Below are 233,858 nucleotides of genomic sequence, written 5' to 3'. Positions count from 1 at the left end.
GACGAGAGGGATCTTCAGTTAAGTAAAGGCCACTCTTGCGAGGCTAATTTAGGGCCAGCTCAGGCTGAGCCAGCCCTGTGCAGCCCATGCAGTGGGCTCTGACGACCTTCTACGGCCCCAAGGCCGTTTGCACTCAGATTTATTAAGCACCTACTGTGTGACAGGCATACATTTATAGAACAGCTCCAGTTTCACAAAACGTTATTTTGGGAAGTATAAATATGACTTGGAGACTTGCTGTTAAATATATACCTAGAGGCTTCCTGGGTAGATAGATGTCTGGCAGAGCTGAAAAGCTGACTTGTTTTTCTGTGATGAGACCCCAGTTTAGAAGTTTTTCAAAACAAATCTAGGCTTGGTTCGGTATGATTTTACTCTGCAATCCCTGGCCCTCCCTTATTTATCTAGTCATGCAAGTCTTCCTTATTTAGAAAAAATATTAGTTACAAGTTGGGTTTTTTTTTTTTTTTTTTTCATTCAAATACCCATTACACTTGGTTTTGTGGTCGTGGAGGAGAATGGACCATTCTTAGGAGATGCAGCTGAAGCGTTTAGGGCTGACGTGTCGCCGTGTCTAAACTCACCCTTCAAATGTTTCAAAGGCTGATAGACACAAAGAGAACAGGGCAAAATATTAGCAACTGTTGAATCTAGACGGAGGGTTCATCAGAGTTTGTTGTCCTATTCTTTGCATTTTTCTCTCTGTTTGGAAATTGTCACATGAAAGGGTGGAGAAAACCCATTGACGTCTAAGGGAAAAGATGAGGTAAGAGGAATAGCCATCCTCTCCTGGCCGGTGGGCTTGGGATCTAGCCTAGGGCACTTCCTGTTTCATGCCTGGAGCTGGAGAGGCTTCCCCTCACACTTCAGGGTTCTTCAAAACTTGGGCCATTCCCACCTCTGATTTCTGCTCTCTGCCTTGGGGTCTCCTCTGTGCCTCTCCCTGGATTCATCCTCAGCCTGCTGGTTTTTCTGAGGGTCCACTAGACCCTGCCTCGGCTGCCATGGCAACAGAGGAGCAGCCCCCGGAGGAAGCTGAGAGAGGCTGGAAAGCAACCACTTTTAAGACTTCTAGATGTGGGTTCTTTTGGGGACATGTTGCATGAACCTTGAGAACCCCTGAGCAAGCACCTGTCAGCCCCAAGTTTCAGACAGAGGGCTGGGGCTGGGGAAGAGGACCAAGTCCCTCTCCTTAGGTTTGGAGGGGGAGGCTGAGGAGGCAGGTCCTATGGAGGGAATACGGTCACAACAGACTTACTGAGAGATTGATGTCTTCCTGATGGAGTTTCAAGGGTAATATAAACTCTGAAGCTCTTTTGACCTTATTTGCTAACTTTAGACCTAACCTCTATGTAGCACGCGATGGCCTTGAGTAATGAAGTGCTCATTCATTCCTTCCATGCTTACTGACTGATGCTTATTTTGGGCCCCACATTCTGCCAGCACTGGGGACACAGGGCTCCACTTCAGACTGCAGTTGCCTCAGGCACTGGGGGAGGAGGTGGGGGTCAGGGCAGACTTCCTCAGAGGGGTGGGACTGGGGCAGGTAAAAGAGGGCTTGAAATTAGACAGAAGGAGCTGCTTTCTTGGGGGGTGGGAGTGGAGACACCGTGCGTGAAGGCCCTATTGGATCAATGCATGTTCTCTCGGTGAATGGAGAGTACTGGGCCTCGGTCAAGCTGGGAAAAACCTAAAATTAGCCTGACCAGCTGAGCCTGGGCTGTGCGGGATTCCCCCTTACCCCCCTGGCCTCCTCAGGTTTCAGAAAGCATGAGTGTGTGTGCAGGAGCAGCGTGCTTTGCCCAGGTCAGGGCGGGCGGAACAGAGCACTGGGCCCAGGCAGGGCTGGGGATGGAGGCGTAGCTCCCAGCAGGGACGTGGTCCCCCAGTCCTGTAGGGCCTGACAAGAGCGAAGGGGGAGCCCCTGCCCTTTCCCTCTCCTTCTTGATACCACTTCCCCCTTCGCTGGTCCGTTCCCCTTCCAGATCCGCAGGCCTGGCAGCGTGGCCAGCGGCAGGTCAGATCACTGCCTGAGCCAGCAAACCGGAGCCTGGGGCAGGGCAAGCTTAACCAAGGGGCAGAGGCCTGGACAGGCAACTTCCCGGGGCACTGGGGGAGGAGCGACCAGAAAACCGCATCCTCACCCATGGTACCCTGTGCCCGCCTCCTTTCTGACCTTGCCTGAAATTCCCCCGTTACTCACCACCAGCAAAGAGTGGGTGCTGACATCAAGCCTTAGAAGCTGTTTCAGAAGCTAAACTTGCTTTAGAAGGCGCTGGAGCTGGGCTGAGCGGTCAGGAGCAGGAAGCAGGCGGGTGCGGAGGTGGGAAGGAGACGGCCCAGCCTGCTGGTTGTGGCAGACGTGGGGGCTGGGTAGCTGCCTCTTTAGTGTCCTCCACCCCTTGCCCATGCAGTGCCCGTACCCACACAGACAGCCGCAGTGGGATTCCTCTTATGGGCTGAATTGTGCTCCCCTGGCCCCGATTCATTTGCTGAAGCCCTAACCCCCAGTACCGCAGAATGTAACTTTGGGAGATACGGTCTTTAAAGAGGTAATTATGTAAAATGAGGGTGGGCTCTAATCCAATACGACCAGTGTCCTTATAAGAAGAGGAGACTAGGACACAGACACAGAGAGAGGGAAGACCATGTGAGGACACGGGGAGAAGACGGCCGTCTGCAAGCCACGGAGAGAGGCCTTGGAAGCAACCAACCCTGCCAACTTGATCTTGGACTCCTAGCCCCCAGTACTGGGAGAACATAACTTTCGGTTGTTGAATTCCCCCAGTCTGTGCTGCCTGTCAGGGCGGCCCTGGCCGACTAACGCAGCCCCCTCCTCACAATGCTCTGCCTGGTGCCCTCTGGCTTCTCATCTTCTTCCAATATGGAGCCTCTTCCCCTGGGTCACCAACCCCAGCTTCCACATGGCTCTAAGATGATTTGCAAATGCCACCTCTGGTCATGAGGTCTCTTTGTCTGCAGCTGTGCAGGAAGCTTCTGGAGAATGAAGCAGCATGGAGCACAGGAAGGAGGGCCCAGGAAGGCTTCGGAAGAAAGCGTGATGATCGCGAGCCTCTGACACCCTGCCATAAGTCGCTCAGCCTCAGCTAAGGGCAACAAAAGCCCTTCCGTACTGAGTTGTTGGAGCCTTACTGTGTCCCCTGCACCTGCTAAGCACCCCACATGCCTGGCAGCATAACTTGTTGACATGCTAATTTGGGATTCCTCTCTCCACCTGCCTGCCTGTGCCCACTTTCCAGTACAGCGCCGTGTTTGCATGTCCGGGTCTTGGGAATTGGTGGAGCCTAGAATGGCTGATTACCAATGACAAATTGGCTATGATTCCCGAGGAATAATATTACAACTGGTGCACAATGCCTGCTTCCCAGTTTGACATCCTTTCTTTGGCAGAGTGGAGGGGGAAAACCTCCAAGAATCAGTGATAAGGGGCATTGGCCAACTCCAGCCCCCCAACCCCTGCCATGGGCAGCATGCTCACAGTGTCCGGGAGCCCCCAGGGTGAGTGGTAAAAGTGGAGGCTGCAGGATGCTGGTGCACAGGGGCCCCACGTGTGTGAATGAGACAGGAGGGTATGTGGTTAGAGAAGCAAAAACACCTGCTCACCACTGGCCTGCCCACACCACGCAGGCCCTACAGACCCGCAGCCCTAGGCTCCGTCTCTCTCAGATCTGGACTCTCCTGCCAGTCCTGTGATCATTGCTGCTGCTGGGGGTGGTCCTGGGCCAGGCTTGTGGCTCCAGCACTGGCCTCACCGGGGGTCTGATGCACCTCCCCACCCCCACCCTCACTGTACTGAGCTCTGCAGAGAGCAGCGTGCTAGGCATCTACCCAGTGTCTAGTTTCCCCTTCTTTCTACTAGCAGAACCCTGATTTGGGGGGAGAGATAGCAATGTGCCCAGCTAAAACACTTCCTAGGATCCTTTGTAGCTAGTGGTGGCCTTGTGGACCTAGTTCTGCCCAATGGAATAAGAGGGGAAGTCAGCAAGTGGATATTGAAAAAGGAACTGACTCAACTGATTTGTTCGTCAGCTCTTTACCTCTAATTGCTGACTTTTCCCTTTCCCCTTTCTACCTTCCTGGAAGACAGGTTGGATGCCTGGAGGTGCAGCAGCCATCTTTCAACCATGAGGATAAAAGCCAGGGGCTGAGAGTGGTGGAGGAGAAATATAGAAGGAATCTGGCTGACACCCCTCAGTAGTGGCACCGGCCCTTGACTGCCAACTCAACTTATTTTTTGCACCAGATTAAAAAAAAAAAAACAAAAACCTCTCTTTGTTTAAGCCCCAGTTACTCCAGTTTTCAGTTACTTGCAGCTGAACATAGTCCTAACTGATACACAGTCTTCCCTGCACAAAATCTGATAGCTGCTTCTCAAACATCAGCACCTACCCCAGCCAACCCTAGAGCAGCTCTGCCCAAGGATGGCCATGCCTTCCTGACCCCACCACCCTGAGATGATTGCCCAGAGGAGTGCAGGATGTAGGTGCAAAGGCTCAGAGAGGTTAAGTGACTTGTCCTGCGTCACACAGCCAGTAAGAGCAGAGTCAAGTGTTAAGATAAAATCTTCTGTCTCAGAGGCACCGTTTCTTTTCTGCTACTAGGGTGGGTGAGGGTTGACAGAAATGTGGAAGTTCACAGACCAGCAAATTTGATCTGATTCCCTAGGAATAATAATAATAATAATAATAATTATTATTATAATAATTATAATAATTATAATAATAATAATAATAAACAATAGATCTAAGCCTCTTTGAAGGCTTTGGCAAATGTTGCCTCAATGAAGTCTACTCTGAGCACTCTATTCAAAATTTCAATCCTTATTTCCTGATTCCATTACCTTGTTCTATATTTTTCCCATAAAATTGATCACCTTCTAGTGTACCATGTAATTTACTTTTTTAAAATATTTTTTTATTGATTTATAATCATTTTACAATGTTGTATCAAATTCCAGTGTAGAGCACAATTTTTCAGTTATACATGAACATATATATATTCATTGTCACATTTTTTTCTCCATGGGCTACCATAAGATCTTGTATGTATTTCCTTGTGCTATACAGTATAATCTTGTTTATCTATTCTATAATTCTTAAATCCCAGTCTATCCCTTTCCACCCTCCGCCCCCTTGGCAACCACAAGTTTGTATTCTATGTCTATGAGTCTATTTCTGTTTTGTATTTATACTTTGTGTTTTTTTTTTTAGATTCCACATATGAGAGATATCATATGGTATTTTTCTTTCTCTTTCTGGCTTACTTCACTTAGAATGACATTCTCCAGGGACATCCATGTTGCTGCAAATGGCGTTATGTTGTCAGTTTTTATGGCTGAGTAGTATTCCATTGTATAAATATACCACATCTTCTTTATCCAGTCATCTGTTGATGGACATTTAGGCTGTCTCCATGTCTTGGCTATGGTAAATAGTGCTGCTATGAACATTGGGGTGCAGGTGTCATCCTGAAGTAGGGTTCCTTCTGGATATAAGCCCAGGAGCAGGATTCCTGGGTCATACGGTAAGTTTATTCCTAGTCTTTTGAGGAATCTCCATACTGTTTTCCATAGTGGCTGCACCAAACTGCATTTCCACCAGCAGTGTAGGAGGGTTCCCCTTTCTCCGCAGCCTCTCCAGCATTTGTCATTCCGACTGGTGTGAGGTGATACCTCATTGTAGTTTTGATTTGCATTTCTCTGATAATTAGTGATATTGAGCCATGTAATTTACTTTCATCATGCTGGCTGTATGATGTCTGTCACCTCTCTCCCCATCCCCAGGATGAAGTCCCACACAGATAAGGGTCTTGGTCTGCTTTGTTCGTGAATGCATTCTAAGAGCCTAAAATAATGCTGGCATGAAGAAGGTGTTTGTTGAACTGAATTAAATAGTGACGTTCCCTGAGAACCAGCTATTAGGGGCTGAATTGTTTCCTCCTCCCAAAATTCATGTGCTGAAGTCCTGACACCCAGTACCTCATATTGTGACTGGATTAGGAGTCAGGGTCTTTGAAGAGGTGATTAAGGGAAAATGAGGTCTTTGGGGTGAGCCCTGATCCTACGCGGTTGGGTATCCTTATAAGAAGAGGGGACCAGGACACAGACGCAGAGAAGGAAGACCATGTGAAGACACAGACAGACTACAAGCCAGGGAGAGATGCCTCTGAAGAATCCAACCCTGCTGACACCCTGAGTGTGGACTTCCAGCCTCCAGAATTGTGAGAAAGTTAATTTCTGTAGCTTAAGCCACCCAGTCTGTGGTTCTTTGCTGTGGCGGCCCTAGCAAACGAAAATAGCGCCAAGCCTCGCTGTGTTGGAAGGGCTTTGCACAGCTTGTCTCCTTTGAGCTTAACCACAACTCTAAGAGATAAGTCCTTCCTTCTCAGATGCAGAAACTGAGGCCCAGGAAGTGATGATGAGGGGGCCTGAGGAAGGCTGCATCTCGGGCTGCTGGGGGGAGGGAGCCCCAGCTGCTGACCCACCAGGGCCCCCTCCTTATCTGGGGTTTGGTCCTGTCCTCCATCTACCCCTCTCCCAACCCCACCCCTAAACGGGCCTGTGTTGGACCCCTCACCCCCAACCTGCTCTACCAGCAGCTTTGTGCAGAGTCCTGAGATCTGAGATGCTGCCTGGTGCTACCAGAAGAAACAACTCTCTACGGAACCATTTCAGACACTGAGGCCAGTGGAGGAGGAGAAGTAAGGCAGCTTCGAGGGGAAGCATTTCCTCACTGTCCCTTGAAACCGCCAGTCCTGATGCACTGACTCGCAGGCCTGTGCAGAGGCAGATTCTCCAGGACGAGGGTGTGAGTGTCCCACAGGTTCTTCAGCTGCCGCTCCCAGTCAGGGTGACAGTGGTGGTCAGTATTTGTGGAGGTCCTACCAGGTGCCAAGCCTTGTCCCAAGTGCACGATGTCGAGTTTCTCATTTAACCTTCTGAGCAGCCCTCCGAGGTGGTCACGGATACCGTCACCACTTTACAGGTGGGGAAACTGGGGCTTAGGGGGCTCAAGTGACTATTAAGCAGTTGGGTCGGGATCCTGTCTGATTCTAGTGCTGGGTCCATTAACTGACGCCGGCTGTATCCCCTGCCACGTGCTGCCTTAGGCTGCTGTTTGTCGGGCCTGTTCCCTAAGCCCCTTGCTCTTTTAGGAAAGAATTCATGGGAAAGAGACGGAAACTCTGACAGCCCGCGTGACAAAGGTCTGAACTCCTGAACACGTGTTCTGCAACCTCCCCTGCCTGTGCCCCTCCCCCGCTGATCCCTCTACCTGGGAGCTGTGATTGTCCCCTCTGTCTGATGTTTCCCCCTCCAAGGCCACCCCGTGCTCATCCCAGCTAGGGTCACAGGGAGGAGGAGGTGCCCCTGCTGCCAGCTCTCTGTGATCGGTAGCAGTCTGTGGAACAGCCTGGTCAGTCCACAGCAGTGGGGGAGGGCATTGTCCAGGACTTCCCAAGGATCAAGGACCACCTGGGGACAGTGTGAAGCCAGACCTGTGGGTCCTGGTTGGTGGCCCGCTTGTGCTCTGCCCACTCCACTCTGGCCTCCGGGGCCTGTGCCCTTTACTCACTGAAAGAGTGCCCAGGAGGGCCCTCCGGGACCTTCTGACCACGGGCTGTGAAGCATGGTTTTGGGAGTCTGGCCGGGAGCCTCTGCCTTCCCCTGCTGGCCGCACAGCCCTGGACACTCTGCGGGTCGGAATCTGGGTGAAGGTGAACCCGGGCAGGCCCTTCTCCTCTCCCCAGAGCCAGAGGGCAGCTGCCTGTGACCCAGCCGCCTCTCCCCGGGGTGAGTGTGGCAGACTGGTGGGGGGGACCCGTGCCCTCTGTGTGTGTGTAGGGGGGCCACAGGGGATGGAGCGCGTGTGTCCGTGAGCATGGCCACGTCTATGGGCGAGCCTGGCCCCCGGCGCGTCCCTGCCTCCGACGGGAAGGTGCTTGGCACAGGAAGAGGGCGGTGGTGTCAACAGGCCAGGCCGGGACACAGAGGCAGGTGGACTGGATGGCCTTGGTGGGAAGCCAGAGGGCATGACGAGGCTGCCTAAGGCTGCGCCCGCTTGGCCGGGTCTGAGGAAGCAGCGGGGCCCCAGTTCCGGGCGCACCGCCCCCTCCGCCGCCCTACCTGCCCATCGGGGCCGCTCCAGCTGCGGCCGGGGGGCTGGCTTGGCGTGGCGGGTGGAGGACCACATGAGGGGCGCCGCTGTGCCTCCTGGTGGGGCTCTCCCCTCCACCCACACTCACCCTGCCTTATGGGCTGGCTTCCGGGCTCTCCTTCAGGAAAAGTAGTGTAACTGCCTTTCCCTCTGAGCCCTTCATAATTTGCAATCCACTAACCCCTGTCTTCCCTTATCAAACACCCAACACCCCGTGTCTCATTTCCTGGATGATTCTGCAGTTCTAGAAATGATAACCTGTTAATGTTCTGCAAAGGTGCTTTCTGTCTCCCCTGGAAAGTGGGCAACATATATTTTGAGATTCCACAGGACACCTCTGGCTACTTCCAGCTGGAAGGGGCAGAATGAGAGGACCCAGGGCCTGAGTTAGACCGGCTAGGCAGGGTGGGGTGACTCAGACAATGGGTGTGCTTTGAGAAAGCTGGGCGGGCAGGTGCATGGCGGGTACTGGGAGGGGTCTGAGAGGGCAGCGTTGGTGCATTCCTGTTGGGTGGTTGGCCATGGTAGGAGAAAGATGGGAAACCAGGAGCAGGGGGTGGGTAGGGCAGGGGGTCCAGGGACGGCAGCAGAGGTCTGGCTAAAGATGCGAAAGGCACACCAGGCCAGGCAGAGCCGTTCTCAGTGGGAGCTGGAGCGTGGGGCAGGGACTGTCCCAGGAGCTGTGGTCACCAGGGCTGTGGCCGAGGGTCCCAAAGGCATACTTGTGTGGCCTATGAAAGGCCTGCTCAGAGCAGGTCAAGGCTGTTGAGAGGGGTCACTGGAGGCTTGAGAGGAAGCAGGTAGCCTGGACCTATACCTGCTGGGCAGGTGTGCAGGTCGGGGCAGGGTCAGAGACAGAAGGATGAAGAACTTTCCTTTGGAAGAGCCTGCAGAGGGCGTGGCCACCATAGGGGCCACGAGTCTGTGATGGGGGTGCTACACCCAGAGCGGGGCCGGTGGTCGGCGGAGGGAGGTTCGGCCCGTCCAGGAAAGGGTCTTTGCGGGACATCTGCCGTCCGGTCACTGCAGGGCTGTGGCAGAGACCTGTGGTTTGGACGCAATGGCCAATGAGGGGTCTGGGTCTGGAGAGCAGAGGCCCCCACTCGCCCGCAGCCCCCTTTCAGGGGGGACCCTACCCAGTCTAAGAGCTGGATTCTTCCCTTCATGGACTAGTTCCTTCCAGATGCCTGTGAAAACCCTGACATGTGCAGGACTCCGTGGAAGCAGAGCCCGGCTTTCAGCCCCACGACAAGGCAGAAAGGCCAATGCACCCAAAGACGTGAAGACAGAATGTGGGCTCCAGAGTGGGGCCGTCAGGTGGCCGGGGCCATGGAGCAAGAGGCCCGAGCTAGGCCTTGAGGGCCGTGTGAGCCACAGAAAGGGAGACCAGGGGGCCAGGATCATGCGGGGAGTGGCGGCATGAGAAAAGCCTGAAGAGCCACAGCTAAAATGACACCAGCTAAAGCAATGAGGGATTAGCACTGTGCCCCCAGTCAGCAGGGCAGGGAGGAGGCTGTGAAGCGCTGGCTCCAGGCCCGGCAGAGTGAGCAAGTGTTAATGCGGGTAGATGGCCGTGGTCTTCAGCACTGGAGGTGGGTCTCCAGCAAACTGTGAAAGGCGGCCTGAGTTTTGAGTGTCAGCCTCCTTTGGAACCAACCCAGGTGCCCTTTTGCATCCCTTCTGCCCTTCAACCCCTTCCCTGTCCCCGTGGGCAGGGCTGGACCCCTGGTGGACCCAGCCCTCCATTGCCCGGCCCTCCTGAGCTGAGACCCTGTGTGACGGCAAGACAGCTCCATTTTCCTACAAGCCCCGTCCCCCATCTGCCAGGTACCACAGTGCTGGCCCCACTCTACAGTGGATTAAGATGTCCTTTCACCTCTGCCTGGCCGTTTCCACTGGGGGTGGTACCTGGAGAGGGTCAGGGACAAGCTCCTGTGAAACTTGGGGGGCTGCTTCAGCCTCTGGAGAGATGCCTGGATCCCGTGGTTACTCCAAGAGTGCCCTAAGGCACTTTAGAGAGTGCTCCAGAACCCAGGTGAGGAAACCTAACCCTGATCCCAACTCAGAGAGGCCAGCGCATCATTCGAATGACCATCCATGCATCAAAACCTGCTCCCTGTCCAGATGTAGCCCTGTCACCTACCCAGATGTTAATCTCCTCACCTGCTTTGGGACACCCCTCCCACACATATCCAAGTGACCGCAGTTCATTCGACCCAGACTCTACCCCCCACCCCCCAGGCCCTCATCTTCTCCCCTGTTGCCTGTTATTATTACGTTAGTCTCTCAATGTCTGGCTCCCCTCCAGGCGCTCCCCTTCAGGGCCATTCTCCAAAGAGCTAAGCAAGAATCTTTTAGAAGTGCAAACCCCATCACCCGAGTTCCCCTTAATGCCTTTCACTTGCCTTCTAGATAAAACCCCAATCCCTCAGCAGACAAGGCCTCCTCCCTGTGGTCAGCCTGTCCCTCTCCCCTCCTGGCCACTTCTTGGACCTCAGGGCCCAGGCCTCAGAAATCTCCCCCTGAAACCCCTGGACCTTTCTCTCTTGGAACCACGACACTTTTGTACCTGACCCCTCTGCCTGGGACACCTACTCACCCCAAACTTTTTATTCCGTCCTAACTCCAACTCACCTTGAATTTTATTTCCAATGTTTATGTCAAATCTTACTTAGTTTTGTTTTTGTTTTTATTTTCTTAAGTGGAAACGTCTATTGTGCTTGTCGGTGTCCTGCTGGGTGGCTCTGCTCAGGGTCCCTGGGTCCCCGCCTTGGGATGCCTTCCTCACTCCCCTTCTGGGTGCCTCGCACCTGGGCTCCCTGCTGCCTCTGATGAGCACACGGGTAGTTACCCCTGTAATTGTTCATGCCTGTTGGTTTCTCAATATTTTCTCCTCAGTACCCAGTAGTTCCTGAATTATGTCAGGTGTTAAGAAAGGTATTAATTAAAATATCTTTAATGCATATTCTATTTCAAAGCTATAGATCCAAGTGTGTGAATCTTTAAAATTAAAATTTAAAAGAGCTTAATTATTCTACAACTCAATTTCTATCTCAAACCCCCTTCCTGCCTCATGGCGGATACTTTAGCCAGGAAATCCACCCACTCTGTGACTCCCCCTCCCCCATAGTCCAATTTATGCTTTTTATTCTATTTTCTTCCCCTCACTTCTGTAACAGGAACCAAGTCAGGGTGCCTCTCTGAAGTGTCCGGACACTGAGGGGAAGAGCTGGTTCCCTGGAGGCCGTGCAGACACTGCCCCTGACGTCTGCCGTGTCCTTTGTCTGGCAGTGGACATCTGTCCCCCAGCCTTTGCTGAGATGCCTTCCCGGCAAATCCAGAAGACAGAAGGGAGCAACCAATGATTATGGGCCGGTGGCTTCAGTCATATCAAAGAGCACCGTCCCTCAACAAACCCCAAACCTCAGGATTCTACCTTGAAAGGGGCCTTAGAGCAGAAAGGGTGGATGTGAGTAATAACCCGCCTGCTTCCCACCTCCTGGCTCCAAAGTGGGGAGGGGCTGGAAGAGAGGCTGAGCCTTGGAGAAGGTGCCCCTTATCTGGGGGAGCACAGTAATGATACTTTGCATATGAAGGAGCCCTGTGGGGCCCGGGCTGGTGTAGGAAGTTCTGGTGGTAGGAATGGTTCTGCATAACAAAGAGGGAGGGATATTTTTGGAGTGAGTTGGGGGTGGGGTTCAGGGATTGCCCCAGCGGGTGAGTGGAGAGGGTGGAGCCACTGCTGGCAGAAAGGCCAAGGGACTTTGTAAGAATAGGGACGCCTCCTTTGTCCCTGCACCCAAATTGGAGTGCTTATCCTGGGAACAGAAGGGAGGCTCTTTCCATCTCAAGTTCAAACTCCCACTCTCTTGCCCTTGGGGAAGCCCTGGGGGAGGTAGCCTGCGATCCTGGTGTGACTCCAGCAAAATGATCAGTTGTCCCCTGTAAACAGACAGTTCTGGGAAGGGGTCAGCTTTGAGGCGCGAGGTCACTTGGACAAACCTGGGGTATGGAGGAGTCAGCTCCCCAATCTCCTCTATAAACACATTTAGCACCTGGGGTGATTTTAATACAGATTGTACACCAACCACCTGTAAAAGAAAAATGGTCCCCAAACTGGTTGGGGACAGAACTTTTCTTCTGTGATGCAATGAGCAATTTCCTTCTGGAAAGACATCAGCATTCCTGATGAATTGCAGGAGCAAGTTTCTGATAAGCTTTGATGGAGTTAAGACTGGTGGGAAACCAGTGCTCAGCCCACCCAGCTGCCCCTAAGAAGGAGGGGGTGGCAGCTCTGCCTCTGTGCATCTGAGGGGACATGGAAATAGTTCTTTCCCAGCTGCTTCCACAAAGAGAGGTTAAAACACAAAAAACATGCCCTGAAATAGCAATGAAATGTGTGGTAGAGGGTCCACTTGACTCCAACTAGGACTCAAGATAGAAACGGGCTTATGCGACCTGTATGGTCAGATGGGTTTGGGGAGGGAACGCCACACGCTGAGGGATGAGGGAGCTGGACCCCATGAGGGTGACCGTTGTCCATACAGGTGATAGTTGCCTGGCCTGCCTCCCTCCGATGTTGTGATGATCAAATGACATAAGGATCAGATGGTAACATAATTGGAAAAGTAGGAGGTGGTTTGTAAATCAGGGAGTTAGTATTAATCTCATCCGACTCAGAGATGACCCGCCCCATGCCAGAAAAACTCAGGATGCAGGATCCACCCCAGCCTCCCTAAAATAGGCCTCTTTTCTATGGCATGCAATTTCCCCATCATCCAAAGATGCAGTTCCCCCTGTGCAATTTCTCTATGATTTCTCCATGATTTCTCCAGCTCTAAAGCCCTCTGAAGTGCGTGGCTTCCTTCCTTCCTGCAGCAGCTTCCTCACCCCTCTCCTGTAGCCTCCCGTCCAGGCTCCCCCACAGTCAGTCCAGCCCAGGCCCTCCCCAGCCTGCTGCCTGCTCTTCAGCAAAGCCAAGGCCACCGGAGCTGGTATTGGAAGAAAAGGGTTAGTCGCTGCCGTCTCAGCTCCTGGCAGCCCCGACCAGCCTCTCCCCACCCCCAGCTCAGGCACAACGAGGATGTCTGTCTCCCTGCTGATTATGAGATAGCTCATGGCTGTTAGGTCTGCTTGAATAAGTCCTTTTGTCTAAGAGAATTTTCCCATGTCAAACATTTAGTCTGTTGTGTTATGGGTCAGTGAGCAAAGAGATAAGTCTGAATTCTTAAACAACCTTGTGAGCACAAGACATCTGCCTGAAAGGCAATCAAACAACATCTGTCACACTGTCCTCAACTTTCAAGACCCTTTCTTAAAAAACAAATCATCGTTTTATGTTTACATGTCTTTTAAAATTCAAATATTACAGAAATAAATACTTTAAAAAAATGGAAGTATAGTGAGTTACAATGTGTCAATCTCTGGTGTACAGCATAATGTTTCAGTCATACATATACACACATATATTCATTTTCATATTCTTTTTCATTATAGGTTACTAGCAGATATTGAATATAGTTCCCTGGGCTATACAGAAGACATTTGATTTTTTAAATCTATTTTATATATACAGAAATACATACTCTGGAAGATGGAAGTCCCTCATAAATCTGCACCTCCCTTTCCCCCTCCTTCCAGTACCAGAAAACTACTGTTAATACTTTGGAGTCTGTTGCTCAACTTTTCTTTTCTGCACCTACTAACATAGATATTATTATTATCATTAACTTCTTTTTTAAAATATATTTTTACTGAAGTACAGTCAGTGTACAATATTGTGTCAATTTCTGGCATCACTATCTTTTTTATCATCATACCATAGATATGTTTTGCAACTTGCCTTTTGACTTAACATATAACTTGTTTCAGTACTAGGATCTCATTTTTAAACAATTGTAGTGTTCCATTGAGTCTATGAATAATCATGTATTTAATGAGCTTCCTGTTGACAGATACTTGGAACTCAACCCTTTCCAACCCAATTTTTCCTTTATATAAACAATACCACAGTGGATACGCTGGCACATACTTTTGGGATACTTGTGAGAGGGTTCCTAGGAGTACAGGCTACGTTTCTAGAAGCAGAAATACTGAGTGAAAGGTAGAAACACTTAAAACTGAGTAGGAATTGCCATATTGACTGGGCAAGCATGGATTTCTTGCAGGTAGAAAGTGCTACTGGGCACCTAGAGGGGTCAGTGCCAACAATGGGAAGAAGCGGAAGCTCATCCGGGTACCCCTGGGAGTGTTTCCCCAGCTGCCTACAAGGCTTGAGGACCAACCCAGGAATAAACTATCGGTCTAGAAAGGAGTGAGCCATCAGCGGAGTGAATCCCAGGAAGGTGAGTCCTGAATGACGTGGACATTGTCTGACTAGCACAATCCTTTTGAGAGACACCCCTTCCCACTCCCCATCTCCAACCACCGAGTGCTAGTAGGAGCTGCTGATGCTGTTGTTTGCCGGCCTAGCCAGGGGTCAGCAAATACAATCTCTGGCTGATTAGAAGCCTTCCCTAGCGCTTTTTGATTGGGAAGTAAGAGAAGAGAGGTCTTGTTCCAGGTGAGAGGTTGGAAATGCCTGAGTCCAGAGTCAGCCAGGGGCCATGGTTTGTACCCTGTAGAGGAAGCCATTTGGGGAGACTGCAGTTGACTCCCAAACAGAAACTGAGACAAGAGGCAAAGAGAGCTCCAGAGCCTGGTGATAGAGGTTCTGATTCTTGCCTTCCCTGAGGCCCAAGGGCTAGTCCTTTTGATATGGGCCAAATAATTAGATTTGCTTGGTTTTGACCTTTGTATAAATGGAATTATACGATTTGTACCCATTTGTCCTCTTTGATGCAACAGTAATCAGTGAGATTCATCCAAGTTGTTGCACGTGGCAACAGCTTTTTCAGTTTAACTGCCTCGTAGTATCCCAATGAGCTTGAGTACATACCTCTGAAAAGGATTTTGGGGCCGCGTGATAACTCTATGATAACATCTGAGGAACTGCCAAACTGTTTCCCAAAACAATTGCACCATTTTTAAGTTCCCACCAGCAAAGCATGAGAGTCTCAGTTTTTCTACATTCACATCGATACGTGTCATTGTCTGTCTTTTTGATTACAGTCGTCCTAATGGGTATGAAGTGGTGCTCCACGGGGGTTTTGATGCATGGCTAGTGATGCTGAGCATGTTTTCATGTGTTCGTTGGCCATTTGTTAATCTTCTTTGGAGAAAAGCCTATTCAAATCCTTTGCCCATTTAAAAATTGGGTTATTTGTCTCTTTCACTAATGAATTACAAGAATTCCTTAAATAGTCTGGATACTAGACTCTTATCACATGTATGATTCGCAGATATTTTCTCTTATTCTGAGGCTGACTTGTGTTTTCAAAAGATCACTCTGGTTACTCTTTCGGCAGCAGACTGCGGGGAGAGAGCAGAGCTGAAGTAGGGAGAACAGACAGGAGGCTAATGTAGTCATCCAGATGAGAGACGATGCTGGTCAAAACACATTCGGAGTCTCTGAGTTGTAAAGCAGAGCCTTGGGTCTGCTCTAAAATCTCTGTCTGGTTCTGGCCCTGGCACTGCCTTTGACCCTCCCCGGTTCTGACCTGGTTTTTTGTCTGCAGCTTTGCTCACCCCTACCTGATTTCAGTTTATGTCCACGTCTCCATTTTCTCTTTTATTTCCTTATATATTAATTTCATCTCACCAAATTGTGGGCAGTTTTGTGTATCACCCCACATTCCCTCTGTAACGGGCACAAAGCGTGGGGAAATAAAAGGGGTAGAGAGGGAAGCGGGTGCACAGACTCCTGGGCCTTGTGGACTCACAGAAGCTGGACTCTTTCTTCTGATGCTTGCCCTCCCTTAGTTATTTATCTGGCCCTGCTTTCTGGTTCCACTCCCTGGATTCCCAGTTGCCCATGATGTACTGCGAGCCTGGTAAGGGACTCAGAAGTGGAGGGATGCGATAGAGAGCCTTGGGGGACATCCCACAGATACTTGAAGACACAGACACTCCATTCTTTTTCTATCTGTGGGGAAGCCCCTTCCGAATCTGCATGTCACTGAGCTTTAACAGGCACGCGTCGAGCCCTGGACACCCTACTCTCCTCTCCGGGAGTTAAGAGTGGCGGCTACAAAGCTTGCTGGACACAAAGACTGTACCCAAGATTTGATTGAATTTTTACATATTAGAAACAAATTATTAGAGATAAAAACTTTAAGGAACTATCATGTAAGACGGCCAGGGCTGGGACTACGGTAAAGCTAGACCCAGACACATCCGGGCACAAAGTTTAAGGAAGCATTCACTCTTCTTCTAATCTCTTGTTTTACTCTGGTCCTGACCTTAAGAAAGTAAGAAAATATCAAATACCCAGGAAAAAAATCTAATGAAAGAGATTTAAGATTTCTATAATGAATACACTGAACATTTAGAGAGAATTTAAAGTAGGACAAAGCAGGTGAAGAGCTATACTTTGTTCATGGATTAGAGGACTAAACATTGTTACAAACTAAATGTGACAGTTCTTCCTAAATTCACCTATAGATTCAGGGCAACAATAAAAATCCTAACTTGTGACTTGGTGGTAATTGAGAAGACGATTCTGAAATTTATACAGAAATCCAAATAATTTAAAATAGCCAAAGTAATTCTGAATAAAAACAAACCTGGAAGACTTACACTACCTGATTCCAAGACTTACTATAAAGCTACAGTAATCAAGACAGTCTGGTGGTGGTGCCAGAATAGACAAGTAGTCTGATGGAACAGAAAAGGGGGTCAAGAGACTGTCCTCATATTTATGGTTCTTGAATTTGTGGCGAAAGCTCCATGGCAAGTCAGTAAAGAAATAATTTTTTTCCAATAAATAATGTGGGTCAGTTGAACAACCTTATAAAAAAAATTAATCTTGACCCCTTACCTCACACAATATACATTAATTAATTTGAGATGCATCATAGTCCTAAATGTGAAAGTTAAAGCAGTAAGTATGATGGCTTATCTTGACCTTGGTGGTGGTTATATGCCTCTATGAACATGTTAAAAGTTTGTCCACTTTCCTACAATTCCTCCAGCAATATATCTACGTTGTACACTTTTCTAATTTATGAATTATAGTCCACAGCAAAATTTATTTAATAAGTATAAAAGGAGGCTGTTGCTCACGCTCTGCTTACAGATCGAAGGGGCTCTGGCCACAGCCTGTGGCTGGGAAGGGCAACAGAGGCGGTGGCTCAGGAAAAACGAGGCTGCGGTGGTGGTGGTGGTGGTGGGAAGATGTCGGGCAAGGACGAGCAGCAGGAGCAGACTATCACCAACGACCTTGTCATGACCAAGTATAAGATGGGGGGCAACATCGCCAACTGGGTACTTCGGTCTTTGGTGGAAGCATCCTGCTCAGGTGTGTCAGTACTGAGCCTGTGTGAAAAAGGTGATGCCGTGATAATGGAAGAGACAGGGAAATTTTTCAAGAAAGAAAAAGAAATGAAGAAAGGTATTGCCTTTCCCATCAGCATTTCAGTAAATAACTGTGTATGTCACTTCTCCCCTTTGAAGAGCAACCAGGACTATATTCTCAAGGAAGGTGACTTGGTAAAAATTGACCTTGGGGTCCACGTGGATGGCTTCATTGCTAATGTGGCTCACACCTTCGTGGTTGATGTAGCTCTGGGGAGTCAAGTAACAGGGCGGAAAGCAGATGTCATTAAGGCAGCTCACCTTTGTGCTGAAGCCGCCCTACGCCTGGTCAAACCTGGAAACCAGAACACACAAGTGACAGAAGCCTGGAACAAAGTTGCCCATACATTTAATTGCACACCAGTAGAAGGTATGCTGTCACACCAATTGAAGCAGCATGTCAGTGACGGAGAGAAAACTATTATCCAGAATCCCACAGACCAGCAGAAGAAGGATCATGAAAAAGCTGAATTTGAGGTCCATGAAGTATATGCTGTGGATGTTCTCGTCAGCTCAGGAGAGGGCAAGGCTAAGGATGCAGGACAGAGAACCACCATTTACAAATGAGACCCTTCTAAGCAGTATGGCCTGAAAATGAAAACTTCACGTGCCTTCTTCAATGAGGTCGAAAGACGTTTTGATGCCATGCCCTTTACTTTAAGAGCATTTGAAGATGAGAAGAAGGCCCGCATGGGTGTGGTGGAGTGTGCCAAACATGAGCTGCTGCAGCCATTTAATGAGAAGGAGGGTCAATTTGTTGCCCAGTTTAAATTTACAGTTCTGCTCATGCCCAATGGCCCCATGCGGGTAACCAGTGGTCCCTTTGAGCCTGACCTTTACAAGTCCCCAGGATGAAGAGCTCAAGGCACTCCTCCAGACTTTTGCAAGTCAGAAAACCCAGAAAAAGAAAAAAAAGAAGGCCTCTAAGACTGCAGAGAATGCCACCAGTGGGGAAACTTTAGAAGAGAATGAAGCTGGGGACTGACGTCGGTCCCATCTCCCCAGCTTGCCACTCCTGCCTCGTCCCCTTCCCACCTCACCCCAGGCTCTGTGAAGTGCATTTTGTCTTCTCCACCCAGGACCGCCAGCAGAGCGGGGTCTCCCTGTCCTCATCCCAGTCCCCCAACCCACCCCCTTCCAACAACACCAGCTAACTGACTCTGGTCTTGGGAGGCCAGGCTTCCCAGCCACCGAAGACTACTTTAAATAGACAAGAGAAATTGAATAGTAAAATCAGGAGTAAAAAAAAAAAAAGTATAAAAGGAGTGTCAGAAGTATACATGCAAATGATTAAATTTTACCATGAGTAATTTACACTTTAACAAGAAAATGAAAAAACAAATTAGGTAAGGCTATTGGGCTGTTGGGAGTTAGCCACCCTGACACAGATCAGTCACCAACTTCAACCTGATGAACTGTGCACCATGGCAGCCCTGCCCCCACGTACAATTCATCCCATTCCGAAGACATCATAAGAGGAAGTGGAGAGAGAGCTCAGTGGGCAGGAAGAAGGCAGAAGAGTGGTGTGATGAGTATCTGACTCTATTTAGATTCAGTTTCAAGATGTGATGAGCATGCAGAAGAGAATGGAAAACCCCGCTGCCTCCTGTCCCCAGCTTTCAGACAGGAAACTCAGCTATGAGTAAAACCAGAACGCCAGTGTGATTGATGTGTTGAGTGGAGAAGCAGCAAGATGTCATTTTGTCCCCTCATGCCAACTCAAATCTGCTCTCTGAAACTATCTTATCTTTCCCTGGTGTCGTCTTTTGCCTCTCCCCAGAAACAGACCCAGAGACAGAATTGGAGGGCAAGCCCTTTTTATATGGAGGCAATCCCAGGACACACAGGTAGGGGGAGTGAGGAGGTGAAATAGGGAGGGAATGAGCCAACGGGGAGGGAGTTTTCAGGCCTGGTATCACAGAGCCACCCCAACCGGCGGCCAGGAAGCCGTGGTACTTAATCCTGCCCCTCACTGGTGGAGGACAATTTCCAGGTGCCTGAGTTCTGCGGCACTTCTGGTTTGCTTTGCTCAGGGTCGGACACCCACCCAGGTCAGATCAAAACCCTCAGCCGGCGTTGCAGGTATTGGCAACACACAGCCTTCCTGCACAGGGTTACTCCTGAGGAATCGTGGGCATGACAGCGTCCACTAAAGCTGGTAAAGTCTGAGGAGGGCCCATCGTTTTTCCAGGCCCTGTTAATCACAAGAATAGACTCCTGTTAACAATCAAAAAAGTCTGATCGGCTCTAATATTCAATATTCTATTGTACTTAAATCCTCTCTGTGACGTTAGCTGGGACCTGCTGTAGCGTGGACACCAGCAGGATAATAGTCTGATTTTTTTTCTGACTCAATCTTTTCCTCCTTTACTACCTGTTCTTTTTGGTCTCTGTAAGGACTTCAGCTCTGTGGGCTGAAGTGAGCAGAGGAGGAGGTAACGGGCAAGAAAGGCTTTGCTTAACTGGTTCCGTTGTAATTTGGCTCTGGTGTTCTCTGAGCAGGCGAGATGTCCAGTTACTGGATTATTTTCTCAAGGAGCATTTTTGGGGGGATCCTCAGGCATTCTATCTTTGGTGGGAAGTTTACACCTCGTTTCCTTGAAGTGAGCAATGGCTCTCCCTGCTGGCTAAATGATTATCGGCACAAGGCTCCCCCTTCTGCTTTCTGATTCATACCCCGTTGTACTTCTGTGTGATTCTCTTGGGGACACTCTTTCAAGAAGACCTGGCTTGATATCTATCTATCTATCTATCTACCTACCTAGCTACCTAACTACCTATCTATCTATCTATCCATCTACCTAAAGTACATAAATAAACCATGTTTACTGTAGGACAATGGGTGTGTGGGGAATATGATCTTGCTCCCCAGGGGACACTTGGCAATGTCTGGAGACATACTGATTGTCACAAAGACACAGGACAGGCCCCAAAATAAAGAATTGTCTGGCCCCGAATATCAATAGTGCTAAAGGTTGAGACATCATTTGTAGAACAATAGACAATTCAATTGAAGAAGCAAATGTAAAAATAATTACTGCTAGAGATTCCGACCAAATTCTTCCAGATAGTTTTTTAATATAAAAAAAAAAAACATTTGGAAATGATTACAGATATATGAAGAAAGAAATGTGATTATCATATATATACTGTTTTGTAACTTTCTCTCAATTAATAATATTACTCCATTTCAGTGATTTTATATCTGTCATATCATTTTCCATCCCATCATAAAACACACTTTTAGTGGGGAGAGTATAGCTCAAGTAGTAGAGCACATGCTTAGCATACACAGGGGCTTGGGTTCAATCCCCAGTACCTCTTCCAAAAATTAATAAACCTAATTACATCCCCCACCAAAAAAATAATAAAATAAAAAAACCACACTTTTAAATAACAAAAGTATACATTCATGTAGTTAAAAGTGAGAATTACAAGAGTGAAAACACGTTCTTTCACAGTGGTTACGTACAAGTTAGTTCGTGTGAATTCTTTAAACACCACAAATTGGATTGTGCAATAACCCTGTCGTGTACTCTGCCTTCATTGCTTAATAATGTATCTGAGGACAATTCCCGTAGCTACACATAGAGACCCACCCCATTCCATACACTGCTGCAGAGCATGACCTGTTACTCTACTGATTGGCAGTTGGCTTTTTCCATGTTTTGCCGTCACCGTCAATGATGAACGGACATTTCTACAGCACTTCTCAGTAGACTCCTGAGACTATTCCCCAAAGATTTGGAATTGGTGAATCAAAAGATATGCACTGGCATATTCGGTAGCTTTTACAAAATTAGTTTTTAAAGAGTGTCTAATTTACATCTGCCATTGTCTCTCTCCCAATAGCCTCACCAATAAAATATTTAAATTTTGCTAATCCTGGTTTCATAAACATGGTATCTACTTGTTTCATTTGAATTTCTTTAATTATCAGTGAAGTGAATTAAAAAATGCTTTATGACTATTTTATTTTTCTTCTATCAACTGTTCATTTCCTTTACCCATTTTTTTTTTCTATTGGATTATCTTTTATGTTGTTGACTATCATGATGTCACTGAATTTAAGGAAGGTAGTCATGCATCTATAAATACATTCTCCTGGTTGGTCTATTCCCTTGCAGAAGTTTACCTTTTTTTTAGACAAAAATTTAAAATTTTTTCAATTTATGTTGTCCAGATATGTTGTACTTTGCAGGCCTTTTGTATATCAAGGACATAACTAAATTCACCCATGTGTTCTTCTTTTATGGTCTTACTTTTTTACATGACATTAAAAAATTGATCTTAAATTTATTTTAGGGATAAGGACAAAAGGCAGTCACCCTGAGACCTTTATGGAGTCATCTCTCTCACTCCACTAATCCGAAATGCACCTTCACTGTAGTTTCTATTCTGTATGTGTTTAGGGGCCATTTCTGGACTTCTGTTCTGTTTCATGGATCGGTCTATTTCTCCACTATTGCCAAATTTTTAATTACTGGCATTTTATAAAATATATTTTTAGATACAGTAAGTCTTATCCTCTCACTACTCTCCAGAATTTTCTGGATAATTTATCTATTTATTTTTAAAATTTATACAATAACTAAATATATTAAAATATATAAAGAAAAATATAGTGAACTCTCAGTTTAAAAAATTAAATTAAACACTGCTAGTACAGCTGAAGCCCCTTGGACCCCACCTCCCTTCCTCTCTCCAGTGGTAACAACTATTCTAACTCTAGTGTTTAGCATTCCATACATTTTAAAATACTCTTAATTAACTTCTCTCTATTGATCCCTTAAATTATATGGAGTATTGTTTTTCAAGTTTTAAATGTGTTTTTTTTTTTTAGAGAACGTACACATTCTTAAATAAACCAACCACTTGTGATGATTAATTTTATGTGTCAATGTGGCTGGGCCATGGTGTCCAGATATTTGATGAGACATTATTCTGGATGTTTCTGTAAGGTGTTTTGGGATGAGATTAACATTTAAATCAGTGGACTTTGGGGAGAGCAGGCAACCCTCCATAATGTGGGTGGGTCTCACCCAAACAGCTGAAGGCCTGAGAAACACAAAAGACTGACCTTCCCTAGCAAGAAGGCATTCTGCCAGCAGATGCCTTTGAACTCAACTATGACATGGGCTCTTCCCTGGGCCTCCAGCCTGCCTGCCCATCCTGCAGATTTTGGACTTTCCACCTCCATAATTGCAGGAGGAATTCCTTAAACTAAGTATCTCTCTCTCTCTATTATATATACACACACACACACACACACACACAGCCTCTGAGTGCCTTAAGTATGTCTCTGAGAAAAAAAGAGGAGCGTATCAGAGACATTTTATGTCAGGATCAGTTTCACCTAATTCATTTGTTCAACAAATATTTACTGAGTATCACTGTTTCCCAAGCACTGCTCTAGGCACTGGGGGAAGAGCAGGGAACACGGCAGGGAGCCCCCATCCTGGGGCAGAGCTGGACAGATGGATAACAATTGCACAGGGACCCCCAGATGCCACTGGGAGGGGGTTGAGGCAGCTCTCAACCTACCAAGACATTACAACAGGAGTTCAAATAAGAAAAAATAAAGGCTCAAAGAGCCGGAAATGGTGTGGGCTCCAGGAGGCTCAGTAGGGAGCTTCGGTGAGGGGCAGCATGGAGGCCTGACTTGGAGGAAAACTTGAAGGAGGCAGAAGAAGAGGCTCTGAATGCATTCAGGAGTCTTCCGTTTAAGGGAAAGAGGGCTTGGGTGGGATAAAGAAATAATGAGACAGAAGAGGGGGAAGGAGACACACAGAGAAAGAGAGAAAGATCAGAAGAAAGTGGTAGACCCAGGGGTGAAGGCCAGGGTAAAAGAACGAAAAGACAGAAACATAAAGACAGGAAAATATAGGGCAAAAAGAGTATTTGAAAGGAAATCGCTGTGAACAGTATTTAAATCAAGTTTTCAGATGTTTGCTATCCATACCTCCAACCATCAGAGGCTGGTGGGGGCTCATAGCTGACCTGTGATATGCCCTGCTCCCCACCATTGGAGGCTGAGAAGACTTTCCAGCATCTCATGGCTTCCCTCCCCTTTACCTGGCTGCTCCCTTCTCTCCCTGAGAGATTTCTGGGGCACTGTGGGAGCTGGCTGGGCTGCAGGCAGCAGGACTTGGAGATTCTGAGCAGTTAGTGCTCCCAGGGGCAACCCCAACCAGTGGGCACAAGAATGAGCTCACGGGTGCTGCCACCTCCCCTCTTCATAGGCCGGTTCAGGAGCGTGTGCCGTAGTTTCTCAGCCACAGTGTCCTGGAGGCCGACAAAGAAAAGTGGGAAGAGGTACAAATCTCCAGTGTCTGAATTTAACCTTTTGCTCATTATGCCCTCATTACAATAAAATTAGCCTTGCAGATTAGAAGTACTCATCATGCACCGATGCCATGACCCTTCTGATCCAAACTAAACAAGGACAAAAATCCCTCCTCCCCTCAGGAAGGTAGAGCTGGGATGAAAATCAGGGAATACGACCCCAAACCCTTCCCTCCTCAATAACTATTCCGCCCATTCATTTTCACACCCTGTGTAACCAACTTGCCAAAGAAACTCAGCACAGCTGCTCACCTGAGTCCGCCCGCTCTCCCCTTGAGAGTGGACTATCTATTGCTTAATAAGTCCCCACCTTACTTTCTTAACTTCCATGTCTCATCTCTGAATTCTTTCAGCAACAAGGCAAGAACTTAATCCTGACAACACCTCTATCATCTTAAGTTTTCAGCTCGGCCTCTAATAAAAATACAGATTAACAGGAGAAAGACTGTTTATTAGCTGACTTAGCACATATAACTGGGAGAAGCCCCAAGGAAAAGTGACTGAAAGTGGAGGCTTACAACCCTGGCTTTTTAGCATCTTTGACAAAGAACAAAAACCTGCAAGAAATGACAGGACAGAGGAGAGCAGTTTTAGGTTTCCGAGGATGGCAAACTGTGGGAAAGTAAATACATGCCGGGCAGCTGATAGTGTAAGGTTTGTTTGTAGGTTCCTCTGGTGCTGATAAGAGTGTGTCTCCAGCACCAGGAGAATTTATGTCTTGTCTTTAGGCAGAAAAGAAGAGGGTAGAGAGACCATTTCCTGTTTGGTTCTTAATTGTCCTCAGCTCAAAATAATTTTGTGTTAAAGAGGCATATTTGGGGGGATATAATCTGATTTCCTTCACCTGCCTCTGGGGCAACCTGAACTAGTGCTGGACCACGGGTCCCCCTAGTCTTTGCAAAACCTCTTACAATAAAAGCAGGTCTAAGGATGAATCCAGGGTGGTCACAGAAGTACAGGGAGGGGTCCTAAAGACTGGCTTGATGACTTTGGCTGAGCAAGGTAGCAACCACTGGAGGATTCTAAGCAAAGGCGTGACAACAGCTGACCCACACTTTAAAGGATCAGTGCTGCGCCAGGAGGAGAGGTGCGTGGGTACAGATGTTCAGATAAGCTCAGGGGAGAAGTCTGGCTCGGTGGTACATTTGCGAATCATCAGCTCAGAGCTGGTATCCAAAGCTGGGAGGCTGGAGGAGATCTCTGAGGAAGAGTTAGGAAAGGGAAGGAGTCCAAGAATTGAACCCTGGGGCATGCCTTCCTTCAGAGGCCACGGAGATGGGGAGGAACCAGCAAGAGACTGGGAAAAAGCAGCCCTGGAGGAAATCCAGGAGAAGGTCAAGTCTCAGGAGCCGAGAGCCAGTGTGAGGAGGGAGTGGCCAGTTTTGTCAAACGCTGCCAGATGTTTCAGTTAGATGAAGGCTGAAAGTTGACTGTTGGATTCAGCGACATAAAGTTGGCTCATGACTTTGACAAGAGCAACGTTGGTGAGTGGTGGGAGTAGGAGCTTTACTGCACTAGTTCAAGAGAGAGGGAAGAAGAGGAATTGGAGAAAGAGAGTAGAGACCTCTCTTTGGAGGTCTTCACAGCATTTTGCTGTGAAGGCAAAGAGAGAAATAGGAAAGTAGCTGGAGGGGATAATGGGATAGGAAAAGGTACTTCTAGGATGGGAGAAATAATAGTGTGTTTCTGTGCTGCTGGGAAGGACCCAATGTAGTGGAAAACCTGGGGATGCAGCAGGTGGAAAGCAGAACTTCAGAAGAGATGCCCTTGACGAGGTAAGAAGAATGGGGTCCAGTGTACCAGTGGGAGGTGTGGCCTTAGCCAGGGCACAAGTGAATCGTCCATGGTAACTTTCTGAGTCAGGTAATGGAGTATTACACACGACAGTCCCAGGGTAGGCACTACTGCAGCATGCCAAAAAGGGAGCCAGAGGCGTTTCAGAGCTGTCGGCTTTATGGGCGACCCCGCTCTGTTGGGATGGTTTTGCATGTGGAAGTTTACGACACAGCCCAAGTGCTCCCTCCTTACAGAAGCCTTCTCAGCTCCCACAGTCTATCAAATCACCCCGTTTTATTTGCCTCACAGACTTAGTCACCATCTGAAAAGAGCTCGCTAATCAAATAACTAATTCTTTGATTTCCACCTCCTAGAATGTATGCTCTGCCAGGGTTATGACCTTGACTGGTTTGCTCACTGCTGTAGTCTAAAAAAACAGCGGCTGGCCAATGGGATACTGGTAAACCAACTCTTTGGAAAGAACAAAACAAAACAAAACCAAAAAGAGCAAAAGCCTGATTACTATGGTATAAATATTTCCACCAGGTCCGATTTCAAACTACCAACGTGGCATAACTGAATGCGGAGATGAGAAGAGGTGCACACATTGGTTCTCATGAGCCGGCACACACCACCTGTATTGTGCTTGTAGGAGGTGCTCTATACATACTGGCCGAGTGAAAGAATAAACGAATTACTACTAGCCTGAGCCATTAGTCTATTAAATATAGCTCTCTGGATATTCTTGGAAGGTTTATATTTTTCCGGTTGCCTTTTAATCCCCCATCTTTGCTCCTTTTCCTCTCCCCTGGGCATTCTGTATGTCTCCTGCACTGCTTGGTTGAAAACCTCTCAGTCTGAGCAGTGGACAGGAGTTTGGTCATGTCCTGACCCTGGGCGCATCTCCCTGTTTGTCCCTCTGCTCAGAGCTGCAGCCCACAGGGTTAAGGTTGCCTTCCTTTCTTCTCCATCACCTGCCTCTTTGGAAACTAAATGTTTTCCTCCAGTTCACCTCTCTTCAGGCCCACCAAACTAAGCTTGGAGACCATTCTTCCATAGCCCAGAAGTCAGTAATGTGTCCCTTAATCCCAAACGACATCTTTCTACTCAGCCATCTTAGCATCTTCAAGTATCACAGTCTACGCACGCGCGCGCGCGCACACACAAACACACACACACACACACACACACACACACTCTCTTTCTCTCCTGTGATTTCTCTTTTTCTTTTTATACTGGGCAGGGTTAAATCTGTTGGCAGGGTTGCTACTCTGATTTCCACCTCTGCACTCCTCCACCGAAACTGTTCACATCTTAGAAGGCAAAAATGGCTTCGGTGAAGTTATTTTTTCTTCACTGTAAAAAAGCCTTTTCTTATAAGAACAAAGAGTGTAACTGGGTAGAGAAAGACAATTGCAAAAGCAGTCCCGTGGGTCACACTGAAGTGGTTCTACAGCTTCCTTTCACTGTGAGTGTCTGATGGCATCTCTGGTCGACATGGCTGCCTCAGATCCTGCCTGGAGGGTTCTCTAAATTCAAGACTTCAGAAAGACAACCAAAGAATGAATGGAAATGGACAGCCCTAAGATGAACTTCTGATTCCTCCTCTTGAGTGAAAACTCTCCTGAGCAGGGCTCTGGAATTGTCCCTTCTTTGGTCCCACCCAGACTTCTCTCTGGTCCTGTTGCAGTTCAGCCAATATGTGGATACTGACCTGCCCTGTCCTGCCCCGCCCCGTGTAGTGCTGCTTTGCACTGGGGACTCTATCATCCAAGGGCAGGAGCGTTTCGGTCTTTGTACCTGCAGCTGCTCCAAATGAAATCAAGCTTTTCCAGCTGTGCTGGCGAGTGCTTCGGTCCAGTGCTCTCTGCAAAATACCTGCTGCCAGTTATTTACAGATTTGGAAATGATTTTTCCCCCTATTTGGATGGTTCTCTGCCTCTCTTTAGTATTCTCTGCTAGCTGCCTTTGCCTTTTCCCAAATTTTAAATTGTTAGCCTGGGCTGTGTTCAGAAAGGATGTATAAGTGTGGTCCTTTCTTGTGACAGGTGTTCATGACACACAACATAAGGGTCATTAAACTTCCCGTGTAACTCTTTCAAGATTCCTCCTGAAGGTTAGGAGAACTTGCATTTTATCATTTTAGAGTGAACTATAAACCCCCCTGACAACTTTATGAGCTGACACTAGTCAACTTTTCATTTCTTCTTCAAAATACAATGAGAATGGAAATTATGACAAAAATAATTATTACTTATTTAGTACATACCATGGGCCAGGACTTCTGCTCTTTTCACATATTTTTAAATTTAATTCTTAGAACAACCCCAGAATTATTCTAATTATCCTATAAAGAAACAAACACATGGAAAGTAACATGCCTTAGGTCACTGAAAGTAAATTACAGACCTAGACATCAAACCCAGGTCTGGCTGACTCCTCGCTTTTTAATATTTTCACTAAATTTTGAGATCTGTCTCTTCCAAGGACCATTACCAATTATTTTTCTGGACTGGAGCAACAATGCCAAAAGCTATGACCACCTTAGTGGTAATGAAATTAAATCAAGGTCTAGCATTGCTTAGTGGATAGAGGATTTCTACCTTTAGGTTTCTTGTTTCTAAAACAACTTTTATTTCATTGATTAGCACCCACTGAGGTTGCTTCTTTCAAAATTATTTACATGGAGGCCCAAGACATAGCCAGCATCATGGAAGGTATTTATTGCCCTGCATTAGATGGTCCAGAATGACTAATGTAATGAAATGAGCTTGGTATCCATGATGATGATGATGATGATGATGATGGCAGTGGTGATTTCTTCAGTCTGAGTTTATTTCCTGTCTTTCTAACCAAAGTGTCAGATCTGGGACTTTGCTTAGATGTTTTCATTCCTCTGGAATGTACAATGAGCTATCTTTCCTGGTTATTATTCAGGTTGTAATAAAAAGCCCTTTTCCTAAAATGGGACTATATCCCAGGTATACCTCCTTCTATGGGAACTTGGTAGAGATGAAAATTATTTGGCCCCACCCCAGACCTACTGAGTCTGAACCTCTGGGGTGGGGTCCAGCAAGCTGTGTTTTAAGAAGCTCTCCAGATGCCTCATGGACATGTTGACCTGCACAGTCTACAATATGTATTATCTGGCTCTTGATAACACATTCACCCATCCTAACGTGTCTCCAGAAAGGTCAGATCTAGGTGCTGTTCTGTGCTATATGATGCTGAGCCCTCTAGGATGCCAGCCTGACTGTGGGGACTTCACGTGACCCCCACAGCTAGCAAAAACACGCCAGAGTGGAAACAGTGTTATGGAGGAAAAGCAACCCAGGAGCTCAGAATTTAAAAACAAGCGTTGACATTTGTTTGAACAAAGGAGGAGGAAATGCTTACAGCCAGAGGCTGGGGACCATCATGCCTAAATTCCTTAACACATCAGCTTACACATTCTGTTTCACACGCTGGCAGGAGAAATGAAGAGATTACCTGGGTATTCTTTTAGTGCAGTGATGGTTATGCAACTGGGACCTTCCATTACCCCAAATACTTAATAACTCTTAAGAGGTAGAAGTTAACTTGCAGAAAACTGATAATAACACAAATGATTCTTATCCAAAAGCTTTGTAAATAATTCTTATCCATAGTAATGCAAATGCATTTTGTCTGGGAAAGATGAAATTGATTACTATCAGGTAGAAAAAATGACTTCAGAGTTTAATGCCCAGGAGGATATTAACCAGTTTTGCATATATTAGCAAATTCATTTCAGCATTTCTTTGACTTTGACATAAATCTCAGTTCTTCAAAATCTCTTGTGAACTAGTTTTAACATCTTTCTGGTTCTCTCATTAATTAATAAATCAAAGTGTTTTGATTTATTGTTATTAAAATAAACACATGTTCATTTTATATGTATATAAGAGTTTTAAATTCTTTCAGAAATTACAGATATGAATACATGGGTTGCTCTGGGGTCAGCTGAGAAGGAAGAACCTCATGACACACAGGTAAGGAAGATGAGACCTAGTGATACTTAGCAAGGGATGGGACAGTGGAACACTGTGGTCCACAATGAACACTCTTCAGAAAGCTCATATGGAAAGAGTACTGATAACTGACATCTGAAAGAGGTCATGTTATTTGTCCAGCAAAACACTGAGGATTTATAAAGCATTCTTAATATTTGTACTGGGGAGAAACATATTAAGGATTTTTTTGTTACTCGGGGTTTTAACTTTCAGGACTTGTGACATGAAGTTCTTTTGTTTATGGAGGCTGTTTCTCAAGGCTGGGGAGCACTTAACTCCAGGCACCATTGGTTGCACCTGCTCCAGATGCCTGCTTGGCCCTGGCAGATGCTCTGTGTAGATATTATTCCCTGAGGCCATGATGCCATCTCAGTTATAGTCGTCAGTTTGGAAAGACCCACCGTGTTCTCCGTGAGGGACTCCTCATGAATGCACAAAACGTTCGGTTCTGTCTGCCAAATGCACATTTCACAGAGGGAGTTCCCATCGCTAAGGAGACCCTTCTTTACATCACCTCTGGTGTGAAGCCACTTCCCCACCACACATCATCTCCAGAGGAACAGTCATATGCTGCACATCAACTCATGCTAGACGGTACTTACAATGCTGCAGGAATGAAGCCCTCCCCGCAAGATGGTGCCCACTTACAACAATCCACTTCTCGTCTCCCCTTAAAAGACAGCTCTTAGCTGTGGTTATGCTCACCTTCATACCCAGACCTTCCTTCTCTGTTCAAGCCACTGTTGAGACTCCACTTGCAGAAGGAATTCACAGAGTAGAAAATCTGTAGGGCAAGTCGGTGGAAGTCCACAGGCTGTGTGCTGAGGTGGAGGCTGGCCAGATAAGCATCCAGGCGCCTTCTCACTGCTCTGCAGCTTCAGATGCCCTGGTTCACTGCGGGAGTCCTCTGAGGGGAGCTCACCTCAGAGCATTCCCAGCCGGTGGGGGGGGGGGGGGATCCAGAGGACAGGGATGCTTTGTCTTTGGGGGCTTCTAAGCCCAATGAAGGTCTCGGGGACGTAGGAAGACGGACAGCTCAGAAAGGGGATGGAAAAGAGTCAAAAACACAGGGCATCCTCACAATTTGAACTAAGACTTCTCTGTCCAGATCATACATCTGCTTACAGGCATATGAACTGCCCAACAGGAAAATCATTTCATGCACTAATTCCTCGTACTATTTCACTCACTTTTATTTAGAAGGAAATAATGTCACTTCTAACCTTGATTTTGAGCTATTTGGTTAGAGGGTTAAGAAATGAGTCCTACTTTTCTAGGATAGACAACAGGATGAATGAGGAGACGGAAAGGTTCAAGACATTTCTGAAGGGGATTGTGCAATAGCAACATTCAGCCACCAGAGGGCAGTGTAGACTTTCTAGGGGTTCTGGAGAGAGGAAAGAGGTGCCGAGAGAAAGGAGGGTAAATGCAAATTTAAAGTGAAATTTCACCTGCTAAAATTAGAATTAAAAAACAAGCCCGGTCGTAGGGTCTTTCCTTTCATTCTGCTGTGCGCTCCTGATGAAAGCGGACGCCGGCCGAAGACTGCAGCAGGTTCCTGGAAGACCCCGACATTCGGTCGCTGACTAGGGAGGTCTTGCGGGCGGGGTTGCGGGGTGGGTTAGGGAGAGGACGGGTGCCTAGGGCAGCAGAGGGCGGAGGGAAGCCCTTGAAGGGGCTCAGGGCAGCGGCTATTTACCAGCTGGGTGGAAAGCGTGTTTGATAAGGTGTATTGCTTTGGTGGAAAGTCTTGGCTGACGTCTGCCCTGCAAGGGGGAGGGCGCTCTGGGAGAGTGCGCGGCTGGCTCCGCGCCGGCTGAGGTTGTGCCGGCAGCTGCCTTCCGGTGAGCGCGCTCGTGCGGCGCGAACGGAGGAGAGCGAAGCCGGGGCTGGCGGGAGGCCCCCGCCCGGCTGCCAGCCGGTGTTTGCTGGGAGAAAACCGCCGGTGCCGGATCTCTTATTCCCCAAGCGCCGCTTCAGTGTCTCCTCCTGGGACCCTTGCAGGGACCGCATCAGATCAGGATTCCTTCCTTTGGGGAAGAACGAGGTGCCAGGGACAGGAATTCCTCCTCTGCCTGAGTTTCTTCACTTTTGTTTCCTGTTAAACCATGAAGTTCAACTGGCTACACCTAGTCACCCCAAGGTGTGGCGGCATTTAGGAAGGAGAGGAGCAGACCCCCTGGAAGGCTTGCTTCAAGCTGACGGCCAATGCTTTCCGCCACTGCTTGTCTGTAGATAGTGGAAGCCAGCGGATTAAGAAACTCAGATGTGGCTCTGAGATGGTTCTGATATTTGTCATGACATTAGTGACCTGTAAGTTCTCACTCTTTCCTAGGCTGAGAATTTGCCCTCTCCCTCCCCCACTCCCCCATTTACTTTTCTGTCCCAGAATACGCTCAGCTCTAGTGTACTGGCTTTCCAGAAAGCACCAAGTGACAACTCAGTTGGAATAATTAACATAAAGCTCCAGATTCCAATAATATGAGCACCCTCCAATTATTTTTAAAATTGTGGTAAAATGTATATAACAATGTTTATCATTTAAACCATTTGTTAGTGGATAATTTAGTGATATTAAATACAGTCACAATGTTGTGTAACCATCATCGCTATCTATTTCCAAACCTTTTTTATCACCCTCAACATAAATTATGTGCCCATTAAACAATAACTCCTCCCGCCCAGCTCCTGTAACCTACATCCGCTTCTTGTTTCTATGAATTTTTTTATTTTCGGTTCTTCATATAATTAGAACCATATGTTTGTCCTGTGTCTGGCTTATTTCACTTAGCATGTTTTCAAGGTCCATCTATATAGTGGCATATATTAAAATTCTTATTCTTTTTTATAGCTGGGTAAGATTCTATTGTATGTGCACACCACATTTTGTTTATCCATTCATCTGTTGATGGACACTTGGGTTATTTCCACCTTTTGGCTATTGTGACTAATGCTGCTGTAAACATTGGTGTGCAAATACCCGTTTAATTCCCTGTTTTCTTTTGGGTATACACCTAGGAGTGGGATTGCTAGGTTGTATGGTAGTAAGATATTTATGTTTAACTTTTTGAAGAGCTGCCCAGCTGTCTTCCACAGTGGCTGTACCAGCAATGCACGAGGGTTCCAATTTCTCTACATCATCACTAATACTTGTTATTTTCTGTGTATGTGTGTTTTAAAATTATTTTTATCATAACCATCTTAGTAAATATGAAGTGATATCTCATTGTGATTTTGACTTATGATGTTGGGCATCTTGTCATGTGCTTTTTTGCCGTTTGTATATCCTCTTTGGAGAAATGTCTACTCAAGTCCTTTGCTCATTTTAAAAAAATTGAATTATAGTTTATTTACAATATTGTGTTGTTTTCAGGTATATAGCAAAGTGATTCAGTTATCTATCTATCTATCTATCTATCTATCTATATTATTTTCTATTTCTATATACAAATTATTTTCTATTATAGGTTATTGAATATAGTTCCCTGTTAAACAGTAAATCCTTGTCTACTGTATATTGAATATAGTGCTTCAATATATTGAATATTGTTCCCTCTGTTATACAGTACATCGTTGTTGCTTATCTATTTTATGTATAGTAGTTTGTATCTGTTCATCCCATACTCCTAATTTATCCCTCTCTGCCCATCCCTTTCCCCTGACTATAAGTTTGTTTTCTATGTCTGAGTCTGTTTATGTTTTGTATGTAGATTCGTCTGTATTAGTTTTTAGATTCCACAGATGTGTCATATCATATTTGTCTTTCTCTGTCTAACTTACTTAACTTAGTATAATGATCTCTAAGTCCATCCTTGTTGCTGAAAATGGAAATATTTAATTTTTTCTATGGCTGAGTAATATTCCATTGTGTATGTATATATCACATCTTCTAAAGCCAATTGTCTGTTGATGCTTTGCCCATTTTTGAATTGAGTTGTTGGCATTTTTTTTTTTGCTATTGTGGAGCTTCAGGAATTCTTTACATATTCTGAATATGAATCCCTTATTGGATATGTGGTTTGCAAATATTGTCTCCCATTCTGTAGGTTGTCTTTTCACTTTCTTGATACTGTCATTTGATGCACAAAAGTTCTCAGTTTTGATGAAATCCAATTTATCTATTTTTTATTCTGCTGCCTATGCTTTTGGTGTCATATCCACAAAATCATTGCCAAATCCAGTTTTCATGAAGATTTCATGCATCATGAAGATTTTCCCCAATGTTTTCTTCTAAGAATTTTATAGTTTGCCTTTTATTGTTAAGCCTTTAGTCTATTTTGAGGTAATTCTTATGTATGGAATAAGTTATGGGTCAAATTTCATTCTTTTGTGTGTGGATATTCAGTTTTCCCAGAATCATTTGTTGAAAAGACTATTCTTTCCTCATTGAATAGTCTTGGCACACTTGCTGAAAATCAATTGATCACATATATGAGGATTCATTTCTGGTTTCTCTGTTCTATTTTATTGATCCATATGTCTGCCCTTATGCCAGTACTATACTGTTTTAATTACTGTAGCTTTGTACTATGTTTCAAAGTTGGGAAATGTGAGTCTTCCAAATTTATTCTTCCTTTTTAAGATTGTTTTTGCTATTCAGGGTCCCTTGAAATTCTATGTAAATTTGAGGATCAACTTTTCCATTTCTGTGAAAAAGGCTGTTGGAATTTTAATAGGAGTTGTGATCAATTTGTAGATTGCTTTGCATAGTATTGACATCTTAGCAATGTTAAGTCTTCCAATCCATGAACATGGGCTGTCTTTCCATTTATTTAAGCCTTCTTTAATTTCTTTCAGCACTTTTTGTAATTTTCAGGATACAAATCCTTCACTTCCTTGGTCAGATTTATTCTAAAGTACTCACTTATTTTAGATGGTTTGGGGATGGAATTGCTTTCTTAATTTTTTTTAATTGTTGAAAAATATCTCTGTGCTGGGGATCAGCCTAAGAAGAAATCTTGTGGTCTTTTCAGGTGTTTTCTGAGCCTGTGTCCATCCCTGGGCATGTGCAGTGGCTTTCTAAATCCCCTTATGTATATTGTTGCTTTTGAATGTCCTAATCTTAAATGTCTGGCTTCCAAAAGGGGAGAAAAGGAAACAACAAACAAATGAACACACAAAAAGCAGGTGCAACTCCTTCCTATCCCCAGGAAACCGCTTCAGCCGGTGGGAGTTGCAACCATGACTGTCTCTCTCTATGCCTGCACCTTAGCAGTGAAAAGCAGTGATCTGCGACCAGAACACGGAACCCTAATATTTAGAGGACCAATTCCTTGTTGTCCACCCTGGCTCCAGCAAGCACGCCAGAAGTGTGGGCACAGCTGCTGCCACTGGGCTGGGAGGGATGAGGGTAGGTAGCCACTATAGCACTAAGGGTAAAATTGGCTAAAATTAGCCACACTTTACCAGTCAAGCTTTCTCCTGCGAGCCGCAAACATTCAGATTGACTCCAGATTTCCAAAACAATGACTTCAGACAGTTTCTGCTAGTACAGTCATTGTCAAAGTGGAGAGACAGATTCCTGGCACCTCCCACTTTGTCATCTTCCCTGATGTCCCCTCCCATTGTTTAGCCCCATAGTAAAATTAATGGACTGAAATGAAGTCTCCCCTTCTTTGTAGGTTAAATTCCCAAAGAAATTGTCACCCCCAAATCCCCCCGGTTAATGTCCTTATTCTACTCAGACGTAGCTGCGGAGGATGGGGTGAGGTCCAGATTCTCACTGCCCTGGCTGCTGCAGCCTGTGCCTCTTGGGAGATGTGGCTCTTTTGGCACACCAACCAAGTTCCAGCAAACCCTTGCTCTCTTATGTTCTCCTAAGTCCAAGAAGCAAGAAGATTGCCAAAACTAATAATAATATCACAAGTCGTGTTACAACCCACAAAATTAAAAAAAAGCAAGCAAATCTGAAGCCAACCTAACAATATATAATCTGTGACAATCCCCTGATCCCAGGGCACCAATGGCCATAGACTCTCGCAAAGGCTTCTTCACTGGAGTGTGGGGAACAGACAGATCAAACCGCAGAAGGAAGAAAAATCATTGGTCAATATCCAGAATCCATTGTAGAACTTAATTTTGTTTATTTTGATTTTGGTGGGGAGGTATTTGGGTTTATTTACTTTTTTAATGGAGGTACTAGGGATTGAACACAGGACCTCATGCATGCTAAGCAGGTACTCTACCACTGAGCTGTACCCTGCACCCTGCGGAACTTAATTAAAATTGGGGATAGTTTCCATCTGAAGGTCAATTGTAGCATTATGTTTTCCAGATTCTCGGAGAAATCTACCTATTTGAATGGCTTCCTCTTTCAGAGAGTGGCATCTACCTTCTTGCAAATTTTGTAAATTTTTAGTGACAGCATCTCGTGTTCCCAAGGCTTCTTGTGGCTTCCTTCTCCCCTGTAGTGTCCACCTTGAAGTATTTAAAACCTCTTGGTTTCCATTTGCCCTTTGAGCCCTATACTCTGGGACATCAGTGGTGCGTCAGTGTGGGACCTGTCTAGGGAGGCAGCTTCATGTATAACTGGCACCTCTCCCAGCAAAAACTATAACTATGTATCTCCCTCGGTTTTTGTGGGGATTTGAGGGGGGCCCACAACAACACCTTTAATGCGCTTAATTTCAGACTCACTTAAGGGAGAGATAAGAAGTCAGTAGCTGGAGATCATAACATCAGCTTTATTACTAATCAAAACTGGACTGGGGGACATGGCTTAGCTGCGTGACAATGATGGGTTTCTTTGTCCTGGGAACCACGATTAAGGAACTGCTCCAGCCAGGCAAGGCTGCAACGCCTATACCTGGAGCATCCAACTAGAGGCCTCCTCTCTGCTGCCAGGCTGGCTCCAGAAAGATAGGCAGAAAGAGACCCGCCTCATAGCCTGGGCTCCCTCTCCAAAATGTCTAAGAGCCTATCTGTCATAGACAGGAGGGGGGAGGGAGGGACCAGGGGTGTCACGCCGACTAGTGTCCTCCCTCCTGGAAGGAGATTATCTGGAGCCGGGAATGAATGGCCCCACTCGAGGTAACCTGGCTTCTGCTCTTTCCTTCCAGTTCTCACCCACAGGAGGAAACCCAGTCTTTTTATTTTTCAACCACAGTGACCACCGCTGCTGCTGCTGCCTCTTGGCTTTGAATTCTGCAGGCCCAGGAAGTCTACTTCTCTGGGTAATAAACCCCCGGTCTCAGCTCAGACTCACCCCTCCATACAAAATCCTGAACTGAAGCTGTATTTGGTGAAACTGGGTGAGACTTACCTCAGCGGTCCAGGAGGGACCAACATGCCTGCTGGCCCATGCTTTCCCCCAGCTTCAAATTCTCCTCTTCTGAGTGTTTCAGGCCTCGAATAATCTGAGCTGTTTCTGTGAGAACAGAAATGTTACATGTCAGTCCTTTCCCTGTAGCCATGAAAAGGTCTCTTGTATCACATATGTCTTTCAAGCTGTTCCAGCAGGATCTTTCAAAGTTCAGCCTGCCTCTTGGGTTAGTTCTGCCCTTGCCTTCTCTATGTTCAGCCTGCTTCTTGGGTTAGCTCTGCCCTTGCCTTCTCTATGTTCAGCCTGCCTCTTGGGTTAGTTCTGCCCTTGCCTTCTCTATGTGGGTCTCATGCTGTTCCTGGGATCAGAGCATCTTTCCCCGCCAACTTGTCAAGTCTTGACCTCTACACAAAAACCTAGTTCTTAAACTGATCTTTAAGATTTTTTTCCAATGCCTTTTTTCTTCACATACTGAATTCTGAGGATTTTTAAAGCTCGTATACTTTCTGCTGTAAGTTAACAAATACATTGACTCAAATTGGCCTAAAAAAGAGAAGAGATATATATATATATTTACATATATGTTCAACATATAAAAATATTTTATTGAAGACTAGTTGATTTACAATATTATATTAATTTCAGGTGTACACCATATTGATTCAATATTATAATAGATTATACTCCATTTAAAGTTATTATAGAGTACTGATGTATTTTCTGTGCTGTACAATATACCCCTGTAGCTTATTTACTTTATGCCCAGTAGTTTGTACCTCTGAATTCCCTATCCCTACCCTGTCCCTCCGCCTTGTCCTCTCTTGACTGGTAACCACTAGTTTGTTCTCTGTATCTGTGAGTCTGTTTCTGTTTTGTTATATTCGTTCATTGTTTTATTTTTTAATGATTCCACATATAACTGTTCTCATTTTAAAAAATTTGGTTTTCTCTTTGCTGTCCTGATTGGATGATTTCCATTGTTCTGTCTTCTAGGTCACATATGCACTCTTCTTTGTCACTTAGTTTGCTATTCATACCTTCTTGTGTGTTTTTCATTTCAGTTATTGTATTCCTCAGTTCTGACTGATTCTTTTTTACATTTTCTAGTTCCTCATTGAAATTCATACCATATTCCTCTATTCTTTTCCTTAATTTACTTAGCACTTTTATTGCTAATGCTTTCAACTCTTTATCTGGTAAATTATTTATTTCTGTTTCGTTAGTTGTTTTTTCAGGGGTTTTGTCTTGTCCTTTCATTTGGAACAAATTCCCCTGTCTTCTCATTGTGCTTAACTTTCTTGGTCTCTATGATTTAGGTGAAATATTTACCTATCCCAGTCTTGACTGGGTGTCCTGCTGTGGGAATGGCCCTGTAGAGTCTGCATGTGCCCAGGGGCTTTGGTGGGAGAGCTGGATCTGACATGAGCATGAGCCACATCTTTCCCCAGGGTGTCCTGGCAGCTGTCACCTTGGTAGGAGGTGGGGCTGGACATGGAGGGGCTAGAGCCAGGGTCAGTTGTGAACCAGGGCTTCTCCTCTTCTCAGCGGCCAACACCATCCTACTGGGGGCAGGGGTAGGTTCTACGTTGCTGGAGCAGAAGTTCTCAGGGTTTGTGTCTGTGCTGGCATCATTCCCTCTAAGTTTGTGTTATCCTCCCTCCCAGCGCTGGTACCCTCACCCCAGAGGGGAGCAGTGCTGGAGAGAGAGAGGCTGGATTGGGCACTTGGCATAGGTCAGGGGGGTTTTGGCAGTCCCCGCAGCAGTCAGAGTTCCAGACTACTTTTGATCTGGTGCCTTTGTAGGCGCCAGCAGTGACTCCCTCACCTCGTTCAGTGCAGTGCCAGGTCCAAGCAGGCTTCATCCCCTACAACTGTGTACTTCCCTTGGCTGTGGCAGCCCTTGTCCCAGTGTAGAGCTGTGCCACAGAGCAACCAGGGCCCGACAAGTGCTTGGGTCAGACTAGGGCATGTGCTGGGGCAGTCGTGGTAAACCAACCAGAGTCCCAGGCAGTGTCAGTCTGCTTCCTCCACCTTGTTCGGGAGTATACAAACATGTGCATTCTTCAAGAGCAAGGTCCAGGTTTCTTATAGCCCCAGTGTCAGTCCCACTGGCTGTCAAACCAGCTAACTTGTATTCTTGGTGCTGGACCCCAGGAGTGGGACACTCAGTTTATGGATCGAACTGCTCACTCCCCACAGAGCTGAGCCCGTGTAACCCTCCTCCTCTTCTGTGCCCCTTCCAGGGATGTGGGTATCGACCTGATCACTTCTCTCCCCTTCCTACCCTTTTCTGTGTGGCTCTTTTATACAGCCTTTGCTGTGTAAGAAAGAGTCTTTCTCCCAGTCTTCAGTTTGTTTTCCGTGAGGATTGATCCACATGTGTTTTTAATGTGTTCATGGGGGAGGTGAGCTCCATGTCCTCTTACTCTGCCATCTTGATCTCTCCCCGAAATGAGAAGGTATATTCTCTTTAATAACAAAAAGTCTAGCAGGACACAGGACTCAGGGTTGGCAGATTTAATGGCCCAATGATGTCATTAGGCACTTGGGTACTTTCCATTTTTCCTGCTCTGATGCCTCCGCATTAACCTGAGGTTGATGATTCATCTTGACCTAAGTCTGTTGGTAACCTCATCACAAGACCAGCAGCAACTGGGTGACGAGCTGCCTTGTTTAGACCCACAACTGGCTTGGATGGGTCATCTAGGGCAGAGGAGTTTGGAGGAGCCAACCAGAATGTCCTCCTTCTTTGAGCTGAGTACTCTCAATGTGGATCTTTTAATCTCCTAAGCATTTAGGTTTGTATTAATTCTCCTGATATTTCTTGTACCTTGACCAAGAATCTGATTTATCCCCTATAGCTTAAGGATCCTCATTCTTGTTTTCTGAGGAGGAGGAAATTAGGTTTCTTCATTGATTTCCACTTGGAGGAGGTACAGGGGATTGAACCCGGGACCTCTTGCATGTTGAGCATGTGCTCTACCACTTGAGCTATACCTTTCCCCTAGGATCCTCACTCTTTTTAATCTTTCTGCTAATAAATGCACTGCATTACTGGGGTTGAAACAACAATCAGTTCCTTGCAACTCACCATCATAGTCAGCCCTCTTTCACTGGAGGCATGTGGTTCCATCAAAAGAGGAGAAGTGGGGGTTGAGGCAAGCTTCACTTTCACTGTTTGAACCCAGAGATGGTTCCAAAGACAAAGACAAATAGAAGCTGAGACAGTCAACATTGATTGTCTAGCGATTACAAACTTAAATAGCCCGAAGATGAAAAGAATGCAATGTTTCTCAACGTGGGGTCTATGGACTGCCGCATCAGAGCCAGGGTCCCACCTAGTTCTCTGATACCCTGTTGTTTTACTTCATGTCCCCGCTCTCATTTTCTTTCTGCTTCAGTTTATATTTAACTTTTACTTATGTATTTAAAGTATTTTACAAAGTCACTTTAAGCCGTTTGTTGAATGCTGGTGGAGTATGAATGAAAAAATCATTGTCTAGGAACATGAATGTAGCTGGATGTTAGCGGTGTTCACCATGTTCTTTAAGATCTAGATGATCTTGGATCCTGTCCTCTTGGCGCATCCCATGAGGAGCCTTCTTGATTTCCTGAATACTTTGCCTAGAAATCTACTTAACCAGATCACTGAGTTTGTTAGGGCTATTTTCTATGTCCCACGTTACTGCAGATGAGAGTTTTATGACATTTTCCATCACTGCATAGCCAGGGTCTCTTTCCCTCCTGCTTCCTCTAATATTTTTTCCTGTAAGCTCCACTGACAGTTCCTTGGGGACCTTCAGGTTTTCATTCACTGCTTGTTCCCAAGTCAATGCCACCTGTTTTATATTCTTGTTACAACAGCAGCTTCCTTGAAAATCTGTTCTAGTTACACTGTTGTGAAACAAACTACCCCAAAATGTAGTGGCTTAAAACAAACAAAAAAATCACTTACTTTGTGCATTCACCTGCAATTTCAGTAAGAGCTCGGTGGGGATGGTTAGCCTCTGCTCTTTGTGGCATCACTGGTATAACCGAACTGAGGACTGGAGGATCTGCTTCCAATATGGCTCCAAATCTACCTACAATATAGTGCATGCACTGCATGCCTGGCTGGCTGGTGCTGGCCAGAATCTCACGGCCTGGGCCTGGAAACCAGCACAATGTCAGTACTGCCATCTTCCATTTAGTCAAGCAGTTCACAGACCCCAGGTTCAAGAAAACGGAACAGACTTCCCTCTCTATGGGAGGAGTGTCAAAAATTCTGGGGGTGTATTTGCAAGTGCCACACTACCTTTAAAAGGTTGGTTATTTTTTACTAACTTGGCTCCTGCCTCTGGCCTCAGTGGCCTAGAGATCTCTCTGTTCCTCTTTGCTTACTTTCAGAAACTCTAAGAACATTTTCCCCAGTTTATAATGCAGCGCATTATAATTTATAAATCTGCATTTATAATACAGAGCTCTCTCCAGTCTTTTGTGTGTCAGTACTACATTTCCCTGAACTGCTGAGTAGTTTCCGTTGTATGAACATACCACAATTTTTTTAATCAGTTCACCCACTGATGAATATTTGGGTTGTTTCCTGTTTGTGGCACCATGAATAAAGCTGCTATGAACATTCTTGTACAAGCCTTTTTGTGAGCATAAGTTTTTATTTATCTTGATTAAATACCTAGAGTTTCTTTAAATTCAGCAAATGTTTGTGATTTTCAGTGTAGTGTTCTTTCTTGTTATGTTTATTCTTTAAATTTGTTTTCCTCACCTTATTGCATGGGCTACAATCTCCAGTAAATGTAAATAGAAATGGTGACTGTGGACATCTTTGTCTTGTTCTCAGATTGAATGGGAAAGTACTTATTATTTCTCCTTTATGTAAGATGTTAAGAATAGTTTTTTTTTAATTAATGAAGTTACTTTATACTCTTAGTTTTCTGAGAGTTAGAAAAATGAAGATATTGAATTTTATCAAGTGTGTTTTCTGGATCTGTTGAGATTATTATATGGTTTTCTCCTTTATTTTGTCAGTTTTTGCATTCTTAGAATAAATTCTACTTGTCATTATGTTTTATTCTCTTTATCTGTTGCTGGATTTGATTTGATAATGTTCTGTAGGAGTTTTTCTATGTCCATAGAGACATTGACTTGCACGTTTCATCTTTGTAATGTCTTTGTCAGGTTTTTGTATTGGGATTCTGCCTTTCTCCTAGAGCAAGTTAGGTTTCTTATTTCTTTATTCACTGAAAGAATTTGTGTAAGATTGTTAACATTCTTCCTTAAGTGTATATTTTGAAGAATTCACAAATGATGTCATCTGGGCCTAGGTTTTCATTTGTTTGCTTTTTTCTTTTTTCCTTTTTTGTATTTTTTTTGGTGGGGTGGGTAGGGAGTGAGAAGAGCATCTTGAAATCTTGGTGTTTATTTTCTCATTGTATTTTTTTTTTCCTTAGGATGCTTCCAGTTCAGAAGAAGGAGATTTTCCGTGAGATCCTTTTGAATCACTTTAAGGAAAATAAGGTGGAGATAGCAAGTGCAGTAACAAAGCCATTTCCCTTCCTTGAGAGCCTCAGAGATAGCTCCTTCATCACTGAAAAAATCTATAGTGTGAGTAAAGTTTATTATATTTCCCCATGGTAACCCACCCCCACGCTGATTTGTATTTGACATCCTAAATTCAAAATTTAATGTATCACTAACTGGCTGAGAGTCCTTTTATGCTTTTCTTGGGGAGACCCTTTTAAGTTAGTTAATCATCCTGTAAGTTCAAGGGTGACAGAGAAAGCACATATCACTTCTATTCCAATCAAAGCCCTTCTCTTCTGTGACACATGTTGGAGTGGGGATGGGTGGTAATGGTGATATGGCTGGATTGCAACATATGCTTTGCAAGATGTATAGCAATTTATACAACATAACAAAATTAAACTAAATTAAAATAAGAAAATTGGGGCAGTATTTCATTATAATACCCACTTACGGTAAATGAAATCCCCAGGGAATTTGTGCTAGTATAAATCAAATTTCTGCCTTTTTGTTGTCTCCTCCAGAGTGTTTAAACTTTGTTAGGTGGTTCTGGAGTCTTGGAATTCCAGTAAATTAGATCAGTGGACCCTCCTGAGGAAACAGAGGAGGAAACCATCTCTGCACTGCGTGATTGTGCAGGTCCCTGTGTGCTCCTCGTGGCAGGGGCAGGACCATCTCCCTACATCCTGGAGCCCTTTCAGGGCTTCTCACACCTGGAGGGTAGGCAGTGGTTGCTGGGAAATCCACAGAATTGCTATAAGCTTCATTCTTGAAACAGCCTAGGCAGGATGAAAATTCAAAAAGTCAAGAGGAAGGGTTATTTTAAGCAGCTGATCAAGTATTTAAGAAGTTCTAAAATATGGCATGAAAAATACTAGTCTATCTACATTGAGCAAGTAGAATTAGTGCAAGGTGCAGTTCCTTTCTAGATGTCTCTTTAACTCTGAAACTATTATTTTATATTTTTCCCATTGCACCTTTTAAAAGGATTCTCAAGAAGCCTGTAGAAACTTGGTTCCTGTGGGGAAAGTGATACATCATATTCTCTGTCACCTTGAGAAGACGTTTGATAAATCACTTCTACGAGCCCTGTTCATCAGGGTCCATCTGAAGGAGTATCCTGACTTAATTCCGATTCATAGAAGCTTTGAAAATGGTAATCAATTCTCTCTTTTCCCTTCTGGGGTCTAGGTCATTCATTCCATTCATTTATTCACTGAGTCACTCATTTAGCAGCTATTCATGAGATGCTCCCCCATCCTAGGCCCCGTGCTAGGCAGTGTGATGTAAGTAACTGTGAGCGGTGACATTCTTCAGAGGCAACCAGGCTGTCTTTAATTTCCACAGAAAACTTTATCAAAGGCAAAAAGTTAACTCTCCAAATAAAGAATGAAGAAGTCACAAGAGCCCATCAGCCCAGGAGGGCCAGCATGTGGAAAGGTGTGGGCATGAGGAAGGGATTCAAGCAAAGCTGAGCTGATTCTGCACATGATGGTTAGAGGCAGACTGTGCAGTTTCTGACATCCTAAACTGAGGAATTGGAGTATAATTTTTATAGTAACAGGGAAGTAACACCAGTTTCTTAAGCAAGGGGAAAAAATCAGAAGAAGCTAATATAAAGTATGGAGGTTTTTTTTTTTAGTCATTTTATATTGGTTACGTAAGAAAAAATTGAAGTATAGTTGATTTACAATGTGTTAGTTCCTGGTGTACAGCATTTTGATTCAGTTGTACACGCACATATGTATATTTTCATATTCTTTATCATTAAAGGTTATTACAAGATACTGAATATAGTTCTCTGTGCTAAACAGTAAGACCTTGTTGTTTTTCTGTTTTATGTATAGTAGTTAGTATCTGCAGATCCCAAACAAGTATGGAGTGTATTGATTTATGAAAATAGTAAATTGATTAAAATTAGAGGAATCTAATTTCTATATTGATACATGAGTTAGAGATAGGAATAGAGTAAATCAAAAATCAAACATCTGGGCACAAATTTTAAGTCACTGATTTTTAAAAGATTTATTAATATATAATTCACATACATTGTCAATATATTTGTACCGGGATGTCCCCAGGTCATAGGAGCAGAGGGAATAGCAGTTACCTTTACTGTCCACATCCCAGGGGCTCTGGTCCTCTTCACCGATTGCAGGAACCCCCCCTCCCTGGGCCCAGGGTCCACAGCACAAGTGTTAGTTTCCGGGGCTCCTGGTTCTGGTGCTCCTGTGACTCCCACCTACATTTGCTGTCACCCACCTGCCCCTGGGAGAGGTCTCTGCCACCACCCCCGGGACCCCGCTGTCCATGGGAGCTGTGGGTCAGTGACTAAAGCCAAGAGGCTGGGGACTGTGGTCCATGGCATGGCATCACTCCACTTGCTCAGTGCCCACCTTCATCCCATTCACAGAAGCCCCCAACCCCTTGCTGGAACACCTGCACACAGGCTTCCTTCTCCGAGCTTTGGGCCCTTTGTTCTCTTCATCTCTTCCACCTGATTTTTCTGGGGTTTGAAGCTGTGTCTTGGGGAAGACAAAGCCCCTGTGGTCCCACAGTCCTGTCCATTCTTGCTCCTGGCAGGCATTGTCCTAGGAGATGCTTCTGCCATCAGTCCTGGGGCAGCCTGGGCTCCGTTGCCTCCCATGGTGTCTCTTCTCTCAACTTTTGGCAGGGACTCAGCCCTTAGGCTTCCTGGTTTATTTCCTTCCTCTTACATTTGCTAGGTCATCTATAAGCAGGGGCCCTGGGCTGGTCTTCTGACCTTTCCTTGTTGGCAGCCTTCAAGTTTCCTGGTATGGGAGTCATGGGGACGTCCTGTAGTGCTGTAACACCCACTCCCTGCCTGCAGCTTCAGAATGTTCTTCCTGTGCTCATGGGATCTGGGTCACCCGTGGGAGGTGTCTAGCTCCTTCCCTGCCTTCTGGTTGTCTCTTTTGAAAGTGCTCATCCTTCCTGACCCAATTAAGCCCAACTTTCCTCTCATCTAGTCCCATCTTTAAAGTTCTTGGGCTTTCTCTTTTATACTCATGGATCTCTCTAGGATCCTAGCCCTTCTCCAGAGAAAATCCCTGTTTCTTCCCTAAGGTTTGTACAGTTCACAGAGACATTCCATTATAGAATTTATATTGAAATAAGCTTTCACTCCTCTCTGATCATCTTGATGAGTAATTAATTACTGTTTATGACCTTTCCTCTGCTTCACCATCCTTAAAAATCAGGAGGCTCATCACCTCTTTTTCAGTGGATTTTTTTTTCTCTTTGCTGTCCCAGGGAAAGGCACAAGCAATACCAAGTCAGGAGCCACTGAAATTTGGAGTGATCCAAGGGCCAGAAGTCCCCCACTGCAGGACATGGGTTTGTGGGTGGTCCAGATGTGTAATTATGAAGTGATGTCCCTGAGCACTTACTTGCTTACAGACTCTAATGAATTTTTTCCTCTGTTCAGTGATCCAAGACACATATTTTTCACAGGAAAGTGATAAAGAGACATTGAAATTGCCCAGCTCTGAACAAGGTAATTATGATGGGACACACACTTGTTTTTTTGGTTACTAAGAGAAAAAGGAGACAAAGGAACTGAGCTCTAGAAGAGAAACCATGATTCTGGAAGAAGAAAATCTGAAGGTCAAGGGCCAGGTAGATAAGTGTCACTTTGTATCAATTCCAAAATGACCCAATTCCATGTAGAACCCAAAATGTTAGCAAGAGGTGGCAACCAGAGACTTTCTGCCCAATAACCTGGAAAGTGGAATAAGAATGTAAATGTGAATTATGAGTTTCCATAGGAGACCTTCAGCATAAAGGTGTGAAGGGTTAAGGACTATGGGCCCAAGGTCAACATCAAGACAGACCGTTGATGATGGCAAAAGAAGGGACTGATTTAAATGTGAGGGATGTTGTTGAAGAGTGGATTATTCAAGGAGAAAGGAAATCACAGAGAAGAGAGGAAGTGGAGGAGACATGGAAAAGAGGATGTGGGTATTTGAGAAGGAGAGGAAGAAGGAGGGCAAATGAGGGACAGGGAGAAAGAGACAAAGGATATAATAAAAAACAACCACATTATCTACAGCTCCCTTGAATGAACGTGTATTCTGGCAGCTGTGGATTTAGGCTCATGGCTGCCATTGGAGGGTATTATCACTTATATGCCCATTTTGCAGATAAGAAAACTGAGCTCTAGAGAGATCATGTAATTAGTTGGCCTGCGGTCAAATGGATCCAGGCATTCTGAACTCACTGCCTGCATTCTTTCTTTTAAATGGAAGTAAAATTCACATAACATAAAGATAACCATTTTAAGTGTAAAATTTAGTCACATTTAGCACATTCACAGTGTTATGCAACCATCACCTCTATCTGGTTCCAAAACATCTTGATCTCCTGAAAAGGAAACCTTATATCTATTAAGCTGTCACTTCCCATTCCCTTCTTCCCACTGTCAGAAGACACTGATATGACTATTTTTAGTGCATCTTCTAGTTTCTGTGGGTTGAGTGGAGAAAATCTCAGACAAATAGAATGCAATTGGAGCCTGACATATAGGTGGGGACATGTAGAGGAAGAGATCTGGGAAGGGAAACAGAGATACAAGGACTGAGTTGGAGAGCATCGCTGGAGGGAAGAAAGAGACAGATACATGAAGCGACTGGAGAAGCCAGGGAGACAGAAGCCAGTGGAGACCCAGATGCAGGTATGTCTTCCTAGGATAGAAGCACCGATACCTGGAGATTGGATCCTGGTAGAAAATTGAGAAGCAGAGTGGAAGAGAATGAGGTCTAACAAGATGGAAAGAGGCAGAGCAGAGCTTGATTGGTTTTCCTTGGGGTTCTGGGAGCAGGTGTGTTTCTTCACAAGGAAGTTTTCATCCTCAGAGCTCACTATGACCACACCTTAGTCTATTTCCTGGCCCTTGGCTCTGGTCTCTCCTTCCTTTTTTTCTTTTCAGTGCCCACTGAATCCAAAGCTCTTGGAATAAAAAAGAGAGATCAGGAGAGTTTCACAGCCTTTCACTAAATGGTAGACAAGGTAATTATGATTAAATCCCACATTGTAAACTACCGGTTACCTGATTAGGTTACTAGGTGGAAGGAGGAAAGTCTGTACATGGGAACACAGCCTCTGACTGCTTTCTATGGCTTGAGGGAGGCAAGGAGGGTGAGGCCTTGGGTATAGATTTTAAAGAGACATTCACTGCATGAACCTGAGAGTAAGTGCCTCTTCAATTTGATGACTTAGGCCTCTTGCTTGCCTCATCCTAGCCCTGCCTTGGAGGCAAGGATGAACTCAGTGAAGGAAGATGCCCTGAGTGGAGAACATAAGAAGAACAAGTTTAGAAAAAACCCCAATAATGAGTTGTAAGAGCAGGCCCAGCTTTACCTAAATAGATGAGATCCAAACTTCTCCAGGGTGGTGGAGGGTTGGCAGGGAGATAATTTTTATCCTACTTGCCAAAAATTGACACAGGAATCTGCAAATAATGTGTGTGACTATCAGATTGGCAAGTGAGAGAGATCAGTGTAGAAGACCTTTAGAAGGGAGGAGGTAGGGGGAGGAGGCTCTAGAGATATGGTCAAAACCACAAGAAGAGACCTTTAGTAGTGGAGGGGTGCAACCTCTGAGATAAGGGTGACGGCAATTGGAAGAGAAGAGGCAGACAGAGGGTAGAAATACCAAGCAAGAAAAAGTGGAGGTGAGATAACAAAGAAACCATGAAGACAAAGATTATGGTTTTATTGCCTTGTAGACATCACCCAGTTTGGCTTCTAATTTAGGGAACTTGTTTCGGTCAGCATGCCTTTTCTGGCTAACTTTGTAAGCCTATGTTCCTTGAATTCTGCGTTGGTGGTTCACATGCACTGCAATTAATAAGGAAATTAATTCATTTATTCTGAGAATATCACAAATGTTGGAAAAGAGAACCAGGAAGCTTCTAGCTCACCACCAAAAACTGGGTCAAGCAAGGCAGACAAGGCTTGGGTTTTAGGATTCCAGGAGTCTGAATTCAGAACTACTTTTTCCTTTTTCATTCTGAGTACCAAACACATGAAAATGAATTAGTGATACTAAAATTCCATTCTCTGCATTTCCTTTACTACATGCACAGAGAGACATAAAATCATTATAAATTCATATTTAACAGTATGAGCACTATTGACTGAAAAGATGTGCTCATATTTTGATGTGGTAGAAATATGCTCATAAAATGAGATCCCTTTGGTTACCTGTTGTCATGCCTAATAACTTCAGTCTTGAATTCATACAGTAATTTTCACCCATTCTCATCCACTTCCTTATCTTTTATGGAGCACAGAAGGCTAAGTAGTCCTTTCTTGGGTAAATAATATTGTTATCATTTGTTCAAAACCCTGAGAAAGCTCAGAAATCCCGCTGTCTCATAACATTCAAATAGAAAGGATTCAAATCAACTAGTGGCAAAATCAACTTTTAGATTTTGATGGATGTCCTCCAGAGAGTTGTCCTTTTTTAATCAGTTTAAGTTTACCAGGGGTGAACAAGCTTGTGGTCCAGCAGTGAGATTTATTGGCTGGTTACAAGACAGTGGGACACACACAAGAAGACTGACCTATGGGACACTTTGCCAAACCAAGATATAGATACAGTTGTTGTAGGTTTTGGGAGAGTTTAATGAAACTTAAAACTTACTTAAACTCTTTGGGAGTTTAAATAAAGTTTACAGGAAGCAGTGGTCTGATAGGTTCAAATTAAGCCAGAACTCTGTGTAAAGAGGGCAGGATCAGGTCTAGATTGTGAAATACACTCAGGGTTCTGTTACGAGGAAACTACAAAATTAAGGAAATGTTGACTATTGTATTCAGAAATCCCAATTTGCAGCTGGATTGGAAATCAATAGTCTATCTCTTTATCAAAATAACTCAGACCCTCTAACTTTTATTCTTGATGATATCATTTCAAACAGCAAGTTTTTTGACAGTGTGAGAATTTTGACAACAAAGTTTCTCAGTGAGTAAGAAAGCGGAAGTCATTCAAAGAAGGATTATTGTGATAACTTAACAGCTGTAGCAAGTTCTTAGGAGAACTACTGTTTCCTATTATTTTTTGCAATTGGTTTTCACTGTATCTGTTATTCCATTCTCATGAATGGCAGGGTAGAGTTTTGCTTTCTTAGATTAAGCTAATTTCTACTTTCTCAATAACATTAAGTAGGTGGTGATTTATCAAAGGAGTCTGCCAAAAAAAAAAAAAAGTCTTATTTTAACTTTACAGCAATCATGAGATGTCTTATTTTATATGTGAGGAAGCCAAAGCCCATAAATGTTTGAGGTTCTCCCCACTTCTTGGTTCATCATGCCAAGGAAGAGCTAGAATTATCATCCTTGATTTCTAGAACTCAGTCCCATAGCTGTCTGTTTTCTTTAGAAAGAGGGGAGGGAGAGAGACAGAGAGAGAGAGAGAGAGAGAGAGAAGTGATAACCAACACATTTTAATCCTGACTGTGAATTGTGTGAAATGTCAAGATTTACCACTTTTCAGTGTACAGATTATTGTTTTTTGTCTCCTTGCTTTATAGATCCCGTGGACATTGGAAACTCTTTTACTTGGGACAGACATACTAGGAATAAAGATATGTGCAAATCTAGAATTCTTGGTATACAAATGAATCTTTAAAAAATCTATGCAACATTAAATCCAATTGTTTACTACATCATTCAAAATAAAATAATAAATTTTAAAGAGTCCAGATTAATCATTTTTATTAGTTAAGGTAGGTTATCTGTTATATGAAGTAGAACCTAAACATTTGTAATTGCTAAAAGGAGAAGTTATTTCTTGCTTGCAGGAACAATCCACAGTGTTCCAGACCATGAGTAGGAGAAGGAGTACTGGGAAGAGGATAGGGTGCTCTGCCCCATGTAGTCATTCAGAGATCAAGTGTACTAGAGACTATGCCATCTTCAACACTTGTCTTCCAAAATTACCCCGGGTGAGAGACAGAGTAAAAGCCAGAAGAGATGTATAGAGACAGGTAGGAAGAGTAAGAAGTGGAATGACAGTGAAGGGTCAGCAAAGTTGAAAGTGAGACAAAGCACAACTCCCCACTGTGGGTAAAATTTTCTGTCTCTGGAGATAGTGCTGAAGTAACAGTAACCTCTGTAGGTGAGGTGCACGTGAGAGTCATACCAGGGTACCTTCAGGCAGGCATAGTCCTACTCCTGAGTTGCTGGATCTTCCCTGGTCTTCCCTCACCTTCTCGTTATGTGATTTTCTTTTGTGTTGGCTCCTTGGGCACACATTAAGTCCTCTAAGTGATTTCATTTCTCTGTGCAGAGGTTAATAGAGATGACACTCTGGAAGTCAGACAAGCCCCACAAGCCTCTAGTTTTGCACTGAGAAGTGGTCCAGGTAAGGAAGATGCAAAATGTCCATCAATACAAGCTTGAAATCAGAGCTCCTGTCTCCTGATTAATTGAAAGTTTTCCTCTAAGATCAGGAACAAGATAAGGGTATTCACTCTCACCACTTCTATTCAACATAGTCCTGGAATTCCTAATCAGAGCAATCAGACAAGAAAAAGAGATTAAAAAAAAGCACTCAAATCAGAAAGGGAGAAGAAGAATTGTATCTATTTGCAAATGACATGGTCTTATATACAAAAATCCTAAAGACTCTACAAAAAAAAAAACTATTAGAACTAATAAACAAATTCAGCAAAGTGGCAAGATACAAAATCAACATACAAAAATCAGTTCCATTTCTATACAGTAACAATGAAATATCTGAAAAAGAAATAAAGAGAACAATCCCATTCACAATATCATCAAAAACAATTAAATACTTAGGAATAAATTTAACCAAAGAGGTGAAAGAGCTGTACACTGAAAACTACAAGATTTTGATGAAAGAAATTGAAGAAGACACAAACAAATGGAAAGATATCCTGAGTTCATGGATTGGGAGAAATAATATTGTTAAAATGTCCATACTACCCAAAGCCATCTATAGGTTCAGTGCAATCCTTATCAAAATTCCAATGACATTTTCCACACAAATAGAATAAAATTATAAAATTTGTATTATAAAATTTGTATGTATAAAAGATCCTGACTAGACAAAGGTATCCCGAGAAAGAACAAAGCTAGAAGCATCACACTTCCTGGTTTAAAACTATATTACAAAGCTATAGTAATCAAAACGGTGTGGTACTAAACATATAAATAGACACAGAGACTGATGGAACAGAACTGAGAGCCAGAAATAAGCCCTCCCATATGCAGTCAACTAATATTTGACAAGAGAGCCAAGAATACTTAGTGGGGAAGAGTCTCTTTAATAAATGGTGTTGAGAACACTGGATAATCCGAAGCAGAAGGATAAAATTGGACCCCTTATCTTACACCACTCACAAAAATTAACTTGAAATGGGTTAAAGACTTAAATGTCAAGACCTGAAACTGTAAAACTTTTAGAAGGAAACATAGGGGGAAAACTCAAAACTATTTAACATTGGTCTTGGCAACGAGTTTTTAGATATGACACCAAAAACACAAGCAACAAAAACAAAAATAACAAGTAGGCTATCTCATTAAAATGGCCATACTGCCCAAAGCAATCTACAGATTTAATGTGATCCCTATCAAATCACCCAGGACCCTCTTCACAGAACTAGAATAAATAATCCTAAAAGCTATATGGAATTATAAAAGACCCACAATAGTCAAAGTAATACTAAAGAAAAAGAACAAAGCTGGAGGAATAACCATCACAGACTTCAGACAATACTACAAAGCTACAGTAAACAAAACAGGGTGGTATTGGCACAAAAACAGACACATAGATCAATGGAACAGAATAGAGAGCCAGAAATAAACCCACAGACCTCCTGTCAATTAATCTTTGACAAAGGAGGCAAAAATATACAATGGAGAAAAGACAGTCTCTTCAGCAAGTGGTGCTGGGAGAACTGGACAGACCCATGCAGAACACTTCCTCACACATACACAAAAATAAACTCAAAATGGCTTAAAGACTTAAACATAAGACCCTATAAACCTCCTAGAAGAAAACATAGACAAAACATTCTCTGACATACAAATAGCCAACAGGCACATGAAAAGAAGTTCAACATCGCTAGTTATTAGAGAAATGCAAATCAAAGCCACAATGAGGTATCACCTTGCATTGGTCAGAATGGCCATCATCAAAAAGTCTACAAATAACAAATGCTGGAGAGGGCATGGAGAAAAGTTAACCCTCCTGTACTGTTGGTGAAAATGAAAATTAGTGCAGCCACTATGGAAAACAGTACAGAGTTTCCTTAAAAAAATTAAAAAATAAGCTACCCTTTTATCCAGCAATCCCGCTTCTGGGTATATATTTAGAAAAAATAAAAACTCTGATTCAAAAAGATACATGCACCCTAATGTTTATAGAAAAACTATTCACAATAGCCAATTCAAGTGCCCATCAACAGATGATTGGCTTAAGAAGATGTGGTATACAGATATAATGAGATATTACTTAGCCATAAAAGAGAATGAAATATGCCATTTGCAGCAACTTGGATGGACCTAGAGAATATTATGCTTAGTGAACTAAGTCAGACAGAAAAAGGCAAACACTAAATGATATCACTTACATGTGGAATCTAAAAAATAATGCAGATGAATCTAAATACAAAACAGAAACAGACTCACAGACATAGAAAACAAACTTATGGTTACCAAAGGTGAGAGGGAAGGGAGGAGGGATAAATTAGGAGTATGGGGTCAACAGATACAAATTACTACACATAAAACAGGCAAGCAACAAGGATTTACTGTGTAGCACAGGGAATTATACTAATATGTTGTAATAACCTATAATTGAATCTAATCTAATCTAACCTAATCACTTTGCTGGACACCTGAAACTAACACAACATTGTGAATCAACTGTACTTCAATTTTTAAAAAAGATTCAGACTGTTTATCACTTCCATAGATAGCAAAGCAAGAAGAGCGAAGGTGATAGCTCCCCATGTCCCAGTGGGTAGCACCAATGCCAAGGGGGACGTGGATGACATATGATGAAGCAAGAGTGATGGTACACATTCATGTTACCTCATGCCTCTTCAGAGCTTGGAATATGAGGAAAGTATGTCACAACAGAAGGCAGCGCGTGGGAAATAGCCTTGTAGCAGCTCCTCGCAAGCCTCCCAGGCTTTCATGTTCTGGTGGATGATAGGGCTTTCTCAAGACTTAGATGAGATCATCTGCTGGTAGATCTTGCCTATGTGGACATGCAAGTTCCGCAGGATGCCATGGCAGAGCCATTCCTTAACAGAAGCAAGGACTGTCAGAGGTTTGAGTGCCCAGGTGAGGCATGCTTCCATCAGATGTACCAAGTATGATTCTGCAAATTGAAAATTGGAAATGCTATGCATCCACTATGAGCTTCCTGATGGCACTGAGGATGAAGCCACAAGCAATGCTATCCAGTATCCAGTAAGGTAACCAGTGACTAAAATATATAAATCACAATAGCTTTCTATAACAGGCAAAACTCAGTAACAAAATATATTGGGAAAAGGTCACATTCACAATAACAAGAAAAAGTATTAAGTACCTGAGAGTAAAATAAGAAATGATTAAATCCTGTGGGGAGGAGAAAAGAAAACTTAAGAGCCTAATAAAAGATTCAAGTAAAGCACATAACACAATCTTTTATAAAAAGATATATTTTCTTCTGTAAATTTCACCCTAAATTATTCAAGAAGATAATCTGACAATTTTAAATTTCATTTAGAAAAATAAATGAGCAGGAATGTCAACAAAAAACAAGTCTGAAAAAGAAGTGTGATATGCTATTTGTACAGCAGTGGGCATAATGTTCAGTGGGGTCCCAGGCATGATCTCTTGTAGCTGCTGGAGTCTCTGAAGGGGGACCTAGAAATGGGTTATGTCATAAAAAAAATAGGGTGGGGCTCAAACTGAATACTGTTTGTGCTTATTTCCTGGATGACAAAAATGTCTGTGAAGTCATTCTCAAATCTGGCCTCTAGATGAAGTCCCAGCCTGATGAATTTCTCCTTGTCCTGAAAAAGCAAAGACAAAAAACAATAATAGCTATTGCCAGTGGGCTTAGGTTGCCAATGAGCTTGACTCCCAATGTTCCGGATAACCTGGAGTTTCATTTTAGACTATCCCAGATGCTAAGCGAAAATTAATCCAGTTGAGAGTAGCTTATGTTCTTTGATTGCTGGATCATTTTTCTTCATCTTGAATACAGAGGAGCAAAAATAGTACTATACTGCATTCTAATTCTTCATGAGAAATTTATTGATTAATTTTTTAAAATCTAGTTATTTGATTTTTGAACACAGCACATATTCCTTGTAGTACTCTGATTGTGCAGAAATGTCTAAGGCAAATTCATGGTGTTTTCTTTTATCCTTTATTCCCATCCCTTAAGGTAGTCCTTGTTAACTTTATTATACACCACAGAGAAATTCAAATGTAAAGAAATTCAAGATTTTGAAATATGAGAAATGTGATTTGGTATCTTTCTTTAGAGATGAGACACACAAGTTGCGTTTAAAATGTGCTTCTAGCAGATGAGAGAACTGGTCCCACTTCTCCACGAGCACCGAGGCCATAAACATTCTGCTTGTAAGAACTCTACCATGCTCTGAATCCGGAGTGCAGTTCTAGAACCACTGGAAATAGGAAGATGCCCAGGTGTGTGTGTGGGTCCTGTCCACACATTCCTGAGGGTCCGGATGCCAGAGGGCAGGAGCACAAACTGCACAGGAACATACTCTGTATCGCGACACCCAGTCTCCCCAGAATGGTCCCTGAGTCTGGGCTGCGTGGGGACAGGAGCCCAGGCCCAGGGCAGGGACTTTTGAGGCACCCACAGAACTGTCCAGATCCAGTGGAAAAAAAAGAAAGAAAGAAAGAAAGAAAGAAAGAAAATCACTTCCATTTCCTGTGGAAGGGACTAGGTCTGCAGTTCACTGTTCTCTGTGGGCAAACCGACTATCTAGAAGGAGTAAACTCTGAGGTCCTCGGGCAACGTTTTCAGTGATACCTTCTGGCCTGTTATTATCTTCCCCACCATAGCCCAGAGGGCTTTTAAAATACTGCCAGAATTTTTACTTTGTGGGCTTGCCAGATGGTGAGGGAAATTGCAACTTTTACCTGCTTACAAGAAGGTGAAAGACAAAGCAACTTAATCGAGAGAAAATAGAAGCAGGGAGAACCACTTACACTGGAATACTGTCTGTGGTTCTGGAAGATGAGACGCATGTCCTGCACAAATCCCTCCACCTGGCGGTAGGTATATCTTCCTCAACTTTTTCTTGAGTCTGTTTAACCATGGGCTTCTTCGGCCCGAGATGCCTCTCTACTCTGTTGACAAAGTGCCAAAGGGCAGGCTATTAGAGGGTTCCAAGTCTACCTTCTGTAGACTCCCACTGTTATGGACTGAGCGCTTGTGTTCCTCAAATTCATATGGTGAAATCGTCACCCCTACTGTGATGGTGTCAGGAAGTGGGACCTTTGGGAGATAATTAGGTCATGAGGGTGGAGCCCTCATGGATGAGATTAGTGCCCTTATAAGAGACTTCAGAGAACTCCCTCCCTCCCTTGTGAGGACAAAAAGAAAAGACAGCTCTCTGCAACCTGGAAGAGAGCCCTCACTAGGACCTGACCCTGCTGGCACCCTGATCTTGGACTTCCAGCCCCCAGAACTGTGAGCAATAAATTCCTGTTGTTTAAGCCACCCAGACTATGGCAGTTTGTTATAGCAGCTGAGCTTTGAAGGGCTGACTGAGCTGACTAAGACATTCACCAACAAGACAAAGATAATGGCAACTTGTACCCTCTGGACTCATATCACAAATCTGACAGATGCCAGTTTTGGGTTTTATTGCTCTTACTTATATAATGTGGTTCTGAGACAAAAAAGGGGCTTTTGGGAGAGCAATATAACTTCAAGAGGAGAAACTCACATTTCTGCAAAAGAGAGAGGAAATTTTAAGTGAAAAGCAGCTTGTAGAGAATGAGCCTTATGTATGCTCAGATAGATGCACAACTCCCAAACGTGCAGATTGTGAAACAGACACCAAGTTTCTGTGGTGAAGAAATGTTGGTGTCAGGTCATGTGATCAGAGCACAGCAAGGGACAGCAGTTTGCCTTGGGCACCTTTCCTCCTGCCCCCTGCAAGGTGGTGCTGCTTCTCTTGTGTAAACAGAAAGGAGGAGGCTTCAGGTTTACATTTCAACTCACCAGCTGCTCCTCAGGCAGCATCTTCCTCTTCAGGACCTCAGATTCCTGATGACATGGTTGGCTTTCTGAGTACCTTTCCTGAAGAGCCTTTATCTTGCAGAAGTTGCAACTCCATGGGTTCCTGAGAGGTTGGACATAAGGTCAGCAAAGGGAGGTTCTCTGTGAATCAACCTTTGTGTCTATAGCCACTGGAGTGCTCTGCTCAGATAGTAGTTTCCAGCTGTACCCTACTTCTCTCTGACACCCCTCAGCACTAGAGCCTCATTTGGGCTCAAATGCCAAAGACAACCCTCCCATCAATAGTAGTAGAAGGCTGACAGTCTAAGTGAGGTGTCACAGTGGGTAAAGACTCTCATTCACCTCAAAACTTAGGGTTCCCATCTGAGCCACTGTGAGTTTGGTAAAGACTCCTGCCTGCTAGAATCGAGGGTTGGAAATTAGTACCTTAAGCACTGGAGTCTTGGTCCTCGAAGAGTCATCAGATAACATTAAAAATCAGGAAACCAGCTCTTTCTCTCAACTTAGCTGAATAAGCACAGGGCATAAGTCACAGGCATCCTTTCCTCTGGCACTGCCAACTCTATGTCTAGAATCTGGGCTGCAGAAACTTCTTGAAAAGGAAATCTACCAACAGAGTGCCAGATATCTTCCATTTGCTCCTAGATTCATTCTCTCCTCTCCTCTACCAGGCTCTGTACTGCAGACCTCGCGACAATTAGACGGATACAATGATCCACCCTAGAGATATCGTTTAGCCTCTTTTCTTGGCCACCCTAGTGGTTGCTCAAGGGGCCCATTACAAAGTGCCCATGGTGCAGGGCTGGAGACTACACATGAGCTCAATGACTTGTCTTCCGCCTCTGCAGACTGTCTAACTGCAGAAATTTATGCTGAATCCATAAGTGTGCACATTCTCTGGTTGCTACATGGGAGCAGGTGAATTATACTAGACTCCTCCCATTATGGAGGGCCATGCTCTATTCTATAGGGACAGACATAATCCTGGTAGAGATCATCCTTCTTGGCTACAGCGAGTCTGCTTACACCACCACTTATAGAATGCCTTATCAATCTATGTGTTATCTCACATATCATCACCTCTGACCAAAGATATATCTTACAGCCAAGCAAATGCAGCAGTGGACTAATACCTACAGAATTCAAGGGTCTTATGTACCCTGTGATTCAGGGTCAACTAACTTGATAGACTGCTGTGATCGCCTTCTGAAAGCTCATCACAGCCCCAGCTTTGTCAGCTTTGGGGTGTTCCCATAGCAGGTGGTGTCTGCTTTAAACCAGCAACTAATGTAGGGAGTCATCACCTCATCAAAATGTATGGGTCTGGGAACCAAGTGAGGGAGGTGGGGGGGTCACTCCTTTGTTTATTATACCTAAAAACAACTTGAAGACTTTTCTCCTCATTAATCTACTGCTGCTAGCTTTGTTAAGCAGCTCTGTCCCTGTTTCTGGATCCCCATACTTAAGGACTCTGCTTCTCAATCAAGACACATGCAACCAGAGACAATCTTGCAAGCTGAGTGTGCATGGTGGGAGAAGCTGTACCACAAGAAGGAAGGGCAAGAGGGGGCCAGGTCTCACTAACCTGCCAGCATCTTTAGGTTGGATGTGGCATTTCTCATGAAAGATCCTTGAGCAAGTATCACAGGAGAACAGCGCTCCCTTTCCATGGCACACCTCACACTCATTTGAGTTTTCTCACTAGAAAAAGAGATAATATAGACATCACTGGGATCAGTGAGACCCTGGAAGGTTGACACACTGGGACTCTAGAACACGTGGCTTTTGCTTGTACTAAGGTGACACTTGTAAATTTATCTCCTCAAACTATTAAGGAACAACACTGCATGGAGATTTCATTAATTTTTATTTTTAAAAATTAAAAATTAATTTATTTCTTATTGATGAATAGTCAATTACAATGTGTCAATCTGGTGTACAGCATAATGTCCCAGTAATACATATACATACATATATTCATTTTCATACTCTTTTCATTAAAGTTTATTACAAGATATTGAATATAGTCCCCTGTCCTATACAGAAGAAATTTGTTTTATACCTATTTTTATACATAGTGGTTAATATTTGCAAATCTCAAATTCCCAAATTTATCCCTTTCCACCCTCTTTCCCCTCAGTAACCATAAGATTGTTTACTATGTCTGAGAATCTGTTTCTGTTTTGTAGATGAGTTCATTCACGTCTTCTTTTTTCTTTTTTCAGATTCCACGTATGAATGATATCATATGGTATTTTTCTTTCTCTTTTTGGCTTAACTCATGTAGAATGACATTCTCCAGATCTGTCCATGTTGTAGCAAATAACATTCTTTTATTCTTTTTTTGGCTGAGTAGCATTCCATTGTATAAATACACCACATCTTCTTTATCCAGTCATCTGTTGATGAACATTTAGGCTGTTTCCGTGTCTTGGCTATCGTATATAGTGTTGCTATGAACATTGAGGTGCATGTATCTTTTCGAATTAGAGTTCCCTCTGGATATATGCCCAAGAATGTGATTGCTGGATCATACAGAAACTTTATTTTTAGTTTTTTGAGGAATCTCCATACTGTTTTCCATAATGGCTACACCAAACTGTATTCCTACCAACAGTGTAGGAGGGTTCCCATTTCTCCATAGCCTCTCCAGAATTTATCATTTGTGGAAGGGATAGCCTGGGATTTCAAAATTTGTAGATACTGACAGGCATATTTAGAATAGATAGACAAGATTATACTCTATAGCACAGGGAAATATATACAAGATCTTGTGTTAGCTCACAGTGAAAAAAAATGTGACAATGAATATATGCATATTCATGTATAACTGAAAAATTGTGCTGTACACTGGAATTCGACACAACATTGTAAAATGACTGTAACTCAATTAAAAAATGTTTAAAAAAATGATAGCCATTCTCACTGGTCTGAGGTGATACCTCATTGTATTTTTGATTTGCATTTCTCTGATAATCGAGCATTTTTTCATGTGCCTATTGGCCATTTGTATGTCTTTATTGGAGAATTGCTTGTTTAGGTCTTCTGCCCATTTTTGGATTGGTTTTTTTGTTGTTGTTATCAAGTTGTATGAGCTGTTTATATATTCTAGAAATTAAACCTTTGTCAGTTGTATCATTTGCAAATATTTTCTCCCATTCCATAGATTGTCATTTTGTTTTTCTTATGGTTTCCTTTGCTGTGAGAGTGGACATCCTTGTTTCGTTCCAGATTTTAGTGGGAAGGCTTTCAGCTTTTCACCATTGAGTATTATGCTGGCTGTGGGCTTGTCATAAATAGTTTTTACTGTGTTGAGATATGTTGCCTCTGTACCCACTTTGGTAAGAGTTTTTATCATAAATGAGTGGAGATTTCAGAAGACATTCTGGTCTGCAGTGATGTTCAGGAGGAAGTGGCTGTGTGTTACACCTTTAAAGTTTTCTTTATGAAGCCAGAGATTCTTACACAGGTAGGCTAACAACAACAACACAAAAGGAATAAATTAAAGATAGTCTGAGAAATTTATTATTCTGTAGGCAAAACCTGGTTCAGGAATACAGTGTCTTACCTAGTTGTCTACATTGCATCATCTATATTGACTCATTGAAGAGTGATTACTGAGAATTTAATATGAGAGAATAAACTTCTGAGATACCACTGCATCCCATTTTCTTGTCCATAAGTTCTCTGTGAGTTGAAGGACCTGAGGAGGAGTTCCTGGACAATGGATTCCGTGCCTGGAGGGCCCCTGGGCCTGTGACAGAGCCTCTGGGTTGGAAAGACCATGGGCACAGGTGACCAGATTGATGCCAGGGAGGACAGAGCTCTTTGGCTCTGGGAGCCTGAGATAGCCTGCCCCCATGATGTAGCTTAGCACATAAGATGTGGAGGTGCCATCTCTCAAAGTCCAGAGAGAATGGGAGCAGCAGCCACTGGAGTTGAAGGCCAAGGCCCTAACCTCATTTTCTGAGCCTGTGGAAGACCTATTCTTTGTCTTATATAAGGAAGATGACAGGGTTCACAAAATTGTCTGATGCTGGATTTTTCATCAATCTCATTATGTGGGACCTTTAGCCAGATTTAATTTCATTTAGTGAACTTAAAAATTTGACAGTGTTTTTGTGTCTAAGTATTGTCGAGTAACAAACTCAAATTAGAACAATAGAATTTATTGACCAAAATAAGAATTGGTCAAGGAATGAGCCCACTGGTGGGCAAAGAAAATCACATTTTTCCCTCTTTTTTTGTGATAATCTCTGTGAGTAACATGTGAATCCCTGTATACTACAATTTCTTTGTATAAGGGTGATGTGCCTATGCTGGAAAAATGCCCAGAGGACGGGCACCCGGCTTCTCTCCTGGGCTACCTGAGCAGAAAGAGAACTGTATGGGGGGGAAACATTTCATCCAATGGGTAGCAGCTCTGCATCTAGATGAATATATCCTGTCTACACAATAGAATGGAAGAAGGAATTCACATCCTTGTGTGACAATCTAGGCACAAAATGATGCATAGACTTAGGGGCTGGCCCATCCAGTGATGGGTAGCTGGGACTCTGGTGGGTGGTGAGGAAGTGGGGAGGTGGCAGGGAGTGCCATTCCACCTCTTCTTTCTAGAAACACACTTAAAGCTTTATTCGATGACACTCCACTCTCTTGGATTTTTTTTCTAACACCCTGCCTCTTTCTTTTCAGGTTCATCACTTGGAATGTTGGAATTTTGGAGGGTTCTGTCTTATGTCCCCTTCTATGTCCCTTTACTCTCCTAGATGACCACAACTACTCCCATCACCACACTTACCACACTTTGTCCCTAGGCTTTAAGACCTGTGTCTCTAGTCGTCTTTCAAGTCTCCAAGCACCCAAATTGTACTTCCCATCATCTCCAATTAGATGTCTTTCATCATGAATAAAACCCACCTTGCCTCAAACCACATTCCTCGTCTTCCTGTCTTGAATTGGCTCCTCTTTTAGTGCTCCACCATTCACTAAGCACCCCACCATTCCACCCAGGGACCTAAAAGTGAACATGGAGTCCTCCCTTTTCCCATCCCAGATATCCAATTATTACCAGTCCTGCTGATTCCAATTTTTAAATATCTAATCTCATTCTCAGTGATTCTGTGAGATCCACTGCTACAAGAATGCAGGGCCTTTACTTATAAAACAATATTATTAGCCAAAGAAAAATGGTCTGCTCTTTGGGTTCAAATCATAACAGTCAGAATATCATTTCTGAGCCCAGTGAGCTGAGGTGAATTGCAACATACCTCAATTTGTAAATTCTTTTCATGTACAAATTCAATATAAAAAGAAGAGACACAAAAGCTGCACATAGGAGGAAATTCTAGGCTGCAAGATGTATCTTGTCCATGTGCTCCCTTTCAATAGGAAAACCTAAGGAATGGCCTGTTAGGGACATCCTTGGGGACATCCCCTAATGGGCTTGAGTTGCCCTGGTATGGGGCCATGTAACTGTTTTTCTGTTTTGTCACAACAGATGAGACTCATGGATGCTGACCACTATTTTTAGGCTACTAGGTCAGAGTTCCTGAACCATCAGTCTTTAAGTACACTGTGAGTGGGCCTGAGGAAGAAAGAATGATGCGTGCAAATTCAATGTTTGAAGCTCCATTGTCTAGGAAGCCTGCAAACTTGGTGCATGTCTCTTTAATCTTTTTAGCAAGAAATTTGTCTTTTCATGCAACAGTGGTTCTACACCTGTTGTACAGTAGAATCACCTGGGGAGCTTTAAGAAAATTCTGATGCCTGGGAACCCCATCCTCAGAGATTTTGACTCAATTAGTCTGGGTTGAGTGTGTGTTTTAAAGCAGTGTGTTTTAAATGTTCCCCAGATGGTTTTAATGTGCAGTCATTAGTTGAGACCTTTGGCTTTTTAAAGTAGTGGTCTCTGGACCAGCACAAGCAGCATTACCTGGAACTTTTTTGAAATGCGAATTCTTGGGCTCCATCCCTCACTTACTGAATCAGAAGCCCATGAGATTCTGATGGACACCATAGATTGTACAGCGTGGGTCTACAGTGACCCACACATTTTGTCATGCATTAAAACCACCAGGGGAGTTTTGGAAAATCTTGGTCCTCAGACAGCATCTTAGAACAATAACATCAGAACCTCTGAGGGTAGGTAACTTGCAATATGCAGCCAAGAGTGGGAGCCCAAGGTCTAGAGGAACTTCTCCCAGTAAGGGCTGGGAGTTATAGGCAGTCATTATCACCTACAAGCTCTGTCACAAGAAAGGTTATGAAGAGGGGGAGAACATCCTATCTGGAAGAGTTGCCTTTTCATCTTCATAGAGGGCTTGGCCATGTTGGAAGAAATAACCCTCTGTGCCCACCTCAGTCATCAAAAAAGCTACGCAGACCCCAGAGATGAGAGCTATTCCACTACTCAAGGGTCCCATCTCCAGCAGAGGAACAGAAGCAGTGTGAATATATCTAGAGCTTGCTGGGCAATGCATCTGCTAGAAAACCAGAGGGCATGGAAACCCTTATCTATCCCTCTCTGTTGGTGCCATGTATTAGTCCAGCTACACAACATTATGTAGTGAGAGGCACCTCCTGCAGTTGTGCAAAAAGTGACTGCCTGAAATGTCCTTATTGCAATGAAAGCAATCAAAGTGATATTTAGCTTAGAGAGAGGCAGTAGTTCAAGTGATAATTACCTTTTATCTTTTTATTGACGGATCTGGTAAAAATCCTTTCTGAAAGAGAAATGAGATTCATGCCATTATGGGTCCTTGTTTTTACTTTGTGAACTTGGTAATTCCAGCTGCCTTCCAGATGTGTCCCATTGTCAATACAAATTCAAGGTGTCTTCATGGAAAATAACCTCCCTCTCCAAATCTGTAACATGCTGCTCTCTGTTATCCAGACTCAGCTTTCAAACCTGAACCCCCTCTCTTGCTCTCCTTATAAAGTCTTTCCAGGTTTTCCTTCACAACCTCTTCTATACCCACCACTTCCTTTCTATTCCCACAGTACCCCTCTAGCTTTTATCTTTATACCCTGCGTACTACAGCTACTTCGTTGGCACACATCTGGTGAATGACTGACCAGGTGTCAGGCCCCATCAGTGGCTTTGGGCACACAAAGATACCTATGGCTTTGGGGAGACAAGTGGGAAAAGCTGGCACATAACGGGCAAGGATGATAAAGTGTAAACTGTGGTCTCATAGAGTATTTTGGGATCTGGAGATGGGTGTGTATAGAAGGCTAAATAATGCCCCTCCTTGCAAAAATGCCTAGTTCCCACATCCATGAATGCATTAACTTTCATGGTGAAAGGGGCTTTACAGATGTAATTAAATGAAGGAGCTTGAAATGGGGAGATGATTCTGCTTATCTGGGTGGAGCCAATGTAACCACAAGGGTTAAGAGTGGGGCAGGAGGCTCAGAGTGAGTAGTAGGACACATGATGACAGAACAAGAAGTTGGAGTGATGCAGAGACGGGGCCATGAGCCATGGGGATGAAGGCTGTTTCTAGAAGCTGGAAGAGGCAAGGGACAGATTCTCCCTGGAAGGCTCCAAAAGGAACCAGCCCTGCTGACACCACGACTTGAGTCCAGTGAAATTGATTTCAGAATTCTGGTCTCCAGAACTGTAAGATAATAGACTTATATTGTTTTAAGGCATCAAGTTTGTGGAAAATTGTTATAACAACAATAGGAAACAAATTAAGTGAATTTTAAAGAACTTCATCAAAGTGTGCTGTTTGAGCTGAGCCTTGCAGTTGAGTGAGGGTTTACCAGGCAGAAAGGCAGTGAAGGTCACTTGAGGGGTCCATGGATTAAATGGACCTCTTCTAGTCCATCTTGCATTCTCTGATCAGATTCATACTTCTAATGCCCTATTTCAACTTTTTCAGTCTGTCCCTAACTCAAACCTCCCATGATCTCCCCATGATTAAATGAAGCGCTCAGCCTCTTTCCTTGGACCTCAGGGCCTCCACACTCAACCCAGCTCATATATTGAGCCTTATTACCCGCAGTTTGACAACCTGTTGGGAGGATTTTCATGCCATCCTTTCAATGTAGAATTTTTCATTCCTACAGTTTTGCTTGTCAGAACCATTCTTCTTCTATGACCCAGCTCAGTGCAAACTGTTCCAAGAAACTGTCTTCAGCCTCAAAGCCAGAAATGACCTTCCCTCCCCTAAGCTGCTGCATCTCTTCCTGCCAGCACCTCTCATTACAGCATCCATGAGCTGTATAGTACTGTGGTTAAAATGTGCAGCCTTACTCCTGGTTAGAAACTGGGAGCCACACTACAGTCCCTGCGGCTTTAGATGTATTTCAACAAATATTTGCTAAGCAAAGAGCTTTTCTTCATCATTAGAGTGGTACAAGGAAGGACCATCTGGGGCACGTGATAGAGTCAGAAGGCACAGGTTCGTCTGTGACAGAGACCTGGCCTGCTTTGTCCACATCAGGGAGCTGATATGAAGACCAAGTAGATATTTTTAAATATATTTTAAATATTCTTTTTCAAGAATGAATTTCAGATGGCTATCAAAATAAATCATGTTGAAATATTCTGTAATCAAGGAAACACCCATATTGGTGTATTATTTTCATATACCTATTTCTACTATTGTTACTTTAAACATTGGCTCCCCAAATCTAAGACCCTCCCCTGCCAAATTTAAATTATTTTCCTGTACCCAGATTGCACAGTGACAATTACTAGTGGCAGAGTCAAGGGTACAATTTACTGTCTTACTTTCAAAAGTGTAAGAGTTTAGGTACTTAGAGGGTGAATCCGTAATGTAAACCAGCAAAGGTAACACCCACATGGCAGGTTAGTAATAATACATGCATTGGGACCCGAGCAAGGCGGGTCATGATGGTTTTCTGGACATTGAAAAATTCTGCTAAACTTTGAAGTTCATGAATCATGATACTAAATCCTTGATTTCAGCCCTTTGTCACTAGAATACCTCAATCAAGTATTTTAGGGGCCATCCACCGCAACGCACACTCATCTTCCAGTTCTTGGATGCTGCGTGGTTTCCTTCAACTTCAAATTCCCTGAGGGTGAACCGCCTTCCATCCTTACTCTGTACGCACTTCTCAGAGACTCCTGTGAGACCAAGACAATCTAAGGTACCTCTGTCACCACGGTGTGCTCCTGATTATGAAAAACCCCAGAACTTGAAAACTCCCACAATGTGGATTGAGGGCACCCATTTTGGGGTCAGAATCGGCAGCAGGAGAGCTGAGTTCCCTCTCTGAGGCCGCACAGCAACTTGAAAGGTGAGGGCAGAAGTGGACTTCTTGCTGTGTGCATGCACTTGTTTGACTTTCATGCAATAAGAAGGATAGTAATTACTACCAATATTTACTTTTAACAAATATTTCACTATATTCAAAAGAGAAAAAAATGGACGGTTCTAAAGAAGAACAGTTCTCTTCCCTTCTCTGAGACCTGAGTTTCTGAGGGGGCAGATAAGAGACACAGGTGGCTGTGTTGCAGGTGTCAGCACAGCCACATCTGCCTCGTCTTGTACAAAGTTGATCATCCAGCTAATGGCAATCAATTATTTCTCATATTTTAGGGGGTTGAAAATATCGTGAAAGTGACGAAAGACCTTGTTCACATGGGCTTGGACAAAAAAAACCAGTAAGATTTGTGCAAAAGATAAAGGCATTTGGGAACCTGAATTTGGGGAGGGGCCCCATCAGTTCTCAGAACTTAAAAGAGTGGCTCACTCTGCCTAAACGGTTTATATAAACAGTATGGTTTATGCAGAACATCTGCTCTCCTTCTGGGAGTTCGGAATTTTGGCGTGTGCTAGGCAGAGAGTACTTAGGTAATTAACGCCTGATAGAAACCCTGGACTCTTTGGCTCAGGGCAGCTTCCCTGGCAGACAACATTTCACACTTGTTGTTATGATTTGTAGAAGAATTAAGTGCATCTTGGGAGAGGACTCTTGGAAACTAACACCTGGCTTCCTTTGGGCTTTGTTCCCTGTGCCTTCTCCCTTTGCTGATTTTGCTTTGTATCAATTTAATAAATCGTAGCCTTGAGTTAGACTATATGCTGAGTCCTTTAAGTGTGACTCACCAAACCTGGCGGTGGCCTTAGAGACCTTACAAAAAGTTGTTGACACCCTATACAGTATCTTATTCACATGGGAGTTTTCCAGCTGAAGTATAGATGACTGTGAAACCCACCTTTTTTCATTTTCTCTTTATTTAAAATCCCTTCAACCTCACCGCAAGTCACAGGAAGTTCAGGAAGTCGAAAATCCATATTTGCTTCTTTGGGAATCTTTGAACCTGCAAGGAAGTATTATTATTATTTTTTCATTTCACCTCCCTCTCTAACTTTGCACTGTCTCTCCTCACCCATCTTGAGACCGTTCTTTATAACTGAACAATAACTTAATTCAACTTAAACATTTCTAGGTCTTTCTTTTAAGGCAGATCAGAAACATAAAGATAATGTCATCCTCCACTCCCAATGTCTAAAATTCTGCATACAGACTTCATGTGTAAGGGTCTGAATTCCATAGCTTGCTGGCTACAACTACCTGTTGCAGGAAAATTTTCCCTCTGTTGTTCTGAAGGAAGATTTCTAGTCATATTATTGCTTTGAAGTTATGGAGACAGAGAAGAAAGGAAGAAAGCCTTCAACTTTTAATTTTTTTTCTCCCCATTTGAGGCCTCAAATGGGGAAACTAAGCAGGGTGACAACGGGGCCCCTAGAAGGGCCGATATCTGTCCTCTCACCTTGCTCTCTGCTTTGTTTCACTTCTCCCTCATGTGAGCCACCTCAGGGTGGGTGCCCTAGGAGACACTGCAAATTGCTCAGGGAGAGGGCCTTGGCACATCTTTGGGCAAGGGTGCTGGGGTCTGAATCCTCTGAAGCAGGTGTGGAAAGTCTTAGAAAGAACTTCAGTAGAAGGAACACCTACTCTTGCCCTTGTAGCCCACCTTGAGGGGGATCCATTAAAGACATATGCTTGGGTTTCTCTCTGGAGGAGAAGAGTAGGTTGTCCAGAGTCCTTCCAGAGTTAATTCTACAAGAGCTGTGGTGGACGTAGGAGGCCACTCAGTCTAACTCACCTGCCACCCACTCACTTATTGGAGGAAGTGGAAGCAAAAAAGAAGAATGGCGAGCCGAAGTCACACAGTCAAAGGAAGTTTAAGAATTAGGACACAGGTCTTGTATTACCACCAGGGTCCCCCTTGGTGGGCAGTCTGTGGCTCTCTATGTGGGCAAGAGAAGGGTCAGATAAACAGCATGTGAGTCATACCCTTTATATATTTTTCTTTCTATTTCCCCCATCAAAAGTTATCAGTGCAATGAGGGGAGCCCTGGAGTCTCTCACAGACCAACTGGCTAATCAGTGGATCACCATCCTTTCATGTTGTGGAAATTAACCAAGGCCAATGAACATCCTAACATTTCTTATTGATTCTATAAACCGATTAAGAAAATTGATTGATCACTTAAACCACAGTATAAAATCAAAGTTTAGATATTTAATTATTAAAAGTGAACTAATCATTTATTTTTACCTCTTCTTCTGCCTCTTTTCAGAGGCCCAGAGTTGACGGTTTTTCTCCCTAAGAAAGTAGAAAAATAACACAAATGTCTCTTATTTATAACATTGCATTGCAAACAGCAGTGTTTTCCCCAAAACACTGTTCAAATGTAACTTTTTAGGAGCCTATCTAGCATATAAGGAAAAATAACAAATGCCTAGATCAGGAGTTAGGAACTTTTCCTGTAAAGGGCCAGATAGTAACTATTTAAGGTGTTGCAGTCCATAATCTCTCTTGTGACTAACTCTGCTGTTTTATTGTGAAAGCATTCATAGATAATACATAAATGAAAAGATGTGGCTGTGGCTGTGTTCTGATAAACTTTATTTACGAAACAGTTTATGGGTTGAATTTGTCCTGTGGACTATAATTTGTGGAACCCTGGCCTAGACTTAGTTATAAAGACGATGCTTAACTGAGATTTATCTTAGATTTCTTTTGCTAATATCTTCAAATCATTCCAAATACAATTGAAAACATGTTTTATGTATTTCCCAAGCAACAGAGCAACAGAGTGAGAAAAGTAATGAAGTTGGACATCTGTTGAGTGCTTATTGTGTGCCAGGAACCATCTTTAAACGTTTAATTTCCTTGATAAATTTACTTCATACTTACAGCAAATTTATCAAATAAACTAATAATATCCTCATTTTGCAAATGAGGAAATTGATATGTAGAGGTAAAAGTACAAATTAAATAAAAATATTCAAGATTTTCTTTGATAAAGAGACAGTGATAAAAGGCAGTAATACTAACTCTCAAGGGAGACCTCATGCTGGACTCTATAGGTCAGAGAGCTGCCATAAACCCTAACCTGAAAGAAGACTTTTGTACCAAAAATGGTAGCAAAATGACTAAGGACTTAAAAACTAGCCCAATGACCCAATGAAAGAGAACTTATAAAATTCATACTCAAGTTCTACAAGTTGTAGGGTTAGAGACAGCACAAAGGATTGACTTAAGAGATGTCTCAGAAGAAAGTAGTACCTGATTTAAGTATTGATTGTGTCCAAAAAAAGTCATATCCACGTGCATGTTTAGGTCTGCCATTATTCAAATTTATTTGAATGGTGAAGTCAGGGACACACAGTGGGTGTTTTCTTGCTAAAGGTCTGTGCCTATAATTCTGTGCCCATGGCTGGAATCCTGGAGTGCTAATTTGGGTAATACGGGTTGTAGAAGAAAATATCCTATAGATACTCAATCATAACTAATCTTTCCTTTAAGCAGATTATGATCAGTTGAGTCTGGAAAGGAATCTTTTCTTCAAACAATCATAAAAAGCCTTCAGATTGATGATGTTATCTCATATTCTGGGGCTTTGCCATAAAAATTACTCAAGTTTTCCAAAAAATCTCATCAAAATAAAAATGGCCCCATGAGACATTTGCTGATGGCTCCCTTCCCAAGAGAAATCACATCCCAAGATCAAGCAGGTTCTACCTTACAAGATGTTACCTTTAGGAAATTTATCAAGGTATTATGGAGGGACACTGAGAGGAGAGATAACTAAACCTGCATAGAAGAATCATAAGCATGGCTGTGATCCTGAAGACCTAAGAGAAATAAGTAAAATGGAGAAAATATAGATAAAGCTTTTTAAAAAATTGCTCTAGATTGATTGGTTTCAAAGAATGTGATTGTGCAAAATATGACAGTCAGTACAGCTGCCAGGCATAAAAGGTTATCCACACAGATGTGGTTCTCGGTGGAGTAGTCCTCTTCTGTCACTAATGATGCCAAAGTGGCATGTGTACCCAGGAAAAATGGCCACTTCTGACTGTCTGTCTGTCTCTCTCTTTTCCTGCAAGAATCAAGGCCAACTGTCCCACGAGAAGACACTTGAGTTCTCTTGGCTTTCTCCTTCCTCTCCTTTCCCATACAGACCCCAGCTCTGGCTATAAGCTGAATATGTTTAACAGTAGCCATTACTGGCAAACATATATTCTCTTGCTCTTAGTTTCTCTCTGTGAAATCTTTCTGGGACTGTTGAGTGAGCTAGACTTCCCTTTCATCGGAGCCTGTTGAGGACAAATAACTACAGTGTTTGTTTCTGCGCTAGCCAGCACCTTTTCATTATCTTATATCCAGGAAGTAAAAAAATGCCTGGATAAAGTAGGATTTAACTATTCTTGGTTCTACCATTTTAATAACTACCTACTATTACTAAAACCTTACATTAACTCTTACAAGTAATAATGTGGTCAGAAAAATTAAAACTCATTTAAAAATAATTTTCTCAAGAGTTGGAGAGAATCATCAGACATCTGCCTTGAAGTCAAGAGAAAATATGTTGAAAAATCCACATAGGAGATAGATCTCAGTCTTTGGGGATGTCAGGGAAGGAGAGACTATGAGACTTATCTTTAGTAGCATAAAGGTGAAGGTCATGGCTAGAGTGTTCTGTGGGGGGAGAGAGGCTGAGCCAGGAGCCAGCAAGGGCATCAGTGAAGAAGCATGATTCCCATGGCTTGGTGGGGGGCCCTGTGGATGGAGTTGAGCTGGGTGTTCTTGGTACTCTTTCCAAAAGAACCACATAGAGCAATGAGGTAACTGCAGTGGGGTGCTAAGCTTCCAGAAGTACCATCCAATGCCTAAATTCCCAAGCAAGTTGGCCACCACTCACTACTTGAGTGGTGGTAAAACATATTGCTTCTGCTGTGCCAGCGAGAAATTTCTAGCCAAACTTTTTTTTTCTAGAGAAAGAGTTTTAGACTGTAATTTGTCTATAATTTGTCAAATTTGTAGATGTGATTTAGGGACTGGCTGAGCAGTGAGCAGGATCACAATACGGCAGCTTAGCAGGAGATGGTGTTGTCTTAAATGCTTGGCTCACTTCTCCATCACAGTAGCTTTCTCCTGGTTGGAAGGGAAGCTCAGTGGAGTTCTACGGTCATCTGAAAATTGCTCAGGGAGGAAGGAAGCTTTGCCTCTTAAAAACTCTACATGATGTAGTGTCATTGTGTGTGGGGGGGACTGAGAATTTGACTCCACAGAAACAGATGTAAAGGTTTTAAGATTAACTTCACAATGATTAGCTGCTGTTCCTCCCCTTCCAATTCAGCGATGTTGGGAATCCATTAAAGACACTTGGGCTCCCGGTTGGCCATGCAGATGAAAGAGCTGTCCATGGTCCTTCCTGAGTCCATTGGTAGAACCATAGGAAGTGAAGCTGGGATGGGCCTTGGTGGGCAGTTAATCTCTCTATTATTATTTATTATCTCACTTTATTTCACTTTACAGAGAGTAAACTGAGGCAGAAGAGGCAAGGTGACAGACCCAAGTCCACACGTCTACCTCAGGGTGGTAGGAAATGAGGAAGGACAGCTGCATCACTTGTAAGTTCCACAGTGTTTCATGGCTACAACTATTTCCAGCCTTGAAAGTTATCAGTTCAGCAAAGGCAGAACTGCTATAAGCCTCAGGTCCTGGGTTCTGGCTGCAGACTCATCACCATATTACTTGCCTGTGATATAATCTTTCTTTCCCCGTCATATTTTAGAAGCTGACTAAATCTTATTTCTCAATAGTTAGTAGCTACATGAAGCAATTAGAGAAATAAGTTTGTTACTAAAAGCATAGAAAAAAGCACGAGAATTTAGATGTTCAGCTACTGAAATTTTATTAAATATTTATTTATTTATTTATTTATTACCTCTTGGTTTGCCTCTTTTCTTTGGGGCTCTGTTACTCAGAGTTTGGACTCTACGTCTGCCTCTCTTTCTCACTGAAAAAAAAAAAAAGAAAAATATAAAACAGATGTTGCTGAAAAGCTGCACTGCATGTAATAGTGCTTTTCAAAAATTCCATTTTACTATATATTTTTAAGAGACTGCTGCATAAGGAAAAATATATAACCCATAGCCTTGAATTTGCCAAGCCATTGATGGTTAATCCGGGTTCATCCTAGACTTCATTTTATTTACCCTTATATTAATCCAAATTCATTTATATCCACATTAATAAAAAAAGAATTTAAGACAGAGTTCTATTTCTTATATCTCAAGGAACACTGTGAGAATAGTAATAACGAGAGGTAACAGTTGCTAAGTGCTTATTATATGCTAGACATGAATATAAGACCCTTATATCTACTAATTTATTTTTAGGGACTTTTACTACCCCCATTACCAATGAAGAAACTGAAGCATCTAGAAATTTAAAAATTAAGTAAAATAATGCAGATTTCCTTTGGTTAAGAGGCAAAATCAATGGAAGCAATGTGAGGATTTGGATTGTCAAGGAAGATGAGATGGTGAACTACACGGATGAAACATTAGCCATTATCTTAGCCCTGAATGAAGGTTTTTGGGCTGAAAATATCACAGAAGTTACCAAAGACCTTGTTCACATGGGTTTGGACCAAAAAAAAAAAAATGGGATTTAAAAAACTAACCAAGAGAATATTGCTCAAAGAGAATTAGTAGAAATAGAGGTTTAAGTCCTAGAAAGCCTTAGGGTTAGAGATATCAAAGAAGGATTGACTGAAACCTTATCTCAGCAGGCTCACAGACATAGTAAACAAACATGGTTACCGGGGAGAAAGAGGGATAGGAAGGGATAAATCGTGAGTTTGAAATTGCAACTGTTAACTACTATATATAAAATAGATAAACAAGTATAGCACAGGGCACTATATTCAATATCTTGTAGTAACCTATAATGAAAAGGATTACTAAAAGTACATATACATGTATATGTATGACTGAAACATTACAGTGTACACGAGAAGTTGAAGCACTGTAAATGGACTATATTTCAATTAAAAAAAAGAGAACCTTTATCTTGGGAGAATATACTCCCAGGTTAAGCAGGTGGCGGGTTTGGGTGGAAAGATGGTGAGGCTTGTACAGGTGAATCTTCTGAATGCCATGTTCAAATATGTTGAAATCCAAAGTAGGGCCATGAAGTGTGCCCCCTTTCTTTCCTTTTCCTTTCCCTTCCTTTCCCTTCCCTTCCCTTCCCTCTCCTCTCCTCTCCCTTCTTTCTTTCCTTTCTTCCTTCCTCCCTCCCTCTCTCTCTCTTTTTCTTCTCTCTCTTTCTTTCTTTCTTTCTTTCTTTCTTTCTTTCTTTCTTTCTTTCTTTCTTTCTTTCTTTCTTTCTTTCTTTCTTTCTTTCTCTCTCTCTCTCTTTCTTTCTTTCTTTCTTTCTTTCTTTCTTTTTTCTTTCTTTCTCTCTTTCTTTCTTTCTTTCTCTCTTCTCTTTCTTTCTCTCTTTCTTTCTCTCTCCTTTCTTCAGTTCGATGGATAGACTACAGTTTGGGCTTGTTCAGCCATAGGTATCTTAGGAAAACACATTTTCCTCTTCTGTATTTATCTGGTTCTGTCTGATTCATCTTTCATCAAACCTGTTGAGGCCAAAAACATTAAAGAAATAAAAGTAGTCTGGTTCAGTTTACCAGAGTTCTTTGAGATTTAAGACCTGCTAATAACTGGTTTTTGTGAATTTTCTCACTCAAATACCCCACAGGAAGTAGAGCAGCTGTTCTTGAGTTTCCTGTCCAAATACTATCCATTGACATCAGATACTTGCTATAGGAGTTAAGTGCTCCATGCTCCTCAAGGCAAGTGAGAAGGCTTCAGTCTCCAGGTAATTGATATGTGTCTCCAGGAGTTTGAAGGAGGCAGAGATGTTTAAAGACTCAAACCAGAAAAGTCTAGAGAGGGTGACCACATTGGGAGCCAGCTACACCTCCACTGACATTAGGACCATGAAGAGGCATGCTTCTCATGAGCCTCCCTGGGAAAGGGAGGAGGTCAGTTAGTTGTTGAGAGATATTCTGTCCAGGAGGATTATTTGGATGAAAGAGGTGACCTCAGGAAGGGTGTGGGCCTCCTAGAAGCAGGGAGACTGAGAAGGAAGTGGTAAGCAGTCAGTTGAACTTTCTGAATTAGGGGAACTTGAGTTGAGAGTTTGTCTCTAAAGAGGCGAGTCTTTGAAGACCCCACAAATGTGGCTCACGCATCCACCATATCTGGGAGATATGAAGGATCTATTATAAGAGGACAGTTCTTTCTCCTTACCACTTCCTTCTCTCTCTCCTTCCCAGATTTGAACTATCTAAAAGTAACAGGTACTGAATGGTGTTAGAGAGGAAGTGTGAATGAGAGAAGAGGCTGGCCTTACCTTTTGCAGTTTTAATATTATATCAGCTCAGTCTTTCTAATATTGAATGAGAATGTCACTGCTGTTGAAAGGGACTAGCACAACTCTGGAGTTTATCTAAGGCTTCATCCTGGGGCATGTAAAGAGCTATTTGAGGGAAAAAAGTTTGATGAGAAAGTAAGTAGGAGAAGGAACAAATGTGATTTGTACTTAGACTGTTCATTCCAACTATTATAATAGATCAAGTATGGCACAAAAGTTCAGAGGACAGAAGTCTTAGACCTGGGTAAGTGTAATCTGGGAAATAACCAAGATGATAAAGGTAAGTATAGAGAAAAATGATAGAGATACTAGAAACATATGTATATATTTATATTTAAATATGTGTATATATATATATATAGTGTGTGTGTGTGTGTGTGTGTGTGTATATATATAGTGTTAGAAATAATCAGAAGAAGGAAAGGAAACAAAATATATCCAAATATGTTTTAACTCCAGAAGAAAAAGCTTGCCATATCGACAGTGCCATATAAATGCAACAGCAGCATTTTCTATAATATGATGTTAAAGGATGAACAAAGAAATAAAGAATACAAGAGAAACATAAGTAGAATGAGAGAGGGAAGGGAAAAAGAAGAGAGATAAAGAAGAGGGAAAAAATGAGAAATGGGATACAAATAAAAATTACAGAACTGGATGCCAAGAATGGAGTGTCACTTATCTTTTTCATCTTCTGCTGCACCAGAGTGCTGTGCACTCTGATTGAGTTTGGTTTAAATAACTGAGTGTTTATCAGGCTTAGATCTGAGGTTATAGCCAGAGTTTGGCTTCTACTTAATTGCTTCAAGTTTTTTCTTGTCCGTCTCTCCTTATTCTGTTGAGAGCTGTGTTCGTTAATTACAATAAACTTTTCTAATGCATTCTCCCTCATTTCCTACTCTGGGCTGGCTTGTCTTTGCCATAAAGCTCTGTGCTGCATCCAGGTTCCAGCTCCTTTTATCGCCAAAGGGTCTCAGGTGACAATGGAGTCAGGTTTGAACCAATGGAGAGTATCAATTTTCCTCTTTATTTGAGGAAATCAGTGACTTTGGATGAAAAAGGGGAGGGCAAACAGGTAGATTGCTATTTGTTGCCCACAATCATTCTCCCTTTCTTCCATTGGAATAGAGTTACAGATGGACCCATGGCTGCTTGTTTAGAGATTATAATTCTCAGCCTCTCCTGATGCTAGCTCTGGCAATGTGACTAAGTGTTGACCAATGGGATGTGAGCAGAAGACTTTAGGTTTTTCCATTAAGAGAAACAGGTGGCTGATTTCCCTGTCAATGAAAGACAGTAAAATTATTCGAGTTCTTGAAGAAGAAAATTAAAATAATAGAAGAAACACTTGAACATAAATTCAAGAAAAAAACTTTTTGAAATTACAACAGGAAATAGAATATACATATCATATGGACATATATTTTCACCCTGTGGCAGAGAAATTGACTTCAAACAGTCAACCCTGAAATATATTCCAGCAAGCTTAGTGAGCTTTAAAGATAAAGAAATAATTGAATGGATAGCCTGGGCAAAAAAATCAAGTCATTTTCAAGGGAGAGGGTCTCATTGGCTATAGAATTTTCCACAGCAACATTTAATGCCACAAGAAAGTGGGAAAAAACCTACAAGATAGTTCTAGAAATAGAGTAAGCAAATTATTTTTTATGTATAAATAATAAAACCAAATATTTTTGAATAGAAAAATTCTGGAAATATTGTTCCTTTGAGTCCTTATTGAGAAAACTACCAGAGGATCCACTTCAGCAAACAAGACAGGACTTGAAAAATTTTAGCAAAAGGATTAAAATAAAAGTGTAAATGAGGTGACAGTTCAGAATGATAAGCATATATACCCTGACAATATAGAAATGATATAATAACAAAAAAAATTGGGGGGAAGGGAGAAATATGGGTGGTAGAGCAAGGTCATGGTTTGTTTTACAGCTAGGAGTCAAAGGGTATTACTTGGAAAAATCAAGGATATATCTAAAGCACAATTAATAGCCAAGAGGCAAACATAAAGGGAACATCATGGCCTAAACTAGGTGGGAGAGAAAAGAGATTGGACAGAGAAATAAGACATATGTTAATTTCATAAATTTCCTGGGTGGAAAATTAATAGGTCTGTCTAAAGAGAGGACCAAAGGTATCATATAAAGGTAGTTCTAAGAGTAATCACTATGACAAAAGTACAAATCTTTGTAAATAACAGAAGTATATATTCCTAACCAGTGGAAATATGGGAAATGAGCAGAGGCACAATCATTCATTTCTTTCAAGGGAAAGACTCAGAAGTGGCTCATGTTTCTTCTGCTCAGATGCCATTGGCCAGCACTTAAGTCATGTGACAGGGCCTGCATGGAAGTTTGAGAGGGTTGGTCTCAGGTAACCAGCCATGTGCCCAGCTATAACCACTACAACAGAGACGCAAGCCTTCCGAAGTATCACAAGTACACACATGCACATAAATGCTTTGAAGACAGAATGTAGAATGTTGACATTTTTATTATCCAAGACCCTAGGACATATAATATAAATTAACATAACAAAAACAAGATCAAACATTTCAGTCCTATCAATAAAAGTAAATAAGCTTAACACATTTAAATAAAATATTTTGAGATTGAATTACAAAATAAACCCCAAGTTTCAATCATATACAAAAGACTCAAGTAAAAATATATATATTTAAATGCTGAAAATAAATGTATAGGCAAAGGTATGTGCAGCATACATCAACAAAAAGAAACCAGGGATTCATGATCTGAATATTAGGAAAAAAGTATAATTCAGGTCAAAAAGTTTTAAGCAAGTAGAAATTACAAGAGATAGAATGTGAAACAGACAGAAACACACTACTAGAAGACAATTTTATTTTTATCTCCTTCAGTCCACAAGAGATCAAGTGGACAAAATGAGGAGACTATGAAAGACCCAAATAATACATTTTAACAAGGTTGATATGATTGATACATATTCAACTCCATACCCAGAAAGTAGAAATAGAGAATTTTCTCCCACCCTCTCTTAAACAACTCTTGAGTCAAAAAGTAAATACAAATCCACATTGCAGACTATCTAGCAAACAACAGTAATAAAATGTTGCCAATGCAAACTTGTATTTTTAATTAAAAATCCCACTAATTCTAGAAAGATTGAAAATATGTATATATACAGCCAATCTTCATTATTCAAAGATTCCATATTTGCAAACTCTGTTCACTTGTTAAAATTTATTTGTAACCTCCAAATCAATAGTCATGGCACTTTTATGATCATGACACATTCATAGATGTACAGAAGAGTGAAAATTTTGAGTTGCCTGATGCAGATGTCCCAAGCTGAGGTTGAACAAGGTAATACTCTGCCTCATTGTTTCAGTTCATTCTGTAAACAAGTGTCCTTTTGCCATCTATTTAGTGCCATGTTTTTCTAAGTTTTTTGCTTTTTTGTTGGTGATTTTGCTGTTTAAAATAGCCCCCAAATCTAGTGTTGAAGTGCTATCTAGTGTTCTTAGACTGCGATGTACCTTATGGAGAAAATAAGTATATTAGATAATCTTCATTCAGGTGTGAGTTATAATGCCTTTGGATGAGAGTTCAACCTTAATAAGTCAACACATATATATTAAACAAGGTGTCTTTAAATAGAGACACTTACAAAACAAAGGTATATATTTATTAGTTAACAAAAATATTGTGACCAGAGGCTCACAGGAACAAAACCCTGTATTTCCTCTGGGAGCAATGACTCAATATTAGCTAATTTTGTGTTTGGAGTGACTTTATAGAACCTAAATCCCATGAATAATGAGAATTGGCTATATACGTCTACAAAGAGACACATACAATGTATTTTCAGAATCCATTCACTTCTCCACTATTTTTTATTTCAGTTATATTTTTCAGTCTCAGAATTTCTACTTGGTTCTTTTAAAAATAATTTCTACTTCTTTATTGATATTTGCTGTTTAGTGAGAAATCATTTTCTTTTCTTCTTTACACTGGCTTACATTAGTTCACTGAACATATTTAAACAGCTGGTTTAAAGTCTTTGTTTAGTAATTCCAGTATCTGGCCTTCCTTAGAGATAGTTTCTATTTTTCCTGAGTATGGGCCACACTTCGTTGTTTCTTTGCATGTCAAATAATTTTTTTTAAAAAGATCGACATTTTAAATATATAAGGTGGTAACTCTGAAAATCAGACATCCCTATTTCCCCAAAGTTTGTTATTATTGCTACTTGTGGTTGTTAGTATTGATTTTTGTTGTTTATTTAGCGCTTTAAAAAAAAATCAATTCTGTGTTTTTTTCCATGAGGCCACTGAAGTCTGCTGTTAGTTTAGTGGCCAGCTAATGACTAGAAAGAGATTTCCTTAAATATCTGGAACTGATAAGTCTCCTCGTCTTTGCCAAGGGGTTCTGTGCATGTGTTGGTGCATAGCTTCAACACACAGCCAGCCAGTTTACAACTCCACCTTACCTCTCACTTCCTGCTTGCACATAGCCTCAAGGTTACCCAGAGGTGAGAGTTCAGGGATTTCTTAAGTCTTTTCTGAGTGTGTGCACAGTCCTGGCTATGTGTACTTCCCTAGACATGTGTGTGGCCTTCTAGATAGCCAGGAATGTGTTAGAGTTTTAGACATATAATATATAAATATATATGTATATATTATATAAAATATTTTATTTAATATATTCATTTATGTATATAAACATATTTGTGTATTATATGATTTTTACATAATTTACTTATTTATATGTATTTTGTATTTTAACATATCTTATTTACAACTTATTTTATGTATTTATTTTATACATTATACCTATATGAATATATTTCTATATTATATATTTTGTATAATATATAATTAATATGTATAAATAAAATATTTAAATATATATTTATATATGTTGCAATGTTATATACGCATGTGTACGTGTGTGTGTGTGTGTTTTCAGAATTCACCCATTTTTGAACTCCTCCAATGCCCCTGGTTAGTCCAATCCACTGTCACACTTGTCTAGACCATTATAATAGCATCCTTACTGGTCTCTTATTCTAGCCTCCTAAAGTATATTCTCCATATAGACTCCAGAGAAATATTTTAAAAATATAATACAGATCATACTATTCTCCAGATCAAAACTCTTCAGTGTCTTCTCTTACTAAGACAAGAATCCAAAGTCATTACTGTAACCTATGAGGTCTACATGCCCCTGACAAACCACTCCCACTCTTTCCCCTCTACTTCCCCAGCCAGTGGCCACCTTGCCATTCTCCAAAAGGACATGCATGTTTTGTCTCAGCCTTTGCACTAAGGTCTTCTCAGCCTCAGCTCTGTGGCTTTGTCCCTCATGTATTTGGATATGTACTTATATGTTGGTTTGCCAGTGAGGGTCTCTCTGGAAACCCTAAGTAAAATGGCCTGTTTCTGTCACTCTGTACCTCCATTACTCTTTATTTTTCTTTACAGTATTGTCACCATCTAAAATGTTGCATATTTATTTGTGTATTATCTATATACCCTCCACTAGAAGGTAAGCTCAATGAGATTTTGTTCATTTATTTATCCCTACTAAGCAGCTTTGGCAATTAACATTTGGAATAAAAGAATGAATAATCTAAAAAGAAAACAATAAATAATGCATGCCATATGTGACATTACACATTATTGGAGAAGCTAGGAAAATTGGTTATCCATGTTGAAAAAAATTTAGACCCCTACCTCATATCACCAAAAAAATGAACTTCAAAAGATTAAAGAGCTAGAAGAGAAAAGAAATAAGGGTGTCTGAGCCAGTTTCTCTAAAAATTAAGTGTCTATATTCAGAAAGTTTATTTTTGAAACCATCTCAAGGATCACGAGTGGAGAACTGGGAAGAGGGAAAGAGGAGGAGAGAAAGCCAATTGTGTTGGTTGCCACTGTGCTCATCTGAACCTCCATCCTGCTGAGAATCCTTTGAAAAGCTATAAAGAGTAATCCTCAAACTATTCATCTTAGAAATGGAAGAAAGAGTATTTACTCAAGATTTCTTAAACAAGAATTGAAAAGCATAATTATAAAGGATTGTATAGACAAATTAGATGACACAAAGATAAGTTGGTAGGTACATAAGAAACATAATAAATCAGGTGAAAAGACAAGCCACAGGTTGATGTAAAATAGGTTGGAGAGGATGTTTAAGGACATAGAGATGATGGAAGGCTTTTCTGAGGAGGAGATGCTTGAGCTGAGGGGAAAGGCATTTTATCTAGTGTCAACAGCAAGTGCAAAGGTTCTGGGGCAGAAACTTAGTTTGTTCAAGAAGGCCAGAGTACTGCGTGAGGGAAAAATGCTAAGAGATAAGATGTAAGAGGTGATCAGAAGCAGCTTATGTAATGCTTTGTAGGCATGGTAAGAAGCTTAGACTTTTTTCTAGGTTCAGCTGGAAACCATTGAAAAAGGTATAAGCAGTTGGGTGGTAGATTGAAGAATGAATTATAGGTGGACAAGAATAGAAGAAAGACTGGTTAAGAGGCTTCTGCAGTGTTCTATATGCATGATAATGGGGCTTGAACTGGGGTAGTGGCAGGGGAGGATAAAGAATAGACAAATTTGATATATAATTTTGAAACAATGATAAATGAAATCGGGGGTTAGAAAAAAGGGAGGAATCAAACACGTTTACTACATTTTTGGCAAGCAATTGAGTAGGCATAGTGCCATTTACTGAGATAAGATGACTGATGGTGGATGACAGGTTTGGGAGTGAAATAAATAAGTCTGTTTCATCATATGTCAAATTTGAGGCATCAAGTAGAAGTTTGGAGAGTAAGAAGTTGAACTTATGACATGGCAGTTCAAGAGAGAGATCAGAGGAGAAGAAATATAATTGGCAGTCAATAACATATTGATGGATGGACAGCTACCAGACTGGAAGAAATCCCTGATGCACTTCAACATGTAGATGTCTGTAAGCCTAGAAGGGACCACCAACAACAACAGTACCATCACTATCAACATTGTCACCAGCATCACCAACAAATGACCAGGACGGAGCTATTAGCAAGTAGGAGATTATGATACTCCAGAAGATAAGAGAGGAGAGTGCATCCATCCATATGTCCTGAAGGGGGACCAAGTTCTCCCAGCTTACTCACCTGATCATGGTGATGCCAAGGCCTGCCAGGTGTTAGGAGGCAAGAGGCAGCCATCAACCTCCCAGCCAGAAAGATCATGATCAGGTGATCACCGCAGGCCACCCTCTGACAAGCCACACCAGCTCCATCCTCTTGACTGGAGAAACTAGCTTGTTAGGAACAGATCCCTTCAGGTCTACAGCCCAGGCTCCAGGAAAAAACCCCTGCCTCCCCATCCACACTGCTCTCCACACCTTCTGTCTACCCCTGTCTCCCCCGTGAGGTCAGCAGGGCCACTCATCTGTGGTCACTCTGTACAGTTCTCCTGGAGTATGTGGTCTAGAGGCAGCCTCATCCTCACAATGAGATCTACAAAGAATCCTCATTAGCCAACAACATTGATTACTACATCAACATCTGTGACAAAGAACTAACAACAAAAATTACCAACCTTCTAATTTGTAGTTTCCTGACATTTCTTTATCCCTTCCTTTATTTTAATGTCTTTTTTTTTTTTTTTTGGCTTTAAGTATATATTTTATACAATCACATATTTGGATTAAACTTTTCACAAACTGATAGAATTAATTTAGTCATTTAAATTACTCTTCCAACACCTTTTGGATGCATAAATATGCAGAGGCTTAACGGTTTCAAATGTAGAGTCTCTCCGTCCTGCCATGCAGCAGGAGGATGGAATTCCTGTGATGCTAGCACCTTCAACTTGGGGCAAGGACAGCTGGAGGAGGAGATAACTCTATAAGCATTTGGGCATGACACTGGTCTAACCTTGCGTAATCAGTCTTTCTCTGTTCCAACATGGTGGAAAAATATGGAGGTTCCCACCTTGCTATTTAGAACTGAAAGTTGCTAGATTGGGGGGCTGTGTCTACAAACACATGTGTCACTGGGAACCAGTGTTGTGACCATATCCTGAGCTGTGTTGCAAATGAGACCCTTGACTCTTTGCCTCTGGGTGAAACTTAGAGCTTAAGAAAAAGGGAAGCTCTGGGTTCACGGCCTTATTCTGTGAAGGCAGGGGTCACTGTGAATTGTCCTGCCATGTTCTATAGGATGAACTATTGTATAAGACAGTTTTTTTAAAAAAGAGACATCATAAGCACCCTCACCTAAATACTGAATAAATCATTCACACTATGTATTTAGGTGAAGGCAAGAAAGGAAACTGGAAAATAAAAAGATAAAAGATCTGAAGCTGATTCAGATTTAAGCAATAAGATGGGAGGCTATAGTAGAAAGTCCGTATACATCTTATTTTACTGTTTTTAGGTAAAATCTTTTTCAGGCCCTTTTCTGTTTCTGCCAGCAAAATTGAACCCTATGAGCCTCCGTTTCTTATAAGGCTAACTAATCAAATTCCAGAGGCCAGATTTTTAAAATGTAAATCTTCATAACTAACAAGAAATTATTGAAAGAGAGGGAGGAAAAGTCCCCTTGAGCCATAGCTGGAGGAAGAGAGAGAGCATTCTGTATCGTAAAACTAACATAAAGAATCCAATTTGATAGTATTAAATTGAGAAATTTCATAAAAAGATCAGTCTTATGGAGACATGTTCTGTTCTCTGTGATATAAAGTTGTTCTGTTCTCTGTAACATAAATTTGTCCTTGGAAGAGTTATTTGAAGGGGTCTTGTAATACTGCCCCAAGTTAGAAATCATTGCTCTTTCTCATGAAGCCAATTTCCTAAGAAACTTAACTCCAATTGATTGTCTTGATAATTTGGGGTCCTGGCCATAATATTTTAAGTGACATATGGATCTTTATATAAATGCTTGTATGACTTTGTATTGAATCAGAAAAAGATCCTCATGTGCAAATAGGTAACACAATGACCATAGATTTCCTATTTAAATAAAGATTTTGAAAAAAAAAAAAGATTTTGAGAATTTTGTCTCATTTAAATTAATTCTAGCTATTCTGTAACGGGAAAAAAGATATTCATAGAAACAAACATAAAATTTTTTTAAAGCATAGGAAAATTCTTAGTGGAAGAACATTAAATAAGACATGAATAAATGGGTAGAAGTGTCTGTTCTCCTCAAATTAATCTGCAAATTGAATGCGAATGAACTTGGGGAGGAGATGGAGGAATCTTCTTGAGTTGATTCTAAAGTTCAGTCCCAGTGAGTCATCAGGCTGGTGCTACTTCTGAGCTCACTTTTCCCTTTCGCAGCCCCTCCGATTATAAAAGGAAAACTGATATATAGACAAGTAATGGCACTGTGTGATCAAGGTGGCGATTGAAATCATGATATAATAGTGTAGGGAATATTTTTAAAATTCCAATCTCACATATACACGAAGAGACAAAACTCACAGGGTTATGGAGGTAAATGTTTAAAATGTTCAGGTACTTCAAACATTTTAGAGTCAAATATAGAACAATATTTTTAAAATCTTCAGCTAGAAATGGCTATCATAAATATCACAAAGAACTAGAGAGAAAAAAAGCTGACAAATTTGACTACCTAAAAATTTATAACTTCTCTAGGACAAAATATTCCATTATAAAACCTAAAAGAAAAATAACAAATGGGACAAAATATTAGGAACATATAAGGCCAAGATTTAATGTCCATATATCACATAAGGATTTCTATATTCATTCAGCATAGTAAGAAAAAGACAAACACCACAATAGGAAACACTGACCCAGCATTCTATGACAAAGAATTCTATGAAGAAGAAAAACAAATGACCAATCAATTGAAAACTACTCAACCACACTAAAAAAAAATCCTTAAAAAAATTTTTTTGTAGCTCAATTTAAAATGTCAAATATTTTTATTTTTTAGGCATCATATATTAATTTTAAATAGCAAGAAAAGGGAAAGTAAGCATAGAATTACCCTATTTAGAAAAATAAAACTACATTCCAAAATCTGTTATTACATACATAAAAAATTCTAGAAAGATATATACCAATGTTTTTAAGACATATATTTTTTAAAATCAGAGTAAAAAACAACATGAAGATGTAATCATTTTGAAAAAAATAGTTACTTTAAAAGGCACTAATTTTTTGTCTTATTAAAGGTATAGCAGACAATAGTAAACTTTAACATTAAAATTGTTTGTAACACAAAAATCAAGTAAATTCTTATGCAGTCTTACTTCTTGTCCCACTGTCTTTTTCCAAAGTAGAATTGCTTCTCGTATCCATGGTATCTAGAAAGTAACAGGTGGTGGTCAGAAACTAAAATTTTTGAAACTGTAAAAACATTAAAAATTGTAAAAACTTTGAAAAATCTCTTCATTACCCTTGTGCATCAGTTTCCTCATTTATGAAACAGGGATAGCAAAAGTTATCCTGTTCAGGCTTTAAACTTTAAAATTAAGATTGAATAAGGTCCTGTTTGCAAAAGCTAATGAAAAATCACTATATAAATCAATAACATGCTGCAGGGCATCCTTCAAAACTGTATGCTGAGTTTAAGAATAGTTAGTTACCTGAGGTCTTTTTTCCTGACAGGTAGAAGGACCACTTATTTGTCTTTTGATGCCTCTACAAGGTTATGACAAAGTGATACTATTATCTACCAGCAGAAGAACACATGGATATCTTTGCTCCATGGACAAGGGTGGATGTCACTATATAAATCCAGCAGTTTGTTATTGATATGCTAACACAGTAAACGAGCTACTGCCATTTTTACCAGTGTATTTCAACTACGTCATCCGTGTATAATCAACAGTACCCATTCTGTTAGACACGACTTTATAATAATCTCTTGCTTCCTTGCAGTTCCCCGAAGGATCAGGCCAAGTGAATGCTGAGAACAATGCAAAGAACAGGATTCTGATGTGGACTGGACTCATTCTTTGTCAAAGTGTGTTCAGAGTCAAGTGCAACAGGAATGGGAGCTCTGATTTCAGACTCCTGACAACTTGCAGATCTGGCCCTGTGACCCTCACCCTCCATAACTGGCCACTGCCTGTTGTGAGCTGCTTGATGTTCTCTTTGAACCCTGATCACCCACCACAGCTCCCCCAGGCTCTGTGGTGTCTGCTGAACCACCTCTACCCTAAGTCCTTGGGTGGCCTTACTCATCATGTGAGATGCTTGACTTCCTTCAGTCCCTGCTTCTTGGCCTCTTGGCACACTTTTTGAAAAGCACATGATGCAGGAACACTTCTCAAGTCCTTGGAGCTCTGCTCTTATGATGATTCATAAATAATTTTCATTTTCACCCCCTCCCTTCAGACCATCCACCTTTCCCTGACTCCTACATCACAGGATGGCGCTACCTATGAAGTCTCTCTCTTTTTTATTGTTTCTCACTGTCCTTGTCCCTTCCTTTTAGTCTGCTTCTTCTCTTTTCCCTTTTTCTCTTTGCCAAAAGTCCGTATGTTTGTTTTTCTATTTTTTCTTTATATGCTTCTTCAATCCATTCATTGATGACATTTTTACCTATTTGTATTTACTTTTATGTGATACTATTCTTTTCCAGAAATACTGTTTATTACATTTATGTGTATATATGTATATAGTTCAATTAATAAAATACTTTAAATAAATATTCTCATATAAATACTATAATAAACTAATTGTTTCCAGACAAATTTCCAAATGTTGGGATACAGAAAGTGGACTTTTTTTCCTATTCACTCAACAAGTTCGCAGAGGTTCCCTCACGTGCCACATTTAGCTTCATCTCTCAGTTTACCACTTTCCTTGTCACCACTGCCTGCTCTTTTGACCTTGACCACACTATTGGCCACTATTACATTTGCCAGTTCCCTATGAGCTTTCTACATCGCAGGCCTGTTATGGACTTCATTACCACATTTCTGGTAAACTTCTGAGAGGTAACTTGAAAGTTACTCATCTTCCTCTTCAGAACTTCCCAATCTGGTGATATTTGGATTTCATGTCCACTTAGAAAACCCTGAAACTCACTCAGATGTCTTTTAATTCGAAGAAACTTACTCAGATATCTTTCCAGCCTAACTTTTCCATTCTTTCTCCTTACATTATCCACTTAGTGTCACCTCTCTCCATCCAGAAGCCCAGTTCTTTTTCCTCTTTTGGCTCCTTCAAACCTGTCGAAAGCAGCTTAAATCTGTGCATACGTCTGTCTGTATATATGAGCGTCTGTATTTGTGTGTGCATGTGCGGCAATGTTTTGGGGGACAGGTAGGTAAAGAAGGAAGAACTTTTTCTCTGTGCAGACAGGAAAAGAAAGATAATTGATAATTAGTATCATAATTGGCTTCTCCATCACATGCTAAGAGGCTGGCACCTCTTCTGACTCTCTTCCCCTATTCATTTTAAGACCTCTGACTCCACAGGACACTGGAAAGAAATAAGGAAATGACAGACTATTGATGATGACACTTTGATGTGGTCATGCTGATCTGTGTTCATAGTTCAGATGGGCTCAGGAAAAATACACCTGCTCCAACAACTACACCTCACATTCAACAGAAGTTTGCTCTGTCTCCTATGTAGCCACACCTCATCCTCCTCCTTTTCCTCAAATTTCAATCATTGCCTTGCCTAACACATTTCTTTTATTTCCAACGCTTTCATTCTAAGAGATTCTCTGTCCCTGATTTCTCTTCTGTGTCTTATATTAATATCCACACCAATATTGGTGGCTATACATCCACCAATATATATACATTTATATACACATCTGTATTTACTATTGTTGTTAAATAAGTTTTCTTGCATCAAGCATTGATACATTCCCCTGTGAATGCGCCAGTCCCCTCACATCTCCTCTTTGGCTTCTGATCATGTACTCAGCTCTTATCTTCCTGCCTGTTACATAAAATCCTCACCCCTTTTTACCCTTATGCATTTATACATCCATTTCCTCATCACAAAATGAGGAAGCAAGAGTTAGCCTGCCTAAGTCTTAAAGATTCTGTGATGACAAAGTAAGATCTTATTTGCCAAAGGACTTTAAAAGTATCATGGTACAGTCCAATTACAATGTAATGAATATCTGTCAAAAACTATACTAAAGTTTGAGAATCACTGATCTGAACAAAGCTTTTATTTCTGTCTGTAATTGCACAGCAGGACCAGTTGTCTTTTGAGGCTTTTACAATTACAGATGACGTTAGTGTCAGCCAGTATATCACTGGAGAAATCTAGGATCTTAGTGTTAGGAGGCATGACAGTAAGCGTTTTAAAAGGTACCATCATTTTGGTAATTATTTCTACTACAATAGGAATATAAAATTATATACATTTAGTAAGCAAGACTCATTCCTTTAAACATGAATTTATAATACATTCTTGCCTCCTTCCATTATCTAAAATCCAGAAAGTACTTCCCAGGATTAACAGGATACAAATTAGTCAAGGTGTTCAGAATAAAATGCATCTGGAAGCAGTAGCTTTTAATTCAGACTCTTGACATTGTGCAGGCCAAGGCTTGGCATCCTAATCTTCTTTACCTGACCCATTTCTTAGGACTGAGCTAGACGCTTCCCGAGGCTCTTTGTTACTCAATTCTGAAGTGTCAACACCGCTGAAACCTGCAGAAAGAAATAAAATTCCTTTACAATCTCAGTCTGTGTCCTAGGATCAGTCCAACATGGAATTCTTTAAAAGGAAATTTGGAAAAGGGAAGCTCATGTAGGTAGGGTGCGGATATCTCTACTACCAAGCCACCCTATGGTTCCATCTGACCTGTTGGTCAAAACAGGAACTACCTTCAAGGGTGGGATGGGGCAAAATTTTGCCATGGAAGGCACACCCTTTGGTCACTACTTCTCACATTTCTTACTCTTTCCTCTCGTATGCATGTATTTCTGCTTCCACTCTGTTTCTTACCCAGGAGGATCATGGAAGTAACATTTTCAAGATGTCAGAACCTCCATCAACTGGATCCTCAGTGAGCACCTCTCCAACCTTGGAACTACTCTATCCTTTTATGTGAATGAAGAATAAACTTGTATTGCACTGTGACATTGAACTTCTTGAGGTCTACGTGTGACATCGATTAGCCCAGCTCACCCAATTCAAAATGCATAATGTGAATCATCTGAAATACCAACGAGTTTATTGTTTTATTTTAAAGAATAAAACCAAAAACTGAGTGAAGCTTTTGTAGACAAGAAAGACATTTGTTGCATCAAGAGTTTTAATTGTTCTTACGTCTTTTCCTATTGCTTATTCCATAAATAAATGTATTTTCAAAATCCGAAGAATCTAGGAAGGAAAGGAAAATACAACCAGTAATCTATAAAAGAGTCGTAAATCTTATGATTACTCACATTGTAGACAGGACTAGGACTATAAAGACACAATGATAAAAAAGATACAATGATGTTCATTTCTGTCTCTTTCTCTTGTCTGCATGTATTTCTGCTTCCACTCTGTTTCTTACCCGGGAGGCAGACCTTACCCTCATCATCAGGACCACATCTCAGTGCTGAGCTATAGGATCCGAAGGTCGCCTCGTCCGCTGAAGAGTCAATCACTGCAGAATGGAGAAAATGTGCCTTAAAGTTCTCAGTGCATGACAAAGGAACCAAGAAAGGAAAAACCGGTTTACCTTTAGGTGGTGGTAAACATAAAAAGATACCTTATTTGCGAAGGTATTTTTGAATATCACTCTACAGCCTGATGTTATGTTGGGGGTGATGCTGGGTTGCTGCCCAGCTCCGCCTTTTACCCTCCATGGGAATTTGTAACAGATCCTTAACACATTACCAGCTCCAGTTTCCTCATCTATAAGCTGGGATAACCTGGTTACCCTATCTATCTCCCTGTCAAGGTTTTTGTAAGAACAAAATGCAGGCTATTTACAAAAACCCTGTGAGAAATTGCAGTGTAAGCCAATGGCTTAACTACAATTGGGGTTTGAGAGTACTTGTGTGTGAAGCCATTTTTTCCATCTATAATTTAATAGCAACTCAAAGTATTCCATGAGGACTTTCTAAGCTGGGGACTAATGACAACATTAACAACAGATAGAGGAATACGCGTTTACTAGGCTTTAGAGAATTAAAAACATGCTAGAGAATAAGAGCACTATTTCCATTCTTTAGCTTAATAGATACGATAGTGTGTAGTAAAAAAAAAGTATCATTTTACTAGGGCTCATCCAATTAAACAACCATTTATATATAATGCCTTCTTCCCTCTTTCCATTTCCCAACAGAGCCAGAGAAGTTAAACAGGGAAAATGGTACCCTAGAAGTAATCAAATCAAGGCATGTGGAGAATGCCCAGAATAAGATTCATCAGGAAAACAGAGCTCGGGATTTAGACTGTAAGTATTTGTCATCCAGGGGTGCAATCCGTATCTTCTTATGTGAGTGACTTGGGGTTGTGACAGGTGGCTTCTTGGGCCTTTCTTCCCTCACTTGATTCTAAGGAGTCAAGGTTAGTACTGGTCACTGCACAAAGGAATAGGATTCTTGAGGTGCCTGGGTGTGTGACCAAGGAACCCATTCATCAGGAAGATCCCTAGTAAGAAAACTTGGAAAGTCTTGAAAACTCATGCAAAGCATCGTCGGCACCCTGGCTAGCCTGGTCTGCCTTGTAGGTTAGTGGTGCTCCATTCTCTGCCCCCAGAGCAGAGACAATTCAACTGCAAGGGGCAGCTTTGCTCTGTTTGAAACTTACCATCCTACTACCCTTCTCTCTCTTCTGCTTCTTATTCCTTCTATGGTCTTTCCACACCTCCTTTATCGCTGTTTCCAGTGTGGGGAGACCTTGGAAACCTTGTGATCAAGACTGTGAGCACCCGTCCTCCCCGCCAACTTGGTGCCCCCTTCAACCATTTGCAAGGCTGAGAAATAATCTTCTCACGTGTCTGAGCCACAAATGTGTTTGGGGACAATCTTCTACTAGTACTAAGATAAAAGTGGAAACTGGACTCCCTTAAAACTGAAGCCAATTTACACTTGATTCTGATAGATCTAGAGAGCAATTGCATTGACTGTATTATTTAAAATATTGCTCTTCTGTAGCATCAAGATCAGGTAACATTTTTATTTGTTCTCAGGACTTTTCCTAGTGTGTTTCCCTAAATAGGCATGTTTCTAATATTGTCTGGGTCTAGAAAGTAGAAAGGGAAAAAAAAAATCACCAATTTATCCTAAAGAGCTACAGATCTTATGACAACTCAGGATACCCATAAGATTGAGGAAGCAACATTTTGATAATCATTTCAAGCTCCAGTTTAAAAAAAAATGCAGAATCCAGGACACTAGGCTTGTTATTCCCTGTAGTTGCCCATGAGACTTTGTAGAAGACCTTGAAACATTTACGTGATGGTGTTTCTCATCTAGAAACAAAGGTAGAAATGTCTACCCTGCTTACTCTTTAAGGTTGTTGTAAGATACTGATTATAAAGGTCCCTTGAAAAACCACTATATATGTCATGACTTGTTGAATAATTCTGTCAAAAACAGTACTTTGGGTTTCAGAATACATTATCAGAAGTTTTTATTTCTGCTAACACTAGATAGCGAGGTGAGGTATCTTACGACATGATTCAAGTTTGTGATCAGATGACAATACGACCTTCCAATGAAAGAATACAGCCCACCCTTGAACAATATGGGCTTGAACTGCGCAGGTCCACTTGAACTTAGATTTTTTTCAGTAATAAATACTATAGCACTAAATGATCCATGGTTGGTTAAAACTGTGGATACAGACCTGCGTGTCTGGAGAGATGACTATAATTTACAAGCTGATTTTCAACTGCGCTGAGCATTGGTGCCCTTAACCTGTGCATTGTCCAAGGGGCAACCATATTTAGCTTCCTGTTCCCTACAGAGATCACTGTATAAATCCAACACCCTACAGACACAGCAACTAGTAGTTTGAAATACACTCATTACTTTGCTGGCCTATTTCTCCTGTACAATCAATACAGGGCATACACATACTGATTAATGGGACCCATACATTAAGAGACCTCATTCTCAGATTGAGATATGGATGTCTTATCTCTTTGCATTTCCCTCAAAAGTTCAGTAAAACAAATACGAAGAATGGGATTCCAGGATATCCTGGCCACAGTACAGAAGGGGCTCAGAATACGATGCTCAGGGAACAGCAGCTCTAGTTCAGATTCCTACAGCCCAGGCCTTGCTCTCCCTGTTCCTTACCAGGAATCCTCTGTGCTGATGTGGAGGCTTCTGGGGTCTCATCTCCATCACTGGATTCTGCAGAGTCCTCACTGCTGATCACTGCACAGAAGAGCAAAACCCCTTAGGACACTAGGGTGGAGCCCATGCAGCAGGAAACCCCAGAATGAGAACACGGGAAGACCTAGGACTGAAGTTAACTCAGGGCACCGTGGTCTGTGTTAGAATGTATGTGACTTGCAGGTTGCTCCAGGGCCTGCATAAAAGTGAAGATATTCACACACAGAGGGCAGCTTCGTACACCCTGCTGGCACCCTTCTTCCTCCACCATCTTCAGTCTTCCTCCCCCACCTCCTCCTCCCCCTACTTCAATCTACCTCTCAGTCTACCTCTGACTCTCTACTTGGTTCTGCCTCTTTCTTTCATTCTCATTTTACTTCTTCACCTTCCTCTTTGCTTGGCCCATTTCCCCTAGTTATGCCTGTTCCTGCTGATCGTATCTTTTTATACCTTTCTTTATCTTCATGGGTTTCTCTTTCATCTCATCTCATGAACACCTTGGCTTTCTGAATTTTTTCCCTTTTCTTTATCTTCTCCTTTCATACTTTCCTCTCTTGCTTTAGAAATAGTCTCTCAGACATCAATACTCATTATCTATCGTTTCTCTTTTTTTGCATTTTTAACTTTTCATTCTTTTTTATTGACGTGTAGTCGGTTTACAATGTGTCAGTTTCTGGTGTATAGCATAACGTTTCAGTCATGCATATGCATGTATTTGTTTTCATATTCTTTTTCATTAGGTTACTACAAGATACTGGATATAGTTCGCTGTACCATATAGTATAAACTTGTTGTTTATCTATTTTTTGTATAGTAGTTAGTATCTGCAAATCTCAAACTCCCAATTTATCCCTTCCCTGGCTACTGATATTTTTCTAGTTCCTGGGGTCTCTGTTCTACCAAACTCACTGTGTAAGGCTGTGGCTCCTTCCCCTTCCTGCTTCTGTCCAAGGCCACCTAGACTGACTTGCTGGATGTTGACAACATGCCCCAGCCTCTTGCCCGATTCCTGTGATTCCTGTTACACATTCTTTCCATCAGACTTACCTATTATGTCAGATGTCTGGTTACATTTGGTGCTTGCTTGGGCTTTCCATTTAACTTCTGAGATAAAAAATGGTTTTTCCTTCTTTATATCCACCAGACAGACAGAACAGGAATTGATTTGGATTCCATGATTGGGTAGATTTGCTCCTGGGTCAAATGTAATAAACAAAGAATTTTCTTTTGTTTCCCCAAAAATGCTAGCACTGTTCACTGGCATTAACAAGCCCTACTTCTTGTAATTCCACCGCAGGGGGAATCTTCACCCCCACCCCCTCCTTTCCTGGTCTTCAACTCTGTCTCTTCCTTTGTGCCTCTCTCAACTCTGAAATTTTATTTTGTTTATTTGTTTTTACTTTTTACCTATTTTCTCACCCTTTTTGATAATTTTTTTTTTTGCTTTTCAAAAATAAAAATCACAATTGTAGTATAACATAGATAAAAATTTATAAATTATACATTTCGAATTACCACAGAATAAGCTTATCTGGGTAACCATAACTTTGGCCAAGTAACAGATTACTAACACTCCAGAAACCTCTTAGTGATGCCCCACTAACTGTCCCCATCAATCTTGCTCAAGTTAATCACCACTTTAACTTTCAATATCATAAATGATTGATTTTGTCAGTTCAAAATTTATATAAATTTGTATAAATGGAATCATTCACCCTAGTTCTCTTTCTCCGTCTCTCTGTCTTTTGGCAGAGGGTGGATTTAGTTTCTTTTCTCAACATTATGTGTGTGATAGTCATCTGTACCCATTTTGTAATTTATTCTCATTCCTATATAATATTCCATTGTAGAAATTATCCATTAAAAATAAAACCATACAGTATCCATTTGTGCTCATTCAAGCTTTAGACTTCTATTAATAATGTTATGATTACGGAGATGAACTTTCTTTTGTATGTGTTTTGATGAACATAATATACATTTCTGTTGATCTGTTGAGGAATGTAATTGCTAAATCATAGGCTATGTTGTATTTTCAACTTTGGAAGAATATACCAAACTGTTTTCCAAAAGTACATGTAAAGGCAGAAGTATAATTGAGAGGGCTTGGAAAATTCAAGTAACTAAAGGGAGTTGGTGTAGTAGGAATGTGGTGGGAGGGGGAGAGAGGCAGTGATGGGGAACTGTGCAGCTGCATGGCAGGTATCTGCCTAGTATCACACTATACAGCACTGAACTAGTGCTGAGGGCCGCAAGAAGGTACTGGGTTATAAATAGGAAAAGCACATGAACCAGTCTGAATTTATGAAAGGTCCATTCTCTGAAGTGCAGAGAATGAATCTGAAGGAAGCAAGATAGGAGAGAGGAGGCCAGCAGGATACTGTTCCTCTACATGAAGTGAGAAGAGGTAGGGATCTGGATTAGAGTGAGCATGCAGAGAATGGAAAAAAAACCAGGCAGGCTGCAGGTATTTTAAAGAATTGACAGAAGTGACAAAAAAAAGTCATGGTTGTTTTAATCCACTGAATTTTGGAACTGTTTGTTACACAGCAGTAGATAAGTGATACAACCTCTAAACAGAGATGTCCATCAGATCTTTGAGTAAAGACCTTCAGGTACTTGGAGGAATGAATCCAGAGATCAAGTCTGGGCTGGAGATGTGTGTTTCAACAGACCATAGATGGTACTGAAACCATGGAGAGCATCAGATGCCGGGCGAGAAGCGTATTTTTATCTGAGGGGGTTATGGGACCATTCTGATCACTGCTGACACCTCACCCTTCTCAATGGTATTAGGAACAGACCCCTGTGCCTTCTTTCTAGTGATTGTCTCCCCAAATGGGATAATGTCTTGATATCTCTCTTCTCTCTCTGTATTTGGTCCATTCTCTACTGATTTTTCATTCATTGTCCTTTAACTTACTCTTTGTGGCTCTCTCATCCCCATTTTTCTATCTACTGGTTTTCTTTTCCCTTTGTATCTTCTTCTATTCATCTCTTTTCCTCTACATTTTTTTTTAACCACTGTCCCCAGGGCCCAGCAGGGATTAGGGGGAGGCAAAGGAGATGCCCAGGGCACAAGAAGGTGCCAAGAGTGAGATTCTCCTTATATGTGCCCCAGGGTCGCCCTGCCTCACCCTAGACCTGGCCCTGCTGTGCCCTACCTGCTTTTGCGATATATCCATTCTCTGCTATGTTTCCTACTTTTTTCTAGTCTGTTCCTATTTCTTAATGATTAATATGACCTGTGTATATGTCCAATATATTAATTTTGTCTTTCTAAGTAGTTTCCTCATCTCAAGCATTCCAATCATCACCAGAGTTCTCCCCCTGTGCCATTGTCCACCACACCACGTCCCTCCACCTGCCACTTCCTTTCTAAAGGGTCTTTCCTCTGGGCTTCCTTACTTGCAAATCTGACCTGCAGCATCTTGCATGCTTTCCATGTTTCCATTATAACTGCTGAAAAAGAAGTTGCAACTTATTTCTCTTCACCAACTCCACAACAAGGCACTGTTTTGATTCTATGTCAGTTTGTCTAAAATCTATCTCACTCTTGTACTTTACAATTTGGTGCTCTCCAGCACAGCTTTTCCTATTCTCCCTCTTTGCATTTTCTTCCCAGGGATATGCCCTTCATTAATGAGCTCATCCTTACTTCTCCCTTGCATTTTATACCTGCTAAAATCAGTCAGAGGTTGTGTACAAGGCTCTATGTCTTGGATGGTGTTAGGATAGGAAAGATGTTAGTATGGGAGAGCAAAGGAAAGCTTTTGCTCCCATAGATAAAGGTGTAATTAGAAAACTGGTAAGGTAAGTAATAATTACTTTCTTCATCACAGGCCAATGAGCTGGGAGTCTCCTTTCCTGCATCTCCATTATTTGATTGGACAGGTACTTGTTCATAAGACTCTGAGGATAAAAAAAGATCACAGCTGACATCCAACAGAGACTTGCTTTGCCCCATTTCCATTTTCTTTCATGTCACTTGACTTCTCTCTTCTCCTTATGTCTCTACTTATAGTCTCTCTGCATATATTGCCACCTTCACCCTATGAAAGCGTAATGCCTCATTGATTCTGGAGCCAGTCTCCCCCTGACTTCTTCTGGCTTTTATTTCTGTCTCTCTTCCCCGATGAGGCTCTGCAACTCTTCGCCTTCTGTCTCAGTTTTTCCGTTCTCCCTTTCTTCCTCCAGTTCTCTCCCTTCAACGTATCAGGCACCATTCCTGTCCTCTGTGTGTCTGTGTGATTTCCCCATGCTTTGTTAATAGATGTCTCCTTGAGCTGTGCATTACTTTATTCCCTATTACCAGTCAGGACCTCTTGGCCCCTCCACACTCATCAAACCCAGCCAGTCTTACCTGCTGGTTCAGACTCCTGGGCACATTGTTCATTTGCTTGCTGGCTTTCTAGTGCATCATTTTGGTCGCTGGTTGTATCTTTCCTCTTTGCATTTATCTGTGCTGTTCCACGGAGGTGCTCCAAGAATCTATTTTCAGATGGAGTTGTACCTAAACCACGTAGTGATTCACAGATAATTTATTTACCTCTTGTGACAGTCAGGGTCCAATAGGAAAATACAAATCACTCTAAGCTTTTAAAGCATAGGGAATTTAATCCAGGAGACTAGTTACACAGTTGATGGGAGAGCAGAGAAATTCAAATGGGACAATGGGGCAACCTAAAGAATAATCACCAGAAAGCTATGGGAGGGACTGAGAGTGAGCCCAGAGACTGGGGCTCTGGGTAGCTAAAAGCTGGACCATGGCTGACCTGCTTGGTGGACGGTGGAGCCATGCCTGGGATGCTGCTACTGCCAGAATTGTTGCTGGAAGTGGTGATGGGGAAATACCTGGCTTCTCCCTTACCCTCACTCTCTTGTTAATGTCTCCCACGTTAGGAATCCAGCAGGGAGCCAGCAGCAAAGAAGCCTGCAAGCAAGTCTGCAGAGGCCAGTGGCTGGAGATAGAGGGCAGAGCAGAGCAGAGGAGGGTAAGGAATGAATCTCTGGACAACCACCCTGGACCAGCACACACTCAGTTCCCTTATGGCAAACCTCCTCTGCTCATTATGGATTCCATCGACCCATCCCACTCTGTTCCCACTAGCCTCAATAATGTATGAGTACATAAGTATATTTTCAGTGCAGTTTCAATTTTTTTCATTTATTGCTATTTTTCTAAACAAAGTTATTTATATAAAGCACGATTTTAAAATTCTTTCTCCAGATTTTAATACAGAATGTGGGCTCTGGTGTATGTTTTGTGCCACATCTTCAGCACCTTGGAGCCTCCCCTTGGGCTGGTGGGCATGAGACAGAGTTCTTCCCTTGCCTGTGTATGTCACAACCTGCTGTCCTTGCTGGGTCGGACTCTTGGACACACTTATTGATGGTTGGTGTGCATCATTTGACTTGTAAGTGGAAGTTTCTCTGTTAATATTAATTTTTCCCTATCACTGAGATGCTCTGGGTTTCATTTTCTGGCAGGGTTGCCCCCAGATCACACTGTGAGCTTTAAAGTATTTCATTGCCTCCTCCCTTTACACCCTTCACACACACACACACACACAGAGAATCCCTTCTCTTCTGCCCATTGCTAGTCACAATTCCATCCCCTCACCCCTTCCTGTTCTCATCAGCAGTACCAATAGATGAATGGCTAATATGTATTCATGCATTTTGAGGGGTATTTTTAAATGTTAACTTTTTGAATAAATGTGATTTGTTAAAAGTATAACTGTGTTTTCAAAAACCACTCTGAAAACTTTTTGTTTTATAAAAATGTATTACTAATTTAGAACAACCTTTCTTAAATAACACATCCCAACTGGAAGCTACGTAAGAAACTTTCACAGTGTGGGAAGTTCCCTGAGACTCTATGTTACTCACTTCCTAAGGAGAGTCATGGAAGAAAGACATAAAATTTATTTTAAAAGAAAATTTTGGGGGGGGAGAGGTAATTAGATTTATCTATCTATCTATCTATCTATCTATCTATCTATCTATCTATCTATCTAATGGAGGTACTGGGGATTGAAACCAGGACCTCGTGCATGCTAAGCACACACTCTACCACTGGGCTATACCCTTCACCTCAAGACATAAAACTTATTATAGAATGGTGTGCTGTAAGTATGTGGAAAATGTAGCCCTTAATTTAACTTCCTGGGCCAGAAGTTGGTATTGCTTTTATCACAGCTATTCCAGACTAGGGAATCAGTAAATCCAACAGACATCTGTGACAGAAGAAAATCTCAAAGTTTACTGCAATGACTAAAAGCTTAGACTGTGGCACCGGATACAAACAATGATAATTAAATGTAGTAATAATAACGAATGCATGGAACGCTGATGAAGCCCCAGGCACAACTGTGAATGCTTTACGTGATATGACCTATTTAAAATCCACCATCCTCTGAAGTAGGTACTATTATTATGCCCATTTTATAGATGATGAAACCAAGGGACCAAGAGGGGAAGTCACTTCCCCAGGATAACAGTGCAGAATATGAAGCCAGGCCATGGGCATCAGAATTCCTGCTCTGACACTAACCCCAGCAGAATTCAATCCCAAGTCTCAGTTGGGTGAACTTGTACAAATAACCAAACTCTCTAAACTGACTCATTCTATTCTGAAAAACAGGGATCATCTATACCTCATTTTCAGGGTTTGAGGAAGATTAAATGAGCTGTTGGCTGCATCACTGTATGAGATACCATGATCAGAAAAAAAAATCATTATGATTAATGTTTTAAATTAATAATATTTAAATAATAACATTATTAAGAGTGTTATGCATTAAGGGAGGTTTAAGGGACTGTTATGCATCAAGAGTTTTAAAAAGTGGTTATTGGTTGCTACATTACCAAAAGGGTTTGTTTTTTGGAGGCCTGTCTGGTGTTTGGAGGGCAGCTCCTGGTCTCTGCCTCAGGGATGTTGGGAGAGGGTTTGCATGGGAGGCAAATAGTGTCCATGATCCTGCGTGAAGGACACAATGGGGGAGGTACCCCCACCCCCCAGGAATGCTCATCACCTGTATTCCCCTGCCACTCTCCCTGCAGCACTGGCCACTGTTGGACATGAGTCAGAGCACCATGGATGAGGCCAAATCAAGCAAGACAGAGAAGAAAACTGTGAAGCCAGGTATACGGGCAAAATGTCCAAGCCCTTCAGGAATTAGCAGCAAGTGCATTTAAGGAGTACAGAAGGAGTGACCGTCGCAGGCAATTCATAGCACTAAGACTCTTATCTAAACTCTTGGAAAAACCGCAGATACAAAGATTGACAGTTTTTTTTATACAAAGAAGTAGCTCCCCCACCCCCTAGCACATTCCAGAATGGGACACAAATAGCAAAGGATCACAGAATAGAGTCAATGGGAACAGACCATCATAAGATGAGGACTCTCTGCATGACCAAATCAGACTTTGATATGAGCTTTCACCAGATCCTAGGGGGAAGAAAGTAGAAATCTATTTCAGAAATTGAAGTATGGACTGTGCCATCCTCCCCTAATCTCTTTTTTATAAACAAGAAGCTTAAGATCAATACAGAGGCCATCTGGACCTGGTGGATCTCATCCAATGCTCGCAGTCAGACCTCAGCCCCCAGAGTGGAAGACTCGGGTCAGCTGCATCCCTGGCTGAGAGCACCTCGGCCTGGCCATCTCGCTGCATGTCCTCCACGAGCCATTCAGTAACTAGTGAAGGTTTCTCTTGACTCCCACAAACAGTGAATCTGCCTTTGTCCCCAGAGCTGCCTCTGACTGGCAGCCTTATCTTAGCTCCTGCAAAGCCCTGATGACTCTTCCCCACCCTTCTTCCTCCACCCTCTCCCTGTATTCATCTTTAACTTCTGTTGTTGGCTTTCCTTGAGGATTTAGTGTCTGATTCTCCTCCACTTCCTTCAGCTCTTGGCATTCTTTTCTCTGTCTCTTTCTCTCTGCATATATTTCCTTATTTTTGTTTCATGTTTCTGTCTTTCCTACTGGGTTACCAGGTAGTATCCAGGGCTGCAAACACAGGCTCTAGGTTTAAAATGCCTGGTTCATCCTTACTTGTTTGGCCTCCAGGCCAACTGCATACCCGGTCTCTATAGATTTCAGCTTCCTTATCGGTAAAATGGACACGTAAGTGATAATACTGTCCAATGGCACTAAACCCACAACTGCCAGGAATACACGTCCAATTAGGTGAGCCGTTAATAACTTGGCTGTTTTGATTGTGTCCCTTACCCACTCTCCTCCTTCATTTCTTCTTTTTCTTCCTTTCTCTCTCAAAGTACCCACATCCTCTTCTCCACGTCTCTACTGCTTCCTCACCTCTGCATCTATATGACTGCTTTTCTCCTTGAATATTCCTACTCTTGAACAACATCCCCCACATTTAAATCAGTCCCTTCTTCTGCCATCATCAAGCATCTCCTCTTCGATGTTGACTTTGGGCCCATAGTCCTTGGCCCTCACACCTTCACACTGATCTCCTACAGGGATCTTTCTAAATCACAATTACTTCCAGGTCGTCATTCTATTTAAACCTGGTTACTGACACCCTAGGTTCCTCTTGCTGTGTCTTGGTATGGGGCCAACAGTCTCTTGTCACAGCTAGTCCTCCGGGATACAAACACCCCTCCCTGTCTTCTCCATGGCCCTTCAGCATTTCTTCCCTGATTCTCAATCTTTGCTCAGAACGAGGGCCCCACCTCCCCTTCTCCTTTTCCTCACAGCAGATGAGAATCGGTTTGTACTTGGTCTCAGTCACCTTGCTCAAGTCTCAGTTGGATATTAGGCCTCTCCTGCCTCTCTTCTTGGTCTCTTTCTTCACAATTAAGTTTCTCTTGAATCACTGAAGGAGAGAGAGAAGAGGACATTTAGAAATCTCCACCAGGGACCCAGGACATCATCTCAAAATTACACATTTAGGAATTTCCAGCTCTCAGGTCCACTCAGAGCTCAGTGGGTCCCAGTCTTCATGGTAATGTTCCCCCATCATCCTCGAACAGAAAGAGAAACCCCAACAAGGGAGCTGCTATGCTCCCCACACAGAAAGGAGCCACTCGAATGCAAGAATAAAGGAGTCATGGAAACACCCTGAGCCTGTTGGTCATATAAAATAAACTTCACATGGCTGGGAAAATATATGTCAAAATGAAAAATGAAAGTGAAGTGTATTTACTGAACTGTTCAAACTATAAGGAAAAAACAAAGATTTCCTCTAGAGAAGGGCTGGATCCCAGGGAGATCTGTGTGTATAAAAAGAGGAAGTCCAAGAGCTTTAAAGACAAGACTAGACAAGAGAAAGGCTGGGCTTAATTGTGTTGGGGAGGATGAGCAGCTCTGGAAGAGAAAAACAAGAGGTGGGGGGACAGAGCTCCCATAGGGGTCCAGATCCCACACAGGACTCTGAAGCTGCAAGAGGGAGTGCAGGATGTCCCCACGACTCCTGGACCAGGACCTGGGAGACCTCCAAGGAGGGGAGGCCAGGACACCAGCCCAGGGCCCCTGCTATGTAGGTAACTCAGCAAATGTAGGAGGAAGGAAATGAACCAGGAAGCCTGGGGAATGGGTCCCTGCTGAGAGTCTGGGAAGGAGACACTGGGAGGTGGTGGGGCCCGGGTGCTGATGGCAGGAGTACCTCTTAAGACAATGCCTACTAGGGGGTGAGATGGACAGGACTTTGGGAGCCACAGAGGCTTTGTCTTCCCCAGCACACGGTTTCAAATCCCAGCAAAATCAAGTGGAAGGTACAAGGAGAACACAGGGCCCAAAGTCCAGAAAATATGAAGGAGGCCCATGTGCAGGTGTTCTGATGGGGGTGGGGGGCTTCAGCACATGAGATGGAGGTCGGGACCAGGCACTACTGAGACCTGTCGCATCCTGGCCACAGTCCCCAGCCTTTCTGCTTTGGTCTCTGACCTGCAGCTTCCTTGGACAGCAGCAGAGACCACCACCCCTCCCAGGGGCAGGTGGGTGGCAGCAAGTATAGACTTGGGTCACCCCAGCATGAGTCAGCCTGGAAACTAACATATGTGATGTTGACACTGGATCTGGGAAGGGGATCCCCTGCAGCCTGTGGAGACGACCACAGCCCCTGAGATGTGGCCAGGAAAGGTAACTGCCATTCCCTTTGTCCCCATGACCTGGGGACATACTGGTTACAAATATAATACTGGCTTGAAATTTGTGACTGAGTGTTAGACTTCCTATATATCTGTTTTGACTTGAATGATTTGCTGTAGAAATTACTTTGTTCTAATTAGAAAACATTACCATTGACACAAATCAACAAGCCACGTGCTTTATATCTCCTTTTAAATGTTTTTCCTTGCTTATAAACCCATTAGTGTCTCTTTTTACCTAGTAATTCAAATTGCTTATTTTATATGCTAGACTTTCCAAAATCTTGCTCAGATGCATCTCTCTTGAATCAGCTCCACCGTCTGCTTCTCACACTTTGATTGAGGGAAATGAATTTGCCCTTGTTTTGAAGACAAACTAGAGCCTTTCACACTCTAGGCCATAATCCCATAGCATCCGCCCCGCCTCGGGACACGTGAGCATTTCTCTGGTGATGTCTCTATCTCTTATTTGGAGAACTTCATTGACACCAAATTGTGTTGGAATAAAATATTTTCTAAACAAGTTTATATACATATTTGTACGTGTGTGTGTGTGTGTGTGTGCGTGTGTGTGTGTGTGTGTGTGTGTATCTCTACACATTTCTCAACTATGTATCGTTTAAAAAGTATAAATTATGCCTTCCCAGGAAAAAATCATGAATCAAAGATTTAGTTTAATACAGCAACAAAAATAGTCCCTGGAAGACAATGTCTTTTGTGATTATTTGAGTAATGTTTCATCCCTTGTGGAGAACATGTTAATAAAACCATTTTTCCTTTAAGGGCAAATTTGATGAAAGTGGCCTTTCTTCTGTGTTACTAGGCCAACCCTGGGATTAGGGCTAAAAATGACCTGTGACTGGTAAATTGCATGTGGGCTGGGAGGGAATACCGATGGACTATACTTGGGTCTTCCTTCAATGTGGTGATTCTTGTAACTCAGCTTGTCCCTCTAGGGGTCCCTGAAAGTTAAGACTACTGCAAGGGATCTCACAAAAGAGGAGCAACTGATGCTGCCCTGTTGGGATGCTGGGCTTTCTGTCATTTGTTTTTCTGTCTAAATTGGATGCCACATGTGGCTCTGTTGTCCCTTGAGTCTTGAATGCCTAATTAAGCAGATCTCCAGGTGGGTACTGTGCCATAAGCTTTGAGAAGGGTCATGGTTATGTGTGTTTTGTTAACTGTTATATCCCCACTTCCCAGCACCATGTGTGCTATGTGGTAGGAGCTCAATACATGCTTGCTGGAAAAAACTGGCCCTGGACATCAAAAGGTAGATAATAAAGCCAATTACCTTTTTCGAAGCTTTTATAAATGTAACTTAAATCAGGATATTCCTGCATGTTGACCTCGCTGAACAGTGCTTCCAGAAGTGTTACGTCAAATGTGCTCTGCAGTTCATCGAGAACATGGTACACCACTTTTGGTACAGGGACCAGGTTTCTACAAGAATCTTGACAGTCCTTAAAAAATATTGAATGCAGAAAATATAAATGCAAACTTTCAAGTTACAGAAGGGCCCTAGAAATAGACTTCGTGGTTAATGTACTCCATTTTCCCTATATAGGTATCTCCTCATGTAAAGGTTTAGAATTTCCATATTTGTAGGGCTACTATGTGAAACAAGTAAATCCTTCCCCCTTTAAAAGCATTCATTTGTGAATCCAATCTCCTCACTCTCATATTAATGAGATTTAAGAAGAAGCAATTTTGAAGAATAAAAGTCGATTCAAAGTTAATTAATGTGCAGCCCTCTAAAAGCCTGGTCAAATGTTTTAGGAATAGACTTAGCAGGTGATGAGCAGCTGTTCTGTTGACTGGACAGCCTCTTTACCAAGACTGACTTGGCCTGGAAGGGCTCAAGGAAGGCAGGTGACATTTCTCCCTTTTCATGAACTTGGCTATTGAGAAAGCATATTCATAGGACAAGGAGAAGACTTACATCTCTGTCTCTCCAGCAACACCTGTGGCTGAAATTAACCCAAATTCCAAGACTCCAGAAATAGCATAAACAAACAAAAACAAATAAAACCCCCCTGAAAACTACTGGAGAAAGAATAACAAGCATCTACTCCTAAATCTGTCCTAATAACGTATCAGTTCCCTGTGGGGTTTAATGTCCTCAGATCTAACAATTTAAACCGATTTTCACTGAAAAGAAATGCTGTGTTGATTATTATTTCATGGAATCATCTCACTTAAATTATTCATCAATTCATTAAAATTGCTTTTAATTCTTAGTTTATGCTATATTGTATGCGTCCCTGCAGGGAATTATGCATCTGCGGAGCACACTTGCTTCAGATCCAGCCTATCTCCGTGCTGCCAGTGGTCGCCATCAGCACCATCTCTTCAGTTAGCAGGACTGTCTCCAATGATGCCTGCTTCTCCCCGCCCCCATCTCCCCTTCTACTTTACAACAATACTTGAACATTTGCAACAACACTTGAAAAGGTCTTCTACTCACAGGTGACTCCTTAGTTAACGAGTTGTGCCCATAACTTGGTTTGGAACTGGTTTACCAGACTGTGACGTAATAAACCTCACTTACTTGATACATTTTATTGGTGATAAGTTCACGGTCACGAAGTACCTCAAGGAAAGGAAATGCCTTTTTTATTGCCCTTGATATCTCCACTTTATGTCTCTTGAAGTGATTGAATACTGTCTCGTAGATAAGCTTGTCATCTATGTTCTGATATTCTCTGGACATCCTAGGGAGGAAGAATATCATGTCAAAATGCTCATTAGGATTCTGGGATGCTTGCGGAGGCCATCACATTATATATATAAAGGACAGGCTATGAAGAACCAACATATATAAAGTAAGTGGTTTCAGTAGAGACCAGGATAATTGGAATTGAAGCAACAAAGATATAATTGAAGAAAGTGTGGAGTTAAGAAAGACTGAAGCACAGGACTGAAAAAGTCCATTCTAGTCTGTCTCGATCAAAGCCATTCTGAAGATATGTTCCCTTACCTTTTTTTAAGGGCAAAGTTTTTATTTTTTAATTTTTTAATTGAAGTATAATTGATTTACAATGTGTTAATTTCTGGTGTACAGCACAGTGATTCATTTATACACATATATATTCTTTTTCATATTCTTTTTCATTATAGGCCATTACAAGGTATTGAATATAGTTCCCTGTGCTGTACAGCAGACCTTGTTGTTTAATCTATTTTTGTATAGTAGTCAGAATCTATGAATCCTGAGCTCCCAATTTAACCCTCCCTATCCCCTTTCTTACTGGTATACCTTATCTGGTATTTTTTTAATTATAAAAATTTAAAATATGTGGATAATCAAGATGGAATAAACAGAGGAATGAAAACAATGGAATAAAAAAAATCTAATCTTGAAAATGCTTCTTAATTAACAACTAAGAGAAAATAAAACAAGGTGTCCCCTCTTCTGACCTATAGATGTTAAGAGGAACACTGTCTTGTATTATAAAATGAGTTCATAAATGATAAGATGTGGTTAATAATGATACGATATGAATAAATTGAAATTTCTGCAAGATTATCAACATTCTCCAGGGACTTCTGCTTTGTGTTAATAGAAATCTTTCTGTGCTATTTTATGCAGAGAATCTTTCTACACATCTGAATTTCAGAAATTGCTGCTATTTTCTGTGATAGTAATTTTAAACCTAAGCCTGTAATTCTGGTTCTTAGTTGATTGTTTTATTGCTCTGATAATGTTTTAATCGACATTCTGTATTCATACAAGTCATGAAGACATTAGCTTTCTTTGTCAAGCCAGAAGAGAATTATTGCCATTTCTCAGTACCCAAAATGCATTTGGGAATAATAATAAATGTCACATTATTGTGTCAAATTCCTGTAAAAAAAAGGGGGGGGGAGGGTTCTGGTTAAATATAGCAGATTAAAGAGAAGCATTTGTCTTCTCTTTTATTAACCTCATCCCCACCTAAAATGCTAATTAAGGTACTGGATTCACAATGACAAGGAGAATGGCAGGGGCCAACGAGCAGATGAGAGGTATCTACCAAAATCTATAAAACAAAAAGTGCTCAGAGGATCACTAATTACTATAGTAGGTGGAGGATATCCCTAGAGGGCAAGAAAGCAACCAGTGTGCCCTGCAGAACCGTGGAGAGGCACTGTAGATCACAAGGGAGACGTGGTGCTGAAAATTGACATGTTATTTTATAAATGAAAAACAGAACAGCACACCCTCTATCTCTCAAGTGCATCCTGACCATTTGTACCCAGGCAGCCTCTCAGAGGGAAACACTGCTGTCCTTTCCGTCACCATATGTTAATTTTGCTTGTTCCTGGATTTCAGATACATGAAAATAATACATCATGTGTGCTTTGTATCTGAATTCTTTGTTCATCATCTATGTTGTTGGATGAACAGAAGTTTGTTCTTTTTTATTGTTGAAGATATTCCATTGTGTGGACTTACCACAATTTGTTCATTAATTTTCCTGTTAATGGGCATTTGGGTAGATGCTAGCCTGGGACTAGTTTTAATAAAGCTTGTTATTGTACAGGCTATTTTTTGTGTGTGGCAAGATGTTTTAATTTCTCTCGAGTAAATAACTAGGAATGGAATTGCTGGGTCATTGTGTAGGAATATGTTCAATGGTTTTAGAATCTGTCAAACTACACTTCAAAATCTATTAGAAGCAGTCTTTCTAATTTTAGCCATTTTAGTCTATAAGTGTATAATGTGGTATCTCACATAGTTTTAATTCGTATTTCTTTAATGACTAGTGATACTGAGCATATTTTCGTATGCTTATGGCCAATTTATAATTTTCCTTTGTGAAATGTCTTTTCAAGTCTTTGCCCCATTTATATTATTGGACTGTCTTTTATTACTTATTGACGGGTAGGAGTTTGTGTATAGTATGGAAAGAAGTGTTTTGTTTAATTCAGGAGTTTAAATACAATGTTAAGGAGAAATGGTGAGAATGGAATCCCTTGCCTTGTTTCCAATCTTGGAGAAAAGGCTTTCAGTATCATCATTAAGTATAATGTCATACATGTATGTATAAGTGTCACACGTACACATACAACTGAGGAAGTTTCTGTTTATTCCCAGTTTCCTGAGAGTTTTATCATGGACAGATGTTGAATATTATCAAATGCATCTATCGAACTATTCATACGGTTTTCCTTCTTTATTCTTTAATTGGTCAGTCACATTGATTGATCTCCAAAGCCTCTTCTAAGTGGAAGCAGATAATCACAGGTCAGAAGGAAATTTTCAGAAAATGCTCCAGTAACAAAAAAAAAAAAAAAAAAAAAAAAGAGAGAGAGAGAGAGAGAAAAGTTACCCCAGGAGAAACAGACATTACAGGAAATAGGAGCAACTTCCAAAACCACTAATATTTTCAGAGAGATTTGAGAATACACATCACACCCCCCGATTACAAAAAAGAACTAATAGAGAAAGAGATAGTAGTCTTAGATATTTTTGAAATTGATTTTTGGAAATGTACTAAGATTTACTAAAATGGTTGTAAAATAAAGTTGGAGAAATGTCCCAGAAAATTAAGTAAAGAGATTAAAAGAATAAAAAAAGAATAAATCTGAAAGAATATATGGGAGGGTAAGATTAATTTAGGGGTCTAACAGCAACCTAATTAGAGTCAAGAAAAATGTGGAAGGAAAGCCAACATATGGAATGGGAGAAAATATTTGCAAACAATGCAACTGACAAGGGTTTAATTTCCAGAGTATTCAAACAGCTCATATAACTCAATAATAAACAGACAAACAACTCAATCAGAAAATGGGTAGAAGACATAAACAGACATTTCTCCAGTGAAGACATACAGATGGCCAATAGGCACATGAAAAACTGCTCAGTATCACTAATTATCAGAGAAATGCAAATCAAAACTACAATGAAGTTTCATCTCACACCAGTTAGAATGGTCATCATTAAAAAGTTCACAAATGATAACTGCTGGAGAGGGTGTGGAGAAAAGGGGACCCTCCTACATTTAGTGGGAATGTAGTCTAGCACAGCCACTGTGGAGAACAGTATGGAGATTCCTTAAAAAACTAAAAACAGACTTACCATATGATCCAACAATACAACTCCTGGGAATGTATCTGAAGGAAACTAATTTGAAAAGATACTTGCACCCCAATGTTCACAGCAGCACTATTTACAATAGTCAAGACATGGAAGCAACCTAAATGCTCATTGATAGCTGACTGGATAAAGAAGATGTGGTGTCTATATAATACAATGGAATTGTACTACTTAGCCACAAAAAATGAAATAATGCCATCTGCAGCAACATGGATGGATCTAGAGATTATTATACTAAGTAAAGTGAGCCAGAAAGAGAAAGAAAAATACCATATGGTATCTCTTATATGTGGAATCTAAAAAAAAAATCACACAAATGAACTTATTTACAAAACAGAAACAGACTCACAGATGTAGAAAACAGTTACCAGGGGGAAAGGGAGTGGAGAGGGATAGACTGGGAGTTCAGGATTTGCAGATACTGACTACTACATATGAAATAGACAACAGGTCATACTGTATACCACAGGGAACTATATTCAATATCTTATGATAACCTAGACTGAAAAAATATGGAAAGGAACATATACATGTATGTATAACTGAATCACTATGCTGTACACCAGAAACTGGTACAACGTTGTAAATTGACTACACTTCAATTTAAAAAAAAGATTAGAAGAATTTAATTTGGTCCTGCATGCAGTCTACATTTATGCAAGGAAAAAGGTAGAATATTTGAACTGAATCCTGACTTCATTGTTAAAAAAAGAGAGATATGCAAGGAAATGCAGAAGAAGGAGGACCATATAAAGAGAATTATTTAAGGAGATATATACCATGGAGTAGAAAGACATGAATTTTTTATAGGACTTACAAAAGCGAATTATAAAAGAACCAAACCAAGGCATACCATTATGAAATACCAACACCTTAAAAACAAAGGGAAGAACTTAAAAGCTACCAGAAAGAATTAAGAAACTGGTCACCTGTGGAGGAATGATAGCAAGAATAGGTTGAGACATCTTATCAGTAACAGATCTAGCCCTTCAAAATGCAGAGTGAATCAGGACAACTACAGACACGTATGGCTGAGAAGTTTTACTTTATGAACATGCATTTTGAGTGTTTTTCCTAAAATTTTCTTTATTTCTTTTATGTGTATGTCAATACGTATATTTAAGATTTTTAAATGCAACTTATACACTCTAAAATGTTTATGTAATCACTGTCTTACTTTCTGTTTTTTGTTTTTTCCAACCACATCTCTCCTTCCTTTCTATCCACATCACTGTCCTCAACCCTTTTGCATAATCCATTTTAATTACCTTGTATGTATTCTTTCTTAAATTCTCCATAAGCTTATAAATCCACTACCTATTTCTATAACCTACCCATATCTTGCAGAGTTTTTATTTATCATTTTATATTATAGTATTATATAATTTCTTTCCCTGGATTATAAACTGTCTTCTAAATCAAATTTGTCTTTAATACCTTGCAAAACATTCTCTAAGTCATTTAGTATGGTTCTAGTAGGTTTGTTTATTTATCAAATGTATAATATTGAACAGCACACACCCATTTTTAGGAAAATTCAACAGGATGAATTCCAGAAAAGCAGAGAAGTACAGTAATGACGAAGATGTGAAAATTAGAAACCAGTGGATCCAATTCTAGAAACATTAAAGGGAAACCCAAGTTGGCAGTCTGGCAACAATGACCATAGATTGGAACAGGTGATGATTACAGCATATGGATAAGTGCATTGAATGACAGCAGTGTCACAAGGGATAGGAAAAGGAATTGAGAACACTCTGTTATAAGATACCTTGCTGCAGATGAATTGGTATAAAATGTGTATTGCAATCTCTAGGCAACTACTAAAAACATTTAAAAGTATAATTGGTATGTTAATAGAAGATTAAGATGGAATCATACAAAATGCTAAATTAAAGCTAGAGAAGGCAGAAGAGAGAAAGAGACAAAGAAAAAATACAATGAATAAAGAAGTTACAAACATGATAATATAATCCAATACATCAATAATTACTTTCAGTGTGAATAGTCTAAATACTCCAATTAAAATCAGAGATTGTCAAAGTGACAGAGAAAACAAGACCCAACTATATATTGTCAATAAGAAAAACTGTAAATATTAAGACACAGGTTAAGAATGGAGAAGGAGATGCCATTTTAACACTAATCAAAGAAAGAGTAGCTATTTTATTTCCAGAGAAAAAAGACATTAGAACAATGAAGATTATCACAGAGAAAGAGAGCAGTACATATGATAAAGGGATCAGTTTTCAAAGAAGACATAACAATCCTTAATGTGTATTTACACATGATAAACACACAGCATCAAATTAAGGTAAAAATTGAAATAGAAAAATCCACTATTACAGTTGGATACATGGACAATCCTATTCTAGTCATTCATAGGTCAAGCAAGTAGAGAAACATTAAGAATATAGTTGACCTAAACATCACTACCAATCAATTTGATCTGTTTGATGGTTAGAACACTCCATCTAACAATAGCAGAATGCACATACTCCTCAGTACCATCAAGATAGAACACACTATTGGCTATAAAACAAATATTAAGTTTGAAAGAATAGAAGTCATAAAAATTATGTCTTTCAGACAAAAAGGAATTAACTACAAATCAATAACAGAAAGAGGTGGGAAATTCTCCAAATACTTGGAGATTTAAAAATACACTCCTATATAACACATGGGTCAGAGAAGTATCAAGAGAAATTTTAAAATATTTTGAACTGAATGACAATGAACCTACAACTAATCAAAATTTGTTGGATGTTGAAAAAGCAGTGATTATAAAGAAATATATTTCATTAAATGTACATTTAATAGAAAAGAAGAAAGATATAAAATCAATAATCTAAGTTTCTCTACTTTGGAAACGGGGGGAAGAAAAAGACCAACTTAAGCCTTAAAGCAATGGAAGAAATGAAGTAAAGAGCAGAAATCAATGAAACTGGAAATAGGAAACAAAAGATAAGACTCCACAAAACCTAAAGCTGGTTCTTGGAAAAGATCAATAAAATTGATAAACTTCTATACAGACTAACTAAAGGAAAAAGAGAAATAAGACACAAATTACCAATGTCAGAAGTGAAAGTAGAATCATCACAACTGATTCTATGAATACTAAAAGTAAAACAAGGAATACTACGAGTAAGTCTATTCCAAAATTTGATAACTTATATAAAATCGACCAAAGTCGAGAAGGATATAAACAACCAAAACTCACACAAGGAGAAATAGGTAATTTGAATAGGTCTATATTAATTAAAAATTGAATTAATAATTAATAACTTTGAAAAAAGTAAGCACTAGGGCCAGGTGGTTTCATTGGTTAATTATACCAAACATTTAAGGAAGAAATGATACCAATTATCCAAAATCTTGTCCAGAAAATAGAAGCAAAGGAAACACTTCTTAATTTTTTCTATGAGCCGAGCACTACTGCAATATCAAAAGCAGATAAAGACAAACTACAGGCCAGATCTCTCATAAATACTGATGCAAAAATCTTCAAGATAATATTAACAAATTGCATCCAACATTGTAAAAAAATATATATATAGCGTGACCAAGTGGAATTTATTCCAAATATGCAAGGCTGGTTCAGTCTTCGAAATCAGTCAGTATAATCCACTGTATCACCAAGCTAAAGAAAAAAGTTAGATGACCATATCATTTGATGCAGAAAAGTCATTTGACAAAGTTCATCACTTTTTCATGTAAATCCCCTCACTCAGAAAACTAGAAATAGAGAAGAATATCTTCAAATTGAGAAAAAATATCTATTTAAAAAAACCCATATGTAGTATCATATTTACTTTTGAAAACCTGGACATCTTCCTAAGATCAGAAACAAGGCAAAGATGTACTCTTTTACCATTCCTATCAAACAATGTACTGGAAGGCACAGCTACTACAAAAAAAAAAAAAAAAAGAGAGAGAGAGAGAAAAGGAAATTTAATGTACAGAGTTTGGGAAGGAAGAATAAAACTGTCTTTGTTTTCAGATAACATGATTGGCTTTGTAGAAAATCCCAAGGAATGCACACACACAAAAACATCTCCTGGGGCTAATAGGTAAGTATAGCAAGTTTGCTGGACACAAGGTTAATATACAATCAATTGCTTTTGTATATACTAACACTAAAAAATTGGAATTTGAAATGCAAGACTGATGCCATTTACAATAGCATAAAAAATGTGAAATCCTTAGGTATGAATCTAACAAAATACATACATGCTCTATATGCAGAAAATTGTTCTAGAAAGAGAAGATTTGTACTTTGAAAAATAATATAATAGTAATTACTTTGATGTAAAATTTCAAATTATAAACAAAATGTTGAGCTGAGTGGTAAAGGGAAATTTGAATTAAATTATTTCTTTTAAATATGAAAAACTTGAACAATATTGTTTCAAATTTAATACTAAGGAATACAGAAATGCAAAGTTAAAATTATTTTGAAAAGTTGAAAGTGACCACTGGTTGAATGAAATCAGGCTCTATAAAACACTAAGAGATAAAAAGTAAACATAGCTTGCATTTCTACAGAGAAAAAAGAAAAACAATAGGAATTCTAAAAGCTAAAACAGAAAAAATATACATAATTTAAGCCACTAAATGTAAAAAAAAAAATCAAAAAAATGGGCAGAAGACCTAAATAAGCAATTTTCCAATAAAGACATACCGATGTCCAATAGGCACATGAAAAAATGCTTAATTTCGCAACTTATCAGAGAAATGCAAATCAAAACTACAGTGAGGTATCACCTCACACCAGTCAGAATGGCCATCATTAAAAAGTCCACAAATTACAACTGCTGGAGAGGGTGTGAAGAAAAGGGAATCCTCCTACAGTTAGTGGGAATGCAGTCTAGTACAGCCATCATGGAAGACAGGATGGAGATTCCTTAAAAAACTAAAATAGACTTATCATATGATCCAGCAATCCTATTCCTAGGCATATATCTGGAGAGAACTCTAATTCAAAGGAGATATATGCACCCCAGTGTTCATAGCAGCACTATTTACGATAGCCAAGACATGGAAACAACCTTAATGGCAATCAACAGATGACTGGATAGAGAAGTTATGGTATTGTTATATAATGGAATACTATTCAGACATAAAAAAGTAAACTAATGCTATTTGCAGCAATATGGATGGACTTGGAGATCATCATTCTAAGTGAAGTAAGCCAGAAGGAGAAAGAAAAATACCATAGTGATATCACTCACGTGTGTAATCTAAAAAAAAAAAATGACACAAATGAACTTATTTACAAAACAGAATTGGAATCACAGACATAGAGAATGAACTTATGGTTACCAGGGGGTAAATGGGGTGGGAAGGGATAAATTGGAAGTTCAAAATTTGCAGATACTAACCACTATATACAAAATAGATAAACAACAAGTTTCTACTGTATACCACAGGGAGCTATATTCAATATCTTGTAGTAACCTATAATGAGAAAGAATATGAAAAGGAATATATTTATGTATATGTATGACTGAAACATTATGCTGTACACCAGAAATTGACACAACATTGTAAACTGACTATACTTCAGTAAAAAACCCACTAAATGTAAATGAAAAATGATATTGAAAGGCACAGGATCAAAATAGAATCCAACAAGAGACACATGAAAGACAAAGTGACACAAAATTTGTTAAAATCAAAGATAAGCAAGTTATAAATGACAAATGCTGGAGAGGCTGTGGAGAAAAGGGAACTCTCTTACACTGCTGGTGGGAATGCAGTTTGGTGCAGCCACTGTGGAAAACAGTATGGAGATTCCTCAAAAGACTAGGAATAGACTTACCATATGACCCAGGAATCCCACTCCTGGGCATATATCCAGAAGGAACCCTACTTCAAAACAACACCTGCACCCCAATGTTCATAGCAGCACTATTTACAATAGTCAAGACATGGAAACAGCCTAAATGTCCATCAACAGATGACTGGATAAAGAAGATGTGGTATATTTGTACAATGGAATACTGTTCAGCCATAAAAACTGACAACATAACACCATTGGCAGCAACATGGATGTCCCTGGAGAATGTCATTCTAAATGAAGTAAGCCAGAAAGAGAAAGAAAAATACCATATGAGATCGCTCATATGTGGAATCTAAAAAAGAAAAGAAAAGAAAAAGACAAATGAACATAAATATAAAACAGAAACAGACTCATAGACATAGCATACAAACTTGCAGTTGCCAGGGGAGAAGGGAGCAGGAAGGGACAGACTGGGGGTTTGAAATTTGTAGACACTGACAGGCATATATAGAATAGATAAACAAGATTATACTATATAGCACAGGGAAATGTATACAAGATCTTGTGGTAGCTCATGGTGAAAAAGAATGCGACAATGAATGTTCATGTATAACTGAAAAATTGTGCTCTACAGTGGAAATTGGCACAACATTGTAAACTGACTATAGCTCAATAAAATAAAATTTTAAAAAAGAAAAAAGATAAGCAAATTATGGTATTCAAATATAAACAAAACAAAAAAATAAAGATACTCATATCCATTTCAAAGCAAAACTCAAGAAACAATAGGACAAATGTTTTATCAATACCAAGAAACAATTCACCTGTAGTTTATAACTCTTGACATATTCCAAAGATGATCAAAATATACATGCTTTGGATAAATTGACAAGAATGATTTATTATTTAATCCTGTCACCTAAAAACAGAACACACCATTTTTTCCCCAATGTCCTTTAAATGCACATCAGAATGGATCATAATGCCAACCACAAAAGAAATCTTAATAAGCTATAATCAGATGCTAAATAGGCTGCATGTTAAAGAAAATAAGCCACCCAGAGATATTGTAAAACAGAACAAAAAATAATTGTTGGGTCAAAGATATTTTGTGGTTAGAGGCTACTTGAAATAAAAAGTAGAAGAAAATAGAAAATAGTAAAATGAGAATGAGTAAAGATGGCTTAGCATTAGCAAATTCTCTTTACATAAATTGTTACATCAACAAACAAAAGGAGAAAAAAGTATACAAATATATCTGTAAATAATTTTAAAAGGGAATTTGTTGACTTTAACAGCTATTTTTATAAAAACTACATGAAACACACAGATGCTTAACACAATATAAAGTCCCCCAAAATAACAAATATAGTAAACATTAAAATGATGAAATAATTTAAATAGAAAAAACCAAGAATGCCTACCATTTCCATAATTGTTATATATATGCATATATTTTAGAAGTTTTGGGTATTGCAGTAGGATAAGAAAATGAAGTCATTGGTATAAATACTACCGTAAAAAAATACACAAAATTTACAGATTTTATTTGGAACATCATAAATTGTAAAGAAATAAAATGATACTTCAAACAACAGCAAATATGCATATATTTATAAATGTCTGAAAAGTATGGACCTATATGAAGAAAAATTATAAAATCTTATTTGAAGGAAATTAAATAAAATCTAAATATACAGAGATATATAAGGTGCCCCCAATGAAGAAAGCATAGTAATTTAAAAATGTCAGTCCTTCTGAAATTATCATAAAAATGTGGTACACTTGCAACTTTTAATCCCATTGAAACTGAATAAAGTTTTATAGAAACATACATGACAGAATAAATAATCTGAGTCAAGCCAAGAAAAAAACATAAAAAGAATGTAGGTAGAGGAAGATTTAATAGATTTAAATGTAAAAAAAGCAATCCAGACATTAAAAGACAATGTAGAAAAATATTTTCAACACATAAGACAAAAGGTTAATATATCTGATGTACAAAGATTCCAGCCTACTGATAAAATATGACAAATAACTCCAAAGAAAATGAACTTGAATAGGCAGCTTAGGGAAGAGAAAATGAAAATGTCTAATAAACATATGAATATAAACAAACTAAAACATCAAGGAGAAACCATTTCTCACCCATTAGACTGGCAAACATAACTTTGTAAAAGACACTGCAGCGTGGGAGAAGATTCAGAGAAACATTCGTTCATGGCTGGCATGAGTATGAATTGCTAAAGCCTTTTCAGAAAAGATCTGGCAATATCTACTAAATTTTAAGACGCACTACAGATTGACCCAGTAGTCAGTCCTACTTTTGGAATCTATCTTGTGGAAATAAAAATACCAATATGCATTTTACAGAAATAAAAGCTCCAGACATTTCAGTGGCTCCCATTTTCCCCAGAGTAAAAGCTAAGTCCTTACATGGTTCAGATGACCTGAAATGATACAGCCCTTCTCTCTTTTCCTCTACCTCACTGCTCTCTGGCCACAGCCTTCTCTTTGCTGTTTCTTTACACCAGGCACACTACAGCTCTAGGAACATGGTGCTGACTCTCTCCTCTGGGTGATAAGTTCTTTGCCCAGAAATCCACACAGTGAACTAACTCCCTCATCTCTTTAAGGTCCTTGCTCCACATCACCTTCTCAATGAGGACTGGTTTGACCAATCTACTGAAAATCACAACCATTAGCCTACCACCCTTACCTGAATACTCCCAACCACCTAATCTGGCTCTTTTTTTTGGTCCATGTCCTTATTACTCCCTAACATACTAAAGTAATCAATTACTTATTTTATGTAGTGTTTATTGTCTTCTTCATTGACTATTCACTGATTGTCTACTCCCAAAGTACACATGCCATACTATAGGAATTTTGTCTGGTTTTTCCCTTAATTTTCCTGGAGTCCCTGATACACACAAAGCACTAATAAATATTTATTGATAGATGCCCTATAAGTACAAAAGTTTTTATTGAACACTGTGGGGGTTTTTTTTGTAGTAAAGTATACAACAATAACAATATAACACTGACCCCTAAATCTGAAAACAACCAAATTGTCCATTAAGTAGAACTGGTTGAGTAAATTATGGTAAATACACATTGCTGGAATATTACATATCTATTTATTTCTAATAATTTGGATGGAAGGGCATTAATTTATTAATGAATAATAAACAAGTTCATATTAATATATTATGACTCAATTTTTATATAAACCCAAAGTAACAAAATCTTTTACTTGTGTGTAAAGTTTAGAACAAATGTTGGGAAAGGCATGAGATGCTACATCGCAGCCTGTTAACAGCTGGCTTAGTGAAGAGTGTCAGAGTTACCCCCAGGTCCCTTCAGATCCTTATTTTATCATTTTTTGGTAACATCAGAGGAAGTAGAAATAATAGAGGCAACGGAGTAAGACTTCACGGTAAGTATATTTACTACTCTTGCAGCTTATAAGATAACAAACTTCTATAAAACAACTAACTGGAAAACTTAGAAATTTAAAAGTTGTTTTTCCAAATTCAAATATAAACATAGTCAAAATTATAAAATATTTAGGAATAAATTTAACAAATGGAAGATAAGATTTATGTGCCAAAACTACAAAACATTGCTAAGAAAAATTAAATATTGAAATAAATAGAAACATTCTGGAAGACTCAATGTTTCTATTTTTATTTTTATTTATTTATTTTGAGGGGATGGCAGTTAGGTTTATTTACTTATCTTGACAGAGATACTGGGGATTGAACCCAGAACCTTGTGCATGTTAAACATGCACTCTACCACTGAGCTATATCCTTCCCCTCCAATACTCAATGTTTTTAAGATGGCAATTCTCCCCAAACTGATCTATAGATTCAATCAATTCCTATCAAAATCTTAGCAGGCCTTTTTGAAAAGAAACTGATTAGCTGATCTTAAAATTTATATGGAAATGCAGAGGACCCAGAATTGTAAAAATAATCTCCTCCTCTCTTAGAGTAATGGAAATAAAAACAAAAATAAACAAATGGGAACTAATTAAACTTAAAAGCTCTTGCACAGTAAAGGAAACCATCAACAAAATGAAAAGACAACCTATGGAATGAGATAAAATATTTGCAAATGATGCTACTGACAGGGGCTTAATTTTCAAAATATACAAACAGCTCATATAGTTCAATATCAAAAAACAAATAACCCAACCAAAAAATGGGCAGAAGGCCTAAATAGACACTTCTCCAAAGAAGAAATACAGCTGGCTAACAGGCACATGAAAAGATATTAAACATTGCTAATTATTAGAGAAATGCAAATCAAAACTACAATGAGGTTTCACCTCACACTGGTCAGAATGGCCATCATCAAAGTCTACAAATAATAAATGCTAGAGAGGGTGTGGAGAAAAGGAAACCTTCCTATTCTGCTGATGGAAATGTAAACTGGTGCAACCTCTACGGAAAACAGTATGAATGATCCTTAAAAAACTAAAAACAGAGACCTGAATGGACACCTGATTGAATCCTTGAGAACAAACAAGTAATAGAATAAGAGCTGGAAAGTAAGTAACTCTTCAAAAAACCTTAGAAGAAATAGATGGAATTTTAAAAGACTATTGTCCTTAGTAGTAGAAAGACAATATTGAATTCATTTCACAAAAAGAATGGTATAAAAAAGAAGCAATTTTTCACTACTGGGCATAAATCCAGAGAAAATATAATTTGAAAAAACACACCCACCCCAGTGTTCACAGTGGCACTATTTACAATAGCCAAGACATGGAAACAACCTAAATGTCCATCAACAGATGATTAATAAAGAAGATGTGATATGTATATATACTGGAATATGGGATACTACTCAGTCATAGAAAGAATAAAATAATGCCATTTGTAGCAACATGGATGGACTTGGAGATTGTCATTCTAAGTGAAGTAAGCCAGAAAGAGAAAGAAAAATACCATGATATTGCTTATATGTGGAATCTAAAAAAAGACACAAATGAACTTATCAAAACAGAAACAGACTCACAGACATAGAGAACAAACTTATGGTTACCAGGGGGTAAATGGGGTGGGAAGGGATAAATTGGGAGTTCAAAATTTGCAGATACTAACTACTATATATAAAATAGACAACAAGTTTCTACTGTATAGTACAGGGAACTATATTCAGTATCTTGTAGTAACCTATAATGAAAATGAATATGAAAACAAATATATGTATGTATATGAATGACTGAAACATGCTGTACACCAGAAATTGACACAATATTGTAAACTGATTACACTTCAATAACAAAGAATGCAAAAAGGTAGCAATTTTTAAAAAGAGCTTTTGGAAATTTAACATATGATACCAGAAATTTAAAAATCATTAGAACGAATGAGCAACCTGAGAAAATTTCACAGATAGTAGATTCAAAAGAAAAAAATACAAACATTTGTCTCAAAACCCTGAAAATCAAGAAGCCTATAGAGGCTCAACCTGGGAGAGCTAATATCCAACTATCAGGAATTCCAAAAAGATAGGAGAAAGCAGAAGGGAGGAAATTACTGAATAAATATTACAAGTAAAATTGTGTGAATTGAAATAAGTAGGTTTCCATCTGAAAGGGCCCTGGAGTACTCAGAACAATGAGTAAAACCAACACTCACTAAGGCAAACCATCATCAAATCTCAGAAATCAAAGGATTGAAGAGAAGAACCAGAAAGTCTCAGAGAGGCAAAACAGCGACATACAAAAAAATAAAAAATAAAAAAGGATGAAGAATCAGAATGGCACAGAAGAGATCAAGATGGCATAGTAGAGGGACTTGAAGCTCACCTCCTCTCACAAATGCATGAAAGATACATCTACATGTGGAATAACTCTAACAGAATATCTACTGAAAAGCTTGTGGAAAATCTCATACAACCAAAGCTGTAAGAAAGATCCTCATGTCACTGCACTGGATGAAGGGAAAAGAAGAGGAATTGGGATGGGATATGCACCCCTGGGAGGGAGCTGTGAAAGAGGAGAGGTTCTCTCACCCTGGCAACCTCCTTCACCAGCTAGGAGGTCAGCTAGGACACATAGGAAGCTTCAGAGGCTTGAGAGAAAAGTGTAGAAGCTGGCCTGCCATCCCCTTATGGTAGGAAGACACCAGCACAGATGGTCCTTGCCATGTGGCCTTTACTTCCCTGCGTGTGCAGCAACTGAGTGCTGAAACTCAGGCTTCTGCAGACAGACACAGGGAGCGGATTTGGTTTGGGTGCACAGGGACATCCTTAAGGGTCTGGAGTGTGGCCCAGGCCACAAGCTGGGGGTGCATGCAGGATGGAGAGTGGGCCCACCATAGGAGCCCCATTGTCAATGAAGGAAGGGAGGGGTGTGAATCTGCCATAGCAGCCTCATTATCAGTGTGCTCACAGTGGGGTTCAGCTCCAGACACTAGGCTTTGCAAATTTTGTGGGCATGCACCCACAGAGGCAGGGCTGAAATCTGAGCTGATTACTGGTGCTTCCCAGTGGAGGTAGCCGCCAAGGGCAGTGCCAGCAACAGTGATTTTTGTGGGCATGCATACTGGGTGGCAGGCAGTGTCACAGAGTTGCACATTCCTGTGGGAAGCTCCTGGGCAAGAACATACAGCAGCTCCTTTTCCAGAGGGAGCAATCCAGTCCTGCCTACCTCACGTTGCATCTAGAGCCAGATCTGGTGGCTTCTACTCCAGTTGTGAAGCAGACCCTGCCCCAATAGGGTTGCAACTACCACAGAGCAAAGAGGAGGCCCCATCCAACATCCAGTGCAGGCTCTAGTCACCTCAACACCAAACACATGCCCTAACAAGGGAACAACGGCCAGCACACACTGAGAAAAGATGGGGCAAGCCCTCATACAAAAAAGAACCCTCATACCAAAATATTAGACTCATACTATGTACACAGGATCATTCCCACATACTTCAAGACCACAGTAGATAACTATTTCTTCTAAATTCATCAAGTCAGAGAAATATAAGCAAAATGAAAAGACAGAGGAATTACATCTAATTAAAAGAAAAAGCAGAATCCCCTGAAAAAACAAACAATGAAACAGACCTCTGCAGTCTACTAGACCCCAAGTTCAAAAGGAGGTAATAAAAATACTGAAGGAATTAAGAAAGACTATTGATAGAAATGCAGATCACTGTAATAAGGAACTAGAAACACGAAGAGGTGCCAATAAAAATGAGACAACTCAATTGCCAGATGAAAACTGAGCTAAATGCAATAAATAGCATTTAGACAAATACACTAATAATTAGCATTAAATAATGCAGAAGAATGAATAAATGAGCTGGAAAATGGAGTAACAGAAATAATACAATCAGAGCAACACACAGAAAGACAAATGAAATAAACAAACAAACAAACAAAAAAACAAGATCTATGGGACAATATAAAGCTTGCCAATCTACACATGGTGGAATCCCAGAGGAGAAGAAAGCAAATAGGAGATCAAAATGTATTTGAAGAAATTATGGCTGAAAACTTCCCAAATCTAAAGAAGGAAACTGATAAGCAGATACAGGAAGCATGGAGGATCCCTCAAAAAATGAATCCAAACAGATCTACTCCAAGAGATATCATAATTAAAATGGCAACAGTTAAAGATAAAGAGGGTTCTAAAGGCAGCAAAAAACAAAAACAAAAACAGAAAACAAACAAACAAAAAACCAAAGTCAGTTATAAGAGAAGTCCCATAAGGCTAACAGCTGATTTCTTTACAAAAACTTTGCAGGTCAGAGGGAGTGGCAAGATCTATTCAAAGTCCTGAAAGGGAAAAACCTGCAACCTAGGATACTCTATCCAGCAAGACTATCTTTTAGAATAGAAGGAGAGATAAAGAATTTCTCAGACATGCAAAACTAAAAGAATATAGCAAAATCACACCCATCCTAAAAGAAATATTAAAAGGTCTCCTCTAAATAGAAAAAAAGTGAGAATCTATAGGAAAGGGAAAAATCACAATAGGAAAGGTATAGATAGATAGATAGATAGATATAGATATAGATATCTATATATAATATAGATAAATATAGCTATAGATTGAAGATCACTTAAATAAGTCAATACACAAATTAAAAAAAATTTTAAAAATCTGTGAAAGCAATTATAACTACAATGAATGGCAAAAGGATAAAATAAGGATGTAAAATAGAACATCAAAATCACAAAACATGGAGGAAGGGGTAAGAAAGTGTAGCTCTTTTAGAATGTGAGTTTATATGACTATCAGTCTAAAGCAAGTAGATACAGTTATGGGTGAACACTCTTGAAGCCAGGGTAACCACACAAATCAAAAACATACAACAGATTCACAAAAACCAAAAAGAAAGAAACTCGAGCATAATACAAAAGAAAACCATCAAACTACAAAAGGAAAAACAAAAACGGAACAAAGAAGAAATCCAAAATCAACCAGAAAACAGGGTTTATAATGGCAATAAATACTTACTTATCAATAATTACTTTAAGGATCAATGGATCAAATGGTCCAATCAAAATACATAGAGTGGCAGACTGGATAACAAAAAAGAACCTACAATGTGCTGCCTACAAGAGACCCACCTTAGGCTGAAATATGCATATGGATTGAAAGTGAGGGGATGAGAAAAGGTATTTTGTGCAAATGGAAATGACAAGAAAGCAAGGATAGCAATACTCATATCAGACAAAATAGACTTTAAAACAAAGGCCATAAAGAAAGACAGAGAAGGACACCATATAATGATAAAAGAATCAATACAAGAAGAGGATATCACACTCATTAACATATATGTACATAATATAGGAGCACCTAAATGCATAAAACAAGTACTAACAGACATAAAGGGAGAAATTGATGGGAATACAATAATAGTAGGAGACTGACATCAATGGATAGGTTTTTCAGACAGAAAATCAGTAAGACAATAGAGATCCTAAATGACGCAATAGAACCGTTAGATTTAATTGATATCTACAGGACACTACACCCAAAAAGAAACAGAATACACATTTTTTCCCAGTGCACATGGGACATTCTCTAGTATAGACCACATACTAGGACAGAAACAAACCTCAGTACATTTAAGAGGATAGAAATTATTTCAAGCATCTTTTCTAACCATAATGGCATGAAACTAGAAATCAACCACAAAGAGAAAAATGAGGAAAAAACAATTACATGGAGTCTAAATAACATGCTACTAGAAAACCAATGGGCTAATGATGAAATCAAAGAGGAAATTAAAAACAAAAAAACGAAAAAAACCTCAAGACAAATGACACTGAGAACAATCACACAAAACCTATAGGATGTAACAAAAGTGGTCCTATGATACAGACATTTCTCAAAAAACAAGAAAAAATCCCAAATAAACATCTAAACATTAGAACATTTCCTCAGACTATATACACACACAGACACACACACACACACAAACTCAGAAGGGCTTAAAGATTTAAATATAAGACATGACACCTTAAAACTAGGAGAAAGCACAGGCAAAACATTCTCTGATATAAATCACAGCAATATTTTCTTAGATCAGTCTCCCAAAGCAAAATAAATAAAAGCAGAAATGAACAAAAGGGACCTATTCAAACTTACAAGGTTTTGTATAGCAAAGGAAACCATAAACAAGATGAAAAGACAGCCTATGAGAGAATATTTGTAAGCAATCCACAAGGGCTTAATTTCCAAAGTATACAAAGAGCTCATACAACTCAATGTCAAAAAAAAAAAAAAAAACAATCAAAAAATGGTCCGAAGTTTATAATCATTAAGCTGAAATGAACTCTCAGTGGTGTTCAGTGATCCTACATCTTGCTGTTCATTTCACTTTTTCCCCACATTTTCCTTCACTGAGTGACTGTTTTACAGCTTCTCTATTCTCAAAGTCTAACCATCCCTTCTCTCCCTCCCTTTCTCCCCTCATAACTGGTAACACAGAAGCAACCAGAAGAGTGTAACTGTGTCCCCCTACCAAGGAATACAACAGCCTACCTACATCCGGTACCCACTGGACTTCCCTCCCATTACAGTGCAGAGAATGCCTTGCTTCAGTCTAAGGGCAACCCGCCCACTTGGGCACTGCTTTTCTATCACCTCTCCTCGACCTAGGCACAATCAGTACAAAACTGCTCCCTCTCACTCCTGTCTCATCAAATTTTCTTCTCTATTGGAATATTCCTATAACCATACAGCTTGGCTCAATATTATCCATTTAAAAAATCTCCCTACACCCCACTCCCCATTCATATTACCTCTCCTATTCTGTTTCTTTTTTGAAATTGTTGTCCATATTCTCTGTCTTCACTTTCTCACCTCTCAATCTGTCTTAAATTTATTCAAGTTTTATCCCTACCAATAATATTCCTGGGTTTATGTCTTCCCAGACCTCCACACTGCCAAATCCAAAGACCAATTCTCAACCCGCCTCTTACTCCAACCCTCAACCTCTTGTTGTTTACTTCTCCCTTATGAAAATGTTTTCTTCATTTGGCTCCTGAGATGCTATGCCTTTGTGGCTTTCCAGCTCCCTCCCTGGCTATTCCCGCTCTTCCTGCACATACGAGACTGCCTCAGGGCCAGTCCTCTTACCTCTTCTACATCTGCACTCCTTTACCATGTAATCTTATTTGCTTCCATGGCTTTGAATGCCAGCCGTGCATGGACAATTGCGAAGTGTGCATCTCTACCCTACATCTCTCCCCTGGACTCTGGATTTTAATTCAGTCATCTCCAATTTAATGACACTGGTAGGCTTTTTACACTTAGCCAGGTAGGACCTGATTGCTGATCTTCTGAGTCACCTCTTGAAACTTGCTCATCCCCTAATTTTTCCACATATAGGATTTAGTAAATACATATAACATTTATTAAATGCTAACCATCATTCCAAGCACTTAACATATATTAACTCATTGAACTCTGACAGCACTTATGAGGTATATGTTTACTATCCCATTTTATAGATGAAGAAACAGAGGTACAGAGATGTTAAGCAATTTCTCCAAGGCCAAATAACTATTGAAGAACAGGCTTTGTACCAGAGTTCAGGACCTTTAATCACTACACAATATTGCCTTCAATTTCTTTGGCCAAAACCTTTGCAGTCTTCTAAGCACCTCTCTTCCTCCATTTTAGCATTTTATCCATTTTCAAATGTCCCTGGCTCTACCATAGAAATATATCCAGTATCCCAACACTTTTCTTTATATCCATTGCACCAATCTGGTCCCAACTACCATCATCTCTTGCCTGGGCTACTGCAGAGAACTTAAAGGGAGAGAGTTGAAAGCTCTGAAAGGGATGGTCATCTGGCTTTGGGATCTGCCATCTTTTTGTCCCCTGAGAGCACTTGTAAATTCTAGACACAGCTAGAAACTGAGAGTCTGGACGTGGCACAGGCAGAAGGCCATGGCTGGAAGACAGAGAAACTAGCAGAACTTTTGATGGTCATTTGAAGTTGGAGTGCAAAGCAAGAGACCTCAGGGAAATTAAAAACTTGATTGGTTTCCTCAAGAACTTTTTTCAGTTCTACAGCTGCATGAAGCAAGAGGCTGAAAATATGACAAAACCTTTGAAAAGCATGCAATCGAGAAAACTTGACTACAGTCTCTCAGTTGAAGGCCCTGGGCATCCTCATCTGGGATCAGTGCAAAACAGAGGGATAGTAAATCTTATCAAAAATGCAAGCTAATCTTGAGTTATCTCATGCCTGATTGTGCAATGTAGTCTGCCTCATTATTTCACTTGCCTAGCAGAGGAAAGGGGAATCACTCTTATGTCAAAGAGAACAATGTTTGGAGGCCCTATGTCTTGCATACACAATGTCTGACATTCAATCAAAAGTTAACAGACATGTCAAAAATTAGCACTATAAGACCAAACCAAGAGAAAAAATGATCATGGAAACAGATGCAGAGATAATCCATAAATTGGACTTAGCACACAAAATCTGTGATTAAAATGGACAAGAAAATGGACAAAATGGTGGACAAAATAGAAAATTGAATAATTCCACCAGAGAATGGGAACCTACAAAAAATAATCAAATGGACTTTTTAGATCGGAAAAATACAAATTTTTAAGTTAAACTCAATGGAAGGATTTAAAAGACAAAATTAGTGAATTGGCTAACTAGAAGACAGATCAATAGAAGATATCCAACGAAAGTACAGACATTTAAAAAATGGAAAAATATGAAAGGAATACATAAGAAACAGTCAAAAGTCTAATATAACCTGTTTCTGAATCCTAAAAAGAAAGAGGAGGAAGCTGGGGGGAGGGCAGAAGAAATAATGGCTAAGGATTTTCCAAAATGGATAAAAGTCATCAATTCACAAATTCAAGCAACTGTGAAAACACTAACAAGATAGATGCAAAACAAAAACAATCAAAAAAAAAAAACCAACCCAAAACAAATGTAGACTCATTACAGTACAAATGCTAACAGAAAAATCTTAGAAGCCATCAGAGAAAAACTTCATGAGCCACAATCAAACGTTAAGCCATAAACTTTGAAAAATGGCAGTTAATCAATCAATCACTCAATTTCTGGTGTGATGGGGCAAGATTCAAAACACCTCAATCTCCCCCAATTCCCACAAGCAATACAGCTTTCTGTTGAAAAAACTTGAGTTGGAAAAGGCATTTAAAAATATTATTAATCCTCAAGGAGATGAAACCATGGTGAGGATTTGCCAGGCAAAAGCAAAAGGGAAGGAGAAACCAGAGAGGTAAGCAGAGCACAGACACAGTTTTGACTTGAGGGCTTTGCTGATCCCAGAGAATCAGGACCTCAGGTTTGACAGCCTTAAGAGGTGGGAGGGACAGAAAAAAAGCCTAGAGTCCGCACAGGGTGGAGAGCCCAGTGGGAGCCCAGATCCTGACCATGACATCTTCATATGAGAATAAAGTGGAGGGAACAGCTCTGGATTTACTTAATTGCATTCCCAGTTAAATCACCTGGGTTCCTCCAGGTTCTCTCAGACACGGGACTTGTGTTAAAGAATTCCTACGCTGGTGTGCCCTGAGACACCTGGATGTAGCAAACAGAAATCCTTTCCAAAGCCTACTGCCTTCACTGCAGTCCCAAATTTACGTATAAATGACTTTTTCCGAATACAATGTTAGCACACAGTCAAAGATAACCAGCTATATAAACAAAATAATCTTTGTGAAGAGAGTGTGGAAAGGAACAATAGTAACTTTATCGTGGAAAAGCCTGGAAAACGCCACTTACACCAAATGATCAAGGTCAACATCCTTGGTGTTAAGTCAGGTTGACGTGTCCCCTGATGTGATGTGAGGAGAAGGGACATTTTCACCTTAACTACAGTCTAATCATGAGAAAGACGTCAAGACGAACCTGAATTGACAGATTCTACAAAATGCCTGATCAGTACTCTTCAAACCGTCAAGGTCATGAAAGGAGAGGAAAGACTGAGAAACTGCCACAGACCAGAAGAAAACAGGTAACAGGATGGCTGGATGCAATGTGGCGTCCTGGACTGAATCCTGGAACAGAATATGGACATTGGTGAAAGTGAAAAAAAAAAAAACAAACCTGGGCTTTAGTTAATGGTGATGTACCATTATTTTCAGTTTTGACAAATATACCACAGTCACGTAAAAGGCTAACACCACAGGAAATGAAATTGGGTGTTTCTATATAATTACGGAAACTTCTGACGATCTTTGCAACTTCTCTGTAAATACAAAATTATTCCCAAACTGAAAGTTTATTTGAAAAGAAGAAACTCTGTGAGTGAGAACTGGCAGAAACAGAAAAAAGGGCCACAAACACCTCATATGTTGAAAGTATCAGATGCCAACTATAAAACTTCTTTAATCTGCATAAGGCTTTTTATCAAAAAAGAAAACGTATAACAAGCATCATCCATATTTGCGCAATGATAAAAGTTTTCCCTTTGGGATAGGAATCAAGATACAGATGGTTACTACATTACTATCTACCATACACAAACTGCTAGCCCACACAGTAAGGTAAGAAAAAGAAGCAGGAAGTATAAAAATTAGATTGGAAGTAACAAAATTGTCATTATGTATACATTATGTAAATATATATATATACACACACACACACACAAAATATATATCTCCATTCAAGTTATTAGAATTTTTTAAAGTTTGCTGAAGTTTCAATGTATTTTTATATCTTCATAACAAGTAGCTAGTTTGAGTTATCTGGATATAATTGCATGAAGATCTTGAGTATCTATGAATAAATCTATCAGAAGGAGCCCAAGACCTCTGGGCAGAAAAGTTTAAATTTTATTAGAAAATATTTTAAAATTAATAATATACATATTCCATATTAATGAGATAGAAGACACAATATTATAAAGATGTCAATTCTCTTCAAATTGAGCTGTAGATTCAATGCAATCCTAAAGAAAATCTGGACAAGCGTTTGACAAACTGATTTGGCGATGGAAAGGGCCAACACACTTTGGAAGAAGAAAAGAATGTGGGAAGGTTTACTCCACCAGTTATCAAGCAAGCTTTCACATGAAGCTGCTGTCATAATGAAAGTGTAGAGATGAAAAAGGAGAGGCTGTCATAGGTCAATGGCAGAGAAGAGAGGGCACAGAAACAGACCCTGCACACATGGCCTCTTGGCTAATGAGAAAGGTGGCTTTGCAGATCAGTAGGGGAATGAATGGTTTAACCGTTTAAAGAATACTCAGAAAAAAATTGGTACGAATGAAAATAGAGGCTTCACACTGTAGATCAGACGGGGAGCAATCTGGTCTCAGATAAGACAGGAAATTTGAAAGAAAAAAAAAAACCCCAAAACTCATTCAGCTTAAAACTGGGGCATGATGGGAGAGCTGCCCAGGTAAGCCTGAGAGATATGGCTTAAAATCATGGCCGGCATGTGAACAAGGAAGCAAAGCAACACTGAAACCAAACTGCAAACAGAAGCAGTCTGGAAGGATAGCTCAGAGAACGAAGAAAACATCCCCGGAACACATAATGTCACATAAAAACCTTAAAAAATAAAGCAAGAGCGTGAAGGTGGGATGATAAAATAAGAAAATGTGGTTTAAAATGGAGTTGGAAGAGCTTCAGAAACAAATTAAGATTCCCTCCCCAAATGAACACAATCAACTATTTTTGAAAAACAAGAAACCAAAAACTACTAAAAATTAAATGCCGTACGGAAAAGTTTGAGACAACCATTGTGAACAGAAAGTAAAAACCTAAAGAGATGAAAATTTAGGGACATAAAAGCTGTGGATCACTATGCTGAACACCAGAAACATGCTGCTGGAGGGTAGGTGGTGAATAGGGAATGCATAATATGTTTCTTCTCCATTAAAAAAATCTAAAAATTTAAAATATTAAGCAGTGTTATTTCTGACCCATCACTAGAGAAAAAGAGGGGATTTCTAGCCTTTTCCTTGTGGAGGAAGAACTGATTCCACAACAGAAAATAAAGGAAAAATGAAACTACTCCGCCTGTGCCAGCCCTTTGCAGTTAGGGGCCTTTCTCTTCCCACCAGGATGGCTGGAGGAGGAGCCCAGGCTCCCAGCCAGAGGCGGGAACAGCGCCAGGGCTGACAGAGGCCCGGCCACAGGACAGGTAGGCGCCCCCACCACCCACGGTTGGAAAGCAAGTCTGAATTTTTTATTTTCTAAACTATGTGAAGGTAGAGCCGACCTTAGCGTGCTCAGGGGTCACGAGGAAATAAATCCTTGCCCCAAAGCCTGATGGAGAGCAGGCGCCTCCCGCAGGCCAGCCGGCTGAGCCGCGGCTGCGAAACACAAGTCACGGCTCATGGGCGCTGCGGCAGCGGGACTCGGCCGGCAGCTGCCCCGCCGCAGTTTAAAACCTGGTTTCCTCCTTGTCTCATTACAGATTCCTGCCCTTCACTTACTGCAGGCGAGAGATCCTGTACATTAGGTGTAAAGTGAAGTGAAATGCAGAGGCCAAAGGACGGCCGCTGAAGCAGCGGCGCGGCCAGAGGGAAAGGCGGGAGCAAGCGGGGACAGACTGACCTGGAGCTGAGCTCCCTGGCACCGGCCATCTTCCCGCCCCAGCCCGGCCTGCGCCTCCGAGCCCTCCGGTCGGCCCAGCCCGGGGCCCGGGAGGCTGCCTGAGCCCTGCGCAGGAAGTCTGCTCTTCGACTGACCCACACAGGGCTCCGCCCAAGCGGCGAAAAGGGAAGTGAAAGTATCTGCCCGCGAGCTGTGCTGTGCAGACGCGGGCTCCCTCCTCCCACAGCTCCGCGGAGCTTCCTGCCCTCCTGACTTGTGGGCCCCGGGATGGAAGACGGGGAGTGACAGCCAGGGCCTGGAGGGCAGGGAGGAGGACTGGGGAGGAGCAGGGCCGGCCTCCAGGGGCCCACTGTTTGTGCAAAGGTAACAGCGACATCTGTGTGACCCCTGCTGTCCTCAGTCTCCTGCCCTCTCTGCGGTTCAGAGTTTAGTACAGGGTCAGGGGTAAAGTCTCTATTTGCCCTGTCCTCTTATGGAGATGGCTGGGGGTAGGGGGAGAGAAAGAAGGTCAAAGCTTCTCTCTGGCCTGTGGGAGGGCCTGAACCCGTCAGAGTTACGTCCCAGCGTATGGACACGGGGCAGGAGAGAGTCCAAATGCTCAGCTTTGTAAGCTGGGGAGAATGTTCGTAGCATTCCTGGAACTCAGCCAGAGGTAAGAGAGAAATCGGCAAGGTCCTGGGGCCAGAGGCTGGAGCCAACTTGGTGACAAGGGTTGACATCTTCTGTGCAATGGTCTGAGGTGCCCTGACAAGGGGGTCACTTCACGACTACAGCCAGGGGTGCTGAGGAGAGACCTGTCAGTCAGACACTGGAATGCTGAGAGGCAAAGGCTTCTCTTCTGATGGAGATAGAGTTTGGAATCAAGATGATCTAGAAATGAGAGAGCAGGTGAGACCAGGTGAGAGGGTAACCCTTGGCCTGGAAGTTCTGTCTGTCCACAGATTTGTTCACTCAGATTCTGACTCAGCATTCCACAAAGGGTGAGGAGTGACCAGATGTCTCATTTGAATCAACATAAAAGCAAATCGCATTTGAAGATATAACGGAGGGTTTCTACCCTCTCTCCACTTCTTTCTTTCTCCCAGAGGAGCGAGCATCACTGTGCTGGGACAGATTCCAGGACACTGATGGGGCCATCTTTACCAGTGGGCAGGGTCTCAGTGGTACCAGATGCTGCACACGTGTGGATCCCTCTCTCCCTCCCCGACTTTAGGGTACAAGGACTAGTAAGCTGAGCCTCTGCTGGGCACCACTGTCCTCTGCTCCCAGGCTCCCTGGGGCACGGAGCTCAGACACGGCTGACACAGACCACGCCTGCCTTTTGTAGTGTCTCTCTTTTCTGTCCCTGGGCAGCGGATGGACCAGGCCACCGCTATGCTAGGAGCTGGCATGTATGTGCCAGCTTTCCTGTGGGTTTGCTTAGGGCCCCAAGATGAACACCTGGAAATAAGAGACCAGCTGGCAGCAGCTGGGTGGGAGCGCACAGGGTGGGCACCCCTGAGCGGGGCTGCTGCTGGCCATAGGGGGAGACCTTCCTGGGGGTCAGAGAAAGCTGGGCATGCGCCACACTCTGCGACAGCAGGGGTGGTTTGTGAAGCATCCTTAGGCCTCTGTGGAGAAGGCAGTTTCTCTGCCCCAGGAAACAACATCAGACCCACTCAGGTTCAGAAAAGGACAGGACCAACTTAAGAAGCAGGTTAAACTCCTAAACACCCTGCTGGAGTGACTGAGAGAGGTTAGGAGGCGCCTGGGGTGTTTTCCGTGTCTGCACAGAGAACTGACAACGGGGACCATTCCTGCTGTTGCGAAAGGATCCCAGCTGCTGGGCCTGGAAACCTGCAGAGCAGGAGAGACCGAGACTGAGGAGGGACCTGGGACAGAGGACCCTGCCAAGACGGCCGGCTTTGAAAGCTTCACCAGGAGCAACTTCCGCTCAGACTTCAGTTGTGGGGCTGAGTCTCCACTGGGAGACCCCTGTGGGGACCAGAGGTTTGTCTCTGAGACAAGACAGTAGGATCTGGGGTCTGAGATTAAAGGGCAGGAGGAAGCTGCAGTCACTTTGACCACTGGGGCCAGAGGAACAAGACCCCCGGCACCTCTGTGGGTGTGGAAGTGGAGAGGGAGCAGGGCACCTGGGAACTGAGTGGGAGCACTCAGGCCTTGCTCAGTGTCCCCTTCCAGGGGCAGCACATCCATCAGCAGGACTCACCTGGACCTCTGCCCCCATCCTGCCTGGGAGACTCTCTGCTTGGGGACAGGGTGGAAGGGGTGAGTCTGCTTCTTGTTGGGTCCCCCTGGGCTGGTCCCGCCAGCAGAGGCCAGGGCTCTGTCAGCTCCCCAATGCCAAGTGCACAGTAACAGGGGCCTGGGGAGTGGGGCGCATTGGTGGGTAGGGGTATATGATTGATTGGGGTTGTCTGAGGCTGTGTGGATAAACCCAACGTTGAGGTTCAGGTTTAGGGCTCTCTTTTGGCCAGCAGCGCTAAGCCTAGTCCAGCTGAAGACAGCTAGCACTTTGATCCCCGTCTGTCTCATCTGTTTGCCTGTCCATTGGTTGCTGAAACTCAAGTGAAGGAGATCTGGGGAGGGTTATACACCGAATTGGGGACTCCTCTCCATGAGTTTCAGTTTCCTGGGATTTTCCCTTCTTTCCCCAAAAGGCTAGTTGCCCTGGGCTTCTTCCCTGGCTCTGCTGACTGGAGAAAAGGTGTGCTTCCTACCGAAGTTCCGGCCATCCTACACAGGACGGGGGCTGCTCTCAGAGTCAAGTGATAACACACAGGAAATATCTTGTTCTGGCTGCTTCCTCTGAGTTTCGACTTCCCTCCACAGGCAGCCTGCTTTTGTTCACTTTCTAGAAGGCTCAGGCAGTTGCTCTTTGAATATTGTCTTCACAGAGATGTCTTCCCATCCAGTTTATACAGAGAGAGCTGGAGAACCCTATCGTCTTCTCCGGATGGCAGGCCCTGCTCTCTCCACCCAGGTGTGGAGGCGTGTGCTGATGCCCTGGGAGCTTCCCTGGGAGGTGCAGGCTGAAGGGTTGTTATCAAGTGGCCCAGGTCCTCAGAAACGTCAGGTCTCCTGCAGCTCCCAAGGACACAGGCATGTCCCCCTAGATAAAACCACAGCCAGATTCCTTTGTAGCCAACAGCCCACATCTGAGTCCAGGTAGTTGGGGAACTGACAAGAGATGAAAGGCTTAGTGGCCACACTTGGCCTTGGCTGTCCAGGAGGATGGGGTAGAAGCTCTCCTTCTAACCTGATGCCCAACTCAGCCTCTATATCCACTGCAGAGGCAAAGGAACCACAATCCACCTGCTCCACCTGGTTCCAGGAATGCTCCTCCAGGCTCTGCAGCCCCTTTGACTGGCCCGGGACACCCCATTCTTCCCCTGAGACATCAGGACCCAGCTCTGGGGTCCCTGGGGTGGGTTCTGTCAGTCAGTTGTGTCTTCCTTGGCTGTCCAGCCTCCTCTGTCCCTTTCTCAAGACACCTGGATTCCTCGGGCTGGGCAGGAGAAGAGGGACTGTGTGCAGGAGAAGAGGGACTGTTGATCAAGGTGCTGGCCCTTGAGGAAGCCAGGTCAGCTGGACTTTCTTTGAGGAGCCGGACTCTCAAGTGAAGTTTGTTAAGGCGTTAAAATGCAGTTGGATAAAATTTGTTTGGTGGCACCTCCTTAACAAGACGGCAGGGATGTTCCTGGTGCTCAGTTCCTGGAGCTGCTTTGCTTCGCGCCTGGTTCTGGGGATATTTGCAGGCTCTGAGTCCAGGCCTCCTGCCCTTTCATGAGCCACTGTGATCCCATCAGTGAAGTCCTTTTCTGTCTAACCTGGATAAAGTTGGTCTCGCTGGCAAGCCCTCATTGATGCAAGGATGTTTGTGTATAAATTGTCTTAATTTACTTACTGTCAACCCTCATAAAGATCCAGTGAACCATTATGTACTATTAGTATCTCCATTTTACAAATGAAACTACTGCATGGGGAGGGTAAGTAACTTGTCCAAGGACACACAGCTGGTACATGAGGAGTGAGTTTCCACCCACATGGGCTCACTGTTGTCTGTGTTTCCTGTACACTAGGCTCCGCTGCTTCTCAGTACAAGTTAGCACTGTTCACAACACCAGAAATAGTCAGGAAGGGCCAACTGCAGTCAAGGCTTGATGAAAGCTGGGAGCTGTGATAGGGATGACGTGGAGCTATATTTACTGACCTGTAACAATGCCCGTTATGTACAACTAAGTGGAAAACACTGATTAGAACAGATTTTATTATTTATATGGTATGACTACTGTCTCTCCATCCTCCACCTTACTCCCACCCCCAAACACACACACATGCATGCACACACACACACACACACACTACAAAGTCTAGAATCATTTTCATCAAATTATCAACCATGATTCTTCTCCGTATCTGCAGAGACCTGCACAGCCTTGTGCTTCTCAGTGGCAGGAGGTGCAAGGTACAAAAGCTTAAGAGTTTTGGAGGGGATAATCTAGTATGTTCCAGACTATTGAACCTCTAAAAACATACCCATATGCATGTCTCTGAATCTTACAGGGTTTCTTTCTCATCCCGCAGTGTGCAGTGTGACTCAACCAGGCTTTCAGAACACTCAATGCATTTTGCTCATCGGGTTCAGTTAACATGCAGTCACTGTGATGGCTAATTTTATGTATCAAATTGACTGGACCCTAGGGTGCCCAGATTATTTCTGGGGAGTCTTTGATGATGTTTCTGGATGACATTAGCATTTAGATAGGTGGGCTCAGCAAAGTAGGTTGCCCTCCCAATGGTAAGTAGACACCGTTCAATCTGTGAATGGCCTGAATAGAACAAAAAGTGAAGGAAGGGAAATTTGCTCCCTGGTTTTTGGGCCTTCAGACTTGGACTGGAATTACACATCACTTTCACTGGGTCTCTAGCTTGCAGATGGCATATCATGGGATTTCTCAGCCTCCATAATCACATAAGCCAATTTCATGTTTTATATATAAACAAATACATATATGCATATGTGTGTGTGTGTGTGTGTGTGTGTGTGTGTGTGTATACACAGACACATACATACACATTCAAGAACTGGGGAAATGACTTGCTGGGTGCCTCCGTGGATTGAGTATACTCACTGTTAGATGGACATTACCTTGCTTTACCTTAGACACTCTAACAGGAGCCATGATGGTGCTTTGTGTCCCAGGTATTAGCATTATCTTAGCTGCTGTATCGACAACTGTTAAAAGACATGTGTGTTTTCCTTTGTCTGGCATATGGTTACTTGAATAAATGGTCATAGGTCCCTTTGGTGAGGAACTCAGGGAATCACTGCATGTACACTTTCTTCTGAGACCTGCCCTCATTGCCCTGAGCAGTTCCAAGATTTGGACCAGATCTGGAAACTGGACAAAGGATCTTGATTTTTTTATTGGGGCAGGTGATTTCAGTCATCTGCTCATCTATTTTTAATCTCTTTTGATGGTGTATATGAGGCAATATCCTCATTGGCTGCCCACCTGTCTTACTGTAAGGACACCGTGTCCTGTTAGCTATCTCCATAGACATCTATGGGCCAGGGCCCTGGCTGTCGTCCTAACCTTGCTGCACATTACAAGTATTACTTCATCTTGCTCTGACAGTTATATGCTGCCACCTGGCTTCTATGACTCTGGAATCCTATCACTTCCATTGGTACTAGGGAATCCAGTTCTGTAAAACATTCCTCCATTCTGCCAACCTACAGAACAGCCCCTGCTAAGCATCTAAAGGATGCTGGTGCCCCTCAGCCATGTGCTGCTTATCACCTTGTTAAGTTACTGTCTCTGAGGCCTCCTGCGGAGCACAGTCACATGGTGGATGGGTTTTCTAGTTGGAGAGTAGAGCCCTGCCAACCTCCCTAGGCTTTTTCACCCCCCTTTTCCACAGTCTGCCCGGCAGGTCTGGCATCTCAGCTTCCACTTCATCTAGGCTGTACCATGGCTTACACCAAGCCTTTAAGAGCCACCCAGAAGCATACTAGAATTGTCCCCTTTGGCTCTTGCCAGGCTAATTAAGCCTCACGGCACAGGAGAGTGTTCCTGTATTGACAGTTTTCCCTTTTCCAGTTTCATATTCCTCTTTCTTTGTCCAGGACCCACCCCGAGATACAATCTCCTGACACCCACTGGTACCTATTAGTCCGTCCTGCAGTTCTATTGAAGTAAATTCTCTCTTCCACTGGCAGGACGACCCAGCACTTTCCCAGTGGGGTCATGCTGGGAGGACTCTGCATAGTCTTCATTCAAGTAAGATTTGGGTGGGGGTAGGTAAGGGTCTGTCTTCCAACAAGGGACAGGGGACTCTTCTGCAGATCCAGCGGGTAGAGGGGAAACTGAAGCTCAGAGTTCTTACTTGCATCTACCTAGAAAACCCAATTCTGATACAGGGGTCACCCCTTCTTTACCAGGGCCCTGACTAGCACGGGAGGCCATACTGAGTTCAGACTTCATTCTTCTCTGAAGTTCTGCCAACCTGAAAGTAGGGCCTATGTCAGGCCTTCCTTACTATCTGCCTTCCAGATGCAGGTGGGAGAGTCTCTTTGCTTTAGGTGGTGATGAATAGATTTAAGCCTGTCATTTCCTCTTTTCAATACATTAGTGGCATCTTTGCAGTAGCCACCAAAATCTACAGTTCTTATGGTTACTATTTCTCCCTTTGTAAATGCCACATGATTTCACTCAGCCCCTGCTGTATCTTTCCCCTTTATCTCATCCAGTTTCCTGCAAGTGAAAGTTTGGCCACAGCACTATTAAAGCCCACTGGGGACTATCAGCATTCCACCTGTCACCACTGGCCAGATTGTGATCCAGCTGCAGAACCCATTCCTAGGGCCTGCTTGACAGGATCGTTATCTTAAGTTGGGTTTTCTAGAAGAAGAGCCTGAGATGAAGTCTCTTGAATAAGCGATTTATTTTGAATTAATTCAGGAGAAAGGGATGAGGGAGCGGGACAGTACTATGGGAAAGGCTAAGCAAGGATGTGGTCACAGCTGCAGACTAGCTCCAGCCTGATCCCATGGGGAGCACAGGAGTGTGAATCATACTGCGGGGTCGGGTTCACCTTGGGGCAGGAACCCGGCCCACAGGCCAAGGAAGTGCAACCTTCAGGTGAAGCTGGCTAGATCTGGCGGAAGGCAGTGCTCTGAGGAGACGGGTGCGGGTGGCAGGGGCTGAGAGATGAGTCATCTGTGCACAAAGGGGATTTCCAGGACGGCAGCAGCACCCACTATACCAATGAACTGTTCTCATTTGTTTGCTGAATAGCAAACACTTCCTTAAAATTCTTCTCAAATTCTGCCTCCAGTCTAAGTCCCATTAGGCCAAAGTCATTGAACTGGAAAAAAATAAAATGAAGAGAAAAGTAGTGAGCCTTAGCATCAGTTTCATTGGGCACCTTGCAACTGAGAATGATCAGGACTCTTGTCTTAAACACCCCAAGTTACAGGAACCAGGCTATGCTTAAAAACTCATGCAGAGAAGAGTAACATGTTTTCTAAACGGAAATGAACAAAATCATTACCACACTTGGGGACTCTTACTTCTTTGATTGGATTATTTATTTTCATGAGAGTTAGAAAAGTAATCTGTGTTCCTTGTAATGATGCAAATAGTACAATGTGTGTAAGTTTGATCTCTGATCTTCCGTTTCCGTTGTTAGTTTACTGTTCCCCTCTGGTGACCACTGTTAACTATATGGTCCCCACATGTGAATGGAATCTGGAGTTTGGGATTTCTGAGAGGTTAGATGAGTGTATGTTGGAGAGAGATAAGAAGCACAGTATGGTGGGGAGGGTATAGCTCAAGTGGTAGAGCGCATACTTAGCATGCACAAAGTCCTGGGTTCAATCCCCAGTACCTCCACTAAAAATAAATAAATAAACCTAATTACCTCCCCCTCAAAAAGAAGCACAGTATGACTTTAAGACTCAAGTCTCCTCTCCCTGGGTTTGGAGCAGGCAGGGCTCCACTGTTCTCAGTGGCACGTGTAGGATGGAATGAGCTCTCAGGGGCCTGGGGTTCTGGTTGCAGGGACACCTCTGACTCACTGTTACTACACCTTGGTGAGCTTCAGTCCTGAACAGAAAAGCTACTGACGTCCAGAACCCTTGCTTTGTAGGCTTGTCATAGGGTGAGGGAAACTGTAAACTTTGCCAGGTACCAGACAATGAGGGCAGGGCCATTCAGCAGACAGAAGATAAAAATGGAAGCAGGTAGAGCCATGTACCTTGTAAGATGCCCTGTGGTTCTGAAAGATGAGGCGCATGTCCTGCACAAACCCCTCCACGCGGGGGTAACCCTGCTCATTCAGTCTCTTTTTTATTTTGTCCAGCCACATGGGTTCCTTTAGATTTCGAGAAGCCCCTGCCATCTGGTGAAAAATAAAATCAATAGGGGACTTTCTGGCAGAATTTGGCGTGTGCCTTATGAGGATTCCCATCAAATTCAGTAGAGACACAACTAAGTAAAGGTAACTGCATGTTCTCACTCCCATGGATTCCAATCTCAAACCCCACAGGTGCCCGTTTCGAGGTCGGATATCACCATGGCAGCCTGTAATCATGGTTTGTTCTTACTTACATAATAATAATACGGAATCTTCGCAAAAAAGGAGCTCTCTGAATGGCAATAGACCTTCAAGAGGAGGAACTCACACTTCTGCAAAAGAAGGCGGCTGTGAGTGAAAAGCAGCTTGGAGACAGTGAGCTCATGTACATGCCCAGGCAGAGGCATGGCTCACAACAGTGTCTGGAAGGTTCCCCAAACATGTGTGGCTCTTGGAAAGAGACATGCAATGACTGCAGACAAGTCCTGGTGTGATTTCAGTGTGAGTGAGGCTTGGCTTACCCTTTGGTTGCCCTTCGTGACCCTGCCCGTTTGACTTACCACGTATGAAGGGAAAGGGGGCGGCTTGGGGTTCTCATCCAACTCACCAACTGATCCTCAGGCCCCATCTGCCTCGCCAGGACCTCAGATTCTGTGTAACACTGCTGGCTCCCTGAGGGCTCCTTCATCCTGCAGAAGGTGCAACTCCACGGGCTCCTGAGGGGTCAGGCATAAGTGAGCGGGGACAGGGCCCCTAGAAACAGCCACCACTCCTATGTCTGCCTCTGTCTGCCTTTCAGGAATGTTGATGGACACGGTTAGGGGAGAATGGGGGCACCCCCAGGGTCTCCAAGGCCCCCTCATGGGGTCTGAGCCAATGACTATCCCATCAAAGGAGCCACGGTGGGTCAGTGTGAGGAGGTGGAGCCCAGGTGAGAGGTGGGCTCCCCTATCTCTGTCTGAGCTGCTGGGAGCACAAGGAATCCTGCCAGCCAGGCCTGAGTGTTGAAATTGGGCCTTAACCTCTGGGGCCCTCGGGCTTCCCTCAGCCCATTAGGAAAGTGGCAAAATGAGGGAACCAGGCCATGTTTCCTGCCTTCTCTGACTGAGTATGGAACGCAAATAACTGGCCCTTCCACCCTGGCCAACGGGAGTCCGTGCCGGGAAACTTCCAGGGAAGGACAGTAGCAGTATGTGGGCAAAGGACCTGGCTACCAGCCCCAGCATCCCACAGGAGGGCAGAGGACGCCGACCTGCTGCTGCCAGCACCTTTAGACAGCTCTCTGGATCACACTGCTGGACTCTGCACCTATGGCCCTGCTCTTTCCCCATCCAGACAGAGTGAAAAGCTCTGTAGGGAGAGCGTGTACAGCAGGAGGAAGGGTCCCTCGTGAGAAGGGAGGAGGCTACATCTCACGAACCTCTCAGTTTCCACAGGTGGGATGTGGCAGTGCTCATGGAAAGATCTCGAACAAGTATCACAGCAAAACAGCTCTCCTCCATCCCGGCACATCTCACACAAATCTGAGTTTCCTGGCTGGAAGGTAAAACAGCATCTGTATCCTCAGTGAGACCCCAGAAGGCCAGCACTGTGAGAATCTAGAACTCACTGCCCTTGTGTGAGTCTGCGTAGACACTTAATGTGCTTTTCACTGAGATATTAAAAAACAGTGTGGAGTAGAGATTTCAGAAGAAGAAATTGTGGTCTGCAGTGAAGTTCAGGAGGAGGAGCCTGTGAGTCAGACCAGAAAAGCTTTCCGTAACAAACTTGAGATTCTAACACAGAAAGATTAGCAACAAAACTGGAAGATACTGTTATACAAGTCTGAATAACTTTATTACCTTGCAGATAAGACAAGTTCCTGAAATAAAGTGTTCAATGAATTTGCCTACACCACAATGACGAAATTGACTTTTGGAAGGGTGACATATTGAGAAGTTAATAATAAAGATGGATTAAACTTTTTAGTGTGGGAAGTAATAAAAGATTATTTTAACAGTTATTTTGAGTCTTGTTCTGGGCTTTTGGGTGAAACTTCTTGTGTTGGGTGAATTGGAATTCTGGCCATTTCTTTTGTATTTGAAAATGGCCCTCTATGAGGAAGTGCCATTCCCAAGAACCATCTTGCCAAGTGCTCCCATTCAATGTTCTGGGGGATCCCCAAGAACACCCCCAAGTGGGGACTGAGACAGCTCTGGCATAGAATCCCGGGGCCATGTCTTCTCATCAGTGCAGTTACACACAGACCACCATCACAGCTCTCCAGAAAGTGACGACCCCTCTCCCAAAAGAACAAGGGATAACAAATATAACTAGTGTAAGAACCTCACATTTGTACACCTTTTAGCAGATCTACCTGGCTCTTTGTTTCTTGGCCCAGGTACGCATTAGACCCTTTAGGGCAGAGTATATAAAACACTAATGTCTTGGTCCCAGTGCCAGAGATTCTGAATCAACTTACCCGGGTAGGGGAGAGCTGTTGGTATTTATCTTTAACCCATAGAATGGGAATTTTGTCTATCAGAATCATCTAGGGACTTTTAAACAATCCTAATGTCCAAGTCATTGCCTAGGCTGATTGAATCAAAATTTCCTCTAGTGTGGGATCCAGGCGATGCTATTTTCTGAAGGTCTTAGTTGCAGCCTAAGTTGAGACTTAGCCTGAGCAAAGTTTGTTATTAAGGAATGGGGATATTATAGGTCAATGTTGAAATGGCCTGTAATATCAGTCCCAGGAAAGTTTATTAACAACAATGAGGGTACTCTTGCTGGAACAGTTGCCTTCTCCTCCCCACTGTGAGACCTGACTGTGTCTATATCCACCCCAAAAAAAGCCACACAAACACTGGACTTCAGCACTGTTTAGATGATTGCAGACTCCCTCAGTTGACCAATGGTCAAAAACAGTGTGGATAAGATCTTACTGGGGGGTTGTTTTGGACATAAAGTACATGAAAAACTATGTGGCTATTCTTCCTCTGTTGGAAGTCATGTATCAGTGTTACTGCATAATATCCCACATGAGCGCTCCCCACTGGAGTTGTTCAAAGGTAACTCTGCTTAAAATGTCCATGATGTTGCAATAAAAGGAATCAAAACATGATTTGTCTTAGAGAGTGGAGTCATCATTATTTTGTCAGAACTTAAAGCAGTCAGCCATTTGATACCAATGTGAGCAAAAAATGTCCTGTGATTTGCTATGTGGTGGTGGTTTCAGTCCTGACCACCTCAGCACCCTGAGGGCTCCCTCAAGGTTGGATACAGAGCTTCTGTAAAGAACCCACTAACCCTGAGTGCATTTCTCTGCAGGACACATAACAGGGTCCACACCTTGAACTTACCTGACTTGGTCCTCTGGCTGATGCTTAAAATCATCTAGGTCTGCCTGCACCTTGGAGTGGATATATGGGATTTTCCTTTTCTTCCCTATTGTCTTCTTTAAAGTGCTGCCATCCCCTCAGATTTGCTCCTTATCCCTCATCTGCAGGCCAGCTGTGCCTGTCACCTCTTCACACCCTGGCTCCAGAGGCCCCAGCGGTCTCAAGCTTTGCCTCCCATACTCACTTCCAAGGGGAAATGAGGAAATAGCAAGTTTCCACTGAGCAAATGGAAAGGATGTTTTCAGTCTGAGACACCCAACCTGAGAACCATGTACCTGATGTGAGTGATGCAGCTGCAGTTTCCCTGCTCATCACACACAGCGACATGTCCCACCTGAGAGTAAGTGTGACAATGTGACAGTGACACAGAGAGCACGCTGAGGGAAAGGGCCAGCATTATTCTGGGGTTACAGGTGGGAGTTAGTACTTACACAAGGGTCAACTAAGGTAGTGTCCTGAGACTTCAGTATTGTCTGCAGAAAAGAGAGAAACATTAGATGACAATATGAAATGCGATGTTTGCATTCATCACTTATTTAAACAGCAATCTGTTGAGGTATTCAAGCCACAGTCTACCCATTACTTCATACCTGTTTTTATGGACACATATCTACTTAGAGAATAAGAAAGGCAAAGTACCACTGTTTGGCCCAATGCAAGTTCCATTTTCTGGCTCTCAGATCCAAGGTGGGGTTTTGTGAAGCCATGCAGTGAATTTGGCCCAGGTTTCCACAGATGGTGTTGGAGAAACTCTGCTGGTTCTCTTACTTTGAGAGGCCCTTAAGCGTTTTCTCTATATTCAAAAATGTCACCCCACCTGTAGGACCTGCAGTGAGAGTATCAGGCCGAGGACTCATCCCCAGCAGCGCCCAGGGCCCAGAGTCCTGGAAGCCATGCAAGTGTGCCAGAGAAGAACGCCACCACCTGTCACATGTCCCCTAGTGCACAGCCCCTCCCTCCAAATCCCAAGAAGTCAGCTAGCTGACTCTTTAGAGGTAACTATCACCCACTAGCCTTCTATTGTTTTTACATACTCAATAGAATGACCTGGCCTCCTTCCCTCCTGAGGTGCAGGCAGCATCAGCTTTTATCTCCAGCCCAGGGCAGAGTGGTCACGGAAAAGTGTGATTCATTGTACAATGACCTGGGAGGTGGTCATGTCACGGTCCCACCTTTTTGCATTGCCTAAAATTCCTCACCCCTTAAATTCCCCATTTATTATTCTTCCATGTTAGACAATGAAGTTGAAACAATTCTTGAGATCAATGGCCATTGGGCATTTCTTATGCACTCATTAATATGCTGAATGAGTGAGTAAATGAGTATTGTTTCATTTAGGAAAAGGGATAACTTGGTATCTCTTAAGCAAATATTAGCCTGCAATAAAATATTGTTCTAGAGAAGTACACTGGATTATTTCACAACACAGCAGATGTCATCAAAAAGTGTTAGTGATCTTTGTCAGGAGCCGGGAAGCTATTATGTGGTGCTGAGAGTGACGCTGAAGTTTCCAGAAGCCAAGGGGCAAAAGAGGTTCTGAGAGGCACAGAACCCACAGAGGTACTAATGGGTCTTGAGATCTGCCACTTTGGGGAGCTTCTGTTCTTGCTCATGGGGAGACAGAAAATACAGAGGCAACTGCAGGTTGCTCCTGAGAAGTGCTGCCCCCATGAATAAGAGCAGATTCAGCTGGTAGGAAGTTGCCTGCTAACTTGGATAATTTAACTGAGTAACTCTTGGCACCTGGGGAATGGTACAGATGCTCGTCTTTAACATACTCACTATGGTCAAATAATAGTTTTCCTTTAGGAAATCCAGTGGGTGAAATGTTCCAAGGACTGAGAGTTCAAACTATCCAGAATATCAGATAATGTAAAGGCCTGGATTTCACATTCCCAGTGAAACATGAAGTCCCATTGGCCAGCTAAAGTCTGTGAATGCCTTGAATGGCCATTTCTACCTGAAGTGTGTAAGAATGGCATTTCTCACCTCCTTCTTCTCATGTTCTCATTCATACTCAATCTGGAAAAACCATCATCTTGTCCAAAATCTACATTGCACCTTACATATTTGTTTGTTACCTTCATAAAGAAGGAATTGTTTTCATAAATAGAAGGGAGGTCAGCACAGCCCCTTCTGGTGGAGCCAAAGGAGCGGTATCTGACAAACAATTTTCCAGGTCAGCCCCTCCTATACAATATATCCCTCTCCAAAGAGAGCTTCCTCCCCAACAGCACCATCCTCATGACAGGCAAATAATATCCCCCTGAAAAAGGATTCTGTATGTCTGTGTTTACATTTTATTGGAAGGTAGAAGGGGATGCAAAGGATCAGAAAAGAGATAAGCTTTTTGTTGCCCATCTCATGAAATGATATATGGACCATGATAGAGTATCTTAGACTGGGATCATTGGAATGACTGTGAAAACTTTTGCTCCTTCAGGTTTCATTAAAGTTAGAAAACAGTAACATCAATTTTTAAAAATCTGGGTTTGAGTTGAAGATGACTATATCACTTTATTATGATATATTTTCATGTATTCCAGAATTATGTTTGCTTTTACGTCGACACCCTTACATCTGCATCTATAGCTAAAGCACATTCATGAAGACTATTTTGATGGCTCCTTATCTTCTCCATCTCAAATGATTTACCATTCAAGGAAGATCATACATACAAGGTAGTAACACTGAAGGCACATGCCAAAAATTTTTAAGAGGTAGAAGTGGGGTGTTAGAGAATATTTAATAATAATTAATCAATTAAGAAACAACAAAATGATACACTGTATAATCACTGTAAAATCAGTTATGTAATAAGAACTTGTAGAAAGTTATATAGTGATCACCTTTTTTTTTCTCCAATGTATCCTTGGAGGATTATAGAGACATTTTTTCTGAAAGGTAAAAAGATCCAAGCATATGGTTAGCCTGTGAGTCTGGCATTTCCAACCTCCTCCCAAATATTTCTACCTGAAAGTCTCACTGTCAGCACAAAACCAAGGTGTCTCAATGAGAAACATCTCCGTTTCCTCATCTGTACTTCTAGAATTCAATCAATGGTAACTGAAAAATCATCTTTAGGATTTTTTTCTCTTGTGCTTTTTCCCTAAGTTTTAAGAGTTCTCCTTCATGATCTCTTTGACACCTCTCACTGCCTTTCCATTCCCACTTACGCTTGAGTCCATATACCAGGGCTAGTCAATCAAAACATACTTATCCCATGCCTACTGGGTGTCAGGCACCCTGGACAATCTTGTGCACACAAAGATATACAAAATTTAGAGGGTTCTACAGAATAAAAGAAAATGTATGGAAGGATAAAATGAAAACAGTATAAGGAGGGCCTCAGTAATGGGCTCAGGGAACTCAGGGAAGGGATGACCAGGGCCAGGTCAGTCAGGGAATATCCAGAGAAGAATGGCATTTGAGCTGAGCATTGCAAGTTGAGAGTAGCTTTCTTGGGCTGAAAGACACTGAAGTCATTTCAAGGCCCCAAGGCTGTCTAAAATACTGTCCTAAATATGTCATTTCACACCTCAGAAGTCTTCACTGATTCTGCATTGTCTATATTATGAATTTAAATGTCTTAGCCTGGCATTAAATCCATCCACAAACAACTCCAATGGATGGATTATGCCTTATTACACACAACATGTCTACATCAACCCACAGAGCTACTTTAGTCATGGTCTGGTTATCATGCCATTCTTTCTCTGGAGTGTGTTCTTCCTACTTCTTTGACTGTAGACTTTCTTCTTTAAGTGCATAAAGCTGTCTGCATGTCCCTGAGTCAGAATGGCCTTTCTCTCCTCCAAGCTCCTGCATCCATCCTGACAGAGCCCCTTCTACAACATCTGTGTTCTGCATTGTACTGAGGTTACGAGTGGGGAACACCTCTCCCCACGTAAGAGGATAAACACAGAGGCATCAGGGCTTTAGCTACAACTCAACAAATACTTGGTGAGCAAATGGTGACCTTATTCTTAGGGTGCAACAAGGGAAGTCATGTGTGCCCAGTCATTGGAATACCTCCATCAGCCATCGCAGGGTCCTTCCACCACAGCGGACACTCAGCTTCCAGTTCTTTGATCTTCCATGGCCTCCTCGGATTTCAAATTCCCTGGGGGTGTACCAGTTCCCATTGTCCCCCAGTATACATTTCACCAAGACTCCTGCAAGACCAGGGTAAGTTGATCCTCAGCCCTCTTTGTCTTCAGATGGTGGGCTCCCACCACACTGGATCCGGACCCACCCAATTTGGTCTCAAGATCTATAACAGGGGAATCTTGCCTCCCCTTTCAGATTTCAGAATCCCCAAACCTAGCTGTAAGTCCCCTCAAAGAAGATTTACTGCTTTGTGGCAATATTTCTTTAACAACAACAAAAAGTGATAATCACCATCAAAATCAACCTCTTAAAAGTATTTCAAAATCACCTACAAAGAAGAAAGTGATTCAGAAGAGTGAGAGGATTTCAATTTGCTGGGGAGTAGAGAACAAGTCAGAATCTTCTATGAACCCTGGGGCCTGTGGAGGCAGAACCACAGGTTGGGACTGAGATCTCAGGTGGGGACCCTAAGGCTCAGAATGGCACCTCAGCAGCATCTGTGCCCTTTATTACATTTTAAAATCCAGTTTAGTGGCATTATTGAGCAGAGATTTTCCCATCCCCCAAATCATGGATAGCTGATATTAAAAATAACTGAAATGTTCTCTGGTGGAAAATTTAAGTTATGTATAAAAGATAATCATATGCTTAACATCATTAGTCATTAGAGAAATGCAAATCAAAACCACAATGAGATACCAATAAGATGGCCATAATAAAAAAGTCAGATGATAATAAGTGTTAGCAAGGAGGCAGGGAAATTGGAGCCCTCATACATTGCCAGTGGGAATATACAATAGTATAACCACCGTGGAAAACATTTTGGTGTTTCCTCAATGAGTTAAACATGGAATCATCATACAAACCAGCAATTCTACTTCTCAGTATATACCCAAAAGAATTAAAACATATGTTCCCATAAACACTTGTACACAAATGTTCAAAACAGCATTATTCATAATAGCCAAAGAGTGGAAACACTCCAAACTGATGAACGGATAAACAAAGTATAGTGTATCCACACCATGAAATATTATATTATTCAACAGTAAGGGATGAAGTACTAACACATGCTATTACATGGATGAACCTTGAAAACCTCATCCTAAGTGAGGGAGCCAGGCACAAATAGGGCACATATTATATGGCTCCATTTGTATGAAATACCTAGAGTAGGCCAGTTTGTGGAGCAGAAGATAGATTAGAGGAACCATGAACAGACTGGCCTGTTTAGTTTAGGGTTGGGTGGTGGGTGGAGGTGGGAATGGACATTGACTGCTAATAGACATGGAGTTTCCTTTAGTGGGGGACTGACAAAAATACTCTAAAATTAGATTGTGGTGGTGACTGTACAATCTTCTGAATATACAAACAAAACTGAACGTTGAGTTCTACACTCTGAGTGGTGAATTGCATGATATGTGAATTATATCTCAGTTAAGCCGTTGACATATTTTACCTCAATTATGTAAATTAATCCCTCACAGCTACACTGAAGCAGCTGAGGCAGATTTCTTTTTTAAGTGAAAAATTTCAGGCTCAGAAAAGTCTCAATCATCTTAGGGACCCCTTCCTCATTTTCTCAAGCCAAACTGTGGCCCCAGTTCCTTCAGCCACAAGTAATTCATATGGGCAGTTCCATTACTTCTTGTGATTCCTTCAGATGCAAAGTAGATCATAAAACCTACCTTGTTTCAACTTCTTCTTATGTAACATCCCCTTCACCTTACCACAGGTCACAGGAAGTACTGGAGAGTGAAAATTCACATTTTCATGCCTGTATTTTCTTGACCCTGAAAGGGAAGATTCCTTCATTGTCTCACTTTCAATTGCACACACACACCCCTCCTCCCATGCTAAGTTTGTTCCTATAAAGGTATTTAGCAAGTTTTATTCCATAACTCTCCACAGTCGAAGTCTTTCCTCCAAGTGTCATTTTTGATGCGTAACTGCAGAATGTCTATTTCTATCTCATCCCTCAAATCGCATACAAAACAGAATGCATTAGCAGAGAAATTGGCTTCAATAAAACTGTCTTAATGACCAATCCAGTCAGCTCCACTGATTCTCACATGGCAGTGCAACATACAACTGCATCATGTTGTGAAGGGAGCTCTCCAGCTATGCTATTTCACTGCAGTTAGACAGCTGGAGCAAAGTGAGAGACTGCACCTGTATCTCCCTACTTGAGCTCTGACTGAGTGAGCAGAGATTGCATAATGATGGGGGAACCTAATGCAAGTGATGTCTGCCTTCTATTTCTTTTCTTTAGTTTGCTCCACATCAGTTTTCTTAACGGCTGAAACTTGTTCAGCAAACTCTATAATAATCTGCAAATTGCACTGGGGGGGAGGGCTGCTGGAGATCTGATTCCACAGAAGTAGAGTTGAAAGGTCTTCAAATAAAGTAACTCAAGGAGGATGTGTAGCTGATGCTGTGCCTCCAGTCAACATTTTAGAGCTGTGGTGGGAAGAGGGGGAGCTGTCCATGGTCCAGTTTTAAGGTAGGTAGACTAGTAGAACTGGGATGGACTAGAAGGATGGCTGGCCTAATTCACTCTCTTGATTTACAGATGAAGAGACTGAAGCAAAAGCAGTCAAGTGAGAGGCCCAAGCCCACACAGTCAAAAGAAGATAATGATACAGATTTCTGGTCATCACTCTAGGCCACCTGTAACGTGCAACCTTTTCTTGCTCTCTATCTGTTGCTTTCTGTTTACATCTTTTCTGGGTAGTGGGGATGTTGGATTTATCTTTCATCAAAACTGTTAGGCCCAACATTTGAAGGGAGAAAAAGGAAATACACTGAAGACCACTCTAGTTTATGGAACTCTGGTATAAGGAGATTTGGAGCTTAAAATCTGCTAATTCATAACATAGCACTATTGTATTTTCCTTTCAAAACAGATTGGCTGAGTGGCAGGATTTAAGTATTTCTGTGTCCTCAGGCTGTAGTACCCATTTAATAACACTGAAGCCCCATAACAAACCCTAATAAATACTATGGCAGTCAGATTAAAATTTAAGATTATTTTTTTAAAAATTTTATGGTTGGTATTCACTTCTAGAAGTAAACATGACAGAATTTTAAATTTCTTAGTTTTCTCAAATTCTTAAAAGAAGTCCCAACAGTTGGGAACAATTCACTAAGTGCCAAGGAGGGTGGCCAACTGCCCCAGTCTGTTCAGGACTAAAGGGTATCCAGGATGCAGGACTTTCAGTGGCAGAACTTGAAAATTCCTGGGCAAATGCCCTACTTCCAAGCACTCCACATCCAAAGGCAATGCACCTAAACACCTATGCAATCGCACAAAGTATTGGTGCAACAGGTTGTGGCAGCCCTAGCTCCTCACTCACATCCAGGTTACACTTCTTTCAAAAAAAAAAGTCAAGCTGGTACCTGACCTCGCCTCTTCCCTCTCCGTGGAGTTGATGAAAGCATCACATGGAGGAAAGGGCTAGTGATTATGCACTTTCCATGTCCAGTGTCATCTCACAGCTGTGTCCATCAGGTAAGACACTTCCAACTCTTATCTCTCCTCTCTCATCCACCTCCCCAATTCTGAATGGGCTCAAACCAGCAGCTCTTGAGTGGGAGTAGAGCCAAGAGAGGATGAGAGAAGAGCCCGCCCATGCCACCTCCTCACTGCAGGTGCTCCAGACCAAGGTTGTTCAGGCTGAAGGAGGGGAGGCGATTTAAATCAGAGGAAATTCTGCAGTTTTAATACCAGGCCAGAAACGACTCTCAGTGACTAGCAAAAGACTCTCATTCCTGTGAAAAGGGAACACGAAAGCTCTATGACCTGCCCAAGACAGGAAAAACTCACCTAGAAGGTAGATTTGAAAGGGCAGTGAGAGAATGAATTTGCTTTCTGCTTATAGTTTACAAAGTCCAGCCATTTTAATAAGTTAATAATGCAAGGTAAAGGAATTTCCATGAAAAACAGATAAAACTCAGGGGAAAAGAAGATTAGGTCCTGAGCAGATAAGAGCTATGATATAAATACAAACAATTTACATTCCTGGCTCCAAATGGGTTTGTTTTCTAGATTTCAAAGCTCTTACATTGACTGGTAGGCTTGACAAGTGAAAAAAAAAATTAACGAGAATCTATGGTCCTCAAAACCTTAGTAGAATTTCTATTGACACCCAGAGCTAGTAGAAGTGGCTCAAACTTAATCTCACCCCTGATCTTGGCAGGGTTCTTCAGATGCCTTTTCACCTTCTTTCCATTAGAAGCCAGCTGGCCAGCAGCTTTTCCGTCATCCAGGGCTAGGCAGGGAAAAATAGAGTCGAGCAAATAGCAGCTAACATGTGAGACCAAAAGCAAGTGAGGAAATCTTATAAGAGAGTATAACATAGAGGAAAAACCATTAACTAGGAGCCAGAAATCTAGGAAAAGCCACTTAACTCTGTCTCTGTCTCTTTCTCCATAAAGTAGACCGACTGTTGTTACCTGTCTCATTACAGGGTTGTTGTAAAGATCAAGTGCTAAAGTTTTTCTGAAAGTGATGTATATTACAATGTACAATACCACACCTTATGACTGTCTGATTGTAAAAAGGCATAAAAATGCAATCAATCTTACCTTAATGAATGAAACTAAAAATTTCAATTTAGAAGTATGCAAAAAAAAAAAAAGCAAGTGAAGGAATATTGGTTTTGAATTCTGAACCCTCTTGCATTATGCACTCGAAGAAGGAAGTTTTGATACAGAATCTGAAGCAGGTGTCCAGAGCATTCTCCACTTACGAGTAATGACTTTTAAATTACATACAAGATTCCATTACACTTTGGAAAGAAGTGGTTTAGAATATATCTATGGGCACATAGACCTAATTGAAAATGTTTTAATGATTAAATCCAAATATTTGATGTTTTGAAAATAAGCATCTTTAAAATAGATGCAACCGCTTTTTTTCTTTCCAAACAATTGTACACATTCAGGGTAGCCAGCCGTGTAAATTGGCAAGGTCATAAGATACATAGATTGGTAAAAATTTATAAATTTTAATTGGACTGTAAAATCTCACCATATAGATCTATGGATTCAAATTTGGCAATTGTGCAGAAAATGAGGTCTAGCCCTCATTGTCTAGAGGAAAGGAGTTCCTTAAACCACTGCTAAAATAAATAAGATTTCAGGAGTCTGATTAGAAGTAATTACATTACTGGAAATTCAGACAATAAAAATTGCATAAACATCCCCACCTGGAGATGGCCATGATTAACTTGTTCAAAAATATCCTCCTAGGCATTTCTTTTTGCATATTTTACTATTTAAATAATTCTTTTTCATTACAGTAGTTGAACAAGTTTAATATTTTGAATATACACATATACTTTTTAAAAACACAAAAATATAAATATCACCTATACTCCAATAACCAAATATAACCTACTGTATATATTTTTATGAATGTACTACCACTAATTTTTCTATATAATCTATGCTTCTGTATATATAGAGATTGATAATTTCATATAAATAAGGATTTATAAATATATAAAAATATATTTGCACAAGTAGATATGTTTATACATATGTTTTCTTTACTGCATGCACACACAAACATACACAGTCTGCTTTATTCATTTTGCCTTCTTTGGGACATCTTTCCAAATTAATAATAGTTTCTTGACCTGCGAAAGAAGCCACACAGTGAGGATGGCAGTCTCTCTCTATCAGTCCTGTAGCATTTAGCTCTGGACTATTACACATGTGAGAAATAAACCATTTTTAAAGCCGCTGTCTTTTAAGGCCTCTTTGTTACAGTCTCTTAGCCTATATCCTAACTGACAGAGTAGCTAGGAAATGCTTATGGTCTTCCAGAGACCACAGGCTGCAAGAATGCAACAAGCAGTGTCTTATAAACAGGTGAACAAGTGTGACAGTTTCACTTTGCTGCTTACTTTCTCGATGTGTGTTTCTCTGATATTTCCTTTTTATCCTTGTCCAGGAATGCCCTTTCTTTTGTTCTTAAAAAAAAAATAAGATTAAAAAGTTAATCATTCAAAGCTGTAAATATAATTCTCAAATCCTTATATATAGTAGTTTTCAAGTACTTTCTCAGACATTGGTTCACAGAATGGGGCAAATTTCTTAACTACCAGTGGAGCAATGTGAGGTTGATTTTAGTTATATTTTACTCTGCATAGACTTGGGAGACTACAGGAGATGACCTTCCCCTGAAAAAAAATGTTTTTTAATTAAAAACTAAACTCCTGCTGGTGTCTTAGACCAAAAGTTCATTGTTATGGTTATATACCAGTATGTTCCCTTTTCAAGTGTTCTCATGAAAGTTCAAATGTACACATGGATAGTATACTTATACAATGGAATACCACTCTGCCATAAAAAACAATAAAATAATGCCATTTGCAGCAACATGGATGGATCTAGAGATCATCATTATAAGTGAAGTGAGGCCGGAAAGAGAAAGAAAAATACTATATGATATCATTCACATGTGGAATCTGAAGAAGAAAAAAAAAGGGCACTATGAGCTCTTCTACAAAACAGAAACAGTCTTGCAGACGTAGTAAGCAATATTATGGTTACCAGGGAAAGGGGGTGAGAGGGGATAAATTTGGGAGTTTGAGATTTACAGATGTTAGCCACTATATATAAAAATAGATTTTTAAAAATTTTTTCTTTTGTATAGCATAGGGAACTATGCTCAATATCTTGTAATAACTTTTAATGGAAAAAATATGAAAATGAATATATGTATGTATATACATGAGTGGGACATTGTGCTATACACCAGAGATTGACCATTGTAATTGACTGTACTTCAATTTTAAAAAAAGAAATAGATAACAAACTTCTACAAAAAAAAAAAAAGCTAAAAATGTACACACAGATAATATACTATGCTGGAGTCAGGAGGCATTCTCAACTTTGATGTGGAGAGTTTTCATTAAATAATCTCTGTACTCTTACAGTTGTAACACAAATAACCTATATTTAATACAGTGCCTGAAATTCCCGGAGGACTTAAGGAATCACAGTGGGTTTTGTGTTGTGTTTTGCTTTCCTGTGAATGATATGAAAACGTGTCAATGTGGGAAGACCATTGGTGCCGGGCAAGTAGTTCAGTCCTGACTTACAAGGCAGGAATGACTGAAAAGGCTTGCTCTTCAACTGGAAATGGTATATTCAAGAATGTAGGAGCTACCGTATGATCCAGCAATCCCACTCCTGGGCACATATCCAGAAAAGATGAGAACTCTTGTTTGAAAAGATGTATGCACCCCAGTGTTTTTAGAGGCACTATTTACAATAGCCAAGACATGAAAGCAAGTGTCCATCAAGAGATGAATGGATAAAGAATGGATATATATGTACATTGCATATATGTACAATGGAATATTACCAATGCTATTTAGCCATAAAAAAGAATGAAATAACGCCATTTGCAGCAGCATGGATGGACCTAGAGATTATCACACTAAGTGAAGTAAATCAAAGACAAATATTGTATGATATCACTTATATGTGGACTCTAAAAATAATGCAAATGAATATATTTACAAAACAGAAACAGACTCAGAGACAGAAAATAAACTTATAGTTACCAAAAGGGAAAGGAGAGGGGGATAAATTAAGAGTATGGAATTAGCAGATACACACTATTATATGTGAAATAGATAAACAACAAAGATTTACTATATAGCACAGGGAACTATAGTCAATATCTTGTAAAAACCTATAACAAAAAATCTGAAATATATAATATATATATATATATATATATATATATAAACTGTCATTTTCTGTACACCTAAAACTAATACAATATTGTAAATCAACTATACTTCAATAAAAAAAGAAGAATGAAGAATGCAGGTACTTTTCCCCAGTGACACCTTGGCTTTCTATTTTACTTCACAGCCTGAAGCAAATCTCAGCCTCACTGGGGTCCTCAATTCACCACGGTTCCCCTGTAGGCCTGGGCCCGGTGCCAGTGATGCTTGGCTAAGCCAGCAGCTGATGTCTACTGGGCTGCTGTGGCCTGCTCAGCCTCAGAGCCAGCTCGGAAGAACCAAAAGTGGATGTGGTCAGTCCTCTGGTGAACAAACTCAAATGACTGGGCTTTTGCACATGAACTACATGCTTGGGCTGCCATGTGAAAAAACTACAGATGGGCAGAGTAGGGACACGTATCTCTAGGGCAATGACTGTGAAAAAGAACTGTGGTGTTGACTGACCAGTCTGGGCCCCTCATGGAAATGTCGAAGTGTCTTTACTGCTGGGGGCTGACGTGATTCTGATCCAGGGGTTATGGCTGATTGCTAGGCTTGTGACTTCTGCTAGAAGCTAACTCATTTGTCCTACGCTGGGGGAGCCACATCACAAGGGTCTTTGCCTTTGCCTCCTCCTGGCACACTGACCAGGCTTAAGCTCCTCCTGGGGCTATGGGTGGTGCCTCAACACGGTCTACAGTTCAGCCTCTGGCCACACCATTGTGACCCTAGAAAGTCATGAGTATCTTGAGCCTGGCTGCCTGGACCCCTGCAGTCTGACAATGGTGTGTCCTTTACAGTAAAAGTTCTTCACAGTGAAGTCTGGCTTTTCAACCCTCATCCGCTCCTGTCCACACACCTCTGTAAAGCTCTTTGGCCACTGAAGGCAGCTGTCTCCCAGAAAGGGATTATCTCCCCCCTGGATAATGAGCAGGACAAAAGTGGTGGGGGATTAACAGTGTTTTATAGGCCAATTCTGAAAATTCAGGATTCTGTTCTGAACATTCCTGGGAATGATGCCTTGTTCTTTCCCCAGCCAGCCTGGAGGGCATAGCCTTGGAGTGCCTAGGGCATTCAGATTTAATTCTGGTTGTATTCTATAAACGTGACTTTGTCCCACTTGTATCTGACCCTTCTGAATGAAAGTTCTGAGGAGGAACAGGAAATGATTGGGAAAGAAAGATGAAGGTACAGCCACTGGAATGGTACACAAAGACTTTGTGGCAATGAAGGAAGAGGAAAACTCCAGCCATCTGAGGAGGGAATCCCATAAGCTCTAGAAGATACAGGAGATGAAGGAGCATTAATGATATCTGTCTTTCAGAACCACCCTGAATCCCTTTCTAGAAGGAAAATGCCCTGGTACAGCTCTCCCACCGCAAAGATGCTGTGTCTGCCACTCTGCACCAGATAGAAGAAAATGGGCTGGCCCATCAGCATATGCAGAATCTCTCCAGACATCAACCCCATCGCCATTCTCAATCATTCCATGGCGAGGGGTGGGGGATGAACACCACCTGGTTGGTGTCATAGAGAAAGAAGACAGATTGGATGGAGTGTCCTTAGGAAATGTCCCCCACTCCAAATCCAATAATAGAGGCAATGAACAGAACTGAGAACTCTAAGGCTGGCAGTTGGCCAGGGGCCCACCTTGGAGACACTGTCCACCTTCCCCTGGCTGATATGTGTCCCATTAGGGGACCTCAGCAACTGTAAATGTTTCCCTTCCAGGTGCACCATATGTGCCTTTGGGATTGTACCTCTTGTGTAAAAGATAGGCATTCACTTGCCTCTCTCATGCAAACATGGTGAATTCCACCTTAGAGGTGGTCATTAAAGACCTAAGGCACTTATGGTTTATGAAAATTGTTAAATATAGCAGGAAATAAATTGAATGGATTTGATCCTAGCCCACATTGGTTGGATTAATTAGAGTGGCTGATGAAGTAGTGTCTTCATGGGGAAATTTGCCAGAATCTGATGTATAAGGTGAATTTGTTGGAGGTGGGAAGGATTCTCTGTGGCATTCCTACATCTTTTCAAGGATGTTTGAACAGCAAATAGCTTTGGAAGCTAGAGATAATGTAGCCCTCCAAGTCAGAGAGCAAGTTTGTTTCCTGACCAATGTAAAATAGAGAACGCCTCCCTCCTTAGAAATATTCCAAGATGGTAAAATTTGCTTAAATTCCAGCGAATAAGATAAGGTCTCCCTCATGGAAGGTTTGCACAGGTTTGTTTGTAGCCCCACTCTAAGACAGGTATTCCTCAGCTTGGGCACAGCCTGTGTGTGCCATATTACCCCCTCAGTGGATTTGGGGGGACAAAAAACTGATGCAGCCATTAGCAATTTCATTTATAGGAATTTATACAAGAGATGTAAAGGCATGGAGCCACAGAAAGACTTCAACAGCAATGTTCATTGCAGGTTTTTCATATTAGCTAAAAACTGGAAACACTAGTGGCATCTACCAATAGGAGAAAGTATACACAAAATATGGTATATTCACACAATGTACACTACTTTGTAACAAAAGGAAACAAACCACTGATACATTCAACAATATGGATTAATCTCAAAAACATTATGCTGAGTGAAATAAACCTTACACCAAAAGAGAATATGCCTAAAACCATATTTATTTAAAGTTTTGAAGCAAGCCAAGTTAAGTTTTCATGAAAAAATTAAGAATAGTGATTGCCACTAATGAATAAGAGGTAAGTATATACCAGAAAGGGCATAAGGATCTTCTCCAGGGTGATAGTCATGTTCTGTATCCTGATAAGGATTTGGATTATACAGGAGAATGCATTTATTAGAACTCATCAATGGTACACTTAGTTTTTGTCCACTTTATTATAAACTTGATCTCAAAAGAAAAAAATAAAAGAACTGCAAACAAGTATTGAACTCTAGTTAATGATATATATATATATACATTTTATATATATATATATATATATATATATATATATATATATATATATATATACACGTGTATATCATATATATACACAGAAGAATTTGGGGAGAAGGGTACTGATATCTGCAACTTTAAAATGTTTCAGACTTGAAGATAGGTTAGTGGGTGGATAGAAAAATAGAGAAAAGAAATGTGACAAAGTGAGACTAGTACAATGTTAACTGTGAGTCTGTGTGAAAGTAAGTTGTGTTTACTGTAAAATTCTCCCAAGTTTTCTCTAAGTTTAAATTTTCCATGATTCAATGTTGGGAAAAGAGCTTTTAGAGAGAAAGGACAGATTATTTACCAAGAAATGACAATCACAAGAAAAAAGGAATTTTCATCAGTCACAAACAGATTCCAGGTGACAATGTAGTAAACACTGTACTGATGAAAAACAAATGTCAACCTAGAATTTTACCTTTGCTAAAATAAAGACCAAAAATTCAATATCTTGTAGTAACCTATAATGAAATAGAACATGAAAAGAAATATATGTATGTACATGTATGACTGAAACATTATGCTGTACACCAGAAACTGATACAACATTGTAAACTGACTACACTTCAATAAAAATAAATAAAGACAAATTTGCACATACAACACTTGAAGAGTTTACCACTGAAAGACCACTCACTAAAAGAACCTAAAGGATTTAATTCAGGTAGACAAAAACCAAATCAAAGAAAAACTAATGATGAGTACATAAAATGGTTAAAATTTTTAAATTTAAGTATCAACTGCAAAAATCATAACAGTTTCAAAATTTGTGATTAAAAGAAAATTTAAAATAAAATGTTAAACAACAATAGTGAAATGGTATAGATGGATGGTTAATCTGTAGTGAATCCATGCTAAGATCCTGGTCATCTTTTTGGATCGAGTCACGGTTAAAAAAAATTACAGAAATTTTACCTCTAATTTCCAAACCAGCAGAGAAAAAAAGAGGAATGTAGAATTCTACCTCAATGCATTAGAAAGCAGGAAAGAGACACAAAAACACAGAAAAATGAAGGTGAACAGTGATATACGTCCACATATATCATGAATCACCATAAAGTAAACAAATAAAACTCTTAAAATCTTAGGATTATCAGAGAAGATTAGAAAAAGATAAGTGTTATTACAAGAAGCATAAAAAAAAAGCTGCTTAATGTAAAGGGAGTAAAAAACATCAAAAAATGTAAAACATAAAAGTTCATGTAACACTATCAGCACTCTGAAAAAAAGATTTTAAAATCAAAAGCATTAATAGGGATAAAGAGGAACACTGCACAATAATTGAAGAAAAAATCCACTAAATTATACAGTCATGAATAAAAGTAGTTAAAATAAAACAACAGAATAGTGAGGAATTTGCAAATACACAGTTATGTGGGAGAATTTACCACATCTAAATACAAACCTGATAAAACAAGTATAGCCTAATTTAGAAGACTTCAACAACAAAGTTGTGCTTGATAAATTATATATATATGGGGAGAAGCCAGATCTCAACAAATAGTTCAATGTACACCATTTTTAAGTGGCATAGAACAAATATTGACCACAAATTATGATGTAAAGAAATTTACAACAAATTTTAAAGAATTGATGAGGTCAGTTCTTCATATTGTGTTCCAGATATCCATCTTCCATTTCTAATTAACTAACAGAATATCTGCACTGTTGGAGATGTCAATGTGTCCAGACAAAATACCATGGTCTATATATAACAGTCCTTTACAGCTAGCATGGCCACCAGTTTAAGATTTGATCAGTAAGATGAGAGCAGAATATTGTTGTGGAAGGAGGAGGACATTTGGAAAGATTCCCACAAAAAGGGAAGACCTCTGGGGAAGATATCTTTTGCTCTTCATTTTTTCCTCCTGGTGGCCTAGATCATGGACATATGGCTGGAGCTCAGTAGGCGCTTTGGACAATGACATGATCTTGAGAGTGGCTGAACTGAAAGATAGAAGATGCTTCAAAGTGCTGAGCCTTGAATAGCCAAAACAATTTTGAAAAAGAAAAACAAAATTGGAAGTCTTACACTACCTGATTCCAGAACTTATTATAAAGCTATAGTAACTGAGATAGTGTAGTATTGGCAAAAAACTGACATATAGATAAATAGAATAGAAAAGAAAGCCCAGAAATACACCTAAAAACATACGAGCAACTGACTTTCAACAAGATGTGAAGGTAATTAATTCAATGCACACATATACTGAAACAACTAGATATCCATTTGCAAAAAAAGAAAGAAAAAGAATCAATCCTTCCGTCACACCATATGTAAAATTCAAACTGGATCACAGATCTAAATATAAAAGCTAAGACAATAAAACTACTTGAAGAAAATATAGGCTCTTAAAAATTTCTTAGGTAGGACTGAAAAATCACAGATTATGAAAGAAAAAACTGACTTAAAATTTTTTTAATACTGCTTTTTGACACTGCTAGGAAAGTGAAAAGGGAAGCCACAGACTGTACGACATATAACTAATAAAGAACTTGAATACAGAATATAAAAATCAATTTTCCAACAAAAAAACAAAATTAAATAAGAGCAAAAGATTTGAATAGACACTTCACCAAATGAGATCTATGGATAGCAAATAAGTACATGAAAAGATGCTCAGTAGCATTATCATTAGGGAAATGCAAATCAAAACCACAATGAGATATCTCCTGACACCTGTTAGAATGGCTATCATCAAAAAGAACACAAATAACAAATGTTGGCCAGAATGCTGAGAAAAGGGAACTCTTGTACACTGTTGGTGAGAATGTAAGCTGGTACAACCACTGTGGAAAGCAGTATGGGGGTTTCTCAAACAACTAAAGCTAGAACTACCATATGACCCAGGATTTCCACTCCAGGGTATATACCTGAAGAAAACAATAACACTAATTCAAAAAGACACATTTTATATATATATAAAATTTTCATAACATAAACATAAAATTTTCAAATTTCTCTAGGACAAAATATGCTTTAAACAAACCTGAAAGAATGACATCAAATGAGACAAAATATTAACATATATAGAAAAAATTTAATATATATCAACATTCCTATGCTTATTTAGCATGGTTAAAAACAGATAGCAGTACTGACAAGGCATACACAACAGATGTTTTTAGAAGAAAAACAAATAACCAATAACAAATGAAAAGTGTTCAACTACAACAAAAATGAAAGCAATTCAGATTAAAACAGAATGAAATAAAACTTTTTCCAGTCAAGTTGACAAAATGTTAAATGTTTATACATAACACTTACAATGCATAATATACTTGTGCATAATATACTGATTTAAGGTAAGAGAGATTTAACAGTATGAATAGATTTATTTAGATTTGTGATATAATGTGTTAATATATGACATAAATGTGTTAATACATGCATAGAAAAAAATCTGGAAAGATATACATTGAAATGTAGAAAAGTTACCTATTTTAAAATTAAAAGAACAAAAACTAATGTGAGCATTTTGAAATTTTAAAAGATATAATCTAACCATAAAAAAAGTGAAATACTTGAGGGTTTTTTTGGTTTTTTGGAGGGTCTTATGAAAGTATTAGTTGTCTATTGCTACTATTATAAATGATCATAAACTTAATAGCCTAAAACAACACAAATGTGTTATCTTACAGTTTTGAAGGTCAGGAATCTGACACAAGTGTCACTAAGCTAGAATATATTCGTGTCCACAAGGCTTTGTTCCTTTCTAGAAGCTATAGGAGATAATTCATTCTTTACCATTCATTTCCAGTTTCTGAAGTCTGCCCACTTTTCTTGGCTTATTGCTCCCTGCCTTCATCTTCAAAGCCAGTCACATTGCATCTCTCTGATCATTATTCTATAGTCACATATCTCTCTCGACAGCAGAAAAGGTTTTCTGATTTTAAGGACCCATCTAATTTGATTGGGCATCCAGATAATCTAGAACAATCTCCCCATCTCAAAATCCTTAACTTAATCACACCCTCTTTTGCCACTTAAAGTAACAGATTACAAGTTCCCAGGACCAGAAAAGGATGTCTCTGTTTCTGCTTGTATAAACTTCTCAAGAACCTTATAGATTTCCTATGCATGTCACGGGGATCCCTTCCATTAGACAAGAGGCTTCTCCACAGACCTTTCCTGAATAATAACATACCTATTTTTTTTTTACCTCTTCTGAAATGGCTGAGGGTATCTAAAAGTGTTACAAACTTAATCTCTTCAAAGAACCTTCTATATGACTAAGTACTCTGATCTTTCACTACTTCTGCAAAAAGTTATACAGCCATACTTTTGGTTGTCACTGCACAGCACATTTTCCTGCAGAGCACAATTTCCTAATTTTAGCATCTTTTGCAACCTGAATAGGCTAAGAATTATCCAAATTATCAAGTCCTGATTCCTTTTGTTTAGCAGTTCTTCCTTCAGCTTACCTCTTTCCTATCACATTTCACTCTAAGCAGCAACATGAAGCCACCTGCACTTTTATCAAAATGCCTAGAAATCTCCTTAGCTATATATCCAGAAGGTTCTGCTTTCCACATAACTACAGTACAGAAAAGAGAAATCTTATAAGGATTCCCTTTTCCTCTAGTTTCCAAAAACATGTCCCTTCTTTTCTTCAGAGTTCTCACCAGTGACACCTTCAACCTCCGTATTTCTACTAACAGTCTTTTCATGATGATTTATGTATATTCTCTAAGACAATATATGCTTTCACTTCCAAGTCCTCACTGGCAGTTTTTAGCACCGTATTTCTGCCAACAAACTGCTTAAGGCAATCTAGATATTTCCTATCATTTCTCATTGTCCAATTTCCATCAGCCCATTTCCCAATTCCAAAGCCACTTCCCTTTTTTGAGGAATGTGTTATGGCTGCACCCCACCTCCAATAACCAAAATCTATATGACTCTTCTATTGCTGCCATAACAAATGACCACAAGTTTAGTGGCTTAAAACAATTTATTATTTTACAGTTATGTTGGTTAGAAGTCTGACTAGGGTCTCTCTGGGCTAAAATCAAGATTTCAGTAGGCCTTCCTCATTTCTTTCTGGAGGTTTCTATTTCCTTAACCTTTCCAGCTTCTAGAGGTCACCCATATTCCTTGTTCCTTCCCTGCATCTTCAAAGCCAGCAACACTGCATCTCTCTGTGACTATCATCTATAGTCATTTCTCCCTGTCTTCACAGCCAGGAACAGTTCTTCAATTTTTAAGGCCCTTTTGACTATAGTAGATGCAGCCAGAATCCAGGGTAATCTCCCCTTTCATGATCCTTATCTTAATTATATCTGTAAAATCTCTTTTGCCATGTAAGATAACAGATTACAGGTTCCAGAGATTAAGATACATACATCTTTGAGAAGCTGTCACATTATTAACACTTACTATTATAAATAATAATAGTAATGAAATTCCAGCATTGAAAAACTCATTTTTTACATCAAAAGCAAGTAAAATTTTATGTACGCTTACTTCTTTTCCTCTTGGGTTTTCTCAAAGTGGAGCTGCTTCCAAGATTCGCAGTGTCTGGAAAAAACAGGTGGTGAGGAAACAAAAATGAATAAACAAAAGTTACAAATCTTAAGAGAAATCATACTGAAGAAGGCTTGAATTTATAAAGATAACTGGATTATCATTTTTCTCTTCTTCCTAAAGAAACTAAACCTGCTGAATTGAGAAGTAGGAGCCCAGGATGGGCCCTGGGTCTTCCTTTATTTCTCAATGGGACTTTGAAAAACACTCTTAATACCAATGTACTTCAGTTTACTCAGGGATATTTGTCTGGTTGTTAAGAGTTTTGTTAGGACTAAATAAGATCTTATACGCAAAAGTTTATAGGAAATCATTACATAAACCTGTGACATGCTGGAGGACATTTATCAAAAATATGTGCTGGGTTAAGAACAGTTGATCTGAAGTCTTGCTTTGTGACAATTAAGTGGCAGAGCTAGTTATCTTTTGAGTCCTTTCTGAAGCTGTGACAAAATGACACTATTATCTACTAGTGGACATACACTTTACTTTCTTGGGTCCCACAGAAGATTGGGTGTGACAGGGATGGAAATCACTGTAAATCACAAGGCTTTATTATTAATATACTGGTTAATAAACAATATACTGCCATCTTTATGAGTGTATTTCTACTATATCATCCACATATAATCAACATGGCCCACCTTGTTAAACACAATTTTATAATGATCTCTTGCTTCTCTGCTATTCCCCCAAAGGATCAGGTCAAGCAAATGCAGAGAATAGGATACTGGGATGGACCGGACCACATGCCACCACCCTACCTGGGTCTGTGCTACCCGTGGAGCCACCCTCTTCCAGCGACCCTTGGACAGCCTTACCCATCACATCATCAGCTTGGTTGTTTTTGGTCCTTGCTTCTGGACCTCCTGGCACATCTTCTGAGAAGCACATAACACAGGAACACTTCTCCTGTCCATCTTTTGATAGCTCTGCTCCTGGGACAAAACTGACTTATGGAGACTTCTCATTTCCCCAGTGATCCCCTTTTCCAAACCCTCGTTGACCCCCTTTTTATTTCTTCCTCTGGAATCTCCCATTGATCCTCTCCACATCTGATTCTTCTTCTAAGTCTCCCTTTTTCCTTCTCTTGTCTTTTTCTCTTTATCAGAACTTTTTTTTTTTTAATTCATAATTACCTTGTCCGTCACAGGATAGTGGGTTACAAGTAGGCTCTTCTAACTCTTCATGTGTTCGTTTGGAGAGCTTCCAGTTCACCAGATACTAAAAAGAAACAAGAAAATTATTGTCCACAGATCCTGAGACAGTGATTAGGGAAGAGTTCCTGGTTCACTGATGTTCTGAGCTAAGATGAACTGCTTTCTGGGGAAGAGTATATCTGTTCCAATAATCACACCTGAGATCTGACAGAGTCATGTTTTCCCATCTTTTTTACCTCATTCTGCTTTTTCTACTTTGAGCCCTATGAATAAGTAAAAAGATCTTATCTTTCCAGGAAAAAACTAACTGTCCTTTAAAAACTGTGGAAAGTAATTACCAGAAGTAACTTTAAACTCATCCCATCTGGCAATGACTGCTTACATCACTAACTACATTTAAAGCTAGCTAATCAGTGACAGCCTTACAGTCAGTCAGCAAGACACATCCCACAAAGCCTGTGTCTTGCTAACCTATTCATAAACACTCCTGTTTCTGAAAGTCTACAGTCCCTGAACTACATGTTTCCTGAAACGCAAAATAAAATCAACAGTTTTCTGGTTTTTGCCCCATAAATACAGTACCTCCTCCCACCATATGCCTTGCTAGGCAAGCAATAAGTCCAGCTTTTAGCTTCAGAAATTGCATGGTGGCCCCTTCCTTCGAAAATGGAGTTCCTAGCAAGATCATCTTAAAGACTCTTACTTAGAAGTGTCCTACGGGACACTTGGACCAACAGGTGTAAATCAGCAGCCTCTTGTGCACAGATTAGATTGTCCATCTGATCAAATGCCAAGTGAATCTGTCTCAAGAACAACTATAGCTCTGACTTATTTCATTGGGGTCTTGTTTTTGAATTTATTTTATTATTTAAAGATGTGTGTGCAATCAGATACAAAGTAAGTTAGGCATTTTGGTTTGGAGGTACAGCTTTTTAGCAAATATTCTGTTAATGTGCTTATTCTTCCACTACTTCATTTACTTTCACTTTTATATTGTCTATTTTTTAAAAGTCTTGTCTCATGTGTGTTTGTTCCTGATTTTCCTGTGCTTCTTGATTATTAGAAGATAGTGATCCAAAGCAAGCAGATGGAAGCATAGACCTGATAAATCCCCAATCCAAGCCAGCCCCAGACTAATTAATGGATGTGGGTCCATTAGACAGTAGCCAGTTGGTGCAAACATATTTGGTCACATTTTGTCTTGGGTCCCTCACCAAAACCTTCATGAAGACACTTGACATCTTAGCTTCTGAAAGAAAATCATTCTGTTTAGTACATAATCTGAGTTCAGCTATTACCATATAATTGATCATATGTCTTCTTTTTAGCCTCTGCTTGGTAGATGAGTGAAATACTCCATCACGTGCAAGACACCATTCACACTCATGGCTGGATGTGGTGGCCTCCTTGCTGTTTGTCGTGGGCTTGTCTTCGCCAAAGTCACAAACGCCCACTCGCACTTCCTCTCTGTGCTCCCAGTATGATTCTAACTCTTGTACTTAATAAATAGCAAATTTTCATAAGAGATATCTTTGGGTTTCAGTGGGGGACTTTTGACATATCAAAAGTAAATAACACTTTTGATAGTATTTCTTTGAAAGGAGAGGGAAAAAATGATCGAGTTGTTCCATGGCCCAACCAGTAACTGCTACTTTCAGACCATTATCTAACACTCTTTTCTTTCCTTTAAGAAACTCCTATAAATTTAATAGGTAGGGGTCTATTCTGCAAATAAAACTACCATATTAAGTGTATTAAGAAGGGCTAATTCTAGAATTCCTGATCAATTGATTCTACACATTGATCATACATATGATCAATTTATAGCTGATCTGAACATTGGTATACCTGCACTATGCATATTCAAAATCTGCATGCAATAAACAAAATAAGTATACCTTATTTTCTAGTAGTGCTTAACACAATTAGTTATAATCTCTTCTAAAGCCAAGTTCTTTTCTTTAATACATTTATGCTCAGCTTTCTTTGATGTCCCAGTTTTTTTGACAGCCTATATTATTTGCTTGGAAAAATCAATGGCTCACCTAGACAGTTATTTTCTGATGACTTACTTAAGCCCCATTGTAGTAGGCAGAATTCTAAAATGACCCCCAAGATTTCCTTCCCTAACCCGAGGGACTCTGAATATCATAAGATATTATCTCCATTTTCAGGTTATGTTATATGGCAGAGTTGATGTTTAGAAAAAGGAGATTGTCAACACAAGAGATAACAAATGCTGCTAAGAATGTGGAGAAAAAGGAATCCTTGAGCATTGTTGGAGGGAATGTAAATTGGTGCAGCCACTATGGAAAACAGCATGAAGGTTCCTCAAAAAACTAAAAATAGAACTACCATATAATCCAGCAATTTCATTCATGGATATATAATCCGAAAGAAACAAAATCACTATGTTGAGAGATAGCTGCACCCTCGAGTTCACTGCAGCATTATGTATAATAGCCAAAGACAGGGAAATAACCTAAATGTCCATCAACAGATGAACAGATAAAGAGTGGTCTATGTGGTCTACAATACTCTTACTCATTGAAGGAGAATCCTAGGGTTTTGGTTCTAATATCCATTTCTAGAAAAAATAATATTTTGGATACTTCCTTACTAAATCCTGACAATATTGTTTGGTCATAAGTATTATCTCTAAAATAAAAATAAAGTACAATGACAACAAAAACAAGACAAAATAAAGTAAAACACCAGGCTGGTTATGTAATGACTGTTCCAGGCTCCCTTGTAGACTCCATCCCCTACAGAAAGCAAACTTGTCTCAAGTGCCTGAACTTAGGGCCTTCTCTAGGACATGTCAAATTGCTAAAACCCAAATTTGGTTTTAGTGTTCATAATTTTTGGATGCTATGGAAGCAAACAGATTTCTTCCATATGGGTATGTGAAGGGGAGCAGGGAAGAACGGGAGAAGAAAGGGAGATTTCCCTCCCTGTAGACAGAAGAACAAAGATTCAATTAGGTAAATGGGAATTGAAGTTACATTTACCTTCTCCATCACGTAGTGGTTGACTGGGCACCTCCTCTGGTTCTTCATTGGTCATTTGGGGAGCTGCAGGAAGAGACACAAGGAAATGAGCTGAACCAGGATGCTCAGAGCACAGGTGAGGTGCACTTTGAGAAAACAGACATCGGTTCCAAGGACTACACCTGAGATCCAACTGAGCCCTGTTCTGCCTCTGTTTCCACCTCATTTGCCTCCTTTTTCTGGGCTCTGCTTCTCAGTTTCCTATCTGTGGACTTGCCTCTAAACAATTCTGCTTCTGCACTAGGGGAATAATTGTGCACCTTTGATTTTAGGGACTCTGTTCCCCCTGATGTCTCCTATCTCTATTTTTTTGGTCTGTGATGATCTCTCCTTTTCTGCTTATTCTCTCCAGCTCTGTTCTTCTACATCTCTCCAATTCCTTTAGCAGGATCCATTCCTTCCCTCAGTCTCTCTTGATCTCTTCCCTTCCCTACTGACACTCTCTATTTGAGAAGTGAAAGTCTCTGCTTCAGGCTCTGTTCTGTTGCCCCTGGGAGCCTGCAGGTCTCCCTCTGGACTCCCACCACGTGACCACACTGAGCCCCCATTAGCCTCACCCAACCACCACCTGCAATGAGATACTCATGACACAGGTCTCTGTCCTTCCTCCTATTTTGATCTCAGGGAAAAGCAAGTATCCTTCTTCTGTGCTTCCATTTACCCATCTTGAAGGAGGGATAATAGCTGTTTCCCTAAGTCCTAAAGTTTTGTGAGGAAATCTCATGGGGCAAGGTACTTTGAAAAGAATAAAGTCCTATATAATCCAACGACCTGATGAAGAATGCATGGCCAACACTGTGATTCGGGCTTTAGAGTCACTGATCTTTCCTTCTGACAAGTAGATCTCAAGGACCATGTTTCTTTTGAAGCCTGTCCAAAATTATGACAATTATTACCATTAAACACTAGATAAATACCTACCTTTTACTCTTTATAGAAAACAAGGGATGGACAAGGGTTAAAATCACAATATTGAGTCTTTAATATTAGTGAACATAAAGCATAAAGAGTGTGAAGGGGAAAAAAAAGCCTGTCTTTCTTTAGTTCTGATCTACCAAAACATGAAGAGGCAGCACATCCGTTCTAACAAGGGTCATCCTGCTCAGCTCTAAATTCAGATACCTGATACCCTGCAGCCCAGGGCTGGCAATCCTGCCCTTCCTTACCTGGCCCACATCTTGGTAGGGAGCTCGTGGCTTCCTGGGGCCCTTCTCCACCACAAGTCTCCCAACAGGCATTGCTGATCTCTGCAGAAAGGGATGAAATCTCTCAGAGATCTCAGTATACAACCCGGGGAAATCATGGCAAGAAAACTCATAGTCTTCACATGGGGGGCTCAAGTGTCTTCTGGGTGGGACTGTCCCTGTCCCAGACCACCTTGGTCTGCCCCTCGGGTTCACCGGCCTGCAGGCTGACTCCCCACTAGCACAATCACCAGAGGCCGAGAACCAGCCACCATTTCCCATACTCCTAGTACACTTAATACTCTCTCTACTGCCCATCTTTCCCATTGTCTCTGCGTATTTTTCTGTCCATCCATCCTTTGTCTCTCAACTGCTTCTAGCTTTCTCTAAAGAAAGGCCTCCCTGAGATAGTATGTTTTAAATAGGAATTAATGAGCGTGGGTGGTTAAGTGGAAGGTAGTGGAACATGAAGACAGTTCCGAATAAGGCAGAAAGTGTATGAAAGTCTCACATACGAAAGAGAGATTTTAAATTATTGGGGGGGAAGTTTATCCCATATTGAATTAATAGTGTAGGAGGCAGGGGATGTGGCTGGGAAAATAGGCAGGGGCCTAACGTGGGTGACCTTGGATGTCACTCCAAGAGAAATATTTATTTAATTTTTATTCATGTATTAAGAAGGTAATTAGGAAAATAACACAACATAATTTTCATTTTCAAATGTCTCATCTAGTTGAAGTGCAAATAACACATTTGATGGGAGCAAAATTAGAGGAAGGTCACGGACAGAAAGCTGTTGCTTTGAGAACCACGACAGAGGTCTCGATTGGAGACTTGGGGATGTGACAGATGGACAGATGGGAGATACTCTGAAAGAGAAATGACTATGTTGGATGAGTAACAGGCATGTATTTGACGGTAAGAGGAGTCACGGTGACTCCTAGGGGCTTCCAACCTGAAAATCCATGAGACAATGGTGGTCCGTCACTGACACACGAATGCTGATGAGCATTAGATCCAGCTGGAGCAGTGAAGATGCTTCTTTCAGTTCTGACATGCCAAGTTTAAGATTCTTGAACCTTATTTTATCCTTTCACCTGCAGCCTATTTTCCATCCATTCTCCTTCAACTCTTTCTCTACATAGCTGCCTTTGTACCTTTCCCCATCTTTCCCCATTTCTTAGTATTTATTTTCCTCTCAATCTTTCTCTTTCCGTATTTATTTTTTTCTCTCAATTTTTATCTCTGAGTCTTGGGTGATTTTTCAGTTTATTTCTTCTCTGCTGTATCTTACACTTCCTCCCTTTCCATCTGTTTCTCCCACTTAATTTGACCTCTGTCTCCCAATATTACTCAATTTTTGTCTCTCTGTGTGATTTCATCTTCCAGGCTCTCCTCTCTCATCAACTCCAAAACTCTCCTCTTGGACTTTGACTACAGTGCCAGGGACCTCCAATTGGACAGCTCTCCAACGTGAACCTGACATGGCATGCTAGTTCCAAGTTTCTCTTAATTACTCTGTGAAACTGATTGAAAAGTATCCCTTATCTCAACCTAGAAGGGTGGAATTTTATGTTTCTTTTGCAAAATTGAATCCATGTATGTAATTTGTCATATAGTACACCCTATATCCCTTTTCCGTTTTCTCTTTTTTATAGTCCCCCAACAATGGATACTCTGTCTACTCAGGAGCTCAGATCCTTTTTCTCAGTGTCTCTGTTCTGTCTGCGAGCAGATAAGGGCAAGAGGGAGAGGTGGGGGCTAGCAGAGATCTAGGATAGGAGACAGAAGGTAGGCTTTGCTTCCATGAGGACAAGAAAACAAAGATCTAATATAGAATTGATAAACTGTAGTTACCTCGTCTTTCATATGGCAGTAAGCTGGGTGTATCTTGTAACCAGCTTACAGTATTCATTTGGAAAGGTGTGTGTTCCAAGGACACTGAGGAGAGCAACGAGAAAATGACAGAACTCAGACAGTATCCGGAGAAGAGACTTCAGTGTGCTTAAGATAAACTCATGTTCAAGCTCCAAGGACCCCACCTGAGGCCCAATAGAGCCTTGTTTGCCTCTTTTTCATTGAGATGCACCTATCTTAAGTGTAAAACAGCTACATGACCAACATCCCAGTCAAGATATGGAACATTTCCACCACGCCAGTCAGTTTCCACCTACTAAGTTTCCACCTCCCTAAGAACCACTGTTTTGATTTTTATCACCATTAGTAAGTCCTTTCTTTCTGGTACTGTACTTATCTGTACTGACACTCATATCCATAAAAACACCAGCATGTACTCCTGTGACTGGTTTCTTTTGCTCAACATAATGTTTCTGGGATTCATTCATGTTGTTACATATATTAGTAGTTCATTCCTTTATATTGCTGAATAGCATTCCACTTATAAATATATCACAGTTCATTTACTCTCTTATTGATGAGAATTTGAATTGGTTCCAGATTTTAGCTATTACAAATAAAACTCCTATAAACATCTTTGTACAAATCTTTCCATGAACATATGTTTTCATTCCTTATGAGAAGACACTTAGAAGTGGAACTTCTGGGTTATGAGTTATATTTAACTTTATAAGAGGCTGCCAGACAGTTTTACAAAGTGGTCATATCATTTATATTCTTACCAGCAATACATATAAAGATGTTCTAAGTGCCCCATAGTCTCACTAACACTTGGTGTTGTCAGTATTTTTTTAATCTTTAATATTTTATTTATTTCATTTAATGTTAAGAAAAGGAAAGCTCAGGATGGGACTTCTTTTTCTAACGATGTTCCCATCAGTCTTTAAAAAAAATTTTTTTGAAGTACAACCAGTTTACAATGTTATATTAATTTCTGGTATATAGCATAATATTTCAATCATACATATACATACATATATTCCTTTTCATATTGTTTTTCATCATCAAGATATTGCTTATAGTTTCCTGTGCTGTATATTGTAAACTTGTTGTTTATCTATTTTATGTATAGTGGTTAGTATCTGAAAATCTCGAACTCCCAATTTACCCCTTCCCCTTTGGCAACCATAAGTTTGTTTTCTATGTCTGTCAGTCTCTTTCTGTTTTGTAAATAAGTTCATTTGTGTCTTTTTTTAATATTCCACTTATAAGTGATATCATGTGGCATTTTTCTTTCTCTTTCTGGCTTACTTTACTTAGAATGACGATTTCCAGGTCCATCCATGTTGCTGCAAATGACATTATTTCATTCTTTTTTATGGCTGAGTAGTATTCCATTGTGTATATATGTACCACAACTTCTTTATCCAGTCATCTGTTGATGGACATTTAGATTGCTTCCATGTCTTGGCTATTGTAAATAGTGCTGCTATGAATATTGGGGTGCATGTATCTTTTTGAATTACAGTTCCCTCAGGATATATGCCCAGGAGTGGAATTGCTGAATCATATGGTAAGTCTATTTTTAATTTTTTTAAGGAACCTCCATACTGTTCTCGATAATGCCTGCACCAAATTACATTCCCACCAACAATGTAGAAGGGTTTCCTTTTCTCAACACCCTCTCCAGCATTTATCATCTGTGGACTTTTTAATGATGGCCATTCTGACTGAGGTGAGGTGATACTTCATTGTAATTTTGATTTGCATTTCTTTAATAATTAGCAATATTGAGCATTTATTCATGTGTCTATTCATATGTCTTCATTGGATAATTGCTTGGTTAAGCCCTCTGACCATTTTTGGATTGAGTTGGGATTTTTCTGTTGTTGTTGTTATTAAGTTGTATGAGCTGTTTCTATATTCTGGAAATTAAGCCTTTGTCATCATTTGCAAATATTTTCTCCCATTCTGTATGTTGTCATTTTGTTTTGTTTATGGTTTCCTTTGCTATGCAAAAGCTTGTAAGTTTAACTAGGCCCCATTTGTTTATTTTTCCTTTATTTCTATTGCCTGGATAGACTGCCCTAGGAGAACATTGCTAAGCTTTATGTCAGAGAATGTTTTGCCTATATTTTCTTCTAGGAAGTTTATAGTGTCTTATCTTATGTTTAAGTCCTTCAGCCATTTTGAGTTTATTTTTGTATATGGTGTGAAGGAGTGGTCTAACTTCATTTATTTACATGCAGCTGTCCAGTATTCCCAACACCACTTGCTGAAAAGACTGTCTTTTCCCTTTTGTATAATTTTGCCTCCTTTGTCAAAGATTAATTGACAGTAAGTGTGTGGGTTTATTTCTGGGCTATTATGTTCCATTGATCTATACATCTATTTTTGTGCCAATATCATGCTGTTTTGATTACTGCAGCTCTGTAGTATTGTCTGAAGTCTGGGAGGTTTATTTCTCCAGCTTCATTCCTCTTCTTCAGTATTGCTTTGACAATTCTGAATCTTTTGTGAGTCCATATGAATTTTAGGATCATCTGTTCTAGTTGTGTGAAAAATGTCCTGGGTAATTTAATGGGGATTACATTAAATCTGTAGATTACCTTAGGTAGCATGGCCATTTTAACAATATCAATTCTTCCAATCCAAGAGCATGGAATATCTTTCCATTTCTTCAAATTATCTTTAATTTCCTTAACAATTTTTGTAGTTCTCTGTGTATAAGTCTTTCACCTCCTTGATCAATTTTATTCCTTGGCCACTCCTGTTACCTTGTGTTTCTTCCTCTCTCTCCCCTAGTGAGGCTTCCAGCTCTTTCCCCTGTGTCTCTCTAGTTTTTCCCTCCAGTTCTTTATACCTATGCTATTCCAGGGTCCTACCTTGCCTCAGGCTCTGATCTACCCCTCTCTCTCCATTCAGGGCTCCTCAAGGCCTCCTTTATGAATTATGAACACATAATGACATATCCCGTCCTTGTATATGCTACCATCACTCAGAGTCAGGCATCCAGGCAAATGTTGGATGGTCAGTCAGACTTACTGTTTATTCAGATTCTTGGGCACACTCATTTGTCCTTTCTTTGGTTCTTATTGTACCATTTGGGTCATGAGATGAATCTTCTTTCCTTATACTCATCTGTGTCCAACACCAAGATGCTCTGGGATTCTAGCTCTAGTTAAGGTGTCACTTATATTACATTAGGAATGTTGAAGAACTCATTTCTCCTTCCCTTCATGATGAACCTTTTTTATTCTATGCTAATAACTATTATGAATCCTTCCACCACCTCATTCTCTTTACCACTACCCTCAGTAGTAGATAAATCTCTAAATATATTTTTATGTACTTTGTACTTTTTAATCTACATTTTATACTTTTGGCAATTTGCCTTTATTCAAAAGAATATTTTTTAAAATAGATCCAAATGTTCTATAATTGTATTAATACATGTTTAAAATATATAATACCTAAAGTATAAATCCAAATTAAAAGACACCCATTTAATGGCATTTTACAAGGCCGTTTACATTCTTATTTTTTTCTTACATTAGCTATTTCCAAGGGGAAAAAAATCAACATTTAACAAATAACTAAATTTTGGCTTAAAGATGGAGAATTTTTCTTGGGCTTGGGGGCTGTTTTGCTCACTGAATCACAAACTGTCCTAACACTTCAGTTTCTGCTGAAAAACAGGAATAACAAAACTCTTATGATAGGATTGTTATGAGAATTAAGTGAGATGCTACTGGCAGAGGAATTTCTGGGTTATAATAGCTTAGCAAGAAATTATAATTTTCAAGGAATAGCTTATGTGTTAGAATTTAATGATTCATTATTAGTAATAATATGGATGAAAGGATGATTAAAAAGCTAGAAACAGTGCTTATTGGTTACAAAAGTACATAGTGCATAGATGAGAATTAAACAAGCTGATCCACTTGAAGTGCTGACCTTACACCTAGTGGTCCATGGAAGCTGGGTGTTGTGACTATGGTCACAGCTAAAGTTATTACTGTCCTTTGTTTTCTTCTCCTCTTTTTACTTCTCTCCCTTTCCTTTCACATAACATCTTTCCTTCCACATTCTCTTCTGTACACAATTACTACTCACTCTCTTACTCTCTTTTCTTTTATTATGAGTAATATTTACAATTCCTTCTTTTGACACACCGAACTCCTATTCCTTCCCATATCTATTGAATTCCCAGCTCACAATTACTGCTGTCAGTTCTCCCCCTTAATTCTGCCTCATGGCTGCAGTGAGATCTTCTCTCTTGTGTTCATGTTCCATCTTCTTAATTGTCATATCTGCCTGGCAATATTCTTGGATTCCAGATCTGGTTGGTTAATTGGGAACCCACACAACACACTGCTACTTTGGCTCCTTCGTCTTCTGCTGCATCCCCACCCCAGGGTACACTCTTCACTCGGGAGCTCAATCCCCTGATCTCTGACCTCCTTTCCTCTTAGTAGATGAGAAAACTAGCTTCTATCAAGTCAGAATTACCTTGTTCTTGGCTTAATTGTAAGTTAAGCATCTCCTTTGTCTCTCCTTCATCAATGGCTTGGTAACAGAAGTTGTCACGAATCACTGAGAAGAGAAAGGAAAGGCAATTAGAAATCTCAGACAGTGACCAGGAGCTGCATCTCAGTTACACATCCAGGTACATCCTTGACTCCAGTAGTTCAGGGGAGCTTTCCAGCTTTCAGGGAACCCTGGGCTTCAGTGGATTTCACATGACCTGTGACTTGATGTTACTCCTGGAATCATGCAGCTTTTCCACAGAGAATGCACCTCTTCAGTTTAAAAAAAAAATTAGCGGCGAGAAAGTTGTAAACAGTGTTTAACACCCTTCAAAATGATCAGAGAACAATGAAAGCCAATTTAAAATAAATAATATAGGTGGAATGTGTTTCATAAATTCTACATGCAACTACAACTAGGGAGGAAGCAGAGGAATTTCTTTAGGAGAAAAGTAGTGTTTGTAGAGAAGTTGACCTATATTATAAAAGAAAAACCCAAAAACCTTTCAAAAATTGGGATTTTTAAAGAAAGAAAGGAAGGAAGGAAAGAAGAAAGGAAAGAGAAGATCGTGGGTCAGGGAAGATGATCTGGTTACAAAGAGGTGAAGAAGAACTAGTACTTCCTGGGGGTAGGATGGGAGGGGAGAGGTCCAGGAAACAAAGGAAAGACACTTTCTGAAAGGCACAAACAGGGAAGTGAATATGTTCTGAAAGGCACAGAACGGAAGTGAATATTACCTTACAGCTGTTTCAGTGACCCAGGACGTGGTAACAAAAAGCCCAGGAAACCAGCCCAGAGCACTCCCACTTCAGAGCTGCTTGTCAAGGTGACTCAGCAAACATAGACGGAAAAGCAAGACTTACAGGACATGAGAGAAAGTCACCCAAGAAATAGAGAAAGAAGCTGACCAAGAAGGACAGACAGCAGAAGCACACCTCCTGGGGGCAATCCCCACCAGGGGATCGGGCAGTAGGGAGACGCTTTTCTATCCCCAGGACATAGTGACTTCATGCCTAGGCCAACTTTGGAGGAGGACATGGGGGTAAATGCTGTGTGGGTGAGAGGTTTAGAGACCATAAGGAGGCCCCAAGAGCAGGCATTTCAGTGATGGGGTGGGGGGCTTCTCTGCATCTGTGCACCACTCTCCCACCAGCTTCTTGGCTTTGGACCCCCACTCTAAGCTCCCGTGGACGGCAGGGTCTGGGAAGCCCCGGCAGCAACCTCCCCTGGGGGGCAGGTGGGCAGCTGCACTGGGTCAGGCAGTGGGCAGTGCAGCCCGCGGGCAGCGGCGAGCCTCATGTGTGGGTCACCCCAGCACGAGAAGCCCTGGAAGCTAACTAACACGTGTGACGTGGGTGCTGAGGTCCAGGAGGGGGATTGCTTCAGAACAGGGAGAGGATCAGATCCCCTGAGATGTGAGCAGTTAAAGTAACTGCCATTCCCTTTCTACCTACAGCCTGAGGAAATTCTGGTTACAAATATGATATTGACCTGAAATTTGTGGCTAGGCATTCAATCTCCTTTATTCCTTTTTCTGACTGAGATACATCTCATTGTGGAAATGAGATAGCTCGTATTTTACAAGATACGGTTTTCACAAGTAAACACATCCCATTCTTTATGCTGACTTCTTTTACTTCCTTGCTGCTTAAAAATCTTCTATTACTTCTTTATCTCCCAAATAATAAACTTCAGATTCCTTGGTACAGGGTGTCAGACCCTCAAAAATCCCCTCCAACTCCCCTTTCCAGAACGAGCTTCCAAACAGCCTATGCTCCGTGTCTCGGCCACATGACTCTGCAGGCCCACTGCTCCTTTCCCACTTTGTAGCTTTCACATGCTTCTCCCTCCCCCATGCATGGGTACCTGCTGGCCTTCTCTTGTGACTTTTGCACTCTTTGGCACAGGACTGCGCTGAATGAAAATTTTTTTAATACAAAGAAAATCTCTTCACCTTTGAACTTGTCTGCAAGTAGCAGAGAGGGCTTCATGCTTTCCTACAAAAGAGCATAATTCCTCCCTGAAAGTCGAGGCTCAGATCCTAAGTTTCTCAGCACCAAATTCAGGTCCTGGCTGAGCAATCATCTGGTTAACATCTGTCACCCCCACTACGTGTAAGCTCCATGAGGACACAGGTCATGCGTGGTTTCTTCGCCATTGTACTTTCTCTCTCTGCCTGCCACATAGTAGTCACTCAGTAAAATAACTGTCAAATGTTAACTAAGAGTGAATGAATGAATCAGTGAATGAAGTGGACTTGAACTTCGCAAAAGTTGTTGGAAGCTATAATTACCATTTTGGAAGCTTCTGTAAGTCGGAAGTAACTCAGGGTAGGCCTTCAGGTTAACCCTGCTGAATAGTGCGTCCAGAACCGTCTTGTCAAATTTCTTCTCCAGTTCGCTGAGAACATCATACACCACTCTCTCCACCGGGATTAGATTTCTACAAGCTTCTTGAAAATTCTTAAAAATATTGAATGGAGAATTATGTAGCTTTGAATGCATGGGTTACAGGAGTCTCTAGTTGTAGACTTACTGTTCTCTTGTGACATATTAGAATGTTACACGTATTTGGATGACTTCTTAAATAACCTCCATTGTCAAAATAGAATCTTATCGTGTGAACCTGTCTCTCTGATACTGATGTCCACTTAGGAGAGTAATTTTGAAGAATAAAAGTAAGCTCGAAGTTGAATGTTTTGTGAGGGCTTTAAGAGCCTGGCCAGGATGCGTCAGGAGTGGCCCTGACTGGCATTGAAGGGTCATTTTGTTGACTGGACAATAACCACTGCTCTCCCCTCAAGATTGACCTAGGCTGAAAGGCTCCAGGAAACCAGGCAACCACTCTCCCCTGCTGTGAATGTGGCCCAAAGAAAATTCACAAGGACAAAAAGAAGACTTGTCCTCAGCATCCTCAAGAAGACCCACTGCTAAACTTTACCTGCATTCTAAGGGCTCCCGAAATGCCTCAAGAGCAAGAAATGATTTAGAGAGAGAGCAGTAAGTATCTGCTTCCAAATTTATCCTAACCTGACACAGCCTCCCTGTGAGTTCAGTAACCTCAGGTTCCAGTGTGCAAAACAAGAGGGCTTTGTGAATGAAAGGTTGCCTAGCTCACTTATTTGCTTTAATTTTGTTATTGTGATCATATTGTATAGATGTACCTAAGAGGCTCCATACCCAGGGCTCAGTCCCATTTCCAGTGTTGCCACATCTCCACTGCCATACCCTCCCTACCCCGGCCCCCGCCGTCTACTACAGAAGAGGGAAAGTTGTCTGTGATGCCGCCTCTCCTGTCACCTCCTAGTTTACAGGATGGTGAAGGTCTCTGTTCATAAGTGGCCCTTTAGTCTATTCACTGCATCCTGAAGTTTGGCAGAATATAGAGTGGGGCTGATTATCAAGAGAGAATTCTCCTCACTTACTTCGTACATCTGCTCAGGGATGAAGCCCCGGTCTCGGAGGCCCATGAGGAAAGGAAACGGCTTTGTTATTGCACTTGCAATCTCCACCTTGTTTTCTCTGAAGAGCCTGAACAAGAGCTCATAGAAAAACTGCTCCTCTGAGTTCTGCTCCTCCAGGTTCTGGTCCACTGTGAACATTCTGAGAAACAAAGACACAATGTGAAAATAGACAGTAAGCGTCCAAGGGGCCCATGGTGGCTGGAAGATCTGAGACATGAAAGATGCCCCGTGAAGAGCCAGCACGTGTAAAATAGTGTTCCTGTGGAAGACCAGAGTAGATGGAATGTATTTACTTAAAGACTAATCAAGAGGGCAATAGAAGAAAACACTGAGCTTTAGGAAGTTCTATGAACTTGCACACAGAAGTGAAAAAGTTTACCCTGTGTTAATCAAAACTACTGTAAAGAGACTTTCACCTAAACCTTCTAGGGGAAACACTGAATTTTAAAATGGTAAAGCCTTTACAGAAATTGATATGATACTGTGGTGGTTAATTTTATGTGTCATTCTGCAGTGTGTTTGGGGATAAAATTTACATTTTATTTTAAATTGGTGAACTTTGAGTAAGCAATATGCCCTCCATAATGTGAGTGCGCCTCATCCAATCAGCTGAAAGCCTGAAGAAAACAAAAAAATCCAGGCTCCCTGAGTAAGAAGATATTTTCCAACTGACTGCTTTTGAATTTAATCAGCTAATCAGCAAGCAGAATTTAGTGCTTATCGCATGGAATATCTAAAGCTCCACCTCTTTGACTGCATTTTTTTCTGAGCTGCAAACTCCTAATAAATACGATGTCGACCAGGCTTTCGGCACTCTAAATCCATGAGATCTTGAGTCCCCTGGTCCCGTCTTTGCTCTTTACTTTGTCTCTTTGTTTCTTAAGTCATGCATCGCCTGTCCTTAGACACGGTCCCGAGCTGAGCTGGACGCAGCACCATATGATATCATTTATATGTGGAATCTTTTTAAAAATGACACAAATAAGCTTATTTACAAAACAGAAATAGACTCACAGACATAGAAAATAGACTTGTGGTTATCTGGGGCAAAGGGAGTGGGGTTGAGGGGTAAATTGGGAGTTTGGGATTTGCAGATACTAAACACTATATATAAAATAGATAAACAACAAGGTCTTATTGTATAGCACAAAGATCTATATTCAATATCTTGTAATATCCTATAATGAAAAAGAATATGAAAAGGAATATACATATGTGTGTAACTGAATCAGTATGCTGTACACCAGAAATTAACACAACATTGTAAAGAGACTATAGTTCAATTTAAAAAATAAGAATTATGGAAAAAAAAATGTTAAAAGTAAAAAAATGGGCAAGTGACATTAGATAAATGCAAACAGGATAGAAAGCAAAATTCACAATATCTGTATTTTAAAAATAAAACTTGAGACAGCTAATAGACAAATCTTTCATGGTCGTTAAAAAATATTTCACGCTCATTAAGCCAGAAAGAGAAAGAAAAATACCATACGATATCACTCATATGCGGAACCTAAAAAAAAAAGAAAAAGAAAAAAAGAGGACACTATGAACTCATCCACAAAACAGAAACAGACTCGCAGACTTAGTAAACAATCTTGTGGTTACCGGGGAAAGGGGGTGAAAGAGGATAAATTTGGGAGTTTGAGATTTACAAATGTTAGCCACTATATATAAAAATAGATTTTTTTAAAAAAGTTTCCTTTGTATGGCACAAGGAACTATGTTCAATATCCTGCAATAACCTTTAATGGAAAAAATACGAAAACAAATATATGTATGTATATGCATGACTGGGACATTGTGCTGCACACCAGAGACAGATACATTGTAATTGACTGTACTTCAATTTAAAAAAAATTTCACTTTCAATTTTTAACTACTCAAGTATATTTTAAAAAATCTGGGGTATAAGGTTTTTAAATTACAAAATATATTTATTAATAACTCAATCTTAAAATATATGAGAACATATCAAGATCTGTCCCTGAATTAATCTAAATAAATAATAATAATAAAGAGAAATTGAACAGGTTACATGTTGTGGCTATAAGATACTATTACACTAAAATCAAAATTTTAAAACAAAAATTTTGTTTTAAGAAAAAAACTAAACTTGTAGTGATTTTTAAAGTTCACTTTTGGTTTCAGCTCTAACAATGTAAAGACCATGGAAGTCATCACTCCTATGCTTAGAAAAGAAAAAAGCTGAACAGACTGCAAATCAATGAATTTCATGTGCCTATAGGAAAATTGAGGCACAGGACAAACTGTCACCCCCAAATCTGGATTGACAGAGAAATCCAGACAATCACAGATGAGATCAGCTGCTTGGAAGAGAAGCCACTGAAGCTGAAGACCACGGGAACACTTGAAAGGTAGGTTTGACGAATTGCTGGAAGCTGAGTGTGGATTTACACAAGAATGAGAAACTGCTGGGGACCACAGTCTTAGTATGGCCCCAACCCTGTGTGGGTTTTACCTCCAGGAACCCCACCAGGTATCATGCTGAAGAGCCAAGAAAAATCCTCTGCGTATGGCAGAGAGAGAGGGGAAAAGAAAACTTTCTTAAACAACCCAGAACATTCTCCATAACAAAGGCCTACTCTTTAAAGGAAAACACTTTGCCCAAGCCTTATTTGACCTAAGGGAAGGGCAATGACCAATAGCCACCTCCTTCTAGCCTTTTGTCTCATTTAATGGGGTGAAGGAAGAGGAAACAGCTAAGAAACCATTCTAAAAGTTATAGTCCAGGGACAATTCCACTGCAAGATTGAGATTTAATAGTAAGATTAAAGAATAATTTCCCTCCCAATACTCCCAAACTCATTCTATGAAGCCACCATCACCCTGATACCAAAACCAGGCAAAGACACTTCCAAAAAAGAGAATTATAGGCCAATATCACTGATGAACATAGACGCCAAAATCCTCACCAAAATATTATCAAATAGAATCCAACAGCACATAAAAAAGATTATACATCATGATCAAGTGGGGTTCATCCCAGGGACACAAGGGTGGTTTAACATATGCAAATCAACCAATGAAATACATCATATCAACAAGAGAAAGGACAAAAACCACATGATCATCTCAATAGATGCAGGAAAAGCAATTGATAAAATTCAACACCCATTTACGATAAAAACTCTCACCAAAGTGGGTATAGAGGGAACATATCTCAACATAATAAAACCTATATATGACAAACCTACAGCCAGCATAGTACTCAATGGTGAAAAACTCAAAAACTTCCCCCTGAAATCTGGGACAAGACAAGGCTGCCCACTATCACCACTCCTATTCAACATAGTCTTGGAAGTCCTAGTCACAGCAATCAAGCAAGAGAGAGAAATAAAAGGGATCCAAATTGGAAAAGAAGAAGTAAGAGTGTTACTATATGCTGATGACATGATACTTATATATAGAAAACCCTAAAAGGGTAGCAAAAACTACTAGAACTAATTGAAGAATTCAGCAAGGTAGCAGGTTAAAAGATTAATGTACAAAAATCAGTTGCATTTCTTTACACTAATGATGAATCAACAGGAAAAGAAAGTAAAGAAACAATTTCCTTTAAAATAGCACCCAAAGTAATAAAATACCTAGGAATAAATCTAACCAAGGAGGTGAAAGACTTATATATGGAGAACTATAAAACACTGATTAAAGAAATTAAAGAAGACTTTAAAAATGGAATGATATCCCATGCTCCTGGATTGGAAGAATCAGTATTGTTAAAATGGTCATACTGCCCAAGGCAATCTACAGATTTAATGCAATCCCTATCAAATTACCAGGACATATTTCACAGAACTAGAACAAATCATAACAAAATTTATATGGAACCACAAAAGACCTAGAATTGCCAAAGCATTGTTGAAGAAAAAGAAAGAGGCTGGAGGAATAACTCTCCCAGACTTCAGACAATACTACAGAGCTACAGTGATCAAAACAGCATAGTATTGGTCCAAAAACAGACATATGGACCAATGGAACAGAATAGAGAGCCCAGAAATGAACCCACAAACTTTCAGTCAATTAATCTTCAACAAAGGAGGACAAGAATATACAATGGAATAAACACAGTCCCTTCAGCAAATGGTGTTGGGAAAACTGGACAACAGCATGAAAATCAGTGAAGCTAGAACACTCCCTTATACTATACACAGAAATAAACTCAAAATGGATCAAAGACTTAAACACAAGACAAGATACAATAAACCTCCTAGAAGAAAACATAGGCAAAACATTATCTCACATATATCTCAGAAATGTTCTCCTAGGGTGGGCAGTCTACCCAAGCAATAGAAATAAATGCAAGAATAAACAAATGGGACCTAATTAAACTTACAAGCTACTGCATAGCAAAGGAAACCATAAGCAAAACAAAATGACAACCTATGGAATGGGAGAAAATATTTGCAAAAGATGAAACTGACAAAGGCTTGATCTCCAAAATATATAAGCAATTTATATGACTTAATAAGAAGAAAACAAACAACCCAATCCAAAAATGTGCAGAAGATCTAAACAAGCAATTCTCCAAGGAAGAAATACAAATGGTCAATAGGCACATGAAAAAATGCTCAATATCACTAATTATCAGAGAAATGCAAATCAAAACTATGATGAGGTGTCACCTCACAACAGTCAGAATGGCCATTATTCAAAAGTCCACAAATAACAAATTGCTGGAGAGGCTGTGGAGAAAAGGAAACCCTCCCACACTGCTGGTGGGAATGCAGTTTGGTGCAGCCACTGTGGAAAACAGTATGGAGATTCCTCAAAAGACTAGGAATAGACTTACCATATGACCCAGTAATCTCACTCCTGGGCATATATCCAGAAGGAACCCTACTTCAGGATGACACCTGCACCCCAATGTTCATAGCAGCACTATTTACAATAGCCAAGACATGGAGACAGCCTAAATGTCCATCAGCAGATGACTGGATAAAGAAAATGTGATATATTTATACAATGGAGTACTATTTAGCCATAAAAATGACAACATAATGCCATTTGCAGCAACATGGATGTCCCTGGAGAATATCATTCTAAGTGAAGTAAGCCAGAAAGAGAAAGAAAAATACCATATGAGATTGCTCATATGTGGAATCTAAAAACAAATTAAAAAACCATAAATACAAAACAGAAACAGACTCATAGACATAGAATACAAACTTGTGGTTGCCAAGGGGGAGGGGAGTAGGAAGGGACAGACTGGGAGTTTGAAATTTGTAGTTACTGACAGGCATATGTAGAATAGATAAACAAGATTATACTGTACAGCACAGGGAAATATGTGCAAGAGCTTGTGGTAGCTCATGGTGAAAAATGCGACAATGAATATATGCACGTTCATGTATGAGTGAAAAATCTGCTCTACACTGGAAATTGACACAACATTGTACACTGACTATAACTCAATTAAACAAAAAAGAATTTCCCTCCGCAATACCTTGCCACTACATGAACAGAGCTCTAACGTAATAACTGAGGATTACAACGGAAAGAGCCGCAAGGCTCTGTGTAGGGAATTCTTGGAGCAATCCAAAGAAAATAGGGGAGACAAAAAAAGGGACATTAGAGGATTTTGAAGCCTCTGTCACTTAAAGCTAGAAAAAAATTCAGCATGGCTCATCTCTTAGACAGATTAACATAAAACCTCACAGTAAATGTTTATTTGCCTCAGTTTCTATTACCTGATACATCACATCTGCCTTTCAAAAAAATTATGAAGCATGCCAAAAGACAAAAACAGTCTTAAGAGGCAAAGCAACCATCAAAACCAGACTCAAATATGACAGGTGTTTGAACTATCAGACAGGAATTTAGAATAACTATGACTAATTAATATATTAAGGGCTCTAATGGAAAAAGTAGACAACATGCAAGAACAGATGACTAAGTAAGCAAAAAGGTGGAAACTCGAAGAAACAGTGGAAAAGGAAATGCTAGAAATCAAAAACACTACAACAGAAATGAAAAATGCCTTTGATGAGCTCATGGTCGAGGAAAGAATCAGTGAGTTGAAGATATGTCAATAGAAACTACTCAAATTAAAATACAAAGAGAAAAAGATATAAGGAGAAAAAAACAACAAATATAATATTTCAGAATGCTGGAATACTACTCAGCCGTAAAAAAAGAATGAAATGATGCCATTTGCAGCGGCATAGATGACCCTAGAAATTATCATACTAAATGATGTAAATCAGACAGAGAAAGATAAATATCACTTATAGGTGGAATCTTAAAAAAATTTATACAAATGAACTTATTTACAAGACAGAAATAGACTCATGGACAGAGAAAACAAACTATGGTTACCAAAGAGAGTTGAGGGGATGGATAAATTAGGAGTTTGGGATTAACATATGCACAGTACTACACATAAAATAGATAAACAGCAAGGACCTACTGTGTAGCACAAGGAACTATATTCAATTTCTGGTAATAATCTATAATGGAAAAGAATCTTAAAATATGTATATACATATTATATAACTGAATCATTTTGCTATACACCTAAAACTAACACAACATTGTAAATCAACTATACTTCAACAAAAAATAGAACTAAACTTTAAAAAGTTTTTAACTTTTGAGATGTAGCAAAATCAGTGCTTAGAGAGAAATGTGCAGCCTTAAAATGCATATATTAGAAAAGAAGAAAGATCTAAATCAATAATCTAAGCCTCCATCTGAGGAAACCAGAGTAAAAAGAGAAATTGAAGCCTAATGCAAGCAGAAGAAAATCATGAAAGGTAGAGAAGAAAACAATGAAACTGAAAACAGGAAAACATTAAAAAAAAAAAAAAAAGAGGAAGAAGAAGGAGAAGGAGAAGAAGGAGAAGAAGAAAAAGAAATCAACCAAAAGCTGATTTTGGGGGGAAAATATAAATGCAGTTGATAGAACTCTGGCCAGGCTAACAAAGAAAAAAGAGAGAAGACAGAAATTACCAACATCAAAAACAAAAGAGGGAACATCTCTATTAATCCCACGGACATTAAAATAATAGTAAAGAATTAATACCTACAAATATACCTACAAATTTGATAAAAGACAGAACGGACAAATTCCTTAAAAGACACACTGCCCAAACTCATCCAGGGAGATAGATCATCTGAATTAGGCCTATATCAATTAAAGAAGTTGAATCAATAACTCATAGCCCTCCTAAAAAGAACGCACAGGCCTAGATGGAATCTCCAGTGAAGTCTACCAAACCATTTCAAGTACAATCTTTTCCAGAAAATAGAAGCAGAAGCAACCCCTCCTAACTCACCCTGGGGCATAGGCACTACCCAACCCTCACCTCTCAGTGCCGTTCTTTGCCTGCCTGGAGGCCAAGGGCTGGCTGGGCTTCAAGCTTCTCTGGCTCATCTTCCTGTCTCTCAGGAGCAGTTGGAGGAGGGCAGGCGGGATGCACCCTCAGCCTTCAGGAGAAAAGGTCCTGGGCACTGAGGACCAGTCAGATGGCGCCGCAGTGGGTAGCAATGCTACTGCCTTCCTAGGGCCTGCCCAGCGCCAGAAATAGCCCCATTTACTTTCAGTTCCTCCTATCAAGTGTTCAGAGGCCCCAAGGTGACGCTCAGGCTCAGGGCCTCCCGGATGTGGGCTTTGACAAAACTGGTCCCCAACTACCCAGAAACTAGAAAAAGTTTGACAACAGTTGGGCATTCAGTTTGGATATTAGTTTTTCTAAAGGGACCTTTTCTGGACAGAGCTGTCTTTTGGGGTAGGGATGGGGAAAATGAGAGAGCTCAGAGGGCATGACAAATCACCCAACCTTGCAGCAAGTGTCAGAGGGACCGGGGAATTCCAACAGTGCCAGCCCAGAGTTGTGAGAGGTATGAGTGAGTAAGGCGGTGATGTGAGTCATGTCCTGAAATTTCCCCAAAGGGTAATCCACTACAATTTTTAGAAATCTGATTTCCCCATTATTTATTTATTTGTAATCTCATGCTGTTATGTACCAGTAGAATGAAGCTGGGTAGACAGAAACAATGACTGTAGATGCCAGCCCTAGGGGACACACAGGACCCGGACAAGATGCTTGGACTAACCTGCAGTTGAGGTAGCTGCCTCCACTTGTCATCTTCTCAGGCCATGGAACTGGCCAAAGGTCACATTTGATTAGGTCTTCACTGCCTCTGTCCTTTCTCGGAGCTCTAACAAGAAAGTCTGCCTTTCAGTCCCTCAGATGTGGCATCTAAAGGGTAAACGGAAAGTGAAGTTGCAGAACAGTGTGAGGTGGCTAGAGTCCTCCCTCCGCCCCCCCAACCCCCCGCCCCTCGTCCCAGCCCGGGAAGGAGGAGCAGGGCCGGCCCCTGCATTCAAGGAAAAGAGCAGACCCCTTGTAGGAAAAAAGGACAGAAGGCATTCCAGCGAGGGAGAGAGGGCAGGAAAGTCTCTTGAACTCAAACTGGTTCTGAGGCGAAGTGCCTTAGTGTTGACGGGGAGGAAGAAAATTGCATGTTTCCCCCTGCCCCTTGCCAAGGTGGCTGTGAGAAGGAAACAGGGAAAGCCAGACTTTTGAGATCTTCCCTTAGGCCCATGGGCGGGACAATTTAGACCCAGTGTTCAGACACGGAACTGGAGAGAGAAAATATTCTTCAAATATCTGGGAAGCAGCCAGAGGCCAGAAAGAACCCTCCCTACTCCTGCAACCAGAAGGAAGTAACTAAATTTGGGCAGAGAAGCCTGATGTGCAATTCTAAGTTTTCTTGAATAACGTGGGCACTTTACAAAGGCAGCCGGAAGTGCTTAGGGAAAAACTGAGCTTCAAATAGTCACTGCAATCTCAAAGAAAGTGACAGGCTTCTCGAGAGGACGGGGAAAGGGTTTGAAGCTGAGACCTGCCTACACCTTACAGGACAATGTGATGCTAGGTAACAAGTGTGTTACATGTATGTTTGTGCACGATTTTTTCACTTGTACCTGGCACTCATTATGTAAAGGATTTGAAGTAACTTAGAAAAACACACTATTTCAGCATAAAGTTGAAAGATGAAGAAATGGGAGCAAAACACAGATAAAATAAATAAACAAAGCAAGAGAACTAGAAATCCAGGCAGCACAATGGGTCAAAGACAGAGGTGAATGGGAGCCAGGGTATCTGTAGAGTCCAGGGTCTCGGTCAGAGCATTGGGCCAAAGCAGGTGAGGACTAGGAAGCCTCAAAGCAGTATGTTCCCAAAGTATGTTCCAATGAATCCCGCTTCTTCTGGCTCATTATAGACGTGCTAGGAAATTTGCATAAATGTTTGCCAAGTATAGAGGGCAAAAGATTTCTACCCCTCTGCCCGCATCTGCTCTTTCTTTCCCCCAAAGAAATGAACACCAATCTGGCTGGGACAGACTCCGGATTCCAGGACACTGGTGAGGACATCTTCTTCAGTGGGCAGGGTCTGTGTGCCTACCGGGTGCTGCACACCACCCTCATGGACTGCCTGCCGCGTTCTCGCTCCCCTCGCTTTGTGAGGCAAAGAGGCTAGTAAGCTGCACCTCCGTTGGACATCACTGTCCTGGGCACAGTGGCCCAGAGAAGGCCTGGCACAGACTAGACCAGCCCGCTCTGGCATCCCCTCTCTCTCTTCTCTCTGACATAAAGGTGCCAGCTTTTTTGCTTATAAGCACAAGGTCTTTTGTGTTCCTCAGCTGACTGGTGGTAAGAATAGGACTTAAGGGGTATTCCTGTCGGATTTATAAGAAAATGTTACTTTGCAATACGCTGCATTACCCCAGATAACAATAAGAACTTTAGCTTCTGTTTCCCACTTTTTCCCTCTATGTTCGTTAGAGAACCAGTCTCTCGAGAGTAAGTTAGGAATGGCTGCACCAAGCCCACTGAGGGCCATCAGATGGCCCCTGGCCTCTAATGGAGGGGTAGAGCTGTCTTCTTTTTCCTCCCTATGACCTGGAGCATAAGAAGATTCTGATCTGCCTCCTTGCTCCGTTCTCCCACCCAGATTCAGGCCAAAGAGTTGATCATCTCTGAAAGCAAGTCAATGCTTTCTTTCCACCTGAAAAATTTCTCTCCATTTTGCTAAGTGTGCTAAAAGCTGATGCTTGGAATAGAGGTGTTAGTTGGAGAGTCCTGATCACAACCTCATGTTATAAGTTAATTTGCTAATAACTTGCCAGACTCCACTAACTCATCTCGCCCTTCATCATCATATAATCCAAAGAGATCTGGACCACCTGGATGTCCCATAGACCACTACATGGTCAATTACATTGGTGATCTCATGGTGAGCAGACAGGATGGGCAAGAGGTGGCCAGCATGCCTGCTAAAGAAGAATTAATTACTGGCCCTCAACAACAAGGGTAAATCTCTGAATCATTATGATGAGCAAAAGAAGCCATCTACCAAAAAGCGCATACTGTGTGTTTCCAATTACGTAAAATTTTAACCCAAGATAACAAATCTGTAATCATAGAAAACGTAGATGAGTGGTTGCCCCATGCTGGAGTTGGGGTGGAGACTGCAAAGAGCACAAAGGAAGTTTCTGGGGTGATGGAAATGGTTCGTATCTTAATTGTGGTTATAATTACATTTGTATAAACTCATCAAAATGCACACTTAAAGTGAATGCATTTTATACTTCAACAAAACTGAGCTCTTGCCCATGTAGGTTAGCCTTGGTTTCAAGACTTCTTAGACCCTAAAACTGTGTGTTCCATCTTTTTCCCTGAGAGGTTTACTGGTGTCCTGGTAGGCGGGATCTACGGATCAAATACACTTGAGAATCTTGATTTAAATAAACCTAAACAGATTTCTACAGTAAAGGGTTTCTCACAGACTCTGTATGACAGTGCATATTAGAAATCTTTAACAGGATGTAGAGAGAGACATTAGAAATCTTTAACAGGATGTAGCCCCTGGAGTGGCTGTTCTGGAGTCTTCTCCTGGCCCAGACGCTGCCCTCTATCTGACTTCCACACACTCCCGGCTTCCGGCTGCCAGCCTGGCTCTGAAACACCTTCCTGCCTGGAGGCCTGCCTACCAGTGCCTGATTTCAGTTTACATTCAGGTTTCCTTTCATTTCAGTTTTCTTAGTAATCATTTTATCCTGACAAAGGATAGGCATTTCGGAGTCACTTTACCTCCCTTTTGTTTGTTTTTTAAGTTTGACGATTTCTAGTAAATTTATTCAGCTGTGTAATCATCACCATTACCACAATCAGGATAACAGCATTTTCATCACCCCAAAAAGTATAGGAGAAGTGATAGAGAAATAGAGGTGGGTAAGCATGCGAACAGACGGTGGATTCCCAGCTCCCGTGGACCCTGGGGCTAGACCCCTGTGCCTCCTCCCCTCTGAATCCACCTCCCCAGGCTGATCCGGATGAGCAGCAACCCCTCCCCAACCCCCAAAGCCCTGGGGCCTCACAAGCGTCCGAAGGTGGAGGGAGGCTGCAGGCGCGGCAACTCTGCCTTCGGCTCTGCACGATCTGCTCCAAGTACTTTCACTTTCCTTTTCTCAAAGCCTGGCCCTCTCCCTGTCCTGCGAGGCACAGCGCGGACTTCCTGTTTCACCCACCAGTCTCTGCCTGCCCTTCTCCCAGTTTTCCAGGACCGAGCCAGCCCCTGGGCCTGGAAAGCGGCAGGCGAACATGGCAATCTCGGCTTCCAGGTGGGTTTTCGTCTCGGCTGCTTGATTTAGTTTTGGCGACTGACTTTAATGGTTAATGCCCTGGCAGCAGCCGCACGGTGGAACTCAGGTTGAAACTGTGAGGCTCTCTCTTTGTAAAATAATGTTTTCCAAAGAGGTAGAGAGGGTACGTGGGATTTAAAAAGAGAATGTTAAAAAGAAGACGGCTGAAGAAGGGAAACAAACACACAGCTCAACTCTTCTTCCCCTGAATTCCAGCCTGTTATTGTCGATGCAACTCGAGATTTGCTTTGTACCCTCCTGTCCTTGCCGCGTGATCTTGCACTCTGCCCTGAATGGGCAACTCATTCATTATTCTTTGTACAAGAGGCTAAAGGTAGTTGGGAAGCTAACAGAAAAGAGAAAATAAGGAAATTTTATTTCCTCTATTTAATTTTCTCTCTAGTGTAGTAACTTTTTAATATTTTTTTTCTTTAAGCACAGTCAGGATTATTTTCATGAAATAATTTCCCAGAATTGGAACGTGGGTCTCAAAGGAATACATTTTTTAGGGCATTTGAAACTGATGACTAAGTTAACCTCCAGAATATGTGCATTTGACTTAATTGCCTGTTTATGTCTTTTGCTTTTTTTTCTTACTAGGTGTCTGTCTTTGCTCAGATGAGCTCTACTTTGCCATCGAATACCCTGGGCTAGTTACTTCACCTCCCTGGGCTTTGTGTTCAACCTCAGCAAGCATAACAGATGAAGAATGAGGAACATGGCGAATGTTCTGTTCTGAATGTTGTAGTATAGTTAGTCATCCAGGACCCCTTCCTCTTCTTAGCATGTGATCATTCTGACTTTTTCTGGCTCTGTGCTGGTCTGTGAAACCCTTGGAACAAAGACTGGCAGACAGAAAGCCCCTAGGAAATAGTAGCTCTATTTAATAACTTCGTAGGTTCACCAGTAGCCCCTTCGGGATTTCAGCGTCATATTGTCAGTCAGTTTTAGCCTCTATTGTTGCTAGGTGCCGTCACTACTTCCTATACCCGTGAGTCTTGTCAGCAGGCATGGCTTTGCAGTTGACCAAAGGATGCCTTTGGGACCAGAATGCCTGTCTCTAGATGTGTATGCAATGCAGAGAGTGGCTCCCCAAACTCCTCAAAATCTTTGCTTCTGTTTTCTTTTTGTGCCCCTTCCACAGGAGATTCACCATGACCAGGGCCTTAGAAGAGGCTCTTCTCCAACACTTCATATGTCAGAAACTGGAGATCGCTTATGCCATAAACAAGCCATTTCCCTTCCTCGAAGGCCTCCGAGACAACTTGTTCATCACCGAGAAACTGTACAGGGTGAGTCACGTTGACCGCTTTGCCATGGCAGTCCAGCCCCCACCAAGAATGTCCAATTATTGAGGTCTCAAACCACAACTCCTCACGGCTTCTAGAATTTGGAAGGCCCAACCTAACATGTTCATTATCAGGGAAAGAAGTCGTCCAAGGTAAGTGACCTCAAACAAAATGGCTTAAGACAAAGAAATGGATTCTCTCACAGTTCTGGAGGCCAGAAGTCCAAAATCAAGGTGTTGGCAGGGTTGATTCCCCCTTGAGACTCTGAGGGACAATGCATTCCCCGACTTTCCTCTGTCTCCTGCTGGTGCCAGCAGTCCGCAGTGATCTTGGCTTATAGAAACATCACTTCACCTGCTGTCTCCATCCATCTCTATGTTGCCTTCTCTTTTTTATGTCTTTTACCTTTCTCTCTTCTTACAAAGACACTGTCCTTGTGACTTAGGGCCCACCATAATCCTAGATGATCTCATCTCAAAATCTTTAACTTAAATATGTCTGCAAAGACCCTTTTTCCAAATAAGGTCACATTCACAGATTTCAAGTGGACATATCTTTGGGAGGAGGGAGTACCATTCAACCCACCAAGGGCACCATCCCAATTCCTAAGAGCTTGTCACCCACAGTCCATTCTGATGTAAAGCAAGGCGGGCAGTGGGAGATTGGCTATGTGACAAAAATGGCACCCTTTTCATATAATTTTGGTTTCTTAAAGCATTTCCTAAACCCCAAGCCCAGAAAAACACTAGCAGTAGTAGAACAATCTCCCCCAGTCCTGGCCTGGCTGGATCCAATCCCTTTTCAGATCATAACCCAGCTGCCACTCCTCAGAGAAGTAGGGTCCTTGGCCCACTCATCTAATTAAGACTCCCTCATCATTCTTCCTCATAACAGCCCATGCTTTCCCTTCGCAACACTTCTATCAATAGTAGTTGGGTATTTACTTAATTTGTGATTATTATTGGACGCCCATCTCCTCCACCCACCTTTGCCATGTTGGGCTTACCTACTGCTAGTTGCTGAGCCTGGTAGGTGACCAGTAAGTATTCTGCAGTCACTTCTCTCCTGCCATGTTTCTCCTTTTAGCCATCCTCTCATCAAGAGGATTTCTCTGGATGATTTCCCATTTAGGCCAGTTCAAGTCCAAGAGAGAGGGAAAGTGAGAGCAGAGGCTAACAAGCAGCCCACCAAACTGTCACTGTTAAGCCCATTGTTGAAGAGCCCTGCCCAGAGCCTTAGTGAATTAATTACACAGTTGCAGCCTTTGACTCCACTTTCCTTCCTTAAAATTTCTCTCTTCCCTCAAATGTACCTAAAATAAGGTTGACAAAAGGACTTGTTTTCAAGAAGGCTAAATTACTTATTCCTGTGACTAACCATTCAAATATATGTAAAGCTTCAAAAGCAAACATATGGAACTGAGATTTCTCTGGGTTAGAGAATTTGACTATACATGTTGCACTAAATTCTTTAAGAGGACAAAATCGCTTTCTTGCAGTTTAGAAAACCAGGAATGTATAATAAACCTCCATTCCATTTTATAGTCATTTATAATAATCTTTCATTTCATTGATTAAGGAATCTCTGGAAGCCTGTAGAAATCTGGTCCCTGTATCCAGAGTAGTGTACAACATTCTAACCAAACTGCAGACCACCTTTAATCTGTCATTTCTGGAGCTGCTGTTCAGCCAAATTAACCTGCGTGAATACCCCAACCTGATGATGACACTTCAGAGCTTTGAAAGAGGTATGAGACTTCTTGAAATCTTTGGGGCTATAGAAGCACAAGAGAAGTTGCTATGCTAGAAGTTTGGGTTGGTTTTATGCCTTGTGGAATATGCACTTTAACTGCCCACTTTCTGTTTGGAAAGGATGGACCCTACTCTCTTACGGGTGTGGCAGGAAAAGTAGTCTCTTGGCCCCGATTCTATAAGATGAATTTGTAGAGTACACAAACGTTTCTGTCTACTTGTTCCATGAATTTGGGGAAACTGTACAATTTAGCCTACCAGACAGTTTCTAGGGAAATGCATAAAGTGACAGACACCCAGTCTGGCGGAATGACTAGGATTGCCAGAGAGGAAGAGAAGTGGACAGGAGTGGATAACAATAAGTATCTTTTGTGGGGAGGGTATAGCTCAAGTGGTAGAGCACATGCTCAGCATGCATAAGGTTCTTGGTTCAATCCCCAGTACCTCCTCCAAGAATAAATAAATAAACCTAACCACCACCCCCCACCAAAAAAAAAAAAAAAATTTTTAAAAAATTAAATCCTCGGGTACAGAGTCAAACCCAACTTCATGAGTGAAACCGCTTCGGTGTCATCTCACAGTTAGAAGCAGTGGTTACAGCACCAAATGCCCAAATCAAATAAAGAAAATCAATAGGGGCCGCAAGTGGACAACAGTGATGATGAATCAGTTCTAGGCACCTGTGAGGGGGTGAATAACTCCATGCCTCCGTCCTATAGAACAGCAAGTTTAAAGAAATCCCCTTCCCCAGAACATTCCGAGGCTCCAGGGTACTGATGCGTGCTCCTTCGTCAACCCCAGTTGTCACTTCCCATGGAGGGTGGAGCAGAATCAGGGAGATTCCCCTCGAAGCACCAGCCAACCCATCAGGAAGGTGCTCCCTGCAGACCCTGCTGCCACTGCCCGCCTGCCAACACCCCGCACCGAGCTGCCCACCCTGTGCACCCAGCGTCAGTGAGCCCACGGCACCTGCCCAGCACAGTGCTGAGACCCTGGACGAGCCGCCCAGCCCTGCTGGCCTTGCTGTGTCTCTCGCTGGAGTCATCAAGGAAGGCAGACTCACTCCAGGTGAGAAACAGACCCTGTCCAACACCTGTGCATGCCCAGCCTGGGGCGCTGGTGGCTGTGTCTGGAACCTCCCATCTTTTGGTTGTTATGCCCCTTCCTGTGCACCCACTACCATCCACAGCCCTTTCCAAGCAGGATTGTGGGTGCTGCCATGGGCCTAGTGCCCAGAACACCTGCTTCCCACCCTTAGAACAGCCCAGCCTTCTCCCTGGCCCTTGGTACTCTGCCTGCTCCTGGCGCTTTTACCATTTACTCTCCTCCCTGACACTCTGTCCCTGAAACCTGTGATTTTTTGCTTCTTCTCTTCAATGACCAATGAGAACTTAACATCCCTAGTAAGAGATGAAAATTCACAAAAGCTGCCCGCACTCCCTTGGCCCCATGCAGGGTAATGCTGCTCAGGGCTGACTTGTCCAGCTCAAGGTGGCTGTGAAGGGAGAACACACACCTGCAAACCGAGAGGGCTGTGGCAGGAGCCCCAGGAAAAAGAACCGGGTGTGACAAAGATAAGGAAACAGTGGGGGGACCAATGCACCGACTTGGCTCAGGACCTCTTGTCGGGGATGCCGTCTCAGCCAGTTTGATGCTGTGATGTCCAGCAGCCCAGTCAAACCAACACTCAAAACACACGGTTCTGACTTGACAAGTAACTGGTGCAACACACACATCCTCAACCCGACTGATTACAGGAAACTCTCAGTTTCAACCATATTCATGTTTATACAGTTTAGAGTCTACAAGTAACATTTTTGAAATTATTAGAAAAGATGATAAAATGTTGAAAGGTCTACCGAATCTAATTTAGCTTCTAAAATTGTGTCATTCATCTCCCCTAACCATCCATATAAACCACTTCAATTGTATTAAGTGCAGCTGAGAAATTATTGGCCGCTGTAAAAAGTGGTATCATGGACTCTGATCTAATTCTCCAGTACTGAGAATAAAGGGCCCTCTTGGGTCCAAATGTTTTCTCCACTCATTTAAAAATACCATCCAAGTTAAGTTGACATAACCACGAAGCCGATGACCATGGAAGACTCCATCTTCTAGATTTTCAGAAGAAATAAGTACCGTTATTAAATTAGCAATGAAATGACTGTTCACTCCCCTCCTCTACCCCGCCTTGGGGCCTTGGTGTTCGGTTGGCCCATCAATTTTACCGGCTGGAATAGATTCTTCTTTCTCCTCCTACCTCTGGTCCCTGCTTGTGGGTCTTAGTATCTGAAATTCCTCTTCTTCTTCTGTTCAGTGTCCACTGACATCCTGATCTCCCAAATAAAAGACAAAGAAGACACTCAAGAGATGCCCCGCACCCCCTCAGACCTCGTGCCAGATAATCTTGGATGAGTTAGGCTCACCTTAGCTTTCGCATCTACCAGGTAGAGAAGCCATTCAGATCTTCCAGGGACAGGGCCCTCCTTTTCGCTCTCCATCACTGTCTTGGCCCAGGTTCCCTCAACTCACCCCGCCCTCGGGAGCTTGGACAGACCCAAACTCCTGAAGGGAGACAGAGTCCCTGGGGAGGGCGAGGGAGATGGGTCTGGGAAGGGTGGACTGGGAGGGGGCACCGAGGGCCAGAAACAGGAGCCCCACTAGTACCCTCCACACCTGGACTCCAAACACCACTAAGGGGTCTGCAAAGGGAGAACGTCCATCAGCCAGGAGGGGTTGTGGCAGGAACCGGGGGTGGGAAAGGTCCAGGGTCTGAGTCGGGGCAGGCCACTCCCTGAGGCCGCTTCAGTAAGGTAACGCTCAAAACTGCTCCATCAAAGCAAACAGAAACTCTGCATGCTTAACACTGAATCAGTACCCGAGACGTGATGGCCCTGTTTCCCAGCCCCCACCCTGACTGTGGGGAATTTCCACGGTCATCCCTCATCATTCTATATCGTTTGGATTTTTAAGGGTAGATAGAATTTAAGTGACTTGAAAGGCAACAAATGACTTAAAAGGTCTAATGACTGCTTGGCAGCGGCCTCAGTTAGCTGGAACTCAGGATGGATCACCCAGCATGTGTACCCAAGAAGGTGACTGCCTTTTGTGAGATGGGCCTTTATTTGTTATGGCTTCAAACCCTTCAGTCTTTCTCAGTACAGCAAAGACTAGCAGAACTTTGTGTATTCTTGCTGTTGACAAATGCTGGCAAGTTCAGGCTAGCTCCTGCTTCCTTCGTCAGTCCTTGTACTCAGAAATACATAAGGCACTTAACCTCCTTTACAACTTCTCAAGATGAAGTAATCACAGATACAGCAGTTTTAACATCTCCATTCACAGACATCTAAACAGTAGCATAGACTTTTTGTATGGCAAACACATTCACCCTCATTGTGGCCACCAAAATTCAAGGTCACCACTCACCCCGGGCAGCTGAGAGCCCTTGCGCTTCTCTGCCATTAAGTAAGGGCAACCTCTCTAAAAGGCTCAAACTGAGCCCTCCTCTGTGGGGCAACTGTTCCCCGGTTCACTGTGACAGTCACACAGGTAGCAATAACCACAAGTTGATCAAACCAAGGCAGAGCCAGGAAACCCTGCGGGCTGGCAGATCCCGGACCTGTGCTACACACGCTCTCCACCCTTCTGGTCCGCCCACTGGTCTCCCTCTAAACTTTCTCTCCAGCCCATTCTGAGCCTGAAATGAATTCTGTTTCTTTTGTCAGTGGCAAGAGATGATTCTTCTGAACCGAGTGAACCAAAGGAGCTCCAAGAGGCAGCCGGGACACCTTCCAACAAGCAAGGTAAGGGTTGCTTCCCTCCTGCAGATGTCAGGAGGGTGAATTTGGAGCTGCTTTCTGGTTTTCTGATCTTATCATAAGCACCCATTACGTGATTACAGTCGTAATGCTCAATATAGTTTATTTCTGCAATTCCTGTGCACTGCGTCTTCCTTGAAGGCCTTCATGAAAATTACAGGGAAACGAGAAGGCATTTAGAGCCACTGAAATGTGCCCCCATTGGAATTGCCTGTTCTGAAAGCATCAAGGTCTCATATACATACAACTTCTTGGAGGGTTAGTTGTACCTTCCTCTCTAACTGAAAGTTGGTTCCTTGGGAGGATCTTCTTCCTCTTAAGGCAAGGTTACCTGTTCTCTGCTACCACTCACCTCATGGCAGAAGGCAGGTTCGATGTCCATCCATTGCTCGCCACTGCCCCACCCGGGTCTTTGCTCACCATCCTCTCGTTTGAGGCTTAACCATTCAAGTGAAATGCTCACTCTCAATTCATCACTATCACCCACTGACTTGCCCGTCACCCGCTGGCAGACCTCAAGGCTGACTTACAGTTTTCCTGTCACTCCAAGCCCTGCCATCATCTTGGACACCTTCAAGGTACACGTGGCTAACAGGCCCATCCAATCTTTTGACCTCTCAAACCCTTTATCTACTCCTTTCCACCCATTCTTAGCCTCCTGAACCCAAAGGCAAACCACAGGCCTTCTCATCATTTAAAACTGGGTCAACTTCCCAGTAGTTAAGATTTCCTTTTCTTGACACTTAATGCTTGAAGTTTGCTCCTTCTACAGCTATCACTCAACTTCTGATCTCTCCTCCTCAGCCCAGTCTATAAAAATGAATCCAGAAGTATCCCTCCCTGATTTCTGCCTTATTTGCAGCTGTCCTTCAGTCTCACTTCAATGACCAGTCCACTGGTCTTTCCTTTTTCCAATCCACCACCTGCCTTTCTTCTCAATCTTTCTTACCAGGTCAGAGTCCAACATCCATCATTTCAGTCACTGCCGACATCATGACCTGCCTTGCCTCTGTGTCTTTTCCTAGAACTCTTTGGCAGGTCTTGGAGAAAACTGTTAACTGCTTACTGCACATTGCGTCTGAAATCAGGCACTGCTGGGGAGATGCATATAGCTGCACAGAGTACATCCACTGTGTCTTCGTGGTGGCATCACAAATGACCTCAACACTGCATGACAATTCCGCTTCCTGTGATGATCCTTTAAAACCTTGAGCAATTTTTTTTCAAACCTCTGGTGCTTCACCACCTCTTTTATGCTCAACAGATGACCTTCTATTTCATAGAAAAACATCCTTCACTTCCTACTTCCATCCTGCAAACCCCAACTGCATCTGTCCCCTTCCTCTTTCTCGCCACGGAAATCCTTCCACCTCTCCTGACAACATCCATGATGCCTTCTCTCCCGAGAATTCAGCATCTCCCTCTCTCAAAGATCTGCATTCAGCCAGTGCCCAAGCCTACCACAGCTCAGAAGAGGAACTTTCTCTTGATTCTCATCTCACTTCATAGCTCTCCCCTCCACTTCACAACCAAACTTCCAGAAATGAGTTACCTAAACCTGTTGTCTCCATTTCTTCACGCCACTCTCTCCTCTGCCACTTTAGGATTTCAGCATCACCTAAGGTCGCCAATGACCTCTTAGCCACTGTGGTTTTGAAGACCAAGAGTAAAAGCTTAAAATTGTTGATATATAAGGTTGGTAGGCCTATGTTTGTAGGTATAAAAGATGATCTGTATCCATTCTTTTTTAGGAAAGAAAAGAAAGAGAAATATCTGGTCAACTCCAAAAAGGAGACGCCAGAAAAAAAGTGTCCCAAGAGGTAAGAGGAGACCGGAGGCTAAAGACAGCGCATGCTTGTAAGCCAAGGTGTGGGAAGTAGAATTTTATTCTAAATGCAGCAGGGAGCCATTGAAGATGGACCTCTAATCAGTGAAGTGACATCTCCAATGTTTGTTCTATGTGAAGAATGAATTGGAAATAGAAAAGAGTGGAAGTAAGGCAACCATTTGGGGGACAGATGCCATGAGGGTAAATAGTAGCCTGGATTCAGATCTGGCAGGGGAGGTGGAGAGAAGGCGGCCTATTCAAGATCAGTTTGGAGGCAGAATTGACAAGACAGTGAATGAATTAGAAGCTGAGAATGAGAGAGAGAAATCAAAGCTCGCTCTTCAACTTCTGGCTTAAATAGCTGGGTAGATGGTGGTCCCATTAATGTGAGAGTATGCAAATGTATTGGAGGGAAATTTTTATAATTCACTTTTTGACCTGTTCATCTCAAGATTTGTGCTAACCATCTGTGCACTCGTATCAGGTATGTGCTTTGTCAAGAGCTGTGAGGCTCTGAGATATTACCTCCACCCCTTGTGGAATGAAGTTCTTTATATATATAAATATGAATACTACAGAAACAGAAAGGCACCTGGGTCAGGGGAAAGAATTCTTTATTAATATTCACAACCAGCTCAACAGTACAGCATTTATCCCACACACACAGACCCAGAGGCATGAGAAGAGAGCTGGTGGATTCTTCCTGTGTGACTGGCAGGTTATATCCCATAGATAAGAGAGAAAGAATGATGAATTTTCTGTTTATCCACAGGACAAGGGCAACATCCTCCTCCCCTCCTGAAAGGAGAGAAAAAAATTGTTTTGTTGTTGCTGCTTTGAGATGAGATTGAAAAGATCCTGAGTCCTCACCCCAATTTCAGAAAATGTAAATGCTTCTTTCCAAGAGGCAGAGAAACCCCAGGCACCTCCAGCTTTTACTCAAGAAGTTCCCAAGTTCTGGGCTTCATCCTTTTTGAAACAGAAATACCTAGGGAGAGAGAGTTCCAGTATTCCTGGTACTCTGGGAACCATCGCTGGCTGTAACCATTTGGCCATGTCAGAAGATGAGAAATTCTATGACCTTTTTAGAAAGCAATTAACCAGGTGCAGATCGAGTTTTCATGGTACATGAAAAGTTAACTGTTTCTGGAGGGGGTGAAAGCAAGCAGTCCCGATCCTTACACTGTATACATGTCCATGTCTCAGGAGGGTAGGGCTTTGTACGGAAGAGCTGAGAACTCAAGGAAACTTAATTTTCCCACAGTATGCCAGTTTGGGACTCATTACAAAATATAGCCCAAAGATATAAATCACATATTTATAATATGTATATATATAATATTAATAATATAAATATTTATAAATATAAAATTCATTTGCAAAATAAAGGTATCCATATCCTTGGGAGGAGAGAACCCTAATGCTAATCGTCCCCGCCTTTCCTCACCTCTTGGCGTTGGAAATCCTCTGTGTCTCAGCCTTACCCTTCCCTGCAGGGCCCTGGCTTCTCGACTTTTTGATCCCTTGCACTTTCCCCACTCGAGGCACCCGGGACCCTTGGATCTCTCCTGTCTCCCGTGCCACACAGGCCCTAGGGAACCTGGAAACGTGCTTTATAAGACTCCTCCCCTGCTGAAACAGACCATCTGGCCATGTTTACTTGGATGTGGCATCAAGGGTCACAAGCTATGAGTTAGGAAATTAGCCTCACTGCTCTGGGAGTCCCCCCAAATTTGTGTGGTTGGTTTTAACAGAGTTCGGAGGAGGGAGGGAAGACAGGTGCACACAGAAAAAAAAACATAATTACAGAGAAATAACAGGAGAAATGTGAGGCAGAGGGGATCAGAGATCTCAAAGTGTGGAGACTGGGGGCATTAGAAAAAAGGTCACTAGTAAGGGGAGGAGGAAAGCCACTGGGACCCCAGTGAAAACTCTTCACAAATCGCTGTTTGTCCCAGGAGCAGCCTCACCTGGACATGGACTTCAAGAGAGGCTCCCAGAGATGGATCAGGCAACTCAAAGGAAGGTCGACTCAACCAGGAACTCCAAGGTCATGACAAGGGTCCAGGAGGCAAGGACCAAATGTGCCCAGACACCAAAACCAGAGGGTAAGGCTCATGACAGAATCTGCCATTTGAATGCTCAGTGTGGGAGGGTCTCTCCTGCAGCCCACACAGCATTAGGTAGAGATGTAATGTCAATGGTACAAGAGGTGCAGAGAAAGACAGTGAGGTGTGACAGGAAAGAAGAAGCAAGGATCTGTTGCGTATGAGGGGTTTTTGTGCAGAAACAGCTGTGTTCACAGGGTATAGCTGACCTCAGCTGTGGACGAGGTCAGCAGCACTCAAACATTTTTGCCTCAAGACTCCTTTACAGTACTAAAAATTATTGAAGACCTCAAAGAGCATTGGTTTATGTTGTTTACATCCACCTATATGTACTTTATTAGAAATTAAAACTGATAGGTTTAAGATACTTATGTATTGATTCATTTAAAGATAACAATAGCCAATTACCTACTATCATAAATAATATATCTTTATGAAAAATAAATATATTTCCCAAATTAAAAAGTCAGTTGAGTAGGTGGCATCATTTTACATTTTTGTAACTCTCTTTAATGTCTAGCTTAATCAAAGACAGCTGGATTTTTTAAAAAACATTTATTAACTATCTTTTCAATGGGCTTCCTTAATATTTTTGTATATATTAGTATTGTTTTATATTGAAAGCTGAGAGGGAACATTTTTAATAACATCAATTTGTATCCAGTTAACAATTGCTTTCTATTTTTAAAGCTACTTTAAATTTCTTCTTTTTTAGTTTAAATATTGTTGATGCACAATATTATGTTAATTTCAGATTACTACATAGTGATTCGACATTTGCATATGTTATGAAATTATCACCATGATGAGTCTAGTTACAATCTGTCCCCATACAATTATGGGAGAATATGCTAACCATATTTCTTCTGCTGTATATTATATCCCTGTGGCTTATTTATTTTATAACTGGATGTTTGTACCTCTTAAACCCTTTCACTTATTCCCTACCTGTACCCCCACCATCAAGGACAGCTGGATTCTTATATCTACTGCTGTGCTCAATCAATTGTGATACGTTGCTCTGGTTGAAGCATAAGAAGGAAATCCAGCCTCACCCACATCTGTAGCTGGAATGGGTGAAGTATTTTAGCAGTCTTTTGAAATATCTGTGGATATTCACTTTTGATACTACACCAAAACTCAACAAGGGGTAGATTCCTTTTTTTTTTTTCTCCTGAGACAACAATAGTGTAATGGATGGGAGATATTACATGTCTGAAGCAAAAGAATCCTGGAATGACACCCCACCGTGGACGGCAGACAGCAGGCAGGATGCAGCAGTAATCTTCACTCCTTAAAAGTTAATTGTAGAGTCTGAAACCGTATCAATGAACTTTTCCTACTCTGTTGCAATAAGATGTCTTACACTAGCTTACATCTGAACAGGTCTTCTACTCATGCCAGATTTTTTAATATCACAAACATTTGGGAAATACCAGGTCACTGAATTTTACAGTGAGCTTACAATTCAATCATACAAGTATTCTTCTTGCAACAACTATGTTACTTCGAGATGCAGCAAACAGCTTTATATGTGCTCCCCAGTTTTTCACATAGACTATTAAAAAGATGTGTCCTCAGGGGTAGAAATTTAATAAAAATTAATAGTTTTAACTGTTCCATCAAGAGCATTCTTAAATGAAACTGGCTTTTTTTTTCACACTGAATAAGTGGTGGTGAAGAGTGCAATGCCTGCTCCTAAGGTTTGAGGACGCTGCTTTGATTTGTACTAAGGCACGAGAATTTTTACCTGCCATGGCTCTTGCTCCATCTGTGCAGAGGTCAACAAAGGCAAAAAGACAAAGAATGTCCTGTTGTGAAAACAGTTTTGACCTTTAAGATCTCCTGAAAAGATTTCCAGGACTCTCCAGGGATTCACAACTTCACTTTGTCTAGTGTAAGACATTTTATTGCAACAGACTAGGAAAAGTTCATTGATTCCCCTCTGGTCCAGGGGCTCAAATGACTGTCCCCCAGTGGACATGTTTGTTAGTAGAGGAACCACTGCAGACCAGCCTTGGCCTGCCCCTCTCCTGAGTGGCAGACTGACCCAGCTGTAGAAGCATTCCCAGGAGGGCGTCATGGGGGCTCAGGCAAGACCTGGAACCTCCAGTCTTTAGTTCCACAGTGTGCCTGGTTGTCTCTGGGTCTCTGGGAGATTCTCCATGGACTTGCCAGAGGACATTTACTGAAATTTGATTTGGATGTTTGGTTTTTTTTTCAGAGATCAGTGATGACATTTCAGAAATAGATGAAGGAAAGAGACCCCAGGAACCACCCAGCGGATCACCAAGAATCATGCGCAGTAAAGGTGAGAGATTTCGAGTCTCAGAGTGCAGTCATCAGGAGCCCAAATTTAGAGCTCTTTTACAGTGAGTCAGTTTCTCAGCCATTTTTTTCATTATCACTACCCAAGGGAGCCCATTTAGACATTTTTTCTGAGCATGGAACCCCACCTCTCAGGTATTTCAATACCACAAGTATATATCCACTTATTTACTGACTATATTTATTTATGCTTTATGCATATAAAGAGCACTTTTTTTCACCCCCAAGAACTGATTTTAGGATATCTCACCACTGTCAAGTATATTCACGGTACTTTATTGCAGTGCCAAGCCATCAGATTTCTTCCTAAGAGCCCGATCTCCATGTTTCTCATATGACCTTTCTAGGGAAATTGAGAAGAGAACAGCTCACCATAAATGCGAACGTAATACTATGACCGAGCACGAGCACCTGGCGTTGTTGTTGGTGTGTGCTGGTAAAATGGTGCACGTGCATTCACTCCTCACCATCGCTACCATTACTCACGTTGCCACCGCTGTCCTTGGAGGAGAGAAAAAGCAGAGCGTTCTTCTGCTTGCTGGTAATTCAGTCATTGTGTCACACAGTCACAGATCTCCCACATGACAGATGTGACTTTCAAAAGACAAACATCTAATTATTGTCAAAGAATTGATTAAATATGACCATATTAAAATACAAATGATCATTTTAGCAGTTTTTCCTACATTACACTGACTCATACAATGTATATTTCTAATTTTATCATGAATAATGTATTTTGTTTTCACAAAAACCCTTGAAGAAGGTTAAAAGATTTAGTCAAACTTGAGATGTAAGAGATTAGTGGGTTTTTCCAAGATCCCATGGATAAAGACTGGCTAGCACAGGGCTAGCATCTTGGTCCCTAGAACTCTCCTCATGAGCCGTCATTCTCCGTTGTAAGAAAGGGATAGAAACAATTCTGGCAAAGCTTCACCAACTCAGTATTGTCTGAAATGAATGTCGTCCCAAAATGTAAAGGTTGTTTATTTAAAAAATACTTTCTTTCTCATTACCTTCTAAATCCCATGGATGATGGAAGTAAACTGTCTTTGGGGAAATCTCCTGGGGAGAAGCGTAAGTGTAAAGAACTTACTTGGTCTCTGTGAGGGTAGATTGGATGTTACTCTTATTGGTTGTTCTCCCCTTCGGGCTACAAAAAACATCCAAGCCAGAAAAAAAAATGTGTATTTTTTATAATAGTAATTTAATTTTTTTCAACATAGAAAATTTTTCGTACTATAAAAGCAATATGCCGTAGCCATTAAGGTTAATTGGCCATGTGTGATGGAAAACTGCCTCCTCCTCCTCCTCATAATAGTGGCTGAAATAAGAGAGCTTCTTTCTCTCTCCTGTACAGAAGTGGGTGGTCTGGTTCATTCTGGCACCATACATGGTTCCATTCTGGCTGTTCCTCCAACATCCTCAGTGTGTGGTATTCCCTGCACTAGGGTCCAGACTTCAAGTGTACATTCCAGCCAAAGGAAAGAGGCATGCTGCCTCCACTGAAGGACACTTTCTGTTGGTTGCCTTTAGTAATTCTGTCACCATTTCATTGCCAGGACTAGTTACATGGCCACATCTGACTGCAAAGGAGGCTGGATAATGTAGTCTTTATTCTAGAAGGACAGGCAGGTATCCAGCTCAAAATCAGCGGCTTCACTATTAAGGAAAAGAGAAGAACAGGGAAAGAGGAACAGCCGGCAGTAGCCACCCTGCACGCTGTGTGGTGGGCAGACTGGGGCTCTCCTGTTTCCGGTTCTCCTCCCCTTCCCAGATGCTCAGAAAGTTACACTTCCCAGCCCCTTGCCAGAGACAGGGCCATGATATTAGTTCTGGCTAAGGAGCTGGTGCGATGGGTGTCACTCCTGAATCAAAACATCTAAGAGGCACTGCTCAGCTCTCCACACCCCCTTCCCCTGATTGCGGAAGTGTGTGGAAGAGGGAGGTGGCAAAAGGCTGAGCAGCGTGGATCTCAGCACCACCCATACAGGACAGCTGCCCTGGATGCATCTCAGCACCACACATAGAGGACAGCTGCCCTGGAGACCCCCGCATCCTGCAGAGAACTCCGCAGGATGGAGAAATACACCACTGTTTGTCAAGCCACCAAGATCTGGTTTTGCTTGTGCTGAAGCTGTCCTGCCTGATACAATGTTCCTCATAAAATCTGCAAACAGTACAGAAAGTTGTTAATCAGAAAGTCAAATACCTATGTAATCTGCTTCCCCCACTTTATTTTTACACCTTCCAAAAACACATACATTCATGTATACATTCTTTACATATATACATTTTTATGCATAAATATACATGCTCATACTAAATGTCTATTCTATAAACACTTTTTTCATTGTGTCAGTGTTATCCATTATCTATTTTCCTTTTTTTTTTTTTTTGGTCATATGTACATTATTGGATGATTAATAATTTGTTTAAAAAATAAGCTATTGGTGGTAAGTTAGGCTGTTTCCAATTTTTGTATGAAAATAGAAATCATGTTGTGTGTTGGTATCTTTGCATTCTTGTCCAATAATATCCTCAGAATTAATTTCTAAGTGCAAAATTACTTGGTTAGAGTCTGTATATCTTAAATTTCATATGTGTTACCAAACCCTTTTCCAGAAAATACAATTGTTTACATTTCCTTTAACAACACATGAGTGCTCATTAACTACATCCTTCATCAACCTAGACCTGAGAAAACTTTTTTAAAGTTTGGGCATAATTAAAACAGACAATGCATTTTTTTTTTTATAATTTTATCTTCCTCTTTTTTTCCTTTATTTTTGGGAAGAGGAATTGATTAGGTTTATTTATTTATTTATTTTTAAATGGAGGTACTGGGGATTGAACGCGGGACCTCATGCATGCTAAGCGCACTCTCTACCACTGAGCTCTGCCCTCCCCGAGACAATGCATGTGTTGATTACTGGTGGTCCAAAGATGCTTTTTAAATAAATTTGTCATTTGTGTTTCCCCTTTTAGTGCTTTCAATTTATGCTTTTTGCCCATTTTCCTAGTGTTCTGTTCACCTTTTGTTTTGTCTATTAAGGATATTAACCCTCTAATGTTACACAGATTGGAACTTCTGCTTTTTTGTTTTTGTTTTTGTTTTAATATTGTGGAGATGCTTTTTGAAGTATGGGCATTTAAAATTTTTAAACAAATTTGTTCATTTTTTACCTTTATGGTTTTTGGTCTTGAGTTTTAGCTAAGAAGTTCTCTTACATCTATGGTTTATAACAATCTCTGTATTTTCTTCTAGTCTTGAAAAATACCGGTTATTAATTAGAAAAATTGCATATTTTAAATGTTAATAATTTGGTATATCTCTGTTACCTCTTTATTCAACCCTTTTCCATTTCTGAGTAAAATGGAGGTTTTTTTACACATTGGTCTCATGGTTTTCTTGCCTCTTCAAAAGTGATGGGAAGATAGAAATTTTCCTTAAAAAGTATTGACATTTCAAACTTGTAGATCAATATTCATAGCCACAAGAGATGATTTTCTTTTCTGTTTTAGAAAGGAAGAGAAAAATACAAAGCTGGTCCAGTTCAAAAAAAAAACAGAAAAAAAGCCTCCCAAGAGGTAAGCAAGAAGAGCGAAGTCGTCACTCCCTTGGTGTTCATCGGGGTCCTCACTTGACCACCCAGATGGTCTCTTCTCCAGCCACACAGCCACCTGGGGGTCACTAGAGCATGGTCAGCCCTGCCTCTGACCCCTAGTCCACACTGTCAAGGACTCCTCTTCAAAAGAGAAAAACCATGTTGGTTCCAACTGACTTCTTTTCTGTTATCATTGGGAAGGAATGGGGTGGAGGTAGACAGGAGGCATCAGACAATTTTGAGATTAGGACTGTGTCCAGTGCAAGTTCAGAGCCAGGAAGAAGTGACAAAGCAAACCTGAATGTGCAGGCAGGATTCAGATTCCCAATCCCAAACCAAAGTTAAATTTGTGGTCACTGTGAGTGTTCAGAACCACCTGGATAAATGCTTAGCATGCACTGTTTCCATGCATGAAAATTATGTTATTTGCAGTAGAGGAAACAAAACTATGCAACTTTGCATTTTTCTGGCTCCTCTGCTTGATCCCTCTTTGTCTTCATCACCTTTTCTCCTTCTCCTCTGCATTCTCGCCTTCTTGCCCTTCCCCTCTCCTTTCTCCTTTTTTCTTTAGTTCCAAGTGTGCCAGTTGGTGGGGATTCTCTTGGATTCCCAGCCCTTACGGGGGAATGGGGCACCCTCGGTGGGGAATCTCCTCTCAACTTCCAAGCATGAATCATGACATGAGTTTCACTGCTTTGGAAATTCCCCCAATTTTTCTTCTTGTTCCCAATACCCTTCAATCTTGGGGTTTGACTGGGAGAAGACTCAGACCTTCTTCCTCACCCTTCTTTCCTTGTCACTTTCTCTGGGGTCCCAGCCCCATCGCCTCCTTGTCATATACTGAGTTTTCTCTACCAGTGACTTCTAGGAAAACTTGACAGTCAAACCTCTAAGGTTTTCTTGTCAGTATATAAAGGTAACTTCTGGAACATAGAAATCCCCTTTCATAAACAACAACTTTTGTGTTTCAAGGTTTTGTATAGTATCTCTAAAATGATCTCAACTGAGCGGTTTCTTCTCTGTTCTAGCCAGCATCTGCCCTTTCCCTGAAATTTATTGATTTAATAAGTGGGGCACCCTGGACACTACAACTTATAAGGATGAAAAATATGTAATTCTAATATTTTCTAAAAGAGGCTACCTGTTATATATTCATTCTACAAAGATGAAATGAGTTAAAGTGTGTGCTAGACACATGTCCGGGTTCTGAGGACTCAACAGTGAGCAAAACAGACAAAACCCCTGCCCTCACGGAGCTTAGATTCTCACTGATGCACAAGTAATTAATAGTCAGAAAGAGGAGCTGAAGGGGAAGAAGAAAAACAGAAGTCTGGTGGAGAAAGAAAGATACCACAAGAAAAGAGAGATGTAATTATAGAGAAATAGCAAGATGAAAGTAAGGCCAGGAGCTACAGACATGGAGAACAAACTTACGGTTACCAGGTGTAAAGGAGGTGGGAAGGGATACATTGGGAATTTGAAAATTGCACCTCTTGGGGAGTGATGGAAATGTTAGCTACCTTGATTGTGGTGGTGGTTTCATTGATGCACATATCTATCAAAATTCATCAAAGTGTAATCTGAAATATGTGTAGTTTACTGTATAGGAACCATACCACAATAAAGGTGTTAAAAAAAATTAAGTATTAATGCCAAAAAAAAAAAAAAAGTAAGGCTAGGAGGACAGAGATCTCAAAGTGTAGGAACTGGGAGTGCGAGAAGGTCACTTACAGGGGGAGGAGGAAGTCCACTGTGACTCCAATGAAAACTATTCACAAATTCCTGTTGGGCCCAGGGGCAGCCTCACCTGGACACAGAGTCCAAGAGGAACGCCAAGTGATGAATCAGGCGACTCAAAGAAGCGATGACTCAACTAGAAACCCATATGTCATGACAAGGGCCCAGAAGGCAAGACCTGAATGTGACCAGACACCTTCACTTGAGGGTAAGGCTGACAATGGAATTTGTCATCTGAATGCTCACCGTGGGAAGGTCTCTCAGGGTACCGGCATGGGTGTAAACAGCAGGACAGTGATGAAGTCAGAGCAAGGATCCTTTGATCTGGGAGTGGTTGTTGGAAGAAGTAAATTGTTCTCAGGGTGCAGTTCACCTCAGCTGTGCCCCGTGGCCCCACGTCACCACTTCCCAGGGTCTACTGTTTACATTTTTATCAGTAGAGTTACCTCTGTTCCATGGAACCTGGGGCCTTCTCTCTCATTCAAGTTAATCTGGTGATGGGAGTGGCACCAGTCCTTGAAGTAGACACGTTCTCTGGATTATTTCTTAATGGTTTATTTGTAGCAATGAAGTAGATTGGTCAATGAGTTTGCATATTTAAAATTAGCATATGCTGATGATCAAATTCTTGCCAGTTTAGACTCCCAGGAACATGCTGTGGACACCCTTTTCCTTATGTCTTCACCAACACTAGACATAACAAGACTCTTCTGTTTGTCAAACACAAAGGTCAGGACTGATAATCTGCCAGTGTTTTCCTTTGAATTCTTTGCACTCTGCATGTGGTTAAACGTGCTGCGGGAGGTTGTCGTAGTGCCCACCAACATCTCAGAAGGGTACACGCCCCTGCCTTGTGGACTTGGGAATGGCCATGTGACTTGGCTTGGCCGAAGAAACGTTAATGGAAGTGCAAGGGTCACTTCTAAGCCAAAGCTTGAAGAACTTTTTATTGAAAGAGTCAGATAATGAATAGTTTGGGCTTTTCCAGCCATACCACAACTACTTAACACCATCACTGTAGTGTGAAAACAGAGATAAATAAATAAACAAATAGGCCTGGCTGTGTTCTAATAAAATGTTAATTACAAGTATAGGCATTGGGCTGATTTGGCCCTTGGGCCATAGTTTGCTGACACCTGTAATAAACCACCAAGATCCAGGAAGATCATAAATTACTGTGGCATTATCTAGCCTATATTAACTAAGATACCTGTTTTTAAATAAATTTTTCTTCAGACTTTTTCTTTTGAAAATCACCTATTCATAGTTGCCCTTTTTTCCATATGACTATTTGTTTTTTACTTAATCAATTGGGAAATTAACCTTTTATTATTACCGCAATTTTCTTATTTTGTTTTTATATTTTAACTTACTTGAGCTGTTTTTGGCTATAGAGATTCTTTTTTTTTTTTTTTTTAATTTAGATAGGCCAATCAGTTTACATTTTCCAGTATGGTTTATGCCCAGAGTTTCTCAGCTTTTGCACTATTGGTATTTGGGGCCAGATAAGTCTTTGCTGTGGGGACTGTTCTGTGCACTGTAAAATGTTTAGCAACATCCCTGGCTTCCACCCGTTAGATGCCAGTAGCACCTACTTCCCAGCCTGACAAATAAAAAGATTTTCTAACATTGCCATCTAGGATCTCGCAGGGGGCAAATTCACCCAGCACTGAAAATCACTGCTTTATGCCCCGTACTATGCCTTAAAAAGCCCTTTCTATGTAATATTTATAAGGCTGCTTCTTAAATTTACTTCTAGTATTTGTATTAAGTATATATACATTTAATACAATATATGGTTACATATTATTTTAATATATACTAAATTGTGAAAATTTGTCTTCTGTAATACTTTTAACCTTTCTATTACCTTGAGCTTGCTTTTTTGGGGGGAGGGGGATCAATGTGATTTTTTAAAATAAGGATTCACATCTATCTTGTCTCTCCAAATTGACAGAAAGACAGAAAAAATTACTTTATTTTTTAACTTTATTTTTTTTTTTAATTTTTATTAGTTGAGGTAGTGGGAATTGAACCCAGGACCTCATGCATGCTAAGCACGCACTCTACCACTGAGCTCTACCCTCCTTCTAGAAAAACTTACTTTAAAATAGTGACATAAAAAGCATATAAATCCGTGTTTCTAGTTGTAAATGACTATTAACTGTTTTATTTTTTTAGAAGAGAAGAGGGGGAAAGTTGTCTGTTCAAGTTCAACAAGGTGTCAGAGAAATGTTCCTGCAAAGGGTGAGTAAGTGAGAGGCAGAGCTTCACCCTCACACTCCTGGGACCCTGGCCTGGGGCTGCTGCCCCGTTCGCCCTCCTCTCCTCCTTTCCCATCGCCCTGTCCTTGTCCCCTCCTCCTAGGTCCTCTCCACTCTTACAGGCACCTCACTTCTGGTTGCCACCAGCCTGATTACTCCAAGCATCGGTCACTTTGACACTAATGCTTCACCCTCCTTCCTGCTCAGCGTGTCTCCTCCCTCCTCCACACACTCCCTCCCCAGAGCCAGCCCCCTCTTCGGGCCTCACCTTGAACAAAGCTCCTCTGTCCGGGCAGGCAGGAGTAGGTCTCCCTGACATGCCTTCACAGAGCCTGTGCTTTTTCTCTGTAGCATTTGTCACAGGTGTAATTAACTATCTGTGTACATCCTGTTCACTGCCTGAAAGTCAAATGAGGTCAGTACGTCTTGCTCATTGCTCAGTGTCTCCTCTGCCTCACAGTCTGTGCTTCATTAACTGCCAAATCAATACATTATTCATTCTTCCTCATCAAGCGTGAATACCAATATCAGGGCCTCCATTTACCCATACAACGAATTTGGTGAACTAGGAAAAAGTGCCAGCGCCGATTCTTGAAACCAGGCCCTTTGCTGCCCTCTGCCGGAAGAATGTAGGAAGTATACAAAGAGATTATGTCCCTGATATAATAAGGACCCCCTCCCCTCTTCCCCCCACCTCATCCTCCAACATCTCCACCCCAACTCCTGGCCAAAGGTGGGGTCTTTGCTCAGTGCACATCCCACACAGCCATATGCAGAGGCCTTGATAACAATTTGTGTGTACATCACTTTACAGTTGGTAAAGCACTTTCTTCTGCATTTTTCCGTTTAATCCTCAAATTGGTATTCTTCAGCCCATTTTACAGATTCAATTAGAGCATAAGAGACTTACATGACCTAAAATCAACCCAAGTTCTTTGTTCTTTACACTGAAAAAATACCCCCTGGTCTTTTCAGGAAACACAAGTAGGAGGCAAGAGTCCAGACAGACGCTGACAGTTGTCTATCAGATCAGCTTCTCCTGCCTCCATAGCCCTGAAGTAAACCCCCCCACTTAGGGCTGTGACTTCCACCCTGGCTGTGACTTATGACTTAGCGCAGTGCCTCTGTGCTGTTATCTGTCATATGATGTGGAGGCTTGTTGAGGCATTTCTTTTTATATATATATGCAACATGTATTTAATAATTTTATACATGCCATTTAAAATTTTTTTAAATTGAAGTATGGTTGATGCTATGTAGTATGTTATAAAAGTTACAGGTGTACAGTATAGTGATTCACAATTTTTTAAGTTTATAGTCGATTTATAGTTATGATAAATATTCCCCATATTGTATAACATATGTGTGTCGCTTATTTCATACCTGATAGCTTATGTCAAGGAGTGTTCTGCCTGTTCTCCTCTAAGAGTTTTATAATATCTGATCTCATATTTAGGTCTTTAATCAATTTTGAGTTTGTTGTAGAGAATGTTCTAATTTCATTCTTTTACATGTAGCTGTCTGCTTTTCCCAGCACCACTTATAGAAAATAAGTGTTGTCTTTTCTCTATGGTTTATTCTTACCTCCTTTGTCATAGGTTAATTGGCCATAAGTGGGTGGGTTTATTTCTGGGTTCTCTATTCTGTTCCATTGATCTATGTGTCTGGTTTTGTGCCAGAACCATACTGTTTTGATTAATGTAGCTTTGTAGTATAGTTTAAAAGTCAGAGACTGTGATTCCTCCAGCTCCACTCTTCTTTTTTTTTTTTTTTTTTTTTTTTTTGAGATTAAAGATTTGGCTATTTGTAGGCTCTTTTGTGTTTCCATACAAATTTTAAAATTATTTGTTCTAGTTCTGTGAAAACTGACAGATGGGATTTTGATGGGAATTGCATTGAATCTACAGATTGCCTTGGGTAGTATGGTCATTTTTGACAATATTGATTCTTCCAATTCAAGAACACAGTATATCTTTCCATCTGTTTTTGTCATCTTCAATTTCTTTCATCAGTCTTAACAGTTTTCATAGTACAGGTCTTTTACCTTTTTAGGTAGGTTTATTCCTAGGTATTTTATTCTTTTTGATGTGCTGGTAAATGGGATTGTTTCCTTAATTTCTCTTTCTGATAGTTCATTGTTAGTGCATAGAAATGCAACAGATTTCTGTATATTAATTTTACAGCCTGCAAGTTTACTGAACTTAGTGATGAGTTCTAGTAGTTTCCTGGTGGTTGTTGAGGCATTTCTGATGGCGTGGAAAGAGCACCAGGATGTCTGGATTCCAATGCCAGCTCCACCTCATACAGCGTGGTGGCCATGAGGAATTCTCTCTCCAAATCTGAGCCTGAGTCCCCCACCTGTAAAATGAGGATCCTCACCTTTGCCTTCCCTTTGTCACAGGTTCTTGTGAAAATAAACAACACCGTGTGTGCTGCTTTCACTATTTCCTTAACTAGTGCTTTTCCTCCAGCCGCTCCATCTCCATCGCTCCATGTGCCCTTCGTGTACGGATCAGAGAGCTCCAGGTCTTTCCACAGGCCATGTCTTTCCAGCCATCGTTTTCTCCTTGTGCCTCTTCCCTATGTGCTGTAAGAATTCCTGGGGTTAGTCTTCCAGATCACAAATTGGGTTTTTTTCATTCTGCTCTTCCTAGTCTCTGTTACGCTTTTCTTTTCATTTCCTCCAGCAGGCTTTCCATCTCCATGAACTCCCTGTCCTTTACTTGTGTACTTCTCCGAGGGGGCTTCTCATGTTTGCTCACATTTACGAGTGACCTAGGAGATGCTGGAGAACTCCACGCGGGCCATTCCCCTCGGGCTTCCACCCGGAAAGCCCTGTTTGCTGGGATGAGGGATGAGACTGAACCAAATGCAGGATTACTGGAAAAGATCAGAAAGCTGTCTCCCTCCCTCAGGGGCAGGGTGCTGGCTTTGGAAGTACTTCAGAAACAAAGTTGCTTCTGACTCGGTGAGCTGCCTGCACCAGATAAAAGAGGGGGTGCTGCCTCTGCCCACGACTCTGCACCCAAGGCTTGCTGCCGCCCACAGCTCCCACATGCACCTGTGGACACGTTGGGGATGTCTGTGTCCACTGGACCTATATCTACATAAGGAGTTGGGGAAGGCAGTTCCTTTGCACAGAGACCTATGGAGGGTCCCTGTGGCCATCCTAATCCCCCTCTGGATTCGCAGTACTGGGTCACCTGTCACCCAAGGTCAGAAACTGTCGTGGCAAATCCCCCACTCAGCTTGGACGACAACAGCACACACCTATGTAAGTTCGCTAGTAAATTGCAGAGCCAGGATCACAAGCCCACCCCGTCTGGCTCCCAAGGCTGTGCTCTCATCCACTGGGTCGTACGTAGTGGGCAGAGCCTGGAGACGAGTGTTGGAGCTGGTCACTCCATGCAAAAGCACCCAAAGTTCTTGCCAGCCCTTCACTCCTACTTACCTTGCTACAGCCCCTGCTCCGCCAAGGCTGGGCATCCTCTGGGGTTCTGTTGGAGGCAACTACCCTCTCACTTCCTATTTCTCATCGGACTCTACTTAGTTCATATCTTTCCAAGGTAACGAATGGTTTCTTTCCCGTTGATGCTGTTCTGTTCTTTTTCCAATGATGCTCTTGCTTTTTCATATATTTTCCTTTGGCTCTTTCCATAAGTGTTTGAGGCAAGGGGGAGAGTTGGACTAGATATTCCCCTAGTCTCACTGCAGATGCAACATCCTGTGTAACTCCACACAAGACATGGAGAGCCCTTGTCCCTAAGAAACAGCTCCTGCAGTCTGTCTTTAATGAATTCATCCACAGTGATGCTGGGGTGGGGGCTGGGGGGGGCAGGAGTTGCTGGTGTTTATTTTAACCCTTTTACAGTTGCTTCTCCTGAATCAGAACCCAGATCCCTACCCAGGGCTTCCAAGTTGCCAAATCTTTCCATAGACAATGTGCAGACTAGTTTAGAGCTCTCCAGGATTTTCTTTGACTCAGAAAAATATAGGGAAGCAACCAAATGAAAAGGAGCAGCAAACAGTGAAGACGGACACTGTCCCCGCAGTGCTAACTGCCTCACTCACCCCTGCCTTGGTTAGAATAAGGCAGTACAATCATGGACGAAAACCTTTTCTCCAGCTACACAAATGCAAAGAAATATTTTGGGTAGGCGACTTCCATCAGCACAGAGGGCTAACTAAGCAGGCTGCTGATGGAATAAAGGAACATTAGGTGAGAAATTTATACACATTCACCGAAGAAGCACAATACGTTTTATTAAAATATTTTATTTGATGTATAGTGTTGGCAGTGGTAGTTTTATTAATTAGAGATCCTCTGTACACGTATCTACATTGCCCCTCAAAATGGAAGACTTCCTGCAGATTAACCAGAGAATGCTCCCCAATGCCACTTACGTTTTTATGTTTATTACTATTATCAGAATTCGTGGGAAGGAAAATTCACGAGGGACGTCGAAGGAAGGCTGAGGAATACTGATCTGTTCTTTTCTACCTTCAGAAAAACCCGAAGAAGACAGTCTGGATTTTCACGCTCCTAAACTTCCTGTGACCTGTGGGAAGGCAAAAGGGATTTTATATAAAGAAAAAATGAAACAAGGTTAGTTCCTTGACCTTCTGCTCTTCAGAACCCCTCGGTGAAGGAATTCCTAGAAAGGAAGAAAATACCCACGTGTGTAATTTGTTCAGGACGTGGACCCCGCGAGCTAGGCTGCAGGAAAAGCAGTGCTTGTTAAAAAGGAATTTTCAGAGTTTTTAATGTTATGGTACACCTAGTGACCAGGCACCTCCACTCCATGTCCTTGCCACATAAAATGCAAATTCTCTCCCAAGCCCTCACGCCTCGGGCAGGTTTTAGGGTTTCCTTCAATCTGAGAGGGGAGGAATCAGACTCCCCTGCTCCTAGCGGACACGGAGTCTCTGGACCCGGAAAGGCGGAGTGCCCTAAGTAGCGATGTGGAGGTTTAGGGTGAATTCACAGAGAATGGACGTGGATCCTGGAATGGACTGTCTTTATCTCACAGGATCCTCAAAGAAGTGCATTCAGAATGAAAAGGGAGTTTGGTTCACACCCAGAGAATTTGAAATGGAAGGAAAACGGGCACAGTCCAAAAACTGGAAGCGGAGTGTGCTTTGCGGAGGAAAGAGCTTAGAACAGCTGATGAAGGTATTGTAATGACAAGGGGCAAATAGGTGACGGGTTTCATTCCCTGAAGGATGAGTGGAATTTCAATAACAGAAGTGTGAAGAAATTCCCATTAGGATTCCACAGCATGATTAAGAAAGAGCTAAACGATCGTAGGAAAACATCGTGGGTGAGAAAGTGAGGAACACAGATTGGTGCTGATGGTGGAGAACTTTAAATGCAGGCAAAGGGTTTTGAGGTAGGAGGAATTTAAGAGGCTTAGTCTGGTGGTGTTGGAGGGGGTGGGCTGGAAGGAAACTAGATGAAGACATAGACCTCGGTAATCGCTTCCCTGTGTCCTTCACCCAATAAATGCCTCCTCAAGACCACACTCCATCTGGGCCCCTTGGTGAAGCATTTCCAGACCACACTGTCCATGGTCAGTCCCTCCGCTGCCCTTCCTGGCTCCATCTTGTGAGCGGTAAACAAGGTACTAGGTCTTTGTGATCCAGAACCCAACACAAAGCCTCTCAATGACACTCCAAAAAATGATCACAGGGATGAAATCATAAGAATATTATCTAGAGAAGAAGAAATGGGAAGGGAAAAGAGTAGGTGGGAAAGGCACTGAGAAAGAAGAACAGGTCTTGGGTTAGAGTAACAGGGGAAGAATGAAGTCCAGAAGAAGAACCAATTGGACCAGGGAGTTCATTTTCCTTCTAGACACCTCAAGCTGGAGACCTAGTAGGCTGTCCAGGTGCAAATATTCACCAGGTGGAAACGTGGATATTTACAAAAGAAAAGCCTCCAGAACAACCTCATTCATTGACCCCCTTCTCTCTTCCCAGAATGGACTTTTGCTCTGTCCTCCAAGAAGTCTCAAGAGAGAGGTAAATAGCAGGTGAATTTCTACCACATTCTCAGTCACCATGTTACCGACCTTCCATGTCCCAAGGCTTGCCCATGGGTCCTCCTTCCCAGCCCTGAGTCGCCTTCACAGTTCGGCATTGCATCTTCATGACGACTACTTTAGTGCATTGGTATCTAGCCTCTGTTATTTTCATAGTTAATTTAAGATGGGGAAGCTAATAACTTTAAAATAAAGGCTAGGACCAAATTATGTGTTTTAGGAAAAGATCTGTATATTTGGATGATTACCAACCAAAGGTGTCAGAAATAGAGTGCTCTAGTTTGAAAGTAAATATGGTATTGAAATAAACAAGAACAGTATGAGAAAGTAAGAGCATCCTTGATTGGACTCTGAGGATCCCTCAATTCAACATGCTCACTATCGATAGCATCGGAATAGAATGTGTTTGAACTGCGCTTTGTCTCTGCAGAGGTTCCCTCCAGGTGAAAATGACAGTCCTCCGTTGGCTGTACCCCCTGCTCCTCCTCCGCCTTTTTCACGTGCTTAGTTGTGTCTTCCAGACCCGAGTCCCATTCATGAATTCCCATTAGATGTGAATTTCCAGCAAAGGCAATGGCATCTCTCCCATCTTGCCCTGGAGGTTGGCCTGATACTTGGCTGGGTTCATTAAAAATTTATAAGGCAATGGTTCCCCAAAGCTGTTGATTGTGTAAAATCGTCTTTTCCATGCTGATTTGAAATACTTTGATATGTTTAGGGAGGCTCCTTGTAATAGCAAAAAAATAGGGAAGAACACAAATGTCCATCAGTATTATAAAATAAACTGATACAAGAGAGTGATACTTTTGAAAAAGGCATGGTTTGCAGATAGAGACCCATCCTCCAGTCAATGGAAAACCACCCATGGGTTTTGAAGTCAGGAAAGCTTCAGGAAACTTAAACTGGTAATAATAATAAACAAAAGGAGCCCAATTTTGTTTATGCAAATACATAAGGCTATGATTGAAAAAATATCTGAAAGAATTGGTTATTCTGGGGTGAGATTATAGGCGGCCTTCGCCTTCCATATTATATATTTATGTACAGGCGGAATTTTGACAATGACCATTTATTACCTTTGTAACCAGAAAAAAAAATAAAGATATTTAAAATCCAGATCATTAATTAACGGCCCCAGTATTATAGTTGCTTCTTACTCATAATACCCCATGTCAGCAAATGATAGCCAGGAGCACACCTGACCTGACATTTCAGTGTCCCCTGTCAGGGGCCACACTGGGATAAAGAAAGCAAGTTTAGTTCTGATTACAAATGGACCAATGCAGGACTTTCCTCCAGCAACGTGATCCAACACATCACTGTCGCTCTGCAGTACACCCGGCCTCCCTTGGCGTCTAGCTCTGCAAGAGGCCTGAGGCTGACACTACAAACACGTGTTTTGTGGCTGCCCTGCGGGGTGCTGCTCCCACAACACAAAGCAAAATGGGCAGCTGGTGCAGAGGGTCACGGGCTCAGGGCCTGGGGAGCCTCCATCTCCAGCAGGGCCCAGAATGCAGCCAGCAGTCGCTATGCTAATGACATATAGTGTAAAACTCTTAGATTTTGCTTTTCTGAATTTGTTTGTTTTATTTTTTGGCCAAATTCTAGAGCCTTTTGTTGAGGGGTTCTCATTCAAAGTAGGCTGATTTGCAGCTAACAGTTTAAATGGATATAAGTAAAATCTGTAAATGATAAATCTGTTACCTTCAGAGCTCAGGAGGCCTGAGAGATGTTGGGCAGTTGTTGCGGGATTGAGTATTGAGAGGGTCCATGATTGCTTCTTGACAGTGTCAGGGATGGAGCAGCTCTCAACTGACCAAACAATGCCCAGAAATTTGATGAGCTGGTAGGGCCTAGTCCTATGTGTAGGGGGCTGACCCTCCCTTTTTCGTGAGTTCCTCTCTGAGTAACTGTATATTCTGAATCAGTATGTCAAACGAGAAGGCTGCCTTCCGCATGGTGTCATGCTTGCGCTCCCGGTGGGGGAAGTCAGATGCAGTTAAGAACTTGCCTGCAGAGATCGTGTGTGATGGCAAAGCTGTTGAGGTACCCTCTGGTGCCCAGGTAAAGGTCTGTTGATCCCTGCAAAGGTGAGGCCGGCTGCAGCTGTTGAAATGGGCACTGAACAGAACAGATGAGCCGAATCCGTAACAGCAAAGCATTTACCAGTTGCTGAGTGGATGGCACCAGTAATGCAATTATATTAGGTATAGGGACTTTAATGGGCGGGGCTCCTTTGTGAATAATTGTATCTCATTAAATTTAAGCCAAGTGCCCACTATCCTCTTAGGGGAGTTACCAAACATAAAACAGAGGACAAGTGTACCTCACCTTAACCACAGACACTATTGCCTCACCTAAGTGCCCAGGGTCATAACACCCATTGCCCTAAATTATCTTGTAGTGAGCATGGGTGTTCTGACCCAGCAAATAAGGAAATGAAACAAAATTAAGTCTTTGACACTTAAAATCGGCTTTATAAAATGGAACTCATGAAGCTTCCCCTCTTAAAATAGTTAATGGAACTCAGTATAAATTAAAACAGGGCTTTCAAGGATAGAGACTTATATAAAGTCTACTTAGAGCAGGAGTGGTTATCTCTCCTTTTTTTCCATTTAACTGCCCGATTTGACCTGTTCTTAAACTTGGAAAGGATGAAGGGTGCCTCATGGTGGATGACTGCCACCTCAGTGCGTGGCCCAGCAGGCAGCAACATGACTCAAAGCGTATGGCATCGGGGAGCAGAGCCAGTTAGCAAACTAAAGCAAGAGAAGAAAGACCCCTGGGGGCGTGGTCACCCAGACCCCTGCCTGCTAACCCAATTGTCTTGTGGTTGCCTGACGGGAAGTGAGATCAGCCTCCCGCCAAAAATTGGGTTCAGATATTGAAATCAATGATGCACCATGTGTACCGAGAATGAAAGATTTATTACACACATACGTAGACTTTCCGGGCAGAGGCAGGGCAGGCACCCAAGCAAAGAGAGGGCGTAGGCCAAGGTTTTATTATGGTTAGGGATGGGGCCAAGGTGGGATGGGTCTGTCTGGTTTGCACTTCTCACTGCGGCCGAGGGAGGGAGCACATGAGCTTCTTGTCTCCTTGCCCAGATGTGGCAGGAGGCCAAGGGGTAGGGGTGTGGCTTGACGCCATCAGCAGTCAAGCATAAAAAGCAGAGTTAGGCTCTTTATTATGGAATGTGACTATGGGGTCGCATGTCCTTTCTCTGTCGTTTCTTTATCATATCATGTGTGCTGGAAACTTTCACTCCAGAGCATGGCGGGGGGGCAGTGGTGCTCAGGGCTCTGGACCCAATCAGGGTCTCAGCTAGGAGGAGGGGGCTGGGCTACCTGGGGAGCTGGCTCTGTACCCTGGACCAGGGCAGGCCAGGTGCCCAGTCAGAGGGCAAGAGTGGCCATAGGGTGTCAACCTCGAGGACAGAGGAAGGCAAACTGGCAAGTTCAGGATGGGAAGACCAAAAAGACCCCCTGAACTTCAGGGTCGGGGGGAGCCCTCCTTATGAGACCCTGGGGCCTAGTAAGCAGACGGGGTGCTCAGGAAGCCTCCCAGTTAAGAGAGATGAACATTGTCCTCGATCAAGAAGAATTTTCACTCTGGCTGAGTGGCTAGTTTTGCAAATGGACAAAATATTTCCATCCCTTATGCCCTTGCCCAGGTCCTCAGGTTTGTGCTATGGACTTGGGTAGTGGTGGGTCTCTCTCCTTAGATGTAACTGATTTCCAGCCCCTCCAAGTCTTTACCCCACCTCCTCATGGTTTATTTCCTGCCTTTTGACCACCCACCATCCATCTGGGGGGCACAGTACCACAGTCGGGCGCAGGCAGAAGGACCCCGCCTTCCTGACTCCTACCTCTTGTGCAGAGAAAATGTGCCCTCGTGTGCGTGGAGCCTCACGCTGTCTGGCTCGTGGGGCTGGGAACAGAACCAGGCGCTCCTGCCTGTGGGTCTTTATCCAGCAGTAAAGATTGTGTTCCTCACGTAAATCACTAGTAGAATTTACTAGATTACATTTGAAGGCTACGAGAAAGACCCCTGTGGTTTCTCAGGCCCCCATAACAGCCCATTTACACAGCAGCTCTGTGTATCTGTCTCTCCGCATGTCAGCATAACATCAGGGCCTGTCCTCTGAGTTGCCTGCACGCCAGCCCAGGACGGCACAGAGAGGGCGAGAAAAGCTCTCAGCCCGGGCCCGGGCCGCCTGGGTGCCAGATGGCTCACGTACTAAGTTGCTTTCACTGGGGGGAAAAAAAGCATTCTTCCTTTCCAAGGCTGCAAAATGAGATGGTTGCCCAAAGCTGTGTTTCCTCCAATTTCATGTCCTGACAAACCCCCTGGGATCCTGTTAAAATGCACATTTCGATTCAGTAGGTCTAACCAGCTGATGCCGCTGGTCCTTAGACCACACTTGGTGCACAAAGGGCTCAAATGACCTTCCAGCCCATTCCGGCTCTGACAATCTGTGGTTCAAATGGTGTCATGACAGTTCTTGCCCTCTGCTCTTCCGAGATTCGAGGCCCAGCTGGGCCTCCACCAGCACCCCCGTGCGCACTGTGATCGGTCAGGCCCCAGGCGGCTGGTGGAAGCCACACACGGTGCTCCAGGGCCTGGCCGTGTCAGCATCCCTGGTTCTTGCTGATCCCAATGGTGCCTGCATTATCTCCCCCTTCGAGCAGGAAGACCCCAAGGAATGCACGGTGTGCTGCAGAGGGGGACTGCTGCTCTGCTGTGACACCTGTCCAAGGGCCTTCCATGAGAACTGTCACATCCCCCCCGCGGAGGCCGAGAGGTTAGTGAGATGCAGCCCTGTTGTGCACACACACTCCACCCACACTCCGCCTCTTGGTCCCTCATCTCCAGCCGGAAGAGCGGGACCCGGGAGCGCAGTGCAACCCAGCGCAGCCCGATGGGGCAGCAGCCTGCTTTCCCTCTGCAGTCAGTGTCTCTGAGTCTGTGACTGAGCCGCTCTGACCCCATGCTGCCACTGCCCCTGGGAGATGTCCTTTCCGAGTTTTGTAACTCAGACTCTTGTCCAAGGAGGGTTAGGGATGAAAAACACCACTTATTTGTGTTCCGGGATTATTCAGAAAAGGCAAGAAGCAGGGCCTGGTTCTTCCATTTCCTCACAATCTCAACAGGCTGATGGTCCCCCAGGGGGTTAAGACCCAGTTTCCAATACTCAGGCCTGGCTGGCAGGGCTTTTTGTGCTCCAAGCAGCTCAGAGATGCAAAGGAGAGCCTGCCACTCACGGTGACACCACCCTCCACACACTGACCCCTCCCTTGCTCCCTCGATGGAAGATCCCCCTTGGTGACTCTGAAAGGTGTCCCCTTCACCCTTGTGGAAATGGTGGCTTTTTCCAGGGCCCTTGTCCTCGCTCACTTATGCCTGACCTCTCAGGAGCCCATGGAGTTGCACCTTCTGCAGGATGAAGGCGCCCTCAGGGAGCCAGCAGTGTCGTGGGGAATCTGAGCTTCTGACGAGGCAGATGGAGCCTGAGGATCAGCTGGTGAGTCACATGAGAACCCCAGGCTTCTTCCTTTCCCTGAAACAGGCAAAGGGTCCAGGGAAGGGCTCCCTGAGGAAGCCTTCAAAGGCTCACTTCGAGGATGGAGTGTCAGTGCCCAAACACAGCAGACAAACAGAATTCAGCCCACCCCATGGCACTTTGGCAAACGTGGCTGGAAGGCTGGCTGTGCATGGCTGCTCCTGCTTGTGGTATCTGCGCAAAGGCTTGACTTCGCTTTCTCCAAACCGCGTTTCACTTTAAAGCCCTCTTCACGTTTTACAGAAATGTGAGTTTCTCCTCTTGAAGGCCTACTGTCACCCACAAAGCTCTTTTTTTGCGGAGACTCCACCTAACGTAAGTCCTATTACATGATTCTCGTCCTTCGAGCGTCTCTCTTGTGTCAACTCATTCTAGAAATGTGGCATGTGAGCCCTGCGGGCACATCTGTTTGCAGAGAGCGGAGAGTAGGCGGTTTAGCTGCAGACTCTGGAGGGACAGCACCTGGTTCAGGCTCCACCACCTGCGTATTCGCTCTGGGACATGGACCAGTTGCTTCACCGGCCCTGAACCTCAGTTTCTCCTTCTCTGTCTTTCTTACACAGAACATAGTGCTGAGAGCACAGACTCAGGAGATGAGTTGTGGGTTCCAGCCTAGCTTTCCGTTTTAGCTGTGACAACGTAACCTCTCCATCCCCCGTTTTCCTCATCAGTAAAACGGAGGTTATAATAATACCAGTCTCTTAGGGTTATGTTAATGTAGCGGCAGTGCTTAAAACAAAGCTTGGCACACAGCCATAGCTGTTATTATCATTATTACCCTGGAAATAAAGACTTGTGTTGGCTCCATTCCAGTGACGATGGCTGTGCGACCTCACCACTTTGATGGCTTTGCTCGTAGATTCGAGATTATGGCGAGCCCTTTAAGGAAGCCATGTGGTTGAACCTGGTTAAGGAAAGGCTGGCTGAGAAAGTGTATACAGTGGCCTGGTTCCTGCGGGACATGCGCCTGATCTTCCGCAACCATCAAGCATTTTATAAGGTAAAGAGCATTTCCTGCTTCTTTTTCACATTCTTTCTACTTTCCCCTCATTTCTGGGACAGCAGAGCTTTGCAAGAATTGTACCCAGTCCCACCGCGGGGAGAGCTCAGAAAGACAGGGTTTGCAGAAGGAAACTGCCTCCAACTCCCAGAGGTGGAGAGGACGATGTGAAAAAGAACAGCCAGCAGGACAGGGAAGGACCCTTGGAAATGGTACCTGAAAAAAATCCATCCTCAGTCCCAGAGAGGCAGGCTCCTCCCACCAAGAACAGTTAATTTTGTCCTGCCTTTTTGTTCGAACTTGGAGGAAAGAACTTTAATGCCTATGTGGTCCTTCAAGCCTTAGAAACACAGAAATAAGTAAGTGAATTAATTAAAATGAAATAAGTTAAACTTTCAGGATGCTCATGCTTAGATTCTTTTACTCCTAAATTTCCCAGTGGACTTGGACACCCAGATTTGCCCTCAGCTGATGTAATTGGTTGAGCTAGCTTGCATCCCAAGGCATTCTTAACTTTACTGTATTGAGTTTATCCTGATTTTCACTCTCACCTGTACAGGTATTTCTTGGGCAATATCTAAGGTGGATTCTCATTTCCACCCGGCCTCCTTCCCTTCCTGCATGCCACGAGCTGGCATGTTCATGAGCCATGGACTGTAAGCTGGAGTCCACGCGTGGAGCTTGAGGGGGACACAGTCAATGCAGGGAGCCCCTCGATTGATGCCTGGCACGGCCTTAGCCTTGTTGGATGGAAGGGTCATCCTTCCATCAAAGAGTGGGCTTTCAAGAAAAGCTTTATCATCATCTGTTTTGCATCAGGCTCAGGTTTTGCAGGGGTCACAATCAGCATTTTGGTCCAGACCACCTGTCAGGTCCAAGTTTACAACCAGGCAGAGCCTCGTGCATTTGACTATTTGAGCAGGAGCATCTCCCCGCCCATCCTGCCTGACTGCTGAGGGGAAACACAGCATTGAGGAGAGGGAAGGCAGGGCTCCTAAAAAAGCATGAGTGATAGGATGAACCTAATCCTTGGTCCTTAGACCTCTGTGTGTTTGCTTTTTTCTCTTTCAGGCTTCCAACTTTGGTCAAGTGGGACTGGATTTAGAGGAAGAATTTGAAAAGGACCTCAAAGAAGTGCTTGTTTTTCATAAAGCCAATGAGAACAGCTTCCAGGCTCCACCTTGATCCTGTTCTGGAAAGACGAAGGTACCCCAATTTCAGGATCCAGATGATGTGGCCCTGGCTATTCTTAGATTGCCAACGAGTCTGGGATGTTACTGGCTGCACTCTTGACTCAAATCCAGGCCCTTCTCAGCATGAGTACACCCTCCACCTCCTTTTATTGTTTCTTTTTATATTTCACACCTCAAAAAATTGGATATTTCCTTAATGCCATGAAATACCCATCACAGTTCACATTCGCCCCATTGTCTCATAAATCATTTTACAGTTGATCAGTTTGAATTAGGTTCCAAACAAATTCCACGCACTGCATTTGGCTGATTTGTCTCTCAAGGCTCTTTTCATCTGTGGGTTCCCCACTGCCTTTTCTCCTTCCCATCAACTCATTGGAGAACCTGGGGACTTCATCCTATAAAGTTGTTCATATTCTGGATTTTTCTGCATCCCCTGAGTGGCCTGTTCCTTTCTCCCTGACATCTTTGTAAGCTCAAAGTCAGATCTACAGGCTTGCTTAGATTTGATTCCTTGGGGGGAGGGAATATTTTGGTTTGTTTCTTTAGTAAACAGACTTCACAGGGGGATCTGTGTCTTCGTCTGTCATGTTAAGATCAGTCAGCAGGTTCAGGTGTTACCAGCCCGACCCATCATTCTATCACCCTTTCACCTAATGATTTTAGCAGCCACTGATGCTCATTGCCTCAACCCATTTCATTGGGGTTTGCAAAATGATGATATTCAGATGCTGTTATTCCTTCTATATTTATTACTCAAAATTCTTCTGCAAAGAGCTTCCCTTCCACAATATTTGGTTAGCTTGAAATACAGTTTGTATAGGAAATGCAGGATAAATGCTAGATTCTTGATTTAAAGTGTTCAAATCAATGAGTTGTTTCCCTAACAGCCTCTAAAGATAAGCAGGGAGGTTTTTTTTTTTTTCCTTTAAAGTATCTTGAACTCATGGATTTAAATATATTTAATGTGTTCCAAACCATTGCAGTTAATGTCTTTATTGCTGCTCAAATCACCCATCTTCAGTGAGTGAGACTCTTTTCAAGTTGGCTCCTGAGTCGTTCTGAAATGACCCCAGAACTCTTTGGTAGAGTATCAGCTCTTTCTTTCTGTGTAACAAATGACCCCAAAGTTTAGTGGCCTAGAGGAACAATCATTTTCCTGCTCACTATTCTGTGGGGCAGAATTCAGGCAGTGGTCCATGTGGATGCCTTATCTTTGCTCCACACAGTATTGACTAAGCCCTTTCGTGCTTGCTTGCACAGTGTCACTTCCGCCACATACTATCAGTCCAAGCAAACCACTGGACCAAATTCAAAAGGAGGGGAAATAGGCTGTACCTCTTCGTGGGATGAATGACAAAGTCACATTTCAAAGGGAATGTGGCTTGGGAAGAAATGTTGCCACTGTCTTCAGAAACACTCTACCATAGTTCACAACAAATCACATCCTTGCTACAAGCAAAGGACACTCCCTCCCACCCCCTCCCCAAGGAGCCTCATTCATTGCAGCATTGGGTCAAAGCCCAGGACCTCATCGTCTAAATCAGGTTCAGATCAGATAAAGTTTCCTTGGCTGTGGTTCATTGGATGTGGCTCTGCATGCTGGTACCCATCCTCTGGAACCAAAGACTTGTGAATTGAAGAACAAGTTAATCTCTTCACTTTCCAAACCTAATGATGAAACAGGGACAGAATAACCACTGTGGACACTTGCATTCAAACGGGGAAATGGGTAGCAAATAGCCATCACTGGTCCATAGCAATTCAGAAATCCAGTCAAGTGCCTCAATCTCAGGGCAGACAATATTCCTTGAGAATCCTATGGTCTATAAATATTATATCCCTCTAATTCTTATCCAACACCAAGGGCTTCTTCCATGTCTTCCTCCAGTCCCTGTTTGTGTCTCTTTTCTCCCCAGGATATTCACTCATTTGCTCAACTCTAAACTATAACGATAATAGTTTTGGAATCTCTAATTCATACCACCATAAAAAAACTAAATTTAATTCTAAATTTGTGTGAAATTTATTTTTGTTTCTGTTGTATATTTAATATACCATCGCAGAGGGAATTTTCAGGATTTTGCGTGTGTATTTATAAACGAGATTAGTCTGTTAAGTTTCATATATTGCCATAGTCAGATTTAGAGTTTTCCTAGCTTGGCAAAATAATTTGTAAAATTTTATACCTCTTTATATGTTCTAGAATAGTTTTTAGCATTTTTAATTAACCAACTCATAAAATGATACAGCCTGGAGGACTTTCCCCTATTACTTTGGGGAAGTAATACTAATCACATTCTCTGCTGTTTTGTGGTGATTAGACTGTTTGGATATTCTATTGCTTTTTGAATCAGTTCCACTTTTATCTTTTTCTAGGAAGTCATCCACAGCATTTATAGCTGGTCTTATTTCTGTCATATTATTTTATTCTTTCTCTTTTGAAAATGGTATTTTTTGTCAACAGTTTGTTTTCATTTTCTATCCTGAAAGGCATTATAATGGTTTTTTCTAATATTTACCTGCAAGTTTTCCAACTATATTTTTAACTTATTTTTAAGTGTCAGAACCAAAAATTAAATATCTTTTATATGCTACATATTTAAGCCAAGATGTTTGTCATTTTTAAACCTCTCAGCCCTAATTCCTGTCTATCCACTGTTTAATAATATGGATATTCATTATCATTATTACATTTTTTGTCTTTTACTCTATATTAATTATTTTAAAGTATTCAATTATGTCATTATCTTGTTATTTTTACATTATATAAATTATTTGTCATGTCAAATATCATTGAACATAATTGAAAAGCAAACACTAAAAATTTGTATTAATGTTCATCCATATTCATGAGAGTAATACTAATGTATTTCTGTTCTCACTATTTTAGTTTCCCCACTGGTCTTTTCTTGCCATGACTCCTCCATACCTCTTTTTTTGCTCCACCTTTCTATCGACTGAAGTATATCTTTGAGTAATTGTAAAAGAGGAGTACATGGCTGGTATGTTTTCTGAGTCTTGGCATATCTCAGAATGTCTTCTGTTGTTTTCATTAATTAACAACATATTGGGAGGGAGGGTATAGCCCAGCGGTACAGTGTATGCCTAGCGTGCATGAGATCCTGGGTTCAATCCCCAGTGCCTCCATTAAAATAAATTAATAAACCTAATTGCCTCCCCCCTAAAACAAACAAACAAAAATAAAACCAAAAACATATTATGCTAATATATATATTTTATCACAACATCTCACCTTCAAAATTGACTTAGACTTTATTCCACTGTCTTTGAGCATTTTGTGAAGTCTGAGTTCACCCAGAATTCTGCTTCCTTGTTAGTGTGTGGACACTTACGAAATTCTCCATTTACCTCTATAATTATGTGTTTAGTTATTTTTGACAGGATACAATTCAGTGTAATATTTTTATCATTGACCTTGCCTGGCACACTGAGCCCTTTCAGTGTCCACACCTGGTTCTATTTTCAGCTCCATTAAATATTTCTGATTTATTTGTTCTGAGCTTACTTTCAAGAACATCTATTATCCATATGCTGGATACCTGTTCTGTGTCTTCCCTATTTATTACTAAAAAAAGAAGAAATTTCAGAAAGCACACTTCCTCTTAGGTCATTAGTGTGAGAATTAAACAACTAACTTTAAACAATTACAATCCTATGGTCAATGTTTTAAACCTAATGATTTTAGCATTTTAGAAATGCTAATTGCTATCTACTAAACAAACCTCAAAGGATATAAATTTTTCTCACCACAACACTTTTTTTCTCTCAAGAAAAAAACAGAAAGTCATTGCAAATTACAAAATTGTTCTGATCTGTCTCCACCCAAGTTGTCCAGAACTGTGAGAAATAAATGTCTGTTGTTGAAGCCACTGAGTCTGTGGGATTTTGTCAGGCAGCACAAACTGACTAATACAGAGTGAGTAACATCATCAGACTTCCCATCCTCTCGCCCATAGCAAGGCAGAGACTGTTCAGCAGGATCTCCCAGCGTCCCAATGTGGAACTGGGAGAAGGGTGTGTTGGAGTTTCCATTTAGGTATCTGGGGTCACAGACTAACAAACAGAGAATGCATAGAGGTCCCTTTAGTTCCTGTTTCCTAGAGCTGCCACAATAGTGTGAACTGTGACGTGAACTGATTTCACCGATGAGCCAGAAAAGGATGGAGGCAGTTCAAGCACTTAAGAAAAGCACGTAATGAAATTGAATTTCTTTTGTTATATGGGAAGATGACAAATACGGCCATAAAAACTGCCACTCCTGGTGCTATTCTGGCAGAGAATGGTGGCTCCTAGGGATGATAATTCCATAGGTAGAGGCTGCAGACTTCCAAATCCTTCTGAGGGGGAGCACTAACGCTTTTTCTTTCTAGCATAATCTCACTGCATTGTGATAAAAGGCCCTCCTCCTCACTGGTTTCCCAGTGGGCAGGATTGCTGTGCTTTAAATTATCTTGCATCCATTTGTGACCCTGTCTTTCATTCTGGCACTGATAAGCTGAATCAGGTCTGTGTGTGTGTGTGTGTGTGTGTGTGTGTGTGTGTGTGTGTGTGTCTTATCAAAGCTCTGGGTTGCTCTATTATGGGGAGAAAAACAAAATAAAACACTGAAGAGCCATTTTTTCTTTCAGGTTGAAAGTTTCAACCACTGTCAGTTTGGTTGCCATGACAACCAAGACCCCCATCCCTGGAACCATCTCTCCCTTTGGCTGCCTTTTTTTTGCTGCACTGCTTCCTACAAGAGCAGAGTTTGGTTTATTCTGCTTAGCTCAGCTGGTCCTTAGCTTCCCCCTCTATCCTGTCCTTCTGAGCTGCAGGCTCAGGCCCACCCCTTTTTGGTCTCCCACTGAACAGGCCCACTGAGTTACAGCATCGACTTCCTGAAACCAGTGTCAGCGACGCCCCTACAGACAATGCCGATTGTGTCTCCCCAAGGACCCCTTCTAGTCCTGTGCCCAGGCTATTTCTCCCTTCCTGGTCCAGCTTAGTCCCTTCCTCATTGGCTAGGGCTGCTGAGAGCCCAGGTCAACTCAGGACCGCCTCCACCCAAGCTGTGACACAGGAGGTTATAAATGACTCTAAAGTGGTTCCCTGAAGCTGGGCAGAGCTAAAGCTGCAAAATGGGATAAAGAAAAGCTTTCTATTGAGAACTTGTCAGGAGGGATTATATATACATATAGCCACCCGTCTAGCTGATACCAGAAACTCAACCTTGGAAAATTATTCTTGGGAGCTGGGAAGTCACGGTCTCCTGGTCACGCACACCTGCCCTCGGGAGAGGTGGGCTTAACTGACAATCAGCGTCTGGGCTGGGCCTTTCTCAGGTGCTTTCCAAGCTTCTACAGAGCCAGGCCCTGCCGAGCAAGCTCACCTTCCGCAGGTGGCTGTGTAGTCTGCCTCTGTTGGCCTGGTCAGCCCTGCTGGGCACCTTGGCCTCTCTTCTTCCCTCACCACACCCTGAGATCCCTGACTGCTTCTCTTTCCTCCTAAAGGTGCTTCCACTCCATCCCGTGGAATCCCTCTCCGCTTGGAATTGGGTATGTGAGCTACAGGATTCCCAGTTCTGTCGTTGTCCCTGAAAAACAGAAAAGCACAGACTCTATTTCCTTTACCACTGGGGGTGGGGGTGAAACTTGAGATGATGAAATCCAAGAAGCCATTGACTTACTGCCTTTTCCCCTGGTCTTGAGACCACTTCATCTCCCCAGCCATCTAGAAAAGGGCCCAGTGAGGCCCTCCCAGCCTGGACTCCTTGGGCCGTGTGCCAACAGGCATCCAGGTTGGACAAGAACAGAGGTAGGACGCATTGGCACTGGGGACATTTTGACCCACGAGCAGTCGCTAGCATCTGCTTATTCACAGAGTTTGAGCAGACCCTGTGGGAACTCTCTCCTCCGTCATCCAGAAGTGACACTTCTGGAGGCCAGTTTGGCAGAAAGCATCATGGAGCCTCAGACAAGAACTCAGCAGTGAGGACAATGACCAGACCAGGGCCAGAGGATCAGAGGAAGGGGCAGCTGCATGTCCAGAATGTCACCTGATACAGGACTCACCTGTCCCGCCGCCCTCGGGCAGTACCTGTTTAATGTGGAGTGAAGGCTTGACACACCGAATGCTGTAGCATCTAGGGGTGGGGTAAGGCAGAAACATCCTTATTTCACAAGGGCGACGGTGAGGTTTCTAACTTCAGGCGCAATGACAGTTCTCCAGGCTCGGCAGCCTGGGCAGAGGCAGGCATCCAGGCGCTGTGGTTGCAGCGTTCAGATCCAGGGCTGCAACTGTGCCCAGCTGTCAAGGCGCAGGCTGTCTGGATTTCTACGGCAAAGGGACACTGCTGCCCAACCACAGAGGCCAGTGTCAACCCCCTCCAGAGACGCTAGGTAGTAAAACTCCCGCAGGAACTAGGAACAGGGAGAAGGAATGAGTGAGGGCTTTTCAGGGGGCAAAGGTGCTCTCAAAGGCTCTGTAATTGACCATTCAGTAACAGGAGAGCCAACCAAGGACGTGTGCCAGATCCCCCCCGCCCCCAGATTAGGCGAGCTAAGAATGACCAGCCGGACAGTCAGGGTTAGGTGTACACTTGTACCGCTGACATTCAAGTGAGGATTTCCTTACCATGACAAGAGGTCCCTTCTGTTCTTTGCCGCAAGCTTCCAACCTCACAGCTAGCAAAATGTAACGACGGAGATGTGGTAAACAACATGGGCTGGAAAGAGTGCCAGGCAGTGTAGCTTTTCATTTAAACAGGTTGGGGCCTGGTGGTAGGCCCACCTCGGAGATGACCAACGGCATCCTCAGACCTAAACTCTAGCATCTCCCATTTGCAAGAATGTCCCTGGAAATCTGCTCTCCAGGACGCTGAAGGTGAGAGTCTGGTGAGGAAGCTGCACCAGTAGAGGGGTCTTTGGTCTCAATAAAGTAAATTTGACCAGAAGGTGCTTGGAGAGGAGTCCCCTGAGATGGCTGTACATCTGACAACTTCCCATGGAAAGCATCCGTGGACCTCTGCTCCAGAGTCACCAAGGAGCTTGTGAAGATGCAGATTCCGAGGTCCCCAGCCCTGGAGGAGAATCTCTACTTTTTTTTCTTTTTGAATCTTTAAAATTGATGCCCAGGAAGTGGTGTTTTTAACAAGTTTTCTAAATTTTTCTATGCTTTTTTGCCCCAATTATGTTTGGCATCCATTGCCCTAGGATAAGACTGGTCTTTATCTTTCAAGAGAGGAACAAATCTAACTGATGTGTGGGTGATGCTGGCAGCAGTGGAGCCTGCAACTCCACAGCGAGAGCTGGCCCAGCCATGTGTGTGTGTGGTTGGGTTGATTTCGTGGTTATTTTGTTTAATTTGAACGTTTTTTAGTTTAGTTAAGTATAATCGGTTCTCAGAAACAGTAATAAGAAAAGAATGAAAGCATTGGCAGAAGGAAAAACTAAACCAGGAAGAGAAAACAGCTGTGAGTGAGAGGGAGGGAAAACTAAGAGAAAAAGCAGCCCAGCGGCCAGACTGGGGCCAGGAGGGAAGAGGGGCGCATAGGAGAGAGGGGGAAATCTCCTTCTTGAGCAGCTGTCAACAGGACTTCGGGAAACTGAGTGAGTGGATCTTTAAGATGCTTTGCTGTGTGGGGGTCAAACTCAAGAGACCTGAGATGTTTACAGTCACTCTGAAGCTTTTCTTGGATGTTGGGCTGCTGTTACAGTTGAATGGGAAATCACCCTGAGGTGGCTGCCAGGCACCCCCATTATATTTGGGCTACAGGCAGTTGTAAAAAGCGAGGAATACAGAATATTGACAAGTCCAGGGTAGAAATGCTTTGCAAGAGGGGCCCAGAGTTAAGGACCGGAGGCCCCAAGGAGGCACTGAAGCAGTGACATCTTGAAAGAAACACTGAGAACACCCACCATCTAGGGACCAGGTGAGGGGGGCGGACAAGAGGTGGCGGGTGGACTGGGGGCTGCCAATAGTATAACCACCTGTTCCTTCTTAGTGCTTCAGTCCCCAGGGAGGGTATAGCTCAGTGGTGGGGTGACTGCTTAGCATGGACAAGGTCCTGGGTTCAATCCCCAGTACCTCCATTAAAAATGAATAAATAAATAAACCTAATTATCTCCCCCTACCAAAAAAAAAAAAAACTACGAAGGATCAAATTCCCACTCCCCAGGCTTTTCAGGGGGTGCAGTGGGGGTGGGGGAGAAGGCACACTGTTTGGAGAAGGTGAGGGGGAGATTGAGGAGGAGGGGAGGGGGAGTCCACTCTAGACTTCAGCTTCTGTCCTAAATTACCTAAAGTCAAAACATACCTTAACCCTGAAGAAATCATCTCCTGACTCCCGCTCCCGATCCCCAGGGAGACTCATAGTTCTATTTAGCTGGCAGAGTCCTTCTCCTTAACTTTTTTCTCTCTAACCATTGAGCACAGTCTATGTCAAGGAAATCATTCTTGAGAATTCCTAAGCCTGGCTTGGGCTTGATTCTGCTAAAATGCCTGCCTTCAGCTCCAGAGGCTAAAAGTTTTCTTTCACTGACAGATAACAGAGGGTGCCCAGCCCCAAGTGAATCATCCCAATTTCTCAGAAGGAGAGAAGTGTCCTTTGATCCAACCATGTATGCAAAGTGTCCTGTGCACAGTGGTGACTCGGTAAAGCTCCATCATTGCTGTCCCTGCAATAAGCCAGAGTTCCTCGCCCTTGACCTGCGTGTCCCAGGGCCTCCCTCACCCCCTGCCCGTCAGTGGCCCCTGGAGCTTCCCGCTTTGGCCCAGGCACAGAGAAAATGACCAGCTTCTGTCGTGCTGGCCAGAATCCACGGCCTCCACAGAGGTCAGGCAGGGGGACCTCCAAAGAGAACAGTGACCACGGCCCCAGCCCAGGGGTGGATGCCTGGGGACTGAGAGGAGCCGCGAGGCTGGGATTCCTGGCGTTGGCTGCTCTCGGTCTTTGTTTTCCTGGAGGTAGTTTTTATTGTGCAAAACCTTTTTTTTAAAGTGGAGGGAAGGGATGTTTTTCTCAGACACATTCACAGCCAGGCATCCTGCTTACTTCCGACCCCATCCCTCCCCCAACTCCCCAGGGTGGAAATTCCTGATCTAGCCCGAGGTCCAGTCCCAGTGACATTCCAGACAAGAAGCCGGAAGTCAGCTAATAGCCACAGCCCCCAAAGAGCTGGCCCGCGATCTGCTGGCTCTGCCTGTGAGCGGCGTACGTGGAGAACTGGCCACACGGCCTCACCTCACTGCAAACCACCATTGCCTGGGTCTGTAGTTGCCTCTCGGTCTCCCTGCTTCTACTCTGCCCAGCCCCCATCCCAAAGCCCATTCCCGGCACCGCACCAGTCTGGGCTGGTGAAACCCATCAGATCTTATCCGCCGCAGGGTGGAAGCCCCAGGGTCCGCGAGGGGGGCCCTCCTCTCCCCTTCTCCACTTGCTGGGTTTTCTGTTCCTCACTCCTCCTCCCGCAGCCTCCTCACTGTGCCTGGAGCGCCAGGCCGTCCCTGCTCAAGGCCTTTCCACCAGCACGTCCCTGTGTCTGGAAGATTCCTCCCCCTAGAAATGCCCATGGTTCATTCTTACTTCCCTAAGGTTCAAATATCACCTTTCGGGAAGGCCTACCCGGCAACCCCTCACCTGCTCTTCTGCCTTCTCACTTGCCTGCTTTCCTTCCGCGGTGCCCCATTTATCATGTTCTAACTAACGCTCCAGTCTTTGGTTTATTGAGTTTGGTGTCTGTCTCTTGCCACTATAATGTAAGTTCCTCAAGGGCAAAACTTCTATTTCGTTTGCTGATATTTCCCTATCGAGCTCCTAGGTGCTTCACAAACACTTGCTGAATGAAAGCCTCCATCCCCTCAGTGAGTCTCAGCCAGCTGGCCTGCGGGGTCCACAGCTTCCCAGGGCAGCACCCCGCCTCCCTGTGCCTCCCACCTCCATTAATGAGTGGCGGGCTGACTCCCCGCCCCAGGCCACGCCCCTACGTGGTAAGCCCGGCTTCTGCCCTGGCTCTGCCCCGAGACCCCATTCTGCCCCCGCGCACCCTGTCTGTACCCAGTTCTCTCTCTGCCCAGGGCCTTGCTTCACTCTGATGATGGATGCCCCCCTCCCACCAGGACGTCTGGCTGAGCTCTGTCCCCCTGGGAGAGAGAGCCCTGTGCCACTTCCCCCTGTCTGCGCTGCTCACCGAAGCTCCGCCTGAGAGGTGTTCCCACTGTTAGAGAAAACCAGAGGCTGGCAGTAGCTAATGCAGTAAAAACAGAACTATTGCAATAGGGGGAAAGGGACCGCTGTATAGAACTGAGCTCCATTCTGAACATAACAAGGATGAGTGGGGATTTCCAGCCAAGGAGCAGGTGGAGGTGGGGGGAGGTCAGTGGATGAAATACTACTAACAGGAAAAATCAAGGGTAAAAGTAGGGGAAGAGAGTGGATTCTGGTTAAACAGACTGAACGGGATTCTTGCTGAAGGCAAG

General features: G+C 41.9%; 5 protein-coding genes and 1 pseudogene across 18 annotated transcripts; 3 read left to right on the top strand and 3 right to left on the bottom strand.

The window, feature by feature from the left end:
- The first annotated feature begins 17,426 nt into the window (after positions 1-17,426).
- Positions 17,427-18,831, top strand: LOC102514809 (annotated as a pseudogene).
- A 12,344-nt stretch (positions 18,832-31,175) lies between these two features.
- Positions 31,176-51,231, top strand: LOC106729409 (nuclear body protein SP140-like protein). The gene is made up of 5 exons (XM_032480455.1): positions 31,176-31,201; positions 42,488-42,641; positions 43,548-43,716; positions 46,009-46,077; positions 50,113-51,231. Exons 2-5 carry the CDS (start codon positions 42,489-42,491, stop codon positions 50,208-50,210), a joined length of 489 nt encoding a protein of 162 aa, XP_032336346.1. The 5' UTR covers positions 31,176-31,201; position 42,488; the 3' UTR covers positions 50,211-51,231.
- Positions 51,232-54,242: 3,011 nt separating this feature from the next.
- LOC116663530 (nuclear body protein SP140-like protein) lies at positions 54,243-60,186 on the bottom strand. Its single transcript, XM_032479178.1, is given in 7 exon segments — positions 54,243-54,615; positions 55,790-55,864; positions 55,866-55,905; positions 56,421-56,536; positions 56,811-56,931; positions 58,414-58,525; positions 60,162-60,186. Coding segments are annotated over 7 exon segments (627 nt in total). The 3' UTR covers positions 54,243-54,477.
- LOC102520119 (nuclear autoantigen Sp-100) lies at positions 60,008-129,977 on the bottom strand. 4 transcript variants are annotated; one of them, XM_014558035.2, is made up of 19 exons: positions 129,843-129,977; positions 104,494-104,656; positions 103,237-103,405; positions 100,586-100,669; positions 99,214-99,276; positions 96,186-96,335; positions 95,651-95,734; positions 92,870-93,016; positions 91,784-91,864; positions 89,062-89,136; positions 88,812-88,865; positions 88,109-88,189; positions 84,812-84,865; positions 72,059-72,130; positions 68,377-68,424; positions 67,027-67,131; positions 65,789-65,931; positions 63,515-63,553; positions 60,008-60,302 (listed from the first exon to the last, which is right to left on the bottom strand). In XM_014558035.2, the coding sequence occupies exons 1-18, from the start codon at positions 129,869-129,871 to the stop codon at positions 63,518-63,520; spliced, it is 1,638 nt and encodes a 545-aa protein (XP_014413521.2). In that variant the 5' UTR covers positions 129,872-129,977; the 3' UTR covers positions 60,008-60,302; positions 63,515-63,517. The 4 variants fall into 4 exon arrangements, with proteins under 4 accessions (XP_014413521.2, XP_032336344.1, XP_032336345.1 ...); XM_032480453.1 differs by lacking the exon at positions 65,789-65,931; XM_032480454.1 differs by lacking the exon at positions 95,651-95,734.
- Positions 129,978-136,769: 6,792 nt separating this feature from the next.
- LOC102519878 (nuclear body protein SP140-like protein) lies at positions 136,770-184,880 on the bottom strand. The gene is made up of 22 exons (XM_032479176.1): positions 184,507-184,880; positions 177,140-177,317; positions 176,009-176,177; positions 173,698-173,781; positions 169,186-169,269; positions 167,311-167,391; positions 166,106-166,168; positions 164,393-164,592; positions 163,074-163,158; positions 162,756-162,872; positions 161,875-161,928; positions 151,609-151,674; positions 149,881-149,967; positions 147,385-147,489; positions 145,619-145,761; positions 144,436-144,483; positions 142,018-142,059; positions 139,627-139,742; positions 138,814-138,922; positions 138,461-138,538; positions 138,108-138,251; positions 136,770-137,216 (listed from the first exon to the last, which is right to left on the bottom strand). The coding sequence occupies exons 1-22, from the start codon at positions 184,572-184,574 to the stop codon at positions 137,109-137,111; spliced, it is 2,229 nt and encodes a 742-aa protein (XP_032335067.1). The 5' UTR covers positions 184,575-184,880; the 3' UTR covers positions 136,770-137,108.
- Positions 184,881-188,594: 3,714 nt separating this feature from the next.
- Positions 188,595-227,268, top strand: SP110 (SP110 nuclear body protein). Of its 11 annotated transcripts, none has more exons than XM_032480444.1 (19): positions 188,595-188,830; positions 189,996-190,143; positions 191,719-191,887; positions 192,693-192,959; positions 195,617-195,694; positions 197,461-197,529; positions 199,496-199,645; positions 201,870-201,956; positions 205,499-205,564; positions 207,377-207,526; positions 209,500-209,565; positions 214,090-214,188; positions 214,613-214,755; positions 215,562-215,603; positions 220,315-220,427; positions 221,066-221,147; positions 221,430-221,501; positions 222,046-222,186; positions 223,258-227,268. In XM_032480444.1, the coding sequence occupies exons 1-19, from the start codon at positions 188,811-188,813 to the stop codon at positions 223,369-223,371; spliced, it is 2,076 nt and encodes a 691-aa protein (XP_032336335.1). In that variant the 5' UTR covers positions 188,595-188,810; the 3' UTR covers positions 223,372-227,268. The 11 variants fall into 11 exon arrangements, 10 of the variants coding, with proteins under 10 accessions (XP_032336335.1, XP_014413520.1, XP_032336336.1 ...); XM_014558034.2 differs by having other exon boundaries at positions 221,039-221,147; XM_032480447.1 differs by lacking the exon at positions 221,430-221,501 and having other exon boundaries at positions 188,596-188,830.
- Positions 227,269-233,858: the final 6,590 nt, after the last annotated feature.

The sequence above is a fragment of the Camelus ferus genome, chromosome 5 (genome assembly GCF_009834535.1).
Source record: "Camelus ferus isolate YT-003-E chromosome 5, BCGSAC_Cfer_1.0, whole genome shotgun sequence".
Classification (NCBI taxonomy): domain Eukaryota; kingdom Metazoa; phylum Chordata; class Mammalia; order Artiodactyla; family Camelidae; genus Camelus; species Camelus ferus.
This window is presented reverse-complemented; position numbering and strand designations above follow the sequence as displayed.

What these genes read in the sequence shown, in the direction of transcription:
- LOC106729409 (XM_032480455.1), top strand. Translation starts at nt 42,489, where the DNA reads ATGCTTCCAGTTCAGAAGAAGGAGATTTTCCGTGAGATCCTTTTGAAT. An exon ending in TCACTGAAAAAATCTATAGT is followed by an intron (nt 42,642 to 43,547) that starts GTGAGTAAAGTT and finishes ACCTTTTAAAAG; the next exon opens with GATTCTCAAGAAGCCTGTAG. An exon ending in TCATAGAAGCTTTGAAAATG is followed by an intron (nt 43,717 to 46,008) that starts GTAATCAATTCT and finishes TCCTCTGTTCAG; the next exon opens with TGATCCAAGACACATATTTT.
- LOC102520119 (XM_014558035.2), bottom strand. Translation starts at nt 129,871, where the DNA reads ATGGCCGGTGCCAGGGAGCTCAGCTCCAG. An exon ending in ATTGGCCTGTGATGAAGAAA is followed by an intron (nt 93,017 to 95,650) that starts GTAATTATTACT and finishes CATTTGACCCAG; the next exon opens with GAGCAAATCTACCCAATCAT. An exon ending in ATGTGGTCCTGATGATGAGG is followed by an intron (nt 88,866 to 89,061) that starts GTAAGGTCTGCC and finishes TTTCCTTCCTAG; the next exon opens with ATTCTTCGGATTTTGAAAAT.
- LOC102519878 (XM_032479176.1), bottom strand. Translation starts at nt 184,574, where the DNA reads ATGAGCCAGAGAAGCTTGAAGCCCAGCCAGCCCTTGGCCTCCAGGCAG. An exon ending in TAAGAAGAAGTTGAAACAAG is followed by an intron (nt 145,762 to 147,384) that starts GTAGGTTTTATG and finishes CTGGTCTTGCAG; the next exon opens with GAGTCTTGGTGAAATGTATA. An exon ending in ACCACAGGGCATCTTACAAG is followed by an intron (nt 137,217 to 138,107) that starts GTACATGGCTCT and finishes ATTTTTTTCCAG; the next exon opens with TTCAATGACTTTGGCCTAAT.
- SP110 (XM_014558034.2), top strand. Translation starts at nt 188,811, where the DNA reads ATGGCAATCTCGGCTTCCAG. An exon ending in CAAGAAGTCTCAAGAGAGAG is followed by an intron (nt 215,604 to 220,314) that starts GTAAATAGCAGG and finishes CCCTTCGAGCAG; the next exon opens with GAAGACCCCAAGGAATGCAC. An exon ending in CCCCCCGCGGAGGCCGAGAG is followed by an intron (nt 220,428 to 221,038) that starts GTTAGTGAGATG and finishes CTGACCTCTCAG; the next exon opens with GAGCCCATGGAGTTGCACCT.